The 288,358-nt window shown below is 42.5% G+C and overlaps 1 protein-coding gene across 2 annotated transcripts; it reads right to left on the reverse strand.

The window, feature by feature from the left end:
- Nucleotides 1–79,310: 79,310 nt before the first annotated feature.
- On the reverse strand, nucleotides 79,311–213,874 carry LOC130488297 (E3 SUMO-protein ligase ZBED1-like). Of its 2 annotated transcripts, XM_056861948.1 has the most exons (8): nucleotides 213,763–213,813; nucleotides 199,937–201,940; nucleotides 183,532–183,641; nucleotides 171,917–171,985; nucleotides 139,719–139,820; nucleotides 134,558–134,765; nucleotides 118,993–119,200; nucleotides 79,311–79,776 (listed from the first exon to the last, which is right to left on the reverse strand). In XM_056861948.1, exons 2-8 carry the CDS (start codon nucleotides 201,928–201,930, stop codon nucleotides 79,588–79,590), a joined length of 2,880 nt encoding a protein of 959 aa, XP_056717926.1. In that variant the 5' UTR covers nucleotides 201,931–201,940; nucleotides 213,763–213,813; the 3' UTR covers nucleotides 79,311–79,587. The 2 variants fall into 2 exon arrangements, with proteins under 2 accessions (XP_056717926.1, XP_056717925.1); XM_056861947.1 differs by lacking the exon at nucleotides 199,937–201,940 and having other exon boundaries at nucleotides 183,532–183,639; nucleotides 213,763–213,874.
- Nucleotides 213,875–288,358: the final 74,484 nt, after the last annotated feature.

Below are 288,358 nucleotides of genomic sequence, written 5' to 3' on the forward strand. Positions count from 1 at the left end.
GCTCTTACATGAACTCATGGAATCAGAGATTTCTCTAAACCTTTGCATACACTAAAGATACTTAAAGATTAAAATAACACATAGAAGACCTTAAAAGTCTGTTCATCCTTAACATGGATTGGGAACTAGATCTCTCTAGTCCTGCTGTACTGGGGAGGTTCACAAATGACATGGTTGGGTAAAGTATGCCTGCTTTTTATTATGATATTCTAGATACTTTGAATTAAGATTTAATCTGGTACATAAAACCAGATTTTATCTACTGAACTAACCATTTTTACAAGATTTCTGTAACTGTTATATTTTATGAATAAAATATTATTACTGTTTTAAGGTTTGATACTCTCAAATAGAGGTATTGAGATTGTTTAGGATTGCTTGCAACATGAACATGTTTGAGACTCATAATGTCTGAACTTGTGTAACATTTTAAGACTTTGTAACCATCTACATGCATATATACTATGAAAAATAAACTGTACATACATGTACATCCTTTTCATAATTTATTGGAGCACTTCAAGTGAAAGCTTACTTCGGTAAGAAGCATTGAATCCTGCTTATTAGGTGTGTAACTGAATAAGATAACATACTTCTTCTCAGGAAGGGGTCAATTCTAAGAGCATAGGCACTGAAACGCACTGACCCATGACACTAGTAACCTGTTAGGAAGCACTTCCTACCTATAGCTCTTCTATGTGCTCCAAAAAAGTGTTGATACCTGTTGCATTAGCCATAGAAATGCAACAGCAGTAGTGCAGGTTTTTGATAAGTTACAGCGCATTCCTCAGGAGGGTTGTGTGTGTAAAGTGCCATCAAGTCACAGCCTACTTATGGTGACCCCTTTTGGGGTTTTCATGGCAAGAGACTAACAGAGGTGGTTTGCCAGTGCCTTCCTCTGCACAGCAACCCTGGTATTCCTTGGTCTCCCATCCAAATACTAACCAGGGCTGACCCTGCTTAGCTTCTGAGATCTGACAAGATCAGGCTGGCCTGGGCCATCCAGGTCAGGGCAATTTATCAATTACTCTTCATGTTATAAATGTTTAATGGGAAATAATAATTTCACCTGTCCCTAAAAATGAAGTCACTGAAAACAAAATGCAAATGTCACAGGTAAGAACATTATATAATGGCGAGGCTACTAGTTATACCTCTGCAGCCATCTGTACCAACTATCTCACCATGAACAAGTCTGACTGTACCTGTATTTCTATACAAGTACCCCCACTAGGGTTGCCAAGTGCCAGGTAGTAGCAGGAGATCTCCTGCTAATTCAACTGATCTCCAGCCGATAGAGATCAGATCACCTGGAGAAAAATGGCCGCTTTGGCAATTGAACTCTATGGCATTGAAGTCCCTCCCCTCCCCAAACCCCGCCCTCCTCATGCTCCACCCAAAAAATCTCCCGCCGGTGGCGAAGAGGGGCCTGGCAACCCTAACTCCCATCTTTTCAATAAACATTTAAAGAACTAAGCACCTAAAAAGTATAGAAATCAGCTCACAGAAAACACTGAAAAATTCAACATGCTTCAATATTTGTCATATGAATCAGCAATCTAGAAAGCACTGAATGTTGTAATTGCTCGTGATACATACAGTGAGAAGGACAATCTGTCTAAAAGTACAGATTGCAGGAGCAATCTGAGAGCAACATGCAGGAGCAGCCTGAGAGGCAAAAAAGGCCCAAGAACAGGGACACCCCCAATGGAGGGAGGGAGGGAAGATGCCTGCCCCTCATGGTATGGGGCTCCTGCACTCTGACAGCAGCTTATCCTCATGTCACATGGTATGGGGGCGATTGCATAGTGATAGTGACAGCACAGTAGGGTTGCCAGGTCCCTCTTCACCACCGGCGGGAGATTTTGGGGGTGGAGTCTGAGGAGGGTTGGGGTTGGGGAGGGACTTCAATGCCATAGAGTCCAATTGCCAAAGCAGCCATTTTCTCCAGGTGAACTGATCTCTATTGGCTGGAGATTAGTTTTAACAGCAGGAGATCTCCAGCTAGTACCTGGAGGTCGGCAACCCTACCTACAGCAGAGGCTTGTGTCTGCCCTGCATGGGGCAGCAGCCAGCAGCTTGCTGTGGTGGTGATTCATGGCCGCTCCTGTCTGCTTTGCCCGGGACAAGGGCCAACCCTCTCTTGGGATCAGGGGGACTCTGGTAAGGGGATCCCAGGCCACTGGCCCAGTGGGACTTTCCCCAGAGGCCTTAGTGGCTAATCTGGACCAGCTTTCAAGTGTCAAGCAATCTTTGCTATCTCACTGAATTCAATACTATCTACTCAGTTACTTGTGATATATATATATAAACATATATAAATCTTATGTTCATTTCGTTTCAGTTTTTCAATCCTAGCTTTGCACAGAAATGTTTTAAATTTCAGATCCCTTCCCCCAGACATCATTTCATTAATATGCAGCACTACCCTATCTCCAGTCAACGGAAAATTTCCCAGCACAGTAATAAGAGAATCAAAACCTTTTAAAAACAATTGTTCGATCATGTTTGAGTTATATTCTTCTTCTGTATCCTTTTAGGTGAATTACTGGATTTAATTAGGATAATGATGCATCAAAAAGAGGCAAATCTTTGTCAGATTAATTACCTCTTAATCACAAATTGTGCAATGAGGGTAATAAAAAAAGATGATACTGATGAATGCAAATGTCGGAGTACCCTTCAGACCTCCCTAATGTTCCTGTATTTCATGATACATGATTATTTTACATAGGAGATCAGTAAATAACTACCATCAGCATCTTTGGCTATGAAACAGAACATCTTTACATGAACAAGGCTTGGATGCGGGTTTGTGAAGCAAGTAACATCAGCCCAACATTACTGGTGGTGGCAGCAATTCCTATGAGCATGGCAGCTCAGATTTTCTCTTCTGTGTTCATGTGAACTGCCACCAGGTAGTAGCACCTTGTCAATGTGGTTGCAGTTAAGTTTTTCGTTCAGCTACATCCACAGACATTGTCCATATGATCATAGCTTTGTTGCTAAATATTATTTGTGATTTTGGTGACATGATTTGGTATGGTCATTAAATATGGTAGAGGGAAGTTAATAAGGGTTACATCCTGATCATATAAGGCCATTAGGCCTATTTGTAGAAGTTACTATTCATAATTTTTGGTGTTCAGCTGATTGCAGTTCTGTACTGTTTTGACCTGTAAGGAATGAAAACCAAGTACAATGGTTGTCTAAAATGAAATATATTTGGTAAGTAACTGGAGTCCATCAAAGGATAATTCTGTCCCACCATACATTGCTCCTAAAAGGCATTCCCCCCTTTGCCTGACCCCCATTTCCTGTAGCCAGACTGGAGATTTTGCAGATTGGATATCACATTATGGGCTTGTGAGACTCCTGGAACATGGGCAGAAGGTTGGAGCTCTGATTAGAATTAAGGGCTGTTTGGTCCAGTTTCTTAAACTGTGATAGGAGTCTTCAAAACCCTTCTACCACATACACAAGCAAAAGTCCCTGGAACTAAGGTGCACCAAACCAGATGCATTGTAGCAAGAAATACATTTAGTAAACTGGCTCCTTGAGACTGGCCGGTGATAAAAGCCTCAATTTTAAGGCCATCCTCAATCAGTGTGTGCTAAACTTCAGGCCTAATACTAATCAAATATTCCTGTTTGCCTTTTTCCATTTGCTCACATTTTATTATTTGATTGCTCAGGAAAGAATTTACACAATGGAAGTACTTCCAGCCCTTGGCCAGTTGAATTTTAATGCAATTTAAAGTTTTAAATTTTTTAAATTAAATTTAATTTAAAGTTTTCTAATTTTTTAACTGTTTCCATTCACTGGTTCTTGTTTCTGACAAGAACTGGAAAATGTTTGGTTAGTGCAATTGCATGATTAGGTTGCTCTTGTCCATAAACAGCTTTGATTTAATTTCTCTGCTGCATTATTCAAATGTAGCCTATTTATTTCAACTACTACTTCTACCGAAACAAAGAAAAGCCATTTCAGTTTGCTCCTGTTGACACAACAGCAGGTTACAAAGGCATAATGGCATGCAGAATGCCTATTTTTTGCACCTTTCTCTCTTATGTCCAATTAAAAATGAATGCCATTTAAACATTATGTTGTGGCTCAGAGCAACAATTAGCAAAGCCTAGGAAGATGAACAGCGTATTTTGCAAGGCCGTTGCTCAGATTTATGCAATTAGATGTTGGCTCTGACACTCTAATGGCATGATTTACAAGCTTTTGCATTGTTACTCCTCCTGGACCTGACATGCTTCGACCATGCCAAAAATACAGAATCAAGTATGCCAATGAACTCTTCATAATAAGAAAGTTATTTGCACTGTAAATTTGGCATGGCCTAGAAATTCTGAATTCACCAATATGTTGATTGTGAGGAGCATTGTTCTACCCATTGAAAAAATTCCTTTTTCATTCTAAGTTCATCTTTCATGTGGCTTCCCAAAAGAAATGAACAATTTTACTTGTGTTTGTATATATGTAACAGATTTCAGTCAAACATAAGAAACCATGGAATATTAATATTGTAATACATTTCTAATTTCAGTAACAACATGATCCAATATGAAAACTGGAATGAAAGACTTTAGATTAATGTTTAAGTACAAATCAAGTTTGGCCAAGAAGCCAATGCATGTGTTCTCCCAAGTGGCCACCCTGGAAGAAGATTCGTAGATGTTATCTAGTGATGCTGGATGATGTAATGAAGGGCCCAAGTATACTTACCCTGGGTCCAGTGCAAACTTGAAACAATAAAACCCTCTCTAGTTCAAACAGATACATATAATGCCACAAAACATAAAAAGAAAAATATTTCTGAAATGTCTTCAATAGAACAGATTGTGATAATTGATGTGCTTGTCTGGTCTGGTTTCCCTTGGCTCCTGGTAAAGTATTCTTCCCTTACATACTTGAGTCCTGATGGAAATTAAAAATTAAGTGGGCATCAGAGTGTTTAAACAGTGAGAAATCACAAACGATCGGGCAAGCGCTAACCGTGTAAGACATCCTTTATTCAGTCTGAGGATGTCATCATAACAAAGCTACTAAGGTGTTAACATCCTTCCCTGTGGTAATGGACATGAGTTATCTAACAACCCATTTACTTACCTGTGTCTCCTTTGTTGCTGTTGGATTAACACCCTAACCTCAGCTCCAACTATCCTGAGTAGCAAGATACTATGAAGGCTTTCCACGTTTCTCTAACTTCCATTCTAATGTACTGCTTCCCATTTCAGCTAAGCAAAGTATAATAGAGTATCATAGCCATTAACTGAAATATCTACTAACACGTTTGACCAGTGGAGAATAACTGAAGTTAGGGTCCAGATATGGCTGGTCGCTACAGATAGCAGACCATTTTCTGTTTTGCTGTCTGTGCCTTTAACCAATTCATCAGATTACTGTTTCTTTATGTACCATCTATTATTAATTAAGATAGGCTTGTTGTATTTATTGTGTAATAAGGTCACAACACAATTTATACCATGGTTCTCGGAGCGTGTGAATGTTTATTGTACAATTGGGTGGCCTTGCCTGGTATCAGCACAGGAAGTGTAAATAACAGCTGTAGGAAGGGTGTTAGGGCTGAGGGTAATGGCAGGAGGAAGAGTTGAACCAGTCTGAACTGGAGCACCTGCAATTTATCAGTAATAATTCTTGGGTAATCATTCACAGATATCCCAGTTCTTTTTCTAACATCATATGCTTTTATGGTTGCCAACCTCCAGGTACTAGCTGGAGAGCTCCTGCTGTTACAACTGATCTCCAGCAGATAGAGATCAGTTCACAAAATGGCTGCTTTGGCAATTGGACTCTATGGCATTGAAGTCCCTCCCCTCCCCAAACCCCACCCTCCTCAGGCAACCCTATACGCTTTAAAAATTAGAACTGCCTGCTAATGGAGAAAATGAAAAACATTCATATGAAAATTTCCTTGTGCCTGCAAACAACCCATATTTGAAAACAAAAATCTTCCTATATGTTCAGTGCTAATGCTCAGAGCTACAGCCATTCAGCCCAGCAATTTGATTTCTGCCTGCTTTTCTTTTGGTGCCTCCATCTGCTTCTGACCTGGTTTTAATGGGTTTTAAGATGTGTTTTTATTATGTATATTTTTAATCTGTTGGCCAGCTTCGTGGGCCAGATGAGGGCAGAAATGCAGGATATAAACTCTGTAAATAAATAAAATAATGTAGCTACTGATTATCTCTTTGGTACCCTGTTTCCACCAGAGATCTATTGCACCTTGTGTTAGAGCTCGTAAAGTATATAACATTACCTTTCAATCTGAAACAAAACAGAACTCCTTATCTTTTGTTCTTTTTTTTCTTTTCTTTTTTACATTTGATCAATTCATACCAACTAGGAGGAACCTGTAGAATAATTGATGTGTGTCAAGCATCTCGAAATAGCTTGAGTGGGATTTTTTGTAACTGAAATTGTTGCTGCAGGATGAGCTAACCGCATGGGAAGTTCTGCCTGCTCTACATTTTATGAAGGTCAATTGAACTCTTTCTTGGACTTCAGTTTGCTTTGGATGAACTTCTTATCTCTCCTACTTGGCCTTTGCATGAGATTGGCTTAATTAAAAAAAAGAATATCAGGCCGTGGAGACTCTTCTTCATTCTGTGTGTATCGTACACTGTAAAGGAAGCGAACAAGGACTCCACCACCTTATATCCTAATTATATAACAAACTACATACAAAGGCAATACAGGCATGTCCTCTGGGAAATAAAAAATTCATCCAAAGCAAACAGAAGTCCAGGTAAAGAGTTTGATTGACCTCTGTGAGATGTGGAGCTAGCACAGTTTCCCGTGGTGCTATTTCAGCCTGCAGTGACTTCGATTAGACAAAGTCCCACTGAAGCCATTTAGAGTTAGCTGGCTGCCGCATATGTCTCGAATGTAATGACATCCCAAAGTTACTACTTGAATTGAAACTGGCTGAATTAAAGGCATGGTTAACAGGGTCTGCTCTAATCACACCATTGCAATTTTCCTATCATGCTATAAACATTATTTCAATCAGATTACAGCCCATTCATGACCCAAATGGAGCAGTTGGGGGCAAACCTTTTATATCTTAGATTCAATTTCCCCCACTTCTAAGAGAACAAAAAAGTTCTAATGAACAGGCCTGCAAAGAAAATGCAGATCAGGGAAATAACAGGATATAATCGTGTCAATTAATTGTCAAACACCCATTTGTGTGCTGGGGGCATTGTAAACATATGGACAAAATTAATTTTGGTAAATAAAAGGGCATCTGGGAATAGACAAACAAGAAAAATTATAGCTAGCATAATGAATCTATATATTTGGTGCTTTCCTAAATACTTCCTGAATACATCATCATCATCATCATTTGTTTATTACGGTCAAAGACCAGCTTGCACAAAAAGAAATATCATAAGTAATTAAAAACAAAATGTCTGAAATTTGCTCATACTTATACAGATAAGTAAATGCAACAAAATGCATGCAATTCCTGCTAAAACACATTTTGAAAAAAATGGGATGGAAAAGCTGCCCGGTAACAGTTTCTCTTACGGAAGGAAACATCTGGAGCTTTAAACAAAAAGGATCCAGGTGCTTTTCAAAGGTATGGAAATACACACACAAATGTGATACATATCAGTGGTGATGAAGGGCTGAACAAGGTGAGAGAGCATTCTCGTAACCTCTACAAGGATGCTGCTGCCATTTTAAAGTCATTTAAAAAATGCCGCATGGGCCTGATCATAAGTGCAGCGTTCTTGTCCCCTGTCCAAGCTGGAGAGCCAGCGCGGTGTAGTGGTAAAGAGCAGTGGACTCTAATCTGGTGAACCAGGTTTGATTCCCCACTCCTCCTCATGAGCAGCAGACTCTAATCTGGTGAACCAGGTTGGTTTCCCCACTCCTACACATGCAGCTTGCTGGGTGACCTTGGGCTAGTCACAGTTCTCTCAGAACTCTCTCAGCCTCACCTACCTCACAAGGTGTCTGTTGGAAAGAGAGGGAAAGAAGGCAATTGTAAGCCACTTTGAGACTCCTTGATGGTGGAGAAAAGCAGGGTATAAACACCAATTCTTCCTCTTTTCAAGTGCTGAAACAGCAGCTTCAGCACTTGATAATGCACGAGGGAGGGAAACAAGTACCTCAGCCCACCGTGCTGCAAGTCTAACCAGGGCCAGGCGCTCACAGCAATTTAAAATGGTAGTGGTATCCTCATTTGGCCCTGAGTGAGGGAAAACTACCGATTCAGGATCTGAGATCCTGATCTGAGATCTCTTGGCAGAGCCAGTTCCAGGGTTTTATAGTCCCTGAGTGAGTGATTATAACCCGGCCCTAGAGTTGCCAGCTCCGGGTTGGGAAAAACCTAGAGATTTTGGGGTTGGAGCCTGAGGAGGGTGAGGTTTGGACAGTGGGGTATAATGCCATAGAGTCCACCTTCCAAAGCAGCCATTTTCTCTAGGTGAACTGATCTCTGTCACCTGGAGATCAGTTGTAATGGTGGGAGATCTCCAGCCGCCCCCAGGCCCCCTTTCTCACTTTGCGTTCCGGCTGGGAAGAAAGGGAACAAATGGAATAAATAAATAAATATCTCAAAGGAAGCCTGAGAGGTAGCTTAGAAAAAGCTACAGTGACTCAGTCACGATTACTGTCAGACTTCAACACCTCGTTGCATCCCAATAATAATAAACTTCGCTCCAGAAGTTGCAGAGAGTTTAAAAGTTTTATCAAGAAAGCAAACGGGTTCAGATCGTCTATACAACTTAAGGTCGGAATGCCGATGGGGAGGATACAGGCTATCTATATAGAGAACACACACTAGAATTGAACATGAATTACATTTAGGGAAATTAGAAGGTTACACATTGAACTGACCCGTTAGGTATTCTCTGATGACTAGCTATTAGATTTTTGTTTAATATTAGGGTCAATACTATAAACGTAAGAAATACATTAATCTATTTTGAAGCAGAGGGAGGTGACGGGGAAGTCATTGTTTAATTCATTACTATGTATTTTTAACAACATTACAGAGATATTCTTTTATGATTGTTATTACAACAGTTGTTAAATGGATGTTAAATTTACTTTTTTTTTGAAAATAATAAAAATTTTATATATATAAAAAAAGAATTGGCTAGACGTAATCTTTGAAATGCAAAACATCAGGGTTCTTTCGAGCTTCAAGAGGTGCCAGGCTTCGGGCAGAATGGACACCTTGAGAACAGATAGTTGGTTTACAATAGGAAGGCTTTGAAGTGGAAGCGTTACTGCCTCCGGCCTTCGTCCCCTCTTCCCAAACTGAAGAGAACTTTCCCACGAGACCGGGGTGGTGGGGAGAACACAGAGCTTGCTATCCGGGGCCCGACTGGGTGCCCTCGCTGACAACACAGTGAGCCTGTCGGGCCTTGGCTACTAGCTGGAATAAGGCTCTTGACATGCGGAGGCCAAGTCCTGGCTACATGACAAGGTTTTGGGTTCCCATGCCTGCAATCCCTGTGTGTAGCTCCGCTTATCCTGTTTCCCACAGATGTGCCAATGTTGTGGCTTCCCTTCCTGGGAAGCACTTATCTCGGAATGGTTTCACTTTGGGCGAAAACTCACGGCCGCTTTATCCTCCTTAAATCCCTGTTTCAGCCAGGATTCAGCCTGGATCGAACACATGCCTTTCACCTAATGTGCGTTCGATCCTGGCTAAAGCAGGGATTAAAGGAGGATAAAGCAACCATGCGTTTTCGCCCTTTGTTTTACTTTCTCAGCCTAGAATGCTTTTAAACTGTAACCAACATGCATAGAGTCATGGGCAGCCTTACCTGCGCGAAAGGCAGTCAACTTCTTCTGTCTTTTTGCTCCTAATAAAGCAGCATTGCTTAGGATCACCTGCCTGAGCGTGTGTGCTTATGGGATGCTAGGGACAGACGCCTGAGTCTGGCATTAGGCTGCTAGATTAAGACCGAGTGATGAAATTTTTAAAACCTAGCCTTAAAGGTCCTTAAAGGCCCTCTCTGGCAGGCAGTGCAGAGCCGTGGCAGCAGGGAAGTAAAGGGAAGGGAAGGGAGGAGGGGAGATGGTGGCAGGGCCAAAGCGGCCGAATAATGCCAAAGAATTGGCATTATTCGGGATCCACTTATTCGGCTCCCTTTATTGCCTCCTTTTTACATGAAGATTTTTTTTAAAAAACCGCAAAATACAAAAAAGGTATTTTTCGTGGTTGTTTTTTTACTTTGGCCTTGTCGATATGCACAGCGCTAGTCCCAGAGCACAATGGTGGCCCCTGGGAGTAGCAGAAGAGTTCTGGGACTGGAATGACAGGTCCCAGAGTGGATTGACGGCCCCTGGGAGTGGCAGAAGTGATGAAAGATGAAATGTCCCTTGGACTCATAAGGAGCAGCAGCCCTGCATGTGTGCACAAAATATTACTTGACTTCTGTCTGACCCTTGGCTTTTGTACGTATTTAAATTCCTACTGAGCCACCAGCATAGAGGGTTTTTTTTAAATCTAATGTTAATCTTTTGTATTTGTCATTTGAACAGCTTGTTCTTGCCAGTACATAAAAATCACACCAGTTTTCCTAATGATCATCTCCTATCTTCCAGAATTAGACATTAATGCTGGATCCAACACCATCTTATTTTAAAAGAAGATGGGGGCTTGAGAGCTAATGGGTAGGACTGATAAATTATAAAAAGGTTTAGAAATCTCAGATACAATCCCCCACCCCAAGAATTCTCCAGTGTTGTTAGTAATTTATTGACTGGGACCCTTAAGTTCAAGCCAGGGGAACTTTGTTATCAATAATTAGATACCTCCTTCACAGCTTGGTAGGATATTTTGTATATTAAAAAAGGTACAATACTTCTCAAATGTCCCTCTTTAGTTGGAATGCTGCTTTTTACAACAAAACATAAGGCTGTCTGCTATTTCTTCAGGGTAGAAGATATTTTCTTTTCTTGCATTCTGCTTTGTGATATAAGCTCGGAATGCCCTGTAGCTGAATGTCTTCTCCACCCCATGGCTAAGCACCCCATATTTCCTCTGCCAGCTCGCAGCCCTGTTGGGAAGCTGGGGCAGAAAGCTCTTCCTTGCCCCTTTCTTTTGCCCTCTTTGTTAGTGCGCAACCACCTTCAGGTTTGAAAATCTGCCCCTCTCACTTAGTGGCACCCTACGATGGTCATTAAAGGTAGTGCAGTTTTGCTGAACAGCAAGGCCATGAGTAAGGAAGCATGCGAGCTCTTTAGTCAAACAACTTGATCACTACATGGCACAGCTCATGATAACCACAAGACAGTTCTAAACACAGCTAAGCAAAATATTTTTAAAAGAATATGAAAGAAAGATTACTGGCTAGTTAACTCAGCATCCTTGAACATCTGGACCTGCTGGCTGCATGGTGCCCACCACAGGGTCGCACCTGCAAGCATTCTCCAGCATCACTCTCCTCTATCATCCTTCATCACAACCATGGACCATCGCACACACACACACACACCAACAGCCACTCTCTAAAACAAAGGAATAGCTCTCCTTTTCAGACCCCCTCCCCACATGGGCTCCTAGGGCAGCACCAGTAACAGGAGATAAAAATAAGGCCAAGGCAAATGGTGCAAAATAGGTAAAAAAAAAGTATTACTCAAAATAGAAATTCCCTATGTGTTTTGCCCAAAAGACTTCTTCAGGAGAATCTGCAATTATTGCAAAAGCCCTTCAAATGAATTTCTGCTCAAATGAATTTATGCCCCCCAGACACTCACCATGCAGAACCGCAACACCTCTCCCCTCCACCTCTGCAGCTGGGATAAGAGGCCGCAAGATGCTCTCAGGCCCCTCCAGTCCTGTGTCCAGGGTTTGCTCAAAGGAGGCCCCCTGCGCCACCAGACGCTGCACCCGTTTCTTGGCTCTGCCAAATGAGTCATTGGAAAACCTGCCCCACATCATGGCCACAGCCCCCACCACCTCGACCCCCTGCCCCCCCCCAGAACCTGAGCTGGTTCATGAGGTTCCCCCCCCTCTAAGTACTAAGTGATCCCTGCTTCCTGTCCTGTGTTTTAATTGTTTTTGTTTTATTGTTTCATTTATTATTATGTATTTTTGGTTGGTTTTAGTGGTTTTAAAGATATGTTTCATTATGTATGTTTTTAATCTATTAGCTACCTGATGAGAGCAAAATGGCAGAATACAGTTTTTGCAAGTAAATAAATACAGTTGATTAACTGTTAATTAAAATATGGCAAACTACCGATGCTTAGTTTTGCCCTGTTCTCCTCCCTGCACCTGCATGACAGATAAATTTTCACTGCAGAAGGTTGCAGGGCCACTTGCTTTGATGTTTCTTGCTGCTTGAAATCAATTCCTCCTCTTTCAGCAGCCCACTCAGCCCCTTCAGTTTATTAGCTCAGGGGATTTTAGGTTGTTGTGATGGGAAGAGAAGCGTTTGCTTTTAGGCTTTCCAAGTGCAGTCACGACCTACTCTTGACTTCCCCTTTTATTTTTATTTTTGTTAACCCAAGCCGTTCACTTAAAAAAAATCTCCGCCAAGACCCTTTGGTTGAATCGGGGTGTCCCAATTCACCAACGACACCCTCCCTTCATTATTTCCCGAAGTGTGGTGAAGACATATTCAGTGGGCAAACCAATTTTTACTAGGACAGATAATATATTCACCAGGGCCCAAAGGATTAAAGACATTGAGAGACAAGCAGATTTAGTAAGGGCGCCTCTATTCATGGCACCCCTCCATTCTAAATACATCCTAGCACCAGCAGCCTATCTCCACTATTTAGAGATAAATAATTATAGAAGGGCCTTTACCCTGGCCAGATGTGCAGCCTTAACTTCTGCTATGCTAGAGGGGAAATTTAAGAGGACACCCTGGGAGGAGAGATTCTGCCCTTGCAAATCAGGGGACTTAGAAACTGTTGAGCATGCCCTCCTGAACTGCAATTTTTATACATTACCCCGTTCGAAGTTTATTGAGCCCCTCTTATCGAGAATGGGACCTGTCAGGGCTGGAGAAAGGATTGAGATGCTCCTCCAAGGGGATAATCCTTCAATCACTCTTCAGGTTGCGAAATTTTGCACGGCAGCAATGAAAATTCAACGCCATAGGACAGCCTCTTAGCACAATTAATTTTCTTTTTAAGTGTTATAAGACTCAGACTGTAATTCTTTGTTTGTAAGAATTTATTAGCCCATGTTTTTTGTTTTATCTGGCTAAGGGCCCTAAATACATTATCTATCTATCTATCTATCTATCTATCTATCTATCTATCTATCTATCTATCTATCTATCTATTCACCAGGACAGCGTTCCTATCTTTATATGATCCCTGGGTAAGTTATAATAGTTATACTGGAGTCAGAAAACTATATACATCATGAGTCAGTGTAAGAAACATACAAACCAGAACATAACATTGCCATTCATCTTAAAATGTCCAGTCTTCAGAGAAGGGCGAAGAAATGAACAAGGGTCACATTGCCCTTCTGTGTCCCCTTGTAATGATGGACTATCTCTGTTTAAAGCAATTAAGGCAGGGAAGGAGAATGAAGTTGCAAAAAAGAGCATTGAGAACTGGAACAGAAGAGCCTCCATTTCACTTGTCAGTGTTTTATGGAGTAGTTGAGTCATCCTTTCAGCTAGCTTTGCATCACTAAAAGGGTGCCTGGGGGCACTGCTGAATCATCCTTGCCCTGCACCTTTTCTGAAGGTAGTAATAACTGTGTCTCCCGGAACCAGGACGCTACACACTTTTCATGCAAACAGTGTCATTTGGAGGTATGGGGTCACAAACCTCTCCTGCACCTGCCTTCTGGAGAGCTATGAAACTTTTCAAGATTACTTTCCTAATAAAAATACAATCATATTGATACCTTGACACCTGGACCCATTTTGGAAGTGGTATTTTAGGTGTGTATTGAGGATGGGGACCCAATCAAAACAGTGGATTTCTGCATACATTACTATTTATTACATCAAAATGCAAAAAAAATGAGAGAAAAGATAATCTAAATGATTAACAGCTCATTCCCGAGCCTTGTAGCGGCTGGAGACGGTGTGGCCGAGGTGCCGCCGCAACACCCCCAAAGAGGTTTCCTGGCCACTGCAAGGCTCAAAAAGGTCTTTTGAAACATGAAAATGGGAGGAAATAACCCCATTGAAAACAGTGATGCTGTGCCAAGAAAAACCCAGGCTGGAGGGGCTTAGGAAGCTGACTACAGTCAGCTCTGCTCCTGGGAATGCCCTGGGAACATCCCCCTCCACACTGATGGGCTTTCTCGAGAGTACATTTTTATGCTATGCCGTCTGCTGTGTTAGAAGGAAGGTTTCGACATTTACCTTTGGAGCAATGGCGTTGCCCATGTTCAGCCAATGCGGTCGAAACAATATCACACATAATTTTGCAGTGTGAATTTTATACTGATATAAGAACTACTATCATCTCTCCTCTGTTAACTCGTCTTGAGCAAACAAGTTATTACCCGAGGTCTATAGAGCTAGCTCAGATTAGATACCTGTTGGAAGATAAGGAGGCTCATGTGTCGTATGCTGTGGCAAAATTTTGTCATTTGGCCATTAAGAAAAGAAACAATTTCGTAAGAAAGAAGGACGGTTAATAACCTTTTATATAAAGTAAAATCATGTGCTGAAGTGAAGGTTTACATAATTTATCTACAGCAGACTCAGGTTTGCTGTATAGGTCTCTTATATTTAACTAGGTACATGCTTGGTTATGGATGTACATAATTTTTACTTTTATGGTGATTTATATAATTTTTTTAGTGTGGATTATTGATTGCATTTTATATAAGCGTCGGTTTAAAACTGTATTTTATACATGTGCTGGTCTATGACCCTAACAACAATAAACTAAACTAAACTAAATCCCCCTCCACGCCAGTTCCACAGTGTGGTGTAGTGGTTAATAGAGGTGGTTTGGAGTGGTGGAGTCTAATCTGGAGAACCGGGTTTGATTCCCCACTCCTCCACATGAGCAGCGGAGGCTAATCTGGTGAGCTGGATTTGTTTCCCCACTCCTACACACGAAGCCAACTGGGTGACCTTTGTGCAAGTCATGCTCTCTCAGCCTCACCCACCTCACAGGGTGTCTGTTGTGGAGAGGGGAAGGGAAGGTGATTGTAAGCCGGTTGGATTCTGCCTTAAGTGGTAGAGAAAGTCGGCATATAAAAACCAATTCTTCTTCTTCTTCTTCTTCTTCTTCTTCTTCTTCTTCTTCTTCTTCTTCTTCTTCTTCTTCTTCTTCTTCTTCTTCTTCTTCTTCTTCTTCTTCTTCTTCTTCTTGGATTTAGGTCCTGGGAAGGCTGTGGTGTTGGAGGAGCACCATGCAGCTCTGGGGCACCCAGGTGCCAACAGAACTGCCTCCCCACCACTGTAAGTGCCTCTTGTTCTGTGATAAGAGGGCACTTACACTGGCGAAGTGGTCATGCCGCCTCCACTTTCAGGAATGGGCTGTAAGCGTTTAAAATATATGAGGTTGTTATACACTGGAATAACATATCAAGATGGAGTTCTTGATATGTTGTTGCAGTACATAATAATGTCCATCTTTCAATGAACTTTTCCACATGCACATTCGTACATCGCTAGTTTTCCCTAAAATACTTTAGGAAAAAATGTATTTCTTCCAAGTCAACAAAACCAGTCTGAAACCAAAAGACACAACTTTTCAAATGCTGCAAAATACTTATGAGGTACAATGAATAAGCTCAAAATTAATTCTATGCCTGAATTCACAACCATGCTTTTCAAGTAATGTAATAAGACAATGTTAGAGTCTGGAGGAATTTAATAGTCAGTCATATCCGGATTCAAGCTTAATACATGTTTAAAGTATGTGAAGTCATATCTATAAAATATGGACCAAATGTATATATTCCTAGTAGCTATCAACAAGTGGGGACCCGCTAGAAATTTGTATGGAGGGGCATTATCCACCTTTGTTTCCTTCCCTCTCCCCTTACTTCTCTGCCTCCCACTCTCCATCCTGCCACCCCTTCTCTTACTTTTCTGTCTCTTTCTGCTCCCCTACCCCAGCTCTCGTTCTCTCCTCTACCCAAACTCTATTTCTGCCCCACTACCCAATGCTCTTTTTGCCCACCTACCCCTGCTCTTTATTTCTCTCTTTCTGCCCCACTATGCCAATTCTCTCTTTCTGCTCCCCTACGCCAGCCCTCTCTTTCCATCCTCTACCCAGCTCTCTCTTTCTCTTTCTTTCTGCTCTACTATCCGAATGCTCTCTTTCTGCCCATCTACCCCAACTTTCTCTCTCTCTTTTTGTCCCCTACCCCAATTCTCTTGTATCCTATTTGGATACAACTCATTGTATCCTATTTGGGAACGTTGTAAATTATTGAACTTGTCTGTGCAACCATGTACTGGAGAATGAATATCCTTGTTTGGAAATCATAAGATATGAAATATTAATTCTACATGGTATGCTTCTTTTCTTCATCCCTATGGGAGATTATTACCACTGGCTTTGAAAGCTTGCATTGAAACAAGTGTACTTGTTAAGACTCAAACTAAACGGGACTGAGGAAGACTTGAAACGATCGTATCCCTGTTTACCTTCTCTTCTTTTGAAGACTTCCAAGCTGGATTGACTGTGACTGTTACTCTTTTGTAGACACTCACCTTTGGATTGATTGTTACTCTCTTGTAGACACTTAGTTACTGTATATTATGTGATGTTTGCTTATGCTTATTACACTTTTTGAGTATTTGGCTATAGTGATTTGTTCTGTACTTATCCTCCAGGTGGTGGCTGGAGATCTCCTGCTGTTACAACTGATCTCCAGCCAATAGAGATCAGTTCACCTGGAGAAAATGGCTGCTGTGGCAGTTGGACTCTATGGCATTGAAGTCCCTCCCCTCTCCAAACCCTGCCCTCCTTAGGCTCTGCCCCCAAAATCTCCAGGTATTTCCCAACCCAGAGCTGGCAATCCCACCCACTACTGCAAGGCTCTCTTTCTGCCCATCTACCCCAGTTCTCTCTTGCTCTCTCTTTCTGCCACCCTACCCCAGCTCTGCCCACCTACCCTAGCTCTCTCTTTCTGCCCCCTATTCTAACTCTCTTTCTGCTCCACTACTGCAATGCTCTCTTTCTGCCCACCTATCCCAGCTCTCTTTCTGCTCACCTACCTCAGCTCTCTCTCTATTCTAACTCTCTTTCTGCTCCACTACTGCAATGCTCTCTTTCTGCCCACCTATCCCAGCTCTTTCTGCCCACCTACCTCAGCTCTCTCTCTTCATACCTCCCTATCCCAGCTCTCTCTTTTTTCCCCCCTACTCCAGCACTCCCATTCTGACCCCTGCCCCAGCACTTCCTTTATCTCTTTCCCCCGCCCCCACAGCCCCACTCTGGCTGACTCGCTGGAAGCTATGGCCAGGCCTCATTTCCCCTCCCCAGCCCCTGCTCTGGATGGCTCTCTGGAAGCCACGGCAAGGCCTCATTCCCTCCCAGACCCCGCAGCCCTGCTCTGGCTTGCTTCCTAGGAGCTGTGGTGAGGCTTCATCCACCCCCACTCCCACCGCTGCATTCTCACCAGGTCTGCTGTGCCGCTTCCACCGCTGCCACTGGGTAAGTAGGGGGAATTTAAAGGAGGTTAACCCCCCTATTTTAAAAAAAAAAATCAGATTTTTTTTGCATATCAAGGGGGGCCCCAATTCTGCAGAAACATCTGATGGGGGGCGGTGTGCCCCCTATTTGTGGATTTAAGTATCTGCAGGCACAGGGCAGATGTGAGAAATAGATATATAGATAGGAGTCCCATATATGCATGCTAATCTAGGATACTGTTGAAACATGTTATTAACAATGATCTTTCATGTCCAAATATATCAACTTAGCTGAACAATTTCCCAGATCCAAGACCATTCTTCCATTGGCACACACACCCTCTCCCCAACATATCTAATGGATTCCTACATATTTTATGATATTTTTTGTTGGTAGACATCGGCAACTTTAATTTTGGCGGGCGTCTAAACCCTGGGTTTGAACAAGGTATCAACCCTGGAAGTGAGCTGGGCAGGGTGCAGGCGGCAAATGCAGGGTGCTTGTAACAATGGAGCAGGAAGCCTGTCTGCACATACTTTGTGGAGCCTGCACTTTATATGTGAATAAAGAAAGTGGAGACTCCTGTCATATCAAGGGTTGCCAGCTCCAGGATGGGAGATACCTGGAGATTTTTGGGGTGGAGCCTGAGGAGGGCGGGGTGTGGTGAGAGCATGATGCCATAGTCCACCTTCCAAAGCAGCCATTTTCTCCAGGGGAACTGATCTCTGTCGCCTGGAGATCAGTTGTCATAGCAGGAGATCTCCAGCCTCCACCTGGAGGTTCTGAGAGAAGGGTGGCACGGTGGCACCACAATATGACACAGTAGCAATGGAGTCGATACTGTGTATAATTTAGAAAAAAAAAGATTTAATGGGCATTCACTTCATGCCCTGAAAATAACGTATAAAGAAACCGACAAATCAATATTACAGTTTTCCAACAGCTTGTAACAGGGAGCGAAGTTATGGAAACAAATTTACAAACATACAAACAGAAATTTACAAAGATTCACATGACACACAAAAGAAAACTGCCCAGTGAAGATGAGGCGAATTGCAATGAAGTCGTGGTATAACCGAAGGTTCATGGGCAAATGGGCAAAAAGCCTCAAATAAATCAACAACTGCACCCCACGGGGACCCAACGGGATCCGAAATGATAAGGACGTGGAGGTTGGCAACCCTAGTCATATCTGGTTTTGGTCCTCAGGTATTTTCGATAGCCCTTTTGTGATGCTGTTATAGGATGTGTAGTAAGTTGATTAATTGGCTGCAAGTTCCAGCTAAAGTTAGTTTTACACACCAGTTGGAACAAGGGGAATGAAAAAGTGCTTTTGGTGTCAAGCATAGGAACGCCTATATAATTTATTTGTTCTCTAATCAGCATAGTCTATTGTCACCCCTTTTTTTCTTAGAACTGCAAAGATAGCCTTCAACCTAGACATTTAACAAAAGCTTTTCAAACGTTTTGCTCAGAAGACTTATCTGGGGGGGAAATGTACAGGTTTGAAAGCTTGCAACTGTTAATGAAGGTACAATTTCTGCAGTGCACAATACCGGGCTGCCGTGTCAGGACTGTCGAACATCTCAGAATATGCTACATTTTGGTATGGAGACTCAAGTGCTGTTCCTTCCCCCAGACTCTTGCTCAAGCCATATTTCTGCTCTCAACAAAACATTCAATAACAGGTACCCTTTAATGTACTCTGTGGATCTCTCTGTGGACCACCATCGGTACAAACATGCTGCACAGATGAACCCATTTTGTTCTTTTATGATTTATGAAGATGTGGCAGGCCATTAATATCAATGAGGATAAAGTCCACTTGTCTTTCAATTTAAATAAATCTCTTTAATTCGTGTGATTGCATGAGCCTGACAACCTTAATGCTGATATACTTTTCCTAAGTACATACAATTCAAGGGCAAAAATTGTACTGTATAAATATAGAGCTGTCTGTGAAGCTGGTTGGGTGGGGGAGCCCATAAGCATCAAAATGGGATTAAACAGTAAACCTTGGAGTCAGGGTTTAAATACTGTGGACCTGGGAGGATTTAGAAGCAGAATTCAGAATTGTTAGCATTCCAGTCTTGAGAGAGGCACAAATTCAGATTGTGAAGAACTCTTAAATAGACTGGGGATGAACACTGCGTATATTCCAACAGAAACAGGTGGTATTATGTATCAAAATATATAGTCTAGCAGAAAGGACATGGGATATTGAAGTTGCTCTGAATAAGGGGTCATCAGACTTCTCAAAACATAACTATGAAAATTCCATTAAACTTTCCTGGCTGAGAGCTATTTGTAAGCCTTGTAACAGAGAAATTCTCTTGCTTTTCCTTCTCTTTCTCTCTCTCCCGGGAGATTTGTTTGCCCTCCTCTTATCATCATTTTCCATATGCAGACCACTGTCTTCTGCTTGTTTTGTTTGGCATTCACTCACTGACCCTCCTTCCCATCATCGTGTTCCATTTGTCTTTAATTGGTTTGTGTATTTTTAAAGTTGTTTGAATGTTTTGGACTGCCTGCCACCATGGGGACCCAAAGTTGGATGGAAAGGCGGCATTAAAATGTTTTAAATAAATACATTTATGAAGTCCACTTTGTGGACCACTTTGGGTCCAAAGGGACCCAAAACTCCATTGAGCTCATGGGAGCTTGTTATATAAGAGACTAGATAATTAGCAATTAATTAAGTAGTGGGACAAATCCCCCCCCCCATCTTGTATTGTGAAATGTAGGCTCTCTGATGGCAGGGCATTTTTAAGGAAATTGTAACTGGGTGTCCCTTTCTAAGCCATAATTTTTCACCTTCTACCTGGTAGGTATTGCCATGTGTTCGAAAATATCATCTCTACATACAAGGCACATCAGTAGGTCTATAGGAGCTGGGATCCCTTCTCCAAGCAACAAAGGAAAACAAAAGCAGAAGAAAAAATATTAAAAATATTAAGGAGGGGGACTTCAAATATTCTTAAGTAATAGTTGCATATACAAAACACATTTCAGATGTGAAGCTCTTTAGGGGCAACTCCCTTATACGATTCTTGCAAGTACAAAAGGCATCACTCTGAACAGTAATCTTATAAAGAGAAAGGATCTGTGAAGACCATAAGCATTAGTCATATTTTAATAAGCTATTTCTTAGCCCCAACTGAAGTCCCCCTCTCCCATTTCTCTAGTACTGTGGGTTCATGCCTACAACAGATGATCAGACCTGTGACTTTGAGTTCTATAGGCATGCTAATAGCTTGATTGTGTCATATTAATAAATAAACATCCTTTATACCTCCAACCAGAAGGTAATATTAGTATTAGGACAGAACACAGAATGGCTTGCTCCAAAATAATTATCTTGCATCAAATACATGGCAAACAACCGTCCTATGTCTTCATGTGGCCCCACCAGGGGGCAGCAGGACATTGAAAGCCTCTTCCATGATCAGCAGAGACTCACCTAAACTCAATGGTGCTCATTAAGATTCCCTTTATTGCAAAGAACCACATCCACATGGGTATCCACATGAACACAGGTCCCTTCACCCCTCTGCTTTGCCCCTTTATAACCTCAGGGGGCTGAGCTGTGTGTACCTCTGCTATGGGTCAGCTCTCCTAGGCCTGCGCAGGCCTGGTTGTCTTATCTTGCCCAAGGCCACAGCGTCTCCTATAGGTTCCTCTTTCTCTGTGCCTTCTTGGTCTATCCCAGCCAACTTGACTTCCTCTCCTCTCTGGTCTCTCTTGACATGTCCCTTTGGGGTTCCACCTATGCTGCCAAGCCCAGCATTGCTCCTCCATTCTCTGAGATTTGTTCCTCCCTTAACCACTTCCTTGCTTTGCCTCATCTCAGCTGGATTTGCATAAGGCTAGCAAGAGACTCTTGCTGCCCAGGATTCTTGATGCCCCCAGCCAACACCTTAGGCTGGCAAACTTCCTGCCCCTGCTGCTATATTCAGCAGCTGCTTGGTGGGAGGAGGACACTCTCCTGCAGGTGGCACACCCCCACTGCTGCTGGGCCCATCCTGCTGCTACTGTCTTCCCAGGCAGTGCCTCACCCTGTCTTGGATCAGCTGCTGCCTTTGACTGAGTAGGTTGGGCCACCTCTATGCCTAGGGTTGCCAATCTCCAGATGGTTATAGCAACTCAAAGCAAAAGCACCAGTAAATATTGTGCAAACAAGATAATAACAACAAAGTTATTGCTCTTAGAAAATGTATATTTAGAATAGTTCTAATAAGCACAACCCAAATTGAGCAAAACACCACAATAATATACAAGATGGTCTTAAAAAGACCCAATGTGAAAGCGCAAAGCGTTACAGATGAATAAATATCAGGCACATCAGGCATTATGTCCAGTCTTTGCTGCCTAAATTATTGCCTAAATTATTGCATTTGCACTTTATGGACTCATAAGAACTGAGCAACTGTGCCTGATATTTATTCATCTGTAACGCTTTGCGCTTTCACATTGGGTCTTTTTAAGACCATCTTGTATATTATTGTGGTGTTTTGCTCAATTTGGGTTGTGCTTATTAGAACTATTCTAAATATACATTTTCTAAGAGCAATAACTTTGTTGTTATTATCTTGTTTGCACAATATTTACTGGTGCTTTTGCTTTGAGTTGCTATAACTTCCAATTAGCACTTGTAGCCGTCTGTGATTACAATCTCCAGATGGTGGCTGGAGATTTCCCACTATTACAACTGATCTCCAGGCGAAAGAGATCCGTTCATCAGGAGAAAATGGCTGCTTTGGAAGGTGGACTCTATGGCATGATGCCCCATTGAATTCCCTCCCCTCCCCAAACCCCGCCCTCCTCAGGGTCCACCCCCAAAATGTCCAGGTATTTCCCAGCCCGGAGCTATCAATCTTATCTGTGCCACAGTGCATTCAAAATATCACACAGTTGCTAGTGTATGTCTGTAGGTTTGTGGCTCTATAGTGTGATCTGTTATTATGGTCATACTGCCTTTTGGAAAGTACATTGCTGAGTCATTACCAGTGCTGCCCCCCACTCTCAATTTGTAAAAGTATGTTGTCACTGGCTAGTGGTGTGCGAGGCTGCTCCATCATCTCTGTTGGTAACTGCTGTTTTCAAAGTGTTGTCACTTAGTTACTAGGGAGCATCGGGCCGCATTGAATTATGATGACAGTGCAACACAACAGTTTGTGCCATGGTATTGACACAGGAATTGTTGACTGGTTTGGATACTTGGGGTCATTTCATGCTTGATGAACTTCCTAACCAGATACAGCTTCTGTTATAAGACATTTCACACATCCCTCAAGTATACACCATTACATATGTCGGTTTCACCTGCCTGTCAGTACTTGTGGATGAACTGTTGGGCCAAAAGACACCCTTCTTGCAGGTGTCATTGGCCAAAAACGCATGGTCCCTTAACCCACTTTATTCCCCGTTTCAGCCAGGATCAAATTTACCCTGGCTGGGGGAAAACTGTATGCATTACCTTGAAAAGCAGGGACGAAACTGTGTGCAAATCCTTCCATGTAAACAGAAAATGCAAGAGACGTGCACACTTCCTGTTTCGTTTGTAACACCCCCGCCCCCAGTGATTGGTTGTTTCCCGGGGCAGGGAAGGCCCTCATTGGTCAATTTGAAATGACCAATCACCAGAGGCGTGGGGTGTGTCCCAAACTAAACAGGAACTTCATGTCTCCCGCATTTTCTGTTTACATGGATCGATTGGCACAGTTTCGTCCCTGCTTTTCAAGGTAATGCGTACAGTTCCCCCCCCCCCCGCCCAGCCCGGGTAAATTTGATCTTGGCTGAAACGGGGAATAAAGTGGGTTAAGGGACCATGCGTTTTTGGCCATTGAGGGATACACACAATGTTTTTACTGTGGCAATAACCCAGCAGGCATGCAGATCAGCTTATCTGTAATCACTATGGTTTCTTAAATCAGGCATGACTTGAAGGCACACATTGTAACAATCTGTGTTGAAGTTAAGCAGGTTGATCTGGTCAGTTTGCCTCAATGGGAGACCACTTGGGTTCTCTGTGTTCCCTCCAGAAGAAATGTAACGTAGTAGACCCTCAGCGTTTCTGGATTCACTACTTATTATTTCATTCATGCATCGTCCACAGCTCAACCACATGATATGGCTATACCTGAGCACATGACCCTTTCACACGCTGGAAGAGGGAGAGTGGGAATGAGCCCACTGGCCCCATCCGCTGCCTCTGCATGATCTCCAGCTTGTCAGCACTGTGCCTACGCATGAAGGAAGTCTGCATGCTAGGTGAGTTACACAGTGACCACTGTGTCTTCCAGGCCAGGTGATTCATGCAGAGGCAGCCACTGCACAACTCACCTGGGCAGGTGACTCATGTGGTGGCAGTCTTCTCACATACCCAGCCTGGCATCTCATACACGCTACTTGTCCAGGCTGGTCAAGCAAGGTGACCACTGCCAACGGACTTGCTCTGCAGTGCTGCAGCCAAGCCAGGTACCATATGTGATTCCCTTGGGTCAGACCTCCCTCTATGAGGAGGTGTGGTATGGAGAGGGAGCAGGACCTTTCAAGAGCTTCAAGGGAGAGCCAGCGTGGTGTAGTGGTTAAGAGCAGTGGTTTGGAGCAGCGGACTCTAATCTGGAGAACTGGGTTTGATTCCCCACTCCTCCACATGAGCAGCAGTGGCTAATCTGGTGAACCGGGTTGGCTTCCCCACCCGGGTTGGCACATGAAGCCAGCTGGGTGACCTTAGGCTAGTCACAGCTTTCTAAGAGCTCTCTCAGCTCTCTCACCTACCTCACAGGGTGTCTGTTGTGGGGGAGAGGGAAGGTGATTGTAAGCCAGTTTGATTCTTCTTTAAGTGGTAGAGAAAGTCAGCATATAAAAACCAACTCTTCTCCTTCTCCTTTCCCCTCCTTGTTTGCCCCTGGAGGCAGAACACCTCCCTCCTGCCTTCCAGAATTTGTGGATTTCACCATTCATGGAGATCCCAGCAACACCCCCGCCCCCAGGAATGGTGGATCCACTGTGAATAAATCTCAACATTCCTGAGGTTAAAAAAATCAATACTCTACCTGCCATTTTATTTATTGCTAGCTCTCCATTTTTATGAACATTTGCTTTCATTGGTTTCAAATATAACTAAAACCCAAATAAAAGAAAGGGTTGGTAGAATCTTCTTGCAGATACCAAGAAAACAAATGGATTTTTTAGGCTATCACTTTATCATCTCTACAAGGATCACCTGAAAACTGTTTACCCAGTGCTGAAGTGACTAGCACTTCTTGGTGGTCAGCCAATATTTCCCTTTGGAGAGAAGCTGAAGGCTGCTTTGACCACATTTGATACAACAGATTTCACTGTCCTATGAGGTGTGCAACAGTTTTTTTTTCTATTCACAGCAATGTTTAGCCTGAAGAGAAGAAGACTGAGAGGGGATATGATAACCATGTTCAAGTACTTGAGGGGCTGTCATATTGAGGATGGTGCCGAGTTGTTTTCTGTTGCCCAAGAAGGTCGGTCCAGAACCAATGGGTTGAAATTAAATCAAAAGAGTTTCCGTCTAGACATTAGGAAGAATTTTCTAACAGTTAGAGCGGTTCCTCAGTGGAACAGGCTTTCTCGGGAGGTGGTAAGCTCTCCTTCCCTAGAGGTTTTTAAGAAGAGGTTAGATGGCCATCTGTCAGCAATGCTGATTCTGTGACCTTAGGTAGATGATGAGAGAGAGGGCATCTTGGCCATCTTCTGGTCACTAGGTGTGTGGGGGAGGTAGTTGTGAATTTTCTGCATTGTGCAGGGGGTTGGACCACCCTGGTGGTCCCTTCCAACTCTATGATTCAATACCCAAATACATGACTTACAGAAAGAAATCAATACCTGATGCAACATTCCTTACTGATTAAGTGGTATACAGTGCTAGTGACATTTTTCTTGTTGCTGAATTTCCAGTAGAGTAGAAGAAAGCCAGCCCTTGGAGGTTTCCAGCCAAGTAGAAAATATTCAGAGGGCAAAAGCTATTTGCAGACGACCCTAAACACTGAGCAACTGGCTTATTCTTAGCACCAGGCTGGAATCTGCAGCTTTATGTAAACTATGATTCATTGTTCTTGAGATTGTTTTGATGTTGTGCATGGCTGAATCACATTACTTAGTGCCCATTTGCTCTAAAATTACCATACTGTACAAATAGGTAAAATAAAATAATTTCTAGTCTGAGGAAGAGGTAATTGGCATCCTGTTCCAAATCAAAACCATCTCAAAATCCAGAACATCAAAGCATAGTACAGAATATTGCTTTCTTTTCCTTTGGTGAAATGAACTTAATAACATCTACATGATTTGATTATAGAACTGAAGATGAATTTATAAAGCTTTGTATCCAACTACTTTTTCCTGAATAAACTTTTTATTATTATTTTTTAAAATACAGAATATTTCTTTCCTGCAAATAAGATGTGAAACTCAGTTTTCAATTAAACAACCAAACAACAAACCAAAAAATTCCTGTCCCTTATGGAGTTGAGACTGCAAAATGTTTGGGAAATTTCTAGTGAAAGGAAAGGAAGAATCTGCAAAAGGTGGAACTCCCATAACCTACAAGTCTACTTTCCCCTCTTCAGAGAAGCAGAATAAACCAGGTATAGCTGGCATATAAAAACTGTAGTTCCTGATATATGTCCATTGTGACTTTTGATGTGAAACAAGTTGCTTGAGTCTGTGTTCAGGTTTGAATTAACATCTTCCCCTGCCCCTAAGATAGGCAGTTGGTATTATTTAGTTATGTTGTTTACTTCTCAGAGAAGGTATGTAGCCCCCCCCCCCGCACCATGTTTAACCTGGTACCTCTCTGTTTTAGCTAGTCCCTTGGTACAGACTGTGCCCTGGGCTTGCCTATCCAGTGCCTATAGGCAGCATTTTTATGTCAGAAGCAATCAGTTTCAGCTGTTCACAAAGCCTTAAATTCATTTCCTAAGTACATATCAATAAAACCAGACAGCTGGATGCTCTGTCATCTTTAACATCCAGCTGTTCTGACCTGGCATGCAGCTGGGGATATTCAAATATAAGGGCAATTAGATGTTCTGAGTGTAACTGATCCAAAAGTGAAATATCAAATCACTTTGGCTTTGACAACAAACAGCCAACAATCTCCTTTGAACCCAGTGATCTGAAACAGCATTATGTTTGCTGCCTGAGAGTAGCTGATTATGGACATAATATTCCTGTGAGGGATATGGACTCAAATTAATATAAAACTGAACAGAATTTGATATTTAACATATTTTATATTCTACATCCAGCTGTCAAAAATGGTGAAAATCATTACCTTCCAGAAACCTTCAGAGTAGGATTGCCAACCTCCAGGTACTGAGAAAAATATGCACAAGTACTACTGGGATAGTAGTGGAAATATAGTACTAGGCTCAAACCAATTAATTTAAATAATACACAAGCAAACTATGCAAACATATATTGTGAACATCTACAGACAAGTGAAAACAGCAGTGATAGTATGTACAAGCAAATCCAAGATGGAAAGTCTTTTTCAAGGTAAGTAAGAGTCTTATCTCTAGGTTGTTTTCTTCAAAAAGCAACACGAGGAAGGCTGAAAAATTGAAGAAGTCCACAGTAACGCGGTCCGGATGCAGACTAGCGTTTTCACTGCAAAATTGCAGCTTCATCAGCTGGAATCTTCATAGATATTAATTGATTTGTCTATATAAACTGTAATAAATAATGAATAAAAATAAATTCTATTTTATACAAAAAGTCAAAGCATTCCTTAATCTTATAAAAATATATAGAGAGAGACATACCTTTGTAGATGCAATAATAGCAATCTAATACAGAGAGAATAATTCAGTCTTGTTGCACCAAAAAGTCTGCTCAAAATGGCTATGGCTAAAGTTGCATAGAAAATGCTAGCCAATTTATACATATAAAATGGGGAAATCAGTGGCAAGGAACAAATTATGTTGATAAGTTTTTTCAGAATTTGTTCCTTGCCACTGATTTCCCCATTTTGCTCGGGTTTTTCTTCTTTGCAGTTCCATTCTCTGCTGATGGCTGCCTGCCTGAAAGGATAACCATTTTGCTTGTACTCTCTGAAGGCAGCCACTGCACACTGGAGGGAGAGGTTGCAGAGGCCATGTCCTCCCTTCTATGATTTAAGGACGCAGGTTAGCTGCCCTGATCCATGTGCTTAGGCTTTATCTAAAAATGGACTTTTGCTCCCTGTTTGGGGATCCAGGAAGAGGAAGAAAAATTCACATGACAATGTTATACCTTGCTGTTCCACTTAGTATGTGATTATTTTAATTGCCTATTAGGCAGGGATTCTCTTAACCTGAAATCTGGCAGAGTTATGGTTGCCAACCTCCAGGTACTAGCTATAGATCTCCTGCTATTTTAACTGATCTCCAGCCGATAGAGATCAGCTCGCCTGGAGAAAATGGCCACCCTCCCTTTAAAAATAAATATGATTGTTGTTTTTGTTCTGGCTGACTGTACAAATATTTCTGAACTTTCCTCATCTTGTCACTTTTTCAGTCTCCACCTTGACGGTCAGTCGCTTATCTTGTACCACCTTGCTAGTTGCTGCTGTGATATCACAACGAACCTTTGCAAGCAGGGGTTTGGGGAGGGGAGGGATTTCAGTGCCATAGAGTCCAATTGCCAAAGCAGCCATTTTTCCAGGTCTGAATCCCTCCAACTGATCCCTATCGGCTGGAGCTCATTTGTAGTAGCAGGAGATCTCCAGCTAGTACCTGGTGGTTGGCAACCCTATTGGTGGGAGGTGGAAGCTCCCCCACTGTGGTCCCAAGTTGAATCAAGCCCTGCTGTTGGATGTAAATATACACTCTCCTCTGTGACCAGATTTATTATCACAAAGTAGAGACGACGCCAGGTTTAAGAAGCAAAGGGAGAAAAAAGCTTTTTTTATTTTGCCAGGCAAAAGAGGAAGACATTTCAGCCCTTTTTGGGTTCAAAAGTGAAAGTCTCCTAACAGACTCCGCCTAGTCCTCATATTTATACTTCTCCAGAGTTCTTTGTTCTAAGAGGATTTGAATATCTCCTCCTTTCAAATCCACCCTAACTCTGATCTCATTTTTGTGGTCACATGTATATGATCTCATCTGTTATTTGGTGATATCCTGTACCAGATACGAAAAATCACCTGCTTTGTTCAGTTTAAGTTAGACAGGACTATTTTCTACTGACTTATATAAATAACCACAGCTTACAAATATAATAGAAAAATAACATTTTTCCAATATGCTAGAATTAAATTAATTAAAATCTTACACATCCCACAGTCCCCCCTCATGATCAAAATCAAAATTATTTTGAATCTTGATCATTCTATTATATTAACTTGCAATTTTAAAACAATAATGTAGACACAATGTTTCCCTAGCCACTTTTTTAAACCCAAAGGACTAAATAATACATCAAAATGGCTTTTTAAAAGAGTCTCAAACATTTACTTTTGTTCTTTAGCTAACAATTGTGCTCTGGTTTCCAAGTTTTCAATTATAAGTCTTGTTGATTTTTAAATAAAAATTAAGTTCGCCTGCAGGTTCGACCGACCACTTCGAGCCTCTTGCGCATGGACTCTCTCCAGTTGCTATGGCGTTGGCTGCCACGACGTCATCTACTGCTCTTCTGGTCTCGACCTCACACGGTGGTAGCACTTTCTTGCATCTGGACTAATGGACCCAGCCTCCCTTTCCATTTACTTTCACTGCGACATCTGTGGTGAAAAGAATTTGGAACGGACCCGTCTACCTGAGCTGGAGAGTAGTATGCTTTTAAGATTTTACAAACACCCAGTCTCCTATTAAAAAAAGAATGGACAACAGAGTTTAGGGGGAGAGGTTGTACAACACAAGCCAGTTTTTGGGTTTCCTTTAAAGCTGCACTTAAAGTTTTTATATAGTTTTTCATATATCTGTTTCCAACCCTTTTATTGGGTGTTTCCTGATTCTAAAAATGCTAAAAGAGACATTCATACAGAGCCTCAAAGGGCAACAACTTGTGTGGCCCCCGGGCTAATATACGGATGCGTGTCAGTGTGATAGGCAATACATCTGACCATTTTAAATTAGTTTTTACACAAATTTTAATTAACATCTCTTTTTAGGGTCTGATTCATTTTTTTTTTTTACTGTCCCTGATAACTGGGGTCGCCAAGCCATGTAAAAACTATATTTTATTTTTATTTTATTTTTAGAATTGTTTTATAACTTCCCTAACAAATAACCCCCTCTGTCTACATATACCCTTTGATATGTTACATGCTTTTGCTATGTGTTTTGTTTTCTGATAGATGCCCTTTTCATTGTATGATTGCAAGAATATTTCTGTTAACCCTGTTCCCCAGATGACTATTTTAGTGTAATTGTGTGAAGATGTGTGTGATGTGTACCCTTAGGCTTTTTTTTAACCACCCCCCTCTTGTTTCTGTAGTCCCTACTTTTGCCATCCAGTTCCTTTTCTTTTTCAGTGCAGGGCCCTGTAGGTGGTAGTGTAAAAACTGGGGTTAAAGTTATTACCATATCACAGGATGTTGATTTTGCTGTAGTCACTTTTGCCATTTCATCAGCTTTGCAATTTCCTTTGGCCTCCTTGGTATGTCCAGTTTGATGTTATTGTCACCTGTAACTAAATATTGTCCAAAACCTGTAAAATCAAATTTTCATGCTTTACAGCTCCCCACTAGCTGTCAGGACTCCTCGTTCTTTTCAGATGTATTTATATGCTTGTACAACTTCAAAAGCATCTTTGCTGTCAGTATAAATGTTCACAGTCTTACCTGCTGCTTTAAGTAAGGCCTGGTTCAATGCATATAATTCGGCTGCTTGTGCTGAAAATGACGCTGGTAATGGCTTTGCTTCAAGCACTTTGCACTCAGTCACCAGGCTGTATTCACTTTGCCTTTTTCCACTCACCACTCGAGAAGATCCATCAATCCAAATTTCGAGATCTGCGTTGTGGATAGGCTCATCCACCTGTGCCATGGTGCACATATCTACAGTCTGTAGACAGTCATGATGTTTTTCCAGGTCAGTTGTTACAGGCAGCAGACTAGCAGGATTTTTGTAAGCCACTTGGCTCCTTTCTGTTGTAACAAAATAGTCACTGCATGAGGGCAAAACACTTTGATTGGATGTTTAATAGTCAATTTCTTTGCTTCCTTCACAGCCAGGGCAGTTGCAGCTACTGCCCTCAAGCATGGAGGCCACTCTTGTGCCACTGGATCCAGCTGTTTTGATAAATAAGCTACAGGTCTTTCAGTTAGCCCACAAGTTTGTGTAAGGACCCCCGCCATGCAACCCTCCTTTTGCAGGTCAGGGATACCCAGAGCTGGTGCTGTCATCAAAGCTTGCTTCAGCTCTTTTTACTTATGTGCATTTTTAGGTTCCCACTACAATACTTTTGGTTCCTCATCATGGCATATTTTTATAAAGTCTTTGGTTAGTTTACTATACTCTTTTATCCACTCACGACAAAATTTCAATATTCCCAAGAAGGACCTTAGCTGTTTTTTAGTTTGAGGGAGTGGCATGCGATAAATAGTCTTCCCTGTGTTATTTTGTGTCCCAATTAAATTACTTCCCTTTGGGCTACTTGGAGTTTTTTTTTTTTGAGACCCTATATTCTTTCTGTCCTAAGAAATTCAGCAATGAGATCGCTCCCTCTAACACCAGCCTCTCTGTTTTTGCAGAGATTATCTGGATTCTTTCACCCCAGGAGAAACAGGTCCTTAGAGTTGGCATCCAGTGGAATGCTAAAAAGGCATTTTTCAAATTTGTCACACTAAACCATACATGGTGTCCTGATGGGATGTACAGGAAAGTGTGAGGATCTGACACCACTGGATACCCATGTTGAACAATCTCATTAATTTCCTTTAAATCCTCAACTAATTTCCATCCTCTTCTCTTTCCTTTTCTACCTGGCTTTGGCAATGCCAGAATAGGGATGTTGTCTCCCATTTGTCAGCAACTGCTGTACTACTGGTAATTTTAACTGGCATTTACACTCCCAGTCAAAGGTTACCTGTATGGGTGAAATGTTCAACTGGCCTGCATTGTCATCTTGCACTTACAGCATTCGTTTACAAATAATATATATATATATTTTTTATTAGCGCAAAATAAATAGTACCTAAAGCTATTAAGGCTAAAAAAAAGCCTTCCTTTTTACCCTGATTTAAATACATTTTAAACCTTTTTTTTTTAAATGATGCCACTCTTATGTTATAACAACATAAAAACAGGAAAACATAAAATAAAAAGACACTGTCCTCCAGTGTTACTCCTTTAAAGATGCCCGCTACAGCCGCTGGCGAAACATTAGGAAAGAAAATTCCAAGACCACGGTTACACAGCCTAGATAACCTATGAGAACCAATGAACTTTGACCGTGAAAGCCTTCAATAATACCTTGGCTTTAATTTGACTGTGTTTTAAAACACTTAATATATTAACATGATTTCTCCGTCCCTGGAGAAAACAGGCACCCAGCATCACCAATATCCATTTTATTGAACAACCATAACTATCCTCTTTCTTTATAAACCCTTCTGCTTTCCTCTTTTAAAGTCTTTCCCAACCATACATAACACCTTTCCTCAGCCCTCTTAAGCCAAAACACTTGCCCCTTCACAACACACTCAAAACATGCTCTAACTTTCTCATAACTTACTTATTCCCTCATATTAATACACATTGTCTTTCCACCTTGTAAGCATTTCCAGTCTGTTTTTTTCTTTTCTTATAAAGTTTGATACAGTTCACAAGACTCTGCTTTCCAAATTCCAAATACTTTGACTTGGCCCCTCCTCCTGCGTTCAGCAAGAGGGCTGGTTCAGTCAGAGTTAACTTAAAATTCCATTTTTTTTAATTTTGTTTCACATTTTAAACTTCAGAGAAAAAAAGGATCTTCTGTTAACAAAACAGTGTTGCTGGCTTGATTTATGACCAGTCTGTTAAAAAACCTAGAGAAAAAAAAGAACAGAAAAGCAAGAAGGTTTAAAGAAACACTTTAAAGCGGAGAAAGGAGGGGCATGGGGGATTTTTTCTCTTCCAGTCTCTTTCTTAGAAAGAAGACAACCAGATTACTTTTTTCCCAGCAAAGAACAGATTTTCAACAGAAAACAACAACAACACACACAACAAAACCAGACTACTCAAACAATTTGATTTCCTTTTGGCAACACAGTTTTTTTACACTCCAACTCTAAAAAGGAAAAGAAAGAGAATGAAGGGAGGAGGGAAACTCCTTTTTGGCCGACGCCGTCCAGTATCCCAGGCTGGCCCCATAAAAAATAAACACGTTAACATTTGTCAAATAATCACATAACCCTTTATAAAATACTTCACAGAAAGAGAGGACATATAATAAATCACGCTGGACAAAACAAAACACAAAAATACGTTCCCCTTTTCTAGGCATTTACCTCTTCCAGTGCCCTGGAGGCAACTGGAAAAATTCCGGATCAGCACAGGATTTTACAATCCCTGCTCTTGCTACTGCTTTTTTTCATTGATAATATACCATTGGCTAAACCCTCTGTTACAGCCCCCGTTACCATTCCAACTCAGTGGCGTCCCACTGAGCCCCTTATCCATGGTGGCGTTGCTTCTGCCTTCTCCTCTTAGAAGGGCTTACCTCTAAGAACTGCCCCACCATTTAGGGTCCCGTAATTCCTTTCCGCGGTTCCTTACCTCCAGCCCGTTGCTTCTCCTGGGTCGGTTTAAAAGTGGGACTCTGCAATTGCACTCACCCCCAGATGCAGTGTCTGCCAAGCTTGAGGACCAGCGAAATCGCCGGGTGCACCTGTCCTACAAAACTTCGACACCACACATCTGTGAGCAGTTGACAACCAGATGTCCCATTGGGGTGCCAGAAATCTGTTGGATGTAAATATACACTCTCCTCTGTGACCAGATTTATTATCACAAAGTAGAGACGACGCCAGGTTTAAGAAGCAAAGGGAGAAAAAAGCTTTTTTTATTTTGCCAGGCAAAAGAGGAAGACATTTCAGCCCTTTTTGGGTTCAAAAGTGAAAGTCTCCTAACAGACTCCGCCTAGTCCTCATATTTATACTTCTCCAGAGTTCTTTGTTCTAAGAGGATTTGAATATCTCCTCCTTTCAAATCCACCCTAACTCTGATCTCATTTTTGTGGTCACATGTATATGATCTCATCTGTTATTTGGTGATATCCTGTACCAGATACGAAAAATCACCTGCTTTGTTCAGTTTAAGTTAGACAGGACTATTTTCTACTGACTTATATAAATAACCACAGCTTACAAATATAATAGAAAAATAACATTTTTCCAATATGCTAGAATTAAATTAATTAAAATCTTACACATCCCACACTGCTGGGAACCTGAGACCTGACACATTGGGCGAAAACGCATGGTCGCTTTAGCCTCCTTTATTCCCTGTTTCACCCAGGATTGAACGCATGCGTTTTTGCCTGGCTGAATCCTGGCTGAAACAGGGAATAAAGGAGGCTAAAGTTACCATGCGTTTTCGCCCATTATGTATTGTGCAGTTTGACCCTGAAAGACTACAACCAACACCAAGAACAAGACCAAAATAAGAGCCCTCTCTTACAGGCCTTGAGGGAAAAACAGAAATTAGTTCTAAGGTCTCACTTGAAAATACACATACATGCATACATCACACCTTTGGATGTGTAAGATGGGTAACTGTGGTTAGGGTTGCCGACCTCCAGGTAGTAGCTGGAGATCTCCCGCTATTACAACTGATCTTCAGTCGATAGAGATCAGTTCCCCTGGAGAAAATGGCCGCTTTGGCAATTGGACTCTATGGGATTGAAGTCCCTCCCCAAACCCTGCCTTCCTCAGGCTCCACCCCAAAAATTTCCAGGCATTTCCCAACCCAGAGCTGGCAACCCTATCTGTGGTGTGTCACATTTTATCCTTTTTATTTGCATTGTTCTCTAATGTTGCAATCCTAGTCCTATTGCATTGTTTATTGGATAACTTATGCTTCCTGATCACATTGTTGTTATATTTTGTAAGTTGCCTTGAAATATTGTTAGACATTATATAACTACAGTTGAGTCTTTTACTTTACTGTGCTTTGGACTTTCTAAATTATTTGGTGAACTTTTTCAGAGTTACTTTCTACATGGTCTTTGCCTTTTCTCCCTCACAGTAATTCATTGCTTCTGGGGGGTGACTGGATTTCATGGCATTAAGCAATTTCTTGGATTCTGAAACCTACTGTCTGCCATTCCCCAAAGCAAAGAAATAGCAATTTATGGTTTGAGGAAATGGAGCAAAGTTTCCCATGCCCAGGGAGGGAGGCTGATGGAAGAGAGGCGGCAGAAGGAATGAAGTTCACAGCACTAGCAGGCATTGGAGGGGAGGGGAGGACGATTCTTCAGGGCAATGGCTCATACTTTAGGAGGAAAATAATATATTAATTCAATCTAATCTCCGTCCATGATATTTTTTTCACACTCTGGTTATTGGCAATAAGTTACCAGCTGCTGTATTTGGCTCAATGACCTTGTGCTACAGTGATTATGTTGCAGCGGGAAGATGAATGTCCTTTTAATTTTCTACTTAAAGGTCATTAATTTAGTAGGATGACTCCCTTTTTTTGTTCTCATTATGGTGTCATGCGAAAAGGAGCTGATTGGGTTTCTTTCGAATTCTCTATAGTTTAGAATACTTCAATTAAAGCTCCATTAATTCATCTCCCTTCAAGGCTAAATTTAATCAGTAAATTATCACATACATGGCACTTAACCAATTTTTCACGGGAATGGCAAGCCAGGAAAGAGGAAAGAGGAATGGTGGAGGAAGAATGCTGTTTGTACAGAGATCCCTGATTTTCCCCTGATTTTTATTCTCCACATGCACAGATACTCCATGGGAAACTTAAACCCCCACTCTTTAAAAACTGTAACATTTAGTTTGGCCCTTATATTATAATGCTTTCAGTGCTCAAAGTGATTCACACACAATAGGAGGCTGCTTCAAGCATATGAAGGTGGAACTTGGACATTCCTGGATTCTCTCCATTTTAGGGCTGGTTTGCTCTGTGGTGAAATGATAGCTTCTAATCCAGGGGTGGGGAACCTTATTTCTGCCAAGGGCCATTTGGATATTTATCACATTATTCGCGGGCCATACAAAATTATCAACTTAAAAATTAGCCGGCCAAAATTACTAACTCTCATCCTAACTTCACAGGATTGTTGTGAGGGTATTGGGTATTGTGTGTTGTCCTAAACTTCTTGAAGGAAGGGCAGAATTCAAATATAATTATACATTAGACCGGAAATCATAGGATGATTGTTTACATGATATGAAAGGAAGCCATTGATCTGTGAAGTGGGAAGTGGATACAATCGTTTTCACAAGTATGGACAGAAGTCCTGGGCTATTTCTTTTTTTTCCTGTCTATTCTACCCTCATCTTTTAGTCTTACAATAACATACATGTGCAAATACTTGCCTCAAACTGAAACTGGTAGACCATAGGGCAACCCCACATTGTGTGCACTAAATGACTTTTAAGATACCCACATCTTCATCAGGCTGGGGGTGTGCCAAGCCTTTCTCATGTTCAGTTCTCATTTGCCTTGTAATGGTGCTAAATGTGGCTGCCTCATGATCGTAGAGTTTACAAACAGTGCAATAGACCTCAGTAGGATTCTGAGCAGACTTGCTTAGAATGATGCTGAAATTCTTTTTTAAGGTTCCCCATGCCTGATAACTGCATCTTATCAAGGTGTGTTCTGATTTCAACTTTCATTAATGTTGTTGCTATTAAGAGCATGGACAAATAAAATGCAAGGATCCATAAGTTCTGTAACAGTGCTTCACAACCTTTAATTCATTACCGCTCCAAAAGTGCACAGCAACATCCCTAAATGCCCCCCAAGCCACAAGTTTAAAAAAAGGACATTAAAACGTCACAAATTTAAATAGGCGGAATGGCAAATTTAAATAGGCAGGAAGAGTATTAGTTCGTATTGGTTTTGCCCCAAGCTGGAAGGTGGCATTCCTGTTTGATTCCTGCCTGCTTTATGTCTCTTTAGGGCTCGAGGGTGAAAACTAAGATCTGGGATTGTTTCTTCAGGGCAGGATGAGTGGTATAAAACAGCAGCCAGAAGTCATTGTGTAGGGAAAAAGGCTGCCTAAAATCCTCTGTGCCCCCTTTTGGACACCCAAAGTTCTTAGTGCTTCCCAAGATTTCTACATCACCCCATGGGGGTGTATGGACCCCATTGGGAATCACTGTTCTATAACTAGCTGATGACAAAGTGAACAGTGGGAAAAGTAAAAGTAGGATTGTCAACTCCAGGTTGGGAAATTCCTAAGCCTGGGGAGGGGAGGGTTTGGGGAGGGGCATGACCTCAGCAGGGTATGATGCCATAGAGTTCACTCTCCAAAGAAGCCATTTTCTCCAGGGGAACTGACCTCTGTAGTTTGGAGATAAGTTGTAATTCAAGATCTCCAGGCAACAGCTGGAGGTTGGCAGCCCCAGGTAAAAAGCTACTTTCATATCTGCTTTAAAAAGGTCTGTGAAGTCCCATTTATTAAAAGCAGTATGGAATATTAAGAAAGAACCCTAACATCAACTCTATCAGTTAGTATTCTAATAGCTGAGTAAGGGAAAACTGACATTTCTATAATTTTCTGATTTTCTCAGATGACATTCTTAACACTACAAAAAACAGTAATAAAGGTACATAAAACTGCATCGAATTAAATGGATGTAGAAGTTTAGGATTGCACTGTTGGGCTGCAGTCCCATGAATGTCCCCCCCCCCCGTTCATTGGATTATGGCCTCTGTAGATTGGCAGCTCCACAAAGTTCTTTTTTCTTTCCCAGGACTGTTCATCGACTCCATCTTTTAAAGCCTATGCACAATGGACAATTTTCCTCATGTCCTCAAGCAACCAACCCAATAAACCAGTTACTAGGAAAGCATTTTTCTCAGTGATTGTTCTTAAAATTGTTATTTTTTTAAAAAAAAAACCCTCTGAGATAAGATTTGTTTTGAGATGGCACAATAAAAGATAATTTGAGTTATCCCTAATGCAAAAAGCAAACCCGATGAAAACAAAAGGCTTTATTTGCTTTCTCTGATTAGCTGTTTATGGCCACTCACATTACAGAACTGAAAGAATGAAGGCAGATTGTAAATGGGCCAGCGTTGAACATCAGCCTGAGAGGAGAGCCATTTGTGTGGTGTCTAATGCCACCCTAAACAGTACAACATGGAAGTTCCTTATGATGCTCTAAAAACATTGGAGTCTTTCCTTTTAAACTTTTCTGTCTATCTCTCCTTCTTTACATCACTGTGCTTGCTATCCTTATAGAACTCCTTGGCTCATTTCAGATGTCACACGAAACCACGATTTGCCTTAGCAATGGTTACCTTTTGACACCAGAATTGATTTCTCAGAAGATCATTCAAAACCTAGGTTGCTTCAACAAATGCCACTACATGCACTTTTAAGGGTGTGCATTCCAAAATCCTCTCAAAGGTGAATTTTATCCCTTCCCCGTTTACTTGCTATTTCAGACATGTTCAAGATGCCCAGTGAACCCTACGTAATGTAATTCTCCAGATGGCAGACCTACTTTTCGAAGCAGCTTGAGATCTATGTTACCTGCTGGCATCTTGTATGCTATGAAAACAATTGAGGGGCTAGACGAGGGAGAGAGGAAGAAGAAAGGAGGAAGACAGGGAGTCCTCCCATCCATTGGCTGTCCCTGCTGCCTGCCTCCTGCAGTAGCAGCAGGTAACATGGAAGGCTGAGAGAGGAAGAAATGCTTTAAGCGAAACGATGCTGATTGCATGGCTGGGCAGAAGGGGCATGCGGTGGGAACAGTTATTGCCAACCCTCCATGGCCACCTGAAGGCGTCTCACCCACCTCAAGTAATCGTCATCCACTTGGGCGAGAATGACATGGGAAAGCGGCCTGGAAAGTCTATTGTTTTGCAAGCCCTGGCCGACTTTGAGCACCCGAGGGCCCTGCTGCCCGGCGTACGGTTGGTTTGGCCAGACATGCTCCAGAGACCGGTCTGGAAGGGCACATTGGCCCCAGGGCACCTGGAAAGGGCTCGGGCAAAGGTGAATGGTGAAATACGGCAGGCGGTAGTCTCGGAGGATGGCTTGCATATTGCGCATCCGGAAATCAAGCATTGCTTTCCACACCTATACAGACCTGATGGTGTCCACCTTTCAGATGCAGGCTATGACATCTTCTTGGGGGATCTGAAGCGGGGCCTCCTGGCAGCCTAGAGGGCAAGTGGGGGCTGGGGGCGGACCAAGCATTAGGCTGATCCGCCCCCCGTGGCGGGATCAGTGCGGGAAAAAGGTGGCTTCATGGTTCATGTTACAACTCCGGTGAGCACCCTGAGGCATCACTTGGGAAGATGAAGGAGTAACCCTCAAACCAGGACTGGGGCCTCGGTGCCTGGCAGGGACCTGGGACAGGAACTCCTTGAGGGATGCCGCTATCTTTTACCTATAGACCTCGCGGCTAGGGTGGATTGGACGCGGCACACCTCCCTCGAGCACTAAAAAGGCTTGGCAAGGAAGAGCAGGAGCCATACCACATGTGACGGCTCGGAGCTCAGAGCCAGGGTGGGTCTTGCCCTTACAATGGGGATGCAAAAGCAAGAGGAGGCCTGACTCTTCAGCATCCCCGCAATGGCCCGCACTGCAGTCAGTTATTGGGGATGTTTTGGTTTTGTGTGCTGCAGATCCCTCTTGAACGATTAAATAAAGTTGGCCCTTTTATTATCCCAGCTCTGGTGTCAGCTCTCATTATTTACGCATCCGCAGACAATGTTACATTTGTAAGCCACGAATTCTTCACAAAGAGTGAAGGAGAAAGCACAGATGCATCCGTGAGTGGTTTAAAGCTGTTACCACTAACTTATGAATTTGGTGGATTCTGTGAAGATTAAAGACTGTATAGTGCATGGTTACCAACCTCCAGGTGGTGGCTGGAGATCTCTTGCTATTACAACTGATCTCCAGCCGATAGAGATCAGTTCCCCTGAAGAAAATGGCCGCTTTGGCAATTGGACTCTATGGCATTGAAGTCCCTCCCCTCTCCAAACCCCGCCTTCCGCAGGCTCCACCCCCCAAATCTCCAGGTATTTCCCAACCTGGAGCTGGCAACCCTAAGTGCATGGGATGCAGACAGGTGAAATGAGAGCCAGATGACTGAGAGAGACTGATTTAACCTTGGGGCATGCGATAGACACAGAGCAAGGGAGCGGCAGTAGGGTTGCCAGGTCCCTCTTCACCACCAGCAGGAGGTTTTTGAGGTGGAGCCTGAGGAGGGTGAGGTTTGGGGAGGGGAGGGACTTCAATGCCATAGAGTCCAATTGCCAAAGCGGCCATTTTCTCCAGGTGAACAGATCTCTATTGGCTGGAGATCAGTTGTAATCGCAGGAGATCTCCAGCTAGTAACTGGAGTTTGGCAACCCTAATAAGAATACCTACTTTTGCCGTAGCAAAGGTGTGTGGTTCTTGACATGCCAGAGAGCATGGGGGCCATCAACAGTATTGATCCCTCTCTAATATTCTTCTAGGGAGGAATGCTACCATTGGAACCTTTGGGCAATATCTTGAATCCCCAGAGTGGGTGAAACTTTTGGGCAATTCTAGTGAGCACATGCAACACAAATATGTTTTCAACATATTGGCTACATTCTTAAGAACAATGTATTTTTTGTATTTTAAAAAGAAAATCATCTTTTTATGCCTCTTTCCTGCTTTAACAGGCAATCCTAAGCAGTGACGCCCTTCTAAGCCCATTGATGTCAACTAGGGTGGGGCCTGGAATTCTCCCAGAAGTACAACTGGCCTCCAGACTGCAAATATCTGTTCCCCTGGGAGAAACGGCAACTTCAGAGGGCAGGCTCTGTGGCATCCCATCTCCACTGACTTTCCCCTTTCCAAACCCCACCCTCTCTAGACACCACCCTCAAATCTCCAGGAATTTTCCCAAGCCAAAGCTGGCAACTCTTAGACTTAGAAAGGTGTAACTCTGCTTATGGTTGCACTATAAATAGTCTACTCCAATGGCTAACATTGGGCCACGGACCTGTTTACTAACTATTTTCTTAATCCCTGCATTTTCTCCTTTGGTATAACCAAAAATAATGTTCTATGCTTTTCTCAGTTATTGTCCCCTCCTTTGCAACATTTGGCTGTGTAAAACCTGCTCATTTTCTACCATTCTTCTTTCAAATGTATATTTGTCAAATGTATATTTTGGGTATGAACCGAGGATTGCATAGGTGAACGGGGAAGAAAAGAGGTGGATTAGAAAAGCTGTGTGGAGCCACTGACACAGGTAACACGTCCCTGCATGAGGTTGCTCTATATTGAGATTGTCCCAAGATACTTTTCCTTACACCCTGTAATTGTCCTTGTATCTGTTGGCTTGCTAACTGCACAGATTATGTCACCTCCCATCTAAATCTATAAAGCCAATCTCCTGTATGGACTTTCTTCTGTTTGTAAGGCAGAAGATACAGGCATAGCAGATATGAATTACTGTCAGCAATGAGGCACATTGTAGTCTTGATGACCCATATGAATATTGCAAAGGGGAAATCTAATAATGAATGATGAAGAAATCAAACCAATATAATTTAGCAGTGTGGCCTTTGAATGTCTCAATTTATTCATGTTCAAGTGTGGAATTGGAGACAATTTTTCAGGAGACAAAAAAAAAGCAGTCGCTGACTGTAAAATGGAAATGCAATAAAAGGATTTAGAATGAAAAGAAATTGCTGATGGGTCTCCTGCAATTAGGGATGCATAAACACCATTTGTTTCAGCACATGTCCTGATTGCCAGTTGTGATCAGGCAGTCAATTTTTTGATGATCAGTTTGACGGCCTGCGACTTTGTTTTCAGAGCCCTCTGAATCAAAGAGTAACATCCACAAATTAAGCTTTCAGTTCTCCACTTTAATATTCTTCAGCTGCACATTTATTGTGTGTGTGTGTGTGTGTGTGTGTCTTAAGTGCCGTCAAGTTGTTTTCAACTTATGGCAACCCGATGTGAATTAATATCCCTGACCTGGATGGCCCAAGCTAGCCTGATCTTGTAGATCTCAGATGCAAAGCAGGATTGACCCTGGTTACTACATGGATGGGAGACCACCAAGGAATACTAGGGTTGCTATGTGGAGGAAGACGATGGCAAACTACCTCCATTAGTCTCTTGTCTTGAAAACCCTACTGGGTTGCCAAAAGTTAGCACACATGAATTAATGACCTCCAAAACGTCCTGTCATTAACAGGTTTTGAAAACTGAGGGCCATGGCTGCCTTTATAGAGTCAATCCATCTCATGTTTGGTCTTCTTTTCCTGCTGCCCTCAACTTTTCCTAGGATTATACTCTTTTACAGTTACTCTTGTCTTCTCATAATGTTCTCATAATGCTAAATTATGATAGCCTCAGTTTAGTCATTTTAGCTTCTAGGGAGAGTTCAGGCTTGATTTGATCTAGAACCATGGTCCATGGTATCTCCAATACCACATTTCAAAGGAATCAACTTTCTTCCTGTTTGGTTCTTGTAGGTTATCCAGGCTGTGTGACCGTGGTCTTGGTATTTTCTTTCCTGACGTTTCGCCAGCAGCTGTGGCAGGCATCTTCAGAGGAGTAACACTGAAGGACAGTGTCTCTCCTGTTTGCTTTCTTCATTGTCCAGCTTTCACACCATACACAGTAATACAGTGGCATGAATTAACTTGATCTTATACTTAAGAATCTTTTCAGAGACTTCCGGTGGTGCCGTTGGAGAGAGCACTCCATTTCCCCAGGCTGTCCTGGGAGAAATCCAAGTTTGCGTTATTTCTGGGGTACATAGATACCCCAATCCGACCCTTGTCAGTGGGTTGGGAAGCAGGAACTCCCTGCAGCCCGCAAACACGGTTTGACCTCCTAGGTACTCTGAGGGGGCTTTTTAAGCCCCTCGGAGTCCTGGATGCCGGTCCTGCGAGGGCACTAGGGAAGGACATCGCCAAAACGCAACTCTGGCCTCAAGCTCTACCCTCCACCACCTTATTACCAGCATAAGGACTACATAAAGAAAAGAACCTCACCTCTTGACACCCAAGTGAGTACAAAGAACTCTGCGTCTACTTACTGGAATATTTGAACAGACGGGGGGCTGATAAGAACATTTCTGAGACCCCCATTCCTCCTTAATTCGAACTGAAAAAGTTTGATCTGAGTTAGTCATCGGGATTAGTGACAGGACCTTTATCAAATTGATCAGCCTAAACCATAACAAAGAGTCGGAAGGATACCTTTTAGATTGACAAGAACTATCACCAATGAGAAGGTCCGAGGGAAGGGGAGGGTGATCTTTCTTCCTGATTTTCCGGCGAAAAGAATTTCCTGCCACGTTTGTAGTAAGGGAGCGCCTGGAACGGAAGACTTTCTACAACACCCTCTCTATCATCGGAACTAAAACAACAGGAAGTAGCTGTGGGACTGATTATGCGTCGCACTCGAGTTACATTGAAAACATTCCTGAAGGAATAACCATCGAGAAGAGGCGGTAGAAGGTCCGCAGCACTTGCAACTTCCGGTATACTTCCTGATCAACCCGACCTAGAGCGACCGAAAAAACTCACTGGTATTTTAAAACTTTAAAATGCAATTTTAAAGCCAATTTCGACTCTTTTCAACCCGAAAAAATTATTAGGCTGTTGTTTGAATTATCATCTTTTAATCAGCACCTTAAAGGCCCTGTCTGTGGACATGTATTTTGCCAGTTTTTTTTTGAATGTAAATGTCTCGACCCCGTTCTGGCTCACTACATAGCCCTGCTTATACTAAACTAAGGGACTCTTTACAAACCTCGACCATGGAAAAAAAGCTACAGGATATGCTAACAAAACAAACTGAGGCAACAAATAAACAGTTTGAGCAGATGTCCACACAGATGACACAGCTGACTTCTATGATGACAAATCTTGGTCAAGCTATTAATCAGAAGTTGGATGTGGTTACTGGAGACTTGAAAGAAGTAAAAACTCAAATGACTGTTATGAAGACAGATATGCAAGCGATGGATGTATCAATTAAGAAAGTGATGGATGAGCACAAGGACACAAAGAAAAAATTAACAAGCCAAGAAAAGCAGATTGAAACAATACAAGCGGATCAGATGGCGGCAAAAAATCAAATGGCAATGATGGAGATGAGAGTGAAAGAGACCAACCTTCGTATACGCAATTTTCCAGATATGATGGGAGATAATAAAGAATCTGCAATACCAAATTTGGCCTACTTATTTCAGATAGAAGAACAAGAATTAAAACAAGCCATTAATAGAATATACAGGATACCACTACCTGCTAGAATGAGAAGATCTAAGCCAAGAGATTTGATGATAGTGTTCTATGACACCAGAGTTAAAGACAAGATTATGAAGATTCATTATGAAAATCCAGTGTCAGCAGGAGACTCCTCTCTTATACTACTGAAGGATATTCCAAGGCATCTACTTTCACAGAGGAATAACTACAAAGACTTTGTGTCTATACTGAAAGCTAATGGCATCAAATATCGTTGGATTATGCCACAAGGTTTGGCTTTCACCTATAAGGAAGTGAAAACGACAATTCTATCCCAAGCAGATGTGGGGAAATTTTTGAGAAAATATAAAATGGACCTTAAAGAATTACCTGGAGAGAAGGAGGAAGAAGAAGAGGAAGAAGAAGAGGTACAGGGTGCAGAAGGTGGTACTAAACTATAGACTTTTTATTTTGCTAAAAAATACTACATTATGGCAAAAGCAATTTCTTGGAATGTAAATGGACTGAATGAGAAAACTAAAAGGGCCAGAATCTTCAAATATCTACAGAAATATAAATACTCCCTAATTTGCTTACAAGAAACCCATATAGCTTCAAAGCATAAAAAATACTTGGAGAAACAGGTGCTTGGACAAGCATTTATTGCTTCTGCTAAAACTAAAACAAAGGGAGTGGTAATCTATGCCCACCCCAGTCTCTGTCCAGAACTAGTATATAAAGACAATGAAGGAAGAATTGTAATTATCAGAACTAAAATATTGGGACAAAGGACAATAGTGGTTGGAATCTATGCACCCAATGATGGGAAAAAATCCTTCTATGAAAAATTACATGACCTGACAACCCAGTACGCACAAGACCAAATTTTATTGATGGGCGACTTCAATGGAATTATTCTCCCATCTCTGGACAAAAAATCAAAAGCAAAAGATATCAATGATGGATGCTTGCCTAAAACTTTCTTTGCCATGGCTTCAGAATTAGAATTACAAGACATTTGGAGAACAATGAATACAACAGCTAAAGAATACACCTTTTTTCGGCAAGACACGATTCACACTCCAGAATTGATATGATATGGGCCAGTAAATCAATTTTCACGCAACTACGTAAAATTCATATTTTACCTAGAACTTTTTCTGATCACAATCCTGTTACCTTTGATTGGAACAATAAACAAGCATTTAGATGGCGAATGAATGATAAACTTTTAAAAGACAATAAGATACAAAAGGAATTACAGGTTTTAATGAAAGACTTTTTTGAAATTAACCTTAATGGGGAAACTTCTTTAAATACAGTTTGGGACGCATTCAAAGCTGTTCTGAGAGGTTTTATGATACAGAAACACTCGGCCTGGAAGAAGACTCAATTGCAATTTACAAATAACATACTCTGGAATTTACAAAATTTGGAGCAGAAATTGGTAATGGTAACACAGGAAGAGGAGAGAAGAGAAATTCAAATACAGATTTCTGCATCTAAACACCAATTAAATTTGGTAATAATGGAGGAAATGAATAAAAATCTGAAACTTGCTAAACAAAAGTATTTTGAATATGCAAATAAACCAGGAAAATTTTTAGCAACACAATTGAAGGACTCATTTCAAAAGAAGATTATAACAAAAATCCAAACTGCTAAAGGACCAGTTTATTCAACTTCAGAAATTCAGAAAGAATTTGTTTCATTTTACTCTAAGTTATATCAGAAAGAAAATATTCCAAAACAGAAAATAGATAAATTTCTAAACTCAATACAGATGAAAGCTTTGTCAATGACCCAGAGAGAATGTATTGAAGCTCCAGTAACAAGGGAAGAAATACAAGAAGCAATACTGAGACAAAAAACGGATAAAACACCTGGACCAGATGGAATTACTGCATTATTTTATAGAACATTTAGTGACAATTTAGTTGGATTTTTTGGTTCACTTTATAATGCAATTTTGGATGAGGGAACATCCCCGGAGACTTGGTCACACGCATTTATATCATTGATACCCAAAGAAGGAAGAGATCCAGAAAAAACATCTAATTACAGACCTATATCGCTCTTAAATGTGGATTACAAAATTTTTGCTTCGGTTTTGGCATGTAGGATAAAGCAATTTATTAAGGATCTTATACATGAGGACCAAGCAGGTTTTATACCAGGAAGGCAAATAAAAGACAATGTAAGAATTTTACTAGATTCACTGGAATATTATGACCATAATATTCAACAAACTGCGGCTTTTGTATTTTTGGATGCAGAAAAAGCCTTTGATATGGTCTCTTGGAACTTTTTGAAACGGATTTTGGATAAATTGAATTTTGGAGATCGTTTTCAGAAAGGTATATCGGCTATTTATACCTCCCAACAAGCTAAAATTTTGATTAATGAATCAATGTCAGATAACTGCCAAATCACGAAAGGGACTAGACAGGGATGTCCCTTGTCTCCACTTTTATTTTTGTTGGTGTTGGAACCGCTATGTGTGAAACTAAGAAGTATGGCTAAGAATTAAAAAACATGAATTTAAGTTGAGAGCATTCGCGGATGACCTACTACTAATTTTGGAAAACCCAACACAGTCAATGAATATACTTCAGGAGACTTTGGACGATTTTGGAAAAGTATCAGGCTTTAAAGTGAATCAAGAAAAAACAAAGACAATATTTAAAAATTTATCGGAAATACAACAACAGGAATTTATATCATATACTGGCTGGGAGAAAGCTAACAAAGTTAAATACCTGGGAATTTGGATCACTGCAAAGAATAAAGATCTGTTAACCAACAATTACCTCAAGTTATGGGGTAAGATTAAAACTGATATGATTATATGGTCAAACAAAAAATTGTCATTAATGGGACGTATCTCAACGATCCAAATGAATGTCTTACCGAGGATGCTCTTCTTATTCCAAAATTTACCAATAATATCACAAACAAAATATTTTGAAACTTGGAGGAAAGACATTTCAAACTTCATCTGGCAAGGAAAAAAACCAAGGACTGCTTATAAATACTTGGTGGATCTAAAAACTAGAGGAGGTTTAGCATTGCCTAACTTTCAACTCTATGCTGAAGCGGTAGCTTTAGTATGGCTAAAAGACTGGATGGATTTGTCAAATGTACGATTGCTAGACTTGGAAGGTTATAATAACTTAAGTGGATGGCATGGTTATTTGTGGTATGATAAAATTAAGTTACAAGCAACATTCCGTAATCATATAATCAGGTCCTCTCTACTTCGTATTTGGATGAGATATAAACACATTTTGGAACCAGAAACACCGATGTGGATATCGCCCCAAGAAATGCTAACTTTGCGCCCACTTAGACCAGACAAATTTATTACTTATCAAGATCTAATTAACTGGGAAGGAAAGAAATGCTCACTAAAAGACTTTCAACTGCTTAAGGATGATTTACAATGGCTTCAATATTACCAAATCAAATCAGTTTTTGTACAAGATGCAAAAAAAGGTTTCTCTAAAGAAAAATCTCCTTTTCAAAGGATTCTACTAGACAATAATACAAAGCTGATTTCTAAAATGTATAATCTCCTTTTAACAATATACTGTGAGCAGGACACGATTAAACCAACTATGATCGATTGGGCTCAAAATGTGGGACATGACATTGTTTTAAATAAATGGGAAAGATTATGGTCTAAAGATTTAAAAGGAATAAAAGCACAGTCAGTGCGAGAAAACATCTATAAAATGATGTATAGATGGTATCTAACACCCAAGAAAATTGCAAAGATTTATAAAACGATGGCCCCTATTTGTTGGAAATGTAACAAAGAAATTGGTTCCTTTTATCACATGTGGTGGACCTGTGACAAAGCCAAAGACTTCTGGGACATGATTTATAACGAACTGAGATTAATACTACAAAAGAATATATCCAAAACACCAGAAATGATGTTATTGAGTATGATTCCAGACGACTTAGCAACACAAAGAACCTTTTTGATATATGCCACAACAGCTGCGAGACTGCTTTATGCAGCGAAATGGAAAGGGCTAGAAACTCCAGAGAAAAAAGACTGGATTGTTAAAATGTTTGAAGTGGCAGAAATGGCAAAACTCACAGCTATTCTAAATGAAGAAAATGACGTTCGGTTTTTGGGGGAATGGGGGGCGTGGATGCATTATTGTGAATATGAGTTAAAATTGGGAAGAATGGAAGATTATTTTCTAATCTGATCCAGAGGATTATTTTTGATTTTTTTTTATATTGAATAAGCATAATTATATTTACTAACAGATTATGGTTTTTTATATATGGTATTGATATTTTATCAAGATTAGACTACCTATGACGGGAGGAACTTTTTATTAAGAGGCAGATAGAGGTGATGGGGAAGTCAAAAATTTTCCATTTCTTTTTTTCCTTTTTCTTTTCTCTTTTTAATTATATGATATGGAATTATAACAACTTTAGGTTAGAATTGAAATTTGATATTGTTATAGATGTTGTTTAATGCAATGGAAAATTTCTATCATAAAACCCAATAAAATTTATATTAAAAAAAAAGAAATATTAGTTGAAAATTGTGTGCTTCCACTTCTAATTAAAGAAGTAATAACTGTGAAAAGGTTTCTGTTTAACAGGACATAATGAATGTGGCTTGTGTTTTCTGCTTATTCTATTTCCTATCTGGATGTTAAGGGACACAAATGTCCTCCCATTGTAAGTGAGCTGCCTTCTAATAAAAAATCTCATGCTTCAGTAAAAAAAAAAAAAAAAAAAAAAAAAAAAGAATCTTTTCAGCTCCTTCATGGCTGCCCTTCCCAGTCTCAACCACCTTCTGATTTCTTGGTTGCAGTCTCCCTTTTGGTTTGATGAAGGAGCCAAGGAACAGAAAATCTTGAACAATTCCAGTTTCTTCATGGACAACCTTAAAGTTGTGTAATTTTCTTGTATGTTCCAGTAACCACTGTAAATTTGTAATATGATTTCTAGTGCCTCTTCCTTTTCTGAATCCAGCTTGAACATCTGGCATTTTTTTGTTCCTTACATGGTGACAGTCTGTGTTGTAAGATTTTGAGCATCATTTTACTCACATGAGAATTAATGCGATGGTCTGATAGTTGCTACAGTCTTTGACATCTCCTTTTTTGGAACTGGAATGTAACTTGAGCATTTTCAGTCTGTGGGCCGTTGTTTTGTTTTCCATATTTGTTGGCATATTTTTGTTAAGATTTTGATGGACTTCATTTCCAGGGCTTGGAATAGTTCTATTGATAGACCATCTATTCATGGTGATTTGCTTCTCCCAGTTGCTCTCAGTGCAGCTTTCACTTCACTTTCTAAAACTTCCGTCACATTTTACTTTTTACTTTTACTTCTTGTAAATTTTAAGAGTTTGATCAGTCATCCAACAAGGCTTTTCATTTCTTTTGGTTGTTGATTGTTTTCGAGGGAGCTTTTATTTTTACTAGGCTGAGAGCACTTTGCCTAGAGTTCTGCCTATGGAAGTCCTGGAGAGAATTAGAGGAGGGTGCATTTATTACCAGCTCCTTTAGGGCTTTAAAGCTATACTTTACTTTCTCCCCTTCAGTTTCATTTTTTTCCAGCTACTTTTGTAGCTAGACAAGATCTGTGTGACAAGAAACCTTTGCCAGTAGCAGGAATCTAGCAGTCACAAACAATTAGTTCCTTCTCTGAATGGTCCAAGGTTAATTTTAGCCTCCTAAACTGTCTACTGCCAGATCTGATATGTTCCCTCCTTTAGCTCCAGATGTCTGGTCCCTGATGGGATTTGGCTACAAGGATGGCATTATCAGCCCATTAACCATCACTAGCAATGGAACTGTGAGTCTGATTAATATTGATCACTTTTTCCACAGAGTTATCAGATGATGTTGAATGAAACTGACGGTTGGTTGTTTTCAAGGGAGCTTTTATTTTTACTAGACTGAGAGCACTTTGCCCTAGAGTTCTGCCTATGGAGCCCTGGAGAGAATTAGAGGGGGATATCTTTGCTTTGCCAGCAACAGGTGCCCAACTATAACATTTCAGAAACTTGAAAGATCTTCTGTGTTTTCACAGGCAAAATTAAAAATCTCAGCAAGCCGACAAAAAATTTGAGGTCACTATGACGATCCATGGTGGGAGGGGATTAAAAACTCAGTCATTAATGCCCTTTTACTGGTACCGACCAAATATTTTTAAAAATAGTGTGAACTATTTCAAGTTTCCTAGAACTCTTCATGAGGTTGATATAAATCTTACACGAGGGGAGTCTATAACACTCAGTAGCAATTCTGTAACTGCCACCATTAATAGTAGGCTCACATGGCTAAAGAAGGCTTTGGATAGGTCCAAAGGTTACCTCACAATGACAGCAAGCTAACTGTATTTATTCACTCTGGCAAAATTGTAATCAGAGTACTAATATCACAGAATCATAGAATCATAGAGTTGGAAGGGACCACCAGGGCCATCTAGTCCAACCCCCTGCACAATGCAGGAAATTCACAACTACACCCCACTGCATCCCCTACACACACCCAGTGACCCCTACTCCATGCCCAGAAGATAGCCAAGATGCCCTCCCTCTCATGAACTGCCTAAGTTCATAGAATCAGCATTGCTGACGGCCATCTAGCCTCTGCTTAAAAACCTCCAGGGAAGGAGCACTTACCACCTCCCGAGGAAGCCTGTTCCACTAAGGAACCACTCGAACTGTTAGGAAATTCTTTCAAATGTCTAGATGGAAACTCTTTTGATGGACAGAGGCTCAGAAATTACATCTGCAAGTTCTTTAAGTACCCTTGGATGCAATTTATCCGGCCCTGAGGACTTCATTTCATTTAAAGAAACTAGGTGTTTGTGCAATACCCCAATGCCAATCCTCGGCTGCAAATCCCTTCCCTCATCATGGATTCTGTTTATGCCATGTTGAGCATCACTTCCCTCACAAGAAAAGACTGAGGAAAAGTAGGAATTGAGGAGTTCTGCCCTCTCTTCATATCCTGTTACAATTTTACTTTCCGGTCCCCGCAATGGGCTCTGTCGTTCCTCTTAGAATTGTTGTGTCATGCCCTACCACATGTTAAGCCATGCAATGTGAAATTTCAGCTTGATGAAGTATAGGAAGCTTAGTGGCTTTAAAATGCAGTTCTGTTTTGAATGCCCTGACATGGATGCCCCAGCCTACCCTGATCTCATCAGTTCTTGGAAGTTAAGCTGTATGGGCCCTGGTTAGTACTTGGATGGGAGACCAAGGAAGTCCAAGGTTGCTATGCAGAGGCAGACAATGACAAACCACCTCTGTTCATCTCTTGCCTTGAAAAACCTACTGGGTTGCCCATAGGTACTCTGTAACTTGACAGCACTTTCCACCAGCACCTGTTCTGAACAACATAACTGCAGGTTTTTCAGCTGTAACTTTAAGTATCTGAGATAAGTTCTAAACATTGGTGGTAGTAGGGTATTTTGCATGCTCAGGTCTGCTGCGGAGATGGAAAGGAACAGCAGCAGCCAGGGCCGGATTTAGGTTTGATGAGGCCCTAAGCTATTGAAGTAATGGGGCCCTTTATATGTCCAGCTGTCATTTGTCAACAACAAATTGTCACTGTTTTTTGTGTTGAATAAATGCTATATAGTAATTTATGGACCTAATAAGTATCTAAAGCCATTTGCACATAACAAAATATGTATTTTATCAAAGTCCATGCAGAATGTAGGCACCCTATATATAGAAATGAGCAAACCAGTGATATTTTAGGGACCAGGCTAGCAGGCGGGGCCCATTACTTACATCATAGGAGCCTACACAACACAAAACACTGTTGCTGTATGTAGGTTTTATTTTATTTGTTTTTTATCTTATATTTTGGAAATGTACATCCAGTTTTTTTTCCTTTAAATTTTTTGGGGGAGCCCCAAGAGAGTAGGGCCCTAAGCTATAGCTTGTTTAGGTTATACGTAAATCCGGCACTGGGCCAGCAGCAGTTGCATCAGCTGGGAGAGAAGTAGAAGTGAACAGATTCCCGAAGAGTGCAAAGGGAATGATCTATTCTCCTTTCTCAGCTCATTACTGAAGAATGCCATCTCTCCAGCATAAGCAAGGGTTCTCTTACCTACAAAATGAGAACTCCGCTCTTCATCCAGAGCTCTGTATGTTGCTCCAATAGCATGGTCATTCTTTGTACTGCATATTGTTAAAAGTTTGAATTGTAAGCCACTTGCAGTACCATGCTATCACAGCGTCTGCAGTCAAAGCCCATTGGTTTCAGTGAGTTAGGCTGGAGTGCCTCGTCATAGAATGGCATCGCCAGGAAGTCAATCAAGATGAAAAGTGGGGTTTAAGTAAAATGGAGCAAAAGTTATTTGCAACTTGTTGACACCAATGGCACTTAAGTTCATCATTACAAATAACTTCAATCATATTCATTTTCTTAGAGGTCCCAATAATTTTTTTTGTACTAGTGAAGGATGGAAAATACATGTGACATTTAAATGCAGGATGGCTGTTATAGATTGGAAACATGCCAACTTTCTATTTGACCACCATGATCACCATGTGTTGGACAAGGTTGGCAGATTTCCCATGCTTTCCCCACATCTGCCTTTGTCAATTCCACCAGGAGAGATGATGATCAGGCAAGCCTGTTTTCTGTCTTGCTTGAGGATAGAATTTGAATTTGTATGGTTTTGCATAACTGCCTATTCATCTGTGAAATTTGTTGGTGCATTTTGCATACCTTCATGGTCCTTAATCAGATTAAAAACTTAATAGGTCAAAACAATGAAGGCAAAAGAAAAACAAAATCTTACCAGAAGGAGACAGGGGGAAACCTGTATGAGAACCTATAGGCTTTTTTTTTGGTACACCATAGCTCAGCTTTGAAAGCAATCAATTTTGCAGCAGTTAAGAGCAGTGACTGAAATACAAATATAGTGCCAGATCTTATGAACCAGGATCATTTGTGCCATTTTGACAATTTCCCTCTAAGCTATTTCTGGGAATTGGTAGAAATGGCCCCCCTTCCATTGGCCTGCAAAAATCTAGGTGGGATCCAAGCCGTTATAAGGATGGTATATTCTAATAAAGTAATATTCTGATACACTTACAATGCCACCCTATGGGCACTTTCCTGGGATAGTCTTGAATAGGTTTCTAAGTAGACCAGTTTAGTATTCAAGATAATCCCAGGTTAAAAGCTGAATTTTTTGGTTTGCAAATACACAGGCTTTTTTTTTCATGTTCACCTGAGTTTATCTTCATATTTTCAAACACTTATTTTTTTAAAAAAAACCTGCCTATTTTAATAAGCATACATAAAGAATGTATGGCAACAGGTTCTATCATTTCAGGGTTTTTACGGCAGGTTTATAGGAAGAGTGAGTGATAAGCATACTACGTCTTTCATACACATGCCCATATCCTGTGTATTGAATGTGGAATGTGAAGGCTGAAAGATCCTACTGTGTTAGATCAGTTTTCTGACAATGTAAGAATAATTTTTAGCTTTTCACGCAACTGCAGCAGTCAATCAGTATATAGCAGAGGTGCCCGTCTGCCTCCCAGGCACAAAACGGTCTGTGCCACGTTGGCCTTTTTGCTGCATTCTGCATGTGCAGAAATTTCTTATCCCTTTCCCAAGCAGTATATTTTTGATTGGATTTTTAAAAAAACCTCTGCATTTTACAGGAAGTGTGGATAACAGTTATGACATTGCTGTGAAGTTCCAGTCAGGGTAAAATGAGCCTGCGTTGTTCAAGATGGCTGCTAGAGATGCTTTTCTGATCAAATATGAAGGTCAGATAAAAGGAAATGTAGTGTCAGGAAGGTAAAGAGCAAGGACTTTAAAAGTACTAGCAGTACAACTGAAATGAATTTAACTTAGCAAATATCCAAGGATTTGAATTAATTTGAATGTACAGGTTTCTATAAGCGTGTTACTATTAGTTTTTAAACGTTGACGTATATGATATAATCCTAGGATAAAGAATGATTTAAATTAGAAAATATATGCAAAGGGAAGTACTAAGAGTACAAATGGATAGAGGAGGATGGTGGGGAAGTCAATATTTTTTCTTTTCTTTTTTAGTAATGTTTATATCTTTTTAAATCAATATAACACATATTGTTCTGATATTATTAAAAAATAATAAAAAAATATATTAAAAAAAAGTACTAGCAGTAAACCAACTGTGTTTCTGCTAAAATGCCAAACACAGAGCTCTACTGGATTTCAGTGTCCCAGTTTCCACGACTTTTCATGAAATATAGTGAGAACCAATTTTTATTTTTCTCCAGGTGAACTCTCTCGGCTGGAGATCTTGGCTGAAGAACAGTTGCAATAGCAGGAGATCTCCAGCTAGTACCTGGAGGTTGGCAACCCTACTCACAGCCTGTAAGGCAGTGTCATCAACCAGGAGCAGTTGAGAATAAGTTTGTTTTGTTTGTTTCTGTTGTATTTTATTAAATTTGTTGAAATTGTTTACTTTTGGTGTTTTTGTGAGGTGCCTGGATTTCAGCAAAGAGCAAGGCAGGCATAAAACAAACATAAACAAATATAAAAGAATTAAAACAAACATAAAAGACATAAAGCAAACAAACAAAGAAAGCCACCTCAGGTCTTTCCAGAACAAAGCTGGCTAGAAATAACAATAAATAAACAAATTAATGTGTCGCTTAGATGTAGGGTAACTAGGGTTGCCATCTTCCAGGTAGTAGGAGAAAAAGACACCACTGTACTACTATCAGGAGATTAGGAAATCAGTACAGGGGCGACAAAAATGTACAATAACAATTACTGTTAAGTGCAACCAATGTTTATCCTATGGTGTCTAAATACAACTATACATTTAAACATACAGTGTTATGTACAAGCATACAAAAATAACAAGCACAACCAAACAAGTCCACATGGATGGTGACACAGACAATAACAAAATTCACAAAAATGCAAGGTCTTTAGCAAGGTGCTGCATTCTTCTATAAGTCCCATGCAGGTAAGAGTGCAATTCTAGCAGAAATACCAATTTTGGAGGAGTAACTGAAAGAGATCAGTTCCCCTGGAGAAAATGGCGGCTTTGGCAATTGGACTCTATGGCATTGAAGTCCCTCCCCTCCCCAAACCCCGCCCTCAGGCTCCACCCCCAAAACCTCCCCCCGCTGGCAAAGAGGCAACCCTACTTAGATGGAGTAACTGTTGATATGAACAGGGCCTAAACTCAGGAACAAGTAGGGTTGCCAGGTCCCTCTTCTCAACCGGTGGGAGATTTTTTGGGGGCGGAGCCTGAAGAGGGCGGGGTTTGGGGAGGGGAGGGACTTCAATGCCATAGAGTCCAATTGCCAAAGCGGCCATTTTTTCTCCAAGTGATCTGATCTCTATCGGCTGGAGATCAGTTGAATTAGCAGGAGATCTCCTGCTGCTACCTAGCAGTTGGCAACCCTAGTAATAAGCAAAGAAGGACTATAATCTGAGAGCATTGAAAAGCTGCCCACGGAACGTACAGATCTTCCTGGAATGAGAAGATATCTTACATTGCAAGACGTAGAATATTGTGAGAAACAGCATGCAGGGTGTACTTGCAGAATGCAAAAAACTACATTAGGCTGCATCACCTATGATAGTTTGAAGAAACAAATTGAAAAACAACGCGGGTGTAGCAGGTGGCCGCTAGTAGCCTGTCAAGTTACATTGCCTCCCTTCCTATCTACTGAGGTTTTCTTCCCTGGCCCTTCTTCTTGATTTGTATAAGTGAACCAATTACGGGATATGTGTGGCAGTTCTGAACACGGAGATTTCCCAGCTCTGACAAGGCTGAGCTGTTGGTAACTCTTTGGTTCTCCAAGTAAAATAAGCCCTTTACTTGCGCTGAAATACTGTAATGCTGAATGGCAGCTTTGACTTGAGTTGGAGTATTCTGGAGCAGCTTCCGCTCTAACAAGCTGTTATATTTATATGGAGATGTTGTGAATGCAAAGCCCCGCGCAGCCTTTCCAAATGACGTACTTTAAATAGTTTCCACTTGAGGAAAGTGTAGCCCAACAAAAGGATTTACAGTGTAATCCTAAACAGATTTGCACCCCTTATAAACCCTGACCTGGATGGCCCAGGCTAGCCTGATCTCATCAGATCACAGAAGCTAAGCAGGGTCAGCTTTGGTTAATATTTGGATGGGAGACCACCAAGGAATACCAGGGTTGCTGTGCAGAGGAAGGCATTGGCAAACCACCTCTGGTAGTCTCTTTCCATGAAACCCCAAAAAAGGGGTCACCATATATTGGCTGCGACTTAACGGCACTTTACACACACACACACACACACACACACACACACACACACACACACACACACAAACCCCTGTAGGAAGGGTACATGATAACTGAGGCCCCATGGATTGTTTAAATGATGGTAACTCCCAGCGTGGAGCTACAGCTAGTGTGTATTTCAAAAGGCTATTGTGAGACTAAAGGGGAGAATTACTGGAAAGCACTGAGCATATGAAAATGGTATAGTATGAAAGATACAGTAATAAAAACTTTTGAATTATATTTACAAAGATAAAGTTTAGATGACCAGATTAGTTTACATGTCTTAATAATGTCTATGTTTTGGATACCAAATCCTCAACGTATAGATTCTTCCCATTCCCTATTCCACTACATTTGCTCTGTAGAAATATTCATGATCTGTAGGTTCTGTGTTATGCGTGCCCAGAATTATTTGTTTACAGGGGGATACAGCTGCACTGAATGTACTGTTGAGATATTTTTCATATTTGGATTTGGTTTCCATAACAAGTCCAAGTCAAATATTTTACCTCGTAAAGACGTTTGGCTGTTTAATCATTTTACAGCTGTTGCAGCACCTTCAAATATGCCATACTTAAAGCAACTACTAGGACATCACATCGCAATACCTGTTAATCCCCCCATCAGAAGAAACACTGATTAAAACTGGTGCTAGTTTATGGAGAGTATCTTCTGTGTAATAACCCATCCAGCCTATATGAATGCTATTTTACTTGGGCAAACACAAAATGCTGTTTTTGCATCAAAAATGCTTTTGATCTTTAAAGCCCTGAATAGTTTGGGACAAATTACCTGAAGGATTGCCTTCACCCCATATACCTGCCTCTTCTCTGATCATCTAAGACACTACTTTGGGAATCCTAAGGATGCCAACTCTGCACTGGGGAATTTCTGGAGATTTGGAGTAGAGCCTAGAATTGCCAACCTCCATGTGGCACCTGGAGTTCTCCTGGAATTACAACTGATCTCCAAGTGATCAGTTCCCCTGGAAGAAATGATCGCTTTAGAGCACTGGTTCCCAACCTGGGGTCCGTGGACCCCCAGGGGTCCACGAGAACTAAATTAAGGTCCATGAAACAAAGTTATAAACCCATAATAAATTAATATTTTCAATTAAAAGTTCTCTATTATAAAAATATATATTCAAATATTATTCTAAGTTTAATGTTTAACTAACAGTTATGATTAAAGTTTATTTTCAAATCCTCGGAATTTTTATTTTGAACCTTGGGGTCCCTGCACTGAAAAAAAAAGTCCTAGTGGTCCCTGGTCAAAAAAAGGTTGGGAACCACTGCTTTAGAGGGTGGACTCGATGGCATCCTATCCTTCCTCCCCTCTCCAAACTCCACCAGACTCCACCTTTAAATCTCCAGGAATTTCCCAACCTGGAACTGGCAACTTTAGAAACCTAGGAAGGGCAGAGTTTGTGGAGGGGAGGGAGCTCAGCAGGGATGTGATGCTCATAGTGCCCACTCTCTGAAGCTGCTATTTTCTCCAGGGGAACGGATCCTTGTAGTCTGGAGATCAGGTGTAATTTTAGGAGAACTCTAGGCTCCACGCAGATGTTGGCAACCTTAGAGTCCACACTTTCTGCAGTATATTTCATTGGGACCCCCCCCCCCGCCCCCACACACAAGTGCTTCTTTGTGGCCACCCATAGACTATGGAATCCTGTCCCTGAGGAAGTATGGTGTTCCACTTTCTATAGGCCTGTGAATGGCAGATTTTTTTTCTTCAGCAAAGCCTTTTAATGAGAATTCTACCCCTCATTTTAATATTTTACATTTTACTGAAAAAATAGGCTTTTGTGCTGTTTCTCTGCACCAATTAATGCATATTTTATGGGGAAGTGGCATGCAAATATTCAAAAGGATATATAAATAATAAATGCTCTTCTCAACTTCTGGACTTGGCTATAATTGCTTTTGCCACTTCTATAACTTTGTATAATGCCCAATGCAATAAATAGCATTAACTTCCATCACATTCAATAGCCAGTGGATGAAGCTGTTCATTCTGCCAACATAATTCATCCTACCAGCAAATTACATGGCCCCTTTTTCACCTGATCCCCATTGGGGGAGGGAAGAGGCAGAGAGGGAAAGAAGAAACAAGAGTGAAGACAGAAAGCTCTAGTTAAATATTCTCAGGGTTGGTTCCCCACCTCCTATCCCACTAAGGTTGCAGGCTCAAGTGCAAACTAATGCGGCAAAGTATCTTAAGCTATGACTCAGAACATGCTTAGTTTGAATCTCATTTTGGTCATGAACTTGTTAAATAGCCATTGGAAAGCTTCTTTTCAGCTCTCTGTCACACAACACACAACAAAAGACTTTATTGGCATAGGGAAATATCAGAATCAGAAACATTTATTGCGGCATTGCGCCAATAAAAATTAAGAACATAACAGCAATATTACAGCGGATACATTGATATTGTTTAAAAGTTGTGTCATGTTAATTTAAAAGAATATATATAAATTAAAATGTTTCACGATTTTGTTAAGAAATAAACATTTTGACACAAATTTAAAAGAAGATTTTTAACTTCAGTATTTCTTTGACTTTTATTTTACTAAACTTTGACGAAGTTTGTAGATTGCTGCGCAGACTTTGGCGACCTCTCTAATTTGTAAGGGAATTTCATCTGAGAGGAGCTTCCTAGCCTGAAGTTTTTTCAAAATAACCTGAGATTTTCTCAAGCATGGACCGGGACAGCTTAGAGCGGGCATCCTTATAGAATGAGCATCTGAAAAACATGTGTTCCATTGTTTCTATTTCCCCAGAATTGCATGGACAAAATCTCTCTGATCTTGGGATCTTGTTATACCTCCCTTGTAAAACCGCAGAGGGTAGGGCTGAAGCAGAGGGTAGGTGTAAGCTCTAGCCCTGCGGCAAACCCATAAACAGATTCCAGTAGGCGGCAGGTCCACGAAAGCAGCTTTATTGATTAGACTCGACAGGTTACAGAAGCCATAATCAGAATGACACAAGTGAGGGGCTAGGGCAAGGGACTTGGCATATATGGAAAAGCAAAGGAGATAACCGGTAACCCAGGCAACCCCCCTCCCAGAGGCAGGAAGGAGTACTTGGCAATTCCCACACCAAAGGAATCTATGAAGTTTAAACACGGGGCACAGAGTGGCCTTGGAAGAGAACTGCAAAACAACACCTGGAAGCACAACCATGAACTGTCTTCATGGCCTGCTCCAGACAGTAGGGCTGAAATTAATAGGGAAATAATAATGCCTACTTTACAAGAACATTGTAGGGATTACAAGTTAACATTTGTGAAATGCTTTGAGCACCTGAAAGTGCCATGCACATAGCTACCTTATATTGAGTCAGATTCCATCAACATCATTATTTTGTACTTTGACAAACAGATGATCTCCAGGGTCCCAGGTGCCGGTCTTTTGCATGACCTATTGAGCCAGCAGCGTGTAGTGGTTAAGAACGGCAGACACTAAGCCGGACAACTGGGTTCGATTCCTCACTCCTCCATGTGAAGCCTGCTGGATGACCTTGGGCCAGTCACAGTTCTCTCAGAACTCTCTTGGCCCCACCTACCTCAATGTGCCTGGTGTGAGGAGGGGAAAGGCGATTGCAAGCCACTTTGAGACCCCTTACAGTAGAGAAAAGCGGGGTATATTTAAAAAACAAAACTATGAACAGCTGAAGCTCACCACCAAACTGGTTGGTGAAATCTTAGTGGTTCAACAGCAGATGAAAAAGCCCAGCTGTTCAAGAGATAGAGTTGCCATGTAATAGCTGGAGATCTCCGGCTATTAGAACTGATCTCCAGCCGATAGAGATCAGTTCACCTGGAGAAAATGGCCACTTTGGCAATTGGACTCTATGGCATCAAAGTCCCTCCCCTCACCAAACCCCGCCTTCCTGAGGCTCCGCCCCCAAAACCTCCCGCCGGTGGCAAAAAGGGACCTGGCAACCCTATCCAGAGAGCTCCTGCTGTGCCCTCTGGTATCTTTGTCTGCTGCGGTGAGAAAACGAGTTGCTACTCATTAGCTGAATAATTTCCACTTTAAATGACCACAGTAGTGCTGAGAAAAAAGCTCCCCTTATACACTATGTTCCAGCTCAAGTTGTTTGGAGAGGTCACTTCCCCCTGAATCTCCGATGTCTTCATATTATGCTTGTAAGGAGGAATTAATAAATGATGGGGTAAAGTATCCCATTTATGACTCCTCATTAGATTTTAGAAGCCAGGCATTCACCCCAGACCATACAAAAATAACTGATGAGTTTATCTTGTGTGCCCATTCCTGTCCATTGCAGGACCTTTTCTTATGACTGTGGCAGATTCAGGGAAAAGCCAGCCCAGGTTGTTTCTTTCTCAGCTATTTCTAAATGCACAGCCTGCTGGTCATAAGCACTTGCTGTTGGTAGATGCTGGATCCCTAGGGTTGCCAGGTCCCTCTTCGCCACCGGTGGAAGGTTTTTGGGGCAGAGCCTGAGGAGGGTGGGGTTTGTGGAGGAGAGGGCCTTCAATGCCATAGAGTACAATTGCCTAAGTGGCCATTTTCTCCAGGTGAACTGATCTCTATTGGCTGGAGATCAGTTGTAATAGCAGGAGATCTCCAGTTAGTACTGGAGGTTGGCAACCCTAATGATCCCACTAACCAACAACACATAGCAGTGAGGGCATGCAATTTGTTGGGAGTAGTGGAAAATCAATTGGGAAAGTTTTTTACCACAAAATTTTCACCTGGTGCTGTGGTGGTGAAGTTAAGACCTATAAGGAACATAAATGGAGAAGGGAAGGGTTTTCATAAAGTGTAGGAAGTTCTTGTTGGCAACGCGTGATTGGTGGGCACGCCCAGATCACATGAGCGTTGCCTATAATCACTCTCTGCAATCTTACCTCTAAAAGACTCTTGGTCAAAGTCCACTTTGGATACTGGTCGGTCACGTAGTCCTGTGAATGATTAAAAGTCCTTGCCTAAGCTAAATCCTTTTACCTGATGGTCTTTCCCGAAACTCTGATGTAAACATGGAACGTTGCATTGTCTTGTTACTTATTGAACCTGTTACTAATTGACTTTGCTGTATAATAAACCTGAGAGATGACTCGGAGAGTTAGAGTTGATCTCTCACAATCAAGACACACTTTCTGCGTGTGTCTTCCCAACAGTAAAGGTGTATCATGAATAGGTTTGCCAGGTACTAGCTGGAGATCTCCTGCTATTACAACTGATCTCCAGCCGACAGAGATCAGTTCACCTGGAGAAAATGGCCGCTTGGGCAATTGGACTTTATGGCATTGAAGTTCTTCCTCTCCCCAAACCCTGCCCTCCTCAGGCTCCACTCCAAAAAACCTCCCATTGGTGGTGAAGAGGGACCTGGCAACCCTAATCATGAAAGAAGAAAGGCAAAGTTTTAAGGATTTGTTCTAACTGTTCAAGTGCAGTTCTACATTGAGGGAAAGTCTGAATACTCCTCTAACCACTGTCAGTTCTTTGAGTTTGATGATGATGGGTAGCCATGTTAGTCTGTCTGCAGTAGTAGAAAAGAGCAAGAGTCCAATAGCACCTTAAAGACTAACAAAATTTCTGGCAGGGTATGAGCTTTCATGAGTCACAGCTCACTTCTTCAGTTCTTTGAGTTGTTAGAAAATTGAAGGATCATATTGATTTGTCCCTGATGAAGAGCTGCTTATGAAATGCATAAAGTTTGCAAGAGATAAATTAACCATCTTTGTGCAAGAGATAAATTAACATATTGGTCCTAAAATCAAGAATGCATTGGCTACAATCCAACCCAAGTATTATGCATGCTTAAGTCCATTGAAATCACTACGCTCAGGTGATTTTTATGTTGGTCTTTTCAAGGGATGTTTGAAAGTTACCTTAACCTTTTGTATACTTGGATAGATTGTTTTTCTCTTGTCTTTCCTGAAGGTTAGTCATTTGAAATTAATTATGTAGACAAGTTGCACTGGGTATTGTAGAATGAATGGAAAACAAAACGGGGTGAGAAAAACCTTTAGGGCAATTACTCTATTACAAGCAATCTAACTTTAATATGGTTGTGCTTTCACTGATCCCCAAAGATTTGCCCTCCTCCAAAGAGCAAATTAAACAGATGCAATGTAAAAACTAAAGTTTTTTCTAAAAGGCATGTTGTTTTTCCTACAGAGGAATCATATATGTTAGGGGAAAAAACACATATTCAGTACATGCTCTATCATATGCAACTTAAGAGCTTGCAGATTTATTTTGCTGCAAAGCTTTCCTCTCCTTTCATGATCTTTTCTTGCTGAAAAATTTAACAGTCAGGAGTGGCAGTTCTGAACTAATTAACAGTAATGATCTTGACAAAGACACAGACATAGCCTAGTAGCTATAACCTTCCATTGCCTTCCAAAATATCTATTTTTAGAACACATATGAAACCTTGTGCACAAATCCATTTTCAAAACATTTTTAAAAAATCCAGAGCATTCTCGTGGAAATGTAATACAAACAAATGTCTATAACCCTGTACCCTACTCCCCAAAGGCCTGCTGAAATAGCCAGAGGAGATTAACAGTGCAGTTCTAATAAGAGTGACACCCTTACCAATCCATTGAAGCAATGGACATAGAAGAGCGTGACTCTTATCGGGATTGCGCTGTGAGTGTTCAAGATAGTTTCAGCAAAGTGAGAATTAAGGAAGTTGGCAACCCTTATTCAACTCATGGAAGATAAATGGGGGGGGGGGACAGCCACTGGATCATTTGACCATTTAGATTCAACAAATACATAGGGCGTTAATGCATGGCTTGTTTGTCTTGCGTTTCTCTTGTTAATATAACGAATCTCTGTTTTGTAAATGCATGCCCGCCTCCCAGCTGCGCGTTCAACCCACCTGCCTCCGAAACTAACCCAGGGTTAGCAATCCCTGCCTTATTGCGATTAAAAAAAATCGCTGCAACTCACTGTGTTATATGGTGTGTTTCAGCGCACGGGTCGACTACCCTTCTGACACCCCTTTCCCCTCCCATCCCTCCTTTGCAGTCTGACTCCAGGATCACTGCCACGCAGGCGGGGGGAGGAGGAGGCAGCAGCGGCGTAGCGGCCTCCGCCGCAACAGCAGGTGCCACGGGAGGAGAAGGGGGGAAGGCGAACAGGGCAAGAGAGGCCACCGGCGTGGAAGCCATTGAGGAAGTGGTTCATGGGGCTGGAGTTGGCATAGCTGAGTGCCTCCAGCTGGATGGGCTCCTCGGTGTGGTAGGCGGGCAAGGCGGGGGTGTCTTTGGCCACCAGCAACTCAATAGTGAAGCAGCGGTTGTGGGTGGGCTGGAGCATCCTGGTGGTCAGTGGCGGCTGCCTGGCCTGGGCGCTGCCACTGCTCCTCCTCTTCCTTGGGCTCCTGGTGAAATGAGAGGGGCACTTGGCCTGCCTAGTCCCACAGGGCAGAGGCTGGCTGGTGTGCGTGCAGGGGTGGCAGGCATGCTGACTGGCCACATAAAGGGTCCCACACCCAAGAGGGAGGCGCGCTCCGCCACCATAGCAGGCACCACAGGAGGAGAAGGGGGGAAGGTGAATAGGGCAAGAGAGGCCGCCATCATGGAACCCATTGAGAAAGTGGTACATGGGGCTGGAATTGGCATAGCTGAGTGCCTCCAGCTAGATGGGCTCTTCAGCATGGTAGGCAGGCAAGGCAAGGCTGTCTTTGGCCACCAGCAACTCAATGGTGAAGCAGCGTTGGGGGTGGATTGGAACATCCTGGTGGTTGGCAGCAGCCACCTGGCCCAGGCGCTGCTGCTCCTCCACCTCCTCGGACTTTTGGAAAGATGGTAGGGGAGCTCAGCCTGCCTAGATCCATGGGGCAGAGGCTGGCCGGTAAGCGAGCAAGGGCAGCAGGCAAGCTGGCCAGCCACATAATTGGTCCCACGCCCAAGAGGGAGGCGTGCTCCACTGCAACAGCAGGTGTCATGGGAGGAGAAGGGGGGAAGGTGAACGGGGTGAGAGAGGCCCTCTACTGCAGCCAGGCCCTCTAACGCCCGTCCGACACCTTCTTCTACTGCAGATGGTTTGTCCCTCTCATGCATTCAGTTTTTACATCATGGTTTAGAAAAGTGTGAGACACGAGCGGGACAAACCAACGACCCTCTGGCCATGCGTTAACGGCCATAGACTGTGCATTTCAACCCAATTGAAATGAAAAGGAGCTGCACAAATCATGGCAATTGGTGTTATCCAAAAGGCTTACTTGCTGCCTCCCTGTGGTTAGATGCCAAGCCGGTCAGGGAGTATCTGTAAAGAGGAGAGAGATGGTAGAGTGAATGTTGCACTTCCTTCTCACACTAGCATTGTCAGTCCTCAAGAAAATTAATCCTAAATCCTCATGTCCCAGTGTGGTGTAATATAGCCAGTGTGTTGTAGTGGTTAGAGCAGGGGGGTCCTCAACCTTTTTGAATCTGTAGGCACCTTTGCAATTCTGACAGTGTAGTGGGTGCAGCCACAAAACGGCTGCTTCAGGAGGTAGAGATAGCCAGAAAAGTAAAAGAAAAGTAAAGATCCTTGTACTGTGGTGGCAGCTGCTGCCAAAGCAACATTTTTTAAAAAAAATCTGTACTGATAATTAAGCCCTGACCTGGATAGCCCAGGCTACCTTGATCTCATCAGATCTCAGAAGCTAAGTAGGGTTGCCCCTAGTTAGTATTTGGATGGACGACCATCAAGGAATACCGGGGACATGATGTGGAGGCAGGCAATGGCAAACCACCTCTGCACGTCTCTTGCCTCAAAAACCCTATGGGGTCACCATACGTCAGCTGTGACTTGACAGCACAACATAACAAAACCCTGCCAATTAAATCTCCAATGGCCAATCAGAAGCCTTGCTAGGCAAAAGCCCCACCTGCCCCACCCATGTTCTAAATACCCATGGTGGGTGCCAGGAAAGGTGTTGGAAGCTTTCTGGGTGACCTTCGACCATTTGCTGTTTCAGCCTATTGTACCTCAAATGTTGTTGTGAGGATCAAATAGAGGAAAGGAGAATGCAGTTGTAAACTGCTTGGGTCCCCACTGGGGAGAGAATAGGGCTGCCAACCTCCAGGTACTATGCCACTGGGATCCTTACCTGTAACGGACGGAATCCTCCTACTTACCTCTGTTGGGGAAGTATAATATGTTTTTTTCATAAATGGATTATTCGGTTGAAACCTGATACTATGGATGATGATGAATAATTGCACGCAATATAACTTTGAAGAACTGAGGAAAAATTGGGCTGTGTGCCTTGAAATGATCGTTTTCTCCTGCAATTAATCAACTGCTGCAAAGAAAAGAAGTACATCTTTAAGGACATTTCAATTGACTTTATTTCAATACTTACCTTACATAGGAATTGTTGTGAACTTGTGCTTTTGGGGAAATTTTATATGGAAAAGAAATAAATACATATGTTTGTTGGGAATATATGTTGTTGGTGGGTATATTACCACGTACTGTAAATATATAACCAGAATATTGTTGGCATTGCTCATAGCTATTCCTATACTGAATTTCTCATCTTATGATAAGTATATAGAGGTGTCTGATTTGTTTTCCAACCTCCAGGTACTAGCTGGAGAACTCCTGCTATTACAACTGATCTCCAGCTGATAGAGATCACCAGGAGAAAATGGCCACTTTGGCAATTGGACTCTATGGCATTGAAGTCCTTCCCCTCCCCAAACCCTGCCCTACTTCGGCTCTGCCCCCCAAAACCTCCCACCAGTGGCAAAAAGGGACCAGGCAACCCTAGGAGAGAAGCAGGCTATACAATTTTTTAAAATGCCCCGTAGCCTCTCATTTATTCTACTGTTCCTTCCCTTGACTCTCTGCTGCCTTTATTCCTCTTCACTCTGCTATCTCCTTCAGGTCCCTACCTTCTTAACCCCCTCCTTCAGTATCTCTTTCACATCCATTCAGTGTTCCCTACCTCCTTGTTCCCCTCTCATTAAGCTGCTATGCCTTTCTAATGTTTTAATATCACAACGGTTTAATGACTGGGAAAGGAACATGGGTGTATGTTTTGTCCATTTTTAATACCAGATCCAGTACTGGCAGTGTCACTGATCTGTCTTTTCCATGTCTGTTTCTTAGAGTCAGTACCCTCCAGCCATTTTCCTCACTGTGATGGTGGGCACAGTAGCTCAGGCATCAAAGGGAACATGACTAGAATGCAAACGCTGCGGCATTTGTCATTTGACATCAGGAAAGCACAAGATATTTGGCTTCTTTGCCAGAAAAAGAACACAGTGTGCTTCTGTGGACTCCTGGGACACCCTTGCAAAAAACCCCAGTGGGCTCAAGAACACACACGTGGAAGGAGAAATCGGCTTCACAAAAGAGACCTGCCGTTTTGCAAAAGGCTCCCCATTCTTCTGAGCTGGGACCTTTTAAGATGGCTCATCTCTTTCACACATCTATTGTTGTTAGATGTGAATGGCCACATTGTGGGAAGCATTTTATCCAGCTCTGCTCTGCCAGCTCTGCAGCAAATTCATTAATGTATAAAATACATTGTAGGTATGAGCCTCTTTTAGACTGCAGTGGAATTGAAGATGGAGCATTTTTTCCTTGTCTCCCATTGAATAAGAAACTCCATGGGGTTCTCTGATAGCCAACCCTGGCAGGTGGCTCTCTTTCAAGAGCTAGCATAATAAAAGGCCAGTGGTAGCATCCCCAAAACACACACAACAGGCATTCTGTCAATATCTAAAACCAGAAAGGAGAAACAACACAGCTTCCTTCACATCATTAACTACCCAATCATTTTAGCTGCAGTGGTGCAGACAGGGGTTTGCATCCCTGTAGTCCATCAATGGGTCTAAAAGCCATGTAGCAATGAAGAAGACGACTTGTTGTTTTTATATGCCGACTTCCTCTACCACTTAAGAAAGAATCAAACTGGCTTACAATCACCTTCCCTTCCCCTCCCCACAACAGGCACCCTGCGAGGTAGGTGGGGCAGATAAAGCTATAAGAGAGCTGTGACTAGCCCAAGGTCACCCATCTGGCTTTGTGTGTAGGAGTGGCAAAACCAACCCAGTTCACCAGATTAGAATCAAACCCGGTTCTCCAGATTAGACTCCACCGCTCCTTACCACCGTTCTTAACCACTACACCACACTGGCTCTACTTGCTACTTACAATGGGCTTCTACTTGCACTAGAAAGAGCTGGTAACATTAATTTAGGTTCTTTCTACTTTACTACCACAGCATGATGCTTTGGAAGCAAGGAGCACCTAGTGACAAATGGGATCATGTGCAGGCAACAGCAGCCACCTCAGCTCTACACTCATGTACTCCTGAGCCACCATCCCTAAATCCTTGCAAAGTACAGCTATGGAATTAGATTATCCCAATTTTTGTCATAATGGGTATCTATATCCATGAACCTCTGTCCCAGTACAGTGTCTTGTAGGATGGTGAAGTTGGACATGTTTCATGATTGTAACAAAGGGTTACCAACCTCCAGGTACTAGCTGGAGATCTCCTGCTATTACAACTGATCTCCAGCCGATAGAGATAAGTTCACCTGGAGAAAATGGCCACTTTGGCAATTGGACTCTATGGCACTGAAGTCCCTCCCCTCTCCAAACTCTGCCCTCCTCAGGCTCCACCCCAAAAATCTCCCACCTGTGGGAAAAAGGGACGTGGCAACCCTTGGTTACATATGTGCACAGAAGGGGTGATTGGTGCTTCTACAGAAGAGTGCTGTTATATGATGCATTATATGATATATGTCGTAATTTATGTTCACCAAAGATTTCAAATTATATGCATCCATTTCAAAAGCCTGCTGATCACACTTGCAAGGAACACAGCGGCATCTCAATGGAAATGCATTTTATTAGAACCAATGGAAAGATGAAAAACATAACATTCAACCTGAAATCTTTCTCTCTTGGAACTGAAATATATACCTCAACTGTAGGGCTTGAGTTGTATCTTTTTTATGCGGCAGTTGGGTTTTGGGGGAAGGAAATCTTCTCTCACGGGGAGCATTGCAAAGTAAGCCAATTACAGAGCAGCATTTAAGAGGTGGGACTTGATTTGAGCTTGGGAGACTGTTTTTCTGGATTCATGGTTCGATTAGCACACAGTTTCATCCCTGATAATTCAAGCCAATGCAAACAGTTTTCCCCAACCCAGGTTACTTTAATGTGCGATGAACCTAGGTCCAAGCAGGGAGATCCAACCCATGCATAAAAGACCATTATGTGCTTGGGGAGACCTAGGCTAAAATCCCTATTCAACTGTATTTCATTTGGTGACTTCTCTCTTGGCCTAACCCAGGGGTCGGCAAACTCATTAGTCAAAAGAGCCAAATATCAACAGTACAACGATTGAGATTTCTTTTGAGAGCCAAATTTCTTAAACTTAAACTATATAGGTAGGTACACTGTTTATTAACTTAATAAACTTGCTTCCATGACTGGGCAAACTCTGCTATATTAACCAAACATATAAAACCAATAGTTCTACTGTAAGCTGTTGGCTGGTGTGCATTGCTGGGAAGATCCAAAATCAGCTAACCTGGGACAACTGACACATGGGCAGACCAACTGAAAGTGTGTTTTATGGTTGCCAACTCCAGGTTAGGAAATTCCTGGAGACTTGGGAGTGGATCTTGGGGAGGATGAGATTTGGGGAATGACCTCAGTGGGGTATGCTGCCATAGAATTCATCCTCCAAAGCAACTGTTTCCTCCTGATGTCTATAGTCTGGGCAATCTCCAGACCCCGCCTGGAGGTTGGCAGACTTTCTTTCATCACTGCTGCCGATTGGGAACAACAAGAAGAAAAGGGTGATAAAAAGGCTCTGGCTTTCATGATGGCAGCAGTTTACATGCCACCGTCAGCTATGGGGAGACATGCACCTCTAGCTGAATCCATGGGGTTTTCTGGGGGAAGTGATAGAGGAGGAGGAGAAGATGAAGAAGAAGAGTTGGTTTTTATATGCTGACTTTCTCTACCACTTAAGGAAGAATCAAACCGGCTTACAATCCCCTTCCCCTCCCCACAACAGACACCCTGTGAGTTAGGTGGGGCTGAGAGAGCTCTAAGAGCTGTGACTAGCCCAAGGTCACACAGCTGGCTTCATGTGTAGGAATGGGGAAACCAAGACAGTTCACCAGATTAGCGCCAGCCGCTCATATGGAGGAGTGGGGACTCAAACCCGCTTCTCCAGATTAAAGTCTATTGCTCCAAGCCACCGCTTTTAACCACCACACCATGCTGGCTCTCCAGCAGAGCTAACTTGAAAGAGCGTCTGCTCATTCTCAGTCTACCCCAGCAATTGTGGGCTATCAAGACTGGGGAAAGGTGAACCACTTGTCAAAAATGGATAAGTAGAAAATCAGAATGCAAAAAACTTCTTGCCTCCTTTGGTTAAGGCAGAAGGCAACGGATGGCAAGAAGGGGCACAGCTCTCTTAGCTTGGGTCTGCTGCCTAACCTGGGCTGTGTCTGAAGTGGCAGCCTTCCTGCATATTCTTGAATCCATGAAATATATTATACCCTGAAATCTTGTGCGGGAAGCCCAGCACAAGCCTTGTGGAGCAGGTTGGTGGATTTCAGCACTGGCTGTATTTTACTGGAGGTCTTGCAGCATAGACTGAGTAGTGTGGTTGAACTTTTTTTCTTTTTTTTTAAGTGAAAGGCTAAGCCTGAAGAGAGCAAATATTGGTACATGTCGCCATGCATGCCTCTTTTAAAATTACCATTTGCAGAGAAAGAGATAATGTTTTTTCTTCCCCATTGGCTGCAGAGATCTGAAGAAAAAGTGATGGTTTCAAAAGAAAAAACAAATGGATGCTATTAAAAATTAGGTTGTTATATAAAGCAGTTTTCTGAAGCCTATATCTCAATACTGCCAAGCATCTGGTGGAATAAATAACATTTTTTAAATCAGAACTGGAAGAAGAAATGTGTTTATTTCCCTGCAGTTAACACATCCGCCACCTTTCAAGCATATGGCACCCAAAGAGCCTTCAAGAAAAAGTTTTCCATTAACATAAAGTAATCACACTCTAATTTTCTTCTGGCAGTGCCAGACCCTTTCGTTTTCTTGTACCGTTACATATAATCAAGCATATGCAAATAACAAACAGCCGCCTCTGCCTACAGAGACCGTGTTTCCCTTTGCCAAGCTTCCTAATCACGCTTGTGATCTCGCTCTCCCTAGTAACCTTTTGTGGCAGCAATGTTCTCTCCACCTCTTGACTTTGTTAGGATGCTGGCCCTGTTTTCATTTGCAAACGTTATCCATAGAGCAGCGGTTGCTCAAAGGAAAATAAATAGCCACGGGCATGGCAAGGGAAAATGAACGTACAAACAAATACTCAGGTGGTTATGTCAGCTTTGTTTAAAGCTCATAGTGAATGTGTTTCCATCTGGATGATAAATGGTAGCTGGGTGCTTTGGCACTAAAGTTCCCTTCAGAGCAACTGTGCTTTGGTGTAATGTTAACACATGAATACACCACAAAAATTGTGCCTACTGTCAAGAACTATCAGGGGGCCCTTAGTACTCTGGGTCCTCTTCTGACACCACCCAGAAACAACCCACAAACCATAAAGCAAATCACATTTGAACATCAAAGTAGAGGGGATTTCATAGTCATTCTATGAAGGCAGAGGGGATGTACAGAAGGGGCCACTTGGGAAGATTTCAATGCCTGGAGGGTTTCCCATGCGATGTTGGGGCCAATCACAAAATGTGAACAACACTGGGAATCCAGACCAGAGTTGTATTTGCACACAGGCCTCCCAGAGTCCGGTCTCCATCTACCATACCAAACTTGGCTCAGTGTTTCATTTGTCTTGCAAAGTCTCCAGCTTATTTAGGACTGATTTGTTTGTGCAGCTTATTTTCACCACTCTGCATTGCCAACCATGCAAAAGGGCACATGTGTAAAGGGATATGCCACATCTATTTTTACCAATATGGCTCCAATCTACCATATCAGCAAAAGTAGTCCCATGGCTGTTTCCAGATGGTGCTACATTACTGAAAATTAGATATGCTATCCTGCTTTTGTACTTTCCTGCAAAGTGGGAAGCATCATATAGAGAAAATGTGCCAAACACATACTGAAAGCAATCCATAGTATTACCTAGTAACAAAACTGCTAGTTAGCATGCTTAAAAAACGGTATGTATTTCTGGCAGATAGTTTGGTTGGGCAATAATTGGCTTTTTGCTTGTTTTTGTTAAACATATAAATGCTTAAATATAAGCAATTGTTGCATGTGTAGTGAAACTGGGGATATTTTGATAAGTACAATTGAAGCATGCTCATATGCCAAATGCAGCTAAAAGTGGACCTATAGTTCAAAGGAAGAGTCCAGCATGAAAATGGAGAGTTTGAATTTGTATGCGGATATGATACTATCAATTTGGGCTGAGCAGAATGGGCGGTGGGGGGTTTACTACCAAAAGTAGTTATACTTCTAAGGAGGTACTTGAACATTAATCATCTCTCTCTGCCAGTTGAAGATGTCTACCAGTTCCCCAGCAGGGCACCCATGAGCAGCCACTGATAGGCGTCCTGGTGCCATTTTGGCTCTTCAGCAAAGCATCTCTGCCCCAAAACAAATAGCCAGTCCTGGCTTTCCCCCAGTGTCTTGGAGCAGGAGATACTTCAGAAGAATCTCGGGATCATCACCTCGGTTTCTGCAGAAAGCTCCCATTCAGAAAGTAGCGACCGACTCGATTTGCAACCCCCAAACATTTTGTGATTGGCCCCAGGACCCCATGGCAAACCTTCCAGACCCTGAAATTCTTGGGTTTCTAACTTTTACATTCATTTTTAAGTTTGCATTCTGCTTTATTTTTACAACATTAAATGATTTTTTTAAAAGTACATTGATGTGATCTGATTTGAATGTGAGGAATGTACACTCCAATTCTGATTTGATCACTTGTTTTGAAAGAAACAGACCTCTCTCTTGGATTGTTTCCGCTTTCCCTATTCTCCTTCTGTTATCTACACAACACACTCATACTTCTACAAACTGAGGGTACTACTTCATGCATTTGAAGAAAAGCACTTTGACTTCTTCAGAGATTATGCTACAATAAATGTGTTGGCTTGTGTTATAAGACTATGTTGTTTTCAATGCAGTCTTTGATTTTTTGCATTTAAGAAGTGATCATATTGCAGATGCACAAGTTTTATTGTCAAATCAGAAGAATGAGAGACCCTTCAAGGCAAAAACACTTTAGAAAATGATGGCCTGAAACGTATTGGAAAGTTTGGCTACTAGAGTTTTCTTTTTAGGCACTGGGATATGATCACATTTTGTTAATATTAGGATGATGCCTGGGTCTGATGAAAGACTTTTACATACAGCTTAAAAGGAAGAAGAAGAAGAGGAAGAGGAAGAAGAGTTGGTTTTTATATGCCGACTTTCTCTACCACTTAAGGAAGAATCAAACCAGCTTACAATCACCTTCCCTTCCCCTCCCCACGACAGACACCTGTGAGGTAGGTAGGGCCGAGAGAGTGTGACTAGCCCAAGGTCACCCAGCTGGCTTCATGTGTAAGAGTGGGGAAACAAATCCAGTTCACCAGATTAGCCACTGCCGCTCATGTGGAGGAGTGGAGAATCAAACCCGGTTCTCCAGATCAGAGTCCACCGCTCCAAACCACTGCTCTTAACCACGCTGGCTCTCAAAAGAATTTCAGCCAAAGGTTTTATCACAAAACCTATTTATCTGGTTGGCAAAGTGAAACCACAGCCTTTAGGCATATTGGGAATTTTGCCTTGGTAAAATTCTCATTTCACTGAACTTTTCAAACTGATGTAGTTTCCAGAGGGTCTATTTCTCATATAGTTTAAAAATGTGATATTTATTTGAATACTAAGCAATATACAAAATCTGTACAAATTTAGTGTACACATTGCATGTACCTACTGTACAGCTCATAGTACATACAATGGCTATTCAGGTTTACATTGATACATGTAGGAATCTGAGACCAACATTAGGTCTCCTTGTTTGTTCATGTGTTGAAGTGAAGACGTAGACCTGCCTCATACTTTATGGAGTAAAGTACAGATATACACAAGGTACCCATAGACCTGCTAACTGGCAATGTGTTAAATGACTTGCAGAAGTGACCTAAATAATGTTCTGTGAATTTAGAAGCAAAATTCTCTGAAATTGTATTGAACATCGCAGAAACTATATAATTTTCCTCTAGCCATATATGGGGGCATAAAGTTGGAAACAAAGAATTGCCATGAAACAGAACTATTAGCATAAAGATGTTTGGGTAGAAGAAGAAGAGTTGGTTTTTATACCCTGATTTTCTCTACCTTTTAAGGAGTCTCAAAGCAGCTTCCCATTACCTTCCCTTCCTCTCCCCATAACAGGTACCTTGTGAGGTAGGTGGGGCTGAGAGAGTTCTGAGAGAACTGTGACTAGCCTAAGATCACCCAGCAGGATTCATGTGGAGGAATGGGGAAACCAACCCGGTTCACCAGATTCGGGTCTGCCGCTCATGTGGAGGAGTGGGAATCAAATCCGGTTCTCCAGATTAGAGTCCACCTGTCAGAGGTTGCCTTATGATTGACTTTTCCTTGCCTAGCCATGCTTGGGCTGGCCCGTACAAGCGGTCAGGCTCTTGACATGAGTTCGGCCAGTGTTTGCATTTTTGCTTTGATGTTCATTTGCTCTGTTATTCCCATTCCCTGTTCCATTCCCCCCTCCCTTGCCTTGGCCTTGAGCGGCCTACGAGCAGCGCCGTGTTTAGGCTCCGTCTTCCTCCTTCCTGCCAAGCACCGTTATCTAGTCATTTCCCGGGCCGTTTGAAACTGCACCTGTGATGTAATCATGCTTTTAAGTTATGCCCTGTAGCCTGGCTCATCATTAGCAGCTTTGAACCTGCAAGTTACCTTAGCTGTACCTGCTGCTTCTTCAATAAAGTTTACCTGCTTCTGACTGACAGTCTGAGCGAGTGGCTTTTTGGGAATTGCCCAGGTTGGCTGGAGAACCTGACACCACCACTCTTAACCACAACACCACACTGGCTCCCCATTGGTATGGCTTTTCCATTGGTGACATCGTCTCATGTAGCTGTGATCATCTTTGTCAAAAGATGTGTTCATATGTCTTACAAAACACAACAGAAGCATGAGATGCTCTGAGTCTGATGGATGTTCTGGATCACTGATCTTCCTTAAGGGTGAAGGGTGTTTAGGATGATGTAGGTAATCTATTATAATTATGAAACCATACTAAGTCTGGCTTACATGAGATGTTTCAGATATTCAGACGAAAGCCATACCCAAACAGCTTTATTTAATAATAGCTTACAAAAGGGAGGCATGGAAATCAGGCAAATACAGTCTAATTTCCATTAAACTTCCACAGCTATTCAGGCATATTTTGGCTGGAAATAGCAAGCAATTCAGCCTCAAATTGTTCCAGCCTACTACTATTAGAGAGTGAGTCACTAAGCTTTTCATTTGATGGAGTTTCTGTAAGTTTGTAGCTGATGAATTACATATTCAGAAATATCACCTGGTACAAGCTAAATGATGTCTCTTTGGAACTGAGGTAGGGGACCATATGTTTGAATGGTTGGTCATGGTTAAAACATGCTGCATGTGGAAATCTGGCATGCTGATGAGCAGGGATCTAACACAGTCTTTTTCCTAAGATTCCTTCTTCCTAAGACATGGACTTCTTATGTAGCAGAGCATTCAAACACTCTATTCCTCACCTATGTACAGAAGGAGTCTAACACATCTAGAAATTATTGAACATATGACTAGGGTTGCCAGGTCACTCTTCGCCACTGGTGGAAGGTTTCTGGGGTGGAGCCTGAGGAGGGCGGGATTTGGGGAGGGACTTCAATGCCATAGAGTCCAATTGCCAAAGCGGCCATTTTCTCCAGGTGAACTGATCTCTATAGGCTGGAGATCAGTTGTAATAGCAGAAGATTTCCAGCAAGTACCTGGAGGTTGACAACCCTACACATGACGCTGCTTTACACTGAGTCAGACTATTGTTCTGTCAAGATCAGTATAGTCTACTCTGGCAGCAGCTCTCTTTTGTATCACCTGACACCTGATCTCTTTAACTGGAGGTGCTGGGGACATTAAACCTATTGCATGCAAAAAAAGATGTTTTATTTCTACTACTGAGCCATTTCCCTAATTTGGCTTTGAGTTACACTATGGTCATTTATGCACGGTCGCTTTAACCTCCATTATCCCGTTTCAGCCAGGATCAATTTTTTTTCTGTATACATGTTACCTCATTCCTTGATGGCTCAACCCTGTTTCAACGCAAAACGAACCCAGCTTTTCCCATTCCTCTTCTCACCCGAATTAAACCATTCATCCTGGCTCATTCCAGAATCACTGAGTGAGCATACAACTTTCTTGGATTGAGCTTCGCCCCACCCTTTTCCAAACGCCTCTTCAAGGCAGCATACAGATAGCCAAACAGGGGAAGCACAGAAGATTGGCTTCTCTCACAGCCAATCACGAAGCAGTGTGTAAAGAGTCAGGGATTCAAGTGCTTCCTGCTTCCTCGGAGCTCTTTCTGAGCAAAAGAAAGGCTTTTTTAAAACAAGGCTTGGATTTCTCCCCCCCCCCCCCATCCTTTCAGATTGCTCCGTTTTTTGTTCTTAAAAGGCTTTTTTGTGCGGCAGTTTGGTTTGGGAGGAAGGAAATCTTCTCTCGCGAGGTAAGCCAATTACAGAGCAGCATTTAAAGGGGTGGGACTTGATTTGAACTTGGGAGACTGCTTTTCTGTATTCATGCCTCCATTAGCACACTGTTTCGTCCCTGATAATTCCAGCCAATGAATACAGTTCCCCCCAACCTGGGTTACTTTGATCCTGGCTGAAACGGGGAATAAAGGAGGTTAAAGCAACCATGCATAAATGACCTATGTTTCCTGGACAACCATGGCAGAAGACAAGGGAACAGCTAGCCTCATCATTTCTGAGAGCAGGAATAGAACCAGGAAGAGGAAACAAGTACAGAGATGTTGTCTGGGGACTAGCTGCTGCAGGAGGAGAAGGAAGAAAGCAAAAGAGAATGCATCTGCTGGCACAGGATGCTGGGGCATAGGTTGCTGTGAAATGTAACAACAGATAAGTAAAAGAAAAACAAAATGAGACGTGTTTTCTCTTGGAATCTGCAACGCAGTGGGGCTAAAATACATCTGCCAAATGGCTATGAAGATGGATATAAGATACTGAGTTATAATGAAAACTTGCACTTACCTTACTGTATTCCATATGTCATAGTCTTGTGTACTGTGCAGTTCTGCATACTGGGATTACCCTTCTTCTCATTATGATGTTCCCTTAAAGTTTTTCCTCTGTCATATTGCCACCTCAAGCTTTTGGTGAGAAAAATCCAGCTCTTTATTCTATTGTGAATTCAACAATAGGCTCCAAGACAAGCAAGGCATGATCAAGATCCAGCACCCAGGAATGTAAGGGCCAGTAGTGCTAGAAGACCCATGACATGGGGACAAAGCAGTAATTGGTAATTACTCCCAAGCAAAGGGCCAAAACTAGACAGTCAAGTGTACAGAGAGAAGAGTGCTGTCAAGAGAATGTGCAGTTTCGAATAGTTCAAATCAGGAGTTGGGCATTTGTTAGCAAAGGGGTCTTGGCCTTGAGCCTCCACTACTCATCAGAAGGCTAGCCATTCTTAGGAGTCTCTACTGATTCAATTAGTGACCAAAGACAATGTTCAGGTCACAAAATAAAGGGTGACAATACAACAAAGAGGATATCTGGTGGACTTTGAGATGGTCTCACACTGCTTTTTGTGTTTAGGTTTTAGTTCAGAGTGATTCTTGCATTAGAACATGACATTGGCAAAAATTCCATGAAAATATACATTCTGGTGCATTCAACAGTGAGCAGAAGTTGTAGTTGTGCCTGAGAAGTGGTATAGAAAAGTGTACCAACAGCTTCTGCTTGGGGTGAAGGAGACACAACTGTGCCATCATTTAGCCCTGGCAAGAGCATGCAGGCTGTCAAAGTAAACCCCCAAACCTATGGTGGGCTTCCACTTATTTGTAGTTTAAAACTATTATTTAATAGCTGCAGAAAAGGCACGCTAACAATGCAAGAGGCATGGCAAGATGAGTCAGAGCTAGCAATGTGGACCTCTGCCCCTTGAAAAAAACCTGCCTGGTTAGATATCCCATCTTTCTACAATCTTTTCTCCCATCTCAGAGTAAATGCAATCATTAGCATTACGGTGAAGAATTAACACACCAGCAAAGAAGCCTGTTCCTATTGCCTGCACCACAATAAATGCTTACATTGGCACATTAAGCCAAAAGAGAGGGGAGAAGTACTGGCAAAGGAGTACTGGCAAAGAAAAAAATGGGTTGGCTCCAGCCAACTTTTCACTCACTTAATTCCCTTCCTTACTCCAGCCTCCATCACACAACCATTTATGCATGAAGATCCCATGATACTCAGCATAGTCATTTTAGTGGTTATTACTAGTGGAAAAGCTGTCTGGATCCAACCCAGTATCTCCAAGCTAAAAACAAAGCATAATTCATCTTCTTCCTCCCCTCAACAGCCTAATCCTCTTTCCAAGCTTAATCCATAAAGACCAGTCTCAGCCACCTTGAAGATGCACTGCCAAATTGCTTTCATGCATGGTAGAATGTGAAATAGTGTATGTGTATACATACAACATCTATGCGAACAAGAATCTAGGAGTCTGAAACATAAGTTTTCCCCCTGGAATTTCACTCATTAATTATAAAGGCACAATTTAAATACTTTCACCCTTTCCCCTTAAATAGGAGCAGAATTTTTTTTATACCTGACAGTTACTTAACAAAGAACAAGAAAGCCATTCTGCAATATTTTGGCTTTTTGAAGTATCCTGTTGCAATGCATCTGCAAATGAGCATACTCCACCTAAGAAAATAGTTGTCTTTTTGGTTGCATTGCTGAATCAAATTTTCCATCTCGAGAAATCTTCTCTCTGTCATAGATTCTGGCCTTTATAAAACATATTGGATAAATTATACTGGAATGTGGAGTAGTCTTTTTTACCGTGCACTACTTATAGGTTGCCCTGACTTGGATGGCCCAGGCTAGCCTGATCTCGTCAGATCTCAGAAGCTAAGCAGGATCAGCCCTGGTTAGTATTTGGATGGGAGACCACCAAGGAATACCAGGGTTGCTGTGCACAGGAAGGCACTGGCAAACCACCTCTATTAGTCTCTTGCCATGAAAACCCCAAAAAGGAGTAGCCATAAGTCGGCTGCGACTTGACAGCACTTCACACACACACTTATAGGTTGCCATTATTATGGTCTGGATCAACAGAACAGTACGACTACTGCCACATGATCAAGCAAGGTTTGGACTTGCGTTCTCAAGCAGAAGCTTCTCTCGCTGCACAGCAAGCCTCTCATAGAAGTTTGTAATATTACTTGGGAAGAACAGGGATGGGTTTCATCATTCAAATGGGGGGGGGAAGGCTTTAATCCTATGGTTGCATAAGCTGAAAGAGCAGCTGAAATATGACCTTCCCCACCTCCTTCTTCCACCAGCAGCCTACAGACAAAGTGCAGAACAGCCCTGGGAGCTAGAGAGAGGTGGAAGTACAGGGACAAATCATCCCCTACCACCTGCACGAATGCAGCCATCACAGTTTGCTGTCTTTGCCAGAGTCTCCCTCCTCACTGCAGCTCTCAGGAACGAACAGCAGTTTGTCCCTGACCATCGTCAGAAATCAAGGAGGGGAGGGAGGGTTGCAGGGGAAAGGGGTGGTGGGGGAGATCCTTTTGTGCAAGGCCCTCCTGCTTACAAAACTGTAGGATCCATCTCATGAAATTCACTGGTCACACCCAAGACTTTGAGCATACATAAATTAGCTGTCTGGATCCAGGTGTACATGCACAGGAAATAAAATATTTTTTATTTATTATTAGAGACTGGCGAAATTCAAAGAAAAAGGTCTCTGATCTACTGAAAAGAGGCTTAAGTGCTATATGAAGCTGCAGAGTTGAGTTGAATATTCCCTGAGTTGCATATGTTTTCGTCTCAAGGGACAATCCCTTTTTCATATTAAAGAAAACCCTTAATTCTACATATGGTTAAAGATATTCTTTTTTTTTAATCACAGACTGAAACATTATGATTACAAAATGGATGGTTAAGTTCAAAACCACTGTACACACAATTCTGGTTGGAAATATCTTGCCCACCACCACCACCAGTCTGGGAGCTCAAACAGAGTTCATATTTGCCCGTGTGACTGAACAGTGAATTCCGGAAATATGGGTGATGCTGCATGGTACAGGCCAGTGAGACGAGTTGCATTCATGCAGCAAGCCATGGCTATTTTTTTTTGAGACCTCTCTACTGGACCGTATCAGAAATCCCAACAAGCTTGCAGCTTTCTGTCCAGAGTCTTCTCTGCAACTCCTCATCATATGAAACATCAAGAGATTTTGTCCTTTGCTCATTATAGAGATAGCAACCGCCAGCTCCTTCGAGCTCTGATGAAACTGCTGCATAGATTGACGTGGATGCACCCTCTTCTGGTGTCTGTGGATTAAAGAAACCAAAGCAAAATATCAGCATGCAGAACAGGTATTTAGAGAACAAGGTTAATTAAGAAACACATTTTAAGCGCTGCCAAACTTTACTTCTCTGCAGCTTGAAACAGACCTGTGCCTCAACAGTTAAGCCTGGAAATTCTTCTGTTTATAATTTTTAAGCAATCATTTACAATCTGTTTTCTTGTCTGTACAGTCTTTTGGGCAGGAAAATGCATCAAGCAACATGCATGGGATCCAGCTTGGGTGGGTGGGTGGGGGCACAGGAGAAAAGGTGTTTGAAGTGGAACTTTCCTTTCTGCCAAGAAACCAGTCTTGCTGCAGCCTAACCAGAAAGACAGTGTGATCGTGTTAAGGATAACTTGCCAACCCACATATGATCACAATGAGACTTACTTCTGAGTAAACATAATAGGCACCTCACCGAACAGGGTGGAGTAAGGAGGAGAAAGGTAATGAAATTGAGCTTTATCTTTCTGCTGAGCCATCCCTGCAATTTCTAGCAGTATGATTTCTTCTGGATTTATGGGATTGCTCAAACTTCAATCCAAGGAGAACTGAGGGGGCTTGGCCATTTTTAATTTCAAGCACTGCGGTTTGAGTTATCAGTAGGGATGGGGCGAAATGTTTGGCAACAATTTGCAGCTAATCCCACAAAAGGCCAAGATTGTCAAAAAGTAATGGAAGCCTGAAAGAAAGTGAGTGAGGGAGAGAGAGAGACCGAATACCACTGAATCCAAACATGCCAGATTCCCCCCTCTTCAGACTTGCTATATATGTCTAAGAGTTAGTTGTGCTCTGAATAGGAGACTATTTTCAAAGTATGTAATAACTTGACTAGTCTAATCCCATATGAGCACCACACTGAAAAAGCGTATTGGGGGGGGGGAATACAATCCTGAAGGTCAGCTCTACTTGCCGGTGCTGTGTCCTAAAATATGAAGCAGATGCAGGTATTATACCACATATCTGCTTTCAACTTACCCCTGTTGCTTCTCTCTGTAATTTTACATGATATGGAGAGCAAGGGAAGGCAGGGAGTTATGTGTTGCCTGGAAACCACTTTGCTCAGCCAGTTTTGATGCCCTATGTGGCCAAACAAAGCCTTTGTAATTCCCTTTTCTAGATATAAGAATTGTCTATGCTACAAACACATATCAGAGCCATGCCCCATTCCAACTGCAACTCTTTGTGAATGTCTTTGTTTCTGAACAATTATAATGAGCACACACACACACACACACACCCCTCTCCTACAATATCTAAAGGTGTTTTGGGTAAAATCCATGGGAATTAAACTGGCTTAAAGCCAGAGCTTTAACATAGTATTTACAAGCCTTCCCTTTAATGCTGGATAATTATTTATACCAGAATACAAACTTGCTTCCTTCCCTAAGTGAAATGTAATTAATAATAATTTCTTCTTCATTAACAATACTGTATTTTTATGGTCAGGAAAAAGAAAAGTGGATGATCCAGCCTCCTCATGATCCGTAACCTTTCACAGGAAAAGATTTTGTCAGCCTCCTACAAACTGCATAGGAACGGAACTGTTGCCTACATTTTCAAGTAACTGCAGACCAGCCAGGACAAAAAAGTATGATAGAAAAACAATGCAAAAGATGACACTGCTCATTCCATTTCATCCCAAAGAGAAAAAAGACAAAGTAGTAGTAAATACATGGAAAGAAAGAAAAATATGCAAATTAAAGTGAACTCTTGTTGTTTTTTCAAGACCATTTCTGAGGTCTTTAAATTTTGGATTTGGAAAAGAAAATGATTTTGATAGGATTATTGCTATATCCCAGCTTTAACTGTAACCTACCCACAGTGCTTTAGTAGTATGCACTCATTCACCCATTGGCCAACTATCATATTTTTATAGGCTGCATGATAATACTATCATTTCCTTAAACAGATTATTTTACATGATAAATTTTCAGCCATTGCTGAATATCAGGTTTGTTCAGTTAATCTAAACTAGCTAAAGCAACATTAAACTTTTCAAATCACTAATCTCTTTGTAAATGTCAGCCTCTGGCATTTCACTGTAGTTTTTAACATGGATAGAGCACAAGATCACAGGATGCCTACAAGGAAGTTGGGAAAGGGGGCTTACTCACTCTGCCAGTGAGTTTGTTCCAAGATTTTTAGTCAGTATACAACAATGTTACACACCAGAAAGTCATTTCTTTCTCAGCAGTGGAACAAGCACACTTTGGAAAGCAAGCAGCAATATTGACATCACTAGTATAATTACTCATTTTATCAGGGTGAAATGTTCTTTACTCTGCCACAAGCAGATGAAGGTATAGGCTATACGTATAAATGCATTGCATTCAGAAACAGGATATGAGCTAGAGACCATGACAACCAGGGTGACAGCAAATGAAGACTGTGGGTTTAATTTAGCATAGCAAGGTAAACTACAGAATTTCATTTGGCACAGAGATTTATCATCAAAGTGGCATTCTGTCAAAAAGAAAACTAGTACACGTCAGAGGCAAAACCAAACGAAAGTAACAATTTGTATTCATGCAATACCATTTGTCGCAAATTTAACAGATTAGAGTATGTATTACAGAAACATTCATAGGGTTTGTAAAAAATAAATAAATAGGCATTTAGATTCCCCCCCCCATGTATTACCTTGGTTTTCACTCTTCGTGTTTTGTTAAAGAAAAAAAAATCTTGCTTCATCAAGCAAAATATAAAACCCTTGGAGACAGAGAATTTACTGAAAGCGATTTATTTATTTAAACCCTTATTATCATTCCCCTCTAACCTTCTGACAGTTTGCAAATATAATGAAACTTGATTAAAATCAAAATTTGTTTTTACAATTACAAAACCAACGTAAACAAACCCAAACAGTTGTCAATCAACAGCAGCACATTCTGCTTTTAAGAAATCTTCATGAACCAAAAGGCAGGACAGAACTGGAAAAATAAATAATAAAGTATCATAAAGAATAGTTCATCTCCTGAACAATTAAAAAGATGGCTTAGTTGCCAAAGAATAGCAAAGCCTTACAGTTCTTTCTAAACACTGGAGGCACACACTGATATACCTTCTCTAGAAGCTCATTTCAGAGGCTTGGGGCTGTTGAAGAAAAGGCTCTGTTCCCCACCATCCGGATTTCCCTAGAGAACATTATCTCCACTGAGCTTAACCAGCAGACAGGGCATTCTTCGAGAAGTGCAAGCCTGACCACAGACTCACTTTTCCAAGAGTCATTGAGGTCTCGGTAGGAAGGAATCAGCCTTGTTGATCTCAAGGTGCAATCATCTAACAGAAACAGCAGTTCAGTTTCCATCCCATAGACTGGAATCCCAATAGAAACTGGGTGAAGAAGGATGATTCGCCCAAGAACACCGAAGCTGTTCTGGCACCATGAGCTGACTGACTTTCCTAGGAAAGGCAACATGAAATATTGGTTTACAGTTGGTATGGTCATCTCTCTAGAGCACTGGTTCCCAACCAGGGGTCCATGAACCCCCAGGGGTCCGCGAGAACTAAATTAAGGTCTGCGAAACAAAGTTATAAACCCATAATAAATTAATATTTTCAATAAAAAGTTCTCTATTATAAAAATATATATTCAAATATTATTCTAAGTTTAATGTTTAACTAACAGTTGTGATTAAAGTTTATTTTCAAATTCTTGGAATTTTTATTTTGAACCTTGGGGTCCCTGCACTGAACAAAAAAGTCCTAGTGGTCCCTGGTCAAAAAAAGGTTGGGAACCACTGCTCTAGAGTAAGTTACCTCCAACCTCTTTAAAGTAGTTTGCTGCTCTGCAAGGACATACTGACAAAATCTCTGCCTACACCTACCCTAGCCTGATTCAAGTTGAAAGGGCATGACAGTGCCTCTCACACCTCTGGCATGGACTCCACAATAACCCTGGGATCTAAACTGAGCTGTGACATAAATTATGAGCCTTTATGGTATCCTGTAGTGTTTCATTACATTTCTCGTAAAATACCAGGCATAGTGTAAAGAAAATTGAAGAGATAAGGTAAAACAATATCATTTTATTTGGAGAAGCTGGAACAAAATATAAAGAAGCCTGAATTTTGGTCCACATTACTTTTCCCATGTGTGTGTGTTAAGTGCTGTCAAGTCGTTTCCGACTCATGGCGACCCTATGAATCAATGTCCCCCCAAATGTCCTATCTTTGACAGCCTTGCTCAGGTCTTGCAAACTGAGGGCTGTGGCTTCCTTTAGTGAGTCAATCCATCTCTTGTTGGGTCTTCCTCTTTTCCTGCTGCCCTCAACTTTTCCTAGCATGATTGTCTTTTCCAGTGACTCTTCTCATAATATGTCCAAAATACGATAGCCTCAGTTTAGTCATTTTAGCTTCTAGGGTCAGTTCAGGCTTGATTTGATCTAGAACCCACTGATTTGTTTGTTTTTTGGCAGTCCATGGTATTTGTAACACTCTCCTCCAGAACCACATTTCAAAGGAATCTACTTTCTTCCTATCAGCTTTCTTCAGTGTCCAGCTTTCACACCCATACATAGTAATAGGGAATATGATGGCATGAATTAACCTAATCTTGGTGGCCAGTAACACATCCATACACTTCAGAATCTTTTCGAGCTCCTTCATGGCTGCCCTTCCCAGTCTCAATCTCATTCTGATTTCTTGGCTGCAGACTCCCTTTTGGTTGATGGAGGAGCCAAGGAATAGAAAGTCTTCAACAATTTCAATTTCCTCATTGTCAACCTTAAAGTTGTGTAATTCTCCTGTAGTCATTACTTTTTTCTTCTTGATGTTCAGCTGTAGTCCTGCTTTGGCACTTTCTCTTTTAACTTTCAGCAGTAGTCGTTTCAAATCTTCGCTATTTTCTGCCATTAATGTAGTACCATCGGCATATCTCAAATTGTTAATGTTTCTCCCTCCAATTTTCACTCCAATTTTCACTTTTCCCCATAAGAACCTTAATTTTCTACTGAGAAGCAATTTACAGTTACAAGAAAAAATAATCCGTATTATATGGCTTTCAATATTTGTGAGGGAGTCACAGTAGTATTTAATCATTGAAGGTCATCAGGCCAGGATAGTTTATCTTCAGTATTTGTTTATATTCTAGTGAATTTATAGCTGCTAGCTCTTCTGCCACCCCTCACCAAACCATCCCTCTCCCCATTTTGGTATACCCCCTTCAACCATCCTCCCCCCCCCCGCCTCTCTAGTAGAACATACTGGCCCAAAGAAATCGGTGAGTTTTTTGTGCTGCTGCTTTCCTTGGAAGCTTTTCCATTACTTCATAAGAATGGTTGTGTTAGACAAAGCAATTGGAAGCTTTGTATCTTGCTTCAGTTAAATTTATCTTGATAAGCATCAGAATGATGTTGTTTTAATCCTGCTCTCCATGTGGACTAGAAAGTTCAATACTATAAATGCAAGTAACATACAACTGCCATCTCTTTACAGTTTCTGACGAAGAGAGTTTTGATGCACAAAAGCTTATACCCTGGAAAATGTTGCTGGTCTTTAAAGTGCTACTGGACTCAAATTTTGTTCTACTACTGCAGTTGGCTACCAAGAGCCAGCATGGGTCCCTGGACAAAGATTCCACCTGGGTCCCCCACATGACCCTGATCCAAACCATGTGTCCAATTGTGTAATTTTATATTTGAACACACATACACATATGTACCATTATAGGACACATCTAACGAAGTAAACTGTAGTTTGGAAAAATTTTGTATCATCATAAACCTTCAGTAAGTAAATCAGTAAGAAATCTATTTAAATTTACCCTTGTACCTTTACTTGACACAAAACCAGAGGCAAATTGATTATGTAGTGGTGCTGGATGAGAAGTACTGTGATCGATTTTGCTGACATATTTTCTAAGATAAGCAAGAGTTTCCCTCAGCCTTGTAATAAGCCTTGCAAAAAGGCCCAGCCAGCAGAGTCAGAGCAAATCCCGTTTACTATGCTTTGCCTTCCCTGCACCCCTAGTGGTGGCAGTGCAGAAATGCATTAGATGTAAAATAAATTGGATGCATTCTTAGTACAGAGTGATGCCGGCTTCAGGGGCCCTCCAGCTGTCTTGGCCCCCCAGCATTTTGTCCCCCCCCAATCCCCGCCTCAATGGCCCTGCTTACAGGTAGTATCTTACAGGGAGAACCAGGTGTATTGTGCAGTGCAGTGTAAGCATTTACTGACCCCAGTGTAATGTAATTCCTAGCCACTAAAATCGATTTAAACATTGCGTAAATGAGGGGGGTCTGTTTGAAATAACAATTTTTTCATCAAAAACATCTAAAGCATTTACAGTATCTCTGACCACACAGATTACTCTTGAGTTAATGACACTTCTAACTGAAGACGTTTGAGCCTTTATGTATCCAGATAAAATGGATCTGCACCTGAAAGGAGGGAAGGAATATTCTACCCTCCTTTTGGAAGCCATGTTGGGATCCAGTGGCATTTATGGAACAGAACTCAGCCAGCACAAACTTAGACACAACAGATATCAACTTGTTTCAAATCATTAGTTCCCATCATTTGTGCCTGTCTCACTGATAGCATTATCCAACCCTAACATTGGAAAGGTACCAGCGATGGATGAGTCACTACCGTAGCTGGGGCAAACTGGAAGAAATTCACTGTCATGGAAGCTGCAGTAACCTTTAGTTGGGGTCTTTGAAAACTACAGAAATAACATTAGACATAATAATGTGTAGTTAGAAAAAAATCATTATTTTGAAAGCTAGTATATTCTACTAATATCATCTATTCCCTTTATAAAACTATATTGGGGACTTATCTTGCCAAGACATGTCATATTCACACACTTATTATATGCTTAAAGTGAAACCTCTTTGGAACACTCAAGACACAAGAGGTTAAATAAGGAAGCTACTTTGTATTTTGTGGAAATGTCATTGTGGTTAAGACAAGATTATAAAGTCAATACAAAATGACAGACAATATGGTCCTATATCCTGCAGGCTAGCATTTGCTCAAGCATTGCTGAGAAATGTTTTCTAAGGAAAAGGGGTCATTTATAAAGCCATACTTGCCTTGCATGCATTCCTTTTTTAAAAATTCTATCATCTTTCCTATCTCTCTCTCAGTTCCCATTTCCTATCACGTGCTTTGGTAGCTCCAAAAATCTCCTTGCTCACCCTTCTGTCTGAGAGACATACCAGAAAATCCAAAAGGAAGTTGATAAACTATGCATCATCCATAAAAAGGTTCATTCTGCTGTATGAGTAGTCTCAAGGTTACCTATATTGCCATGAACAAAAGACTCATTCAGCACTGAAACTATTTATACTGAACTTTCAAAGTCTGTGTGAGAGATCCCCCTCTCTGAGTTTGCTTCTCCAAATCAGTTGCTCAGACGTTGATACAGAAACAATCGATTTATTGAAGCCTTCAGGAGATGAGACAGGCACAGGTAGAAAGTTGCAAGTGAGGGGCTATACGGGTTTACAGAATATATTGACTCCAGGGCACTGGGGCACTGGGGTTCACACTTATTGTTATGGGAAGTTACAAGCTTGGCATAATACAAAACATCAGACAGATCCCAGGAAGTCTGGGCGGCTATCACACTTCCAAGGCCGCATCGGCCTGAGGGAGTACTGGCAGGAAGAACAGCGGGGGGGGGGGAAGATACATGGGCCATCAGGCCTGGCGCCTGAGACCAGAAGGTGTGAACTGCTTTTACGAGTTCACTGATAACACAGCAGGTGATGGAAAGCAGAGACACAAAGACAGAGACCCTCACATTCTGCCCCCCTTAAGGCCCCCCCCCAGGGTCCCCGAGAGGACGAGGCTTATCGGGATAAGCAAGGTGGAATTCCCGGACTAAGCGAGGAGCCGCCATGTGGGGTGCGGCCACCCATTCGTCATGAGCGGAGCCAAGGTTTTTCCAGCGAACAAAGTAAAACAGTTTCCCTTTCTTCCATTTGGAGTCTAAAACCTTGGATATTTCCAAATGGGTGTCCCCTCCTACTACGGTAGGAATCTCGTGTGCGGGAGGGGGGTGGAACTGGGGGGCTGCCACATAGGGTTTGAGGAGGCTTATATGAAAGACTGGATGGACTCCTTTCAGAGTTTTTGGGAGGTCCAGTTCCACAGTAACCTCGTTGATTACTCTGGTAATGGGGAAAGGTCCCACATAACGGTCGCTCAGTTTTTTGCAGGGGCGAAGAGAGCGGAGGTTTTTGGTGGACAGATAGACTTGCTCCCCCACCTTGAGTTCCCATCCCGGAGACCGGTGTTTGTCTGCTTGTTCCTTGTACTTGCTTTTTGCCCTTTCCAGATTTTTGAGCAACCATGGCCAGGTGGATTTAACCACCTGAATCCACTCCTGAAGGTCAGGGGTAGACTGGAGCTCTGGCGAGACGGGGGCAGAACCGAAAGGGCCGAAATCCGTCCCGTATATAACTTGGAAGGGACTAAAGCCGGTAGAGGAATGAGGCGCATTGTTATACGCATATTCGGCAAATGGCAGCAGGTCGACCCAGTCGTCCTGGTGGAAATTTACATAGCAACGCAAATAACATTCTACCACCGCATTTACTCGTTCTGTTTGACCATCCGTTTGGGGGTGATAGGCGGAAGAAAGGCCCTGCTCTTCCACTCCCATTAACTTTAGGAAGGCCCGCCAGAATTTGGCAACAAACTGGACCCCCCGGTCGGAGAGGACCTTCCTCGGGATCGAGTGTAGCCTGAGGACGTGTGTGATGAACAGTTTAGCTAAGCCCTGGGCTGAAGGAAGGCCTGCACATGGAACGAAGTGAACCTGTTTGGAAAAGAGGTCTGTGATAACCCAAAGAACCGTTTTTCCCCGACTCGGAGGTAGGTCGGTGATAAAATCCATGGCGATGACTTCCCAGGGACGGGAGGGGCTCTCAAGCGGTTTGAGAAGCCCTGGGGGTTTTCCCATCCGTTTCTTGGCTGTGGCGCAGGTGGGGCAGCTGCGCACATACAACTCTACATCAGATCTCATACCGGGCCACCAGAATTGTCTTCGAACCAGGTGAAGCGTTTTTATGAAACCAAAATGACCCGCTAGCCTGGCACCATGTACAAGTCCCAATACTTCCTTGCGAAGAGAGGAGGGGACGTACAGTTTCCCCCCTTGCACCCACCAAGTGTTGGTACGTTCCAGACCAGTGGGGAGGAGATGATGCTCCTCCTCCTGCAAGGAGGCGTCCCGGAGTCGCTGTTGGAAGGCTTCCGGGATGCCTTTGAGTGTAGGGGGGGTCTCCGGTGGTCGGGCTTGGGACCGGGTGGTGACGGCTAAGCTAGGAACTTCCCCTCGCTGCTCGGGAGTGAACAGGGAGTCGACTGGGCGATCGAAATCGTTGCGATACTGGGGAAGTCGTGACAAAGCGTCGGCTAGGGCATTTTCTTTGCCAGGGACATGTCTGAGAGTGAACCGGAACTTAGCGAAGAATTGGGCCCACCGAACCTGTTTGGCATTGAGTTTTCTAGCCCCCTTGAGGGCCTCAAGATTCTTGTGATCGGTACACACTTCGAATGGCAGTTCGGCCCCTTCCAAGAAGTGTCGCCATATGGTAAGGGCATGTTTGACCGCTGCTGCCTCCTTCTCCCAAATGGCCCAGTTGATTTCAGACTGGGAAAACTTCTTGGAGAAGTAGGCGCATGGTCTCAACCGTCCCCCCTCATCCCTCTGCAATAGGGCCCCGCCCATGGCTACATCCGAGGCATCCACTTGCACCACAAAAGGCTTGGTGCAATCTGGGTGAGCCAAAACGGGTTCGGATGAAAAAAGTAGCTTCAAACGTTCAAAAGCTAGCTGGCACTGGGGGGACCATTGCAAACGGGCTGAGGGAAGCGCGGCGCTAGCCCCCTTGTCCTTGGTACGCAACAGGGCAGTGAGGGGAAGCGCAACTTGGGCAAAGTTAGGAATGAAGTTCCGGTAAAAATTGGCAAACCCCAAAAACTGCTGAAGTTGGCGGCGGGTAGTGGGGGGTTCCCAGTCCCGCACTGCCTGGACCTTGGCGGGGTCCATTTCCAACCCTTGGTGGGAGATCACATACCCCAGAAATGTAATGGAGGGTTGGTGGAATTCACATTTGGACACCTTAGCATACAGTTTGTGCTCCCGCAGCCGCTGGAGTACCTCTCGCACTAGGCGCACATGGTCTTCCATGGTTTCAGAGTAAATAAGGATGTCATCGAGAAATACCACCACCCCCCGAAACAGCAAATCATGCAAAACCTCATTAATTAATTGCATAAAGACACTCGGAGCCCCCGAAAGTCCGAACGGCATGACTAGGTACTCAAACATCCCAAAACAACTGGAAAAGGCCGTTTTGGGTTCGTCTCCTTCTTTGATGCGAATGCGGTGGTAGGCTTCTACCAAGTCCAGTTTGGTGAAGATTCGGCCCTCCTTTAATTGTGCTAGAAGGTCAGGAATAAGAGGGAGGGGGTAAGCATTAGACTGGGTGACTGCGTTCAGTCTGCGAAAGTCAATACACAGTCTTAAATCTCCCGTCTTTTTCTTTACAAAGAAAGCTGGGGCTGAATAAGGAGCCTTGGAGGGGCGTATGAAACCCCTCGCCAGATTGACATCCAGATAGTCTCGCAACACTGTCTTTTCACTAGGGCTCATGGGGTAAACCTTTCCCTTAGACAGTTTGCCTTCCCCTACAATCTCGATGGCACAGTCCGTTTCTCTGTGGGGAGGCAGTTCGTCGCACTCTCTAACATCAAAAACATCAGTAAATTGCGAGTACTCAGAGGGTAATTGAGGAGAGACTGGGGCGGGGGACCCTACCAGTGCGGCGGCTGGAGTCCTGAGTACCCGTTCCTTGTCATGCAACCCACAGGGGTTTTCGGGGAAGGAAAGCACCCGTTTAACCCAATCAATGGAGGGATTGTGCCCCCTTAACCAGTTCATCCCTAACACCACAGGGGTTACAATAGGGGCGATAGTGAAATACAACCGTTCCCAATGTTCCCCCACGGACATAATCACGGCTGCAGTTCTGTGGGTCACCGGGCCCCGTTTAAAGTCACTCCCGTCCATTTGGGAAAAACGGAGGGGTCCCGGAAGCCGCTTGCGCCGGACACCCAACTTCTTGGCAGTTTCCTCATTTATCATGGTGCGGGCACACCCCGAGTCGACCAACGCGGGGACCTCTAACGGGGGACCCCCTTTGGGTAGGGACAGATGGACACGCACAAATACATTGTCCTCTTGGGCGCTTACCATCGGTGGAGCTCCTTGCACAACGATAGGGACGGTCTGCTGCGGAGCCCCCTCTACAGCAGACCGACGGCGTTTTTTGCCGGCTGTTCCCACTCTTCCTCCTCGCTGGAAGAGGGGGACGGGGTAGTGGCCTCCGGGGAGCCGTCCGAATCAAAGACGGTATTTGTAATCCGGGACCCCGATGGGACCGTAGAGTCGGATGCCCCATCCTGGGGACGTGCGTGGAGAGCGGAGGGTGCGCCGGAGCGCCGGCTCAGTGGTCCACTTCTGCGGCGAGGCTGGCTGTCGGCGGCCGGTTTCGTCGGCTCGGCCTGGGTTTGGCGGGGAGGGGTCGGACGGCCTGAGCGAGAGGGGCATTGCGATGCAAAGTGACCCTTTTCCCCTCAGATCAGGCAGACGCCGGCCTCGAACCGCTTGCGGCGTTCCGCGGCCGAGAGGACCCCGCCACCCCCTTGCCGGAGTTCCCGGCCACGGTCACCCCGGGGCCTGGGGTCTCGCCCAATCCGTTGCTTGGACAAGTTCAGGAGTTGTTTGCGATTCTCGATGTCAGCAGCATGGCGAACCCAACCTTCCACATCCGGGGGGTTCCCTTGCATGAAGGCCCAATGTTGGAGGTCTGGGTTGAGACCCTCCCTGAAACATTGTACCAAGGTAGCCTCACTCCAGTCCAGAATTCGGCTAGCCAGTGACTGGAACTCACTTGCATACTGCGCCACCGACTTAGTCCCTTGGCGCAGTTGCATCAGGGAGGCTTTAGCCCGCTCACCTAGAGTCGGGTCCTCAAAACGGTTTCGGAGTGCTACCATGAACTCGTCCAGGGTTCGCAGCACCGGCGAGCGGAGTTCATACTGCAACACCATCCAGGCAGCCGCCTCCCCTTGCAGTAAGGAAGCCACGTACTGCACCCGGGACTCCTCAGAAACGAAGGTTCGGCCTTGTTCCCGCATAAAAATGTCTACTTGGACCATAAAAAAGGTCAACTGGTCTCCCGACCCGTCATACGTGACTTTCAGGTCCCGACGGGCCGGGGGGGCAGGGGTTGCGGGCGGAACTACTGGCGCCCCGTCTGGGGGAGCACCGGCTGGAGGTTGCAATTTCAGCGCATCTAGGGTCGTGGCCATCTCACCCATTACGCGTTGCATGATCTCCATCTGTTCCTGCATAGCCCGGCGGTCTTCCTGCCACTGCTTTCGTTCTTCCTCCATGAGGGCCTCTTTGCGGGCCGGGTCCCCTTCGAGTCCCGTGCTGGGGAAGGCCAACCGGCGATCCTTCGCCGCAGTCCGCGAGAGCGACCAGCCCTTGGGAGAGTCCAGCCAATAAGTGAGCCCCCGGGGACGTCCGTCCCGATCTTGGTCGGGGGCGCGACCCTTCGGTTTCTTTGGCTTGGCTCCCTCCTCTTTAGGGTCCGGCTTCTCCGGCTCGTCCGGTTCCTTGGGGGCATCGGGGTTAGGGGTGGTGTCCTCGTCGGCTGACATTCTGTCCAAAGCGGTACAGCTGCAGTCCGAGAGGCAAGGACTTGCAACTTAATGTGAGAGATCCCCCTCTCTGAGTTTGCTTCTCCAAATCAGTTGCTCAGACGTTGATACAGAAACAATCGATTTATTGAAGCCTTCAGGAGATGAGACAGGCACAGGTAGAAAGTTGCAAGTGAGGGGCTATACGGGTTTACAGAATATATTGACTCCAGGGCACTGGGGCACTGGGGTTCACACTTATTGTTATGGGAAGTTACAAGCTTGGCATAATACAAAACATCAGACAGATCCCAGGAAGTCTGGGCGGCTATCACACTTCCAAGGCCGCATCGGCCTGAGGGAGTACTGGCAGGAAGAACAGCGGGGGGGGGGGAAGATACATGGGCCATCAGGCCTGGCGCCTGAGACCAGAAGGTGTGAACTGCTTTTACGAGTTCACTGATAACACAGCAGGTGATGGAAAGCAGAGACACAAAGACAGAGACCCTCACAGTCTGGCTATTATAAAAAATGAAAGGCACTGAAACAAATGTCTTTTTATGAAAATCCTTCATTTGTTGACAATTTGTATTGCACTCACTCAAACCCATAAAGTTTTGTTTCAGATTTTTAAATGTTTACTTTGCCAAGTTACTTAAAAGTGGGAGATAAGCAAGTGAGACGTTGTACGTTTTGATCATTTGTGTTTGTATTTCATTAAGCAAATCAAATAGAATATTTTGTATAAGTACTGATCTAGGATCTGGAAGCCTCAGATTGTCAGATAACAGAATACTACAGAAAACTGAAATAGGAATTCCTGCATCAGTAACATCTACAAATATATATTTCATTAAAAAAACAGCACACTTATTTCAATGTACAAAGGCATACTTGCAATCTTGTTCAGCATATTTTTATTTCTTTGAAACCCGGCAGGAGACTTTCTTCCTAATGGAATATGCTCACTGTTGTCTCATTACTGAATCCAATCAACAGATCAGCTAGCAATTAGTTCCCTGACTATTTTCACAACTTATAAAGTGCTAGTTTCCCTATCCATCTATGACTTGAGATTTATAAACTCCCTGGGTAAATATAACATGTCTTCCGTTGTTAGAACAATGTTCAGAACTCTACCGAGCTTTGACATTTGATCACAGAGAAAGTCATCCTTTGCTAGTAATAACAATTCTACAGCCATTGTATCATTCCATGCTCATGCAATGTACAATTGAAACAAACATGAAAGAAGATGGGTGTGTGTGAACAGCAACTTTATTTTCTCCCAATAAAACACTTTTTTTAGTCTTCCCTTAATGAATAAACAATGGATACTTGTAATAATTAGGGTTGCCAGGTACCCGGTGGTGGCGGGAAAATCCCCAGCCAATTACCCTTCTGCCCGCCGACCAGCTGAGGGTCGGCGGGCAAACATGCACGTGCGCATGCACACCGCAGCACGGAACTTGGGCGCGGACAAGGAAGTGCAGGAGGTCGGTGCAGGTGCGGCAGAGCCCTGCCCATCCCCCGCAAGTGTTGGGCGCCATTATGCGACGCCGCGGGGAAGGACAGGTGCCGCAGTGGCTTCCCTGCTGCCCACCGGCCCCAGGATGCTCCCACTGCCGTGCCCAGCCGCCCCGACGCTCAGCTGGCCGGCCCAGCCCCGCTCCCCACCCGGGCCACCAAATCGGCTCCCCAACTGAGTGAAGAAGGTCCGCACGCGCGATCCCCGAGCTCTGCCCCCAAAGTCACCCGCCGGAGGAGAGGGGGGACCTGGCAACCCTAGTAATAATGGTTTTTAAATGAAAAAAGTGGGGGGGTGTGTCCAAAAACAGTTGTATAGCTGGTATCACATCAGACAAAGCACACATGAACTTGTCTTTCCGCTACTTTGTTTTGGTCACTGTAATTCTCACAGCTGTGCCCTGAGGTCAAGTACCCTTGGGAACATGGGGTGCGGAACAAGGGACCTCAGCCAGAAGGGAAAAATCAACAGAGATCATCCCTCCACCTCATGCATGAATAACGGAAGTGCTTATACACAAGTAGTGATAGTGGGGCAATTTTTGCCAATTCTCCTAGGCTCCCTATATCACACCCCAGCTCTTCCAACTGCCACGGGGTAGGGAGCAAAAATCCCACTCACAAACACAATCCATTCACTTTATAAAATGCATTAGTTTGAAGTATTGTAACAGCATAACAGGCATGGCTACCTAATTAAATGGTGACTAATCTTTCTCTAATAATTTTATCTATAGTTCACTTCATCCAAGAACCAAACAACTATGCAACAAGTTCCATGAACAAAAGGCGTTTATATATTTTTCTGTCTTTAAATGGCAGCTTATCTGCCAGTTCTGGAGACGAACTGCTTTTGTAACTTAGGAGAATTTTAAGAAGTTTTGTAACATGGCAAGGGTATGACTCTGTCAATCAAAGTGAAGAACAAAAAAAACCACCACTGGGTAAAGCAACTACTTAGATTGCAGCTAATTGATGTAACAATGTTCTGTCACTGATAAGAAAAAGAAAAAGAAAAAACAATTTTGTAAAGATAAGTTTAGCACACAGTAATGAGAGACACAGAGAGAAGTGATTCTTTTATTTCTGCACCATTTGTCTGCTCCACGATGTATTGTTTGTCCACTCTAACAATGCTATCCTAAGAAAAATTATACCCTTTAAAGCCCATTGATTTCTATAGTTTTGTCATGGTGTAACTCTGCTGAGGATGGCAGTGTAAATCCCCTATAATTACCCATGATGTGATTCCAACCATGTATTTTCAGGGCATCTGAAACCCCATGGTAGAAAAAGGTACTGGGTGTGTATCTGATGTGATGGGACAGGAAAATGGCAGGTGGGAATGATTAAGCTTTTCCTTCCTGCCTATTACTTCTGTACCCCAAATTACTTCCTTCCTGAAGTGGCTTTTTTCAGGCATGCTGGTAGTTTGTGCTTCTGATTACATCTTTTTAAAAAAATCATTCCTACAGCCAATTATCTGTTGGATGTATTGTTGTATGCAAATTAACAAGGGCTTAGATTACTATATAAATTGGCAGGATCCTAGAAAACATTTAAAAAAATAAATACACATTAGTTATAACTATAAATATAAAACATTTTATCCCAATAAACTATGCATCTTCAAATATGTTTTGGCTCCTATGTACATTCTAAAATCTAAATGAGGGGTATTTGTTGCAGAGGTAATGAATAATGCAGATTTGGTTTTATATTTTCCTCTCTATGGTACATTGTTAAGAATTATTTTAATAAAGCACCAGAACTTGCTTTAGATGTAAACTGCTGCATATTAAAAGATACTTTAGGTGCATCAACAAAAACGAGCCACATTTTTACAGCAACTGTATAGTTGTAAATTAAAAGGGTGACAATCCATGTAATTCTTATTTCCATTTCAGACCTCCTTAATTGGGTCTCAACATGATTTTCAGAACCTTGACCCATATAAAACCCAATCTCCAAGAGTCCAAATTTGGCAGCAGCAACTAGGAGGGATTTCTTGGCACCGTATATACCTGGGTAGGAATTATTTTTTATTAAACCATTACCTATAATCTATCCAGAATCATAATATTTTTCACCTTATGACAACGCCAAATGTAATTGGTGATTACATATGTGTACGTTCTAAAAACAAGAAGATTGGCAAGATACACCAAGTTAAATGCAAATATTAATTAATTAATGATGCAATCATGTACTCCCAGGATTTACCCCAGCTTTACTCCAGTCTTTCCTAACATTATGTGAAACACTGCAGCAAAGCCTGAATAGCGGGTTGGGAATGTTTGGATTTTCCCAGTCCTGTCTATATGTCGGCCACCTTCCTTGCCCCTGGCCCTGTGGTGGCTACCTGCCCCCTCAAAAGACGTTTAAAATATTGGCAACTAAATATTGTTACAACCATCTGCCTATCAGGGTCTTTAAATTCCTAGCTTTTTTTAATTTTAAAAAAGGCTCTAGCCCCTTTCATTGCAGAGATATGCCTTTCCCTTTATTTCTCCACAAAGGAAGGGGTCAGTGAATTACCTTTCTAAAAAAAGGAAATCAAAGTTGGAAATCTAGAGAACCCAACGCACAGATGGTTATAATAATATAATGATATTCAATGGCTGATTTTAAGAAAAATCCTGAAAACGCCCAGGTTGCATGGAGGGATGTCCAATGCAGTCTGATTGGGTCAGGGAAAATGTGAGGAAACCGCATCTTCCGGAAATCTTGTCAGAAAAAGAACACCCATCAAGAGGAAGCAAGAGGCAAGGAGTGTGAGAAACTGAAACTTAACTGACTGACTGACTGTTAAGAGAAAAGAGATGCCACTGGTAGCACTTTCCAGGGCTGAGGTAAGAAAGCCAGGAGAAGATTGCTTAGAAATTTGAGCTGGATTTCCCACTGGGAATTAGCTCTTTGCCTTCTGCTTCTGTAAATTGAACTCTACCAACATGCCTTAATTTCCAAGCTAACTAAACAAGGTCTCATTCATTTGCAGGACAATGATTCAGCTCAAACCCAACCCCTTTCTGACTATATATTACTCTTCCTACACCCTTGACACTGAGAGACACTGTCCTTCAGTGTTACTCCTCTGAAGATGCCTGCCACAGCTGCTGGCGAAACGTCAGGAAAGAAAATACCAAGACCACGGTTACACAGCCCGGATAACCTACGAGAACCAATCTCATTCATTGTGTTTATTAGAATAATAAAAATGAATGGGATCATCAATGAATTAATAAATGCCATTCATTGACCTTGTCACCAGAGAGTTCAAGGAGGTCTGAGGTAGTTAGAGAGGGTCAGGAGATGTGAAACTGGTTATCAAAGCTTTCCAAACGCTGAAGTCTAATGGATCTGACAACAGAGGACATTTATGGTGCTGGGTTTTTCTTGCCACAGGATTTTAACCAACTATTGCTGGTTCAGAGGCTTGCAGAGGGGTTTCTTGATCCTTATTTAAACAGCTGTGGCTTTCTCTCGCCCCAAAGTTCACGGTAATTGTATAAAGTATTTTTCTAGATGCTTCAGCACACATTTTTTTCAAGATTCAGCCACCTTTATTTTAGTTACCTATAAAACTGAAACACACTCTCTTATCTGTAGGTAGGAAGGATTCCTTGGGTGAGAGGACAATCCCTGAAATTTCCTTTCCATCCAATTTGGATGTAAAGCAGATGTTACAGACAAAAAAAAGGAATATATAAAAACCGGCATATCTCTGGTATGTGGTGGTTGTAATGACTGATTCAACAATCCGTTTCAAGACATAGAAAAGTGCTGGATCTTTTTTCTGTGTGAAAGATACACAGCACACTGATTATTATAAGGTGCCCTGAATTGTAAAGGGGTGGGAAATCAATTTCCTAAATAAATGCCTGTTCGTAAATGTAAATGTATGTGGAAGGAAAGGGTTACAACTGTTTAGAGAAAAAGGAAAGACACTCTACTCAGATTTATCTCGTTCCTTAATCCTAAATGTATAGGGAAGAAACAGACCACCCTTGTGCATCTGTGTATTTTAAGATTTCTGCTTAAGAATTCTCAGCCATGGATTCCCTGCTGGATCTTGGGCTAATCATCTGAGTTCGATCCCGATGGGAGTCGGTTTCAGGTAGCCGGCTCAAGGTGGACTCAGCCTTCCATCCTTCCGAGGTCGGTAAAATGAGTACCCAGCTTGCTGGGGGTAAAGGGAAGATGACTGGGGAAGGCACTGGCCAACCACCCCGTAAACAAAGTCTGCCTAGTAAACGTCGGGATGTGATGTCACCCCATGGGTCAGGAATGACCCATGCTTGCACAGGGGACTACCTCTACCTTTTTTTCCTAAATCTGTGACCTCAGGAAATCATGACACTTCAATATGCTTTGCCATTGACTAACAGCACCTCAGTCTTGTCAACAAACCACGCATTCCTTAGCCGGGGGGGCGAATGGGCTTAGGAGGCGCCCAGACCCCAATGCTTGTGCTGTGCAAACTGGCACAGACACTGGCAAAGTTCCACTTGCACTGGCAGCGTGGCCTTCAGACGCTGGCTCGGCTTCCTGTCAGCGCAAGTCCTTGCGCCAACGTCACGGGAGGCATTCCCCGGGTGTACCTGGGGGCGAGGCTGCCTAACCCCTTCCAGGCTGCGAACGCCCCCTTACACTTCAGTGATGCTGTGCCAGGTTTTTGCTGGCGGAGCACTGCTGTTCTCTATGGGGCTTCCCTCCTCTTTTTAACTTTTTTACTTAAAAATGCCCCCTTTTCCCCCCTGCAGCGGCTGCGAAACCTTCATGGAGGCGCCGTGACAGCGCCATGGACACTCCTTCCCTGGCCACTGCAGGGCTCAGGAATGAGCTGTAAGCTTCAGTTTACTAGCCCTCATCCATCCCATTGTCTTCTCCAGGCATTTGCACAGGGGATTCCGCAGTCCTACCTTGCTTAATTGTAAGGGAGAAACAGAGGAGGAGGGTGATATCCACATATTGGTGGTACTTTACTTCAAATCTCTGGTGATTTCTCAGAAGAGATGGGGAACGACAAATATGTGGTGCTTTTTATGATCTCGTTAAGGTTGGTGTTAATCCAGATAACAGGGATGTCAACTGTGCACTTTCTTGTTTTGTGCTACTGATATTGACCTGCCCCCATCCCAAGACATAGCTTCTACGCTTTTTCGTTTGATGTCAAGTCACAGCTGACTTACAGTGACCCCGAAGGGTTTTCAAGGCAAGAGACCTTCAGAGGTGGTTTGCCATTGCCTGCCTCCGCATCACGACCCTGGTATTCCTTGGAGGTCTCCCATCCAAATATTAGCCAGGGTTGAGGCTGAGTGTGACTGGCCCAAGGTCACCCAGCAAGCTTCCATGGTGTGAGTGGAGATCTGAACCTAGGTTTCCCAAGTTTGACACTACACCACACTGGCTCTCTGCTTCTACACTAAACTGTTCTATATCCTCTGTGAAGCTTCCTAATACCTCTTTAAAGCCACTAGCCTGGTATTAGGAAAGTGAAAGTATAACAAGAATTAGTGTGTGTGAGAGGGGGTCATAGCCTGATCAGCACCTTTGAAAACAAAACTAAATAAACATTTGCTTTTTCACTAATCACATAATATCCTTAATGAATGAATGAAAGGCGGCTGACCTTTCAGATCTTAAATCTATGTTCACTAAGAGGATTACGGTTGTTTGTGAACTTTGCAAAGCCTTAGGCCTGGAACACAGATGGGGAGAAAGAAAATGAAGTTAATTTTTATTCAAACCAAAACAGCCTGCATCACTCTGGGAGATAAATTGCTTTAATTATTTCCCCCTTGCTAAACCTGTATTCCCATCATTTCATGAAAGCAATGCATTAGCTCTTGCTTTAAACAATAAAATCAGCTGAGAACGAAAAGAAAATCTTAAGAACAATAAGCACCAATGGGAGGGGGACCCGGGACAGGACTAAAAACCAAGCTGAGAGAACCAGTAGTTCTTTTATAACAGAAGTCTAGCAAAAGGGGATCCCAACTTTTACTTAATATGGGCTTTGTAGTTTCTTAAGAGATACTTCAAAAGACGAAGTATGGTGACTGGTAGTTATTTCACTTGTTCAGTTTTTACATATGTTTTGTTTTCTACTTGGACAATCCTTGCTTAATTAAAATGGCAGTTAACCATTACATTTAAAATTTTGATTTTAAGAATTCACACATATTCTAGAAAACATTTCCCACTTTAGAGATATGCATAGTACCATAAAGCATACTAAGGCCTTTGGTTTCAGGCGCTGAAGCTACAGCTTACTTCTTATGTTAAGGTCCATATAGCCTAATCTATATACATTTCATGATACAGCTTTCAAACCTCCTCAGGTAAACGGAATAAATGTCTGAGCCTTGCATGATCCTGCTTAGAGTACCTGGGATTACAAATGAGAGTCATTTCTCGGCTGCATTCAGCACTTCTACATAAATCACATTTTATTCTTCATGTGACTCCTTTTTCTGCCTGTTTCTCTTCCTACCCCCTACCCCATACTAATCATTCAGGAATTTATCCCAGCTCACCACCAAATGAACAATTCACCTTTTCTCCTCAGGGGATAAGCTTCCCAGCCCTCTCACTTGGACAAGTAGGTGTATATGAAAAACAGAAGCTAACTCCCAGACTAGCAGTGGACAGAGATGTGGGCTGTGAAATAGAATTTTCTGAGCAAAATGAGAGAGACTGAACAGCCAGTCTAAGGGAGGCATGGGTTAAGGAATACTGGGAAAGCTTAGAGACAAAAGGATTCTTCTGGATCCTGGGAAAACTATTATTTGGTGGACATATCATTGTGCGTGAGAGAAGGACACTAGCTTAACAGGCAGATCAGTTTATAAGCAGCCCTAGGGGCAAAATGACACATTATGCATGGGATCACAGTAGGATCTCCATACGGTTTCCTTTTCACAGTGGTGTTGGTAGAGACCTGAATGCTAAGTAAGCAGCTCTGTATTAAGAAATTCCTGGAGTTCTGGAGGGGGGAATCTGGGAAGGACAGGTTCCTCCCCCCCACTGAGGCTAAAATCTTCCCCTTTCCTCACTAACCCATGCAACCGCTCTATAGGGTTGCACGGGGAGATGCCAACTAAAAAGGTAGTGTATCTCGTGAAAAAGGAAAGGGGTGTTCCTGGGCCAAAAGGGCTTTGGAGGCTGCCTAAAGGTGGCCCCTCACCTGGCCCTGCAGTGGAATGCCCTGGGAACGCCCCCGGGAGAACGGCAGTGTGAGGCTGGGCCAGCACCCATGAGTGGCGCTGCCGTGGCAGCACCAGGAGGACGGCATCTGGGCCCCCCTTGCCGGCATCCATGCCACCCTGGATGGAATAAGAGGCATGGGCGCTGGCACAGGGGGCCTGGATGCTGGCGCAGCCCCATCCTGGCCTCCAAAGGATTTTCATCCTTTAGGCTTAGGAATGGGCTGTCATTCTGTGATCCACCTTGAGTCCAAGTGAGAAAGGTGGACTATAAATAACCAAAATAAATAAGTCAAACCTGACGACGGCCATGCAACAGTCGGTAGAAACTCACTTGTACTGGGATGTTAAAGAAATGTTGCCCATTAGGATGTTGGATACTAGAGAGATGTGACACACCTTGATTTCATAACACCTAAATCCTAGGACGTGGTCCGAGCACATATAATGCAGCAATCTTGTAGGGGCTAAATACATCTGGATCTGCCCCATGCCTGGCTGAGTGATTGCCTAGGAATCTACATAAAGATGATATAAATAGTTCCATGAGGGGAAAGCAAGATATAAATGTAACAAATAAGTCAACACTACCTATACAACACTATCTATTGTTGAAGACTTTCTATTCTTTGGTTCCATCATCAACCAAAAGGGAGACTGCAGTCAAGAAATCAGAAGGAGATTGAGACTGGGAAGGGCAGCCATGAAGGAGCTAGAAAAGATTCTGAAGGGTAAGGATATGTCACTGGCAACCAAAATCAGGTTAATTCATGCCATAGTATTCCCTATTACTATGTATGGGTGTGAGAGCTGGACAATGAAGAAAGCTGATAGGAAGAAAGGAGATTCTTTTGAAATGTGGTGTCGGAGGAGAGTGTTACAAATACCCTGGACCGCCAAAAAAAAACACAAATCAGTGAGTTTTAGATCAAATCAAGCCTGAACTGACCCTAGAAGCTAAAATGACTAAACTGAGGCTGTTGTACTTTGGATATATGAGAAGACAAGAGTCACTGGAAAAGACAATCATGCTAGGAAAAGTTGAAGGCAGCAGGAAAAGAGGAAGACCCAACAAGAGATGGATTGACTCTATAAAGGAAGCCACAGCCCTCAGTTTGCAAGATCTGAGCAAGGCTGTTAAGGATAGGACACTTTGGAGGACACTGATTCATAGGGTCGCCATGAGTCGGAAACGACTTGACGGCACTTAACACACACACACACCTATACACAGTGGTTAAATCCACTTCTCCACAGATGGCAAAGAATCTGTAAAGGAGAAAATGGATAACTACCAGCTAGTATAAATTAGAGTTTCAGGACAACTATCCAAAACCAGTTCTTGAAATTCAATGGAGTGTTGGAACAAATATATTTTCTTTGTGGCAAATAATGTACCCATAGTAACTTGTGTAAGACTCAATGCACGGTACCCACAACGGCAAATCCTGGCATAGAGTAGCACAGGATACTGGCTGAAGTTAAGTAGGTATTTCCTTGCAGCACTTTTGCTTGACAGATGGCTGGGGAGGCTGGGTAAACAAACACTGTGCTCACAGTTAGCTACTACATTGCTTTCAGGTGAAGTGCTAAACAACGGCAACCGTGTAGAGTGCCGAACTCCACAGGAAAGCCACCATGTTCTCGCTTTGGAATATCACATGGCTATTTAATTAAAACAGAAATCATTAGAGCCTCTTCACAAGGCTAAGGTCCTTGCCAATTCTACTGTTTTTAATTATTGCTGTTACAGTTGATTCAGACGCCCACAGGTTATGTATCCTCCTCCCCCACCTGGGTTGCTGCTACTTGGAAGTGCCTTCGAGACTAATCAATGAGGATAATTGCATTTAATGAGAAGCTGTTCCATTTTGAGTAAAAATTGGTTGTAATACACAAATAAATGTTGAAACCTTGAAGCAAGCAATTTTTCTCCCGGTTAAATTCATACTGTTTAGAGATCACTTCGTGCTCACATTTATGAGGCGTCAACATCGTCACACAGAATCAATTAATATTCTACAGTGCAATCCTAAAAAGAGTTACACTCTTCCAAATCTGTTGTAGGATTACACGGTTTGTGTATTATTTACATAATATACAACTACACTTGAAAATAGTCTCTGCTGCTTAAATTGCTAGTTTGGGGGTGGATCCCTTGGAGCATTTCTGTGGACAAAAAGATTTTCCGTCATGGTAACTTTCTCACCTCCCTCCTCCCACTGTAGCCCCAAATCCCTCCCCCGAATACTGCAGCACTTTGGAAGTATTTTGAACTGCAGCAGAAGGGGGAAGTGATAAAGTTGGACTCTGCAGGTGGACATTTTTCCATCCACATGCCCTTTATATATTGTGTGCTATATAACATGGGTTTAATTGACCTGTTCTCATGTTCTTTCTTACAGCTATGTTCTTTTATCTCTCCATGAACATTAAACTATTTGCAATCGGAAGCAACATTCAAAGCCCACAGGTAGTGACCCTATTAGAGGAAAAGGAGGATCTCATCTGCTAAATAATGTCAAGCCACATGAAGTAGTGGTTGATAGGCTTAATTCAACAATCCCCCCCACAGTTCATCTTGTGTTGGTTGCATTAAAATGTCTACCCTATCACAAAGAAAACTGCGATCCAAGAAGACAGAGATTGGATGCACAGTCATTTGGGCTATTTAGGATAAAACAGGAACTGAACAGCTTAACGTTCAGTACTAGTAAAATAAATTGAATTTTTAACCAAGTAGCATGGCTGGTTAGAAAAAGGGAGACCAATGTATGCCATTCTGAACTAATTAGAGGATGGGTGGTATGATGGATGGTTTTGCCCTTTTCTGCCAACTACCAATTCCTTTTAAATCCCGGTTGGAATGTTCAGTAAGTCTGTGACAGCCAATCAGGCCCCTTAGAAAATTGAGACATGATGGAAGGAGGGAATTGGAGCAAAAAGCATTTAAACTTAAAAGCATTTTCTTTCAAACAGGGTTTACATGCCAGTAAAACAGGTTAGGGCAGTGGTCGGCAAACGCGGCTCGCGAGCCGCATGCGGCTCTTCTGCCCCTAAACGCCATACCTGCTGCTTCATCTCCCCCAGGGCCTGAGCGGCTGCGGTTCCTGCCGGCGCTTCTCCCCGGGCTGGGGCTGGGGAGCGGGTCCGCCTGCAGGAAAGACTGGGGATTGAGGGTTGCGCCTAGGCCCTAGCCGGGGGCTGGGCAGCATGCGCCTCGGCAGGAGGCGGTCCGCCCCGACGTGCATGGAGAGGCGCCTTGCCGGCCCCGCAGCCCCACCGAGCAGGAGGCGGCGGTGGCGCACGGGTGGGGGGGAGGCATCGGCCAGGGGGGCGAGGGCGGCCTGTTCCCCTGGCGGCAGCAGCTACAGTGCTAGCCTGCGGCCCGGAGTGGTTGCCCTGCGGGGAGAAGAGGCACCGTCCGCAGCCAGCCTGCCCACCATGAGGCAGAGGAGGGCGGCTGGCCAGCTGGACCCTGTCCCCGGGGTAGCCCTACACCCCCCCCCGGCGGAGAGGAGGAGGAGGCGCACTGCAGAGGCGCATCAGCGCAGACTGCGTGGAGGGTCCCCAGGCGGGCGGGCGGCCGGCCCAGGGAAGCCCCCCCGCGACCCTCAGACGATGCCCGGAGGCGGAGGAGGAGGGGCGCAGCAGCGGTGGCGGGTGGTTGTGCAGGGCCGGCTCGGTGCCTCCTGACCCCTCCCCACCGCCAGTGTTATTTATGTTGATGGGACTTAATAAAAGAGAGCTGACGGCTCCATAAATAACTGCAGGGTGGGGAAAATGATGGGGAAAGCAAGCTGATTTCCTGCCCCCTCTTTCTTCTCCCTTTATTTGTTTAGGTGGCTCTCAAAAGAAATCTCAATTGTCGTACTGTTGATATTTGGCTCTGTTGACTAATGAGTTTGCCGACCACTGGGTTAGGGAAACCTTGGTCTCAGGAGACAGCATTTGTTTCAGAAGTCTGACTTCAGGGGGAGAGGGCTATTCTAAACTTGGATTCAGTAATGCTGGGTCCAGACATTCATAATTTCCTCTCAAAGAGAGAAAGAAGCAGGACAAGGGGAGAGGCTATGGGGACTTTTAAGAAAAGGGGAGAGGAAATAGTGTGTGGGTGGGGGGATGAAATGCCTCCCACAAGTCCTCACGGGTTCCCACTTGTAAGGGATCTATTACATTTGCACCCCTCAAGTAAGAAGTGGAGGAAATCTTAAACCCTCACAAGTTACCTCACCGGTGACAGCTTACTTACCACAAGGACCTGCACACTTGCACAAAAAGAGCTTTATGAAACCTCTTGGTTTGGTTAAGGATCACAAGAGAAGGCTTAGGGTGATACTAGGTATGCTACCCCAGATTTCATTAGCTTTTATGCAGATCCCATTCAGGTCTTCACAGGTGGGATTAAAAAGTGTATCAAACAAATTATAATAATAGGAAATCCAAGTAAACATTGATTTGAAATATCTAGTTATTCGTTTTTGTTGAGCAGTGTTACTTTCGGGTTTTTAATTAAGAGGAATAGATCAGAAGCATTTTTTCTTTGTTTAAGTATAAATATTACTTTTGTTGGGCTATGGGGGGGGGGAAATCAACATTTCACTTCTTACTCCTTTGGACAGTGTTAACCAAATAGTGGGGTAGATTCTGAAAAAGGCATGCTGCTAATCAGATTAACACGTGTTCTTTTTACTGTGTTCCTAAAAGCTTATATTTTTAGTGACATGGAATGATTTTCTCTCTTTCATTAAGAAAAAGAAGATATTTGTTAAGAAACCTTATCTCTTGAATCTTGGTATAAAATACAACGTCAATACAATACCATCTTACAGTGGAAGCATTCTCCAGATAGAAGTGAAACACACTTCATTTTCGTTAAATGACTTATGGTCAACTAAATACTAGAGGTTATTAAACTTACTATAGGAGGCAGGTGGGCTATATCTTTCCAAATATCTAACTCAGCTGTATATTAGATCTCTGAAATTATATTTTTGGTATTTCACACAGATTTGTAACCCATAATTCAATAGTGCTGTGTACCTGGGGCAAATACAGTCAGCCAGTTTATGAAGGGGGACATTTGCTCTCTTGAATGTGTGCCAGAGTGCTGCACATTTTGACTGTGGTTTTGCAATATTTTGGAGCAGCTGTTGCTCCACTCCTAGTTACCAACTCAATCTGTTGCTATGGAGTGAATACACTAATTCTGCTTATCTTCCTCTTGTTTTGACACTCAATATGGGTCACTCTGTTGTGACTCATCGCCCTCTTGTTTCTGCAAATACTGAGCTAGAAGTGCCTCCTAAAATTGTGTGGAATGACCGTACCATTCATGAAGCTAGATGCCTTTTTAGGTGTGATTCTTTCCTGGACCTCAGGGCTGCCCTTACTGATAATACAGAACCTAATTGTAAGCTACTGTCGTATGATGCTCTGATCTCTCAACTATCTCGAACACTTAGTATAAAATATAATTCTGCAACTAAAAAGAGTAACAATGGAGCTAAGCCGTGGCTCTCGAAGAATTGCAGTATTCTTAAAACCCAACTGTGCAAAATTTAGACAATTTCATTCTTCCAATGATCTTGCCTCCTACCTAGATACTTCAAAAAAAAAAATTACAAGAAAGTATAAATAAAAGTAAGCTGGAATTTTATAATAACCAATGGGAACAATTATACCAAGCTATGGTCCCAAACAACTCTAAGAAATTTTGGGCCATAGTTTCAGGTTCCTTCCAGGAGGAATTTTCTCCTATGGTCATTATTTCTCCCCAGAATTGGTTTTGCTATTTTCTACCCTATTTCAGCAGAATCACGGTAATCCAGCTAATCCAATCGACTTTGCTGGTGCGGACCTGCCTGAGTGGCCCCCAGTGACCCCAGATGAAATAATGGAGCTAATCAGCCAAATGAAGTCTGGAAAAGCCCCTGGTCCTGATCTGATCCCTGCTGAGCTCTTAAAGTTGGACAAGGAAGGATAGGCAGCCCATCTTGCTTCATTCTTCACCAAGATTGATCGAACAGGACTCATTCCAGATGCCTGGCGGAACACAATCATAATCCAGATCTATAAGAAGAGTGACTGTTCCAACCCCTCAAACTACAGACCAATCAGCCTCTTATCCATTTTAGGCAAATTATATGCCGAACATTTATTACTTAAATTAACTTCGTGGATAACCGAAAAAAATATCTTAGGCCCTGAACAACTTTGTTTCTGCCAGGGTAAATCTACTGTAGATCATTGCATCACCTTAGCGCATCTGGCCGAAAAGTACATTAAATCTGGGGGATCTAAACTTTATGAAGCCTTTCTCAATCTCAAGGGTGCATTTGACTCAGTTGACAGAGAACTATTACGGGCCAAATTGCATCAGTTAGGTATGGTCAAGAGACTCCTTAAACTAATTATTTCACTGTATTCTTCCACCACCTGCCAAATCAAATGTCCAACTTCAGGAGAAATAACCCTTAAAATCCCCTTTATTAAAGGAGTCAAGCAGGGGTGTATTCTTGCCCCTTTTTTATTTAATCTTTTTCTTAACGATTTAACTCCTTTCTTAGCATTGGAAGACTGTCACTCCCCCAAAATAGGCATTATCCATGTGTCTATTTTACTCTATGCGGATGATTACTCTCCCCCACAAAGGTGGGTTTCAGATGTTGGCTGAATAGATGTCTAAATTTTTTCTCTATTAACAAATTACAACTGAACTATGAGAAATCCAAAATATTAGTATTTTCTATATCCTGCAAAATCCAAAAATGGATATTTGCTGGAAAAGAAATAGAACAAGTAAAGCAGTTTAAGTACCTGGGTCTCTAGTTTACCTATAACATGTCCTGGTTGAACCATCGTCAATCAGCAGTTAATATTGCCACCATTAGTGCATTGGCTATTTTACGAGGTTTTTTTTTGGCAGGGGCAATCAATTTGTTCCATCTGCATTGAAAGTCTTTATGGCCAAAATAATTCCACAACTACTCTATGCCATTCCAGTATGGATTAATGCTTTTGATATTCGTGCTGAAAGGGTACAATCCAAGTTTGTCTGGAAAATCATGGGCTTTCCATGTTGCATCCCATATGCAGTCCTCTGCTTAGAAACTGGCCTTGTTAGGATAGAAACAAGAGCCTGGCTTATGTCAATCAAATACTGGCTGCGGATACACTATCAATATGATCCTAGGAGCTTTTTTACATCATGTGCTGTTTGAATCTAACATCTCCAAATGGTCCACTGGTATAATGGGTAAAATAATTTTAATAGGCTTATCCATTGACTGTTTATGCTCCCTTTCTCAAGTGCATATCAAATAGTTAAACACAGAATTCTGGACATTGAACTACAAACTCTTGCCATTCTTGCCAAAAAATCATGTTCCCCCTTGAATTTTGAAATTCCTTTAACTACTGGTCGACTGGCTCCTTATTTGTCTACCCTACATGCCCCGCAAATGCACAAAGCTTTTGCACTTGCTAGGTGCAATGCCCTTCCTTCAGCTATTACCTTTGGCAGATATAACCAAGCCAGATACTCAGCAAGGCTTTGTCCCTGTAACTCAAATTCAATCGAGTCAGTTTCCCATATCCTTCTTCGTTGTCCTCAGTATAATGTCATCTGCTCCAGTTTTCTCGACTCTATTTTAACTAAGATATCAGGTCACTCGGAAGCCCTCATAATCTATCATCTTCTTAATGATTTATCACCTGAAATAACTGAAAAAATAGCTGTTTTTTTTTAAGCTTAATAATCAAAAACAGATTGGATAAGGTTTAATGATTGATGGCTTTTTAATATGTTTTTGTTTCCTCTGACCGTTTATTATCTGTATGGATGATCTGTTGTTTTACATCATATGCCAATAAAGGTTATTGTATTGTATTGTATTGTATTGTTATCTCTCCATGCATTGCTGTGACTTTATGTCTTTACTTACTTATTCTTTATTTACAGAAGAGAACGGAACATTCCCACACAATCTAATTAATCATGCTCTGCTAACAGAATACCACCAAATCACATGTGGAAGACTTATCAGTTGATAAATGCCTTTACCAGACATAAGAACGTGTGGCAGAAAAGTTATGTCACACTTACAGCAATACAATCTGTAAAAAACTTTACTAAGTGGTAAGCTGTTTGCCTGTAGTAACAGCTTTTCACAGAAATCCAATTTTAGGTTGTTTGAACATCTTATCCTAAATATTTCTTTTTCACTGCTACTGTAAGTAGACTTACTAATGGTTCATTCTTATGGCTCCATTCGTTTACAGAATAACATAGATTGCTGAACCAAAACAGTTTATAACCTAAATTCTGACAGTAGAAGAAGCTGATGTGGGAAAGGAAGAGACAAGGTTAATAAAGCAGCACTGAGGTCAGGAATGGAAGAGGTTAGGGTAACAACAAGTGTGAGCAAATGTAGTTATGTATACTGAGAGCTTATTCTCACCGGAGATAAGCAAAAGGCGTAAATTTAAGTGAAGCACACTAAAAAAAAGCCATTACAAGAAGAACAAACTGTTCTTTTAAACCAGGTGAAAAACATTTAACCCTAAGAAAACAAACTGGATATTACTAAAGCATGAAAGGGCTAGAACAATGCATGGAAAATACTACGTGCTGCTGTGATGACTACACTACTGCTTACACAAACAGAACAGCGCTAAGTACGTTATCCTTTCCGCTCACACTTGGCATTTTGGGGAGGCTCTGTTTTTTGGACCAATGCAGCTAACTGTAACTACTGTCTGCTTTACAGCTACTCTACAATGCAGCTGTCTACTTTGTTTGGCTCGTGCTATGAAAATTTAGATTCTTCCCTGCCCCCTTCCGTATTTATGTGTTTCATTCTTTTATAAGAGTTTTATAATCTTATTGATGGTGGTCTGCTTTCATTAGCGCTTCCTGGCTTTTCTTAGCTTTTGTTTTAAGGATGTTTTACATGTTATTTATTTTTATATGCCTATTTCTGTTATTTTTACTATTGAATTATGATAAGTTCTAACTTCTATAAGACTGTTTTTATATTTTTATTGATTTGTACTGCAAACTACCCACAAGCAATGGGCTGTGGGATAGAACAGAAGCTTACAAAATAAAGAATTAAAATAAACTGCAAAGTTTTTATTCTGTTGTTTGGTGGGGGGTTTCTTTTTTAAAAAATCACCATTCACCTTCATCCTGGTCCATGGGTAGCACAGAGCATAATGACTAAGTGGGGGAATCTCCCCCCTGCTCTTTTTCAATTAAGTAGTAGATTCTCCTCTACAGCCTACATTTTATATGATGGGGGCAGACATGTGGATAATGTTCATGCACCTGCCTCATCATGTCTAGCTTGGCCATGAAAAGGCCATTACCTTGTTTCTATCATTAAGGAACCCTTAGAAAGGTTGCCGGGAGGGGGGAGTGAGAGGTTGTAGAATGAAAGCTAGTCAATTGCTTGTCATCAGCGGCATGGTTCCTGCCCTCTATTTTGATTTGAAAGTGTATTTACTGGGGAATAATTGCAAGGACTCTTCTCTACAGCTTGCCATTCTACTGACAGTGACAAATAGTAGGTAGAAGCGAGAGTGCTTTGTAACCTGCCAAAATTCTCAAAGCTTTGTTATTCTTCAGTGAAATAGATGCACGTATGCCAAGATTTACTGTTCGTGTGGTGGCTAAAAGTTGAGAATAGTCTCTGCAAGGAAACATCACAATGATGGCTTGAAACATACAGGAGTTACCGACTACAAAAATTCAACACAAGCAGGGTAGTGGCTGCTGGTAAAGAATGCCCTGTGTCTTGAGGTTAGACCTTATGAACAGCATTACACAAGGGTACCACCATCAACGCTGTCTACCAAATTGTAGTAAAAGGGAAACAGAAGTATTAGGAGTTATCTAATTTATCACTGTTATGCTGGTCTATGACCATAATAAATAAAGGAGTTATCTAAATGGGTTTGTCAATATTACCCAGAAAGACGCAGCAATACATTAGTACACTTGAGGAACCTCTTTAACAGAGAGCATTTATGTCAGCTCGACTCAATTCCTTTCCATCTAAGGTTTTATATGGGAAATTTACATACCCCTTTAACAAGAAGGTATGTCCATGCGGAATGGGCCAGCCAGACACCCTCCATCACATTATCTTAGATTGTTATTTACATGAAGAACCCCATAAAAAATTTATATTACCCTTAATCAGCAAACAGATGGCCCCTTATAGAATATCCACTTGCCAATTCTTGCTGAACGACATGAAAACTGATGTTACGGTAAAAGTGGCAGAGTTTTTGGCATAAGTTGTTAAGGTTAAGATTCAAACTTAATTGTAATCTAGATATTATCTGTTTATCTCTGACCTTGTGACCATCAATATTATGCCAATAAAGGTTATCTGATCTGATTCTGATTCTGAGTTATCTAAGAGATTGAGATGGAAACACATTGGCAGGGGTAGTGTCCCCACACTTGACTGGGGTCCAAAAAGAATCATATCCGGTTTTATAGACAAACACTGGAGTGGGACAAAAGCTGTGGAATAAGCAACCAAAGGGACCTGAAAGAACATGAAATTCATACACTGATTGAAACAGCTGGTCAAAGCCTTGGTCAGAGAAGATAATGGAACACGTGGGAAACTGAACCACAAGACATAACATTCATAATAGTGCCCCACATGTAAATATTCTAGCTCTTATATTTTTTTGTTGCCAAGTAGCAGCCAACTTATGGGTTTTCAAGGCAAGATACATTTAGAGGTGGTTTGCCATTGCCTGACTCTGAATAGCAACCCTGGAATTCCTTGATGGTCCCCCATCCAAACATTGATCAGGGCCAACCCTGCTTAGCTTCCGAAATCTGACAAGATTGGGCTAACATAGACAACTGAATTCTCCATGTCTTTAGCCTGTTAATTTCATAGTAGCATAAAGAAAGATAAGCACGCATCTCATGACATGCACTTTATTCTCACCACATCTCTCTCTGTCTCTCTGTCTCTCACTCTTTTAAAAGAGAGGTATACATGGATTAAAACTGCTGGTACAAATGGGTCTGCAATGCAGTAGTGATTTACTAGAAAAACACAAGCTTACCTGCCTAACACCTTAGAGACTCAATAAGATATGAATCCCAGGGCATTGTTCACAGACATTTCATCACAAGTATGAGGGAGAGCCCTAAAGGTTGTTGGCAGCCACAGGAAGGGGAATAAGGGATCACTGAAGTGCTTCCATTTTCAGGGCTACGAGTCCTATGTTTCAGGCCAGTACACTGTTTATTCCTTGACAGTGGAAATATGCACTGTGATCTAACAGCCTAATTAATTTCATATTTCAGAATGCATTTACATCAAAGGGCAAATGTATAGTTCAGTAATTCTGAGGTGTTAATGAAGATCTATGCCTACTGATTTGAAGTAAATTAAGCTGCTTATTTCTAAAACCTGCTCAAGCCACAGAGCTCTCTTACTGTTCTTATGAGGTGGAATATTTGCTCAACTTGCAAATTTACTTGCTATGCAGACCAGATCAGAAGCATAATTTAAAGAATCAAAGGGATCAATGTGAAGAGGAACTGATATCCCAGACATACTTAGCTTAACATCTTGTTAATATGGCAGTTTTCTGGATGATCCACCACTGAAAAAACATGAGGTAGCTATCTGGAGATCTACACTGTATGTCATGTTCATATGAATGAATCAGTCAAATGGCAATCTAAACTCACACAGCTTGCCAAGGTTTGAAAGCAACAATCTCCTTCAACCTCACTGCCTGAGATCACTTCAGCAGGAAATTGAATCTGTTATGGGCTGGTTAATATGACTTTATATTAAAGTTTATTTGTTAGAAGTGGGCAATAAGATCCCAAACTACATTCCCAGGTGAGGGCTGTCAGTGTTACTCTTGTGGATGGAGAAGTTGAATCAACATACCAAACACACCAATTTGGCCATCCTGTCACTGGCACTGAAAGTAGTCCTCGTCTCCTTTCTCCACCCAACACCCTCAAGTGCCCATGAAACCAAATTTGGTGTGGACTGCAACACTCCCTAATCCAGGGGTCCCCAACCTTTTTGAGCCTGCAGGTGCCTTTGGAACACTTATCCCAAACAGATGTTTCTGAAAACTTGGGGGACCCCCTACATCTGCAGAAAAATCTGACATTTTAAAAAATGGGGAGGGGGCATGTACCTCAGGCAGTGCATCCAGGGGCTGAGGGAGGGAAACCTCAGCAGGCCCGCCAGAACAGTTCTGGGTGAGCCGCTGCGAGTGGGGTTGTGGGGGGAGGCCTCGGCGGGTTTGCCGGAACAGCTCTGGGCGAGCTGCTGAAAGCAGGGCTGTGGGAGGGGAAGGGAAAAAGAGAGAAAGACTAATGGGGTGGGGCTCAGAAAGAGAGAGAAAGAAAGTGATGGGATGGGGGCAGAAAGGGAGAAGGAGGGACAGTAGATGGACAGAAAGTAAGAGTGTGGGTGGGGTGTGAAAGAGAGTCCCTGAGAGAAGTTGGGAGGAGAGAGAAGGAAGAAATCAAAGGTGAGGGAATGGCATGGCTGCTCCTGCAAGTTTCTTGTGGGTCCCCACTTTTATTCAAATATTATTTTACTTGTGAGCTACCTGAAGCAGGTCTCTGAAAAGATGGTATATGTGCATGTGTGTACAATGCTGTCAAGTTGCCACCAACTCACGGCGACCCAAGAAAGAGGCTTTCAAGGCAAGTGAGAAGCAGAGGTAGTTTGCCATTGCCTTACAGATGGTATATGCCTCCCCTCAAATAACAGTGATAGACCCTTGTAGCTACCTACAGACAAGGTGAGGCCTTTCCATACTTGTGGATCTCTGAAAATGCAGCAAAATATGCCTTTGTGAATGTAAAAAAACTGTCTGAGCTAGACCGCTATTTCAAAAAGAAAGAAAAAAGGAGGGGGGCTAGGAGCTACCACTTTGATGGATTTTACTACCTGGCTCACTCCTTTGATAGGGCCAGTTGTGTAGTCTGACGGACAGGTGAAGCAGAATGGCATAAGAAGCAGGCAGAACAATTCAATCTCCTGTTGCAATAACTCAGTGGAAAGTGCCAGCTTCAACTTTGATATTCCAAAAGAAAAATAACATTAGTAGGAGGGGGGGGGGGACTCTGAAAGCAAAGCACAGAACAAAAGGAACATACTCTTAAGTAATAAAAATTGATTCTTTTAAAAAGTAAACTGAGGATGTTTTTTTTTTAAAATGTGGTATCTTTTCACATTTATTACTATTTATTTATTTTTTCAAAGTAAAAAGCTGGAGAACAAAAGCTGTACTTTAAAGAGTACTACCAAACATGATTTTATTGCATTCATAATTTGTTTTTATACCCACTGTTGCAGATTATAATGTACTTCACTAGATAAGCACTATATCCCTATCAAGGCTTTGAATTCAACTGGCACCTCTGCAGAATTATTTAGACCCAGATTTAATACGATTACTTTTTGGTTCTTGTAGGTTATCCGGGCTGTGTAACCGTGGTCTTGGTATTTTCTTTCCTGACGTTTTGCCAGCAGCTGTGGCAGGCATCTTCAGAGGAGTAACACTGAAGGACAGTGTCTCTCAGTGTCAAGTGTGTAGGAAGAGTAATATATAGTCAGAAGGGGGTTGGGTTTGAGCTGAGTCATTGTCCTGCAAAGTATTAAAGGTAATGTGCAAATCATTGACCTGTAAGAATCAAGATAAAGTGCTGATGAGGGTGTGGTATGTGGAACCATTGTATCCTGAAGTGATCTGTTAACATGTGGAATCCAAGGCTAATCCGCATGGCTATTGTGGACTGTAGTCTGGAGGTTTTCAGGACAGGAAGCCAAGTCTTATTCATTCTTAAACTCTCTTCTTTTCTGTTAAAGTTGTGCTGATGTTTATGATGTTTATATATTACTCTTCCTACACACTTGACACTGAGAGACACTGTCCTTCAGTGTTACTCCTCTGAAGATGCCTGCCACAGCTGCTGGCGAAACGTCAGGAAAGAAAATACCAAGACCACGGTTACACAGCCTGGATAACCTACAAGAACCAATGAACTCTGACTGTGAAAGCCTTCGACAATACTATTACTTTTTGTTCGGGAAAAAAAACTTTGAGTGCAATACAGATTTATTTGGGTTAATTCTCTCTAACATAAAAGGCTGAAGGACAGAAACATTTTCCCCTAATGTCTGCAGTTTTGTCTAAAACCACGAGTGTTAACACCAGCATAGCAACTTATTGTACCAACTCAGAAAATCTTAAGGTCCCATTTATATATTTTTATTCTGCCCTTTATTTTAGGAGTTCACAGCGGCATACACAGCCTGCTCCTCTCCCCTCATTTAATGCTGCAAGATAGGTTGAAATAGAGTGGTTGGCACAAGGTCATCTGATGGGCTTTGAGTAAGACTCCTTACCGTCCGTTCCCCGAAGCAATGGTCCTCCCCCAAGCCGGCGGGTAGGGCTATTCTAAGCCCTTCCTGGCCATTATCAAAAGCGCATGTGAAAGGCCCGACAAACAGCTGATCATTGGGCCTTTCATTGGCAGGGAAAGCCATGGGTGCCGCTCCTCTCCATCCCACCTGGCTTCCTTCTACCTTCCCCCTCCTGTGTCAACAAAACAGGCTCCCGGGTGAATCCAGGAGCCTGGGCTTCTAACCATGACGTAACAGGTCCTATTGAGAAGAGGCAGTTTAATCAGTTTTTTAGTTTCTCACTTCTGTTATTTGAATGGATGGCCAGAATGCCTATTCTTGTATTAATATTCACAAATGCAGAATTCACATGGTACGCCCCCCCCCGACCATTAAGTTCGGCTAATAACAACTTGCTGGTGGTCCCTGGCCCTAGCGGAACTCCCTTTCCAGCGAGACCAGGGCCCTGTGGGATCTTAAAGAGTTTCACAAGGCCTGTAAAATGGAGTTATTCCACCAGGCCTACAGTTGAGGACAGTGACGGTTGTCATCAGTGCTGGCCTCCCTACTTCCCCCCTCCTGTTTTTTCATTGTTCACCATCAACTAATATGGGGAATGTTTGTCAGGGCCTACAGTGGTCATTATAATTTGAGGAGGAGCACCATCTGTTGAAACTATAATCATAACCGATGAATTGTGAGGATTGTTTTAACTGTTTTTAGTTGATTGATTATAAGTTTAGGGTTTTATGTTGTATTGAGAGCTTATTTGTAAGCTGCCCTGAGCCCGGCTCTGGCTGGGGATTGAGGGCAGTATAAAAATTTAAGTAAGTAAGTACCGTATTTTCCGGCGTATAAGACGACTTTTTAACCCAGGAAAAGCCTCTCAAAAGTCGGGGGTCGTCTTATACGCCGGGTGTATAAGGGCGGGTGCTGAATTCCGAGCCGGACTGGAGAATGTCGATGTCCGCCGGAGGAGGGAGGGGAGGCGAGCCCGGTGAGGGCGCTCGCTGCCCGGCTGGGAGTCGGAGCCAGGCGCACCGGGGCGCACGGAGGGAAGCGCTCGACCGTTCTCCGGCGGCGGTGCCAGGAAGGCAGGCAGGCAGGCGGCTGGCTGGCCGGGGCTGGGGCGGCCGCTCTCGCCATGTCCTTCTCCGCCTCCTGCCCACCCGCTCCGGTGTCACGATTGCAGCCGCGTTGGGGCTGAGCAAATGCAGGCGGGCCGGCTGCGCGCTCCTTCTCCTCCTCCTCCCCCTGATAATCTGGATTTACTGAATGACCCAAATAATCAAGACAATGAGCAATGGGCCAGCCCCAGCCATTTTCTCCTTATTTTAAGAGCTGGACAGGAAGATCTTTCCCCCTATTCTGTCATGTAAAATACTCAGCCATCAAGGAGCACTTCTCCTCGATAATTTTACCTTCTTAGTAAGGACAGCTGGTTTAAAGGTAAAAGGACTAAGAACTACAGAACAAACCGCTTTATTTGGTAAGAAAACTCTCTTCCACAATGCACACACACACACACACACACACACACACACACAAAAACCCTTTTCAAATCATCTCATCTCTGGAGAGCTGGATTTTTCATCACTCCCATATTCCAATGCCAACCCCCTTTTCCCTCCTAGATCTTGGCAAAAATGTATAAAAAGTTATTCCTCAGCCCATCCAACTTGTAGCTGGTTTTGGATCCCCACGTGCTACCCCAACTGTATGGCTGGCTTCTCTACTTTTCTACCCTGTTCTTCTGTGCTTCTTCAGTCTCGTCAACTTCCCTCTTTGGAGCTGCCCCACTGTCTTCAGGGAGCAGGCTTGTATGTACTGACAGGTCAACAAAATTCCTCATAACTAACCAGCTTTTGTACAATACATAAGGTATGGCCAATTTCTTCGTGTTCATCACCAATTAAGTTGCTCAAGAGCTGGATACCACTGACCATGATATCACCATTTCCCCCATGAAGCATCTTAGTCACCTGGGCTGAACAATCACCTCCGTACAAAAGCAAAGGATGTATCAGAACCTCTGCAGCAAAGCAGGAACTTCTGAGACATGCTGCGAGGTATGCCAGCTAGATGGGTCACCTTTTGATCTGTCCGGTGCTGACAGTAAGGGTGTCCCAAGGGCCTTCGCTCTTGGAAAGGCTGAAGGACAGCTGGCCAACCAGCTTCAAAATGATGTGCCATGTGCAGCTACTGGACCAAATAATGCCAGAGAGGATAGCAGCAGTGGCAAACATCACCTCTGACTGTCAGGAATGAGGATGGAACCAGCTGGTGACCAGCTGTAGCTTGTGGGCAGCCAGTTGGCTATAGATACATATTCCTGAAGCAGAAGTCTTTCTGTTTCATGTTTATTGCTAGCACAGGTAAATCACCAGTGGCGGACTGGATCTAAAAATATTGGTTGCCAGGAGACAAAGGGGCCTACCCACAACTATGAGGCTATCATTTAATTTTTATAAGAAATAAATAAAAAATTCAAAAAAAATACATGAGTGGAAAAAGGTACAATTAATTTTTTTTGCAAAATAAGTGTATATTTTTTAGTATCAATTCAATTCAATTCAAAACCTTTATTGGCATAGCGAGTCATTCAGGACATTTCATGGTTAATCAGATAATAAAATCTCAATAGACATAGATAAAATGGAGTATGCCGAAATAAAATGAATTTGGAATACATATAAAACAGGTATCTAAAATAGACAAATGATGATATCAGCTATTGTATCTTTGATTTGATCTTAATCATTGAGGTGTACTTCAAAAACATGGCTACTGTTTCTGTAATTTCTGGATCATAACCATTCATTAGGAATCTAAAAAGGGAATATTTTTTAGTAATTACAGTGTACATATATTGTACATATTACAGGCAGAATATAATAGATACTAAATGTAAATACATATGGTATCTGAAGAAGTGAGCTGTGGCTCACAAAGCTCATACCCTGCCAGAAAATATTTGTGTTAGTCTTTAAGGTGCTACTGGACTCTTGCTCTTTTCTACTACTGCAGACAGACTAACACGGCTACCCACTGTGAAATGTAAATACAGATTGTTATAATTGAATTTTTAATTTTTAAAATTTTTAAATAAACCTATTATATTTTCAAGCTACTAAAAGGTCACTAACATTTTTAACATATTGTCTAATGTTTAAGGGGGCCCACAGGGCCCACTTGCCATTGGGCAAGCTGACACCCTGTAAATCACAACAAATAGACAAAATCACAACAAAATCCGCCATTGTAAATCACAACAAATAGACAAAAAAAGTATGTTAAGTGCTGGCAGACTCATAGTTAATAGTGCACAGAATTCATCGGCATAAAATGAAATCATTACACTATCCCAATGTACCTTAAGAAGGAGCCAGCTTGCCATCCACTTCATCAGTTTTGCTGGCCAACAGATATGCCGATACAGGTCGGTATTCACTACTCCAGGATCTACAACATTAACGGTCACATGGCTCCCTTCCGCTGTCAGGAGATGATGCAGCCGATAGCTGAACAATACAAGGGCAAGTTTGCTTTGAGCGTAGGCTCCGTGGGGTGAATACAAGCAACTATATGGGAGGGAAAAAAGAGAGGGAGATTTAGAGGTAATGTTGGGTTGCATAACATTAAACAGGGGAGGTAAGTAACAAAGCAACAACACAACCTATGGGGCTCCAGAATGGGTTTATCACATTGGTTGCAAAAGTGATGACTTTAGTGGATTCATTAAGTGATTTGTGGAAGGAATTTTGGAAAAATTTGGATGTTGCCATAAATTGCAATGTAAATCCTACCACTGGTAAAGGACTTACTTGGAGTGTGACGATATGAAGTCCAGAATACCCTACTGCTCATGCCTTAATATTCAATGTTGTGTGACTTTCATAAGCCTCGTTTAGACTTTATATCTGCTCCACATTTCTCGCAAGACAGGACTGCAGCAACATTTAGCTTTGCTTTAAAAAGCATATTTGAATTGCATAATATGGAGAAGGCAAACATAAGAAATGAGATGTGAACTGTTTTTTCATACCCTGAAGGCTAACCAGATATAAGTAGAAGTGCATGCATATCTAACCAGATATAAGTGGAATTTTCTGCACGTCTCTGTTTCTTAGTGATTTATAGAATTTCCATTCAAGATAGGATTTAGCATGCAAGGAAGTGTTGGTTGTTGTTGTTTTTAAAAAAAGGATTTCCAAACTCATTTTCAAGAACAAATCACAACCATTTTCTTGCAATTACTTCCTTGGATTCCATCTAAAGAAATTTTACACTACACCAGTGGGGAAAGCTGAAGTAGGTCTGCTCAGAAATAAGCCCCTTGTAATTCAATGGGGGCTTAGTACCAGGAAAATGTCCTTAGGACTGCAGCATTTATTACACAAGGGAGGAAAGTAAGCCAGGTAAGTGGTCACTCAATCTCATGCTTCTGCTTATTTTTTAACTTAAATTTAATATACATTTTTAAGCATTCAGTATACACTTAATCATCCTTGAGGTATAACACCAAAGCTATGAAAAAGAATGCTGAATGCATGTTCAATTACAATGTTACTGTAATCACTTAAACCCCAGCAGTTTTTACTACTCTAATGAAGAATACCATATTTAATACATTCCCAAAAGATTTATAGCCATCCTGAAAACATACATACAAATGACCAAACGACAGTCAATTTGACAAGACAACCACAACAGATCGTTGCTATTGGAAGAATGACAACATCTTAGCAAGGATGGTAGAGACGTCTCTCTCCGATGGCAGTGAAGAAGGAACTGAAGGGGAAGGGGTGCAGCAGCATCAGGACATGTGACCGCCCTGAGCGGGAACGGATATATGGAATGGACACGCTAGTCCTCTAGTGGTAGAGCTCTGGAAAAACCTCCAGTTGGCAGGCCTGCACCTGTGCAGTCCCAATGGGGGACTGCACAGAAGACCGAAAACGAACCATAGAGGACCAAAGGCCATGGATACAGCATTCCACAGCAAAAAAAAAAAAAAAGACTGAGTGCAGAAAGTGCTTACAGAATGACAGACTTAAGCAACTGCACCAAAATTACATGTAGGCACAAGCAAAAAGTACTAAAGAACATGTTTAGCACCCTTTTTAGAATTTTAGAAGGGGTTTGAATTTCAAAGCTGGAAAGGAATCATCAAATTACATGGAGGCACAAGCAAAAAGTACTAAGGAACATGTTTAAAGGTAAAGGTCCCCTGTGCAAGCACCGGGTCATTCCTGACCCATGGGGTGATGTCACATCCCGACATTTTCTAGGCCAGGGGTGGGGAACCTTTTTTCTGCCAAGGGCCATTTAGATATTTATAATATCATTCGTGGGCCATACAAAATTATCAACTTAAAAATTAGGCTGCTGTATTATTGGGCAGTCCTAGAAGCTCCATAGCTAACAACTCTTCTGCAAGGGGGAAAAAAGGTTTCTTTTCTCGGCAAAACAAACTCACATCAGCCTTGAATAGAGGCTGTTCCTGTCTGCGGGAGGGGGCGGACTTCCAGTCTTAGATCCTTCTGAGCTAGAGATCTGCCAGGACCCATGAAGGGCCAGACCAAATGATTCCCGGGCCTTAAACGGCCCCCGGGCCTGACGTTCCCCACCCCTGTTCTTTTATGGGGTGGTTTGCCAGTGCCTTCCCCAGTCATCTTCCCTTTACCCCCAGCAAGCTGGGTACTCATTTTACCGATCTCGGAAGGATGGAAGGCTGATTCAACCTTGAGCCGGCTACCTGAAACCAATTTCCATCAGGATTGAACTCAGGTTGTGAGCAAAGCTTTGGACTGCAGTACTGCAGCTTACAGTACCCTTTTTAGAAGGAGTTTACATTTCTAAGCTGAAGAGGAATCATCAAGAAAGCCTTCAGCACTGATCCTTGATGTATCCCAGATTTTGTCAGAAATGCGCTTTTTGACCAAGTGTGGATTTGTGGCTGTCAGGGCTTACTGGGTGCCAGCATTTTTCAAGGATTATCCCAGGAATTACTTTCAGTGCCAGAAGAGAGTCATTGAGTATGCATCAAAAGTATAAGTGAGATGCAAAAGTACCTTTCCTTCATTACTGAGTAATCACAGCCTGTCCCCACCCTTTTAGACTGAAGAGAAAGTCTCCTAGAACAGACGGTGACGGCATACAACAGCAATCTCTCTCTCTAGAAATTAAGAATTAATAGATGTTCAGGGGGTTTGGGGGGAGAATTTTGGAGATGACACAGCAGAGAGTCACCCATCCCATAATCATCTTGATCAAAGCTACTTCTGTCCTCAGAAGTCAAAGAACAGCACACACACAATTAGGAAAGCCAGCTGGCCCCACATTTTAAAGAGTGTTTCTTCTTCCAGGACATCACAGAACATAAAGACTCTCCCTATTTCAGATGCTACAGCATCTTATGTTGTGCTCGAGATACTGTACACTCATGCTCTGTTGAGCACAAGATGGCATGTACTGAAACTACGCAAAGGGAGAGTACAACATGAGCTGACCAATCTTTATGCCTTGGCTATGGTTCCTTTTGTACTGAGCTCTTCTGTTTTATCCACTGGTGACAAATGGGCACACCTGAAGAGGAGACTGACGCATATTGATTGACATGAGGTCAGAATAATACATCAAGCAGCCACTTGATGTCACTTCTAAGCTGCTGGAGGCCTCCCCCCCCCATCAGCCTTCTCTGATCTTACGCTTCAGAGACACATAATTGTGCTGAGTTCCCGATTGACAGCTATAATTAACCTCACTGTTGCCAGTAGTCAGGTTTTCCTGGCTGGCACTTGTATATTTGACTCATCAAAAACTGTGACACTTCCTTTCCCTATCTAACTCCCTCCAATTTTCAAGGTGCTAATCTCTCTAGGAGGCACAGTATTAAGAATAAACTCAAGTACAGGGAGAGAGCTATGCCCTGGAAGCGGCTGGTTCAGCATTTTGTAACGTGGCTTGTAACAGAAGGTTGATACATGCCTCAGCTTTAGTTCTCTGTAAGGAAGACAGAGGCATATAAGTATCCAAATGCTTATTTTTTAATGCTTATTTTTTAATGCTTTACGTTTATAACCAACACTGTTGCCTAGCCCCCTCTGCCCCAAATTGCTGTGAAATCTTCTTGGCTTGGGCCTGTAGGTTTTTAGTTGAATAAACTCTGCAAATGTTTTGCATAATCTCTAGCAGAAAGCTCAGATATGTCAGATTTCACCACTTCTCCCTCTAAGAGAAATCACAGTTATCAACATTTGCCCTTTAGAAGAAGTATGAAAGGCAATTGCCTAGACCGAACCAAACATGATTGAAAAATGACCTGTGGACCGCAGACCGATGAAATGTTTTGCACAGTGCTTTCCTGCCGCAAGAGAATCTCCCGCAAATAAATCTGTAGCTTCACATTGAACTGTTTACCTGGCATAAATATCTGGGAACGACAATCAGTTTGCAACTTTAGGGGCATATTTTGGATGCATAACCCATATGATGCTCCTAAAAAAGATCATCTTAAAAAACAAGGTTGGGAAATCAGTATTTAAACAAGGGAACATAGGTCATTGGCTCCCATTTCATGTTATGCAAGAGCAATCTGAAAGGCCCATGAGGTTTAAAGGAGTCTGGATCTGCTCCCTCAACTGGAATGAATGCAGAAAATCTTGCAGGCAGGGCAAAAGGCTTTGAGAGTGCAGCATAGCCCGTGCTCACAAGAGATTGTTGCATCAGGGCAATTAGTCATGTAACAATTACTGTGCATACTCTGTTGATTTGTACAAGACTTTCAAACACAAAACAGTACAAAGCACTACTTGTTACTATTCTATCTATAAAGCAGGGATCCAGTGGCACCTTGAAAACGAACAAAATTTATTCCTGCATCAGCTTTGGTGAGTCAGAGCTGACTTCAGGCAGATTTAAATTGACAGCTGCAGACAGCAGAATGGTGCAGAGTTGGGGGAAGAGATTACCAAGAGGGGCCAATTTAAAACAATATCCAAAAGAGGGGTTTACATCCCCAACCCAACACACCTTTCTGTTGTTTGCAGCTTCGAATACAAATACTTCTACCCAACAGATGAACATTTCATGCATCTGATGAATTGAGTTCTGACCCACAAAAAAGTTTGCAACCTGGTTCAATATGTAGTTACCAACAAACTTAATGTGGCTTTTATATTTCTGGATACAGAGAAGTCATTTGACCAGATGAAACCTAAATTTCTATTGGTGGTTCTCAAAGCTTTTGGTTTTTGAGAGGGCTTCATCAGTTGGGCTAAATTTACTCAGATTCCCTTGCAAGGTTGTCAATATCAGGCTTTCTATGGGCATCAATTAAAATCTTAAACGGTGTTAAGCAGGGCTGGCCTCTTCCATCCATGCTTTTTGCAATAGCAACTGAGCAGTCTATACACATCAATCAGGTGAAATTCAAGGCATTACAATGCATGACTGCTGCTACCAAGGGAGTTTACATGCTGATGATTTGTCAGTTTTTATGCTGAATGTTGATAATTCTAGTGAAAAATTGGGGGAAAATATAGATAAGTGTGCAGAAGGATCCAGATAGAAATTAAATGTTTCCAAATCTGAACAGTTATTAACATGATAAAGATTTAAATAAAGATAATTGGTTCTATAGGGTCTGGATCTGCTCCCTCAACTGGAATGAATGCAGAAAATGTGAGTGTGAATTAAGTATCTGGGGATTCAAATACCTGTCGATTTAAATGTGTTCTACAAATTTAATTTCGCCCCACTTCTCAGAGAAATTAAAACTAAGCTCCTTCATTTGGCTTCCTTGCAGCTATCTTCGCTCAATAGAATTAATGTCTTTAAAATATTTGTTCTCCCAAAGCTAGCCTTTCTGTTCTGAAATTTTCCAGCTTATATCCCTGACCATTTTAAAAAATGTCAGAAATTAGTTTTGGACTAATTTTGGAAAGGAAGTGCCAAACATTGACTGGAAGCAGGTGTAGCAGACATGGAAATTCAAAGGGCTTGAAACTCCCAACTTCTTATGTTATTACCATGCAGCTAAAATTCTATGGCTGGCTAATTGATAGCTCATTTCTGAAAGCTGCAGTGGGGTGGGGGGAGGCGTGGCCATACCACGGCGCTTCCAATGAGGTTTCCCAGCTGCTGCAAGGCTTAAAAAGGGCATTTAAAAAATAAAAATGCGAAAAAAGGGGGGGAAAGCCCCATTGAAAACAGCGATGCTGCACCAACAAAAAGCTGGCACAGCACCACTGTTGCTAAAGGGGGCGTTTCAGAGCTGAAAGGGGTTAAGAAGCTGCCTACTGGCAGCTCTGCCCCCCAGAACACCCTGGGAACACCTCCTAGGAGGCTGGCAGGAGGCCAAGCTGGCATCCGAGGGCCGCTCTGCCTTGCAGTCCAGGGGAGCCAGCGCAGGTGGTGTCCGTGCCAGTTTGTACAGTGCAAGTGGTACAGACACCAGCGTAGGGGTCAGAATGCCTCCTAAGCCCATTCGGACCCCAAGCTCAGGAATGGGCTGTGAGTGAGCAATTAGAGAAGAAGAGTTAGTTTTTTACACCCTGTTTTTTCTCAGCCTTTAATGAGTTTCTAAGAAGCTTACAATCGCCTTCTCTTCTCCTCCCCACAACAGACACCTTGCAAAGTAGGCGGGGGGCTGAGCAAGTTCAGAGAGAACTGTGACTAGCCCAAGGTCACCCAGCAGGCTTCATGTGTAGGAATGGGGAAACAAACCTGGTTGTCCAGATTAGAGTCTGCCACTCTGAGCCACTACACCACAATATCTATACTGCTAGGAGAGTGGATCTTTTTGAAAAAGGTTGATAGGCAGAAATTCTACAAAAATCTTTGGTGACAGATGCTGTAATGATAGTTTGGGATAAATGATGAAAGAAATTCACTTAATTCATCTAAAGTTCAACAGAATTTGGACTTAAAACTGCCTGATCTAGGCAGAAATGCAAATATTGAATGCATGCAACTATGTTAAGAAATGGGGGAAGTCATTAGGTTATAATACAGACTCAAGAGTTTGGTCTTATTTATTTACTTGTGGCTCCTCTTTTTCAGTTTCTACTTTGTTTAAAGAGAATATTTGTAAGATGATACATCAGTGGAATCTTAGACTGGTTTAGACTACTAGAATTTAAAGAAACAGTGGTGATTATTAGGGCTGTCAATTCGGTTCGGTCCGAACTGAAAATCAACCGAATTTCCCCTGATTCGGTGATTTTCAGTTCGGACGGATCCGAACTCAAATCTGGCGGGCAACCGGGGGGGGCGAATTCATCGAGTTCGGGAGTTCGCGAATAAATTCGGCCAATTCGGCCCCCCCTTCAGGGCAGCCCGCTGAAAGGCGCGGGCTGCCCTTTAAACTGATCTGCGCCTCCCAGCTGGGAGGCTCAGATCAGTTTAAAGGGCAGCCCGCCTCCCTTCAGCGGGCTCCCCTGAAGGGAGGCGGGCTGTCATTGAAACTCATCTGCGCCTCCCGGCAGGAGGCGCAGATGAGTTTCAATGACAGCCCCCCCCTTCAGGGTAGCCCGCAGAAGGGAGGCGGGCTGTCATTGAAACTCGTCTGCGCCTCCCGGGCGGGAGGCGCAGATGAGTTTCAATGACAGCCCCCCCCCTTCAGGGTAGCCCGCAGAAGGGAGGCGGGCTGTCATTGAAACTCATCTGCGCCTCCCGCCCTTGAGGCGCAGATGAGTTTCAATGACAGCCCCCCCCCTTCAGGGTAGCCCGCAGAAGGGAGGCGGGCTGTCATTGAAACTCATCTGCGCCTCCCGCCCGGGAGGCGCAGATGAGTTTCAATGACAGCCCCCCCCTTCAGGGTAGCCCGCAGAAGGGAGGCGGGCTGTCATTGAAACTCATCTGCGCCTCCTGCCCGGGAGGCGCAGATGAGTTTCAATGACAGCCGCGCCTCTCCAGCGGAGTCCGCTGGAGAGGCGCGGCTGCCCTTTAAACTGATCTGCGCCTCCCAGCTGGGAGGCTCAGATGAGTTTAAAGGGCCCCCGCGCGCCTTCAGGGAATCCCTGAAGGCGCGCTTCGGCCGAATTCCCCCCCGAACTCCGGATCCCCCCGAATTACCGGGGATCCGAAGCGGGGGAGTTCGGACTTCGGCACGTACCGACCCCACAAGGGTCAAATTCGGCCGAATCCGAACTGTACCGAATTTTTTTTTTGACAGCCCTAGTGATTATTGTTGGTTCTGTGAACAAGTGAATGCTAACTGTTTGCACATGTAGTGTATTGTAATTTAGCAGAATCCCTGTTCCATCTGGTTCCATCCTTATTTATGCCTGTCCCACCTTTCACCTGATGGTTCTGCCACCAACACTAATGTGAAAGGCATTATCTAGATTCTTTTGGACTTTCTGGTTTTAAAATAATTAATTTTTGGTATATTTTAGGCTTTTAATCCATAATAATGTATTGATATTGTATTTATTTGAATTGAATGTTGTTAATTGTTGTTGAATGTTAGCCGGGAAACAGTGGGATAAAAATCTAATAAAATAAAAATAAATAGAGACACAGTTATTGTCTGAATACAATGCCAAGATTTCTCTAGCAGCTCGTAAGCAGCCAGTACTATTGTATTTATTAAGCCATCTAGACTTTCCTTATTATTTGTAGAGAAGTAAAAATGATGGGTTAAATAAAAAACTATCCTTCTGTGGAATATGTAGCTCCTGTCTTTCATACATTACCCAATCAACTGAGCAGTAGGCTCTCAAAGCTATCTTGTAGTATATGAAAGCGGCTGTCTTTTCATGAAGTGGCACAACCATGTAGTCATGCCCCTCTGTCTGAGAGGGAATGGTTGCTTCTGATATTCCCAAGCTATTGCTGGCACCCAGCTATTGTATTTATTGAGAGGCAGCAGCTTCCACATAATTGTTGTGTCAAATTCATAATGTAATTCAATATAATTTCAAGGGCTATAAATTACAAACATGCTTTTGCTCCAAAACAAGCGTTTTCATGATGCTGAGTACAACTGAAATAAATTTTGAGATATACTTCATTTTATCCTTTATAAATGTATGGTCATCTCTTTTTCTGCTGTCTTCCTTGTTATGAGGCATTGCTTCTACTTCTTTGATAAACATCCTACACTGCCACCCACTCTGTTTCTTCTCCATCTTTCATGTCTTACTGAGACTGCCTCTTCCTCCTCTATCATCCAAGAACTTGATGTATCATGTTCTCATACTGTCCTCCTACCTAGAGGATAAAAGGAAGGAGAGGAGAATGATGGAGGCCACTGAGGAGAAGGGCAAGGGATAAATGAAGTAAAATAAATAAATAACAGGGTCCTGGGATTATTATTATTATACTGCTGTCCACTTTGAAATTCAAATTAAGAATGTTTTTAAAACGACTGAATAACCATTGTTTGTACTATGAGTTTTGTTAAACTGGTCCGGATTACAATTGTTACAGAGACATTTAAAATGTGTTAGGCTATCCTTCAGCAACAGTACTGAGAGAACAGGCATTTCACCTGCTCCTAAACCACATAAATCAACCTTGTTTTGTTGTTTGCCACAACAAAACAAGGCTTGGCCTATCATTTAGCACGGGGCATGTTATTTGCATTTCTCTGGACGGAGGAGGAGGACAACGATGGTCAGAGACAATATATAGGGTTGCCATCTCCGTCTTGGGAAATTCCTGGAGATTTGGAAGCAGTTACGGGGGTGTGAAGTTTGTGGAGGGTGACTAACAGCTGATAGTGGAGTAAACAGAGGCCAGGTCTTACCTACCAACAGAACAAATAGGGTTGTTCTTTCCCAGTGGTCCCCAATGTGTCATGGCACCAAGCAACACCTTTTCTGGTACCCACCAAGTTTTTTTTTAGGAAGTAGGTGGTGCCAGGTAGTGCTTTTGCCCAGTAACGCTTCTGATTGACTATTGTATATTTGATTGGCTGTGCAGATTTTTAAAAATGTTGCTCTGGCAGCAGCTGAAACCACAGCACAAGGATCTACACTGTGTTACTGAACTTAAGCTGAGACAATAATTTTGTGGCTGGCTCCACCTCCTGTGGCAGCCATTTTGTGGCAGCCATTTTGTTGCTGTGCCCACCATGCTGTGTCAGAATTTCAAATGTGCCCCCAGGCGCAAAAACTCCTGTTAGGGACTCCTGTTCATTCCAACGGGCTATGGAGAGTCCTGCTGTGTCTGCAGGAAATAATAGCCCCATTCTGTCCAATGGCCGACAGACCTGGCCTCTGTCTTCCTATCAGCTGTTAGGCAGGGCTTCTGGTCCCTTTAAAATTTGAAGGGACCTAGATACCAACCAGCATCTGTTTAGTGAGGCCAACTTCATTGCTCTCCATCCCTTCCTGCTGCTGCTGAGGAGAGAATTGGGGAGGGGACTGCAAAAACGGTCTTGAATTATCAGGAACCCCCCACCCCAAATACCTGAAAAAATCCCAAAACAGTAATGGAGGTCCAAAAACTTTGGGATAACAAAAAGCATGACCTCCCTGAAATCTAGATCCAAAACACACATACAAATGTTTGAGGTTCACACTGGGAGCCCACTGTTTCTATCAAAAGGTTTATTTTAAATACTAGACGAGTGGTAGCAAAATAATAATAATACTAAAGCATCTCAGTTCATGCAAGTCAGTAATTCTGTTTATTAACCTGAAAAAGAACAGAAGACCTAGAACTCAAGTCTATCATATTATCAGCAACAGCCTCTACAAGCAGCTTAAACATATTTGTTAGAAACTCATTGAGGTCACTATAACTGCAGACACAACTAGCTCTTAAATGGACATGGTAGGGAAAAAACATTCAATTCAGCAGAAAATGCAGAGTCCTAATGGTCACTAATTGAATTTTCCTAGATCCAAAAATCTTCAAACAAGACTAAAAAAACAAAGAAAGCTTCTGTAACTTTAAGAAGTACTGCAGGGACTCATTCAGCCAGTGTCTCATTAAGCTAAGAATCTTTTTTGATGCAAAATCTCCTAGGACCTCTTATAGCTATCATTCTATTATTGTGATAGCAGCAAAATAAATATTCATGAGAAAAAAGGTGAGTTAAGAATGCAATTATTGCTTAGACATGAATCCCTTAGACGTGAATCCCTTGTGCACTGGAATTACTATAGCTATTTGTCCAAATGCAATTTAACCTCTAACAAATGTTATTTGGTAGAAAATATGTAGGAGACAGAAGATGGAAATCAAAAGAAGATAGATCAACATATAGTACAGTAACAGATATTTCATGGTTGCTTTATTGATGTTATCTGGATTACAGTCATCAATGAATCTATAGATCGTCCACTGCTTCAGTTCTTACGAAAACTTCTAAAAGCCCCTCGATGTGTTGCTGGCGTTACTCTTCGTTCCGAGTTTGGCCAAATGTCACTTGAAGCTAGGGCGTGGTTGGCCGCCTTTAAACTCCACCTTAAACTGTGCTTTAGCACTGAGGGGTTCCTAGCTTCTCTGAAGCATGACCCTTTCAAATCCTCATGGCAAAAAATCTTAGATGAGAAACTGGCGTTGCTGGGCTTCTCGAAGGATATGATATCAGATCTTGGGAAAACTGAAGCTTTTGTCAAAATTAAAAAGCGCATTAAAGAGCTCGATTATAACAGCACTACTTTTCGTGCTCGTCGCGTCTGTTCATCCCAGTTCTTCGGAATACCCCCTCCACGTGGTCTGCCTGCCTATACATATTATCTGACAACTCCTCTTCTCTGTAGAGCTTTTTGCTTGGCTAGATTGAATGCTAATCCTTCTATGGTAATGCAGGGCAGAATTCTGAATATACCATACTCAGACAGGATCTGCCCTTGCTCTTCTGACTCTATTGACTCATTAGCCCATGCCCTTTTGGAATGCCGCTTTTACGAGGAACTTCGATCGCACTATATTTCCCCCCTTTTAATATACAAATCCAATGCCTCTGTGACTGACATAATGCCTTTTTTACTAAGCGACAGGGACCCCAAGGCTACATTGTCAGTGGCAAGATTTGTTTCAGTCCTTATATCCCTCCAACACTAGATATATGCTGCTCAAGATCAATTGATCAAGGAGCTTCTAAGGGATAAAAGGAAAGGAAAGTTATTATGCCCTATTAGTAAATGCATCTACAGTACAATGTTTTGACGGTCACTATATAAGCAAATTTGCCAATAGGTATTCATTCAACTCACTCATTGCTCTTATCCAACTCACCCACCAAAAATGGAGTCACCTATTTGGTCCAAGCGCTCTCCCAACCTAAGGCGTTTACAACCTGAACTTTAAGGAGTGGTCACTTTTTGGTTTTTCCTATGAAGAGATGAATATCATTTCGAATGTACGGAAGCATCAAGTACAAATTACAGTGCCCCTCTTGAAGTAATTGCTAGACCTTCAAATTGGCAGGGAGAGCTGTTCATTTAGAGAAATCATGCCCAGAATATACTTGCATGATCATAACTGCATTAGGCCCTTGCTTAGGCACATGCAATTTCCGTGAAGCACAGTTGGGGGGCTGGGGAAAGGCAGAATTTATCAAACGGCTCCACAATAAAATCCACTGATTGCTGAAATACCATTAAGATTTTTGCTTATAAAAATAAACTAGGATGCTATTTCCAGTTTCAATGGCGAGGACCAAAATGATTTCAGACTGTGTGGTGCAGGAAAAAGGCAGGGAGGGGAAAAATACATCGCAAGACTCAAAGATCTACTAGTGAATATATTCAAGATTAAATTCCTAAGAATATGTACATTCTAAGAGAATGTTTTGTATCTACCTTTTTATATCTCATAATAACTAGAGAGGTACACCATATTTACCCCAAAGGAAGACAAGATTCTTTGCATGTTTTGCTTTATAAAAAGGGGTGTTATCTTCCCTTTGTATATACTGCTCATCTGAGTGCTGGTGGGGCTGCCACTAAGTCAGCCAGCCGATTGGCAGGGGCATGCTTGCACCCCTCTAGCCAGGTCTACTGGGTCATTTTTCCAGCCCCACAACCCAGCACCTTGGGGGAGGATCCAACTTCTCTCCACAACAGAGCCTATGAAAAAGTGAAAGAGAGCCTCCTCCCCCATCAGCTGGATTGCAAGGCTGGATGCAGCCTGGGGAGCCAGTGGATGGTAGCAACAATCTGCTTCCATTCCCTCTGGCCAGCAGACAGAGAGGAAAGCGCCCCCACAGGTAGATTGTGGAAGCTGCCTTGCACGCCAGCTGATGTGGCAGAGAGAGGAGAGCTGGGCTGTCTTAAATTCAGCTGCTTTTGTGTATAATCTTTTTAAGAGGGGTGTCATCTTACATTCTGGGTTATCTTCTCATTGGGTAAATAGAATAGGTAGCGGCTCCATAACAAATAATCACTTGTGATCTGAACCACAGTGAGGAGGGAGAATGCCAAATGTCATCTCTAAGTGAAACCGGTTCATAGTCTATTTATTCATAGTGATCAGGATTCCCAAGAACCATGCTCCCGGCTGGGCTTTGGACATGAGCAGGCCAAACTGCAAATTGTTTTGGAATCTGTAGACTTGCAAAAGCAATTTGGTACTGCGGAATTGAGTCTGCTCTTCAAAGAGAGAAAGGGGGGGGGGGGAAGCCAGAAATCCCAATAGCTGTCCCCATGATCTTTGGAATATCTGAAGAACTTCTTTGGATACTGATCAATAGAACCTGATCCATGTTTATATTTTCTATGTTTTGGAGAAATGATAGTTTGCCCCAAGGTGCAGTTTCAAATGCTGAAATTGTAGTAATATTCTAGGCATGTGCAATGTGCCTAGAGATGTGCAGTTTCACTGATTTCTCTCTTTTTAATCTAAAACATCTGCACTCATCAGAAATAGGACAATAAAAATTACTTTTGGTGAAGAGTAAATCCTATTTGATAACCTTTCAATTGAGGCACCCATTCAGACTAAAAATGAAAACGAAGTAAATAATCAAAAAACGATTCCTAGCATATGTAAAGTGCCAGTCACCAAATGAATGCGACAGAAAAGATTTACAAGATCATGCTGCTGAACTGTAACTCAATCCCCATACCCCACACTGTACACTTTTGAACTGAGGGTCCTAGAACAGACAGGTCCTAGAAATCTATGCCATAAAATCAGGTTTCTACTTTATAAGTTCTCATAAATTCTCATGTACATTCATCTCATTGACTCATTCTCACTCCCTTGCAATGCATAAGAAACAGAAGCTACAAATCATGCTGAGTATTCTGGTCCTCTCTGGATTATTTAGTGGTTTAAAATTGCTACTTCGGGTGATTTTATTGGAAAAACAGCCTTAATCATGTGTAGAAAAGAGCAAGAGTCCAGTAGCACCTCAAAGACTAACAAAAATATTTTCTGGCAGGGTATGAGCTTTCGTGAGCCACACGTGTGTGTGTAAAGTGCCGTCAAGTCGCAGACGACTTATGGCAACCCCTTATGGGGTTTTCAAGGCAAGAGACTATCAGAAGTGGTTTTGCCAGTGCCTTCCTCTGCACAGCAATCCTGGTATTCCTTGGTGGTCTCCCATCCAATACTAACCAGGGTTGACCCTGCTTAGCTTTTGAGATCTGACGAGATCAGGCTAGCCTGGGCCATCCAGGTCAGGGCAGCCTTAATCATAAGTGATATGAATTAAGAGGCTATTTATGCCTCTCCATACATGTCAAGCATTAACTGGATTTCAACATGCGTTCTATGTGAAGCTTCCCTTGAAAAGTGTTCAGAAACCTCCGTTAGTGCAGAATGATTCAGCCAGGATGTTGACTGGAGTGGGTTGTAGGAACCATATCGCTCCAGTCTTGGCCTATCTGCACTGGCTCCCGATGTGTTTCCAGGCACAATTCAGGGTGTTTGTGTTGACCTTTAGAACCCTATATGGGTCTGAAGGACCGCCTACTCCCTTATGAGCCCGCCTGACCACTGCAGTCATCTTCAGAGGCCCTGCTTTGGGTACCCCCACCTTTGGAGGTTAGCCAGGCAGCAACCCAGGAGAGGCGTATAGCTGCATAATTTCTTTTTCTTCTGCGAGAAATGAGGCAGGCAGAGGAATATAGGGAATTGATGCCCCCACTCCGTTGCAACAAGATATCCAGTTCCTTCTTACACCTGAGATTTAAGAAGGCATTACTCAAGCCCGTTTTCCCAGATATAAAAAAGACAAGCTTCTTTTTAAAAATTAACAGTTCAGTTTGAACAAGATGCTGGATTTCGGCAGCCAGTGCCTATTTCTATATTGCATTGTGCAAGTTTAGAATGCACAAGTCCTGACAATGCTGAAAAGGGGCTAAACAAAGCCAGAGTAGGAAGATGGCTCAGTGGTAGGGATGGGGCAGAGCAAACAGGAGCAACTATGAGCAAAATGAAGGGAAAGGTTAAATGAGAGCCATGTCATCCAACCCACACTGCAGTAACTGCTAGTTGGCAGGGGTATGATGCCAGCTGAACACAGATAATGAGAAAGCCGGTGGAGAATTGTGGGACTGTGGAAACACCTAAAGCCCCTGTTTTAGTAGAATGCAAGGAGTGGAGTCCTACCAGCTTTTCCAATACAAAAGAAGGAAGAGGAGCCTCTTCCAATTAAAAAGCTATCATGGGGTAAAGTCCAGCTGAGATGGGAGTTTCAGGAAAGACGAGAACTGGGCAAGATTGTGTGGAAAAGCTGGTAGGATCCAATCCGAGTCCTCTTTTTATGCTTTAACCTAAAAACAGTTCCAAAAGCAATTCCAGGGGCTGAAAGTTGCACCCAGCAAAATCCCTTCATTACTGTGAACCACGAAGTCATTAACTTTTGTCAAGTCATTTTGCAAAAAAGAGGAAAGTCAAACAGAAAGAACGATACATACACACTAATCATAACATTTCTTTGTTATGCAAAGTAAGTTTTAGGATGCTGATTTCTATTTTTGCAGACATCCAGCAACCCAGTTAAAACGGTAAAATGTTTTTCATACCTGCTTTGTAGGTCGTTAAGATGCAATTCACCTACATAATGAGTGGCTGATGAGAGGGTGACGATTCTAGCGTTGTGGCTGTGGGTTCCTGATTGCTTCAGAGTTTCCAAGAGAAGATTAGTCAACAAGAAGTGTCCCAAGTAGTTGATGCCAATGTGCTCTTCAAACCCATCCTCCGTTTTCCTTTCAGGCACCAGCATCACTGCAGCTGAGGAATTCAAACAGAAAGTTATGGTGAACAGGTGAATGATTGTGGTGCAGGGACAGAGTTGCCAGGTCTCTCTTTGGGGCGGAGCCTGAGGAGGGCGGGGTTTGGGGAGGGGAAGGACTTCAATGCCATAGAGTCCAATTGCCAAAGTGGCCATTTTCATCAGGGGAACTGATCTCTGTTGCCTGGAGATCAGTTATAAAAGCAGGAGATCTCCAGCTAGTACCTGGAAGTTGGCAACCCTATGCAGGGGTCACTTTTTGACTTGTCCATTGGCAGCAGTAGGTGACACTTTGTACGCTACCACCTTAATCTGGGTTGAACAGTGGAATGTAAAAGTTCAGCTTTTATGTATTCATCATAATTCAGATGACTTGGACCCAGGCTGAACATGGAGATAAAGAAACAACAACCCCTCCTTGCTAAATGCAATGCCGCTCAGAGCCGCCACGGGAACCACAGACAAAATTTTTACCTGAGCACCCAGGTCCAACGCAAACACTATGCACCCCCTTGGTGACCAGGGCTCCCAGAATTTTGTTTCCCTACTCCCTCGCTCTCGGCAACCCTGCTTAAAAGAGAACACTTTGGGAACTGAGAAGAAAGGCTTCTCCTTCAATTATGGGTGTCTTAACTGGGTTCTTTCCCACAAGCATATTGTGCCTGTGATCTTAAACATACTTTGCAAGAAGCAAGTTGGGAGACAAGTAAGTGCCTTATAATTGGAAGTTTAAATTCCTTTTAAAATAAAATGACCTGGTTTTCAGAGGTGGCAAAGTACATCAAAAGCTAGGTTGTTCTGTACCTAGAAAAACTAGGCCACTTCTTCTTTAATTCCCAAGTATGGGCTAGGGTTTACAACTGTTGCAGAAATATACTGTGTTGCTGTTCATTTCTACACTACAAATCCTGCTTTCAAAATACGGGATATTTTGAGAGACAAAGAAAACCAACAGCCCAATCCTGTAAACTACAGTGTTTGATCAGCATAGTGGCAGACGCAGGTGACATGGCTTCAGACAGCACACACTGGACCTGGGACTAGGCTGCAAATATGCAGGGGGTGGGGAGAGAGAGAAGACAAGTGGAGAATGATTCTGCTCTGGCTGCCAAGGTTTGGATACAATTTCTGCTAATTTTGTGGTAAAGCAGTTTTCTGTGGCTGTCTTGCCAGGGCTACTGGAAGAGTCTTGAGATCCATTAAATCAGATATTGAAAATCAGTGGCTGATGATAAAATATCACAAGAGTATCTCTCTGCTTTTTTAAAAAAAATGCTCTTCACTTTAGACATTTTGTAATTATTATGTTCTGTTTATACCAATGCAATATTTTTGTTCTATTAAAGAATTGGATACTCCAGTGAAAGCCTGTGTTTGTTGTAAAGGACAAATGCTTACTTTTCAGTTACAGTACAATATCATTGCAACAATCATTCTCGTTCCCTTGAGGCTAGGGTTGCTGACCTGTGACAAGCATTTTGACCACATGGTGATTGGCTCCCTGGTGCAAAGGTTGTGGCCATCACGTGCTGTCTAGATAGACTGACAGTGTAGGGGAAGAGTCAGCAGTCATGGAGCATGTTGGCACCAAGGACATTGGAAAATGTAGTCAACTGGTCTTATAGGAAAAATTAGGTTACTAGGCAGAAAGTTAAAGGCCAGGACCCCAAAGGACCTCAAAATGGCTACCTGTTCCAGCTAGTCTGGCACAGATTAGGGGGATCGGTGTGTGGATGACAAAGTGGTGCCAGGAGAAAAGGTTTAGATTTCTCAGGCACCGGAGAACTTTCTGGGACACGCTGAAGCTGTACAAAAGACACAGGCTTCCCTTCAGCCAAAAGGGAACCACACTGCTTTGACGTGATAACAAAAACATGGCAGAGCAACTTTTAAACTAATCCCAGAGGGAAAGCTGGCAGGAGCTGGGGAGCCTCCTACTGGGGACATTTCATTCCAAAGGGACAATAGTGTAAATACTCAAGTTGCCAGGTCCCTCTTTGCCACTGGTGGGAGATTTTTGGGGAGGGCGGGGTTTGAGGGGGGACTTCAATGCCATAGAGTCCAATGGCCAAAGCGGCCATTTTCTCCAGGTGATCTGATCTCTATCGGCTGGAGATCAGTTGTGATAGCAGGAGATAGCAGACGTCTTACTTTTGCCGTCCCAAGATATAGGAAAGGTACATTCCTTTAAATTTTGAATGAATTTTGCACGGAAAGATTGAAGGCTTGAGAAAGTCTACACGAAATGGAAGCTTACCGGATCTCCATTGCTCTATGTCTGGTTTCCGTTGCTATGTGATATATTTATGAACATTATAGACAACGAACTGATATGAACTGAGCGTTTACGCCGGCATATTTTCACTACTGTGTTTGTCTTGGGACTTTACCCATTGTTGTATATTTGTTGCTTTAGAAGTGTACCTGTTTTCAATATTCTCATTATATTCTTCTGATTGCAAGTATTGCTTTGTCTCTTTCCTATATTGGAAACATTTATTTGGTGCCATATTTTGAATTCCATGCTCCTGTAAGCACTTGTAAGCCGTTTGTTTGATTAGTACCTGGAGGTTGGCAACCCTAACTCAAGGTAATACTGGAAGGAGCACAATAGAACTTGGAAGAGGAGGATGTCAAAGGAGGGCCATGTGCCGACACAAAGGGGCTGAGGAACACAAGGGTTGTTGGAGAGGGAAATGTATCATAGGCTTCGAAGCCTCCCCCAACTTATGGTGATCCCCTCATGCGTTTTCAAGGCAAGAGATGAGGCTGAGGGGGTTTAAAATTGCCTTCCTCTGCATAGCAACCCTGGTCTTCCTTGGTGAAAAGTTTCTTCATAGCATCCTGTCAATTTCCTCAGGCACTGACAGGAAAGCAAAAGCAAATATACCAGCACAAAAAGTCTTTTTTTGCTGGTACAACACAAAGTCTTCTTTTTAAATTATGGAGTACACAGCATTCAACAGCCACTAAAAAGCTGTACACTATTGATTTTTTTTTTTACCATCCAGACATGTCATCAGCTGTACTCACTGGCCCTAAAGGGGTAAGCTGCAACAACAGAGCAATTCTGTTTCCTGATACAATAACAAGGGAACCTATTGCAGGCTGAATTTCCATCACCACCACCCCTCTAAAAATCATTTGGATGATATTTTGATAGGAAATCTATATGAGAAAAATACTTTGTAAAGTAGATTTCATTATGAATTGCTTTGGGATTCCTAATTTCCCCAAGTCTTTATGAACACACATGACAATGGGTATTGAAAATGAATTAGCAGAATAGAGAATGTTACTATCGCTAAAAACAACAACAAAAAACCTTCTCTGTTTTGACAGGACTGTCATTTATATGCAATTTACTAATTTAGCTTAGCGAGCTTGATTTCAAAAGCCTCTGATTAAACAGACATCAACAGAAAGAGTAAGGCAGCGGCAAGATAATTTATGAATAATCTGTACAGCAAGTGTCAATGCGGATTTTACTTAGCAATTCTGTCTGCTAGTAGCGTACATGGAAGCAGATCTGCCGGATATCAGGACACTTAGGTAATTCATATAATTACATATTAATTCTGACACTCTGTAAGACACTGTCTGAATTAAGTACTTGAAATGGTTCAGTATCAAAATATCTTTTTCGGGAGACAGCACACAGGGCAAGAGAGGGGAGCCATGCTAAACAATTATCTTCAACTATGACTTCACTGAGACAGTCATTAGACTCACACTCAAATCGCACTGTGGCCTAGTTCCTGTAGAACAAATGTTATACATATTTTCTCACAAAGAAAAACCAGAGAGCTGTGGCAAGATTAATTAGAGCACTGGAGAGGAGAAAAGAATATTTCTCAGGAAAAATATTGAGGAAATCATATTTCTCAATAGTCAATGGGAAAAGATGGAAAAGTGGCTCAATGAACATTGTTCAAGCAATTAAAAAAACACATTTCTGAAAGAATATGAATTGCATAAACTACTTAAAAGATAGGTTTGTTCTAATCCTTAAACTGTCTCTTAGAATAACTGTTTCCCATTTACAGTGCATGCATCTTCTTCATATTTCCAAAACAGCATCAGCATTCAGTGATTCCGGTCATAAAACCAGCGGCCCCACAGCCTGGTGCGACTGGGGCAAAACCTCCCTCTCCATCCCCGGCTGCGCCAGTGGCCCCGCGTGCTGGCGGCAAAGCCTCCCCCCACCCCTGGTCGCGCCAGCAGCCCCATGGCTTAGCATGCCAGTGGCAAAGCCTGCCCCCGACCCCTGGCCACACACAGGCCCCGGGAAGCCCAGAAAAGGCCGGGGAAGAGGGGAAAGGGGGACTAAGTGCCTTGGCTTCGCAGGCCGGATAAAAGCCCTCCAGGGGCCGGATCCGGCCCGCGGCCCGCATGTTTGACACCCCTGCACCTTCTGCTGATTATTACCATACCAGGTGACTCAAAGTTCTAGTATTTTAAGGAAAACTCTCTCCAGATATTCCAGAATTTTATAAAATTCTATGTGTCCCTCCTTTAATCATCTTTCCCCCCTAAATTAAAAAAAAACTGCTAAAAAAGGTCCTCCGAATGCTTGATGATTGAGTGTTCTTTTCTGATCCCTATGCAAAACAGGGGGCAAATCCTTTTGTGATGGAGGAGCTGGTTCTGTACACAGTATTCAAAATGCCACATCATATATGTTAATGCCTAATTCACAAAACTGACTTTCATATTTACATAGCTGTTATACCCTGAGATGGCACACAAATGATTCATTTAGCATAAGTTGTTAGTGAACAAGTTTTAAGATTCAGTAATATTATACCTGCTGGCATAATTCTGCCACAAAGCAGGCATGTACTCTGTAAGAAAAACAGATTATTCAAAGAACAGGGAAAAAAAACATGAAACAAGAGTACAAACTCAGTACCTGGAAGTTCATATAATAAGCACCTTTCAAGAAAACTCACCATTATTAATCAGGACATGGAGAGGGCAATTCTTTGCTTTAAATGTGTGAACAAACTGATGTATGGACTTCATGGAAGCCAAATCACAGTATAAAAACTCCACTGAAAGAGAGAAAAAAACTAATGTCAAATTAACTGAAAAAAATACAAAATGATTCATGATTATGGAACCCACAGCCTGTAACCTTACACTGGATGTGCATGTAGATCAACAGTGTTCCATACCTTCAGTTAAGAATAGTTTATAAGAAACAGGCACAGTTCATGGTACACATGCATAATCTGATAGTGTTTGCTCTGTTTTAAGGGTCTACATGATCATATTTTGTGACAACTGTCCTACATATGCTGTATTTTGTTGTTGCTGTGTTGTTGTTTTTTTATTAACGGTAAATTTGGGCCTCTTGAATCTACTCTTTGCCAAATTCTTTTAAAATGTATGAACTTTCATGAAACTTTGATTCATAAAACCACATTTAGCAAATGCGTATAATGAGCATATAAATAAATCCAGCATTTATTTGAACAAAGAGCGAGTGAGAGAGAGAGAGAGAGCTATTGCAGTAGGAAGAACATGAAAAATATCCAAAGTTAAATTCCAGGACAGCAAGGGACAGAAATGAAACGAAACAAGAGTTCAGTGTATTTTTAAAAGTGGGGCTGCAAAGACTAGAACTCAAAATAGAGGGAGAGGGGATGGGATAGGCTGGTTTAGAAATGTTTCCTGACGGACTCACCAGCATAAAAATTAGCAGAGGAACTCCCTTCACCATATGAATGGACAATGTTTGTGAGTAAACACATTTATAAACTTTGCATGCCTATACATTATTTTGGAAAGACTAAACGAGGTACTTGTTCAATTGCAGATCAACAGCACTGTGGCTTAGTAGATCAAGAAATATTCAGACCAGAAATACTTGCTTTGGGTAAGCATTTTTAGTATCTGGCACATAATATTCTTTCGGAAAATCTTAATTGCCCATCTACCTCACAGAGTCATTGGGAGGATAAAATGGAAGTGAACAGTGTATGTTGTTTTGGGTCCCCACTCGAGAGAAAGGTGGGGTATAAATGAATAAAATAAATAATCTCTTATTTTGTGCCACAGTGGACAAGGGATATTTCATTCAAATTCTATTTAGCCTTAATGTTTGCTGGCATGGGTTCGGACCAATCAATATCTTACAGACTATTTTACCCTTGTGGTTGTTGTATTTCACAGTAGTTGTTGTAAGGATAAAAATACGGTATGTGAAAACTCCACACTCATTCCATCCTGAGCTTCTTTGAAGTAGTACAGAACACAGATGTAATAAATTAAGACTAGAACTTACTTTATATTAGCTTTGTAATTGGAGGGGATTAAGAGTCCCATGGCGCAGAGTGGTAAACTGCAGTACTGCAGTCCAAGCTCTGCCCACAACCTGAGTTCGATCCCAACGGAAGTTGGTTTCAGGTAGCAGTCTCAAGGTTGACTCAGCCTTCTATCCTTCTGAGGTCAGTAAAATGAGGACCAGCTTGCTGGGGGTAAAGGGAAGATGACTGGGGAAGGTACTGGCAAACCACCCCGTAAACAAAGTCTGCCTAGAAAACGCCAGGATGTGACGTCACCCCATGGGTCAGGAATTACCCGGTGCTTGCACTTTTTTAATTGGAGGGGGGAGCAAAATTGAAATAAATAAACTAATGAAATGGCTCAATCACAGCAGAGACTTCAGTGGAAGCTGCTTCTGAGCATATATATACGCATAAGAGCTGTGATCAAGACTAATGGCTATTGCAGATATAATGAAATAGGCAGAATGGCTTATGCTTATTATCAACATGAGAAAAGACTTTTTGAATGCATAAATTGTTCTGCACAAAGAACGCAAATGGAAGAAAAAGAATACAAACAAATGCAATATTTCTCCAATTTAGACATAATTACAATATAAGCACTTAGTCAAACTTCATGCTTGACAATTTCAACGTACCCACCTATTAGTCTTCAAATCATTCATGTCCTCATTGTTACCAATAATGGCAATTGCTTATGCTCCAACTTGGTTAGCATAATGGATTTTTAAATCAAATTTGTCTTCTGCTTCGCTAAGTGGGCCTAAACTTTCCAAAGGGGGGGACGATGACTAACAAGAACAGAAAACGGTATCTAAAAATTGAAAGTTTAGTAGTACCTGTAGTAGTATGAAGGGAAAGAGATTGTAAACCTGTTTGATTCTCCTTAAAAGGTAGAGACAATCAGCATATAAAAACCAACTCTCCTTCTCTTCTAAATTATCCTCTGTTCTAAAATCAATTCCATTCAGAGTCAGGCTTTATACAGACATTAACACATGTAGCAACAAATGCAATGTATTTTTTTTCTCCCTGTTGATATGCTTTTTGTTATTCTTACTCAAGCAACATGCTCCATAAGAGCAATGCAATTAACATTGACAGCCACTGTGGGTAGGAAGGCACACATGACGTAGACTCTCACAGATATTTTCATCCCACCATGTTATGATTTTTGCAGTCAGTAGCAGTTCGGTATTGAGAAAGTGTAGGATTCTGAGCAGAGCTGCCAAATCCTCATCCAAAGACAATGGTTTGCATTTTACCATCTGTTCCTAGTGACGAATGGGGATTCTTTCCAAGTTCAGCACAAGAGGCTAATTGTGACCTTTAAAGCCCTTTATGGCCTTGGACCCAGGAACAAAGTTGGAAGGGTTAGGAGGAGGAGCAGGCAGAAAAAGTCTTGCTCCATGGGCAGCACTCTGTTCACAGATCCCATAGGGTACATAAGTGCAACAGAGAATTTTTCCTGGGAAGAAACCTGACGCTGCCAATATTTTTGTTAACCTCATCTTTACAGGGTAGCTCAAAAAGGGGATCTGCAAGGTCTTCCCCTATACCTCAAAGCACTATTTCAGAACTGAGACTGACACATCTGGAGGCTCAGATAATGAAATATAGAACTGGGGGTCATCTACATATTGATGATACTCAACCTCAAGGCTCCAGACAATCTCATTTAGCAGCTTCATATCTACCTATCTATTGAGAGAGAATGAATGGGGTGAAAGAGTAGAACCATCTGGCATTCTGCAGGACAAATTCCACCCAGTCGATGATGCTTCAACAGTGGAACCTTTTTGTCTGATCAGACTAAAAGACGAACAATCACTCCTCTAACACAACTCCATATTCCTACCAATGGATAAGAATGGAGTGGCCAACCATGCCAAAAGCTGCAGAAATGTCCATCAGTATGTCCACCATCCCCATCAAACAGGGATGATGGGTCCTCTGTTCAAATTCAAATGAAGATCACCACTGCAACTCAGTTCCAGCTCAGTTCCAAACCCAGCCCTATAACTAAGTTGAAATGGGTCAAGGGCAGACGTGTCATCCAGGAACCTCTGGAGCTGTTCCACCTCCACACATTCTATTTTGTGTGTAAAGTGCCATCAAGTCGCAGGCGACTTATGGTGACCCCTTTTTTGGGGGGGTTTCATGACAAGAGACTAACAGAGATGGTTTGCCAGTGCCTTCCTCTGCACAGCAACCCTGGTATTCCTTGGTGGTCTCCCATCCAAATACTAACCAGGGCTGACCCTGCTTAGCTTCTGAGATCTGACGAGATCAGGCTAGCCTGGGCCATCCAGGTCAGGATGCCCACACATTCTATTACCTTCCCCAAAAAAGGTAACTTGAAGAGTGGCCTATAGTTGGCCACTTCATTCCTACCTTTTAAACAAATGTTTAATAACTGCCTAGGGAGACTTGCCTTAGTCAACCAGGCATTAATGATTTTCACCAATAGATCCAATACCTTTTCCCAGCATGATTTTAAAAGCCAGGATAGGCACAGATCCGGGGCACAAGCTGTAACTCCCATACACCCTTGTCAATGTTCACAGGCAAGATCAATCTGAATCTACTCATAACAACCGGACAAGGAGGTGCTTCTGATTCCTGAGGTACAGGATCTACTCTCAGCTCTCGTATACCCTCGAACAAGAATAAGGCTGTGACTTCATTTAGATATTTCCCATGCATTGCACAGACATCTTAGTTATGGGAGCTGATTTGTGTTATGTATTTAGAATATTTCCATGCTGCCTCTTCAGAGTTCTGCTTGAGGTGGCTTACAGCTGAAAGCCAAAATATTAAAATGCAAGCCATTAAAACATAAGCAGCATGAATCCTAACCAAAAAAATGAAGCAGATAATTAAAAAGCTAATAAGATAAACCCCCTAAATCAGTGATGGCGAACCTTTTAGAGACCAAGTGCCCAAACTGCAACCCAAAACTTACTTATTTATCGCAAAGTGCCAACACAGCTAGAAGTCCACATGGGGCTAGGGGTTGCCAGGCCCCTCTTTGCCACCTGCGGGAGGTTTTTTGGGCGGAGCCTGAGGAGGGCGGGGTTTGGGGAGGGACTTCAATGCCATAGAGTCCAATTACCAAAGCGGCCATTTTCTCCAGGTGAACTGAAATAGCAGATCTCTTGCTACTACCTGGAGGTTGGCAACCCTGCATGGGCAGCCAAGCAGGGGAAGGAAAGCAGCTGGAGCATAGCCCCCACCCCTTCAGTTTTATTCTTTTTCCAACTGTTATCTTCATACGAATTTAAAAAGCTGTTATGTGGGGGGGGGGCTGATGGTGGGGACAGCCCTCTGCACGTGCTCAGAGGCACCTTCGGTTGCATGAACGAGCAGAGTGGAAACCCGAGCTAAGCGAAGGGCTTGGCTCCAGCTTAAATGCCAGGTGGCCTCCCATTCGGCCCTCACCGCCAATCCCCTGCGCTGCAGTCACCAACCAGCCCACCGCAGATGGCCGCCCAGGCATCCCACTCCCGGTCCAGTCCCATCCCAGTTCCGCCTCTTCCAGTCCTCGGCAGAAGGCTCGTCGTTGTCTTCACTTCGGGAGTGCGCAGCCGGCGACTGCGGAAAAGGTGCTGGGAAGGAGCCCGGCGCTTCCCGGAGGAGCCGGGAAGGCACCGCTGGTCCCCAGCCTCCTCAGCTGGGGGAACAAACTCAGGTGAACTGTGCTGGGGCGACGGCGCGTGTGCCCACAGAGAGGGCTCTGAGTGCCACCTCCAGCACGCGTGCCATAGGTTCGCCACCACTTACCTAAATAAAAGCATAAGTAAAAAGATGTGTTTTAGTCTGGTGCCAAAAAGAAAATGAAGCAGGCGCCAGGCAAGCTTCAAGAGGGAGGGTGTTTCAAAGGCAAGGTGCTACCACAGAAAATGTCCTGCCTCTAGTCACCACCTGCCTCACCTCTGAAAGCGGAGGCAACACAGAGCAGGGCTTGAGTGGCAAATCTTCACTGGTGGACTGGATCTTATGCATATTCTACACATATTTGAACAGTACACAGGGTAGGGCAACATACTGATATTGTATGTAGCAACCACCTGTGTTATTCACCTGCACCAGGCTTTTAGGCCTGCGGGGAGTACAGTAGAAAGAGACTTTGCACTCAGCACCTATCCGGAGATACTGAGGGAGGGGGGAAACACTGGCAGTGGCCCCCAATCTGCAGGGCACCCCTTGTTAGGGCTTCATAGTACAAACATAGCCTCTGGCACACTTGGCATTTTCCCTGACACAGGAAAACAATGCTTCTTGAAATAAGACAAAGCAAAGGCAGAAAAGACTTCAGAAAGCGCAAATGGCTCCACAGCCATAGAGCGGGGCGGGCGGGGGGGGAGAGAGAAAAAAATCTAACATGTAAGGAACTGTTATCCCACAAAAGATTAAGACACAACGGGAGCCAAGATGGACAGCTGTCTTATGCGTGTTTAGTGGCTCGCTCGTAAGAACCACTTGCTTTGCATGATGTTGTCCCACACCTTAAAATTCCTCTTTTAAACAGGAAACATTAATCAAGTTAATGTTCCTACAACTTGACAGCTGCACAGCTCTGATGTCAATGCAACCATCACAGCCTATTTGTGTCAGAGTGCCCCGACAATGTTAAATTTAAAGATACTACTTTATAAAAAAAGGCAATTTTTTTTTCAGAATGATTTGAAAAGTTCCAAAAGGAAAGGGAGAAACTGAGGTTGCGCCTATCTTAGAAAGAACACCTACACCTAATTGCAGATGCCAATCCAATCTCAACTGCACTTAAAAAATGTCAACACTGAATAAAATTGAAACAAGGCTTTTTCAAGGATGGTAGTAGGGCTGAAAAAAGGAGAAGGAAATAGGAGGGAAATCAGCTTTAAAGTATGAGAGAGAGAGACTATCTACTTCACATTCAGTTTAAATTATTGGGGGAAATGACAGTAAACGAACAGGCATTAACCTTCAGTCTCCCATTCAGCCTGCTCCACTGTACATCTTTGACCTTTTGTGTGCATGACTGGGAGAGAGTGTGTACTGCCCTTAATTACTAGCATCCTCACCTTACTACTAAAACACCACATTATTGTAGAAGGAGCCACATTTGGACCACTTTCCACACAAAGATTGCAACACAAGTCAGAGCAAAAAGCTCAATCCTTGATCTATTTTTACTACATTTCTACCAGAAGCATTGTAAGATGTTAGGTGAACTCCTAAACAGGAGCTCATGGATCAAAACATACTGACGGTGGAATCAACTTCAGTTTTTGCAGATTCAGGTAGCAGGAATTCGTGCATGAACAAGGCTCACACATGCAGCCATCTTCTAATCAAGGAAGCTTTGGGCTGAAACTAGGGATAAACAGCAAGAAGTTACCCCAAAGATGTCTATGAAAAGTCCTACACGAGGCCTTATTTTTATCCCACTTTTCCTACAGAGAGTGTGGGGTAGTAGCAAATATTGATTCTCTCCTCTCTTATTTTAGTCTGTAAGAAGTCTGTAAGAATAGGTTATGCTGAGACCTCATGGTGACCTCATCCACAGGGCATTCCAGGCAAGAGATGAGCAGAGGTGGTTTGCCATTGCCTACCCCAGCATAGCAACCCCAATTTTCCTTGTTGAAAAAAAGAGAATAATTCAGGAGCTTCATGAATGAGCAGGGATTTGATCTTAGGTCATCCTAGTTCACTGTTACAACTACAACACTATACTGAACCTGTAAATGAAGAGAACCATATTCTCTGTTATGTTTATATCTTGGTTATTTTCCATGATATTTACTTCCCTTTTCTTTACAAGCCACCCACCCACATATTCTACTTTTTCCATATACAGTACAAATCCCTAGTATAGAAACACACTCCTCCGTGACATTACTGAGGATAATGCAATGTTTTAATGGCTTTCTGCTGAGGGTGATTTTTCAGAGGATAAATATTTTCCTAGCAAGTTCATTTTCAATTATCCTCCAATTTCTCTGTGTTACATCATTTCTAACATGAAGTCAACAAAGTTGTCCTTCACAAGCACTGGGAATATGTGCTGGAGGCAATATGACATTTAGGGAAAGGATATCGGTTCTAGAAAGACACATTTTGACAAGATGGCAAATTTTGAGAAATATAGCTCAAATTTCTGATCAGTGCCCTTCCAGCAATTTTGGCATGGGGCATGTTGTCATTCCTGCCATCTGTTTTGGCATCCTATTCTGCTCGATGTTACTACATTGTAGATTTCTGTTTTATAGGCTATTTTGTTAGGAATGTTTCAATACCTTTGAGATTTAAAGGCTGACTTCAATCCAAGTGCAGTCTTGTTGGTGGGTAACATGAAATGCATCAGACAAAAAAGCAATACTATGTCCTTAATGAACTCCATCAATATTTACCACTTTTCCTGACAGCAGATTTGATGGCTAATAAAGAAGTAAAATGGAGCCACTTACAGTCAGTGGCTTGTATCCTACCACTCTACGCAGCCAAGTTTGAAGCCTTGCTCCAGCTTAAAAACAGAAGAAAGAAACTTGAGGAAAACATCACAGTTGGCTGAATTAATTGGTAGGGTTCAAGTCAGTGTGTGTGTGGGTGGGGGGGTTGCATACAGAAAGAAACAGTTCCTGTGACAAGTGTGGTAAAGGTTATATGGATGAGTGAGAAAAGTAAAATGTGAATTCACCTATCTTTGAAGGAAGTGGAAACACAGCAATAAATACTGGTGTCAAGAGTCATGCCAAGAGTCATGCTTATTCATGCTTATTTCTGTTGAAATCTATTGGTTTTACTGTTCAAGTGTATCGAGTGCTTTTGTTTCTCTGAGATGTTCGAGCTGTCAGGAGTCATGCTGTCCATGGCTCTTGACATGAGTTAGGCCCATGTCTGTTCAAGTGTTAACCTTTGGTTTCGTTTCTCTGAACCGTTCAAGCTGTCCCCGCTCCTCTCCTCCCCCCTGCTCTGCCCCCCCCCCTGCTCTGACCTTGAGTCTGTAGCAGGCAACTTCAGTATTATGGCTTGCTTACTCCCTACTTCCTACCAGGCACTGTTATCTCCTAATTCCCAGGCTGCTTGGCTTTGCACCTGGGATGACTCTGTGCTTAAAGTTATGCTTTGTAGTTTGGTTTGCCATTAGCAGCTTTGAACCTGTGGATTGCTTATCCTGTATCTGCGGCTCCTGAGTAAACGTTTACCTGCTTTAGACCTGCCTGTCTGAGCGAGTGACTTTTTGGGATTGCCAAGGTTGGCTAGAGAACCTCACAACTGGTACCTATTAATTAAAATGCTATATTAGACAAGAGTATGGGGGGGGGGGAATGAAAATCTACTTCACAGGTATTAGCATAACCTGAAGAAAATCCAGCATACTTGGATTAAAAATCAAAAGATAAAACAGAGTTGTTCATCAAGTGGTCTTCTGTGCAGGCACACATAGGAATTGTGCTTGCGCAGGCCTGCCGTGGAGAAAATTCTAGCAAGCTTCTAGTGAGGTCTGTCACTTTAAGAGTGCTTCCCCCCTCCCTTCCATTCCGTGCCAAAGCTTAATGGCTCTTCCCACCGAAATGGGCATGTGATGGAGGGGAGGGGGAGTGCTCTTCCCTCAGTTCTCCTCTCGCTGCCGTGGAGAAACCTGAAATAGGAGAATCCAAGCAGCCCACAGTGGGGAAGGAGGGAGGGATGTGTGCCTGCACAGAAGACCACTCGATGAACAACAGTTACAGGTAAGTGCAACTCTGTTTTCATCTTCGTGGTTTATGTGCAATCCCACATGAGAAGATAGCAAACTCACTTACGGTGGTGGTGGATGTGAGGCTGTTCACGGTAAGGCTAATTGCAACACTGCTCTTTCCACAGCAGACTCTGTTGCTGTGTCCACATCCATCAAATACTGTTTGATGAATGTTGATGGAGGCAACCAGGTTGCAGCTCTGCAGGTCTCCCAGATGTCCACACTGGCACAGAAAGCAGCAGCAGATGCCTGGGCTCCCATGGAATGCACCTTCACAGGAAATGGGCTGTCCAAGCCTGTTGACATGTAAGCCATCCTTATGGCATTCACCACACATCTAGCTAGGGATTGCGCAGATACTGCCCTTCTCTTATTCGTTCCCCCAGAACAAATAAACAGATTATGGTCTTTTATAAATGCCTGTGTTCTAGTTAAATAAAAAAGAAGGGCCCTTTTTACATCTAGAGTATGCCACACCCACTCCTCATCTGATTGCAGGTGGGAGAACACTGGCAGGACCAAGTCCTGATACATGTGAAAAGCGGAAACCACCTTCGGAAGGAATACACGAAGCTGCCTTATACTGAATCAGACCTTTGGTCCATCAAAGTCAGTACTGTCTACTCAGACCAGCAGCGGCTCGCCAGGGTCTCAGGCAGAGGTCTTGCACATCACCTACCTGCCTAGTCCCTTTAACTGGAGATGCTGGGGATTGAACCTGGGACCTTCTGCATGCCAAGCGGATGCTCTACCACTGAGAAACAGCCCCTCCCCAAGTCTAGGCTTGGTCTCAACACTACTCTATATTCATGGAACCTAATGAATGAGGAATTGTGTCTTAGAGCCCTGAGCTCACTAACCCTAAGGGCTGATGTAATTGCCACCAAAAAGGCGGTTTTGGCCAATAACAGGGCCAGGCTGCAAGTTGCCATGAGTTCGAAAGGCTTTCGCGTTAATCTTTTCAAAACTAGGTTCCAGCTCCATTCAGTTCAAAACTAGGTTCAAGCTCCACTAGTTCCGCTGAACAGCATTCCCAGCAAGTTTTTGTCCCTCCCTTCCCTGGAGCAAAATTCCCAACATTTGGTGTTTTCTGAGGAGGCAAGATCTATCTCAAGCCACCCTCAAGCTAGAAACACCGACAGTGCATTCCTAAGGAGAGTTACTCCAGCCTAAGCCCATTCATTTCAATGGGCTTAGACTGGAGCAGTGATGGCGAACCTTTTAGAGACCGAGTGCCCAAACTGCAACCAAAAACCCACTTATTTATCGCCGAGTGCCAATGCGGCAATTTAACCTGAATACCACCCCCAGAGGGGGCCCAGAGGGAGAGGCTAGGGTTGCCAAGTTCCTCTTTGCCATGAGTGGGAGGTTTTTGCGCCTGAGGAGGGCGGGGTTTGGGGAAGGACTTCAGTGCCATAGAGTCCAATTGCCAAAGTGGCAATTTTTTCCAGGGGAACTGATCTCTATTGGTTGGAGATCGCTTGTAATAGGAGGAGATCTCCAGCTAGTACCTGGAGATTGGCAACTAGTTCCTTAGTGTTTTCTCTCTACATATCAAGACAAATGGAAAGGTGTTTGGAGGATGGCTTGTGGACACTTCAAAGGTGGAATAGGACTGCACGCCCCTCCGCCCGCACAGACCCAGAGGGCACCGGAGAAGCCGCTGGAGGGAAAGAAGGAAGGAAGGAAAGAAGGGAAGGGAGAAGGAAAGGGAAGGGAGGGAGGGAGAGAAAGAAAGAAAAAGAGAGAGAAAGGGAGAAGGAAATGGAGCAAGGGAGAGAAAGAAAAGTAGGGAAAGAAAAGGACAGAGGGAGACAGAAAAAGAAAGAGGCCATTTATGCATGGGAGGTTTTGCCTTGGATTTGCCACTCGGTGGGGCGTGGCGGCGGCGGCAGGCTAGTGAGAGGCGAGCAGGGTAGGGCAGAGGACGCCTCCTTCGCACCCACCGGCCAGCCACGCCCCTCCACCCGCACAGGCCCAGAGGGCGCCGGAGAAGCCGCCGGCCATGCCGAGTGCGGGCGCTCGGCTTCTGTTCCCTGCTCTCCCACCCCCCTGGCCTGCCGCACACGCTCCAGCAGTGGCAATGGCGGCGGCTTCTCTGGGAGAGTCTGGGGGCCACCGCCAATGATGTCGGAGGTTCCCCACCCCTGGGCTACAGCCTCCCCCATCCGGGGCAGGGCAGAGCCGGAAAGGCCAGCGGCTTGGAGGAACCGCGCGTGCCGGCAGAGAGGGCTACGAGTGCCGGAAGTGGCACCCGTGCCATAGGTTCGCCAACACGGGACTGGAGTAACTCTCCTTAGGAATGCACTGTGAGTGGATGTGCTCCTCTTTTAGAGACCACTCATGTTGGAGGGAATGTTCCCTGCTTATCATATCCACTTTGGTGTTTTTGCACCCTTAGATGGCCGTAAGGGAAACACGATGGTTGATTGCCCATTCCCATATAGCCGCCACCTCCTGACATAGGGATCTGGAGCCCATGCCACCCTGTTTGGTTAGGTAGTACTTTGCAGGCGAGTTGTCAGTGGCCACCAGGATTCTCCTTCCTTCTTTTGCAGGGCATATTTGATGGCACGCAGTTCTAACAAGTTAATATGCAATGTAGACTCTTGAGGGGAACAAAAGTCATTGTTCTCGATGGGGCACAACTCCTGCGTGGGGATGTTTTGTTCTTAGCGCCTCTCGATCTGTCAGAGTCAATGGCCCTCGGTGCCGGCTTGCCATTTTTAGGCTGCATTGGTGGCGATCTCTTTTTGATGGCAACCCCAGCGTCGAAATGTGTTTAGTTTTCTTTTTGGCCTTCTTCGCCAGGGGCTTAGAGGCTGCTCTCTTATCTGTTACCTTCAGTTTGGACAGACAGTTTGTACAAGGATGTCATGGATTGAGGAGGAGAACGATCTTTGAACAAAATTATGTCTGTCAGAAATGGATGGCACATAAAGGCTTGCTGAGGTAAAAGTTCAAAACGAGGATTTAAACTGGCAAACGTGGTTTCAGAACGGTAATAGGTTGGTCATAAACCAATAAAGAGTAGGCACCTCACACTTAAATATATGTATAAGACAGGATTGGTTGTTTTCAGTTGCTAAGTTCACTACAAAATGCTGGATACTTCTTTCCCGGAGAGGCTTGCTTTAGTTTATCAGTTACTTGTTCAGATTTCACTCAAAGCTAAGCAGGGTCGGTCCTGGTTAGTATTTGGATGGGAGGCCACCAAGGAATACCAGGGTTGCTGTGCAGAGGAAGGCACCGGCAAACCACTTCTGTTAGTCTCTTGCCATGAAAACCCCAAAAAGGGGTTGCCATAAGTCGGCTGCGACTTGATGGCATTTTACACACACACACACACACACAGGCAGCAGAGGATATTGCTCCCTCTCAAATAGACACCCAGCTGCAAACCCAAACGTTTACTCCCACTAAATGTGTACCTTGACCTGACCTGGATAGCCCCAGGCTAGCCTGATTTCATCAGATCTCAGCTGCTAAGCAGGGTTGGCCCTGGTTAGAATGTGGATGGGAGGCCACCAATGAAAATCACGGTCATGGTACAGAGGCAGGCAATGGCAAACCACCTTCGAATGTCTCTTGCCTTGAAAACCCCAGGGTCTCACAGTAAGTCAGCTGTGACTTAACAGCAGACACACACGCACGCACAAATGCGTATCTTATTGCTGCTCATGAAAACAAATGCTTAGTATATTGCTCAGTTTCAAAAGCCAAATTTATAGTGACTATAATTCAAATACTCTTACATGTCACATGAATGGATTTTTTAAAGATAAGTATTTTATATTGTAGTGCTGCTTGTGAAACATCCTTAGTTACTGGCTTGGGAAAATGTGCCATCTCAAAGTCTGATGATATGTGCCTCAGTGAGCTGGTTCCCTCATGCATAGCTTCAGAGGACAGCTGTGTTGGGCTGCAGAACAGCTAGATTTAAGACCAGTAGCACCTCAGAGACCAACAAGATGGGGGGGGAGGGATGAGCCAAAGCTCCCTTCGTCAGATATATCCTGCATGCATGACAGACCTACTTAGCTCTCCATGGGGAAAGATGCAGCACCCTGCTAGATATTCTCTCTGCAGGTGAATCTCTGACTAATCTTATTTGTACTGGTTAAGTAGAACGGTGGTCTACATCTTCATTATTATTACTTTGTTAACTTGATCAGTGAAATACCTAGGGTTGCCAGGTGCCAGGTGGTGGCGGGCAAACCTCCGACCATTTGCCCCTCTGCCCGCCGACCACCTGAGGGTCGGAGGGCAAGGGTGCACGCGCGTGCACCGATGCTCGTGCGCGTCACTTCCGGTTTGCAGCCGGAAGTGCCGCCTCGCAAGTGGCCTTTTCCTCTTAGTTTGAGTGGTAAAGAGCCGGTTTACCACTCAAACTAAGAGAAAAAGGGCCCTTGTGCTCTTTTACAACCAGAAGTGACGTGCACATGTGTCGGCGCGCACCCGCAATCCCGGCCACAGCCCCATAGCCTCCCGCCGGAGGAGAGAGGGGACCTGGCAGCCCTAGAAATACCCTAAACTCACACTCTCTCATTCACACCCAAAGAGAATAGCAATAAAGCCTTATTGAATAAGAAACACCAACAACAACATTTTAACAGATCTATGAATACAATTTTACCCTGCTGAAGGTTTTGGTGCTGCTTTTATACCACTAGCTTATCTTTATGGCTTGATTCATTATTCCTGATTCCTTATGTTATTGTTTTTATGGTTTTATTGTATTGTTTTTAGTTGAAAGCTGCCTCAAGCAGGTCTCTGACAGAGCCGAATATACACTTTTTCTCAGTGCAATGCATTAGCGTCAATTAAGCATGTGGACAGGAATGAGCCTGTGGATATTGTGTATTTGGATTTCCAAAAAGCTTTTGACAAAGTCCCCCACCAAAGACTGCTAAGCAAACTTCATAGTCACGGGATAAGAGGACAAGTCCTCTTTTGGATTGAGAGCTGGCTGAAAAATAGGAAGCAGAGAGTAGGAATCAATGGTCAGTTCTCCCAACGCCGGGATGTGAGCAGTGGGGTGCCTCAGGGATCTGTGTTGGGACCGGTGCTTTTCAACCTGTTCATCAATGGCGAGGAATAGAGAATAAAACTGACAAGGAATAGACGAGGAATAGAGAATAAAACTGCTGATATCATACTGCCCTTGTACAAATCTGTGGTGAGACCACACTTGGAATACTGTGTACAATTCTGGTCACCACACCTAAAAAAGGATATTACAGAGCTTGAGAAGGTGCAGAAAAGAGCAACCAAAATGATTAAGGGACTAGAGCAACTGTCCTATGGGGAGCGGTTAGGACGCTTAGGGCTGTTTAGCTTGGAAAGAAGGCGGCTAAGGGGAGACATGATAGAGGTCTATAAAATTATGCATGGTTTGGAGAGAGTGGACAGGGAGAAGTTTTTCTCCCTCTCCCATAATACTAGAACATGGGGTCATCTGCTAAAACTGGAGAGAGAGAGATTCAAAACAGATAAAAGGAAATATTTTTTCACACAAGGCATAGTTAAATTGTGGAACTCCCTGCTCCAGGATGTGGTGATGGCTGCCAGCTTGGAGGGCTTTAAGAGGGGAGTGGACATATTCATGGAGGAGAGGGGTATTCATGGCTATTAGTTAGAATGGATACTAGTCATGCTGCATACCTATTCTCCTAGTATCAGAGGAGCATGCCTATTATTTTAGGTGCGGTGGAACACAGGCAGGATGGTGCTGCTGCAGTCGTCTTGTTTGTGGCTTCCTAAAGGCACCTGGTTGACCACTGTGTGAACAGACTGCTGGACTTGATGGGCCTTGGTCTGATCCAGCAGGGCCTTTCTTATGTTCTTATTATAAAAAATGGTAAGCAGAAGATCAAAAACTATCCAACCAAATCAGACTTAGAACCCATGCAATGTATTTTAATCCTGGAAGAGTTATGAACAGCACAACATACTTGCTTTATCTTTAAGATGAAATTAGCAGTATTCTTGCTAGGCCTGTTATTACTTCTTGTAGTGTTGATTTTGTACCCTCGATAAGCACAAAATGTTCAGGGAAGGTAAGTGGTAGGTTATGCATAAGGAAATAAATGGAACCTTACATTTATCTCTGTTGAAACGCATTTTATTAGTTTTAGCCCAATTCTCCAGCCTGTCAAGATCATCCTGTATCCTGGCTCTGTATTCTACCATAATTGCTACCCCTCCCAATTTAGTATCATCTGCAAATTTAATAAGCATCCCCTCTATTCCTTCATCCAAATCATTTATAAAGATGCTAAGCAACAGAGGTCCCAGGACAGATCCCTGAGGCACGCCACTTGTCACTCTTTTCCAAGAGAATGAGGAACCATTAACAAGCACTCTTTGGGTGTGATCTGTCAAACTGTTACAGATCCACCTAACAGTAATAGGAACTAAACCACATTTTACCACCTTGTCGACAAGAACATGATGTGGAACCTTATCAAAAGCCTTACTGAAATCAAGATAAACTATGTCCACAGCATTCTCCTCATCCAGCAAGGTAGTAGCTTTCGCAAAAAAAGATGACATGACTTGTTCTTGAGAATCCCATGCTGGCTCTTAGTAATCACAGCCACCCTTTCTAAATGCTCCATGACTGATTGTTTGATGACCTAAATTTTTTCCAGGTATAGGCGTCAAGCTGACAGGTCGGTAGTTACCTGGATCCTCCTTTCCCTCCTTCTTGAAGATGGAGACAACATTTGCCTGCCTCCAATCTTCTGGCACCTCATCTGTTATCCAAGAATTCTCAAAAATAATGGATAGAGGCTCAAAAATTACACCCGCAAGTTCTTTCAGTACCCTTGGATGCAATTCATCTGGCCCTGAGGACTTAGTTTCATTTAAAGAAACTAGGTGTTTATGTACTACCCCTATGCTGATCCTAGGCTGCAACTCTCTTCCCTCATCATGTGCTCTGTTTTTGCCACATTGAGCACTGTTTCCCTTGCAAGAGAAGACTGAGGAAAAGTCGGAAATTAGCAGTTCTGCCCTCTCTTCATCACTTGTTACAATTTCACTTCCCTGTCCCCACAATGGGCCTACCACGTCCTTGTTCTTTTTCCTACTCTGAACATAACAAAAGCACCCTTTTTTGTTGTATTTAGCATCTCTCACTAGCCTAAGCTCATACTGAGCTATAGCTTTCCTAACACTCTCCCTACAAGTACTGTTTATTTGTTTATATTCATCCTTGTTTATAAGGCCCTCCTTCCAAATCTAAATGAGTCTTTTTATTTCTCAAATAGCCACCCTGGCCTCTTTAGACTCTTCCCATTTTTCCTTCTCATATTTCACTTTTAAGAAACTGCCACCCTCTTGAACTCCCTTCTCCTTAACTATTTCTGACCATGAGATTCTACCCAGCATAACTTTAACTTTGTTAAAATTTGCTTTCCTAAAGTCCAACCTATATATCTGACTATGTACAGCTTTTCCCTCACCCAAGATTGTAAATTCCAAAATTATATGGTCACTCCTACCCAGGGTGCCCATTACTTTCACCTTGTCAACCAGTTCTTCCCTGTTGACAGCAGACCCCTTGTTTCCCTCTCCACTTTCTGGAAAATGAAGTTATCCGCAAGACAAGTCAGGAATTTATTTGACTTTTTACTTTTAGCAGAGTTGGACTTCTGATAGATATCCAGATAATTGAAATATCCTGTGACCACCATGTCCCATCTTTTTGAGAACTTTGTAATCTGGTCTAGGAGTGTCTCATCCAAATCCTCTACCTGGTTTGGTGGTCTACAGCAGACCGCCACCATAATATCACTATTATTTCTTACTCCTTTTATTTTTTACGCAGAGACTCTCAACTGAACTTACATGCTCCGATTCATGTACTTCCTCACAAGTATCCTTGACATAGAATGCTACTCCTTCCCCCTTCCTTATTTGTCTGTCCCTTTTAAGCAAGTTGTTCCCCTCAATCCTAATATTCCCATCATGAGTGTCATCCCACCAAGTTTCAGTAATGCCTATTAGGTCATAGGGCCCTTCCTGTATTCAGACTTCAAGCTCATCCTGCTTGTTTCTCATACTCTGCACTTTAGTGTGGAGACATCAGACTCCATGGTTTATGTGTCCCGATGATTTCGTTTCTGGGCTTACCCGTGAGTTAACGTTTCCTTGCATTCGTGCCACTCCCCATAAAATACTTCATAAAATGCTTCTATCCTGTATATTTCTAAAGCTGACTTTCAAGAGAACCCAAGACTTTGCTTCTGTTTCACAGCAACCTTTCCAGAATGAGATGAACCAGAATGACTCCAAACCTCCTGACAGCATTACCCTGTTAAGATGTTCTGCCAGTCGTGAAGGAGACAGTAAGCAATCACAAGTATTTTCTTTCCACGTTTTGGAAACAACTGCAGCCTTCTTTCCTTAGCGAACAACTCTGCTCCTGTCTTTGCCCTTTGAAACAAACAGCTATTTAAAGCCCAAATCAGACAAACAAACCCCTTTATAACAGATGTTGAGGGTATGTGGCACTCTCTTTGCTGATGTACCACAGCCATATTATAGACACATTTAATTTTGCTCCCACACACACACAAATACTAGATAGGTTTTAGTAATGCCTGTTTAAAGTGAAATCTACAATCCCTTTACCAGCAAAAAGAAAAGAAAAATTCACATAGCTAGCAATCAAAGGAAAAGCCTCCTTAGCATCTTTCTCACCCGTCCTCAAACTACCTATGCCTGCAGTTTCAAGATGATCAGGTACTAGTTTTGGATCTGCACAGTCTCCAACGGCAGCCACCACTTCTTTCTACATCAAAAGGTATTTTCCAAATGTGAAGAATCAAAGTTGTGTTATGGACAGAAGCAGGAAAGGTAATTAAAGTACTTTTTGATACACACATACACAGACTAAAGAATTTTTGAATTAGAATGGAAGTTAATAATTTCTGTTTTCAAAAAATATATATTTGTCACTGTAAATGCTAACAAATTTTATATCCAAGGCTGTACTGTGGTGGAAAGTGCCATCAAGACACCGCTGACCTATGGCAATCCCATAAGGTTTTCAAGGCAAGAGATGTTTGAGAGCTGGTTTGCCATTGCCTGCCTCCGCGTGACTGGCCCAAGGTCACCCAGCAGGCTTCACGTGGAGGAATGGAGAATTGAACCCGATTCTCCAGATTAGAGTCTGTCACTCTTAACCACTACAGCATGCTGTACTAGCTTGCTGTACTAGCAAGGAGATTATGGTGTGATGTAATGAACTAAAGAATCAAGCTTAAAATTTAGAAAGGCATCCTTGTTTCCAATACAAGTATTTTTCCTCATCTATTTTGTAAGTCATTTCATGGACGAACAACTTTCAATGTGATCACATTTACACAAGATGCCTTTCCAGATCACAACATCTACAGAATCCTCATAGTACCACCATCCCCTCCCAATTTGATTGAATATGAGAATAAAGCAGCTGCAAAGGTTGAGTCTAAATGCCAGTACAATCCATTCCACCTTTGCATTGCAGCCTCCACTAAATTTCCCACGGTAACTACCAAAGGTGTAATGCAAGTGTTCATAACAGATTAGTCAAAAGCTGACAACAACCAACACCAGTCAACACCTCATTATATAGCAGCAGAATTAGATGGCAATCAAGTAAGATACTCTTACAGCCCATTCCTGAAGGGGGGGGGCAGTTAGGCAGCAGCTGGGAGTGGCGCCGCTGCACCGCCTCCACAGAGGCTTCCCAGCCGGGAAAAAAGTAAAATAACTGCACATAAAATACAAAAGTTTAAAAAATGCCCCATAGACATGAGTGAGGCTATGCCAGCTATTTTGCTGGCCCATCCCCACGGCAGCAAGGAGGGATGTTCCCAGGGCAAAAGGGGTTAGGAGGCTGCCTAAAGGCAGCTCTGCCTCAGGAACACCCCAGGAATGCCTCCCAGGACATCGGTGTGGGGAGATATGCTGGGAAAATGCCCACGGGAGGCTGCGTCCGGGGTCCGAGAGCCACGCTACTACTGTGGTCCAGGCGGGCCGGAGTAAGTTGCCCTATGCCGGTGTCCATGCCAGTTTGCACAGCGCAAGTGGTACGGACGCCTGCATAGGCGTCATGCCAACTCATATGGGCATTTGATCCCTCCCTTCAGGAGGGCACTGTTAATCACCAGTATCACACTAATATCAAGCCCTAGATGTGATATATTAAGCTGGAGAATCATGGGGCTAAAGGGCAATAACCACATTCTACAAGTGTATCACTCTGAATGAGAAGAATATGATTTAAGAATGACATGAGATACTAAGTGCATTCAAATGCAACATAAGATCTATTAATTTTAACAGTGGTAAGTCCAGTATTCAGTGTGCACAAGAAACATTATACAAAAATGTATGTAACAAAGCCCTAGAATTAATTTGTTTTTCAATGAAAACACACACACACACACACAGGAGGTTGTAAGTCTCATTAAAAAAGCAAGCAGGGGGAATATCCCTATGGATTGTTTTCCATTCAACATTTCCCTGCCTCACCTGTTTTTCCTTCAACAGAGTCTAACCTTATTATTATTGTTTTAAACAATTAGACGATTATTGACCTTGAAAGGGCTAAACAAAGCCTCCACCAACCAAAACAGCTAACTGCTAAGTACCAGAGACTGGAAACAGGGAATACTATTGAACAAGGCAGTTCTTCTGTTCCTATAACCGTGCAAGGATGAGTGAGAGAGAAATACTTCACATCTCATGAAACAAATACTGAACTTAGTACAACGACTCTAGTTAACATCAGAAATATCTGGCATAATTCTTCATCCTAGCCATTGTCCATTCCTTCTTCTTCATTAACATTTTTTCCAGCTCATTTGAGAGATCCACTGACTCTTTCACCATAAACCCTCCTAATTTTAGGCACTAGAACAGGGGTGGGGAACATCAGGCCCGGGGGGGGGGGCGTTTAAGGCCCGTGAAATGGGTCCTGGCAGATCTCTAGCTCTGAAGGATCTAAGACTGGTGATCCGCCCCCTCCTGCGGACAGGAATATCCTCTATTCAAGGCGGATGGGAGTTTGTTTTGCCGAGAAAAGGAACCTTTTATCCCCCTTGCAGAAGAGTCGTTAGCTATGGAGCTGCTAAGACCGCCCAAGACACCCCCTTTCCCACCTGGGCCGTGGAGAAACAGCACAGCCACGCCACCTCCTAAGCGGCTTGCTGGCCCAGTGCAGCACACCAAAAATGTAATTTTCCTTAAACCCCATGAAACGGCTGTATGCAGTTTCTCTGGGCTGCACCACCATTTTTGCAGGCACGCCGGGAAAAGGGTATGTTCCTGAGGCAAAAGGGCTCAGGGAGCTAACTAAAGTCAACCCTACCCCTGGGAACTCCCCCTTTGGCACCAGCACAAGCCCTTGTGCTGGAGAAATGCTGCTACGGTGGCTGCGCCCGTGCCCATGCGTGGTGCTGCTGCGCAGCTTCCCAGCACCGACATAAGTGGCCCTGCGCCAGCGTTAGCACCCAGGTAGCCAGTGTTAAGTGGCACTAATGGCAGGATATGGGTCAAGCTGGCTCCTACGGCCATTTGCCCCCCCCCCATGATTGCTCTGTAAGTCTTTGATCAAACTGTCTTAAAAGTTTCTTCTCTCCAGGTTTGACAACTACAACAGTGAAGAAACCCAAGAAAGTTCTTAGCAAATAGAGAAAGAGAAGAGTCTTGCTTCAAGTAGAGATAGAGAGAAATAGAGGGATCAGTGACCCTCATCGTGCCTCTTGTTTTTCTTTCAAAGTGATCTAATTTCTATTATTGGTTGCTGTCATGCTGCTAGAAATCATTCATATTCCCGTCTAGAAATGCTACCACTTTGACAAACAAAGAGCATTTGGACGGGATGACCTAAAAATACCCATGTGACATTAAAGAATACATTAAAGTAACATTTGGTCACATTATGACACCGTCACAGAATACAACCTCACTGTAAGACTCTAAATTTTACTTAAATAGCCCAACGTTTTTCCATATTTTATTGCTCTTCAATTATTCAATGGCCCTGTAATTATAAGACAACAGTAATTTACAAGAACTCTGAACTTCAAGAAGCAAGCAAAACTGCAGAATTAATACCAGATTTGAAACCCCACTTTCTCAGAATTTGTCGCTATAACAAATTCTCCTTGTGTGTGTGTGTGTGTGGGGGGGGGTTCCTTCATATCTATCCATCCTTTTATCCTGCCAGTCTTCCAAGGAGATCTAGGCAATGTATACAGCTCCTTTCCCATCCTTCAACTGTACTCACAACAACCTTGCAAGGTACATTAGGCTGGTAAAAGTAAGGTTACCTAAAGAGTTTCATGGTTGACTACGAATTTGAATCAGTCTCTCAAGTTCTGGTCAGACACATCATTCACTACACCACAGAAAGAAAGAAAGAAAGAAAGAAAGAAAGAAAGAAAGAAAGAAAGAAAGAAAGAAAGAAAGAAAGAAAGAAAGAAAGAAAGAAAGAAAGAAAGAAAGAAAGAAAGAAAGAAAGAAAGAAAGAAGGAGGGAAGGAAGGAAGGAGGGAAGGAAGGAGGGAAGGAAGGAGGGAAGGAAGGAGGGAAGGAAGGAGGGAAGGAAGGAAGGAAGGAAGGAAGGAAGGAAGGAAGGAAGGAAGGAAGGTAGGAAGGAATACACTCCTGTAAAATAAGTCCCCCTGGTTGAAAATAAAGCTCCTTACAGTTCGTATGCTTTGGATGACAGATTTTAGTAGAACAGTTGAGAACTACTGGCTGACCCCTACCCAAATCTACATGTTGGAAACCAAGCTGGTTAGTGAAAATTCAACCCAGAGTGTACATTGTGTGGATTCATTCTTTACGACTGTTTCAGTTGACTGTAATGTACCCAGTGCCACATTTGATGAGAACGGGAAGAAGCAAGGAGTTACAGCCAATATATACTATGGCAACAGCATGCATATTACAACTTAGTGCCTCCACAGCTGACCACTTTTGCAGTAGTTCTCACTCCTTATCTCTACAGCCCTAAGTATCTTATCATCTTCCTCAATATACTAGTGCAATTGGAGTCTTCCATCAACTGTGGGAAAACGTGAATGAGTTCTTTGCTACACTGTATTTCCTCTCTGCTTCAGATTTGTTGCCAGAATAATCCAATTTTCCTGCCCAATAACAGTCTGTTGCAAACTTGGCTGCTGAAAACATTTTGCCAGCACAACTTGCCAGACAGTGGCGAGAGACAAAATGTCTGGAAATCTACCAACAGAAAACATAACAAAGAACTAGTGGGAGCTTTGCAGGCAGCAGAAAGGAGTAAAAACAACAGTGTGAAAACAGACTGGTGACAATGAGAAGAGTCCCCACGAAGCTCTGCAGGAAGGGCAGGCTACTCTTATTCAACAAGAAGATCCAGCTTTCAGTCAGTGATCAAGACCACAAGAAGAAGTTAGTGTTACATTTGCAAGTCCTTTCTTGTTTAAAAGAACATACTTTAAAATACGACTCTAAAAGCCATTGGGGGGGAAGGATTTATTAGGAAACATTTTGAGAACAGACATTAAAATGGAAGAAAGGCAGACAACATAAACTAGCTTGATATATTACGTTTGTAACCTCACAGAATTTGGATAACACCTAATGCACGAGAAGGTGCTATCCTATTCTTCAAATTCATATGGCATATTTTAAAAACCTGTACTTTTGTCTTCATAACAATCTCAATTGATAAGTTCATTTAAATGTGTTGTGTGGATATGCACAGAATCAAAAGATCCTTCACCTGGTATTTTCCCAAGAGCATTTAGATTTATATTCTTACTAGACTTTAGGGATGTTGGGAAAAAAATCGGTATAGTTCGGCTTCGGCAAAATTCGGCCCATTTTTATTCGGGCCGTGTCGAAGTCCGAACTCCCCCACTTCGGATCCCCGGAAATTCGGGGGGATCTGGAGTTCGGGGAAAAATTTGGCCCCCGCGCGCCTTTAGGGGGATTCCCGCGCGCCTTCAGGGGGATTTAAAGGGGCGGGCCCTTTAAATAGAAGCAGACAGCGCAGAGGGTTTCCAGACCCTCCCCCCAGCCCTGCCGGGAGTCCCAGCTGGAAGGCGCAGATCTGTTTAAAGGGGCCGAATTCGCCAAATTTATTCGGGAACACCCTGAACTCAGCGAATTCGGCACCCCGGCTCCCCCCCCTTTTGAGTTCGGTTCATCTGAACCGAAAAACCGCCGAATTGCAGGAAATTCGGCTGTTTTTCGGTTCAGACCGAACCGAATCAACAGCCCTACTAGACTTAAAAAGAAGAAGAAGAAGAAGAGTTGTTTTTTATATGCTGACTTTTTCTGCCACTTAAGGAAGAATCAAACTGGCTTACAATCCCCTTCCCTTCCCCTCCCCACAACAGACACCCTGTGAGGTAGGTGAGCTCTAAGAGAACTGTAACTAGCACAAGGTCACCCAGATGGCTTCATGTGTAGGATAAGGGAAACGAACCCAGTTCACCAAATTAGCCTCTGCTGCTCATGTGGAGGAGTGGGGGAATCAGACCTGGTTCTCCAGATTAGAATCCACCACTCCAAACCACTGCTCTTAACCACTACACTACACTGGCTCTCAATATTAAACGTTTCATTTTTTAAAAAAATGTTCCCTTTCCACAGTGCTTAATACACTGCTTTCCTGGCTTCAGTTAAAAAGAAGTCTCAGATGGTCATGGAAAAGTTAGGTCTGCGACGGACATCTTTAGGCCAGGTTCTGTCAACCTAAATCAAATTGAATGATTTAAGGAAAGCCCAATCTTACAGAAGTTTTTTATCTATAGCCCACCTTGCTCAAGGAGCCTTACAAGGAATGGCTGTTTCAGCGCTCGAAAAGGTGCAGGGGGGAACAAGAGCGACTCATCCCACATTTTTAATTGCCTTGTTAGGGTTTAAAATAGAAGCAGCGTCCACATGATGGACTAGTGGACACCGTCACATCTAGTTTGAAATGAATGGAACTTACATTGCCATCTTAAACAGAGTTACTCTGCTTTGTTACTCTGTTAAGCAAACTAATTCTACTTAGGACATCACTGCAAGTTACACATGGTTACGCTGCTGCTGCTTTCATGAAATTTCATGTGATCACTTTTTCTGGCCAGTGCCCAGTTGTTTACAGGAATGCTGAAGTCTTTGAGTATACTAACTCAGTCATTAAGATCATATACAAGTAGAACTTCTAAATACAAGAATGGCACAGACAGGAACGAGTCATTAAAGAGATATATATACTTGGCAGAACATTTCAATTCAAAATTAATATTTCTCACCCCAAGAATATGTTCAGCAATATGTTCAGTATTTTTGAAATGATATGCACTACTTCAAAAAGGCACAATTGCTTGTGGAAATTCTGACAGTATATCTAAAGTTCAAAGTAATTGTTAAATGCACATATTTCCTCCCACTACCACCATATGTTCCCTATAGAGAAACCAGTCAGCCTGCTCTTGAAATGGATCTTTCAAAATGTAATGCCTGAAATCATTATATACTATGGGAAATGTATTGGAAATGTATGCTTTTATGCTCCAGTTCGCATACTTGCAGTTATAAAGATGCTAAGCCCAAAATATAAGATTTAGCATCTGGCACAATACCATGTGAAGAGCACATATATGTAATAGACATGCAGCCCCAGGTATAAGGGGTAAAGTATTGATCCTTGAAACAGATGCCCTAATGTATAATCATTTAAGTTAGCATAAGTCTGGCAGACACCATTATGAGCTGTCAGAACAAAAGACTGTATCACGTGCCTGGCACAGCCGTGCACCTGTAGAGAAAAGCAATGTCTTAGGAATGTGGTCACAAGACCTGGTGCTTGCCTAGAAACAGCTTCGGCCAATGTGTACACGCTATGCTAATTAAAATGAATTAGACAGCCAATGTGCAGTGAATTGACGTAATTGTAACATCCCTAATCCAAAGTTATAAAAGTTGTTGTACTCCTTTGTTCTGGGTGAGGACTGTCCTGCGCATTTGGGCAGTTTCACCGGGTATGTATATTAGGCCTAATAAACAACAGCTTTGAACTATCAACCTCCTACTGTGTTATGGTAATTCGGAATTAATATTATAACACAGGCACTTCAAAAACAAGAAACTGCATTCGGTACGCAGAAGTGTTTTCTTTTTAAAAATGTTTGCAAAAAATATGTAGATTATGCAGAAATACAACAGAGGTGGTTACCTAACGCACTAATCCTGAACTCAGCAATGCATACTCTGTAGTATTCCTAATCAAATCCAGAGGGGTTTCCCCCCAGAGGAATTAATTAATGGATAGTTCTAAACAGATATGAATCAAATTTGTATTCACAGCTTACAAAACACATCATTTGCATGATATAAATTATAAATGTGTTCCAACCTTGAAGGAGTTAAATTACCCAATAAGACAACACCAGGTCTGATAGCTTGCCAGCTGAGCACTACACACATTTCATGATACTATCAATATATGCAATAGTCAATGTTGCCCTATCTGTGGCTACTGAAGGGTGATTTTTCAGTGAACTTGGAGGGGGGGGATTTGAGAAAAATCTGATAAATTAAAAAGGAGGGGATTAAAATCCCCCCAAAACAAATGTGTGTTGTTTGTGCAAGTGCAGACAACTCACCTCTATTGGCTTGCAAAGAGAACTGGAGGAGGCAGAGCTTCCTATGAGTGTGTGTGTGTGGGGGGGTGTGAGAATAAGCCACTGCTTCCACTGCTACCTGCAGCTGGACAAGCAGAGTGGTGGGGAGGGAGTTGGAAGGGGATGGGGCAGGTGGACAGAGTGGTAATGGGAATGAGTGGGAGGCCAGAGCAGCAGCAAAGCAAGTTAGGGAAGGGTGTATACAAGATTCTCCCGTCCCCATGAATTTCTCTCAGGTCCCTGTGGGCAGGGGAGAGGGAAAACAGATCAAAGGTGGAGGGGTAACTAAACTAAGAGAGGGAGAGGAGAGGATCCCTACCATGAGTGTTGCAGGTCCCTACATGTTATTACTTAAATAAATGAAAGTATGCCATGCACTCTCCATTTCAAAATGATGGAAGACTCAAGAATTACTTTAAAACTAGGTGAGTTCTATCTAGGAAAATTAGTTTAACCCTGAGTTGCACAATCCAATCACTTTGTTGAACCAAGGCTTTAAAATATGAACTACTCATATTGCATCTGCCCTGACTTGGATAGCCCAGGATAGCCTGACCTCGTCAGATCTCAGAAGCTAAGAAGGGTCAGCCTGCTTAGTATTCGGATGGGAGACCACCAAGAAATACCAAAGTTGCTGTGCAGAGGAAGGCACTGGAAAACCACCTCTGGCATATTTCCAAAATAAATAAATAATATCAGTGAAGGTAATTTGTCCTCTGGCCTCTTGTATCACTTTTGAAACAATCAAAGGCAGAATCCTATGCCTGGTGTATACCTAAAGTTGGAAATCAGTATATTAATATCATCTCATAGCAATGCATGAAGGAATCTGGCATTATGTTTACTATTATAAAAAGAGTTGGTTTTTATATTCCAACTTTTTCTACCACTTAAGGAAGAATCAAACCAGCTTACAATCACCTTCCCCTCCCCTCCCCACAACAGACACCCTGTGAGGTAGGGGCTGAGAGAGCTGTGATTAACCCAAGGTCTCCCAGCTGACTTCATCTGTTGGAGTGGAGAAACTAACCCAATTCACCAGATTAGCCTTCGCCGCTCATGTGGAGGAGTGCAGAATCAAACCCAGTTCTCCAGATTAGAGTCCACCGCTCCAAACCACCGCTCTTAACCACTACACCACGCTGGCTTATTAATGGATTATTAATAAAAAGAAATCACACAAAAATGCAAACATATTTCACTTTCACCTAGAACAGTCTTTGGCTATGTAAATCTGCAGCATAGGGCCCCACAGAATTAAGTGAACCAATTTCAACCTTCCACAAATACAGAAGATACATGCAATGCCTCAGATTCAAACAACAGCAGTTTCACACACCTGGACAATATGACAACTTTAAATGTTGTAATATTGGTGGTACGGATGGTCTTTATCCTCATGTTGTAGTTGAGGCTTCCTGTTCATTGCGGGCCCATTACTTCCAAGTAGCACAGCAATAGCTGCCATGATCACACTTTTTTAAAAAAATCCATTGGTTCTATACCATCATTAAAAATTAGGCCAATCTGTCAGTGTGTGGTTTCCGAGGGGAAATTTTGAACCTAAGAAAGAGAACTTAAAGCTTCTAGCTACACTTAGCTGAAACTGAGAAGCAGTGTTTAGTGGTAGACAGCATGCTGCTCCCTGGGGACTGGATTCAGGGTTAGTAGACTGGCTACTTAACAGCAGTGTGGGGATGCGGAAGAAGTGATATCGTGCCTTGACATAACAGCAAAAAATGGTTTACTCTTTCCACTAAGATTGGTGAATAGTAGGAGGGTGGTCGAGTCATGATCAAAACAGAACCACTAAGGATACTGGTGTATTGATCTCCATTGTAATTTCATATGCGGCTAATGCCAGAACATAACTGATTGGTTTATGGTGAAAAACCACAATGTGGAAGCCACCTTTTATACAATCCTGGAAAGAAGAGACCAATAACAGCCATGGGACAGGACAAAGGAAACAACTGTACTCCTGTTCCCTCATGGGGGGGGGGGAAAGATCACTACTCAACTGATCTTAGCTGGCCCAAAAAGGAAATTGCTGCAATTATGGAGAAAGCCATGGTAGAAAGATTTCTTGTAGGGCCAAGCTAGTGACTGCCTCAATATGGGATCACTGAAGGCTTCGACCATCTGACTGTAGCTTAAACTGAAAGGAAGCTGTTGCAAAGTTCTTCCAGTTCAAGAACGTTTTTCTCCATTCGATTCCAACCTTCTGTACAAATACATTTAGAAAGCACAAACTTACATAAAATATGTCCAAACAAATTATTTTGAAAAGGTTTCATGAGAACCTTACTAGGGTTTGCTTACTGCCACACTGATGTTCTAATTCCTTTTGGTTTGTCACAACACTACCTTAAAAGTGCAATGTTTTCTGTTCATTGCAAATGGAATATTCTCATGGTCTGAAAACATCTTCCCAGTGCATGGAAACAACATATTTCCTCTGCCTCACGTCACCACTGATCTTGATGCACAAGCCAAGAACTAATGCAGTGTCCAGGCTAGCCTGATCTCATCAGATCTCAGAAGCTAGGCAGGGTCGGCCCTGGTTCGTATTTGGATGGGAGACCACCAAGGAATACCAGGGTTGCTGTGCAGAGGAAGGCACTGGCAAACCACCTCTTAGTCTCTTGCCATGAAAACCCCAAAAGGTTTACGGCACTTTACACACAGTAGTTTAAGGGCCAGGCTAAAACCAGACTAAAACCATGCAACTCACTATTTACCTAATTACACCTCTTGTGGCCTTTTCACACACTTCCCTTCTACATCAGTGCTTCTACCACCATACCTGTGGTTATATCTAATCAAAGCAACAGAGCCTGGAACTACAACAGCTGTGGATTCTCAGCCTGTCTCAGTGACCCTTAGAGCTTAGCACACAAGAAAGAAGCCATGTCATTGTTGTTGAGCTTGCCTGCAATTGCGATGGGGCAATAATGAAATGGAAAGGACGGGACACGGAGGCTACAAGGAGGGAAGATTCCAATGGGAACCATAGGAGGTGGCCAGTGTGGGGGAGGAAGGAAAAGTCAACATAAGCAGATCAAGGGGTGAATGAGAGCCATGTTCGAATCCCCACTCTGCCATGAAAACCTGCTGGCTGACCTCGGGCCTGTCACAAAAACTTAATTTACCGCACAGAGTAGCTGTGAGAATAAAATGATAGACAGGAGAATAATGTAAGCCATTTTGGGTCCACATTGGGGGAAGGTGGGGAATAAATGAAGTAAATAAACTCAGCAACAACTACACCTTCCAAAGCTATTTTGAAGATGAATCTAGATATGTGTACACGTTGGGGAAGGCATCCTTTGCTAGTTCCCTCAAAAAAGCTAGCCTGTCCTTTTTCAGTATGTGAAGCATTGGATATGATCGATATGGCTATGGCTAGTGTTAATAAAATGAAGAAAATATTTTGCAAGAAATGACCTTATTTATGCAAGACCCACTAGGTTCTTTGATCAGTAGTATTTTTACTTGTGCCAGGCTTTAAACAATTCATTCTTTTACCTGGGCTACCTAAAATAAGAAACTACCATTAATGTAGGCCAAAGCTGTTAACATTTACCCACCCGTGGCGCAGAATGGTAAGCTGCAGTACTGCAGTCCAAGCTCTGCTCACGACCTGAGTTCGATCCCAACGGAAGTCAGTTTCAGGTAGTCGGCTCAAGGTCGACTCAGCCTTCCATCCTTCCGAGGTCGGTAAAATGAGTACCCAGCTTGCTGGGGGTAAAGGGAGGATGACTGGGGAAGGCACTGGCAAACCACCCCGTAAAACAAAAGTCTGCCTAGGAAATGTCGGGATGTGACGTCACCCCATGGGTCAGGAATGACCTGGTGCTTGCACAGGGGTACCTTTACCTTACCTTTAAAGGAGAGAAAGTGCTTTGCTAGCTGCTGCTTGCCATCCAGTCTGCAAAGCGTTTCACTGTATTCCTGCCTAATGCCTGGGATAAAGCCTGGCTCTGTTCGCTCTGCAGTTTCTCATTACCTTGCCGAGGTTTTCAGCTTTGCTACTTTTTTTGTATTTATTTTTTATCTCTATTTTGCTTCTGGTAATGATAATTTTGCTCTCAATGTCAGCCATCCTACACATCTTTGTCATCATCTTAATTTAGTTCATGTTTCTTGTTAATTCTTTGCCTCACTTGATGTGTCACATTGTCATTCAGCAGCTAACAAATCAGTATGAATCCTTTCCCTCAGACATTTGGATGTCTCCAGCTGAAACTTCATTATCCTCTCCTGTATGACATGGTGATGGGATTGAGCTTATTTTTCTTGCTACAGGTTATCCCCTATCTGGACATCCAAAATCCAGACTGAACCAAAATTCGGACCTTTAAAGCCGAAATGCAGGCAGATCCCCTCCGCCAGGTCTCTCCAAAGTCCAGAGAAGCCAGGTGGCAGGGATGTCACTTTAGATTCCCCACTGCAGTCGAACTCTACGTGAAATTCAACTGCGGCGGGGGTGGGGGAGGCTAAAATGAAGTCTGGGCACAATGCAAGCAGGCCTAGACTTCAGTTTAGCTTTTCTCCCCACCACAGTTGAACTTCAGATCCAAAATCCGGACAGATCCAAAATATTGACCACCTTCTGGTCCCAAACTGTCCGGATGAGGGATACTCAACCTGTAATTTCAAATTGCTTTTTCCCCCTCTTCCCATTTTTTCTAGTTTATGCTGTTTCTAGTTCACACCAGTGTTTTAATTTTATTTATGGATGACTTATTCTTTTAAATAGAATCTCCTGATTCTTCTTGTTCTTTCTTTTTATTGAGGCCTGGCTTATGTTTCTCTTCACTGTCTTCTCTTTTTCTTGTTGATTTTAAACATTTGTATTAATTCATATACTTAGTCTTCTGCCCAGAATTTCTTCACTCCACCTTGATCCGTTTGCCCAAACCTCTTCCCAATATTCCTACTTATTTTATTGGTCACATTTTAGAGACAGGGGTTATTGTTTCAAAATGCTTTGACACTGATTTTTGTCATGATCTTTTCCTTCCCTACCCTGTTATCTTTAATCTCTTGTATTTCACTTTACTCCTACTACTGAGATTCCAAACCTTCTTGAGATCTTTGTTCCTTACACCTTGATCAGTGCTTGGTTTTTCCCCTCATGTCTTCCCTCACAATCTCTGCACTCTGCTGTGGCCTCTTTTCCACGTTTCCCTATTTTAGACTCCTTTTCTCCTGTTGCTTACTCATTCGGTTTGGCTCACCCCTCCTCAACTTGGTCATCTCTCCTTGAATGCTAATTTAACAGAGCTGCTGAATATCTTGGCATTAATCCCACTCCCTGCCTGATTTCATTTATTATTAATGCATGCGTTCTTCCTGTTTAACCAATTTATTTTCTGCTATGCAATCTTTTCTCAAGTTTTTAGTATTCATTCTCTTGTCCCCAATGCTTGCTAGTTTCAATGTTATAACAGTGTTCCAGGTATCTTCTAGCCTTGTTAATTCCCTCAGCTCCATAGTAAACCATGAAACTACGGTTGTTGTTTTTCAAAGACAGAAAAGGGCACTGGTGAACAACCCACATATGTAGCCTCAAGAAGCCAGGCATTCCAGGTTCCTATGAACACTCCAGTGAGTTCCTGCTCAGATTCTCAGAATCCCTCAGAACATTCCAGAAGCCAAGTGACTCCATCAGTCACTGAGGCCAGACCATTTCAATCTGCCTGCCATTCCTAAAAGGAGGAAATAGTAGCAACCACTAATTCCATCAGTAGATAATAGTCTCACCATGGCACATGTTGCATCTTTAACTCCCTTTTTAGTCCACAGAAACCTGCTCAGTTCAGAAGCTTAAACACAGTGTATGAAGGAGCCAAACTGAGCCAGAGTGACTTTAGAATTACATATCACCATCATCCAGCCATGTTTCGATTATACATGCTAGACATACTTAATCCGACACCCGGAGTTTATACAGTACAGTAATTTTATTTCTTTAAAATCTGGCATTACACATCATCAAGGTAAAAGAGGATAGTTCACTGAGAGTCCTCCTACCAAATCTGTGGACGGGATAGATCACAATGGGTAGCCACGTTAATCTGTCTGTAGCAGTAGAAGAGAGCAAGAATCCAGTAGCACTTCTTCAGGTGAGCTGTGACTCATTATCTACCAGAAATTTTGTTAGTCTTTAAGGTGCTACTCTTGCTCTTTTCTACTATGGATGGGATAGAGATTAGACAATTCATGAGCCCTAGTATGCCTCTCTGCTGATTTCCCCAAAACACCATACATCGCTAACCTATTCAGCACCTCACTATCTGTAGCCATCACTTATTCTGCTCCATCTGCTTCATATCAAAAGTCAAAATGTACTAGTCTTTTAACAAAGTTGGTATGTAAAAAGTTATGCACACGGGACTGGAACATTTTAATATTTAATGCAAGAAAAACACAAAACTGATTTTAGCACAGAGAAATAAGTACCTTTTGCATTCAAAGTTTCTTCTTTTATTTTCATCACAGTTTCTTGGCCTTCACTTTCACTGTTTCCAGCTACAAATCAAGTCAGAGAAAAACAATATAATTGCAAGTATTTCAGAATATAAACTCACTGCCTGACATTAATTTTTTGCAAATATCCATAGCCAAAATATTAGACTAATTCTTCAGATGAATGAAGCAGAATTGTTGATACAAAAAGGAGACAGGAAAACACAGGGGTCCCTTGAGCTCAGTTGTTCAGCGGTTTGGTCAGGTGGCAGATGTGTGGTGGCTCACACCAGAGGCCTTTTTGGATGTTGGGTGAGTCTTATAATAATGGGCAGCCTTATAATATTTAATTTTGTACATGGGAACTCCTGGCATGAGCATTAACTTGCAACCATCAATGCATATGTTAGATCAGCTTTTCAATTATACCTGCATAGATCAGTGGATGCCTCTTTGCTTTACCCACTAAAACCAACAGCACAACTCCTACAGTTTGTGCTTTTTCCTATAGAAATCATCCTGGATTGCACAGTGCAAATATCCAGTTTGATCCTAATCTCTAGAAATAGATGCAGTGTCAACAAACAAACCCTCCAGTGGAACTGCCATGTCTGTGGAGTTCTTTCTAAAAGAAGCTACAAGCATGAAATCAAGTCTCTTCACTTTCTCAGCCTAAGTAATTTTCTACAGCAGGGAATTCAAGTCCAATGTGCTATAGTACTGGATATAGTTTTGTTGGAGGAAAAGGGAAATTCTGTAGAATCCCTGCAAGGGATTTCACATTTCAGTCTCTTCCTCCATTAGCTGTTTCACAACAAACATCTTTATTAAAGCCTCCAGCACTCCGCTGAAATTCTGATATATTCATTTCATTTGGGCAACATATTGTATATTAATAATTATGGTTATTCATTCATAACAGAAAGGCTTCCATATGGGTACAATCTTGAAGAAATAACATCGCTTAAAATACTGCACTGTTGGGGTTGTTTTACAATGCCTTCCCATACTAAAAGCACAGCAACGGTGAACCTTTGGTAAATGCAAATCATATATTCACCAACAGGCCTGCTCTACCCAATAGGCAAAAGGGCACTTGCTCAGGGTCCACAACAGCCATGGCCCACTGCTAGTCCATGGAAATGCCCCTCTAGGAGTAGCAATGCTATCCGCTGCTATCCCTCTCCTTGCATGAATGGAAGGAAGCAGCCACAGGGAGGGAGTTTGCAGTAAGTGCTGTCAGCCACTGCTGAAACAGTCTGTGAGCCAACCATGGGCTAAAAAAAGGGCCCTCTCTGATGGTTTTGCCACACAACTGTGCCCCTGTCGACTTGCTGCAAAGCAGAGAACTTAGAACTAAGTGTGGGATGGCTGCTCATAAAGCCAGCAATGAACATGGTTAACACTGACAGGACTAAAGTTGCACTTCAGACCAACTGTGGCGACAAATATCTAAGATGGATAAGGAGTATATATTTGAAGCAATCAGCAAGGCTAGTGATTAATGGAAAACTAACAGAAAATTTTACAGTAAATAAAGGGACTAGGCAAGGATGTCCATTATCTCCGTTACTATTCAACCTAGCATTAGAAGTCTTGGCAACTAGGATAAGAAATGATGAAAAAAAATTTGGACTGAAAATCTCAGGAGAGGAATTTAAACTGAAATGCTATGCAGATGATGTAGTTCTAACATTGGAAAATCCTATATCTTCAATAGAACACCTTATGGGACAAATAGATTATTATGGACGACTTTCCAGACATAAAATAAACAAAAATAAGACTAAGATTATTTTAGAAAATTTAGATGATGCCGAAAAACAAGATATACATTTAAAAACAAAATGCAAGATAACAGAGGAGCCTGTAAGATATTTGGGGATCAATGTCACTGGGAAGAACCAGACACTATTCAAAGACAACTATCAAAAGACGTGGATGACAACCCAAAAAGACTTGATGAGGTGGTCTAAAGTGAAATTATCATGGATGGGAAGGAGTGATTAAAATGAACAACTTAAATAATCTTAAAGCCTTCGACAATAAATCTTAAGTGTGTTAACCCCTGACTCCAGTGTTTTACTCAACCCCTATAACCCATGGCAGACTCTACAGTATCTATAGTAAAAAGGTCATAACCAGTATCTGCTCTTTCTCTTCTTTAAGGATTATGTGATCCTGTATAAAGGAAAATAAAATAAAATAAATCCACTTTGTTTCATACGCCTAGGACTGAAAGTTCTGGGGGCTGATCAGCTAATATTTGTCGCTGTGGCGCCTAGGGTAGTTACGGCCATCTGAGTAGGGTTCTTAATGGTTTTAATGATCATGGTTTTAAGGATGTTTTAGATGTAATATGTTTTTAATTATTGTTATCCGCCCTGAGCCTGGCTTGCTGGGGATGAGGCGGGTTATAAATTTGAATACATAAAATAAATAAATAAAGTGGAACTTTTAAAAGGAAAAGGATGGTATAGGTCATGAGATAGTTCACAGCCCTCCTGCCCAAGGGATTTGGTTTAGGGTGGTTAAATATAACCAGTAAAAAGCCTGGACTAGGTGTTTTGGCAACAGGCTTTAAAGATGGGCACCAGAAACTTGAATTGGATCAGGAAACATACAGGCAACCAGTGCAGTGATTATAAGATGGGAGCAATATGCTTCTCTGTGACTCCTCCCTTATAATAAACAGGCTGCCATATTCTGTACCAGCTATAGTTTCCAAACAGCCTTCGATGGCAGCCCACATAAAGCATGTTGCAACAATGAAATCTCAAGGTTTCTGTTGTGTGGATCAGTGCTGCCATGTTGACAGTCTACAAATAGGAAAGAGCTTATAATCCAGATGCATTTGGAAAAATGCACAACTTTTTGCCCCCACAAACAGGGCCAGGTCTAACAGAACTCTAAGGCTCTTCACAACGTCCATTCAATAAAACTGGATTCCATCTAAAACAGAGAGCATAATTTTCACCAGAGCAGACCTCTTGACAACCAGTCGTCACATGGATCACCTGATGCAGATGAAATGCTAAAATCCCTACTAGTTTTACTATAGTAAGAGATAATAAACATAACATTTTATCTCCCAAAGTGCAGGCACAACAGGAGAAGTTATATCTTGACATTTAGAAGGCATGTAAAACACTGCATTGTCTATCAGATGATACAGCCTGTCAAGCTTAATATCACCTGTAAAGAAAATAAAAAGGATCCTATTTACCCAAATGACCAAGCCAGAAAATGTTGTGACTACTGATAAAGTAACCAAAATAGACATGAAGACAGGCCAGTCATTTCTTCAGTGTGCATATTCGAGCTTTTACAGAACAAGAACATGGCAATTCAGATGCAAAGGAATGACAATTTGATAAGTATTTTAAAATTATATTATGATGAGACTCAGCTAAGCTTTTAACTGGAAATTAAAATAGCAACAGACACTGAATTTATGTTTTTAATTTTCTTCTACATTCAAAAGGGCTTCCAAGAAAACTAGAAGACACTGCTCTCTGAAACTGCCCTACTCAAAATTTCCAATCAAGTCCTTGAGTGCCACAAACATGCCTGCAAAAGGAGGCACAGCGCTGGTGTGGAAGGTGACTGAACCACAACACTGTTACTTGCATGTAGTGGAGCTTTACCATACTGCTGAAGCTGTGTTTTGGAAGATTCCATGTCACTTAGGCTGCTTCCACATAGCGAGTATTCTTGGCATTGCTTTCATCACCAATGCAAATGCAGAGGAATGTGTACTACAGTAAAAATACACAACCAATGCTACTGTTAGTTTATGCTGTGAATGTCAGGGAAGACGTTTCATGTTAATACATCTCCTTTTAATGGATACAGCCTGAACTGAGGAAGCTAGACGAAACGACTGAATACCGGGGTGTCATCTTCAGCTTGCAGCCTTCATCTTCAACTCCATCTTCAATCAGTGTTGTTTCTTTTTTTTTTAAATTATATATATATATATATATATATATATATATATATATATATATATATATATATATTCATTTTCAATTACCGTAAGGGTACAGAAAAAAGAAAGAAGGGGGAAAACAAGTTGGGAAGATTTTACAATTCATACTTTGTCCGTGCCCAAGCTAACTCAGACCTTCTATCTTATACCTCAAGATAACCTGTCATATATTAAGCTCAAAATTTAACAAATATTCCAAGGACTATTAATAACTAATAACTAATCTATTAACGTAAATCTTAACTGATGCCCTTTTATAAACATAAACCTTAATTAATATCTATACCTATTTTTCCATTATGAAGTTATGTCAGAAATAAACAGGCTAAACTAATCACAAACTAGCATAAATTTTTCAACTCTTATACATCTCCTTTTAATGGATGCAGTCTGAATTGAGGAAGCTAGACGAAACGACTGAATACAGGGGTGTCGTCTTCAGCTTGTAGCCTTCATCTTCAACTCCATCTTCAATCAGTGTTGTTTCAACCAGTGTTCTATCATGAACATTAGACTTGAAATAGACTGCTTACATATATGAAGAACTTATGGAGTATTCTATGTGGCTTTGAATGGCTTCTGTATTGTTATCCTTAGTAGTATGTTTGTAGAGTTGTATATGTACTTTTTGGGATTACATTTTGGGATTACATTATAAAATCATAAAATTGTAGTTTAGGATCTTTCTATATATATAGTGGCCTCGTGGTGCTGTTTTTTCTTTACTGTGAGGAATGTGTACTGGCATCACAACTTCCACACAGAGTTTTCTGCACACTTTCCTCTGGCTGGCACTTCTCAACTTCCCATGCCCCCCTCATATCAATGTATTAATAAATCTTCCATGCATCAGCAACATAACAGGACAGCTTTGCTGAACCACTTGGGAAGTTGTCTCAGATTTCTAGGAAGCCCTGAAAGGATCACACAAGGTAGAAAAGAGCTGACAATGAAGATTGTTCAAAAAGATTTTCTAGTGTAGTACACAAAGGCAAGTCAGTATAGGAAGAGTTGATATAGATTTAAATAGGTGGTTAAATAGTATTTGAATAATAATGCAATAATCCCGAGGGTTTTTTTAAGTTATCAATGGTCCAATAATTTTCTAGAATTACTCATATGAAAATGGCAAGTTTTACAGAGACCTAGGGAATCTTTGGACTTGCATGCTTCCTCCCTGTACTTTCTCCTTGCACACGACTAAATACTTAAACATTTCCACAAATCATTTAATCCAAATCACAAACAACTTGTTCTATGTTCTCCAAATCAGGATTTTTATTTTGTTTATTCTTGATTTAACAATTTACTGGCCCAGCGGTCTTGAACAGAACCAATTTTGCAAATACCATGCTCTGTTTCCATCCCCACATAGAAGCCACTGCTGCCAGAAATTTAGCCACAGCCAAAGTAATACCAGGATCAGTATCAACAAGCAGGAAAGACATGGAAACAAGGGAAACCTGACTATCACTGGCTGTATCCACAGACCTCTCAAAGTCAACACAAAGAAAATATGGGATAAAGCCTCAAATGCCTCAGACCCACAAGCACATAATCTACTCCCCAGAATCTACCCACCAAAACAGCAGAGGGGAAAACATTTAGCCTAGCCAGAAGAAAATCCCTCTGACTAAAAAACCCCCCCGGCATAGAGCATACTCTATGAGTCCTGCCAAGAGTCAACTGCTGGACTAGTGCCTCCAGTGCTTTGTCTAAGGATAGTTCAGCAGCCCATGGGCCAATAGACAGCAGGAATGAAGGGGACAACCCTAAAAAAGAAAATTCGGATTCAAGATTGAACCACCAATGTGAAACATAAAGATGTGAATAAAAATTTTAAAGTTAAAGTGAAAAGCCAGCTTCCAAGTTTGGCACTCCACTGATCCCTAACCCAGTTCTAACTGGAGAAACACAGAGGCAACAAAACACGGAACTCTGGTTATTTCCTGAAGAAAGACCTCTAAAGGTTGATCAACAGAACTATCCATGCAAGTAATCCTAACGGCCACACTATATAAAAGCTGGGACAGCACTTTAGCTCTAGAGACTTGAATTGCTGAAGCGACATATTGACCCCCGGAAGAGGGGGGGGGAAGCAAAAAACAGATGCCAAGGAGCTGGCCACTGATAGTAGAGCAGACTCTTTATGAACGTTCTGTGAGAAAGAAGCTTGAAAAAGAATACGTAGATAGTGAAACTGGGAGACTTGCTCAATTGGCTTATTATTCAACTTCCAGGAAAGTTGCTTGGGTTGAGGAAATCTCTATAAAACCATAAATTTTGATTTTCACAATTTATTACCAAGCCCTCTCTGGTGCAGTAGTTCTGAAATGCCTCTAGCAATCTACGGAGACCCACCAGAGATCTAGGTAGAAGGACCGCATCGTCTGCAAAAAGTAACAATGGGATCTGACTGGTAGCTAGAACAGGGGCAACCCTGTTGCAACCCTGCTTCACTCCCTTGGACAAAGGAATGTCCTTTGTCAGTCACCCCTCAAGGCCACAACAAACATGAGCAGTGGGATTATTATATTATTACTTAATTAAGTACAAAAGTCTGAAATCAGTGGAAGACTCATAACTTTTGGTCCATAAACGCTCTCTGGGTAAAGAATCAAATGCAGCCTTTAAGCCCATAAAGGCTACACAAAGCACCCTGTGGGTGGGCTGTATACTTCCCTGTCAGGTGGAGAGGAATCAATCCAATGTTGAATGCCCTTTTCGGAATCCAGCCTGTTCTCTCCCCAAAACACCCTCAGACTCCAGCCATGAAACCAGTTTCAGGCATAAATAAGATGCATAAAGTTTCCCAGTGGAGAAGAGCCAACTAATGGGGCAGTAATTGCATTGATCAAACCTATGTCTTTTCTTGTAAATGAATAAAATAATAGCCTGAAGCCAGGGCTCTGGAATTAAACCTGTGTCATTGATTGCAGTAAACAAGGGCACAAACAGCAGTGCTGTCCACTCGGGAAAGGTCTTTAACAAATTTGTGGCAAGAAATCTGGCCCAGGAGCCTTACCAGCCCTGAGATGGTGATTTAATCCTCTTACCTCTTGCTCTGTTTCTGAAGGCCAAATTAGTAAAGAATTAACTGGGGAGGTCAAGTATGATGGTTAAGAAGGGAGGGTCTTGCTGGCCCCTAGAATACTGAAAAGGACAAAAAAAAGTGTGCCTTTCAAACCTCTGATGGGATACAAGTATATGGGACCTAACAGGGGAAAGAGAACCGGAAACCAACGTCTAGAAAGTCCTAGCATCATTGTTAGAATAGAATCACAGGGGGGGAAATCATAGAATCGTAGAGCTGGAAGGGACCACCAGGGTCATCTAGTCCAACCCCCTGCCCAATGCAGGAGTTTCACAACTACCTCCCCTCCCACACACACACAGTGACCCCTACTCCATGCCCAGAAGATGCCCAAGATGCCCTCCCTCTCATAAACTGCCTAAGGTCACAGAATCAGCTGCTAATATCAGCTGCATGTTACATGCTGCTAATATAAGCTGGTGCCACTGATTGGTACAGTGCTGGGATTTCTTAAAGAAAATAAAGTCCTTACAGATCCTTTTCGCCAAAAGCAATCTATGCAACACTGCCACTGAATTGTGTCTGTGAAGTGCCATCAAGTGACAGCCGAACCCTGTAGGGTTTTCAAGGCAAGAGGCTAACAGAAGTGGTTTGCCATTGCCTTCCTCTGCATAGCAACCCTGGAACTCCTTGGTGGTCTCCCATCCAAATACTAATCCGGGCTGAAGCTGCTTAGCTTCTGAAATCTGATGAGATTGAGCTAGCCTGAGCCATCCAGGTCACGGCATCACTGAATTAGACTACTGAAAATAACAGTGGGAAGTCCTCACTTCTCTTTGCTTGCCTTCACTCATTGTCAAACCAGCCCCTGTCCAACCCAGAAAAAGAGGAAAAGGGGGGCCTTGAGTCCTGGAGATAAAGGGGTTGAAAACATTGAATGGCACCAAAAAGTTCTGTATGACAAGTTCCACTGCAGGGGCTGCAGTAATATTAGGTTTCAGTGAGCAGCAAGACTGAGGGAAAAAAGGAAAGCCTTAGCCCAGTTGAGAGTGTGCCTGAATCCATTTAAACGGTTTAATCACACTCCTATACAGCTTCACTGGTGGTCCTATGGGCCTGGATGGGTGGAGAACCTGGAGGAAATCCAACACTAACTGGAGGGGCAGGAGATTATCACCATAAAATTTGCCCACTTTAAAACACATCACCCAACCCAAAATGGATTGTGAAACTAAGGCATAACCAATAACACTTTGCCAGTGAACAGAAAGGAAAGTATAGTCTCCCTGGTCACCTAACCCTCCATAGCCATTAAGACTAACCAGACCCTCTCTCCACAAAAGTTGGACAAACCTAACTCCCACTAAGTTAACCTTATTGTCTTTAGACTGCTGCCTATAGAGAAAAGGGAAACCCACATCCAGACTTTAGAGCCCACAAGATCCTTATCCCTTGCCCCTAATTTAGCATTAAAGTCCCCACACAGCGACAGGGGAACTCCTGGATGAGTAGGATGTTAGATTATTCAAAAAGGCATCCAGGCTGTTCCAACTAGCACAAGAAGCCCCACGAGTAGAAGCTGGAGGAGCATGTGTGTGTTGTGTGTTAAGTGCCGTCAAGTCGCTTCCGACTCATGGCGACCCTATGAATGAAAGTCCTCCAAAATGTCCTATCTTTGACAGCCCTGCTCAGATCCTGCAAATTGAAGGCCGTGGCTTCCTTTATTGAGTCAATCCATCTCTTGTTGGGTCTTCCTCTTTTCCTGCTGCCCTCCACTTTTCCTAGCATGACTGTCTTTTCTAGTGACTCTTGTTGTCTCATGATGTGGCCAAAATACGACAGCCTCAGTTTAGTCATTTTAGCTTCTAGGGTCAGTTCAGGCTTGATTTGATCTATAACCCACTGATTTGGTTTTTTGGCAGTCCACGGAATCCGTAACACTCTCCTCCAACACCACATTTCAAAGGAATCTATTTTCTTCCTATCAGCTTTCTTCACTGTCCAGCTTTCACACCCATACATAGTAATAGGGAATATGATGGCATGAATTAAGTCTTGGTGGCCAGTGACACATCCTTACACTTTAAAATCTTTTCTAGCTCCTTCATGGCTGCCCTTCCCAGTCTCAATCTCCTTCTGATTTCTTGGCTGCAGTCTCCCTTTTGGTTGATGGTGGAGCCAAGGAATAGAAAGTCTTGAACAATTTCAATTTCCTCATTGTCAACCTTAAAGTTGTGTAATTCTCCTGTAGTCACTACTTTTGTTTTCTTGATGTTCAGCTGTAGTCCTGCTTTGGCACTTTCTCTTTTAACTTTTAGCAGTAGTCGTTTCAAATCTTCACTATTTTCTGCCAATAATGTAGTGTCATCAGCATATCTCAAATTATTAATGTTCCTCCCTCCAAGGAGGAGCATACACAATTACAATAAGCAGTGACAAACTGGAAATCTAAGGGAGGATTGCCAGAGCCATAGAAGGGCAATTAGGAAGGTGAGACCATTTCACCTCCAGGGTAGTGGAGATCAAACACGAAATACCGGCTCTGAAAACCTCCAATGGAATCTTTACTGGTAGTGATGGACAATGTTGAAAGACCTGGACAAAAAAGATTGTCCATAGCCCAGGTCTCTCGCAATGAGAGATAGTCAAATGTACCAAGAAACAAACAGTGCTCATATAGTTTACCTTTAGAAGCCCATTATTTTATGTTATTTCTCATTTATACCCCTCCTTACTCTTCAGTGGGGACCCAAAGTGGATTCCATGTTCTCCTTGCATCAATTTTATCCTCACAACAACCCTATGCAGTAGTTTAGGCTAAGAATGTGTGACTTACCCAAGGTCACCCAGCAAACTCCCATTCAAACATGGGTCTCCCAGATCATTGTCCAATACTCTAACCACTATACCACAAAGGAATTCTGATATGAAGGGCAGAGAACAAAACACTGTTCGGGATTCAGACCAAAACAATACACTTTGGTTTGCTGTGGAAGCGCTTAATTTTCCAGATGCAAAGGAGGGGAGAGGGTAAAGTATGAGAGTCTGAGAATTCTCCTGACTGCTTGTTAGTGTCATGACAAACTGTGGTTTCTTTCTGCATATGAATCTCATCATTGTGTCAGCTCATCTCGTTACTTCCCACAATGCAATATACTTTGATAACAGTGGCCACAAATTCTATCTTGTTACAGTTTAGAAATAATCAAAAAGCTTGAGCTGTAGATTGTTTTAAATAAGGGAGCTCAAATCCCTTACAGCTGTCAACTATTTTGCAGCCAAAAAGGCTTCTACACAGCAAGCAACTTCAGCCTTGCACAAGCAGCTACTGCAAGGGCTTCACATCAGGAGAATCAAGATGCATTGAGAGACTTTCTTCTGTTTGTAGACGTCTGTTTCATACAGCTAATTGAGCATACAGTAGACTTTTAGACATAGGCCTTCAGGATCTATATAGGGATGCTAATAAAACCTGCTCACCACTAAACTTAAGGATATCTTCTGATGTCTACCAGCCTTCCCCATATCTATCTCACATGTATGATCCATCTTATCGCAGAGCCATCTCCCTAGCTAGGTTTAATGTTATGCCATCTGCGTTACTTGATGGAAAATTTAGCAAAACCCCCAATCTGACAGACTTTGTCCCTGTGGCAGTAGAAAAGGGCAAGAGTCCAGTAGCACTTTAAAGACTAACAAAAATATTTTCTGGTAGGGTATGAGCTTTCGTGAGCCACAGCTCACTTCTTCAGATACTTCAGAGCTCACGAAAGCTCATACCCTACCAGAAAATATTTTTGTTAGTCTTTAAGGTGCTACTGGACTCTTGCCCTTTTCTACTACTGCAGACAGACTAACACGGCTACCCACTGTGAATTATCTCCCTGTGGCAGTAATAGTGTTGAAACTGTTGTCCGTGTTTTATTTTATTGTAGTTTATATTCAGAAATTCATAATGAACTACTAAGCCCTTTGCAGACATAGACTGAATGCTTCCGATTCCTGTAATGCTTCCTTTCTATTGAATAATTGTTCGCCCTATGTTCTGGAGAAGGTAGCACAATTTTTAAAGAGTGCTATAGAACGCCGCAAATTAGTTCAATAGATTAACCCACACCCCTATTTTTTATGCAAGTGTCTTTTAACCATTTTGTAAGGTTATATCTCATATATTTATATTTACATGCTATTGTATGTATAGTGATTTTATGCCAATAAAGGACGATATGACCTGAAGTTGCGTTGAGAGAATCTCTTCTGTATGTAGATGTCTTTCATACAGCTAATTGTGCATACAGCATTTGCGCATGTGCACAATGAAAACAGTATTTTGTTCTTCAAATTGCAGCTCCCTGCATCCTGCTTGTTGACCAGAACTTCAGTGCTTTGTTGATGGTATTAGATTTTATTTCTACTGAGTAGTCTGGTGTAAATCCATATCTCAACCTAACCTATTTTACAGGAAGGTTGTGAGATTAAAACATGACTCTGAGTTCCTCTGAGAGAAGCTAGCAAACATTTAACTAATACGGAAATTAAACAAAATAAAAATGCCATAAATGTGCATCAATGAAATAACAGTACCTATTATAATGTGCATGCCGAGTCTTGCCAGATACTTCACGGTATGGTAACCAATTCCTTTAGTGCCTCCAGTCACTATGGCAACATTCCCATTTTGCTGAGGAAAAACTATGTGAAAAGAGAAGGGAAAAAGGAATTCAGGTTAAGATCCATTTTACCACTCCCAACTTTGGAGACAAACAGTAAGGTCTGACGGGTGATCAAAACAACAGGACTTATCATTACTCATCATAACAAGAATCAGCAGGAATTACCTAATTCTTTATGTGGCAATTGGGTTTGCAATAGCCACCAGAGTGTTAGCCCATCAAGCTTGGGAGAAACATCGTAACTCTGGTGTTTGCAACAGCTACACAGCCACATGAATAAATATAAACCAGCCCTGAATATAAATGGTTTGAATGTGCAAGAACCAGGTTTGAATTTGCATTAAGCCATGAAGATAACCAAGTACCTCAGCCTTTCTCACAGGATTGTTGTGATAATAAAATAAGCATACATACTCTGTATAGTGGACTCTTTTGCTTTTTATGATTGCTGTTTGTTCCAATGTTCCAGGTGAAGGCTATTCAACATATCAAAAGAGTGGCTTCAGATCAGTCTTGTGATACATGAATACCTTTACCTGGTTCAGACCACATGGAGGAATCCTATCCTGTGAGATCCGAGGCAGTTCACCTACTGCAGTGGCTTCCTTGAATGGTGCTCATGGACACCGGGGCTATTTCCTCAATTTCATTACAGTAGGAGGTGCTCCAGAAGACCACAGAACACATCTGTGTATCTGAGATTAGCACCAATTTGGAAACAGATATAGGAGAATGCCAGCACTTGGTTTGGAGCTTCCCAATATTTTGCTGAACCTCCCAATGGTCTGAGACTGGACCAAGCTCCCATGGAAGCCATGCTGTGAATGGTCACCCCGCCCTCATAGCAGCCATTTTGATATAGCGTCCACTACCTCTTCTCATCATGCCAGTGACCACAGGTTTGACAAAGGTGGGGACCCTTGACTTACTGGCTTGTGAAGCAAGTAGCTAATTTACTTGAAGCCTTTCCATGGACTAGACTTCACTGCTCATCCAAAGAGGCAGCCAAAGTTTCATTTATTTATTTATTTAGAATATTTCTATGCCACCTCTTCATAGTCCTGCTTGAGGCAGATGACAATTAAAAACCACAATGTTAAAAAGCAAGCCATTAAAAAGCAAACGGTTCACTGTGCTTACTGAATTAAAAAACAAGAATTAAGCAAATTCCAAGCTGATTTTATCACCTAAAGCATTAAGCTTATCAAATCCATTTATTGTATAAAACTGATAAGACAAGGAAAAAGCCCAGCACACTTCTCTCTCTCACACACACACACATACACAAACTTATGAAAATATCTAGCTCATTTTATTGACAATACTACTTGCTTTAACATTCTGGATTGCAACTCATGGGGGGGGGATTGATTTCATTGAACAAGCAGGTGCATTCAGCATAAAGCAATACAGCCTTTGAAGGTGAGGATGAAATAAGGCAGGGGAAAAACAACTGGGAGACATCTTTGTGATGTCAACAAGAGCAGCCCTTGCTACCCTGAAAGAATGGATAAAATGGTTGCGTTGGAGGATAGCACAAAAGATCAGAGGAACGAAGAGTTGGCACAGGGTTGCTGGCAGTTTCGACATGGGGGGGAGAACAACAAGTAGATGAATAGCGCATACCCTCCTCAAAGCAGCTTCCTGCACACAGTTAAAGGAGCATATATTGCTCCCTCACACTGCTCAGATTTCAGAGTGCGGCTACAGGCATTGTGACTGCAAGCTCAATATTTAAACACAAGCCTAAACTCTACATCTAGGCTCTCTTTCTTAAAACCCGACTCTGCAAAACTGTTCTGAAGAACTGGAAACCACTGGAATGGAGCAAAAGGCCTCAATGTCAACCTTCCACACAGTCTCCATGTTATCCCATCATCAGAACCACACCGTCCAGACCATTGTATGCCATAAGCAGAGAGGAAAAGCACCATTGCACGTTGCTGACTATTACTCTGAGACTCGCAAAATATTTTCCAATTAACAATATTTAAGGAAACACTTCAGGCACTCTTTGAAACAATCAAGGAAATCACCACGCTTTTGTTGAACTGTGAATTATGCACATTTTAATTTAGGGTTTAACAATTCCAGGTGCCAGGGTGCCTAAACCTTTTGTGGTGGTGCCTAGCACTTTTAAGTGATTTTATTGCAGCTTCTATCCACAATTTTTAGTTGAAGTGCAAAGGGCTAGATCCAACCAGTTTCTTCACTGATGAAAAAGGGAGGAATGAATCCCCTTGGGACCACTTAACCTGCATGGACAGAAGCCATGGGAACTAGAGGCTGTAACAAGGAGGAGAACTGGACAAGACTCAGTGAGTGAAAAAGCTGACTGGATCCAGTTCAAAGTGGATATATCATTTTGCATCCGAGTGTTTTGTCGTATGACAGGAAAATAAATGTACATGAAGTTCTTATCATTGCTTGTTTGTATGCAAACTAAACTTTACATCATTCAGTGGAGGTGGATGAATTCATTTCTTAACCACTTCCATTCAATAGTGGCTCCAATATTCAATTAAATACAGCTTTGTAAAGCATTCATATTACTATGAAAAGTTCAGCTAGGCCTTACAGCTTAGCGTTTTTATTGGTGATCATAGTCAGGATTATATTATATTTATGTTTATTTATTTACTTTTGTTCTAAGTATAATAAAAGTATGAGAAAGTGAGAAGAGGATACGATTAGTTTTTGTGGTAGCAATAATTAGAAAATGTGGTCATTAAAACAAACCCTGAAGACTGAAAAATATGTCTGGTTTGGGCCTGCTTTAATTTGTTGTAACATTCTAGTTGCCATGCCTTTCTGTAAACCCCATAAAATGCTTTATAAATTCCCATTGCTTTTTTAAAATGTTATTAAATTATATAGAGGGTACAGAGGAGGAATGGGTAAGCAAAAGGGTATATCCGTCTGCAGTCAGAACAAAAAGAATAAACAACATTAATATCCCGACAAATCTTGCAAGTTAATCAAGCAGATTACATGTTAACACATAATACTTTGGCTTTACGGAAGTTTTAGTATGTTTAAGAAATGAATATCCTAAATATTTACGACTAGATATATAATTTTCTACTTCACACTAAAAAGTATTCAGCATTTAATTCTTAATATTGCCTAACTTAATCTTCAACCTCCATGTATTTATAAAACAATTTCCATTTATCGTTAAATTGATCAAGTTCCCATTGCTTGAATAATTCATTCTTCTTAAACGATAACATATAGAGAGGATTCCTCGGTCCCCTTCAAATAACATTCACAAAAGTAGGATTCGTTTCACACTGGAGAAATTCTTTTTCTATTTTAGGATTAAAATTATACCCCTCAAACTCAGCTCAGAGGCTCTTGCAGAGGTTTATATCAAGTTAAAAGAAAAACAAAACTAAAACAATTACTATCAGCTTATTGCTAGTCAACAGAAATGATACAGTAAGAAACTATACCTGGTGGTGTTGTTTTCCTGTCCCCTTTCTTTACCATCACTTCCAGGTGCGCACTCACTAAAATCCAGTCCTAAGTAAGCTATTTTACACCATCAAACACCAGCAGAAAAAGAAGACTGAGAAATCTTACCAGCCAACATTGTCTTAGCAAGCCCTTTTATTGTAGGAAGCAGCTGTTTAATTAATACTCAAACCCACAGTTTGTTAGTCTTTGTTTATAATATTTCTATGCCGCCTCTTCAGTCTTGCTTGAGCTGGCTTACAATTAAAAGCCACAATAATTTTTTTAAGCCATTTAAAAAGCCACCCATTGGACATAACTGCATAAAAGCTATCCATAAAACAAAAGCAGACCATTAAAAAGCTGATAAGGAAAAAAAACCCTCAAAATTAAAAGCCGGGTGCCTAAAAAAAAAGTAAAGTAGGCCGCAGGAAAGCCTCAAGGGGGTGGGCATTCCAAAGGCAAGATGGCATCATGGATAGGGTTGCCAACCTCCAGGTACTGTATAATTGTAGACTATCCAAAATGAACAGCAACACTGGCCTTATATATTAAATTGACAATTTACTGTGCAATAATACGTGACAACTAACAAAATCTACCTATATCTAATCCTATCTATATCTATGCCTACATTAAAAATGTGACATACAAAAATACAAGATACTTATACAATTTTTCTACATTAGCAAAACGCTTGTACAATTTCAATAGCCTGTAGACAGTTACATAGTGTAAAATTCGGCAGCGAATTTTCAAGTGCATTCAAAGCAACAGTCCTTGCTGCATCTTTAAGGTGACAAATACATGTTATTCAAATTAATCATAAATGTGAGATAGGCCATCCGGTTAAACCTATTTCAATATTATTATTATTATTCAGTTGCATGTAGATCAATTGCTGCTGCATTGCAGGTTGCTTGTCAGCTTCCCCAGGCTGTAATTGACAAGAATAACTCCTGCGCTGTTGCCCTTAGCATTCCAGAAGCATTTCAAATAGCGTTCCAGCTTTTGGTATTCCTGTGAAATTTACAAATACTACTACAAATCAAGTAATCATATAACACAAATAATAATAAAAGTATCACGTTGTCTTTATATTATTTACCTTAATAGAATGTCCACAGGTGCATAGAAGCTATCCTTCTATGGATCGGGCAAAGGAGCTCTACAGTAGGGTCCTGCCAGTGGGACTATCAATCCACTTGGTTAATCATTTGCAGGTGTTTAAACTAGAGTGGCAGTTATAAAGATACAGTATACATTTAAAGGAAGTAGGATAGATCAAAAGAGGAGTTCAAACTCTTTGGAGAAAGGGTATCAAAATAAGCAAATAAATCTTGCCTCCTGTTGGAGTAGGATTTTTTCAACATTCTGTCTTGTATTAGGTCTTGGCTGGTACTTCCATATAACAAAAAATTGTAAGCCATTGTTGGTATGTTTGAATTCCCTATAATGGGAAACAAGTGGAGGTTCTAGGACCCCATTACGGATCCTATGTTCTATATTTCACTGGGCAGGTGACCCCCACATACAGAAGATCACAAGGGCACGGTAAAATATAAACCACATTACGAGTATTACAAGTGGAAAAGGAACATATTTCAAACTTAAAGCCTGTATTTAAACTCTTGAATTCTTTTACTGGTAATGCATATTGGCATATCTGACAGCTGTGACATTTAAAATGGCCAAGGACCGTTTCTCTAGTTGTATTCCTATACATATCTGTGTGTACCAGTGTACCAGGAATACAACTAGAGAATTGGTTCTTGCCTCCTGTTGGAGTAGGATTTTTTCAACATTCTGTCTTGTATTAGGTCTTGGCTGGTACTTCCATATAACAAAAAATTGTAAGCCATTGTTGGTATGTTTGAATTCCCTATAATGGGAAACAAGTGGAGGTTCTAGGACCCCATTACGGATCCTATGTTCTATATTTCACTGGGCAGGTGACCCCCACATACAGAAGATCACAAGGGCACGGTAAAATATAAACCACATTACGAGTATTACAAGTGGAAAAGGAACATATTTCAAACTTAAAGCCTGTATTTAAACTCTTGAATTCTTTTACTGGTAATGCATATTGGCATATCTGACAGCTGTGACATTTAAAATGGCCAAGGACCGTTTCTCTAGTTGTATTCCTATACATATCTGTGTGTACCAGTGTACCAGGAATACAACTAGAGAATTGGTTCTTGGCCATTTTAAATGTCACAGCTGTCAGATGTGCCAATATGCGTTACCAGTAAAAAAATTCAAGAGTTTAAATACAGGCTTTAAGTTCAAAATACATTCCTTTTCCAATAGTAATACTCATAATGTGGTTTATATTTTATGGTGCCCATGTGATCTTCTGCATGTGAGGGTCCCGACCCGCCCAGTGAAATATAGAATTGGAGAACATAGGTCTAGGATTCGTAATGGGGTCCTAGAAGCTCCACTTGTGACAAAGTATCAGAAAGGACCATAAATCAATTCTTACAGATGATAACCAAGGCCACCCACCATAATTTATTTCAACAAGGTAACTATTAGTAAACTATTAGGGGCAACTATACTATTACCTGAAAGTTTTCTTGGCATGCTCAAAAATGGTTAGCCTGTCCATAACTACTTTAGGCTGCAACACAGGTCTACATCAGTTTTCTCTTCTCTGACTGCTGTGAAGAGGCTAAAACAAAACTGTTAAGATCCAGCCAACTGGATTAAGTCACACACTACTGCATTTGCATGTTTACAACACTGTCTTTCCTTTCCTCACTTGCTATGTGTATGTGAAGTGCCGTCAAGTCACAGCTGACTTATGGAGACCCCAGCAAAGGCCTTTCAAGGTGAGGGAGATGCAGAGGTGGTTTGCCACTGCATTCCTCTGCAGAGTCTTCCTTGGAAGTCTTTCCAAGTACTGATCCTGCTTAGCTTCCAAGATCTGACGAGATTGGGCTATACCTCCACTCACTATACCTTCTTGTAAACATGCAAATGCAGCTGTGTTTGACTCTATTCAGTTGGCTGGATCTTAAAGAGTCTTGTTTTCTTCACAACAGTCAGAGAAGAGAAAACCGCAGTGCAAACATGGGCTCTACTCTCCAGTTCTCCTTCTCCCTTTCCTGCCAGAGGCATCCATGTCAGCCTGAGGCCTGCAGCCAGGTGCGCTCAGGCAGATGCCTTCAGATGGAGTGGAAGTACTCCCACTTCCTAAAGACAAAAAGAGAAGCAAGCACTTCTAGCTGACAACCAATGATTAGAACCGCCTTGCTGGATCAAACCATCTAGGCCAGTGTTTCACCTCCATCAGTTTCATTATATGCCTGGACACGTACAAGCAGGTCATGCTGGAAATAGCCATCCCCCACTGTTCCGTCTCCAGTCTCTGATAAAAGGTTCAATTTTTAGTTATCACAGCTAATAGCTGCTGAAAGCCCTGTCCCCTGTGAATTACCATACCTATTTGAAACAGCAGGCTTCTTCCAGTAATTCCGATTCAGGTATTTTCATGCAGTCCCCAGCAATTGTCACACTAAGCCTCTATCACACCAATTAAGAAAAATGAAGCACGGACAATTAAGATAAGGGAATCTTAAACTGCATATGGCAGTTTACGGTTATAAGCTGCATATGGCAAAATCTCATGTGTCCTTGCCCAAGCTCCCACAAGAAGACTGGACTCTTCTTCCATGCTTTAGGGGAAAAAACTAAATAGAGCTTGATAAATATTTCCACTATTTAGTAAATAAGTTGCTTTTATCAACTATTTTCTGCACATGCTCCATGAGAACCTAGAATGAGGTGGAAGAACACGCTGCACCACTGCAGACAACTAATGGAAGGATCATATTTATGAATACCCCCCAGTATTTCAAAGCTCCCTGAAAGCAGAAAACCGGGGTTTTTTCCCCCGTCAGTTCAGGCCCCATACTGTTTCAGTTCATCCCTTAATTTGTACACACGTTTTTGTGTCTTTACTTCTTACTTTGGATGTATTTTACCCAGAGGCTTTTCCATTTCTGTTGAGACCACAATCTTTTTTCTAGAAGCCGATTTTGAGTTGCCTTTTTTCTCATGTGTAATGTTTCTGTCGGCTTTCTTTGCCCACCATGCACTTTCAGCCCACTTTTCAATGACTGGACTGTCATCATCATGAAACCACCACCTCTCCTCCCCTCTTACCCTGAAAACAAGTGATTTCATTTAATTTTTTTTTAATGGCACTAAAACACCAGTATATCGATATACTGTTGTAATGATAGGTCAAGCAGGTTCTCCGAATTCCCAGCTTTCATTTTTTTTAAAGTAAGTCTGTAGTCTCTTCCCTGGTAGTGATATAAGGAAAAGGGCGTATCTCTGTGAGGGAAATGGCTAGAGACTTACTTTTTTTTTTTTTTTTTTAAAGAAAGCTGGGAATTCAGAGAACTTGCTTGACCCATCATTGCAGCAGTATATTGATATATCAATACTTCTGTGCCTTTAAAAATTGCAGCCATTATATTGATATATCAATATAAAAACGTAGAAAAAATAAAAAGGGGTGCTGTGACGCCAATGACACCACCAACGACGGCTACACCCTCGTTAGAAAATCCTGATTATTTACAACTCATATGGAATAAACTAACTCCACAACTGTGAAAATGCAGAGGGAGGGCTGATGTGCAGAAGAACCACATCCAGTCCAATACCAATGCTTGTGGCTTGACTCCCAAGAAAATCAGCAGTAAGTCTAGCAAGAAGAAAAGCCCAGATATATTGAAACGGTTACCTCCACCTCAATGGGAGTACTTCCACTCCACCTGAAGGCATCTGCCTGAGTGCACCTGGCTGCAGGCCTCAGGCTGACATGGATGCCTCTGGCAGGAAAGGGAGAAGGAGAACTGGAGAGTAGAGCCCATGTTTGCGCTGCGGTTTACACGTTTACACCAGCATGGTGTAGTTGACAAGAGCGGTGCTTTGTAGCAGTGAACTCTAATCTGGAGAACCAGGTTTGATTTCCCACGCCTACCATGAAGCCTGCTGGGTAACCTTGGCTAGTCACAGCTCTCTTACAGCTCTCTCATCCCAGCCTACCTCACAGGGTGTCTGTTGTGGGGAGGGGGAGGGAAAGTGATTGTAAGCTGGTTTGATTCTTCCATAAGTGGTAGAGAAAGTCGGCATATAAAAACCAACTCTTCTTCCTCTTGTATTCCTTGCTCAAACTTTTGCTGTGCAGAGAGTATGTATGCAGATTTTTTGTTTGTAATACGTTATTTACGATTTTGAATACTAATGATTGTCCTCTTTATTACATAGACTTCTACCACTTGAACATGCAATTTAAAATGGGCACCAGGGAAAAGGAGGCAGTCATCGCTAAATCGCTATTTTCCCAAGAACGTGCAAGTGCCGTAAGCCGTCCTTGTGGTAACCAGTCACTGCGTAGCAAGACATAAAGGCACAAGGTAGACATAAAGCTGGGAATAGTGGCCCTCTTTGCAGTCAATTCCTAAGACAACCTGTTGATGGCAGCATACCAGAAAAAGGCAGAAACCCCAGTGAGGGTCAGGTGAGTGCAGCATTGCTGGGCAGAGACTCCAGACAGTCGATGGATGCCTTGAAGCCTTGGACGGCCGAACAGAGTGGCATCCACAGGTCAGTGGGGCCATTTCACCACACAAACCACCAAGCATAAAAGTCATGCTACTGTTCACTTATGTATCCAGATGAAAGGGAGCTCACTTCAAGAGCTCCTAATCTTATTTGTGGTCATTCTTCCATTCAGTTTTTATCTCTGCAATGCCTCTTGAATATATAAACAAAACCATTACAGAATAGTAACACACCGCATAATAGGCCCGAATTCACTAGAGCTTCAAGTTTCAAAGCAGTTTTTCAACCCATTTTTATAACCATTCAATGGAAGACTAAAACTGTAATTTGATTTTATCTGAATCAAACACAATCACAAACCTGCCATGTCCTTGGCAAGTATGATTTCCTGCAACACCTTATCACAGATTGCTCAAGCATGTATTGCTCTTCAATGCTCAGCAATAAATATCACCTGAACAGCTTTAACAGTAAGAGGGAAACAACTCTTAGAGACTAAAATAATAAAACAGATTCTGGAGAGGTTTGTTCTTTACCATTTCCAGTTGCTTGAATAACTTTCTGTTAGAAAAGGAGTTTGGGCTGTTTTGTAGGACACGGGAACATTTCCCTAATCTTCTGTCTTGCACTTTAGATTTGAGCGTGGCAAACCAAATTCTTCTTTCCCACTCAAATGATTTTTACTAGATTCTTACTGACTCTTACAAACTCACAGAACCAGTTGCATGACTCTTTGGATTCTGCCAACACAAAAAAGCATTTAAAGCATACAGACACATTTTGATACGGGCATGCAAGGCAGAGGCTGTCGCTGGCTGAAATATACACCCAGCAGGACCACTTGTGCCTCCAGGCCTCATCATATGAGTTGGCCTTTTGACAGGGGAAAAAAGGAGCAACACACTGTGCCCACTGCAGCCTAGATCCAGGACAGCTTACAGTCACAGAGCAGGAGGAGGTACTTTCAGTTTATCCCTTTTCCCCCCCATATAAAGATAAAGCAAAGCAAAACAAAATGTAAAAGCAGCTTGCTGATTTCAGGGAGCAGAACAATTCTGCTTCCAACTTGGGAAAAGATTGCACAAATATATCATTACAAGAGAAATAACAGAGGGGTAGGAACACATTAATACTTCGCAACAGGTCACATGTCAGAACTGTTCCCCTTTAGAAAATGGTGATCATTTCTGCACTAAACGCTCTGTATTTTCTCTGTTGCTGCCCCACTCCCTGCTGAAGTGCTTTCAGATTTTGCTTCCACGCCGGTAGCTTTCCTGTTCTTTTTTCCCTGTCGTTTCTAAGTTGTCAGGCTGGGCTTTCCTTCGCACGTTAGATCGAGTAAAGGGTGGGCACTTTCGTCACCTCAAAGGCAGCAATGTGCTCTCTCTTTTTGTGCATGCTCTACCAACAAAGCAGGAGAACACAATGTGATGTTCCCAGAGCAAGGGTTTTACCTTTTCTGCACTCTAGGTCGCATTTTTAAATACCCAAGCCCCTGCTTTTAAACAAATAAATCAAGCAAACCTATGCAGGCTTAGCAGGACCCCAATCAAAGCAAGAGTTGGGGGAGGACTCTCTTTTTCACTCACAACCACCCCCCCATCCTGACTCCTGTTCCCTGCTCCTAATCACTGGATAAGGTTAAGCCCCCCCCCCCAAATGTCTTTGGGTTGAAACTCAGCGTTCTTGTAACCGGGATCCTGTCTTACCCTTTCCAGCCATACTGGGGACCCCCCAGTTCCTCAAATAATCAGGAACTGTGTTTTGTGCAGGTAAAAGAGACAACTACTAGCAGAGTCCTCCTCCCCTCCTGCTTTGTAATTAATCCCCCCTTGTCTGACCATCTGAGAGCTGCTACAGTGGAATGCTGGTATGTCACAAGGTTTTTTTGGGGGGGAGGGAGGTTAATGGTGGATGCTGCCATAGGAAACGGCAGCTGCACGGGGAGAGGGGGGAGGAAGCAGGGTGTATAAGAGAATGATCTTCACCATGTTCCCTAAGTTTGTAAGATGCAGCAAAATCTTAGTAGTGAGGAATACTACAGGTATAGTGAGATCAAGGAAGAGGAAATGGTGGCAGCTCCCAAAAAAAGCGGGGGGGGGGGACAACCACTAGCCAGCATACTGTGCAAGTTGCTGGCTGTGTGCGGGACCTTTAAAAATGCATCGAAATATACTCTCCCCCTGAGAACGATGCATTAAAAAAATGGTGCAAGGTGATCTGAGAAGTTGAGCTGAAATCAGCATAGCATCAACTGGCAAATGACACTGTCTGTATGGTCTGGGAAAAACTAATGTAGTAAAGAGCAGCAAAACTCCACGCAGAAATGCCAGGTATCAAACATAGCTTGTGTGGATCGCCTTGATTCTGGAAGGTCACTTTTTACAACAGATGCACGTTGGTTTCAGTGTACTACAGTATGAACAGAGACTCAGTCAACTTATTCGTGGGAATAAAGCTTAAGAGAAAAGAGTTATGAACACAATTTGTTTTGATTTATTAAATAATTCAAGCTTAAATAAGGTAACACACAATAAAAAAGACCAACAATGGCTTTTAAATCATTAAGACATGCCTTGTCAACCATCTATAACTTCTTTGTTTTTTGTTTTTTTTGGGATACCAAAAATTTAAAAGGTCAGGAATACTTTGCAATGGCGCTAAGAAGAATGTATCTAGGGAAAAGAAGAGGTTCTGTCATAGACAATTTCAGTTCAAAAGAGGAGAAAGATCACAGGCTTGGGGGAAGGTGTTTTGAGACTCAGAACTAGGGAGAGTAGAATTATGTCAACTTAAACCCATCAGGAAAGGAGATTCAAAACATATGTACCTACCACAGCTTGCAATTTCCTTAAAAGCTTGAGTGAAATCAAGGAAGGATACACTGCAGCATTTGGTGTTTTGCAGTGTATAGCTCCCACAGGAGTTTTAATCCCCACTTGAGTGATCAATCTTTCCCTATATTCACATGTGTGTGCGTGTGTGTGTGTATTAAGTGCCGTCAAGTCGTTCCCGACTCATGGCGATCCTATGAATCAATGTCCTCCAAAGTGTCCTATCCTTAACAGCCTTGCTCAGACCTTGCAAATCGAGGGCCGTGGCTTCCTTTATAGAGTCCATCCATCTCTTGTTGGGTCTTCCTCACAGTAAATCGCCCTTTAAGGTTCTTTTGTATGCATGCAACACCCCCCACCCACCCAAAAAAAACCCCTCTTATAACCACAGGCATAACAATGTGACATTAACTTAACACTGATTATCCCGCTACGTTTGGTTGACGTTTTGAAACATACTTCCATGCTTTCATTCGTTTTATTCCTTTCACCCGACCACCACTATGACTCTTCACATTGAGAATTCACCAATTGTCTTCATATCCCTTCTCTTTCAATAAATATCAGATTTAAAACAGAACTGAAAGGAGTGATATGTTAGTACTGTAGTCTAATCTGGTCCAGAGAGCAGGCGTAAGAGACAGAAAAGAAACCTTTAGACAGGTTCGGCAGAAGGGATGGAACAGAGCTGAACAACTGAGGGGGGACGGACTAAAAGACAGGCAGAAAGTACAAACAGGTACTGGAAGTACAATCACCACCAGACAGCTTTGGAAATACAACTGGGGAATGAGGGCAACAACTCAGTGTGAGAGTACATATTTAGCATGCAGAAATGTCCCTAATTCAATTTTTAGCATGTCCACTTAAATTATCACCAGGCAAGGTCGAGCAAAACCTTTTGACTGGTGGTTCTTAAACTTTCTGAAGTGGGATCAGTTTCTAAACTTACTGCACTTTCAGGACTTACTTGCAAAGGAACACACTTTCTTCCTCCTCAGCATATCGTCACGTCAGATAATACTGAACGGATTCTAATTTTATTTTTCATGTTTAGCATTGATTATGCATGTGCGTGTATGTGTTACTGAGGAACAGGCTGCATTTCATGGCCACTATATGTATTATACACAGGTAAACCAAATTTGCCACTGAATCTCCCCAGAGCCTCCATTCCTGGTTCCTCCTCTTCCTCCTCCCACTTGGCCTCACAACCCATTCGAGAGAGAATGATGATCCACTTTTTGATCCTGACCCACCATTTGAGAACCACTGCCTTTGTCCAAGACGATGGAGACCTGTAAGTCAGTATGAGCCCAAGGGATCTTATGTTAAGGAGGAACCTAGTGCCTTCAGCGAAGGAAATTAGCAGAGTGAAAGGCGACATCTGCTGTTCAGCGGCAGATCTGAGGAGTTTTCTAGCTGGGCCAGAAAATGATATGGAAATGAGAGAGTCAATCATCTTACAATATTACAGTCATTGTATAATACAGGTGTAGGAACATTTAAGAAACAGAAGCTGGTTATTTAGTTACAATGGAATAAAGTTAACTTGCAACAAGAGACGTCTTTGTGTTTTAAAATTTCAGTTTGAGATTACATGTATTTGAGATTCAGGAAGCTGCACCCTTATTCAAACCAGATTAATACCACTATTTCATCACATACTTTCTAAGAGTCTTTAGCTGCTTATGATGGCACCATGATTTTTTTTCTTTTAAAAAAAACATAAGTACAGGTCAAACATAATTACAGACATGTTCCTTTATAAGATTTATCCAGCTACAATTAAAACCTCTATGCTACAATATTCAGCAAGCTCTTCTAACGAATTCTGCTGATCTGGTTGTTACACAAGGAAATGGTTGTTACACAAGGAAATTTACACTGTGTCAGCAATCACATGAATGGCAGCTGTCACTTTTATAGGGGTTCTTTAGGAGCAAGTGTCTTGTATCTGTACTGATCACATTCCATGTAGAGTACATTCCTGAACATGGAGGTTCATGTTTAGTAGTTATACTTAGACGCTATGGAGAACCTTGATAATGTCCTTAGGAAAGAATAACTGGTGAGAAATATTTAGAACTGGAAGCATATCTTTACTTCTCTCAATAAGAATAGTACGAATGATATGTTAATGATTTGTTAAACTGAAAAAGTGTTTGGAAGAGCATGCCTAAGTCTACGATCAACTGAAAGTTTTAAAACTACCTTGACGTTCTAAGGCTTCTAATGACATTCTGAAGACTTCTACAAATGACCAAAATACTAATTTGTATAGTTATATGACCACATTCATTCACAGTCCTTCAGTCTCAAAATTGATACACTATACTGATGCTGAAAACTCCATCTTGTACCTCCTTCATGTGCCACATGCCGAGCAATACATGGGTCCAAATTGCCTCCTGATGGTAAAATGGTCTCATCAGCCTGTAAAATCTGTGTTCTGTTCAGCAAAAGTGGCCATTTCTAACATGAGTAAGGAAAAAACCCAATATGTAAAAGTAATTATCATGAAGCTTCCATTCAGACAGACATACAGACTTCCTCCAAACAAACCATATTGACAGACTGTGTGAGAAACACAAGGCAACTTTTGTCTCAAGCATTAATACAATAGTAGACAATAGTAGAGTCACAATCGACTTATGGCAACCCCATTCATGAGGCATTCCAGCCAAGAGAAGAGCAGAGGTGGTTTGCCATTGCCTTCCGCCACGTACCATCCCTGGCCTTCCTTGGTGGTCTTCCATCCAAGTACTAACCATGGCAGACCTTACTGAGTATTCAAGTTCTAACAAGCTCAGGCTAAGCTGTACTATTAAGGCTGCTAATAAAAAAGACCTCAGTATTTAGTCAGGGAAAAAACTACTGTTAAAGGTGAGAGGAAACTCCTAAGAACCTTAAAAATCCTTCCAAAATTTCATTGTGAAACAGAAGAGGGTATTTTCATGTGCAGACCAGACAGGAACTGAACATTCCTTAATGGGGGGTGAGTAAGAGGGGAGAGATTAACAAAAGTCAAATAATTTTGGAAGTAAAGTGTACTTCATTTCCAGAATACCCATTGGGGAAAAGGTCAAAGTAGACTTAATTGGAACTCTGAAACCTCTATTTGCCTAATCTTAAAGGGATAATAGAATAAAGATCACACAGAGCCAGGCACACTTAAAGCTGTTTAAAGTCCTGATCCTAGTTGGCTTAAGTATATTCAAAGTCCACGCCGAATTACAGCCATAGCATAATACACTAACACAGAGGGGCCCTTTTGACGATGGCACTGGCACGGCGGTTGCGCTGACACTCCTATGACAGCGCTTGCCATCGCCTCATCGGGCTGGCCTAACTTCTCTTCTACCGGCACCCATGCCAGTTTAGACTGTGGTATTTGCGCTGGCGCAAGCCCTTTCCCGTCTCTTAAGCCCATTCGGCCCCCAACCTCGGGAATGAGCTGATGGTATACTAAATAGCTGTCACTGGGGTAGGGAGTGTAGCAAAGAATCAATCCTAAATATTTGCATGGGTGTTATACCCTTAACACATGCAAAAAAAAAAATCATAGATTGTAGTAAGGTAGCTAGTAGTACAGTCCAGCTTAAATATGTGTGTGCAGGTATGGCAAATCTTATAGCTGATTCAAATGTTCCTTTTCCTGAAGGATATTGGGGCATGGAACCTCAAAAGCACATATTAGGAAACTACTATATCCACCAGGACAAAAAGAAAGAGAAAGAGAGAGAGAGAAAGCAGAGGCACATATGGCTTCTAACGCAAAAATTAATCTGCCAGGGAAAGTTACATGTGAAGCAAGCCATTAAAATTACTTGTTTAATAATTCCTGATGGTTTGACATATTGTGTTAACTTTTTAAATCAAAGCTTTCAAAACTTAAAAACTCTACTTCAAATAGCTTTACTAGCAAGTTAGAACAATCTATTAAGTCTGCCCATTCAGGAAATCTCTCAATAAGGTAAAAAGTGCTGTGTAAATAGCTTACAAGTTACCCTTTGACTTCAATTAATTTACTTAAGTTTTCTACTGAAGATAGCAGAAACTCAGCCTGAGTTTCATGAGAATTAATTTTCATGCTCATCTCGGTGTTTTGGAGTCAAAGATAATGATTTAAGACAGGAACCATACATTATTTATACACGCACTCACACACATATATAAGTATGAAGAAAGCTATGTGACATCCATTCAGTATTTACAGTAGTCTTATCACGAGAAATTATATTTGGTAATTTAAGACAAATGCACTTTCTGAGGCTTAAAATGTACCAGACATATTCAATTTATATGAAACCGCTGTCTCGCACACTGAAGAAATTGTTGTTTGTATTTGCTGCGTCACTTAAATTAATACTCTGTTCTTGTTCCAAGCCCCATTCCCCTTCATCCTCTTCTTCAGGTTCTGCTTCGGACCCATTGCGAGAATTCTCATACAAAAAAATCTGTTCATCCACATGAGCTGGAGCCAACCTATTTCTCTTAGCACTAACAACATTGGCAGAAGAGCCAAACAGGCGCTCAGGGAAGACTCTTGAGGCCACAATGCACCAGTACTTCTGAAGTACCTTCGGTAAAACAGGAAATAAAGCTAGCCTGTCAGACCACCACTTGAGTGGATCCTCGTTTAGCCCAAGGACTTTTTGTGACTTGAAATTGCTCAGTTCCTCAATTATCTGTGCGTGCCACTCCTCTTGGTCTTCAACACCCCCCGTCTGGCAGAAGATTTCTGCAAGCATATTATTAATAGCACTGGTAGGGGGAGGCGGGGAAGCAACTGCCACTTTTTTCAACGGTGGCTCTTCAGAAACCACAAAAAACTGTTCTTCAGGCCTGAACGTGTTCTCTTTTACTTTTTCTAGGAGACTTTTTGCTTCCTCAACCACTCTGTTTTCAACCTGCTGCCTTTCAAACGCAGAAAGAAAGGGTAGTTTCTTGTATCTTGGGTCCAAAAAAGTTGCAACATTAAGAAACATATCAACCTCGGGTGTATGCTGGTATGTTGTAGCTAATTCTTTGGCTATCACTTCCTTGGCCATGCTAATTTCTTTCAAGTCATTTTCTTTGATATTTAATGTCGTATTCAGAAGCATATGCAGGAGGGGTTTCACTATACTTATGGTTGGGTATTTGGAAACAGACAGCATCTCAGCAACCTGCTTGAACGGCTGGAGCATCTCCACCAAGCCTTCAATTGTATTCCATTCGCTGGCTTCCAACATGAGATGGTGATTGTTGCTGTCCTCCACCAGGACAGCAGCAATAGCAAACTGCTGCTCTTTAAGACGCTGCAACATAGCAAGTGTGCTTCCCCACCAGGAAACACGATCACTCACGAGCATGCAGTGCACACTGTTTTGCTGCTTCTGTTTCTCACTCAACATGTACATGGCTACTGCAGACTGCTGGAAATATTCTACCAGTTTACGACACCTGGACAGGAGACTGGACAGCTTAGGAAGCTGAAAAGCTTGTTGGATCCCCGCATTAAATGTCTTCCCCAAGCAAGGCATCTGCACTAGAATGTCCAGAAGAGAGCAAGCTTTCACTATATCTTTCCCATAATCTGTTGTAGCACCAAAAACTTTTGTATTAATTCCCCATTCAATGAATATTTCGTAAAGCACTCGCGTAATAGTCTCTGCCGTGTTTTCTTCTGGCACTTCGAATGTTTTTAAGCACCTGGAATTAACAGCCAGGCAGCTGGATGAGCCGTTGCTGAGAAAATGAACTGACAGCGTTACGTAGGATCTGTTCTGGTTTTCACTTCTCCACATGTCAGTGGATATGCCACACCACGGGATATCAGTGAGTTCTTTTAGCACAATGTCTCTAACAGCAGTGTATTTTTCAGGAATTGCTTTCGTGCAGAAATACTTCCTGCAAGGAAGTTCATATCTGGGGTCAGCTGTCCTCAGGAGAGTCCTGAAGGTGGGTTCATCTACGATAGAAGGAGGATATAAGCCCTCACATATCAGGCTGATCACAGCAGACGTCAGTTCCTGATGCTTTTTGTTCTCATAGTTGTGACTTGTCTTCATAATTAAGGTATCTTGAACAACCTGCTGAGATGATTCCGGCTTGAGTTTTGAAAATGCAGTTGCAAAGGCCTCTCGCATTTGCTCAGTGTTGCTTTTCACAAATTCACAGAATTCATCAGGATGATTCTTTTCAAGATGGTAAGAGAGGTTGGACGTATTTCCTGAATAGGCAATCTGTGCCATGCAAATACGGCAGTAGATTTTCTTCCACTGTAATATACATCCTTCTGCATTGGTATCAAAGCCAAAGTACTTCCAGACTTTACTCTTTGCTCTTGGGTGGGCCACTAACTTTAGGTCTGATGGTGAAGTTTCCAAACTTTTATTCTCCATTGCTTCTTGGCCACTGTCCCAACCTTTTGACTCTTCACTCATTAATGAGTACCTGATAAAGGCAGCAGACAAACATAAAATGAGAAAGCACAAGTCTGTCACCTACGTGAAGTCAGTGCTTCTGTGAATAAACATAACCTACCTTATTATTAATATATGAATGTGTTTCAGAGTAGCCCCATGACCCCTTTGTAAAATGGGACAATATGACAGCATTGTACATGTATGCATGAATTCAAGTTGTAGACAAAGACTAGAATGAAAGTAATATTATACAACACTACAGAGGGAACTAGGAAAAAAAACATTAGTTTTAATTCATGCTGATCCCTTTCACTCAGGGAGCTTATTCCACTGAGGAGACAGCTCGATGTTAATGAGTCCATGAATTCTGATAAATCTTGGGAGCCAGCTATACTTTATTACCATTTCAATCCCACCTCTCCCCCAACCATGGGAAATGGGCAAGTCTAGATGATGCCCTGAGCACTACTGGAGAACAAAGCAGAGTGGGAGGTCAGGAACACTGTCCCACCCTACCACCAGCACCAAGTTCAGGGACAACCATATTGATTGGCGCTTCAGAGGTGATCAATACATCTTCAAAAAACAGGAACAGCACAGACTATTTATTTCCTTACTCCATGGCTCCAAGCTCAGGAAAAGGGCTCGTCATGTTCACAGAAAGGAAAAACAATGTTCAGCATGAAAGCACATTTCTAGGCCCCTGGAAATGTTCAACCCCTGGTATGTAAATAGTTTCAGAGGACAGCTATGTTGGTCTGCAGGAGAACAGTTAGATTCGAGCCCAGTAGCATGTTAGAAGACCAACAAGATTTTCGAGAGTCAAAGCTCTGATGAAGTACGCTTTGGCTCAAAAGCTTATACCCCAAAAAATTTTGTTGGTCTCTCAGGTGCTACTGGACTCGAATCTACCTGGTTTGTAAATTGATACTTTCATGACTACCTGTTGTAAGAATTACTTCTAGATAAGGTGGTAGATAAGCTTTTGTAAACTGAGTTGATTCTCAGCCTCCTCCTTCCGCCCCATCTCTTTGAGGCCGACAACTAACGTATCATAAAGAGCATAGCACTAACATGGAGGGACAACAATGGGAGTAGCCAGACTGGCCTACTGTAGCCTGTGAATATCTTTTTAGGATTTTAAAGTGGCCTGCCAAGTCAAAGGTGTAAGCAGCTAAAGGAGAACCTTTAAAAGAGTCCTCTGGCTGTACATTTTCCCCAAAGGATCATTCTCCCGTGCCCCCAGATAAAAGGTCAAGGAAAGCTGCTGCTACTCAGAGTAGATAATACTGACCTTGATATGGTTTGACCCAGTACAAGGCAGCTTTATAAGTTTGCACGTATGCACATACGTGGTTTTGTAAGACTGCAGCTCAAACCATTTCCCTGAACCAATATTATTCCATTACTGTATTTATGTACGCAGCTGTTCATCATCAGTACTTGTAACAATAAATATGAGGGTTTTTTTGCCTATTTCTTTCTTACAGCATGTTGTGGTACTTAAGAGGCACAACAGAAGAAACAGTTCTCGCTAATATTAAGCACTGCTTCTTCTGAAAAATTGGGGCTTAGACAAAGGAAACAGAAAATTAGACCAAAAACAATTTTAAAAAATAGTATTTTCACAGGAGAACCAAATCATCCCTCTAACATTTATTACTGAGGATGGCCAGACTTTCCACAGTTAACCTCACAAACACAGAGACTTTCTGAAAACACAGGAACTTCACAATTCAGTTGCAACTATCTGAGGACAAGAGAAAAAAATGCTACAGTAAACCATCTGATCTAACTTGCCCAACTCAAGAAACCAAGCTTATCTACCTACCTATCTGTATAACCTTATATTTAATGCTGGTAGGTGAGGCATGTTCACTAACGAGGCCATTTGTCTTCAGATTATTATCATGGCCAGCCGAATTCACACTGCACTTAACAGAGTAAAGGCCCTTTTTAGCTTTTTTCAATAATTATCAGCAGTTATCAGTAATTATCAGTGCCGGCTGGCATTTCAGATGCCACCGTGATGGGAACAGAACTTCAGACTCTTCCACCAACTGTCTGATCCAACTCAACAGACATTACAGTTGCCAGATTCCATGTAGGAAGATGCCTGGTACCATTAGAAGATTAATGCAATGTGCTATGTACAGCAAACAGAATACAACCTTCTGTTAAGAACAAATCCTAAAAAGCTAGCGACTGTTTACGCACAGGATCATTAACAAATAAATCAAAAGCCTACTTACACCCTGCTTGCATCAAACTATGTAAGTCTAGTAGATTTATGCTACCCTTCCTCCAAGGACTTCAGGGTAGAGTACGCTGTTTTCCCTTCCCCATAGTATCGCCAGAGCAACCCTGTGTAATAAGTTAGGCTGAGTGTGGCAGTGAGCCAAGATCTACCAGTGAGCTTCATGGCTGAGTAGGGATCTGAAAATGGGTCTCCCAAGTTCTGGTCCGACACTCTAACCATTACACCACTATCACAGATATACACAGTGGCAACTAGGGCCAAAATATAAAAGGATTTCGCTGACAGTAAGAAAATTCCATGCTTAACTGTTGTCTCAAGAGGATGTTAGTAAAGGTTGCTGCCTTTATCAAAGCAAAGTTTCATCATATTCTGGGAAGATAAAGTACAAGGAAATGTTGTATATTTCAGTTCTGACTGACTTGATAAAGAGCTATATAACTTACTATGACTCACTGCTCTCTAAAAATGTCAAGTAATGAAGAAGCTAAGCAAAAGATGGCAAAATGTGAAACAATGTATGGAACAAAGTACTGGTAGGTATAAAGATACGGTGGCTCTTCTGTTCTTTTATTGAATCTTTATTACCTATAACAGACTTCTTAATATAATATACATTAAGTGAAAACATTTAAGAAGTATTGAATGAAATATTGCTTCTCCTACCATTTAGAAAATTACAGGTGTAATGTTCAACGTTGTGTAGTGGTTAAGAGCGGAGGACTCTGATCTGGAGAACCAGGTTTGATTCCCCACTCCTCTACATGAGCGGTGGAGGCTAATCTAGTGAACTGGATTTGTTTCCCCACTCCTACTCGTGGAGCCAGCTGGGTGACCTTAGGCTAGTCACACTCTCTCAGGACCCACCTACCTCACAAGTGTCTGTTGTGAGGAGGGGAAGATGATTGTAAGCCAGTTTGATTCTTCCTTAAGTGTAGAGAAAGTCAGCATATAAAAAACAACTCCTCCTACTCCTCTCCTTCTTCTTGCAAGGCTTCAATCTGGCACCCTCATCTGGAACCTGAGGGGGAGAGGCCCTGACTTACTGGTAGAACAGATTCTTAGCACGCAAAATGTTCTGGGTGCAATTCCTGACATCTACAGCTAAAACGATCAGCTTGATAGACTGGAAAGCTTGCCGACAGAGAGCAGACAGTGCTGACCTTGATAGACCTATGTTCTAACTCAGGATACAGGAGCTTTATGTGAGCATGTGAACCCTGGAAGTCTACAAACAGTTCTCATCCAGCAACAAGACAGCTATTTGGGAGAAGAGGGCAAAAAACTGAAGACCCCTCAATCGAGCAGATTCAGGTGATCAAAAGGAGGCAATCACCTATACTTCCTTGATATAAACCTGTAGCCCGTTATTCCTCTTCAGTGAGGAACAAGTCATCCTGTCAGAAGCCACTTGGCTGCCTCTCAAAATCTTCCCGTTCATCACAGTCTACCTGCATAACTTTGACACCTGCTTCTACTTGCACCCATTTCCTATGCCATTCAACCCTGCGCCGCCACCACTGCCATCCCTCCCCCACTCCAGCTACATTCTTGGAAGCCAACTACATTAATACAATGTATTTTCTTTGTTAGATGTCCAAGGCCGGCAATGCAATAATTCCTTAACAGGAACTAAGGATTCTAACACGCTGTTTAAAACCCTCTACGTATACAGAGCTGCAATTATATTTAGTGCTGAACAGGAGACAGCCACTCCTGCCTGAACATCATTGCTTAAAATGGTTCTTTGCTTTGATTAATATCTGTGCTTGAAAACATGTTGACATAAATTATTGACCCAATATCGTTCTGCTATATCATTCCCAGAGGGACATCAGTTTAACAGACCCCTGCTATGTTTTCTCACAGCTTCTAAGCGAAGCTGACAAGAGAAAATATTATGATGCATTATGCCATATATACTGGTTTGAACAGTTCGATATTAAGAAGACTCATATCAGCATCCACATGCCTCCATTTCAGCCCAGGTCAAGATGTTTCAGGGATGACTACACTGTAATTCAGCTAGAGAGTGTCTCTTGGAATACAGAGAACCATGGAAGCAAGAGAAAGGAGACCAATAAAATAGCTGGCAGAGTTTGGTACTTAGTAAGAGTGTAGGATCCACAGTACTGTAACAAGCCTGCCACAAACAAAGCTCAGAATTAAGATATGCCCTGCAGTCACCCCATCTTCTGTCTTGTAGCCGAAGAAAAACGTTTTGGCTATCATTTTGTATGGTACTGTACTCATGGCTGTGAAGTCCTGCTGCAAACGTACATACAAAGAGTGGAACTGAAGAGAAACTAGACAAGTGAATGGAGGTCACTGTCCTGCAGTTCTCCAGTTGGTTAGTTAAGCAATCGGAAGAAGGAGAAATGTGTATACAGTGAACCAGTTAATTCTTTAAAAAAAACTTGCTGATATCCCATTTGCCTTGCCATCGTCAACCTTGCTTTCCTTCCTGGGCCACAGATGAAGGCTACTGGCTTCTGGAGAACAAGGGACAAAAAACCCTGAAGTTACCACTTTCTGCCTTTCCTCATAACCCTCAGTTTGGTTGTTCTATTTTTTTAACTGGGATTTAATATATATATTAAATCCCAGTTTTGGTCAGCTCCAAATGGATATCCACTACATAGCTCTTAAATCTCCAGAGGCAATACAAAACATATGCAAACATCCCACCTTTATCACTTTATGGGCCACATACATTCCCAGAGATATAAAAAGGCACGGACAGAATTCCACCAAGCCCACAACTGGCCAGAGGTCCTTTAAACTGAACAGGCCTACCCTACCAAATGCTTCCTGCTTTAAGTGCCATGCAAGAACATGGATGCAATTCCTATCCTTGACCTTCACATCTAGCATAGTAAAAAACAAGTATGTTATCTGGAAGTTTTACGGAACAGGAATCTTGTGATGCCTGACAACAAAGCCACCTACAGATGTCTTCCCCACAAGTGGGTTCACTATAAAATGCATGCATATATTTCATATCCTGTATAACAGCTATATTAAAAAATATAATTCCTACGGACACCTCTTGGGGGGGAAACCTCAACAGGAGGTTCTTAGACAACAGGCCAGTGTAGAATTACCACTGAGATCAAAATAAGAGATGAACTCACATTACATTTCCAAAGATTTAATGAATGGCCAAATAGAGGTGCCCTCAACTATAAAATTAAAAAAAACAAAGAGGGGCTGCTAAGAAACAGAGTTTTTTAAAAAAAATAATAATCAACCAACAGTGATGCAAGAACTTTACAGCTGAAACGACATATATTTTATGAGGATTAAATTTTCACAGAGATAAATGAATTCACTCTAAGACGCCAAACACCACAAATATTAAGTTATCTAAAATGAAAGAGTATTATGGTTATGTTTTATAGTCTCTGTACAACAGAAGATGTGGGATTTGTGTCCCCTTATAAATAAAGTAGTTGATGTTTTCTAGAAAATGTACATAAATCTAAGCCTGACATGAAACAAGTTGGTCAAACTGCATCACAGCAGGAATGTTAGTACAGAATAAATTCTCCCAGGCATGCGGGTTTGGCTTGAAATCAACACTTTATGAAACTTGGTGTACAAGAAATATAAACATTGATGTATTATTACTTCATAGTATTTTTTCATACTGCTCACTTTTAAAGAAATGAGCAAAGTAGACCCTTCAGAACCACCAGAGACTGAGAAAAATAAAGCATCACTGTTTACTAAAGTTACATGGAATGACATCAGCACTGCCTAATCTATGCCAGTTGCAGAAATTTTACTGTCTACTCACTTAGCACCTCAAAGATACTAGAAAATGTCAGGAGTTCCCAGCATTTTTAAAAATTATCTTATCACGAGTGAGGGGGCCTTTTCAAAGACCTTTTCAAAGGAGGGGGGTAGGCCTCCTCCTGTGCCATATACCTACCCCAGGGCACTATGTAACCTGTTGTAAAAACCTGAATGCCCTACCGTACACATGGTAAGAGACTTTTTAAAAACTCCCAGCATATTATTTAGATAGGGCTTTAGCATGAGAGTCTAATTCCAGTTTCCATAAAATAATCCCTCCCCCCTTAACAGGGAGGGTGTTTTTTTAATACCCTCACTCTATTTTGATGCTCAGAATAGGAGTTGAATATGTTTCTTAGCTTTTTGATCCTTCTTTTCATAACATTTCTGATGGAAGACTGTTTGCTAAATAAAAGTCTTCAGAATGTTAAATATAATCTTATTTTAAGAGGAGAGGAATTTTTAGAAAAGGTTGCAATTCAAAGTACAGTACTGAAAAGGGGGAGGCAGAGAGACAGGGAAGTAAAGGGATATTGAAAAGCATGCGTTTGTTAAACTAATTCAGACAGGAACATACAAAGAAAAGGAATATACAGTAAAGTTTAGAGTCAGTTATGCTAATATTTCTGGAATATTACTTACTGGAACCGAGGACAGTAAAAATAAATATAGGTTTAAGAGGTAATAATGTTTACAATAACACCTGTTCATACACTGTTCAGTAACCTTTTTAAAATGTACTCATTGACAGCATTTTTACCCTGCCTTTCTCTGAAGGTGGGCTTGCCAACTGCCACTCATTTACTGCTAATATCATGGTTTCTATAGTCAACTATTTTTTCTTAGTTTGCCAGCTGGCAAAAATTAAGATGAGTTTAGGTAGTCTAGGATATTGCATTTATTTCTTGTAATTTCTTTTACAACCAACACTATCCAGTTATGCATAAAACATTTAAAGTTCTCAAAGCATCACAATATGTTTAGGTTAAGTCTTGAATTTATTTCAAATTTTCTCCAAAGATCCATTTTCCCCAAACTGATAAAAGGGTGGTTCCCTAACTTCAAGATGTCTCAAAACCTAATATTTTAAAATACATCGCATGTTAAAATATTTACTATAAAATCACTCAAGAATGCATAACAGTAGAACTGTCACACAAGAAAGTAAAGCAAAGCTAACAAATATTGGCTCGGATACTTTCAGGAGGACCTATTTCCAAATAGTTGTTTAGATCAAGGTGCCAGGCCCAACTGCCAACAGACAAGAATAACTCTTCTAATATGTGGATTTCCTCATGAAAGGAAAGACGTTGTAGGCATTATTCTAACGAACAGGCAAATCCATAAGGTCCCTTAATTGGAAATTAATAATTCTATAAATCTCAAAATAAAAGGCAAGTACATGGGCCAGATTAGCGATGTGTGTTGTTCACACGCCTACCACATTCATGTTTCAAGGTGCAAAACTCTTGTTAAAGTGTAAAAGTGGGTGCACAGGTGAAAAAAAGCTCCATCTGCCCCGTGTTGATCACCAGGGTACTTTTCTCCCACCTAGCCTGACTATCAGAATCATGCCATGCTGTGAGAAAACTGCCTGGATCAATCAACGGTGTAGATGAGATTAAGCAAAAGAAAATCCAGCTCCTCTCCCTCACTAACACGCTCCTTTTCATGTCAAAAGGCGTCCAAAATGAGTTGTAGTTTAACACATGGTATTGCGTAAACAGACCCTGTATAAGCAATAGAAACAGCAAGCAGACCACCACCAACCCCCACACACACAAAAACAAGACAGCTGATAATATCAACTGCAACCCACAGTTTATCTCATCTACTCTAGTTCAGATTTTCTTAACTAGGACGTTTTAACTTCATAGGATGAAGTAGGGAAAGTGCTGTTAATCTGCATAGGCCTGGGTGACTAGGAAGGCACCCTAACCAGCTATTATTTTCAATGCGAGGTGATGGCAGATGTCAGCAGCTTTAGGCTGAGCATTAAACAGCAAGCATGTACATTACAGCTGCATCTGTAACCAAATCTGCAAATGCAGGGAAAGGTGAGGTGTCAGTACCAAGGAAGGTAGAGCATTCTCCTCTTCCAGAACATGTCCTGGGGCTTTAAAACCTTGCTAACCAATAATAACCAATAACCAATAGAGCCCCGTGGCACAGAGTGGTAAGCTGCAGTGCTGTAGTCCAAGCTCTGCTCATAACCTGAGTTTGATCCCAAAGGAAGTTGGTTTCAGGTAGCCGGCTCAAGGTTGACTCAGCCTTCCATCCTTCCGAGGTCGGTGAAATGAGTACCCAGCTTGCTAGGGGGAAAGGGAAGTGACTGGGGAAGGCACTGGCAAGCCACCCCGTAAACAAAGTCTGCCTAGGAAATGTTGGGATGTGACGTCACCCCATGGGTCAGGAATGACCCGGTGCTTGCACAAGGGACCTTTACCTTTTTAACCAATAATACCCATTTGGATTTACATCCACAGTACAGAAAAAGTGAAGGGGTATCAACTGCCTTCTTTTTTTCTTTTTTTTTTACAAACGTGAGGCAAACGCTAAGGGACACCAGCTATTTCGTAAGCACTAGGCATGACTTTGTGACCTCTTCCTAAACCCATTTTAGCATCAGATGTGCACACAACGTCCACGTACTGAAGACAGCAAACCAGCAGCGCAGTTTGTGGGGGGGAAGTAGAGAAAGCAGTTACAGGCCCCGAAGTCTTGCCCAGGGGGCCGTGAGCTCGGAAGGGGACGTGCACGCGTTGGATAGGGAGCGGGATACATTTGGGAGGCCAAAGCATTGTGTGCAGTGCCTTTAGGGCAGAGTTTGGCACCACCTCGCTTCGCCTTTGCGCTGCAATATAAGGCCCGAGGAAGAAAGCCCCTTCTGGATAGTTTACTAGGAAAGGACTGAAGTCCATGGGTACGTTTAGTTCACGAAGTGGAAGGAAAAAGGAGGGGAATAAAACCCAACCTAAAAACAAAAGCTGGGTACCCAAGGTAGGGTGAAAAGAAAATATATATAACTCTATGTATAAATACTGAAAGTATAATTTTTTAGAAGTGCTATATAAAAGTTAAAATTACTTAAAAGCATTAAAATAGCACAATGGCATTTCCTGAGGTTGAAAACTATAACCACATTTTAATGCTTTTAAATAATTTTAACTTTTATATAGCGCTTCTAATAAATTATATTTTCATTATTTATACATAGACATATATATTTTCTTTTCACCCAACCTTGGGTACCCAGCTAACGTTTAGTTCACCCCGCCTTCTCTGACGACAGCGGAGTCAGACTGAGCAACACAGCGGCGATTTAAATCATCTCTGCTGTGCGGGGGGTGGCAACACTTGCCGACCCCGGCTGAGTCCTGATGCCCGCTTTTTCCCACCCTTCCATAGATCCTGTAGCCCTGACCTGGATGGCCCAGGCTAGCCTGATCTCGTCAGACCTCAGAGGCTAAGCAGGGTCAGCCCTGGTTAGTCTTTGGATGGGAGACCACCAAGGAATACCAGGGTCGCTGTGCAGAGGAAGGCACTGGCAAATATCAAAAGCTCACTTCAAGTTAACATGTCACAAGAGACTGTGGCTTAGTAACAGAGCATCTGCTAAGCTACGCCTGGAGGTTTTCCAATTATAGGCAACTTAAGGGTCCCTCTAGGAGGGAAGGCAGCATGGCACAGCCTGATCTCATCATATCTCAGAAGCTAAGCAGGGTCAGCCCTGGTTAGTATTTGGATGGGAGACCACCAAGGAATACCAGGGTCGCTGTGCAGAGGAAGGCAAATGCTAAGCCACTTTTGAATGTCTCTTGCCATGAAAACCCCATAAGGGGTCGCCATAAGTCGGCTGCGACTTGAGGACACTTTACACACACACACACACACACACACAGATCCCGCACTCAACCCACATGGGAGGTTTTGCCTTGGGTTTCCCTCCATCTGAATTCTCAAAACTCTGCATGGGGGCTTATTGTTGAGTTTTGAGAATTTGTCTGGGGGGAAATGTGCACTGGAAGTGCGGCAAACTCCAGGCCAAAACCTCCCGTGCGTTTTTGCCCGGTCCCGGCGCACCCGAGCTCGGCTCGGTAAGAGGCAACGACCTGCCTCGTCTCCGCAGCCCCTAAGGCCATTTATTCATACAGGACAATGATTAGCACATTACCTTTGATACTTTTTGCAGGACAATGACTCAGCTCAAACCTAACCCCCTTCTGACTATATATTATTCTTCCTACACACTTGACACTGAGAAACACTGTCCTTCAGTGTTACTCCTCCGAAGATGCCTGCCACAGCTGCTGGCGAAACGTCAGGAAAGAAAATACCAAGACCACGGTCACACAGCCCGGATAACCTACAAGAACCAATATTCATGGAAGGTTTTGCCTTGGATTTGTCACTCTATAGAGCAGTGGTTCCCAACCTTTTTTTGACCAGGGACCACTAGGACTTTTTTGTTCAGTGCAGGGACCCCAAGGTTCAAAATAAAAATTCAGAGAATTTGAAAATAAACTTTCATCATAGCTGTCAGTTAAACATTAAACTTAGAATAACATTTGAATATATATTTTTATAATAGAGAACTTTTAATTGAAAATATTAATTTATTATGGGTTTATAACTTTGTTTCGCGGACCTTAATTGAGTTCTCGCGGACCCCTGGGGGTCCACGGACCCCTGGTTGGGAACCAGTGCTCTAGAGATTTAAAAAGAGAGACAAGAAGGGTAGTGACGTGTGACAGCCCGACCTACTTGTAACCCTGAACCTACTGATGGACTACTTTGTCTGACGGCGTCTCTGTGAGTGAGAGAGAGGACCTGAGAGTTGAAATGGTCTTGTCTCTCTAGACCCCTGGTTCCCAACCAGGGGTCCATGGACCCCCAGGGATCCGCGAGAACTAAATTAAGGCCCGCGAAACAAAGTTATAAACCCATAATAAATTAATATTTTCAATTAAAAGCTCTCTATTATAATATATATATATTCAAATATTATTCTAAGTTTAATGTTTAACTAACAGTTATGATGAAAGTTTATTTTCAAATTCCCGGAATTTTTATTTTGAACCTTGGGGTCCCTGCACCGAACAAAAAAGTCCTAGTGGTCCCTGGTCAAAAAAAGGTTGGGAACCACTGCTCTAGACGCACATTTTCCCCATCCCCAACTCTGCAGGGGGGGGGGGGCTTATTGTTGAGTTTTGAGAATATGGATGGGGGGGGAGTGCATCTGTGTGTGTGTGTGTGTGTGTGTGTGTGTGTGTGTGTGTGTAAAGTGACACACACTTATGGCGACCCCCTTTTGGGGTTTCCATGGCAAGAGACTAACAGAGGTGGTTTGCCAGTGCCTTCCTCTGCACAGCAGCCCTGGTCTTCCTTGGTGGTCTCCCATCCAAACACTAACCAGGGCTGACCCTGCTTAGCTTCTGAGATCTGACGAGATCAGGCTAGCCTGGGCCATATTCAGCTGTGTGTGTGTGTGTGAAGTGCCGTCAAGTCGCTTCCGACTCATGGCGACCCCTTTTTGGGGGTTTTCATGGCAAGAGACTAACAGAGGTGGTTTGCCAGTGCCTTCCTCTGCAGAGCAACCCTGGTCTTCCTCGGTGGCCCCCCATCCAAACACTAACCAGGGCTGACCCTGCTCAGCTTCTGAGATCTGGCGAGATCAGGCCAGCCTGGGCCGCCCAGGTCAGGGCGGAGCGCACCTGGAGAGCCGCAACCCCCAGGCGAAACCTCCCGTGCGTCAAGGGTTCGAGAGCCGAGGGGATGGCGCGGGCCCCACTCACCTGTCTTGCCAGGGCAGCCCGGGCGGAGGCGGCGGAGCAGCTGCTGCAGGAGGACGCGGAGGCCGATGTAATAGACTCGCAGGGCGGGCAGGAGCAGGGACAATGGGGACATGGCTGCTCTGCAACGCCGCGGCTCTCGGGATGCCCGCCTCCTCGCCCTCTTCCTGGGCGCGGGGAGGGAGCCTGGCCGCCCACCCAGCGCCGGGGAGGGCCGGAGCCGCGAGCCTCGGGCCACTCCCCGCGGAAGGGAGAAGGGAGAAGGGTCCGCCTCGCCTCGCCTCGCCTGCCCGCCTTCTCCGCCCTCCTGGCTCCTGGCCGGGCATGTGCGCCGCGCCGCGCACCGCCGGCTCCTCTGGGCAGCGGCGGCTCGGGCTGGAGCCCGAGCTCTGCGGTCCCCGTTTGGGACAGTCCTGGAGGCGGGGCGGGGCGCGTTGCCAACCCAAGGGATGCGCCCAATCAGCCCTCCCGGGCAGAGTTTGGAGAAATTCAGATGGGGGGGCGTGTGCACCGAGAGAGGCCACCTCCGAGGCGAGACCTTTCGCCCAAAGTGGGCTTTCGTGTCACTGGAGCCGTAGGACGAAACTCCGGTCATTAACCACACGCCGGCTCTAGAGCTTCCAGCTGTCTCCTCCTGTCAGTGTAATTCACAGTGGGTCGCCGTGTTAGTCTGTCTGCAGTAGTAGAGAAGGGCAAGAGTCCAGTAGCGCCTTAAAAGACTAACAAAAATGTTTTCTGGGAGGGTAGGAGCTATATACCCTAAATATACCCTATTTTCTGGTAGGGTATAAGGTCCAGTAGCGCCTTAAAAGACTAACAAAAATGTTTTCTGGGAGGGTAGGAGCTATATACCCTAAATATACCCTATTTTCTGGTAGGGTATAAGGTCCAGTAGCACCTTAAAAGACTAACAAAAATGTTTTCTGGTAGGGTAGGAGCTTTCGTGAGCCACAGCTCACTTCTTCAGATACAGCTGGAACGTGAATCCATCTGTCTTTAATTCACAGTGGGTAGCCGTGTTAGTCTGTCTGCAGTAGTGGAAAAGGGCAAGAGTCCAGTAGCACCTTAAAAGACTAACAAAAATGTTTTCTGGGAGGGTAGGAGCTATATACCCTAAATATACCCTATTTTCTGGTAGGGTATAAGGTCCAGTAGCACCTTAAAAGACTAACAAAAATGTTTTCTGGTAGGGTAGGAGCTTTCGTGAGCCACAGCTCACTTCTTCAGATACAGCTGGAACGTGAATCCATCTGTCTTTAATTCACAGTGGGTCGCCGTGTTAGTCTGTCTGCAGTAGTAAAGAAGGGCAAGAGTCCAGTAGCGCCTTAAAAGACTAACAAAAATGTTTTCTGGGAGGGTAGGAGCTATATACCCTAAATATACCCTATTTTCTGGTAGGGTATAAGGTCCAGTAGCGCCTTAAAAGACTAACAAAAATGTTTTCTGGGAGGGTAGGAGCTATATACCCTAAATATACCCTATTTTCTGGTAGGGTATAAGGTCCAGTAGCACCTTAAAAGACTAACAAAAATGTTTTCTGGTAGGGTAGGAGCTTTCGTGAGCCACAGCTCACTTCTTCAGATACAGCTGGAACGTGAATCCATCTGTCTTTAATTCACAGTGGGTCGCCGTGTTAGTCTGTCTGCAGTAGTAAAGAAGGGCAAGAGTCCAGTAGCGCCTTAAAAGACTAACAAAAATGTTTTCTGGGAGGGTAGGAGCTATATACCCTAAATATACCCTATTTTCTGGTAGGGTATAAGGTCCAGTAGCACCTTAAAAGACTAACAAAAATGTTTTCTGGGAGGGTATGACCTTTCGTGAGCCACAGCTCACTTCTTCAGATAGCTCATAAACTACCAGAAAATATTTTTGTTAGTCTTTAAGGTGCTACTGGACTCTTGCCCTTTTCTACCCTGTCTGTATAGACTGTCTTGTTTGTTTACTTCAGGTCCGTTAATCCAGATTAACCCTAGTGATCTCTGTACTCTCACTGAACGCGGTGTACATAGACTTGTACTTCACAGTGGGTAGCCGTGTTAGTCTGTCTGCAGTAGTAGAAAAGGGCAAGAGTCCAGTAGCACCTTAAAGACTAACAAAAATATTTTCTGGCAGGGTATGAGCTTTCTTAAGAAGTGAGCTGTGGCTCACGAAAGCTCATACATACCCTGCCAGAAAATATTTTTGTTAGTCTTTAAGGTGCTACTGGACTCTTGCTCTTTTCTATACTGAAAGTGTACTGAAAGTGTTAATAGGCTCTGCCTAATCTGATAGCTACATCCATCCTGCATCTACGCTAGTGTTAATAAAGCTTCAAGATCGCTTTACTCTGTATTAACTAAAAGATGCCTGCGTTCTGTTTTGCATTCATCACCACTGCAAATGCAGAGGCGTACATATTGGCAACAGAGTTTCCACAGGGAAGGTTTGTGCACATTTACCAGCATTCGCTAACATTTTTCCTGCATTCTTTCCCTGTTGTTCCATAGGAGGGTTTTGGAAGGCTTAAAACACTTGGTAATTGCTATAGCTTTATAGTGGTATGGCATGTAAAAAGGCAGCTGCAAGGGGCTGACAGAAGGAAACTGGGTCGAACATAAAAGTGACCTTTGAAAATATACACCTTCCCATCCAGATGCCGACTGCACTGCAACCCCTGCAGTCCATGAAATGATGCTTTTGAAGATCAGGACCCCCAAGGACTGTGTGGTGTAGGGTTACCGACCTCCAGGTGAGGGCTGGAGATCTGGGATTACAACTGATCTCCAGATGACAGAGGTCAGTTCCCCTGGAGAAAATGGCTGCTTTGGAAGGTGGACTCTGACATTATACCCTGCTGAAGTCTCTCCCCTTTCCAAACCCTGACCTCCCCAGGCTCCACCCTCAAATCTCCAGGTATTTCCCAAGCAAGAGCTGGCAATTCAAGAGTGGCATGTGACACAGCAAGCAGTAACAGAAGGGGAATATTGGCAGAACTTGCTGCCACACACATACACACACAGAGATCTCTTGTGCAAGTCATGAGGGTCTTCCACATTTCTCTGTTTGCTGGCCTTCCGTGATGTCTTCCACACGGGGCTGGGATCTTGTGCAGATAAAACAAAGTACAGCAGCAACAGAGTTCAATGCTTGTAAGGAAGCAGAGTTCCCTCCCCCTGCTTCCCCACAATGTTGTGGTGCATTCGTGTACCTCTGGGGTTTCCCCCAGCTTTTCTCCAATCTTTCTCAAACCTGCTTTGCTCCAAAGTTTTGAGACAGATCACAGTAAATCTGGGATGGCTGCTGGGTGGGTGGGTAAATTTGGATTTTCTGGCCCACATGCCAGCTATTTCCCTTGACCTTGTCCCTGCGGCAGACATTTTCCCCACCCCCAACATCAGAGGTCTTTTCTATTGGTAGTAGAATACTATCATATCAATATAATGTTTTAACAATAGGTTCTGTGAATGCTTGGATTTCATTTTTATAGTAAATCTCTAGCTTCTTCCCTTGTGGAAATACAAGGGGGAAAGCATATCTTCACATATTTTACTTTTTTAATGAAAGCTGGGAATTCAGAGAACCTGTTACACCTATACAACTGTGTATTGATACAATATTTTTCTGCCAAATTTACCAAAATAGTGCAAAAGCTATGGTGGCGCTGGGGACTGGGGCAGGGAAACTGTGGGGAAACCTATCATGTGGAGCTCCTGTTATTGCTGTACTTTATGTTTTGTCTGCACAAGATCCCAGCCCCATGTGGAAGGCATTATGGAAGGCCAGCAAACAGAGAAATGTTTATTTTTAAGGCAAGAACTTCTAATGCAATCGTTCTATGAACAAAGGTGTAAGGCTTCTAGATCTTTCATTAAAATGTTTCAGAGCCTACTTCACACCATTTCCCACACTTCTAATTGCTGTCAAAATGAAATGAGCTATATAACATATTGCTATTGTTACCCTTGGATAAAAGAGATACCAGAAAGTAAAATAGGCATCTTAGTTCAACTCTGCCTTCAAAAGATGAAGATAACAGTTACTCAAGTTAAAAGAACAGCATTTTCCTGCTCTTTCTTCCTGTATTCAGTTGATCAAGCACCTCTCTGCCACCCGAAGCATTCTCCTAGGCACATTTAATTATGCTAATTAATCAATAGTTCTTGAGTTTGTGGCTTAATTACAAATTGAAGCAGGAACTGCATGTTTTATTTCTTACAGGAAAAGCATTAAATTCCTGCCTCTCACACTTTCCTTAAGATACTTCACTTGCTATGATTCATATATTTACATTCATTCAATTTTTAAAGGATGTGTCCCTGAACTCTGGCAAATAGGACACAAAATGGCAGAGCCATCATGTTCCTCCATTGGCTGGTTCCATGCTAGGTTTGACACCTCTGACCTGGAAAATTACCGGAAATTGGGGGGGGGGTGCCTGGGGAGGATGAAAATTGGACAGCAGAGGGAGCTCAGCAGGGATGTGATACCAAAGAATCTGCCCTCCAAAGCTGCCCAATTCCTCCAGGGTCACTGGTTTCTTTGGTTTGGAGATCAGTTGTAATTCCAGGAGAATTCCAGGACTACCTGGAAGTAGGTAGTGACAAGCCTATGCACACAAAGGCATAAGACAATGACCCCACTGTGGAAGCAGCAGCAAGCAGGGTGGAGACCGGTGCAGCATCCACACACACCATCTCTGCACCACTCAGTTCATGCACTGCCCTAACCCCTGCCCCACTCCTTCCCCTTCATCAGGTCAGCACAGAAGCACCAATGCTACAGATATCCTCCTGCTTTTGGCATCCCCCACTCTCCCTTTAACAGCTGAGAGATGGCTCAGCTTTTAACACAAAACAAGCCCAATAAAGGACTTGAGGGTGATGGTTGTTGGAATTTATTTAGCTGTACCCTCTTCCCAGATTATCTGCGGACAGAGCTTCCACACAGAGGCTCTGCCTACACCCACCATGCTGTTTCACCTTTATGTTTTTCCTTCTTAAAGGGGAGAGCCTCAGGAGCCCCATGCGTCATGCTTGGAAAGAGCACAATATCATTTGGAGACTTCTAAAAAACTCAGGAGGGCAAAATACTTATGTGGAGGCAACCCTGTGCCATTTCTGGAAAAATTAGGCAAAGTCAGCTCTGTGGAACTTACCATTAGGGTACTGGAAAATGGTGGCAGCATGACAGTGGGTAAGAATTTCGCAATTCTAAATGAGGTGGATTGAAATCAAAGGCACTAGATCTGTGAGGGATGCTGGCATATTATAGGCGTATTGCTATCCATGAATCGACCTATTGCTGTTACAGGTCAATAGCAGTTGTAGAGTTGACCTCAGTTTGTTTGAATTACCTAGATTCAAATCCTAGTGTTTGCTCAATTGGTCTAGAACTGAACATGATTATTTAAAGAATGGATGCAGGTTTTGAGTGTAATCCCATGTCGACAAATCTACTGGTTAGAAGTATTGTTACCCATCAAAACCAGGATTAGAACTTCTTTATACTGAAGTGTTCCACTTTACTGATCTACTGCATTTTAAGTTATTGGGTCTGTCACAGTTCCTGCATTTCAACGTTAGTTAGTTTGTTATTTATTTAACTTTTTTGCTGTGCAAGAGTAGCACTAATGGTGTCTACTGACAAGTTGCACCAGTGCAAGAAGTGACTCTTGTGGACATCATGTTGACCTGCCCTTAGTGCTGGCTGCATAAAGATGCCCTCCATTGCTAGATTAATTATATAAGTGAGAAACCATAGCTCAGCAACCTATGCAATGCATCTCAAATAAATATGTTCTGAAATGAACTCTGGAAGTTAAAAATAATATTTTGCACTGGGGTTTAAATAAAAAAAATTCCTTGTAAAGAAGCTTAACTCTGATCAAAAGCCCCTTTTATAAAATTACAAAGAAGGAGTCATTTTTGCATTTTTTTTTCAGATCTCCAGATGAGAATTATCCAGGTTTAAATATAATGCCATGTGTTTGAATCAATGTGAACTAAAATATTTCTCTTCTTTTTTAAAAAGTACCCTTTATAAAACAGTCTTGAATTGTACATTTAAAGAGTGTTTTACCAGTATGTGTCTATTTAGATTTTTAAATTATTGTTCCTCTAATTTCTTCTAGATGCATCCTATTTCCAGACATAAACCAACAGCCAGGGGAGGCTGAGCCGTTAAGGCAAATGGGGCAATGCCCCGTCAACTCAGGCCTGTTCTGTGACAGCCCCTGGTCGGCCTGCCTCCTTACTTTCTTCCACAGACAGTGCAGGCTATCAGCTAAATAGTCAGTCGTTCTTGCCTTTGTTTGACTCAGCCCTGCAAGCAAGCAAGCCCCGTTTTTGACGGCCCATTGGATATAATGGGAGCCAGGAATGCCAATTGAATTGCATGGGCTCCATTGAAATACATTACAACACAAAAACAGTTGCAGTGAAAATGGGGAACGAATTTTGGATAAAGGTCTCTGGGCCCAGACAGACTGCTCTGGGACTGGAATGATGGGCTGCAGAGTGTAATGATGGTCCTTGGGAGTAGCATGATTGTTCTGGGACTGGAATTACAGGACCTCGAATGAAATGATGGTCCCTGAGAGCAGCAAAAGCATTCTGGGCTTCAAATGATAGGTGCCAGAGTGGAATGACGGCCCCTAGCTGTAGCATAGGATTAACAGCTCCAGGTTGGGGATATATGGAGATTTTGGAAGGTGGGGTTTGGGGAGGGACTTCACTGGGGTATAATGCCATACAGTCCACCTTCCAAAGTGGCCATTTTCTCCAGGTGAACTGATCTCTGTTGCCTAGAGATCAATTGTAAAAGTGGAAGATTTCCAGCGCTCACCTGGAGGTTGGCAACCCTAGAGTAGCATGGGTGTTCTGGAACTTGAATGACAGTCCCCAGAACAGAATGACAACCCCTGGGAGTAGCAGAAGTGCTCTAGGACTGGAATGACAGCCTCCAGAGTGGAATGATGAGCCCTGGGAGTACCTTGAGTTTCTGGACTTGGATTGACAGCACCCAGAATGGAATGACAGTCCCTGGGAGAAGCAGAAGTGTTCTGGGACTGGAATGACAGGTCCCAGAGTGGAATGTGATTTAAATCAGTGTAAGGTATTTTATTCCACTCTAAGGTTTGTTATTTCAAGGGCAGAGCACTGATTTCAATCACAGGGCCCGTCATTCCACCCTCAGAGCTATCATCCCAGTCCCAGAACACTTCTGCTACTTCCAGGAGCCATCATTCCACTTGGGGAGGGGGGCTGTCCTTCCAGTACCAGAGCACTTTCTCAGGGGCCATCATTCCACACTTGTACATGTCATTCCAGTTGCAGAACACTTCTGCTACTTCCAGGGGCCATCACCTGGGATTACCAAAAACTGAAATTACATGCTAAGGTCATTTAAAATTACAGATCTACGATGAAATCTTGAGGAAATTAATTTTTAAAATAAAATTCAAAAATCTAGCATTGACATTTAGCTCTGATAAACTGAGTGTTTTTCTATTGTTTCTGGTTTTTTCCCGATGAACTAGCACGGCCCATGAGATCTAATGTTTACATTCTAAGTCTGAACAAAACATCATACAATCACATTCTTTTTCATGTTGCAGAAAAACACTGTTCAGTAATTACCAGCATGTGCTATACCTACTACAGCATGTGCTATATTGGAATTGAAGAGATTAGTGAGAACCATTTCATGATAGTGTTAGTGTTATAAGAAGGGCAGGCTGAGAAAAAGAGGATTCACAGGTATGTGTTGGATAAGGAACTGATCTCTAGTTCAGTTGTAACCCCAGAAGAGCTCTAGACCCCACCTGTAGGTTGGTAGCCCTATATTGTAATAAGACCCAAGCATATGATTTCCTTCTCCTCATACAAGATACAGTGACCATATCCTAAGCCTCTAGTGAGTGGGTGCATTAAACTGTTCATGAATAAATACTTAAGAATCAAAATCCTAGGGAGGGATAAGGGGGGGGGGAAGCAAAACATCAAAATTCAGTATCAAGAAAAGTTTGATGCTGTAACTTGTATAAATTATGCAAATTAAGCAATCTAATATTTGCTCATTTTGCAGAGCTGATTTTGTTTCTGCTAGGAATGGAGAGGTGCAAGAACACAGACAATGGAAAACTGTTCCCTGACTTCTGGAAATCCTGCTGAAATGTCTTCTCTGCTTAGGAGGTTGGAAAAGGTGGTAATCACTTTTCAGCCATAAGGACCATAAGACTAGTTTGGTTTGTATTATGAATATTCTTGGGGTTCTGAATCCTGCACCCAGTTACATGCTTGTGTGGAATCACAGAATGCATACAGACCCATCAACAGATCGGTGCACATTTGAGACTTTTGTGGACTCTACCTGCTTTGGACTTCTATTATCTTCATCAAGAATGTATAGGAAGGGATGTAGGTGCAATTTTTTTACCCTGAAAATCATGCTAGGGTGAAATGAGGATAGTTTTTCCCCATTTGCAAAAATGATATGTGGACAGATCCAACATCTTCTTACTCCAGTTTTCAAAATGTAACCCCCCAATATCTGACAAAAATCTGCATAAGATTTAATCACAGCATGTTGCAAGTTTGAAAAAATACATAAACAATCAAAATTGCTACACATATGTGCTCACTTTCTGCCAGAGTAGTAGGAGTATAAAAAGATACAGGACTTAATAACTGGATTTAATTAATTAATAATTAAAATTAATAATACAATTTTGGAGACAACTTAATTGTTGCAATATTCATTTCAGCATGACAACCATGGAGGGAGCAGGTAACCAGGTACATATGCTTTAAGGCACAATTGTACCAGACAGAAGTCATTAAAATGCTACATTCCAAAACATTACCACACAAAAAAATAGTTAGCTTGTGCTACACACATGGCCTAGACTTCAAAATAAAGTAATAATATCGTACTCAGCTATTTAGTAATGTGTCTTGCCTCCTACCTCACTTTTAGTTAAATACCACTTGGCTCTTCAAATTTCTTTTTCTATTATTTCTTTCACTGTATGCGGAAAAGCCAATGTTTATGTTCCCGTGAGATTTGTTTTGCCTTCTGTCTGAAGCACCTGAAAACTGGTAGTGTAAATAGGAGTGTTGAGAGAGCTAACTCCAGAATGCTTAAACAGTATTCCATGATGCCCAATCAGTTTGGGCAGCTGAACTTGAAAGCAATATAGATTTTAAAAACAATCACTACAGAGTGATTGTGAGAAAGCAAACACAACGATACAGTAAACAAGGTTATTTTTATTCTCCACCATACTGGACTACTGCATCTATTTAAGATGCTTTGTACATTGACCAGGATAGGCGACAACTTCAACTTGCTACTTTTTTATTTAAAGACAAACCATCTTCCATAACAAAATCAATGCTTATATCTACTCTTGATGAAATGGTAGTATAAGTGAAAAATCTGCTCTAGCAATGTAACTGCATCAGCATATGGCTAGTTTGCAGTAAAAATGAATATTTTCTTAACTTTGAAGACAACTAGGTCATGACTTGGTGTGTAGTGCAATGATTGATCAAATATATTGGCAGTTATGCTATGAATGTTAGCTAATATTGTTTTTTTTTTCATGTTATATATGGTGTAATTTCTTTGCACAATCATTTAGCATGCCAAGCCATTTTGTGTAGTGACCAATAAGAATATGCCTAAAAATCCAGATGGAGATTTACTGCTTATTTAATATTTCAAAATTATTTGGAGAATATCTGACAGCTATGTTGTAGAAGGGGTTTCAGAACCTATCGAGGGACTACAGGCCCTGTTCACTAACTGTATCCGTCAAAATATTCTCCATGTATTTTTTTCCAATGCTGTCTAGTTTTACATTTTTTATTTATTTCTGACACTTCAGGGAGAAAGAGACCTTGCAATTAATTTTGAATCCTTCACCCTTTAATTATCTTCTGTTGCTACCCAGCATTTTTAGTGCCTTGAGAGCTCTGTAATAACCTGTTTTGATTTATGGGCATAAAGATTTACCCATGCTGGGAGGTAAGTTTTGCATATTATTACTGCTTATTTCTGCAGAATCATCTCACTAGATTATTACATGCATACCAATGAATGTATTTAAAGATGACTGAATTGTTTATTTATTTATGCATTCATTCTTATATCTTGCCCTCCCTGGCGAAGCCAGGCTCAGGGCGGTTCACAACATAATCACATAATAAATACAATAACATTTATAATAAAATCACACTAAAACAGTTCCTATGATAAATAAAAGCCAGCCCCCCAAAACACCATCAATAAATGGTATCAACAATAAATATATAAGATCATGGCACTCTTAGTAGCATATATGCTGCCGCAAGGCCTGCAGGCAGTCAGATCCCCCCACATTAATGGTCAGTGATAAATTCACAGAACAAGATGGAGGTAGAGGAGGGAGGTTCAATGCAGAGGTGCTATTGTAAGAATTCTATGTCTGTGGGACCGGGGGGGGGGGGCTGGCCATTTAACTTTCTGGGAAGTTCCCTCTGGGCTACTGGGCTACTGTCCAGAAGTAAATAGAGCTGGACTCCAGCAACTCTGCTGGGGCCTCTTTGACTTGCATCATTCAGTGACAAGTTTTGTCATGCCCCCCTCTGACCAGCCCTGTGACTCAGACTTGGAGTCTTCAGGGAAGGAGTCAAGGCTAGGGTTGCCAGGTCTCCCCTGGTCACCGGGGCGGGGCTGGGGGCGGGGATTAATGTGTGCTTGCATATGCGATGTCATCACTTTCAGGTTTACCCCAGAAGCACCTGCATCGCACACAAGAGAGACTTAGCCCAGTAGTCCTCAGCAGAAGCCCCAACCTCGAAGGCAACAGAATGGTAACCTTGGGGGCAGCATAGGTTGCCAGGTCCCTCTTCACCACCAACAGGAGGTTTTGGGGGCGGAGCCTGAGGAGGGCGGGGTTTGGGAAGGGGAGGGATTTCAATGCCATAGAATCCAATGGCCAAAGCGGCCATTTTCTCCAGGTGAACTGATCTCCATCGGCTGGAGATCAGCTGTAATAGCAGGAGATCCCCAGCTAGTACCTGGAGGTTGGCAACCCTAGGGCACCAGGGCCCCCAGCAATGGGGGCAGCAGCAACTGCAGCAGAGACAACCAGCCGCGGCCAGGCAAGATGCCTCCAGAGCAGCACCATCCCGACCAGCCCCACCCACTGCCAAACAGCAAATCAGTGGGGAAAGGGTAGGGTTGCCATGTCCCTCTTTGGCACCGGTGGGAGGTTTTTGGGGCAGAGCCTGAGGAGGGTGGGGTTTGGGGATGGGAGGGACTTTAATGCCATAGTGCCCAATTGTCAAAGTGGCCATTTTCTCCAGTTGAACTGATCTCTATCAGCTGGAGATCAGTTGTAACAGCAGGAGATTTCCAGCTAGTACCTGGAGGCTGGCAACCCTTGGAAAGGGGGAGGAGGGGAGGAAACCCGGCCAGAGGCCTGAGGCTGCAGAGTTGCTCCTCTGCGACCTCCACAACAGCAGTCTGATTTGGCGGCTGGCTGAACCCCACCCTCAGGAACCACCTTCCCTGAGGGTCTGGCCCTACAGAGAGCACCCCAAAAGTGATGTTATTGCACCATGTCCATGTGCCCACATATGCAGATCAGGCCCCCTTCCTGCTTTTGCCCGCCCACCAGCTGAGGGTGGGTGGGCAGCCGGGTTCATTGGCAAGCATTTGCCCACCATAACTAGGCAAATTGGAACCTTAGTCAAGGCCAATAGCCAAGGAGCACCAGATGAATCAGAGAGGCCCTACCGAATATCTAGAACAGTGCTCTGAGAGTACAATTTCCTCGCAGGATGTATCTAGAGTACAGTTCAGCCTCAGGAGCTCCAGCACCTGCTGGCAGTGCAGCTGGGCCCAAATAGCTTCCAGCCTACTGAAGCTGAGGCTTGGGATGACTGCCTTACTGTATCAACAGTCTGCTAGGTGCAAGCCTTGTACTCCAGCTCCAGGGTTGAGGGCTTTGTACCATTCTGAGGAAGCCTGACTGGCCTTGACTGCAGAGTGCAGGACAACAGTAAGCAGTCTCAGCAGGACTTGTCCAAAGATTTTGGCCACCCAAGCTACCACCACCAGCCCATGCAGCCCAAGACATCTCCCACCCTCATTGTAACTCTACCCCTTGCTGAGTCTTGGGAAGGCGAGAAGACAGTGCTGGCTCTCCTTACCCTTCTTTCCCTGCACAGTGATGAGAAGCCATCACCAACCCTCCTTACCACCACTCCCCCACATTTAGGTGAGGTGTGGTGGAGGTACGAAGGGGCCAGCCTGCCCCCACACACACACTGATGGAAGGGGAGTGTCCCCAGGATCAGGCCACAATGGTGCAGGGGGCAACAGGGCTGTTTGACACCCTTCCATCACTGCTGCTGTAGAGCCACCAAGTGGATAGGGTGCCCCTAGTCTCAGCTCACTGATTGCCTCCTTCTACTCTGCTGCCAGTGCCTGGCTTGCAGCCTCTGGGAAAGGGTGCCAACCTCCAGGTGGTGACTGGAGATCTCCCGCTATTACAACTGATCTCCAGGTGATAATCAGTTCCCCTGGAGAAAATGGCTGCTTTGGCCACTGGACTCTATGGCATTGAAGTCCCTCCTCTCTCCAAACCCTGCCTTCCTCAGGCTCCACCCCAAAAATCTCCAGGTAATTCCCAACCTGGAGCTGGCAATTCTACTCTGGGATCATACAGCTTGGCTTGCTCCTGGGCTGCTTTAACTCTCCAGGCTTCCCCCTAACAACAGCTGCTGCAGAGAATGTTCCACATAAGTATGGTTAAGGAAACCACAAAACAGGGTCTCTGTGATATATGCAGAGCTAGGCATGCATGTGAAAGGTGTATTTTGTTTCTACGTGCTGAGGAATATCATGCAGATGTGGAGCACTCTGTGATGCAGAAAAGCACTAGAAGCCCCATGTTTTAGTGCAGTATTTGCATCTGAGCTACCAAAGATGATGGGTTTGCTGCAGGTGAACTGGAAAAGATTTGCTGCCTTGTCTGGCATCAGAAATCCCTGTATATTGGTTGGTACTAGATCACAGGCTCCATCTAAGAACTGTCTCATGATTGTTTGTATGGGATTAAAGAATAAGATGTATCTTGTTCATGTCAAATTATTGAAATATGCAACTGGTTTAAGGATGACCTTCACACAGTCCTCCAATGTTATAGACTGTGCCCTGGCTGTTAGTAGTGATTCACATAAGGCATTGAAACACAGACATCTTAGTAGTGATTCCAGGACTACAATATTTTCAGCAGTTGTAACCAGACATCTAAGGGATGCCCACAAATGTTACCCAAACTATGTTGATTATATGTAAATTAGAACATTCCTTGAGCTCACTATACTATTCCATGCTAGCCTCCCGCACAGAGTAAATTTAGCTCCCCACTGGAGTTTTTATGGGAGAAAAATGTTATCTCCAGTGTTCCTGCTCACATAATATAACTACTTTACTCTGTACGCTGTCTCTTCCTCTGTAGCCTATTATCTTGTTTGTCTTTTTTATTGCTGCTGTGGAATGGCCTGATGGTTTCAATGATTTCCCCTTAATCACCTCCAAATCCTATTCCTGATCAGTGCACTGGATAATGGTCCTACTTAGCACCTATCCCCTTGGCTCCCCATCTAATTATTTCATGTTTCTATATTCTGAGATATCTGTGCAGCTGCCACGGAGATTTGGTTCTTTTTCTTCCATTAGGTTCCCCAAATTGCATGTATCCTTAGGGGTTTTCATACTGTAAGAGAGACCTTTATTTGTATGTGTGTGGTTATTTTACATATAGAAGTAATTTAAGCTTCATTTGTTTTTGGTGGTCAACAAATAAAGTGATCTTATATTCTGATATGCCAAACACAGCATGGAAGAAGAAAGCACTGGGATTTGGAGATGTTTAAGACCCTCTTCTCTGGCTTGAGGGCAGTAACAAGGAGGGTTCTTATCTGTGACTTTTGGCAGCGATCAAGGCCAGTCAAAATTTGTAGATCTCTAGTTGTTTTCTGGAGTCCTTTTCTTCGTATTTTGCTAATAATGTAACACATAAAAGCATGCAAATTATTTAAAATGAGAACGTTACGGGGAATAAAACTGAGAGAAGGTAAAATAAGGGACCTAAGTGCTGCAGCTGATGGTATTGGCTGGCAAGGATGGGGAACTGAACTACTGCATCAACCTTGCCAAATTTCTTTCTGTCATAACAACTTGCAGGCCAAGCATAAGCATCTTTATTCAGCAACAAGCCTTATTGATTTAAATGTGACTAAGTGTTACTCCTTAGAAAGCGTGCTTAGAATTAAGGCCCAAATGGAACATGAAAAATTTCCAAACCAACCAGCACCTATCTAATCTGTGGACAAGCAGAACAGGGGAAACCAGTACTATGTGAATCACTGAGAACACACTGAAGCCAAGAAAGGCAGGTGCAGCTACAAGCTAATTGTTATCTTATTCTGACATCCAAACCTTTATTCCCAGTCTGACAAACTGTGGATTGTTAGACCATCAGGAAATATCGCTAATTCTACCTCAGCACAGAGAAGCACTAATTATTTAGGCATTTGAATGCTGCTTATGGAGAAAAATGGGATGTAATAGTAATAATTTCTTAAAATAGGACTGGCATTGGATGTCAGAGGTCAGAGGTTAACCATTATGTTCACTTGGGTGGTTGCAGCTTTTGGCAACTCATTCTTATCATTATCTATCTCATAGACAAACATACAATAAAGGTTCAATAGAATGAGGGGGCTCTAACGGGGAGAAAAATAACTTTAGCTAAAATATTCTTGTTGACTCCCACACATCATATTGATGTTCCCCTAAGCCCTCATGGTGCATTGTGTCATCTCTGCTCTGCCTCGCCACCACCAGATGCTAGGCTCCAGACGCACCTGGCCCTGCTGTTGTGTGAGGGGGCGAGGGCCAGAGACACATGTGGCAGCTGTCAGAATCAGGCAGAGGCAACACGATGGATGAGGTTGGTGGGCCTGGGCTGAAAGCACCGCAGCAAAGGAAGCCCCTGCTCAGTGCTTTCCTCCATCTCCAGCAGCTGTTACCAACCCTAGCAGCCAGGGGCTGTGCAGAGAAGCTGCCAGGGGAGCATGGTAGTGCCCAATTTTACCCTACTTCCCCTGGCACAGTAGGGCTGGAGAGGAGGAGCATGCTGCCACCTCTGTTCCCTCAGGCTGGCTCTTCAGCCCTCCATCAGGTGTGTGTGTTTAGGAGGGGGGGTATGTGGTAGAGCAAGAGTGGGGTCTTTTTGCAAAGCAATTTTGGATTCCTGGTTTGTATCCATACAAGAAATGTCTTTAGAAATAATTTGTAGTATTAAGAAAACATCGTAAAGATAACTGCAAATATTCATTGTAGGAAGCATATATTTCCACCGCATGATTTAGGTATATATTGTAGGTTTTTTCCACACACCCCACAGTGATGTTTTGCAAATTTAGATGTCTCCAGATAGCATTATGAAATCTCTGTAATACATTTTCTTTACCTGAAAAGGGCTTTGAAAGTCATTTGAACACATGAAGCTGCCGTATACTGAATCAGACCCTTGGTCTATCAAAGTCAGTATTGTCTGCTCAGACCTGCAGCAGCTCTCCAGGGTCTCAGGCAGGGGTCCTTCACATCACCTACTTGCCTAGTCCCTTTAACTGGAGATGCTGGGGATTGAACCTGGGACCTTCTGCATGCCAAACAGATGCTCTATAACTGGGCCCAGGGGCAGCAGAGACCCATTGAGCTGCAACCAGATAATATCCGACTTCAGAATCACAGACTTGCTTTTTATACTTCGCTGTATGTTTTCAGCTACCTTTCCTGTCTTTAGCAATGTTGTCAGACTGAGTTTCCAGTTGCAGTTATCATTAAAGCAGAAGAAGCCCATGCACTATGTTACATTTTTTTACTAATCACTAAATACTTTGATGTATTTTCACTTTGAAAATATTAATAGTTATTTCCACATTCTATTTTTGTCTGGGAGGCTTGCAATTGTAATAAATCTATCTAGTCAAATAAAAATCTAACTAGATAAAATAAAAGCAATTTCTCAGACCTTTTTATTGATTAAATCTTAATACTGAATTCACTCTGTAGTCATTTTTATTGTATTATAGCTATATTCCTATACAGCTGATCAAGCAATGGAAAGGTTTAAAAACAGCGCTCTTGGGTACATAAACAAATGAAAGGAAATATTCTTTGGAAACTAGAATCCTATAACCTTCAGAGACCCACAACCCACCTGTAACCTCCAGATGGCAGCAGGGACCCATTGAGCTGCAACCAGATAATATCTGACCTCAGAATCACAAGACAGAATAAGGAGGAGCTGGAGTTTGCAGATCTGATTATACTAAAAAGGAATCCTCACCACAGCTAAGTGACTCATCTTGCTGTCCTGCTCCTCCTTTCACTATAAAGGTAGAGACGTAGAGTGGGTGGTGCCCTTGGCTTGGATCCAACAAAGTGCAAGGAAAACAAACTTAGCACATTTCCACTTGCACAAGATTTTCTGCCACACCTGGTGCTTTCCTCCCTGTGTGCTACTTTGATGTGATCACAGCATGATTCACCATGCCCAGATCACGCTTTTCAAGGAAAGATTATAGCTGGAAAACAAATTGGAACTGATAAAAGGTGAACAGGATCCAGTAGAACCTCCAAGCTAGGTCAGGATCTAGTAGCTATGAACCAGTTCTTTCAGGGGAACAGGACATAGGACAGGCTGGCTCCAAAGTCCCCGAGCAGCTTCTCCATTAACCACCAGCACTTCAGTCTTGTCAGAACGGAGTTCAGTTTATTGGCCCTCATCCATCCTATTTCCTTCTCCAGGCACCTATTCAGGACTTCCACAAACCTACCTGGCTTAATTATTAAGGAGAAATAGAGCTAGGTGTCATCCACATATTGGAGATGCCTCACTCCAAATCCCTGGATGACCTCTCCCATGGGTTTTATGTAGATGTTAAATAGCATGGGGGACAAGAAGAAGAGTTGGTTTTATACCCTGCTTTTCTTTACCATAAGGAGTCTCAAAGCAGTTTACAATCTCCTTCCCTTTCCCCCTCACAACAGGTGCCTTGTGAGATAGATGAGGCTGAGAGATTTCTGAGAGAACTGTGACTAGCCCAAGGTCACCCAGCAGGCTGCATGTGGAGGAGTGGGGAAACAAATTTGGTTCTCCAGATAAGAGTCTGTGTCTCATGTGGAGGAGTGGTGAATCAAACCCAATTCTCCAGATTAGGGTCAGCTGCTCTTAACCACTAAACCACGCTGGCTCTCAACAAGATGAAACTTCATAGGACCACATAGCATAAATGCCACAGGGCCAAGCAGCGGTTCCCCATCACTACCTTCTGGAATCAGTCAAGTAAGAGTGGAACCACAGAGACACAGTGCCTTCAGGAGAGGTCTCACAACTGCCTCTGTCAAAGCTGTCAGAACTGTGCTGTCCCAGGCACATATTATTTCATGGACACAGACAACCAACACAGCCCATCGTGATACGATTAACCATAAGGGTTACAAGTCAAGTCTAGACATAGTGGGCTGCACACTTCAAAGCATCTTGTCCACTGTTAGGCCTCACCAACTAAAAATCGTCCATACAACTAAGATCAGACTGCACGCCAATAACATCCTGACACTGAGCCAGTCTAACTATGGTGTCTAAATTGTGACAGATGCAAGCAATTTTATCTGCAAAATGCATTGCAAAGAAATCACAGTGGGCTTGTATGTTTTCCAGGTCAAGATCCTCTGGGCCTTGAGATAAAAGCCCCTTCACAACCTGGAAAAACTCTGCTGGATGGCATTGTACAGATGCAAAGGTGGCAGAAAAGTGAGCTCGCTTGGATGCCATCATTGCCACAGGGTAGGCATGATAATGTTCTCTCATCTGTGTTCAGTTGCATTTGCTTCAAGTTTTTATCTACTTGCACTCTAACCATCTGCCCAGTCATTTCATCCTCTGACGCTCCTCAGTAAACCAAGGGGTTTTCCAGACTCCATGAAAAGAAAGAAGGCACTCATGGCAATCATGTCAAGAAACCTCCATATTGCACAGGACAGCCAGGGCAGCAACAGAAGGTCCAACTTTGCTGACCAGAAAGTCCCCAAGAGACATCAGGAAACCCTCCGGATCAATCAGCCCCTGGGGTGGACCATCCTAATTGTCCCCTAACTGTTATCTAGTGAGTCTAAATCTCACTAGATAATGGTCAATACATCACATGGGCAGTGTGGAAAATGCCCCCATTACCAAACCATGTACCTTATCCACAGAGAATCAACCATATGACCTGCTGTATACACAGGTACCTGTATGTTCTTGCATTAGGATTCTGCAATTTGTGGTTCATGACTTCTTATATTATTAAACACAGTCTGACTACTAAATTGGTCTTGAACACACACGAACACACATGAACACACATGAAGCTACCTTATACCGAATCAGACCCTTGCTCCATCAAAGTCAGTTATTGTCTACTCAGACCGGCAGCGGCTCTCCAGGGTCTCACTGCACAATCCAACTGATAGTCTATTGTTTGCCAGGTGAAAGGTGCTTGAAAAAAGAAGACAACACAGTATTTACTTTGTCCAGATGATTCTTATGGCCCCGTGGCACAGAGTGTTAAGCTGCAGTACTGCAGTCAAAAGCTCTGCTCACGACCTGAGTTCGATCCCAACGGAAGTTGGTTTCAGGTAGCCGGCTCAAGGTTGACTCAGCCTTCCATCCTTCCGAGGTCGGTGAAATGAGTACCCAGCTTGCTGGGGGTAAAGGGAAGATGACTGGGGTAGGCACTGGCAAACCACCCCGCAAACAAAGTCTGCCTTGGAAACGTCAGGATGTGACGTCACCCCATGGGTCAGGAATGACCTGGTGCTTGCACAGGGGACCTTTACCTTTTTAGATGATTCTTATTCTATAAAGCGCCAGTGGTTTATTCCCTTCTAAAAAAGGTGTTTTGAAGTAACATTGTTTCTAATCTGAGCAGACACCAGCCTCTTCTGGAGAAAATTAGCATTTCATTTTCTCCTTCTGTAAATCATTCTAACCCATTTCAAGTTTCTGCACAGCAGTGTGGGATTGCTAGGCAACCCCTACACATACAGGTCAGCTGCTGCTTCCTGAGAATGCCAGCGTCAATTCAGTTCACAAGCTGAACTTCTATGGAAAACTCTTTTGCCACTTGAGACTAAAGCCTATTCATGACTGCATATAAAAAGTAATTACTGATAGGCTGGCTGCTGGTAAGACATAAGTATGCATTTCCCTTTGGTCATTATTTTGTGTATATAAAGCATGGACATTTTGCCTTAGCAGCTGTACATAAACTTCTTCCATCATGCAATCGCAAGGGCAGAATAAACTGTAGCGGTTTTGTATGTGGTTGATAATTTACTTTACAACCTATAATTTTAAAACCTATAATTTTAATATATTTTATTTACTTATATCATTTTAACTAAATAACCATTATTTATGTAACCTCAGTAATTAAATTGTGTATTATATACTACAAATTCCCCTAAAGAAGCCTGTTGGTGAAATGTGTAGGGAATTTTGGGAATTTTAACTGAGTAATAACATATACTTTTACCTTATTTTGCACCATCGGCCTTGGCCTTATTTTTTTTATCTCTGTACATAAACTGTACCATGATGATGTGTCTACATACGCAGGAGAATGAGGTGGTAGAATGGATTAGATATATAGATATTCCTTTTCCTTCCCTTCCCTTCCAAACTCCCATGACCCACAGGTCTTGAGCAGTTAATGGGGAGGTTTTTTTTTTAATAAAAATCTATTTCTTTAAGGAAAATATGGTGGAGAGATACTTGGACACTGCCAATGTCGTACTTGGATCTCTATCCACCAGCAAAAAGGGGACTATTTTATCATCTCTTATGGTGGCAGGAAATTTCCTTAAAATAGGAGTGATCCATTGGTCATGTTGGAGTTTGAAATGGGGACACTCCAGCATCATGTGGTAAAGCATATCAATTTTCTTCATATTATATGAGCAAAGTCTTTCAGGGTAGGGTAAATTTCCAAATCTTCCATTTGGCACTGCTGAAGGTGAGGAGTTCAGATGAGCAAGCATAAAGGCTCTTCGGAAACCTGGGACTGTTAAATTACTGAAATATGGTGGAGTTTGCAGAGGAGGAAGGATACCTGAGAACTGAGTAGAGCATACTCTTCGAGCACACATTGTAGAACTAGAATCATACAATTTTTTTGGATAGCTCTTAATAATTGATATAGATTTCCTTTTCCCCATGCTTAATAAAATACCCTTAGATAGGCCTAAAAGTGATAATTTATCAGTTTCTTGCAATCCAGAGGAAGTTGAACTAGTCTTGGTTTTCATATTTTTAGTGATTTTCATATTAAATGCTTGCAGTCCCCTGAGATAAATTTTTCCCTTTATAAAAGAAAAAATGTTCAATTGCTGCCACCGAAGGTTTAATTTTCTTTGTTATAAATTTAAAATGGGGTTTCCAATTAAGGTTAGAATTAAAAGTCACGGCCAGATATGGAAAGCTAGTGACTTGTTCCAATTGAGTATTGTCAATACTCCAAGTTATAGGAGTGAATTTCTTGGCTTTTGAAAGTACCATAACTTTGGATTTTGAATAGTTGATCCTGAGTTCTTCTGTTTTACAATATTTTGAGAACTGGCATAATAGTCTTTTCAGGCCCACCTGAGTGTGAGACAAGATAATAGTGTTGTCCACATATAAAAGTAAAGTTAGGACTTTTGAGGCTAGATGTCAGGGGTGGGATTCTGCTGAGGAGAGATTGGTGGAAAGATCATTCAAATATAGGTTAAGAAGCAAGGGTGCCAAAAGGCAGCCTTGTTTCACCCCTCTGTTTAAACAGAAACTCTCCGAGAGCTCGCTCTTTTCGCCACAGCGTACTTGGGCCACACAAGAAGTGTCAAGATTTTTTATCAGCCAAAGTGGCCTTTTGAGAACTGAAGTAAGTTCCAGTTTTCCCCCATACTCTGTTCCTGGATATGGTGTCAAATGCCCATCCCAAGTCCATAAATGGCACATATAGGGCAAAAACACATGGGAGGTTTTGCCCTGGATTTGCCACTCTCTAGATGCACATTTTCCCCATCTGAATCCTCAAAACTCTGCATGGGGGCTTATTTTTGAGTTTTGAGAATTTGGCTGGGGAAAATGTGCATTTAGAGAGTGGCAAATCCAAGAAGAAACCTCCCATGCGTTTTCACCCATATAGTTTGTCTTTAGGTGGAAAGGAATATTTTCCGACTAAATGGGCTAAAATTAAACAATGATCTTGAGGGGCAAAGCCCTTCCTAAAGCTGATTTGTTCGTAGCCTAAAATTTTTTTTGAGGTAATCCAGTTCTTCAATTTGAGGTGTAAATATGAGGTATATAGCTTTCCTACTGAAGAGAGGAGGCTAATAGGGTGATAGTTTGCTGGATCCGCCTTAGAGCCTTTCTAGAAAATTGGGACTATAATGGAATGTTTCCACAAAGGGGATTTCCCCCGTATGATTTATCTTAGAGAATATTGTGGCTAAAATTGTGGCCCAGAGCATTGGGTTTATCATAAATGAATTGTTAGGTACCAAATCTGAGCCTGGAGCTTTCCCTGGGCGAAGACATATGACCATAACAATTATTTCTTGGTTAGTGACAGCTGACCAAGGAGAGAGGTCAGACGAGGACATTATACATAGTTTATTGTCTCCCAATTAAAAGGTTTCCTTAAAAAATTGTGACTGTACGGATGCAGGAATACAGTATGGAGACGAGAAGCTATATAGATATGAACATTAGGCATTTGATTTCCCCCAGTCTGAAGATGTGCAGTCCATTTTGTCATCTCAATATTCTACCAATTTATTCTATAGTCTTTGTAGACATAAGAGGAGTCCTGTTGGATCATACCAGTGGTCCATCCAGCATCCTGTTTCACACACAGCCAACTAGTTGCCTTGTAGGGCAAACAAACAGGCCTTAACAGTCAAGGGCTTCCCCTGATGCTGGGTCCTGGCACTGGTATTCAGATATTTGCTGCCTCTTAATTCAGAGGCTCCCTTGGGTCCCCACAACTAGTAGCTATTGATGGACCTATCCTCCACGAGGTATCTTATTCCCTTCACAAGCTAGCTAATTCCCTCCTAAACTGTCTATGCTTGTGGCCATCACTATAGCTATTGGCATTGAATACCACATCTCAATTATTCATTGAGTAGAGAAGTATTTCCTTTTGTTTGTCCTGAACCTACTACAGATCAACATCATTGAGTGCCCCCAGGTTCTTATATTATGAGAGAGGAGAAAAAGCTCTCTATTCACTTTTTCTACCTCATACATAATATTATGAACCTCTATAATGCTCCCCTTTAATCACCTTTTTTCTAACTGAAAAGTCCCAGACCAGGAACCCAATACAGTCTAATGTTAATTTTCATACTTTTTTCACACTCTGACAATTCTGGAGTTTCCTGTTGTGAAAGTGACTCTGTATAGTCAGTGACAACTATTTTAACACATATCTGCAATTGAGTGTGATAACATTCTTCTTCTGTCTTAGCAGGCTGATATAAAATACTGATTTACCAAGTTGTTATGTGCATATTGGGGCAAATTAGCACTTGCTAAATGACCATATGTATATAATTACCTTAAGAACTGGAACATCATGACCTGCCATTGATAAAGCAATGGTTGTATCATTCTTACATGAGACAACTTTTTCAGGTAAAGCAGGAGTATAATGGTACAAATGACAGTCTTCATAGTTTAACAACCATAAAAGTAAAGGTAAAGATCCCCTGTGCAAGCATCGAGTCATTCCTGACCCATGGGGTGACGTCACATCCCAGAACAGCCTCTCTCTATTTTTACAATAGAGATAAGCAAATTCCTAGAGTGTCATGCTAGCACTTCTGTGTAAAAACCAGAGGTGGTGTCATAACATTGCTCCCTATACCTGTTCTTTGCTTCAGCTGCAGTTAAGAGCCCCAGCATGGCCTGGTGGTCAGGGGCTGAGCTTGCCTTTGGGCAAGCGGCAAGCCTATGCTAAACAGCAAAATGATGATGAAATTGTTGTATAGGTTAATAAACAGTTATGGATATATTCACTATTGGGCTATATAGGCAAAGCCCAGTTCTTAGGGGGCATTGCATATTTATAGGCATCCCCTTCTCCCCAGCTGCAGTGGCTTCTGACAGAAGGGCTGTTTGAAAGTACTCATTCTGTACTGAGGATATCAGTCAAGCCAGTTAAGAAGCTAGCTGATGGCCATCAGGTACATGAACAGAAATGGCAATTTTTCTATGATAAATACGATAGTTCATAAGTATACACTCTAGATAATGTTTTAATAACAGCGATTGTTTTTTGTAATAGTTCAAAAGGTAATATCAGAGATATCAAAAATAGCATAAGAGAACGATTACATGAATGATACAATAGTAATAGAACAGAGAGTAAGGTTATGATAGAGATAATTATAAGAATGTTCGTACGCCGGTGTAACAGATATGTAAGTGAACGCAATCTGAATATCCCTTTCCCTGTTTCCCTTTTCCCATGTCTTGTATTAAAAATAATAATAATAAATTATTATTTAAAAAAAAAAGAATGTATACCTGGTCTGGAATGCTGTTTTTATGTCCTAATTTTCTTACCTGTGGCTTGGGGGGCATTTAATGATATTGTTGCATATCTGTTGGACAGTGATACTGCTGAGGCACTTGGAAGGTGAGGTAGGTCTGGGCAAAGCATTGTTGATATAATCCTGGTCTTTTCTATCAGACCCCTCACAAAAGATTGCAGTGGTAGATGCTGAATCATACCCTTGGAAGTTGTCACAATTCTCTGTAATATCAGTGTTAGGTCCCTTCATGAGATTGTCCTCAGTTTTGAGTAAAATGCCATCAATATGCTGATGACACCCAGCTACATATTACTCTGAATAAGCCACCAGCTCCTACTGTCTTTATCCTGCCCCAGTGTTTGAATGCAGTGGTCAGATGCTGGATGTGATGCTGGCTGGAAGGCCTGCTGCTTTAAACAGAATTATCCTTCATGCTATTGATGATGAACAGCTTTTGTTGAATGACTCTATTAAGCATTGGGAGTCTTGCTGGGTCCTGGTCTCCTTTTGGAGCAACAGGTGTCCAAGACAGCAAAAAATGCTTTTCCAAGATACATCCAGTTAGGAAGCCTGACTCTGTGTTTGCAGATATCAGTCTGGCCATGCTGATCCATGTTTCAGTGGCCTCGAAGTTACATTACTGTAAAATGCTCTATGTAAGGCTGCCCTTGAAGTCTGGGAAACTGCAGCAGGTGCAATATGTGGCAGGTCATCCTTTATCTGGGACTAGCCAACGTGACTCTGCCACCCCTATTCTGAGGATTCTTCAGTGGCTACCGATTAGTTTCTGAGCCTAATTCAAGGTGTTGGCGCTCACCATTAAATGATCTTTGGCTTACACACTTAAAGGACTGCCTCTCCCTGCATGCAGTAGCTCTGCTCTTCCCACCAACTGCTGTCATGTCCTCCATTGTCTAAGGTATTAAGGCATTATTTGAGGCATGTTCTACCATGGTCCAGGATCAAGTTTTCTTTCAGTGGCTGCCCCATGCCTCTGGAACAGCCTCCCTGAAGAGGTCAGGAAGTGGCTTCTACCTTCCTGGCTTTCTGGTAAAGATGTAAAACAGAGCTGTCTTGGAGCATTTGCGGGGGGGGGGGGCAGCCTGAGTATGGGTAAAGGGGGCTATCCTGTTGACTGGGGGTATAAATTGTTTTTATTCTTGTTTTTAATGTGTTATTTTACAAAATTGTTTTGTATCATTTTTGTTGTTACACCGAAAGTAGAAGAGACCTATGAATTCTATCTCCAAAAATGTCCAGCCTTATAAATTTACAAAAATAAAAGTTTTCTGGGACCAAAGTGCACTATGCAAATTAACAAGGCTATGCAAATGTCCCTAAAAGATGGTGTTAGGGAGCAATCCTAAACTGTTAATAACTGAATCAGTATTTGAATATAATTGCCAATACACACACAATCAGACATTTTAATATCTAACCACAGCTCCAGACTAAATGACGCGCCACCTACTTTCACCTTTTCATCAAAACACATAAAGAGATGGAATCGATACTGACTCCTAGTGTTGACTGGAATTAGCTGCACTTCCAGATAATTGTGGCTGGGACAGGAGAGAAAAGAGAGAGAGCAAGCACTTACTACCACTTACACAGTGATACAATAGGAAACAAGTCATACATCAGATAATTTAGCAATCCTGAGGCAGCATGGTTAGAATGCCAGTGTAGAACTGAAATTATTTGGGGTCAGCTCCCCACTTGCCAAGCAACTTAGGGGGCAGTGTTTCTCTAATAGCCTAATGTACCCAGCAGAGTTTGATAAAATGGAGAAAGTGAGAACCCTCAGCTCTCTGAAATGGAGGGTGAAAATGTGATAATTGTTGGATTCATGTTCATCCACATGATGATGATTATCAAGCCTAGGAAACAATATCAAGAAGAGGCTATCCAACAGTGTTCCCATTAGCCCGCCAGTGGAGATGTAGCTTTTAATACTCTCCACATGACCCATATGGGTGTTGCTGTTCTCAGGGCCTGTTGGATGTGTCCCCCCTTTGAGATTCATAGGTGCTCCTTCCCTTTCAAGCTCTTTAAAAGCTCAGTCTTTGCTTTATTCATAGTGTCTTCTTTACAATTAAAGCTGTCATGAGTTGTCAACAAGCTCCCTCATAGGATCATGACAAACAACCCTGTAGAACCGTTGTGGAAAAGGCAATGAAACACTGGTGCAGCAATGGCCAGTCACCAGGGATAACAAAAAACACCTCTCCACTCAGTGGCCAACCACTGTGAGACTCAAACACCTGAGGTATGCTTGCTCTCTCTTTCTGACTCTCACATACAAAGCCAACAGCAAGCAAAGAGGGAACTCCCTTAATTCTAGGCTTGAAACTTTCCATGCTACCAGGGTGAGCAGTGTCAACTTCCTCCATGTGATGGCAGGAGGATATATAATGAGCCAGTGGAGTATCCATGTAGAACGAATGGCTAGGTAGTTTCAAGTTAATCTGTTCAGATACTGCAGCTATCCCATAGTCTACCTTTCTCCATTAGTTTCCGCATCATGGTAATAGAGCTCGGTGGGTTCCAAAATAAGAGTCTAGCTAGTAGTTGGCCTACGTCTGAGTTCTACACTGAAAAACAGGTTCTCTAGCTGACAATTGGCTAAAATGGGCTATCTGGCCCCTGCTATTACTGGACAGCTTCTTGATAAAATAATTGGAAGCTTCTATATGCTTGCAGATTTATATATTTTATTAGTGCTTCATCCATTCTAACCATGCTCATTCATGCAATTCTAAGCATTCAGAACTACCATCTGTTGTTTCCTTGTAAAATGCTAAAAAATGCAAGGTCACAGATACTGTCAAACATTTCTAGTTTTTAAATTTTAATAATACATTCTACACATGAGTTTCTGTTAACATTCAAATTAATAGTCTTTTCCTATTGACAGTGAAAAGGTCTTATCACAGGTTGTTGCATGAAAAGGTTGTATGGTATTAGTAATAATTTCTGCAGCAGTTTTCAGTGCACAAAATGATTTATAATTTTTATTTCCTATAGCTTCATAATAATCATATGAGCGACCTTAGGCTGAGAGTTAGTAACTTGCTCTAGACATTACCCATAAACTCTGTCTGGGCATGGATTTTAATTTAGGTGGCCCAATCCTAACATTATTCATTGTGATTTAGTTCCCTACCTCATTGTACAACCAAATCACAAAGTCATTAGATGTGGGGGAACAAGGTTTTTAATATTTCCAGTGAAAAATATACTTTGATTAAAAATGCCTATAATGGAAATTTTTATGGTCATACATGATGGCAGTATGACCCAAGTCAGGTTGTGCGAATTTCTGTAAATGATTTGGGGGCGGGGGGGTCAGGATAGTTATGTTCACACCCTTGTCCCCTGCCAGTACTTTCCCTTCAAAAATCACTTCTTCCCATCTGCTTTTCTCACATTAAAAGGTAAAGGTCCCCTGGGCAAGCACCGAGTCATTCCTGACCCTTGGGATGATGTCACATCCCAACGTTCACTAGCAGACTTTGTATACAGGGTGGTTTGCCAATGCCTGCCCCAGTCATCTTCCCTTTCCCCCCAGCAAGCTGGGTACTCATTTTATCGACCTCGGAAGGATGGAAGGCTGAGTCAACCTTGAGCCGCATTAGGGGAGATATTTTGTGTGTGTATAAAGTGCTGTAAAGCCACAGCCAACTTATAGTGACCCCCCAGGGTTTTCAAAGCATGAGATGTTCAGAGTTGGTTTACCATGGCCTGACTCTGTATAGCAACCCTGGACATGTGGTGGTCTCCCATCCAAGAACCAGCCCTGCTTAGCTTCCCATAGGGTTTTCAAGGCTTGAGATGTTCAGAGGTGGCATTGCCTGCCTCTGTGTAGCAGCCCTGGTCTTCCATCCAAGTACCAACCCTGCTTAGCTTCCCACATCTGACAATATCGGGCTAGCCTTCCAGGTCAGAGCAGGTGAGCAGGTGATACCTTAATGTTCTTTAAATGGTTCCCTACTTTACAGAGGTCTGCAGTGACCTAATTCTAATGCATTAGTCTATTACCATCACATCTAGTTTGATTCTTAACAACATTCATAAGCTATGCATTTCATTGCAAGCCCAAAACTCATATCCAAAGTCACTGATTTTCAGAAATAGCTTATTGATTTCTAAAAATATGACAATATTTTATCAGTACTGGAGAGTCAGAAAGATGCTATAAGACAACGGTGATATGCATTTTCAAGCATATAAAAGATAACATGGAGGAGAGAAGAATGATGTAAACTGCTTTAGGACCCTGTTGGGGAGAAAGGCGGGGTATAAATTAAGTAAATAAATAAATAAGGTAGAAAACTAAATAGTAAGATCTGAATAGCAAGCCCCAATGCAAACAATTCTAGAATAGTCGTACTGGAACAGCTTCAGGACTGTATGTCAGCTACAGATGTAACATAACACATTTTTAATTTTAAATTAGTATAATCCTCATCAATATGATGGGCAATATGGCGAATACATTGCCACCATGAGATGCAGATGCAGGTTCCATGCATCTCCACGCCATTGCTGGATCCAAATATAAATTACCCAACAATTATCCACAGAAAGTCTCAATATTCAAAATGTCAGCAAGTAATCCAACTTGTGTTAAGCACTTCTATGGTCCATCATTATCAATGGGATAAGCTTGTGTTTTACTCTCTTCCACTGAAATGAATGGGATTTCAAACTGCTTAATTCTGGCTGGATCCTGACCTCAATTTGTAGCATAGATTATCTGACCTTAGATCACTGAGTCTCTTTTTCATCCACTTGCAGAAGTACATTATATCTACTTGGTCTCAAATTAATCTCTCATTGGGAATGGTCTACAGAAATAAAATCCAGGAAGTTCAAATAAATAACATTTGCAAGTCTGTATTATGTAAACTGTAAATAAAACATTTTCAGTAATTCTGTGGTACAAATACAGTGTTCAAGTTTAGCCTGTTCACAGACTTACCAAACAGTCTTAAATTTTTCGGCTTGCAAATTTACAGTATAAGAGAAACGATTCATAAAATAAAAAGATCAATTTTGTTCCATGTTTCAAATATATATTTTTAAATTAAATCTAATTATGATTCCAGGAAACTGAGTAAGATATACAAATATCCTTCCACCTTCCAAAGTGGCCATTTTCTCCAGGTAAACTGATCTCTGTCACCTGGACATTAGTTGTAATAGGGGGAGGATCTCCAGCCACCACCTGGAAGTTGGCAACCTTACTCCTACCCCACCATTTCTAGGAAGGGAGAGCAAGGGAAAGGAAGCTCTGGAAACCTGCACTTTAAACTCCATTTACATGAGGATAGAATTGTCGAAGGCTTTCACGGTCAGAATTCATCGGTTCTTGTAGGTTATCCGGGTTGTGTGACCGTGGTCTTGGTATTTTCTTTCCTGACGTTTCGCCCACAGCTGTGGCAGGCATCTTCAGAGGAGTAACACTGAAGGACAGTGTCTCTCAGTGTCAAGTGTGTAGGAAGAGCAATATATAGTCAGAACGGGGTTGGGTTTGAGCTGAGTCATTGTCCTGTAAAGTATTGAAGGTAATGTGCTAATCATTGTCCTGTAAGTATCAAGATAATGTGCTAATGAGGGTGTGGTATGTTAATGTGGAACCATTGTATCCTGAAGTGATCTGTTAACATGTGGAATCCAAAGCTTATCCGCATGGCTATTGTGGACTGTAGTCTTTGTTAGTCTGGAGGTTTTTAGGACAGGAAGCCAAGCCTTATTCATTCTTAAATTCTCTTCTTTTCGGTTAAAGTTGTGCTGATGTTTATGAATTTCAGTGGCTTCTCTGTGCAACCTGACAAAATAGTTGGTAGAATTGTCCAGTCTTTCAGTGTCTTGGAATAAGACCCTGTGTCCTGTTTGGGTCAGTCCATGTTCAGCCACTGCTAATTTCTCAGGTTGGCCAAGTCTTCAGTATCTTTCATGTTCTTTTATCCTTGTTTGTATGCTGCGTTTTGTGGTCCCAATGTAAGACAAAAGAGACCCCCCTCTCCTCTGCAGGAGTATATCGTATACCTTGCAGTTGTGGGCAAGTTTACATTGGGACCACAAAGTTTACATTGGGACCATAGCAGTTCACTGGATGAGGCAGAGCTGTGACTTCCTGTAGCAATCAGTGGCTAAATGCACATTATTCAACATTGGCTTCAGTTGCTATAAAGCTAAGCCAGCAAGTGGCTTTCTGTATGCTCACAGCATTGTATTTTATCTTCACTGATACCATGTATCTATTAACCTCCCACTTAGCTGAAATCCCCACTAGGCCTAATAGAATAGTATTACTGTATGAAGCAAAAACAAGTCATTAAGACAGAGACTGATTGTCAACTTAGTTTTAATCCCTGTTCTATATACATAACTAATAAGGGTGGCAGTGATAACTTTTTATCTTCCTAAGTGCATTAATTTAAAAGAGGGTTTTTTTTTAAGAATTCTGTTCAACAAGTTAGTTAATTGTGTCAATTTATTTTCCCTGAAGACCATAATTAATGGAGACCTTATAATGACTACTGTAGGTATAGTCAATTCTCAAATTTATTTGTCAAGTGTTTATTAAGCAGGGATTATGGAATAACCTATAAAATTAATGGAGAATGAACTGCATGTTCTAAATCATGTCTGCACCAAGTTTATTTCAATCATCCAAAGATCTAAGGGGCACTTTGCACATAGCAAGAAGGATCCCTGAAAGTGCTGTTCACACCGAAGGAAATTAATAAATATGTTCAGTTTTATTATTTAAAAATCTATGATTATCAAAATCCAAAATATCTGTCCTTCATAGAGCAACAAAAGCCTATTGATGATTTGAGCTATTTCTTAGGTCCCTTAGATAAGGTATTCCAAATCAATTCAATACAATTTGGTTTTTTTTCTGTACTCATACTTCCCCTTTGTTACTTTTTTGTTGAATTAGAAGTACTACAGGAAGCCCCAAGGCAGGTGGGACATGACTTGAGAGAACTGATGATGGTAGAAACTTCAACCTAATTCAATCTGCAGCCACCCTGAGGTGAGGGGTTGGGGCTGACAAAGCCAGACACTGTAGGCTGACCAATGCATGTTCCTGTGTTGAGGGACTTCCTTGGCATTGAACACCATCAGCTGAACTTGCAAACTGAACAATGTAGGGGAAAGGAGTTGATGAGCAGCTTTTCTCAGCATAATTTTTATGCAAGGAAAAGTGAGGTATGGTACAATACTATTCCAAGCTTTGAGTCAGGGTAGTTCTACCCAAATGTTAGTAAACCCACCAGTAACCTCCTAGGCCAGGGAATACATACTAGTAAATGTGAAGGGCCCAATATAGGGCAGTACAGCTGGGTGAAGTTAAACAAAACGTAGCTTACCCCATACTGTTGTATGATAGCTTCAGTGGGATGTACATGTTTTCTGTACAAGATATCTGTGATACTGATGTTCACCATTAAGGTTTGTTAGGATTGGATGTCTGAAACAGCACATCCAGTTGCTCCTTTTGGGGTACAAACACAACAGATACACACATACAGTGAGGGGGGAAAGTATTTGATCCCCTGCTAAATTTGCCCGTTTCCCCTCTGACGAAGAAATGACCAGTCCATAATTTTAATGGTAGGTTTATTGTAGCTGTGAGAGACAGAATAACAACAGGAAAAAACCCAGAAACCCAGAAGACAAAAGTCAGAGATTGATGTGCATTATAATGAGTGAAGTAAGTATTTGATCCCCTATCAACCAACCAGATTAGGGTTAGGGTTCTGCTGTCGACAGAAGCAATCCATCAGATTCCAAACTAGCCACCATTACCAAGACCAAAGAGCTGTCCAAGGATGTCAGGGACAAGATAGTAGACCAGCATAAGGCTGGACTGGCCTACAAGACTATTGCCAAGTAGCTTGGTGAGAAGGTGACAACCCTAACCCTAACTGTCAACCTCCCTCGGTCTGGGGCTCCATGCAAGATCTCATCTCGTGGAGTTGCAACGATCATGGGAACGGTGATGAAGCAACCCTATAGTTACAGCCTTCAATTCCATTGATTTAAGAGGATTTAAAAAGATGTTAACTTAGGGTTGCCAGGTCCCTCTTCACCACCAGTGGGAGGTTTTTGGGGAGGGGCCTGATGAGGGTGGGGTTTGGGAAGGGGAGGGACTTCAATGCCATAGAGTTCAATTGCCAAAATGGCCATTTTCAGGTGAACTCTATCAGCTGGAGATCAGTTGTAATAGCAGGAGATCTCCAGCTAGTACCTGGAGGCTGGCAACCCTAGTGTAACTCCATTTAGGATTGCACTGAAAGTGAACCATGTAAGAAATTTTCGGTAATTTTGATTATGCAGGATTATCAGTCAGTCCTATGTGTTCATATGCAACACAGAGTTGATTTTTATTGTTTTACAAATCGAAGTGACTATTTATGGCCCTTGAGATCAGCACTCTATATATTATTTTTCTCTTTTGTTTTATTTTCATCTTCATGATCTATCTCAACATTTTAAATTTTCTTTTCTCTATGTATAAATAGATGCATTTTAAGTCACAATAAACAAAGATCCAATCAAGATGAAGGCCTATATAATGTACACAATTATTTTTTTAAATGTATGTACCAGGGGTGTTGAACTCAATTGTTACAAAGGCCGGATATGACATAAATGTTGCTTGGCTGGGCTGAGCTATGCCTCGCCAGCCCAGATTGAGAGTGGGGGGGGGGGTGGCTGCCTCAGCTGCCTCACGTGCCAGATAATAGCTCTCAAGAGGCCGGATCCAGCCCCCGGGCTTTATATTTGACACTCCTGGTATATACCTTCATACTTTTCAAACTCATTTGTTATTTGGTTTGCTGTAACACCTCCAAATGCCTCTAAAGGCTTCCAAAATGCCAGAAGGATTCTAATTAGTAACTTCTTACAAAGGACCCAAGATTACACCAGTGTAAACTAATACGGGATCACCTCTTTGAAATTGTATTTTCCAACAAGCCAGCCTCTGTATTCCATAACTTTTCATAATTGGTAGAAATTAATAGCTATTCACATATATTTGTACACATACCTATAAAAGCACTGAAAGTCTGGAATACTAATAAGAGCATTTTAAAAAGTCAGAAATGTGATTTTGTAAAAGGTTTTTCAATACTCGAAAAACAGAAAGCTCTCTGGAAAACCTCTATAAGAAAATTATATTTCAGCATTTGTGACCTTTCCCCATACTATCTATGGCAGAGATCAGAAGAAAAGGAAAGCATTTACTGTGGTTTTGTGCCTTTAAACATATTAAGGAGACATGCACATTTTACTCTATTTTCCCAGTTGTGATCCCCAAATACGTTCATCAAAAAAAGGGGGGGAGGGAGAAAGGGAGGGAGGAAGAAATGGAAATACAATGTGCTCCACTGAGACTGCAGTTCTGCTCCATTCAAATTTACTGATATTTTGATATTTACACAGCAAAACTATATGTTACTCTTCATTACTGTAATTAGTATATGATGAACACTACTAGTATAAGCCCAAAGTAGTAGGGCCCATCAACACTAAATACATGAGAAAGGCATGTTAATTTATTTTTTATTTTTATTTAGCACTTAAACAATTATAACAACATTACCTATGATTTAGTTTTTAATACTATGTATATTGTTGTTTGTTAACATGGAAAATTTATAATATAAAAACCAATAAAATTTTCAAAAAAAGAAAAAAAAAGAAAGGCATGTTAAAATGCTTAACATTTCAAAGACCTCATTTCATTTTCCAAGTGTGAAAGCTTTAATCACCATTATGGAAGAGTTTCAGAGCAGATAAACATGTAAGCCCATGACTACAGCTGCACATACTTAGCAAAACAGAAAAGAAAGGCTGTTTGACAGTACCTTTAAAGGTCAATGATACTTCTCAGTGCATTATTAGTTTTCTCTACATTCCCAGTTTGTATAACAGCACATGAACTATAGAAAAGTACATTTACCAGCTCTCTTCTTTGCTATTTATAGCTGGGTGACACAAGAAATTCAACAGGTATAGCTTTTTCATTCATTGCAGCACCATAACAGAATAACCAGCACACATAAACTCTGTGTGTGTGTGTGTGTGTGTGTGTGTGTGTGTGTGTGTGTGTGTGTGTGTGTGTAAAGTGCCGTCAAGTCACAGCCGACTTATGGCGACCCCTTTTTTTGGGGGGGTTTCATGGCAAGAGACTAACAGAGGTGGTTTGCCAGTGCCTTCCTCTGCACAGCAACCCTGGTATTCCTTGGTGGTCTCCCATCCAAATACTAACCAGGGCTGACCCTGTTTAGCTTCTGAGATCTGACGAGATCAGGCTGGGCCATCCAGGTCAGGGCTTTATATATGTAGCTGCCAAAAATATAAGAAATGCTGCAGTAAAGGAGTTGTCAATCCAACTAAAAATTGCCAATCATTTTAAAAAATTAAAATTATAGCCAATGATTGTTATCACACAGAGACAACAAGGAGCATAATTATTCATTACCATTACTAATGTATTTTACCTCACTCTTCTTCAGCCCAAGTGTAGTGTACTTAGGAATTATCTTTTCTCTCTACAGTCCAAACAGATATATTCAACTAAGAATCAGAGACTGGCCTAGGATTACCCAATGAGCTTCATGGTATCCCCGACCCAAGTCTCCCTTGAACTCCTTTGTCCTCCTGGTCGAAGGCACACACTTATAGCAGAATCAAAACATTATAAGTCCGTGGCACAGAGTGGTAAGCTGCAGTACTGCAGTCCAAGCTCTGGTCACGACCTGAGTTCAATCCTGACAGAAGTTGGTTTCAGGTAGCCGGCTCAAGGTTGACTCAGCCTTCCATCCTTCCGAGGTTGGTAAAATGAGTACCCAGCTTGCTGGGGGTAAAGGGAAGATGACTGGGGAAGGCACTGGCAAACCACCCCATAAACAAAGTCTGCCTAGTGAATGTCAGGATGTGACGTCACCCCATGGGTCAGGAATGACCCGGTGCTTGCACAGGGGATCTTTACCCTTACCTTTTTAACTTCAATGGACTTAAAGGTGTAACTCTGTTTAGGATTATATAGTTATTCTGCTACATCACACTGATAAATCAAGAAGTTACCATATTCTTATTAAATCTGCAACACCTATTCATTTCCTTCTTGCCCTGAAAACTAAGGTTTAGTGAAAAAGGATTTAGTATCAACCACTGCAAAAGGTTTTTGCTAACTGTATTTCCGGAAGATGAACAGAAAATGAGAAAATGAGTGATCTGTTTTTTCTCAAATATTATTTCCCATAGATGTTAACGTAGTGTATGTTTAATAAAGGATGAGTACAAAAAGTGCTTTGTAGGCATCCATGATAACATTCATCAAAGGTATAGAGTCTGGAATTCATAGAATTATAGAATCATAGAGTTGGAAGGGGCCATACCAGCCATCTAGTCCAACCCCCACTGTCAAACAACTCTTACTGTAAAAAAAAAATCTTTCCTAATATCCAGCCAGTACGTTTCCGCCCACAATTTAAACTCATTATTGTGAGTCCTATGCTGCCAACAGGAACTGCTCCCTGCCCTCCTCTAAGTGACAGCCCTTCAAATACTTAAAAGAGAGCAATCATGTTCCCCCTCAGCCTCCTCTTCTACAGACTAAACATTCCCAACTCCCTCAGCCTTTCCTCATAGGGCTTGGTCTCCAGGCCCCAGATCATCCTTGTCACTCTCCTCTGCACCCGCTCGATTCTGTCCACATCCTTTTTCGAGTGAGGCCTCCAGAACTGCACACTTGTTTGTTCCTAAGAGAAATGCTGCTTTCCATAGTAGCCTTACTGCAACAGCCATAATTGTCTATGCATACATAGCACTGAGATACCAAAAACCTAGTCTCACATTGGAATAAATACGGTAAATCCAAATCCTCACAATATTTTTGCACCAAGAAAATAAAGAGGAAAGAAACACTTCATCTGAAATATGCTTCCACTTCTTATTAAAGTTTTAAAAAGTTGTTTTACAGAGCAAAGTTGCAGTGAAAAATAATATCAACCTTTTGATCCTATGCTTGTTTACTCAGAAATTAAGTAAGGGTGCAGTCCTATGCATGCTTAGCTGGGAGTAAACACCATTGGACATAGTGGGGCTTTCTTCTGAGTAGATATGCCTAGGATTGCATTGTGATCTGCCATTTAACTGCCCTACACTGCCATCTAACTAAAGAAGGCTGCAAAATGTTGACTGGATGGTGAGGTCCCATTTATCTTCACAAGGAATTACTTAGAAACACAGGTTTAGGAGTTAGGGGTTAAATTTTGCACAGCCATTTTAATTGTAAATGTCTACTCTTGTTTTATAGTGTCAACAGTATGTATTTGCAAAGCTGAAATGCAGTTGCAGGGCTTTTATTCTGACCTTGATTGTATGTTGTTAAAGAATGTTACCTTTGTATTGAAGTAATAATAGATAAGAATGCTGCATATAAAAACAGCATTTCACAGATGTGAAATGTGATTCATTTATTCGCGTGTACAAATCTGCTTCCCTTCCACCCTTCTCACCAACACACAAAATAGTTAAATTGTGGAACTCCCTCCCCCAGGATGTGGTGATGGCTGCCAGCTTGGAGGGCTTTAAGAGGGGAGTGGACATATTCATGGAGGAGAGGGGTATTCATGGCTGTTAGTTAGAATGGATACTAGTCATGCTGTATACCTATTCTCTCTAATATCAGAGGAGCATGCCTATTATTTTGGGTGCGGTGGAACACAGGCAGGATGGTGCTGCTGCACTCGTCTTGTTAGTGTCTTCCTAGAGGCACCTGGTTGGCCACTGTGTGAACAGACTGCTGGACTTGATGGGCCTTGGTCTGATCCAGCAGGGCCTTTCTTATGTTCTTGAAATAAGAAGGGATTTTAACAGTGCAATCCTAAACAGGTCTGCTCAGAATCCCAATCAGATCTATTTAAGGGGCAATGTTGCTTACTCTCAGAAAATTGTTCTTAGGATGGCACTGTAAAAGTGTTAGCTTCTCAGCCCTGCTATAATCCTCAGTGGGTTTAACCACCGAGGGTGCACTCCACAGGTAAATCATCCAGTACAACCCTAAAAGAAATTAACATGAACTGCGCAAGAGCACTACCGCACTCTTTTGTAGCTCCCACTCATTTCAAAATGACTGAAGTCTGCAGGATCACACAGGAGAGGTTCCCAGTGGACTATGTCTCAGTTTGTTATGAAATGAGCATAATGTTTAAGAGACCTCATAAATAAATGGTGTCTTCCTTGCTGAAGATTGTCGCCATTTGGAGGGAGTCATATGTATTCTGTATAGGAGTCTACAACTGCAGGAAATAGTTCTCACTAAAGATGGGCTAGTTGTTAGAGACATCTGCTTGTGACCTTTTACTTGCTCATAGTCTTTTTTTAAAATCAAAAGAATTTTATTATTACAACATATAGGAACAATTAGTAAAGTTGACATCTATACATAGACCTTATTACATAGATTTCTAATGATTTGTTTCTATACTTTCATTACAGTGCATTCATAGTAACTCTTAGAGCGCAATCCTGAAGGTGGGGGTAGATCCGCGGCAGCTGGGAACAGCAGAGCCATGCTGGCTCCCCAGAAGCTTTACCCCCCCCCCCCGCCGGCACGGGGTCATGCTGGCTCCTAAGGAGCTTTATTTCCCCTTTAGGAATGGGCTGCCCATCTTATTTTCATCTACATTTGCTTCTCAAAACATCTTCTTTTAAAACATTTATTTCTTAAATCTTTTCCTTTGTACTTTAATTCATATCTAAATTTCCCACCATATATGTGTAAAAGACATTCAATTTCCCCCCGAAATTCTGATCTTGGTCTGTTATGTATATATGATGTTAGACTTGCCATGACACTATATTCTGCCTATTTGTTTTCCCATTCTTCCAGAGTTGGGCATTTGTCTGCTTTCTACTTTGCTGTAAATATTATTCTTGCCACATTTACCATATATTTGAATAATTCATTATACATTTTTGACACACTGCTTTACCAATATATTTAATAGCATACTTCTACAGTCCATCCTGAACTTAATTTTTAAAATCTTTTGCATTTCATCATGGATCTCTATCCAATATTGCCTTGCTTTCTTGCATGACCACCACATGTTATAGAAAGATGCATCCATATTTTGGCTTTTCCAAAACTTCCCACTGTATTTGCTATTGGTTTTTGCTATATCTTTTGGTGAAATATACTAGCTATAAAACATTATATTCCAATTTTCTCTTAGTGTCTGACATTGTGTAAAGTGTATTTCTTTAGTCCATAATCTTCCCATTGCTTAATGTATATATTTTCTTCAAAGTTTTGCATCCATTTTATCATACAATCTTTTACTTGATTGTTTCAGTATCATATTGCAATAGAATTTTGTAATTTTTTCCTAACAAATGTCCTGTATTTGTGGCTATTAACTGTTCAAAGTCCATTTTCCTTCTTAGTTGTCCTCCCTCTGTAGCTATATGTTCTTTTAATCTTGTAACAATTTGACAATACAAGAGCCACTGGATATTCTTTCCGTACGCTTACAGTGCAATCCTTGGGGGGGGGGGACGACCTTAGTAGCCAGTGTGACCCCTGCATGGGCATTAGTGCCATTTGCACTATGCAAATAGACATTAACGCCGGTGCAGGGCAGCTTCTGTTGGGGAGCAGCATGGCAGTGCCACGCATGGGCACTGGTACAGCCTCGGCAGCAGTATCTCTCCGGCACAGGGGCTTGCACCAGTGCCAAAGAGAGTGTTTCCTGGGGAGGGGCTGACTTTAGTCAGCTCCCTGAGCCCTTTCACCCCAGGAACATCCCCTTTCGCTGGCGTGAACTTGTGCCAACAAAAATGGTGGCACAGCCCCATGCATGGAGCAGTTTCACGGTGTTTGGGGGAAATTACATGTTCGGCTTGCTGCATCAGGCCAGCAAGCCACTCAGGAGGCATTGCAGCTGTGCCATCCCTGGGCGTCACGCAACTACCCCCCTTAGGATTGCTCTGTCCGTAAAACAACTCTCAGAACATGTTTCCCGTCTTGGATTTGAATTGTCCTTCATGATTTCTTAATCCATAGATAATTATGCATACCGTCTTTTGCATCTATTGTTTCCAATTTTCCTGACCTTTGGTTGGGATCAATAATCCAGTCCATCAACCAAACTAGTGCAGCTGCTTGACAGTACAGCTACACAACATGGTAGTCAGCATGGTGCAGTGGTTAAGAGCGGTGGTTTGGAGTGGTGGAGTCTGATCTGGAGAACCGGGTTTGATTCTCCACTCCTCCACATGAGCGGCAGAGGCTAATCTGGTGAACTGGATTTGTTTCCCAACTCCTCCACATGAAGCCAGCTGGGTGACCTTGGGCTAGTCACACTCTCTCAGCCTCACCTACCTCATAGGGTGTCTGTTGTGGGGAGCGGAAGGAAAGGTGATTGTAAGCCAGTTTGGTTCTGCCTTAAGTGGGAGAGAAAGTCAGCATATAAAAACCAACTCTTCTTTATATTTGGTATTGCTAAACCACCCTTTTTTTTCATCTTGCAATATTTTGAATCTTACTCTTGGCTTTTCTCCACTCCAGATGAAGTTGTTGATTGTCCTCTGCCATTCTTTTTAAGGTTTTTTCTTCTACATAGATTGGTAACATTTGAAATAAGCAAGTTAGCTTTGGTAGTATACTCATTTTAATTGAGGAAATTCTTAACTTCTCACATCTTCTTTTATACTAGTTCAGACTTTTTGATAGTTGTCCTTAAAAAAGTGTATTGTTTTGTCCTGTTAGATAAATTCCTAAATATTTTATTGTTTTTTCTGGTTATATCACATTCTGTTATTTTTTTCTATTTCCTCTTCTTCTGTTTTTGTTGTTGATTTCAGCATCACTTTGGTCTTCTTTGTGTACAGTTTATATCCAGAGAAGGTAAATCTAGGTAAATGTTCCATTATGTATATCAAAGAGGTTTTTGGTTTCATTACTGATATTATGAAGTTGTCTGTGTAGCTTTTCATTTTATACGCTTCTTTGTCAATTTTTATTCTGCAAATCTTCTTTATCTTGCCTAACTTTTGTAGCTAATATCTCCATTCCCAGAATAAATAAAATAGGTGATATTGGGCAGCCTTGCCACGTCCCTTTTGCTATCTCAGTCTTCTCTGTCATGTTCCCACGGTCTTTAGGACCAGGCATTTCAGCTGGGAAGAGGGAAAAGAGAAACAAATGTAGCTGCCAAGCATATAAGCAGTGATGACTCTGCCACTAATCACATTATAGTTGGTAAGAGGTGTAAGACTGATCAGACAGACAGACCAGGAGATCTTTGAGGTGTTATGTGAGCAAGAGTGAAACTCAACGAGAAATCACTTCAAAAGGATGCCTTTTGTTGTTGTTAATTTTCCTTTCCAGACCATATAAACAAGGTTCCTGGGGCAAGAAGTCACCTTGAAGTAATGCAATGAAATGTCATTTCAAATCACAGAACTGCACTTTGACTACATGGGTACCCTAGGGGAGTTAAAAAAAAATTGATTTATCTCTGGCCCCCAACCCAAGCATTCCCCTTCACTGGTGCACATGCTGTGTGTGAGAGAGATAGTTTCTCTCATACACAGAAATAAATCCATTAAGGGGCATACATCCTGTGGTCTGTGCTTATTCCTAAATCCAGTCAGTCGCAGAAATAATATTGTCAGGAGAGGTTCCCCCCCTTCAGAAAGACATCTCATTTTGATTATTTCCATCTGATTCTTTTGAAGCTCATGTTCCTTCCTTCTTCTTTTATACAAAACTAGAACAAGAGAGGTCATTTTTGATATATTGCCATAATCCGATGCCCATATTCTCTCTTGCAATATAGTCCAACAAGACATGTTTCTTGTAGCATTGCCAGTTACTTATGATATGGCAACACATTCACTGATTCTGCAACTGAAAACGATGGATGCAGTCCGCTTCCTACTGAATTCAATGTCAAAACTCCCACCTTTTAAAATAGAACTGAATTGCACCTACTAGCAGCATAGCTTGGAGGGTGTTTTGTTTTAAATACAAAATCTTAGCTATTGTCCAACACAAATGCATGTAGCATATTTTTCTCTCCCCCCTCCCCACAAACACACACATTATTTCAAATTTCTTGACCACACAGACACACAATCAGAAACCCCAGAAACTTCAAAGGGCATTTAAAATTGAAAATCTATCCAGGGTAAAACCTATCAGGAGCAACATCATTCCAAAATGTTTACTCCATGAATTGGTGTGGTGTTGCCCTTGGAACAGAGCATATATGCTGCCTAATTCTTGACTGCCCATCCTTTGACTGAGCAAAGCATTTGTTCCTTCTGTCACACGAGCTTACCTTTACAGTCTGTTTAGCAGTGCAGTTGCCTCCTGCATACCAATTTGGGAGCTGCAAAGGCAACCTAACAGTCCTTGATAGCAGGGAGCCTCGCACTTTTCCCAACACCACACAGATCCAGGCGATTTTAAAAAGTACACTTTAAGGGTGTGGGGGGGAGAGAGAGAACTAACACTTTTTCGTCTTATCGTCGACTTTCACGTCCCTTTACACTCACAACAGCCCAGTTTAATTGGGAAAAAAACAGAACCCAGCCTAAGATGCAGCGGCGTAAGCAGCGTACAGTGGCTACTTTTAATGTTCTCCAGGTTTCAAACCACAGGGAAAACGTACCGGGCCACATTAGGAGAGGAAGAGGTCCGTTCCCCCCTTTTCACACAAACCCCTATGACTGTGACAGTAGTGACCTAAGGAACAGCTGTGCACGGCAGTCAAAACAACCTGGCCGCTGCAGTACTTTCTGGGGGAACAGACATACCAATACTCTAATCGATTGTGGGGGGGGGGGTGTTGACGTCGCTCCTTGCACATCAATTGATGAACCAGACACGGGGTGGAAGGGGGTTAAAAGGAAATATGAAATGTGCGGGATAAACGCAATAAGTAACATATATCAAAAACCTGCATGAAAACAACTAATAAAAAAAATTAATTTTTTTTGTTGTTGAACCAGACACAAGAACTTTTGTCGCTGCCCCCTTCCCCGCCGGTAGACAAGAAGCGGAGAAACTCACCCGGTCACCCTGGATCTCTGAAGGTCAATCGCGGGTTAGCTCGGAGGGTCGTTTTCCTCGAGGGGTTCCGGGAGATCTCTTGCCCTGGGGTCCCCCCCCCCGCAACCCCTCGCCTCCCTCCCCGCCTTGCCCCCTTTCCTGGCCGGTCCCTCAAGCCGCCGCCCGGCGTCGCCCATCAGATCCCATGGTCGCAGTCCACGTCCCGGCAGATGTACCACAGGATCACGTAGAGGATGAGGAGGATGGCGAAGATGAACAGAGCCACCAGGATCGCCTTGGTCACCGGGGAGATGAGGGACTGCATGACACCCGCGGGGGGGAGCCGATGCCGATGCCGCCGCCGCCGCCGCCGGAGATCAGCCGGCAATGAAGGCGCCGCTCCGGGAAGCCGGCTGCCGACCCCCGAGGGTCTCCGGCGCGCCGGGCCAGCCCCACCATCCGACGCCGGGGCGGGGGGGGGGGGAGCGCCGCTACCGCGCGGCCGGCCGCCGCATCGCTTCGTGCCAAGCCGGGAGGAAGAGGAGGAGGAGGAGGAGGAGCAGAGGGGGCCGGCGGGGAGAAGTTGGCCTGCCGGAGGGGGCGGCCATGGGCGCCCCGCGCCGCCGGGTGGGAAGAGGGGACCCCTCCCTCCGTCCGTCCGTGGGTGGGTGGGTGGGTGGGTGAGTCGGGGTCTCTCCGCGCCGCGCCGCTTCGCCTCCTCTCCGGAGCCGGGCTGAGCTGAGGCGGCGCGCCTCCGAAGTTGGGTGAGGAGCAGGTGGGGCCAGGTGGGGCCAGGTGGGGGGGGAGCGGCGGGAAGCGCGCGCGGAGGGAGGGAGGGAGGGTGGGCGCGCGGGGAAGACCCCCCCCTCTGCCCTCTGCTTCCCCTCGGCGGGTGGGTGGGCGAGCGAGCCCCTCCAGGCGCGTCCGGGCGCGCTTCTGCAGCGGAGGCCGGCGGGGGGAAATGGGGGTGGGCAACCTGAGGGGGGGTGGGCAACCTGAGAGGGGGGGAAAAAAACCCGCCTGCTTCGTATTCCGCCCGGCAGAGCCCCTTCCCCGCCTCCTTTCCCCCCCTCAGGCGCCCTGTCGAGCCCCCCACTCAGTGCCGCGGGGGGACCTTGGCTGTCGGTGCGCGCGCGCGCTGCGGTTGTAATTGCAGGGGAGGGGGGAATGGGGCTGGGGGCTGGGTTGTAAACCCCCTCCCCTCTCTCTCTCTCTCTGGCGCGCGCGCACGCCCGCTCCCCCCTGCTTGACTGACGTCTCCGTTCGCTTCGGCTTCATTAGCAAGCCGACGCGTCGTGGAGGGCAGCAGATAGCCGGTGTGGATGGACATAGTTGGAGGGGGGTAATCAAGGGGGGCTCGGGAGCTTGAGTTCTGCGCGAAGGGCCCTAAACCCTGCTCGCCCTATTGGTCAAGCGAACGGATCCTGCCGGTATTGTCGAAGGCTTTCACGGTCAGAGTTCATTGGTTCTTGTAGGCCAGGGGTGGGGAACGTCAGGCCCGGGGGCCGTTTAAGGCCCGCGAAACCATTTGGTCTGGCCCTTCGTGGGCCCTGGCAGATCTCTAGCTCAGAAGGGTCTAAGACTGGTGATCCGCCCCCTCCCATGGGCAGGAAAAACCTCTATTCAAGGCAGATGTGAGCTTGTTTCGCCAAGAAAAGGAACCTTCTTTCCCCCTTGCAGAAGAGTCATTAGCTATGGAGCTGCTAGGACAGCCCAAGAAACTGTGTTAACCCTTTCCCACCCGGGCCATGGGGGAAACGTATTGGTCAGCTAATTTTTAAGTTGATAATTTTGTACGGCCCGCAAATGATGTTATAAATATCCAAATGGCCCTTGGCGGAAAAAAGGTTCCCCACCCCTGTTGTAGTCTATCCGGGCTGTGTGACCGTGGTCTTGGTATTTCCTTTCCTGACGTTTCGCCAGCAGCTGTGGCCGGCATCGTCCAAGGAGTAACACTGAAGGACAGTGTCTCTCCGTGTCAAGTGTGTAGGAAAAGTAATATATAGTCAGAAAGGGGTTGGGCTTGAGCTGAATCATTGTCCTGCGCATTACCTTTGATACTTTTTGCAGGACAATGATTCAGCTCAAACCCAACCCCTTTCTGACTATATATTACTCTTCCTACACACTTGACACTGAGAGACAGTGTCCTTCAGTGTTACTCCTCCGAAGATGCCTGCCACAGCTGCTGGCGAAACGTCAGGAAATAAAATACCAAGACCACGGTCACACAGCCCGGATAACCTACAAAAACCAATGGATCCTATTGGCCCTAAGCCAGCATGTCCCATTGGTCACCAAGAGGGTATTCCCCCCCATCACAGTTCGGGGGGAGTGGCTGCAGGCGGCCGGGGGGGGGCATATAAGCAGGGCGCGTTCAGTGTGTATGGTAAGTTAGTTCTGGGCTGAAATCAAATAAAGCTGTGTTGTTGAACTCTGTCTCTGATCTCGTGGATCCTTCCCACCCGGACCTAACGGTGGCGACGAAGGCTGGGGAGCGGCCCGACTGACCTGCTGACTCACTCCGCCGTTCACAGTGACCGGTTGGCAGCCCGGTCAGCAACGCTGAATCACACGCCGGCTGACCCGCAGCTTCCGCCCCCCCGTCACCCCCATAAGCAAAAGAAGAGAAATGCTACGCTTAAAAAGAGTTAATTCGTCCAGGAAAGCGGCCACCGCCTGGGATTCGTGTGTGGGGAGGGATTCAAGGTGAATTCACACATGCGGGAGTAGAAAAGGGCAAGAGTCCAGTAGCACCTTAAAGACTAACAAAAATATTTTCTGGCAGGGTATGAGCTTTCGTGAGCCACAGCTCACTTCTTCACTTAAAGACTAACACAAATATTTTCTGGCAGGGTATGAGCTTTCGTGAGCCACAGCTCACTTCTTCAGCTACAGCTACAATGTGAATCCATCTGTCTTTAAGTAGAGGAGAGTGAATTCAGACAAGCATTAGTATGTAAATGTTAAAAGTAAAGTAAAGGTCCCCTGTGCAAGCACCGGGTCATTCCTGACCTGTGGGGTAACGTCACATCCTGACATTTCCAAGGCAGACTTTGTTTGTGGGGTGGTTTGCCAGTGCCTTCCCCAGTCATCTTCCCTTTACCCCCAGCAAGCTGGGTACTCATTTCACCGACCTCGGAAGGATGGAAGGCTGAGTCAACCTTGAGCCGGCTACCTGAAACCAACTTCTGTTGGGATCGAACTCAGGTCGTGAGCAGAGCTTGGACTGCAGTACTGCAGCTTAACACTCTGCGCCACGGGGCTCCTATGTAAATGTTAACAGTATGTAAATGTGAATAGTGAATCCCATCACGCCTGCTATTCACATTTACATACTGTTAACATTTACATACTAATGCTTGTCTGAATTCACTCTCCTCTACTTAAAGACAGATGGATTCACATTCTAGCTGTAGCTGAAGAAGTGAGCTGTGGCTCATGAAAGCTCATACCCTGCCAGAAAATATTTGTGTTAGTCTTTAAGTGAAGAAGTGAGCTGTGGCTCACAAAAGCTCATACCCTGCCAGAAAACCTTTTTGTTGGTCTTTTAAGGTGCTACTGGACTCTTGCCCTTTTCTACTACTGCAGACAGACTAACACGGCGACGCACTGTGAATTAAAGACAGATGGATTCACATTCTAGCAGTATCTGAAGAAGTGAGCTGTGGCTCACGAAAGCTCATACCCTGCCAGAAAATATTTTTGTTAGTCTTTAAGGTGCTACTGGACCTTATACCCTACCAGAAAATAGGGTATATTTAGGGTATATAGCTCATACCCTGCCAGAAAATATTTTTGTTAGTCTTTAAGGTGCTACTGGACTCTTGCCCTTTTCTACTACTGCAGACAGACTAACATGGCTACCCACTGTGAATTATCACACATGCAGGGTCATTGCATCGCCTTGACTGCAGAAATCACAGATCAGATATCACACAGTTTTTGTGACACCAGACCGGATGTCAAAAGCAGTCCTTTTCAACAGAGGCACTCTTTGTACTTGAACTGGCAGCCCCTGCGTGATGACCTATTGAGAGACAAATGTACATGCCAGGGCAAATCAGCCCTCATACCAACCATTATGGCAAATGGATAGCCTCACGGCAGCTATACAAAGCACCTCATATTTTTCTGTGTCGCAACTGTTATTGTGTGGTGTGCTGATGAAACGGCTCACCACATGGCACAAGAGCCTCAAAAACCAAGATTGGTGTTGGCATGGATAAAACTGCCTCGGACACAAGTCACATTGTGCATTGTGTACATGCAGGATTGAAATGAAATGGCACTGTTGTAGCAGGAGTGTGTGTGACATATTAAGGGGACAGAAACTAGCACTAGTTGTAGCTTCTGAGTTTTCTTCAAGGGCAATCCCATATGGAGTAGATTACAGTAATCTAGTTTTAAATTTACAGAAGCATGGGTCAGTGTGGCCACATCAACGAAGACCAGAAAGGATAATAATTTACAGGTTATTTTTTTTAAAAAGAAAGCACTGTTAGCAACTACATCAACCTGTTTCTCCATCACTGAGGTTGAGCCTAGAGTACTCCTAAATTCTTAATGTGATGCACTAAAGATAGTCTCCACCCAAACATGGAAAATCAATCAGCTTGTTCAATTAACACATCTGATTTGTCTGGATTCAGTTTGTTTCAGCCATTTGACCACTACACACTGGTTCAGGACCAAGACAAATACTCTAGAGGTATAGTTAATGGCATACGTAGATGACTGTCATCAGTGTGTTGATGACACCCAACACAAAAGATATGGTTAAACTCATTTGGCCAGTGTGATGTAGTGGTTAAAGTCTTGGACTAGGACCTGGAAGACCCAGGTTCAAATCCCCACTTTATCATGAAAACTTGCTGGTTGACTCTGGTCCCGTCATACACACTCAGCCTCAGCTGCCTCACAGAGTTGTTGTGAGGATAAAATGGAGGTGAGGAGAATGACATGAACCATGTTGGGTCCCATTGGAGAGAAAGGTAGGATATAAATTAAGCAAATAACAGTTTAGCAGTTCTACACAAATGTGAAACAATAACCCAGACGCACTCCACATCTATGTTTCTATCCAGATGATTCCATGTCTCCAATAGAATCTTTGTATTTGATGTGACTGAAAAGATCCCAAACATTGGGCAGCTGACTCCTACTCCTTTTCCAAGGTGCCATAGCAAGATGGCATGGTCCATAGTATTAACAGGCAAAGTGTTGTATAGTGGTTAGAGTGTTAGACTAGGACCTAGGAGCCCCTGCTTTAAATCCCCACTCTGCCACGGAAGCTTACTAGGTATCCATCGGTGAAAAAAGTGGCGTATAAATGAAGTATAGACATACATATACACAATAATCAAAAGTTGCTGGTAGATCTAGAAAAATTAACAATAAGGCATTACTTCTACCAATTTATATATGGAGATCATAACTGGAGCAACTAGTGCTGTGTCAGTCCCCAAACCATGCCTGAAGCCAGATTGAAAGGGTTCATGGGCATCTTTGCTAAAAAGTAAATGTATATAGTTGTGGTGTGTGTGTGTGTGTATAGTGTGTGTGTGTGTGTGTGTGTGTGTGTGAATGGAATTAAGGGTGCTGTATTTAGACAATGTCAGACGAGTTGATGTCAACTTGTTTTCTATACTATAATAAGAGTCCCCCCCCCCCCCAGTTACAGCCAAAGGGATTTTTCCAGTCTGAGAAGCTGAACAAAATAAGCATGTCTGCCAAAACTGTAGTACCAAGTATTCTGAAGGCAAAAAGGCTAAGGGGAATATTTCAAGTGTATATTTTAAGGGGGAAATTTTTAAAGACAGAAATGTTAAAAAGGACATTTTTTTAGATGTAATAGAATGAAAATTAATCACATATACAAAAGAGTACATAAACAAACACAAAACAGAGAGGTATAGATATAGGTGGGTATTTGGAGTACATAAACCAGTCACATCCTGATTTGGTTCTTATGTAATTTTTAAATTGTTGATTGTTTAATGTCTGAATTAGAGTGAGTCATGTTAGGGAATCAATCCTGTATGCATTTTCATTGGGTTCAGTGGTCTACTGGTATAATCTTCCCCACCCAACACAATTGAAATACATTTCTCAGAGATTTTACCCCTGTCTCAAGGGATCCTCCCCTGATCTTCAGGCAGGTAAGAGGAACCATCCACATTTTATTGCCAATTCAAATTCTCATAAAAAAAACAAGGAAAATGACATGTAAGCAGGTTTTCCCTTTCCCCCCAAAGATCTTCAAGGAGGATGATTTTATTTGTTTTTGAAGGGTGGAGGGTGGAAACAAAAATGGTATATGGATGAGGGGAGCTAAACACTGCATCTTCTGTTGCCTTACCTTGCTGTGTTTCAGTTCTTTTAGAATTTATTTCTCTAGCTCAGCTGACATCCCATATCAGAACCTGACCATTACAAAGTTAGCTTCAAACCACTGAATATAGTACAGTAAGAAAATTGGGGGAGGGGGACAGGTTAGTTCCCCTTGTCAACGTGCTCCAATTTTGTTTAAAAATAGATTTAGAAACTGGATTCAGAGAATTTAGTATACATTTTTTTAAAGTAGAATCTGGGTTCTGTCTTTTCTATTTATTCTTTTCATAGTTCTTTTTATTCCAGTGCTATGAAGTGTTTCTTGACCTGGCTTCATGTATAAATGCAAATATAATGTGTCATAATGACTTTCCTTTTATCCCTTAGAAGCTCCTTGATCAATTGATCTTGAGCAGCATATATCTAGTGTTGGAGGGATATAAGGACTGAAACAAATCTTGTCACTGACAATGTAGCCTTCGGGTCCCTATCGCTTAGTAAAAAAGGCATTATGTCAGTCACAGAGGCATTGGATTTGTATGTTAAAAGGGGGAAAATATAGTGCAATCGAAGTTCCTCGTCAAAGCGGCATTCCAAAAGGGCATGAGCTAGTGAGTCAATAGAGCCAGAAGAGCAACGGCAGATCCTGTCTGAGTATGGGATATTCAGAATTCTGCCCTGCATTACTATAGAAGGGTTAGCATTCAGTCTAGCCAAGCAAAAAGCTCTACAAAGACGAGGAGTTGTCAGATAATATGTATAGGCAGACAGACCACGTGGAGGGGGTATTCCGAAGAAATTATGTGTCATAATGACAAGATCTTTATAATTATCCATCACACAGCCAAATGTATAACAATACAGCTCTCAGGCTATAGTTTTATGTGTAATTTCTTCTCTGAACATGAGAATCACTTGGGAATGTTAAGTGAGATAGGGAAATTGTTTTAACTGGCATGTAGTGAACACAGATGGTACATTAATTCTCAGGTGTTCTAAGCAGAGCACCTGTAAAGATGGACTAAAACCATCATTTCTACCTTGCAAGAGGCTTTTTGCTACATCTTTGCATGGGGAAGAACAAGATGGCCATATATATGCTGCCACTTGTAATAGCCAAGCATTAAGGGGTACATCGTGGGCCCCTGGCTCAGTAATGGTTCAATTTTTTTTTCTAGATAAGACTACTGTTGGCTGAAGTAAAATACATTTCACAATTTTTAATACACAGTCAATTGCCGGGGCTACAGCAATTATTTCAATGCATGACATTTTTATCACTTCAATTGAACTTGTGAGAGTTCATTAATCAAAAATGTAAAATAGAAAGAAATCTTCAATAGAATGTTTGTTTCACATTCTATTAGTGCAGTCTTTCCATTTCATGCAATTACCCCCCCCAACATCATATGGATACATACATTATCCATCAGTATCAATAATATCTAACTCTTAATGTAGCTCCACCTGTGGATCCTTAAATCCAGCGATTAAGGCCACAGACAGGAAAGACATCCTTTTACAAACCTTAGAAAAGCCCCAGGTTTGGAGAAAAAAATGTGAAATCAAATAACAATAAAAATTGGGAGGTTAAGCCCCGGTGATAGAAACAACACCTGTAACTTTAAGAAATTTCCTCAGTGGCACTTGCTAGGCAACCACAGGCCAGGCCCAGTTACATGGTGAGAAACCTACAAGGAATTGCGGGGGGGGGGGGGGGCACCTCACTTGTCCCTGTATCTCCCGCCTCACACTATTTCCTCTTTCCTTCCTCCTAGCAATCTTTTGCTGCTTCCTTCTCTCTTTCCCAACCATTAACCAACCTTGATCTGCCCTCTGTCTTCAGCTTTCCTCCTCTTGGCTGACTCTCCTTGGGAAATCTCTGGCCACGTTGCATGGTGGGGATCCTGCAAGGATGTCTTGGGGATACCTCACTTTACTCTTCCCCTTCGGAGCCTCTTAACCCCTCTCCCTTTTTCCTTCTCACTCACCAACCAACCTACTTTTTATCTGCCCTCCGATTGTCCCCAATATTTAGTATTTATTTACTTCATTTCTCTCTTGCCTTTCTCCACAATGAGGACCCAAATCAGCTTGCATTATTCTCCTCTCCTCTGTTTTATCCTCTCAACAACCCTGTGAGGTAGGTTAAGTTGAGAGTATGTGACTGGCCCACAGTCATCCAGTGAGCTTCCATGGCAGAGGGATGATTTGAACCCAAGTCTCCCAGATTCTAGTCTGAAAATGTAACTACTATACCACACTGGAATTTTGTAAAATTCACTATCACAGAATATGGTGATAGAAATTAGCTTTTTAAAAATGACTTTTTAAAAGGATTAGACAATGTCAAGAAGGATAGACCTATCAATCATTAGCCGTGAAAGCTAAATGCGATCTACATGTTCATATGCTGAATATTTCTGAATAGCAGGTCAAGTGATAAATACCAAGAGAAGGCAATCACCTTCATGCGCGACCTGTGACAACCCAGCAAGCATCTGGCTGGCCTTTACTGGAAATAGGTTTGATCCAGCAAGACAATTTACACGGTGCTATTCTCAGTAAACCACAGTCACTCTCTATGTTATTTTAATAGAACAGAGAAGGCAAAGCTGATGATGGAGGAGTAGTTCAACTCATTGGAGCTGCAACTCTATACTGGAATGTGAGATAGTGCTTGTGATTTTTAGAATCCCACCTCATGTATAGTGGTTTCTTAAAATGTAGCTGTAAGCCAATCTACTGCATCATTCTCTCAGTTTAGTCCTTCCAAAGCCTATCCTTTCTATACCTGTACAGGAAAAAATCATGCTCCGTTGTGTGCCACATGCGTTATAAGTAGAAGGTACCAGATGAAATTCTTTGCAGCTTCAGGGTGGTTTTTTTTTTTTTTAATGATTCTTAGGAAGTATTTCTAGGAATGATCTGGGGACCTACTACAGACCATACAGGGCTGGACTTGTGATGCCATTCAGTGTTAGAAGGCTTTGTATGGTAGATCTGTTTGGGCCATAAGACAGGGTATACATTTTATAACTAACTAAATAAGACAATAGTACCTCAACAGTTTTTGCCATTAAACATATTGTAGAAAGAAAGTAGATCAAATGAGACTTTTCTTAAACAGGTGATAAACTCATAATGGAACAGGAGATACAGTAGTGAACTAGTTAAAGATGGAGTTAACACTTGAGTAGAATTGGACATGGAGCAAAAAAAAAAAAAAGAGCCAGCAGAATAAAACCCAAAGGAAGGATACTGTCATTTCCTATAAAAGACTGACTTCAAACCTTTATTGAGCAATTGACCACCTTCTCTAGAGTGTACTTATTTAATCTGAGTAGGTCACTCACATGAGAAATTAAATTAATAAAATGCTGTCAGAGCCATATGGCATACCTGTAGCAGCCTGCAACAACAGAGAATACAGAGGTTAACTAGCTAATATGTAAAGCTTATTAATCAAACTTGGTCTGAATTACAGTGTATCAACGAAGGAAACCATTAGAAAGATGTGCAAGGTTTAAGAGCCCTTATCAGAATAAAGAAGTTAAGGAAGAACAGGGAAAAATCAATATTTTACAAAAATAGGAGTTAATCTGTTGATCTGTAGTCTTTTATAAAACTATACTAAGTTAGTTGAAAGTCACTTTTTGTTATCTTTGAGAATAACTCAAGGTAGCAGGAGCCAAAAAGATCACTTAGAACTTCCACCTGTACTTCGACAGTTTCTACCTCACTGTCCACCTTTGCTTGGACCAGTCGACACAGAAACTTTATTTTCTGGACACCACAGTGCAATAATGTGATGGTTACATTAAATACCACCTTGCAGGATAAAGCCACTGACCACTACACATATGTACATTCTTCCAGATGCCACACAGGGCATACGTGACACGTAATTCCTATAACACAGACACATTTATTCCAGTTTCTAATGTTGTGCCTTACTACATGTTACATTTCCCCCAGGGATGTCAGGTAAAGAGGCATGTTCTGAAATTCAATGCTTCCCAGGTGTGCACGGGTCTGATTTGCATCAGGACCACAACACAGGGAGAGAGGGGCACAGCCTAGGCACCCCACACCGTCACTGTTTTCCTGTTCGGAAACAGTCCCAGGGAGCTGCTGTTTCACTCTTGGGAGCTGTATGTATACAGATGAGGTACATGCTACATTTCCAGAGGGCCGGCTAACCAAACATGCACATTTCACTTTGAAGTCATACAATACAGGGGTAAGGTTTACAGAACCAGTGACACTAGCAAATCCCTGCTACATATGAAATAATACAGGATTTCTCTGTAGGTTGTAATGTCCAACCACTCTACATTCAGGTAAAACAGTAGACATATGTATGTTTCATCTCTTCCATATGCAAAGTCTATTTTTTGGGCACAAACACACTAGTAAGGCTTTTGGGTGACAGTCTATACTGTATCCTATAACCTGTCATTGTTCCTGCTCTATTTTTTATTTGCAGAAGCATTAAAAATATGAGTACTAAGACTCCACAGGGCCAAACAATATGACATTACATGTGACAAACTATCTTGGCCTGAACGTATCCTTAATAATCACATCTAACTTCGGAGCTCCAAACATCCATCTCTGGTCTAGTCTGATACGTACATTGCAGGGAACGAATGAAACTAGGCAACATTGGCGGTCAGGTGCTGAAGGCAATCAGATTGCTGTGTGAGAGATGGCATCAGCAGTTCAAGGACAGCAGAAGTGCGCAGCCAGCCCAGGCAGCAGGTTGAGAACAACAAAATCAGGAAAGAGAAAACTGATATGTACAAACAAGTTCATTAGAGCCTTGGAACTTCTTTTAAAAAAGTAGTTTTGAAGGAGAGGCTGTTTTGAATGGAGAAGTGATAGGAAGGAAGAAGCACTGAACTGTGTCCATGATTGTCCTCAAAATCTGCAAACTGTGCCCTCTCTAAACAACTCCCCGGCCCCACCCTGCCAGGGCACTTCAAAAGTGTCCTGACCTCCTAAATATGCATTTTGAGCCTTACACAGGTGGGAATGCTTCAGGGGATGTGATTTGTAGCAAGGAAGTGGTGAATTTTGCATTCTTCCCACAGTTTGTCTGCTCAGAATTGCCATCTTCAAAGGCTGCTTTTCTTTTTTTTAAAATGCCCACCCCAAGTCTGTAATATGCTTGTTTAAGGAATGGCTAATTAGCTTCCCCATGTCCTGTGACTACCCGTCACCCAGTCTAGAAGTGGTTCAGAATCAGAATTGTCAATGAGATGCCAGGGCTGGCAATAGACAGGGCCAAAGCTGGGGATCAGGTTGCTCATTAACTTCATCAGTAGGGTTGCCAACCTCCAGGTGATAGCTGGAGATCTGCTGTTACAACTGATCTTCAGGCAACAGAGATCAGTTCCCCTGGAGAAAATGGCCGCTTAGGAAATAAGACGCTATGGCATTGCAGCCTCTCTGAACCCTGCCCTCCTCAGGCTCCACCCCCAACATCTCCCACTATTTCCCAACCTGGAGCTGACAACCCTATTCATCAGGGTCCCAGACAAGTTAAAGGCAGATACGTTGCTTCTGACCTGGCTGATACTCCAGAGAAAAATGCTGCAAAAACATGCATAAATTCGGAAGCAAACTTTCACTTCAGATGGGGCATACCAGCTGAGTGACTCCAAGCAGTATGTGCTACCTTCAGCTTATTCCCTTCCATTCCTTAACAAAGACCCATCACTAGGCCCAGAAAATGGTGTGTGATGAATTACTAGGTCTACCAATGAACAGGAAATAAAAAGTCACAGGAGATTAAGTAGAATGGGGGTAGAGTTGTGGGGCCCCCCACAAAATGTAGGACCTAGGTCATGGCAAAGCTTTCTGAATATTTATTTTAAACATTTATATCCCACCTTATTTCCTTAGATTCAAGATGGCTAACAGTGCAACTATAAAAAATGTATGTTCCCCCTGCCGCATGTGGAGTGCTTTACAATCCTTCCTCAGTATTAAGCCTGAGAGAGAGAGATTTAAAAACCCAGAGATAGATCCTGAGATCGTTTACCCTCTTCCAAATGCCCCTGAAATAGAACGGTCTTGCATGCCTTTCTAAATGTAGCCTCCGTACCTATTCTGGTAGCCCATCCCGCAGGACTGGACCCAGTATCAAGAAGGCGTATGACCCAGTTGTTGCTGTACAGTCAGATCTAAGAGAGGGCACCACAAGGAGAAAGCTGTCGAAGAGAAGTTTAACTGGCATGTGGGAGTATACCAGGAGATGCAGTATGAGGTAGGGACATCCTAAGGCTGCCAAGTTTCCCACTTTGGTAGGAGACCTCCAGCCTGACGGCCTTAGTCCCCTGCTGCCACTTGGTGGTGGGAAAACAGAGGGGAAATTGCTGTTGTTCCGATGGTGCAAACCCAGAAGTGATGCCAACGCTGTAGGATTCCACTGAAACTCTATGGTAATAGCACTTTGTGCTGAAAATGACAATGGGTCATTGGAGTGATAGCAATTTACATATCTCTACCCCACACACACACACACACACACTGTCTCCCACCAGTTGCCAATGTTAGGGTGGCAATCTTAGGACATAATGCTCTGATGCTCCAGGAGATGAGGCTGCTTCATTCAGCTTGGCTTAATGAGGATCTGTCCAACCCTAAACATCAAGGAAAGGTTTGTTAAAAATTAAACTAATCTCGCCAGCTTTCATAGTCACAGTATAATCGGAGACTTGCAATCGACATTGGGTGGTTAGTTAAATCAGTCTGTATTTGCCTTGTGCTTTCTCAGCCTCTTTGTGTATTTATTTCCTATTCCAAAACGAACAGCACATAGACCATTTCTCGGCTCTAGGAAGTTTTTGCTTTCACTTTCCTCACAGAAGACGCACTGGTTATTCAAGATTATTTTGATGAAAGCTTCACCTGCAGCAGTTGGAATATTTGGTAGGGAGGGCATTTAGACAAATTGGCAAAAGCCAGTATTTATCCTTCTTGTCATACGAAAACTGGGCACTGCAGGCAAAACAAGACAATGGATCTATCTGCCATGTATAAGTTATTCACAATTACCTGTAAGTTAAACTGTGTTTATTGTGAGTGCAAAGCAGGGGAGGAGAATGACAGGACTAAAAACGGAGCAAGAACACTGTTGGAAAAATCTTCATGATTACAAAAGGCATTGTTGCAAAACTGGAGCAAGCCTCATCCTATTTAAAATGAAAATAAAAGCATTCCCAAACATCCTGCACCAATGGTCATGAAGTGATCAGATTTTCTCACCCAAGCTAAATTAAATCCAGAGAGGCTAAAGCTCTGCCGAAAATAGTCTATTATGAAAGTGTTACATTTGCATAAAGCAAAGATAAAACTAATAGGCTTTTCTTACACGTGAAGTGATTAAATTAAGTTAGTCACTCCCTCTAAATAAGGTATAACATCTTCTAGGAACCACGACTGAAGTATTCTGCCAAACATGCTCGTACCTTTGTTTGTTTGTTTTGCGATAATGTGTTTGCTCAGTTATTTTGTACTATTTCTTTCATCAGAAATAGGTTGTTGTGGGTTGAGAACTATGACTATACAGCAAGCTTGCAACAGGTACACTAGCTGAGAAAAAGATCTTGGAATCTCTCACAGCAACTCGACAACATTACATTTATTGCACAGTAGGATAATTGGGAATACCGTAATTGATCTGGAAAGGCCTATAGTTATATACTGATAAATTATATAGAGGTGAATAGAAACATGCTGATCTGCTAGTTTCACTAATCTCTTCCAGGATAAATTATACTTTATTTAGAAGTCCAAAAGAGTACCCCAGCCTCTGTTATCATATTTTGCTAAAGAGTTTTGTACAGTCCTTACTTAACTACCTGTGAGATTCATGTTTTGACAATCTTAATTGCAAGCCATCGGTGTAACTCTTGTCCATTAATTTAGCTATTTAAATACACACACAATCATATATAGCCACATCAGGTGACAAAGAATGTCAAAGAACTTTAAAGCCAAAGTCATGTTTAAGGAGGCAAGACAAAACCACAAAAAGGCTGAAGTGTGAATCCTGACACCGCAGGGTATCACTGACACCAGACCCCTTCCTACCCCAACAGCTAGAGATCAAGTGATTAAGTCTCTAGCCCTCCTGGGTTCTAAGATCAAGAAAACCCTGCAAGGTAGGATGCTTGCAAGACAATTACTCTGGTAGATGTAGCCAATTACTCTAATAGATGTAGCCACTATGGGTTAAAGGATTCAGATTGAAGCCCAAAACCACCACAAAATATAAGTAAAGTGAATTATTATAAAATTGTGCAGGAATATACAATAAAAGAGCAGTGGACAGTGAGGGTAAAACAATAAAGCTATATATCTGAGCAAAGCATATTTATAAGCATTGGTTCAAGATTCAGATGTTACCCAGCAAGACTGAGTCTAAGAGGTTTTCAAAGTCTAAGAAAAGGGCTCCAATCAGCATGATCTACCCAAAATTAAGGAGTGTTCTACAGTTAGATGTAATCCAGACAAAGGACAGAACTAGAATGAAAGATTCTTCATTTATGCTCAATGACCCACGTTGGCCTGATTCTAATTGACCAATCAAATGTATAGCAAATGATGTAACTTGACCAATCAGGAATGTTGCCAGCCAGGAGACTCAATGAATCAGGTGAATTTGCCAATTAGATCAGAAACTCTGCAGCTACATTGAGTCCAATGAAGCAAGCACCTTCTCCCACCCACAGGTTCAGGCACTAATGAGATGGAACTTATTTATTTAATTCATGCATTCATTTTTACCCCACCTTTCCCCGTGATGGGGACTCAAAACAGCTGAAATTGTTCTCCTCTCCTCCATGTTATTTTCAGAACAACTCTGTGAGGTAGGTTAGGTAGAGAGAATGTGACCAGCCCAAGGTCACCCAGTGAGATTCCTTGGGATGAGTGGGGATTTGAACCCAGATCTCCCAGATTCTAGCTGATAGTCTTAACCACTACACTGGCTCCTCCCTGTGGCCTTGAAACTGTGGTCTGTCTGGCACCTGTCCTGCCTCACATCTCTTTTATCTGACTTTTTGAAGCTACAGTGAGCTTCACCTTAGTTCTCAGAAAGAGAAGCTTCCATGATTTTTAGCTCAGCCTCAGCTTGAACCATTGTTTGACTTGACAAGAGACTATGGAAAGGCCTAGTCTCTTGACAAAGAGGTCCCTAAAATCAGTCCTGAAAATAACTTTTTCTATAGCTTTACCATTTTTTGTTACTTTTATTGAGGGTCCTTGCTAGGGGTGCAAACTTTGTGGGGGGGAGAGTGGGGCTCATGCCCCAGTAGGGATTTCCTGGTGGGGGCAACACTCCTCTGGGTTGCCAGGCCTTCAGTATTTCCCTACTGAAGGTCCTTGGGACCTTTGGAAGTTCAGCCTCATGCCCTTATTCTCAACCTGTGGATCATCAAAACAGACAATGTGCTGTACCCAGCTCAAAAGACAGATAGCGAAACCCCTTCTGTTTGTTCCTTTCCCTTAAAAACTCTCTTCTGCCCTTCCTTAAACCTCCCTGTCCCCCACCCCTCTTGTGGCTATTCCCTGGTACATAATTCTCATTCAGCCAGAGGCAGAGGCAGATCTACTGTGAAACTAATGAAGCTTAAGCTTCAGGGCCCCTTATCCCGGAGGGGCCCCCTGAAGCAACTTTTTTTAATGAGTGAATTTCTCAACAAAATCGATTTTTTAAAGCGATAGAATCATAAGCCAATGGGTTGAAGTACTTAATATTGACTTTAGAATATGCTCTAATACCCATTTCATATGGCATCAAAGTGTCCCTGTAATTGGTCAAATTTCAAAATTTTCTTGGGGGCTTGCAGTGCTCAAACCCCCAGCTGTAAGGGCTCACTGAGCTCGCCACAATCCATTCACAGCCTACATTTTGGCAGCTGGATGGTCAGATCCTACGTTGGTGCATGGCTTAATAGTTCTGTAGTTTTATTTTGTCACTGTATGGCCCATTTTCAAGGACTCCACCCCACCACACTGTCCTCCACCATTTGGGCCTCAAGGTCCTTGCAAGGGCAGCAAGGCCCTTTGGACCTTGTTGGACGTTGCCCTATTGTTGCTGGTTGCGAAGGGGCCCCCATAACAGTTCAAGCTTCAGGGCCCCAAAAATGTAGGTCCACCACTGGCCAGAGGCTTGACTCTCTTTCACTTTCTCTAATAACTCTTCACACATATCATACTTCTGAACTCAAGAATTTACTGTTCTTACACTTGTGTACCTTTTCAATTCCTGTACCCCTATATTTCCCTAAATAAACTCTAAACCTTGTGTTGGAAGGTTATTTCATGGTTACTGGTAGCCTATTAGAGGAACTTTGAGCTGCACAGTATCCATAAAAAGATCCTGAAACTCCAAATTCTGCCCCCTCCCGGGTGCCAGCTTTGGGTTGGGAAATACCCGGGGATTTTGGGGGCAAAGCCTGAGGAGGGTGGGGTTTGGAGTGGGAGGGACTTCAATGCCATAGAGTCCAATTGCCAAAGCAGCCATTTTCTCCAGGTGAACTGATCTCTATTGGCTGGAGATCAGTTGTAATAGCAGGAGATCTCCAGCTAGTACCTGGAGGTTGGCAAGCCCCCCCCTCCCCGCCAACTGGCAACTGTCAGTTTCCCCAAACTAGCTAGGCTGTGAAAGTGGGAAGAGGTTTCCCCCTGACACTGAGCTTAATTCGCTGAAACTGACCTTAATTCCCCTACATTGGTTGGGATTCTGGGTGTGTGTCTGAACCTCAACCCAAGTTGAGTCTGCACATGTCTAAGTATATGCATGAAAGGGAGCACATGTGGTAACAGAAGAAAACGTTATTCCCCAAAAGAGGCAAGGTTATTCTACTATAGGGTTGCTAACCTCCAGGTACTAGCTGGAGATCTCCTGCTATTACAACTGATCTCCAGCTGATAGAGATCAATTCAGTTGGAGAAAATGGCCACTTTGGCAATTGGATTCTATGGCATTGAAGTCCCTCCCCTTCCCAAACCCTGCCCTTCTCAGGCTCCACCCCAAACATTTCCCACCGGTGGCGAAAAGGGACCTGGCAACCCTATTCTACTACCTAGGCCCTTCTTTAAATAAAGAGATATTTCCATTCCATCTCCATTTTATAATTAGACTAGTGTGTTGGGGAGGGGGGGGGGCAAAGGCAAATTGTCCAAATAATGGCAGTTGTGTGTTGGGAGTGGTAGTGAACAGAGGTATGTGGCCCAAATGGTGGAAGTGAAGGTGATTTTGGTATCCTGGGACCTGCTTCAGAGAAAAAGAAATCGAGGAGATGGGAATATTTCTGTCTTTAGCCCCTTTTTTTGTCTGTGCATCTGTACATGGCAGGGGAGATACAGCTGGTTCCCCAAGTGTGGAAAGTGAAATGATTCTGCAGTCCTGGACCCTACTTCAGCCGAAGAAATGCTCTCATATTTTCAGGCCAGGGTAGCTGAGAAACCAGTATTTAATCTGCATTCTGAGATTCATGTGGAGATTCATACTGAGTATCCGGTATATGAGCGGTGTAGTTACAACGTTGGTCTAGGATTGGGGAGATCAGAGTTCCAATCCCCACTAAGCCATGAACCTCACTATGTGACCTTGGGCCAGTCACACACACTCAGCTTAGACTGCCTCACAGGATAGTTGTAAGGCGATGAGAGAGGGGGAGGAAGTATTTCCTTTCATACACAAATGAAGTATGAACTCCATTTGTGCATGAAAGGAAATACTTCCTCCCCCTCTCATTATGTGACAGCATAAACAACAGTTTGTTATTTGCTTTTCTTGTGATAATTAGGCATCTGATTCCAATTTTGTGCTTAAAAACGGTCTTCTGAGAGCATTAAATCATTACTTAGACTGTTTCACTGCAGAAGTTAAACACAGATTTAAAAAAAAAACTTTTTGATCGGCTTGTTATAAACAGCTCTAATAACTTTATGGCATGTTTGTATAATCCTTTTTGCCAAAGGCTCTTCTGACATCTCTTTTTTATGCTTCTGATCTTTTTACGAGAGTCCGTCTGCTTTTCCTGCGCTTATCTATCGAGAAATGTCTGTCACTCTCTCACTGTGACATCTGATTGGATCTTTGTTGTATGATAAGAATTCCAGATGGGCTGCTGCATTAGTAGATTGCAGCAAAAATAAACAGGGGTCATGATGCATCTTAAAGGTTTTAAAATGTTATTCTCACATAAGATTTTGTCGACTAGAGTCCACTTCTTCACATGTAATGAGAACTGTTGCATGGCTCAAGCTTAACTTTTCATGAAGCTAATGAACAATCGGTGGTACAACAGGCTGCAAGACAGATAGAGAAGTTGGATATAATCAAGCTTTTCATAGAACAAAAGTTAATGCAACGTAAGGAAAACATTTTCCAGTACAGTGTTTGTCTAGTGCATGTGGTTTTCTCCATTGATTGAGTCTTGTCTAATAGCTCCATCTAATGGGATTCATAGGAATATCCCTGCTAAGGCTTTTTGCTTATGCGTGTGTGTAAATTGCCGTCAAGTCGCAGCCGACTTATGGCGACCCCTTTTGGGGGTTTTCATGGATCCAGGTCAGGGCTTTTTGCTTATACAAAACATATCTAGTCTAACTATTCATTTTTATTAATAGTTTTTATGGCAGAGACATATGTATGCCTGCTTGTACACACGCATATAATAGTGATGGGTGACCCCACTATGCAGTTCAAAAACCCGCAGAATGACCCTTCCAAGTGTGCATGAAATTAAATAAATGGGCTTACTGCACCAAACAGGAAAGAAAAGATGTCTGTAGATGCACAGTCACCACGGGATAATACCTGAGATTTGGGTGGCATTTTGGGATGCTGCATCAACAAAAATTCATACAGAAAATTCTGTGGCCTGAACCCAGAGTTAAAGGGGTGGCGCTGAGGAAAGGACAAGGGAGGAGGGAGTGGATAAAGGAATGAGGAGAAGGAAAAGAGAACAGGGGGGTTACAAGAGGAGGTAAAGAAGAACCAGGGTTAAAAAGTGGGGACTGTGAGGAAGGAGTCAAAATAAATCCTATGAGGAAGGAGCCTCTGCAGGGAAATGGGGTTTCCCATCCTCTATGAGTCCTTGTGGCCCCCTCGCTGCTATATGTGTATTACATTGCAGGGTGAGAGATTTGCCTTTGACTTTAATGCTACAATCTCAAAGGTGAGGGCCTGTGGCTCAGTGGCAGAGAATCTGCTTTGCATGCAGAAGGTCCCAGGTTCAATTCCCAGCATCTCTAGTTAAAGGCACTAGGCAGGTAGGTGATGTGCAAGACCCCTGCCTGAGACCCTGGAGAGCCGCTGCCAGTCTGAGTAGACAATACTGACTTTGATGGACCAAGGGTCTGATTCAGTTTAAGGCAGCTTCATGTGTTATGTAACCTTGACCTATTATATTATCGTTTATGTCCATAGTTTCCAATATCTTATTTTGTTTAAAAGACTCAAATTGTGTCCTAGCTGTTATGCTTTGTAGTGAATTGAGTGAATGCATAGTAAAAACTAGACTCGAGTGAGCTAGTGTTTCCAAACCAATTCCCCTGCTCCCAAAACAAACAAGGAATCAGCAATTCAAATTAATGAACAACACAAGGCAGCACTGTAAACTTCTGGTTCCAGCGCAGCTGTGGACTGAGTTGTACATTATTGTGCAGAAGTGAACTGACCGTAATTCGAGAAGTAATCATGCCTCATAGATCTAGGGTTGCCAGCCCTAGCTGCCAGCATGGTGGGAGAACTTGCGGGGCAGGGATAAGTTATTCAAAATTGTACCAATTGCAAGACATAACATCTGGCACAAAACCAGAAGTGTTGCTATTGCATTGGGGCAATGCTCTATGGTTCACCGGCCCTAACATGATGATGTCACTTCTGATTTTGTGCCAGAAGTGACATCGCACATTAGTGAGATGTCGAATCACCAGCCCCCATTTCCCCCTCTGCTGCCTTGCCAAGTGGCAGCCGGAAATGGGGGGGGGGTTTCCGAGCTGGGAGGTCTCCTGCTATATATAGATGCTGTAGCACAGGGGTGTGAAACTCATTTCTTATGAGGGCCGGATATGACATAAATGTCAATAGGTTGGGCCGGGCCATGTGCACCAAATAAATAAATAAATACCATAAAATGTAATGCCAGGTACCAGAGATACGAACTTCGTAGAAGACAGAGGCAAAGTCAATTAATGATATTATTTTTGTTATTGGTTTAAGCATGTTTGTATTTTAAGTAAAAAATAATATCATTAATTGGCTTTGCCTGGGTCTTCTGTACAGTTTATATCTCTGGTCCCTGGCATTAAATTTGATCTGGACTGCGGGGTGGCTGCCTGGGAACAGAATTTGTGCTCTGGGAATGGAATGACATGTCGCAGAGTGGAATGACAGCCCTGGGAGTAGCAGGAAGCATTCTACGACTGTCATTCCAGTCCCAGAACACTTCTGCTACTTCGAGTGGCTGTCATTCCAATTGTGGGCTGTCATTTCATTCCTGAACACTTTTGCTACTCCCAGGGGCTGTCATTCCACCCGGCAACCTGTCATTCTAGTCACAGATCACTTCTGCTACTCCTAGGTGCTGTCATTCCACTTGGGGGCTGTCATTCCAGTCCCAGAACACTTCTGCTACTCCGAGGGCTTGTCATTCCAGTTGGGGGCTGTCATTTCATTCCTGAACACTTTTGCTACTCCCAGGGGCTGTCATTCCACCCTGCACCCAGGAAAGGTGGGGTGGGTGCGTGGGCGCATGGAGCCACTCAGCCCTCGTGGCGCCCTGGAAAGGCAGGATGGGCTGGAGAGGGTGGGAGCACCGGGCTGCTGGGCACTCGCTGCACTCGGGAAAGGGAGGTGGGGTGGCCAGTGTGGGTGCACTGGGCAAGGCAAGTTGGGGTGGCAAGGGTGGGCGGGCCAGGCAAGGCAAGGCGGGGTGGGGAGGGAGTGCGCACCTGGCAGGGCAAGTTGGGGTGGCCCCGTGCTTGCACAGGGGACCTTTACTTTACTTTAGCTGTTGTACAGCTGATTTTCCTATGGCAACCATGCAGCTCCTTATTAAACAAGTCCAGATAAAAATCCTAAGTAAGAATCTGTGTATTGCATAGGTCATCTTCAAGGTGAAAACCTGCGTTTCAGTCCAGCTTCTATTCCTAATTTTCCACTTTGAACATTACACTTAAAGTATGAATTCAAATGTGTGACATCTAAATCCTTAACTCTGCTGAGCATCCAAACCAGCTTTTCCAGACAGTATCAATGTGATCACAGGTGTTATATCTTCAGGTTTTTGATTTTTATCGCTCTGTGGATGCATAACATGATCACACATTTACAAAACATGAAAAGGAAAGTGTAGATTTGCTGGCCATACCCATGTGCTTCCTTATTTAAATGAAACTCCTGGAGGATGTACAGCTCTCCTTACATGGAAAGGCTGAAAAATCCAAAGATGACATTGTAAATAAATTGAAAAAAATCCAAAGATGACATTGTAAAAAAAAAAAAAAGAAGATAGAAAATTCACATGGTGGGATGCAGGTGATGCAGGTGGCTATCCAAATGGGATGGCGTCTGTTATATATGCAGCAGAAAGCTGGGGTTGTGTTGAGCTTGACTCCTCGCCAGGCTCCTGACTTGATGTGTCCCCGATTGGACCCCAGGCAACAACCGCCCCATCACGGAGTGGGTGGGTGTGGCCGCGGATGGCCAAGCGGGGCATTTAAGCAGGGGTCTGGGCACAGTTCAGCAGTTCAGTTCTGTTCACGCGATAAAGCAGCTGCTGTTGGAACTCCTTCTCCGGTCTCGTGTATCACCCATGCGGACTTACTGTAACAGTGGCGACGAAGGTGGGATACGGACTTAACAGCGTCTGCGCAATTCCATTTAGAAACAGCAGCCATGCTGTTATTGTATTGTATGAATCAGGCCTCAGAGCTAGCTCTGAGGCCTGATTCATACAATCCAATAACAGCATGGCTGCTGTTTCTAAATGGAACCATATGGACACCATTCCCTTTGTGTGCGAGTGGCTTCCCACCATGTGCAATTTCAGTCGTGCCAGTGCAAGCTATCTTGTGCTGATATACTCAATATTGCTACGCTTGTATGGGGAACTGCTTCATACAAACACCACCCCATGTGGTGGTTTCAAGGGGTGACCACATCATCACAATAATAAGAGTATAGCTTGAATCTATTCTCTCCCATGAGGGAAATCAATATCATTGATTCCATTTGCACTGTTTCCGTGTAGATGTGCTGAGGCTTGAGTTATTAGGTTGCTATTGTTCTCTCCCTGCCCCCCCCCCAACTTTTTTTCAAACTCTCCAACACTGTTCTGAGGCCAGGAAACCAATTTATGGGGATATCACTAGTTTATAGAGTACAAGACCTTTAAGAGGCTGTTTTGCATTTTTATTTTGCAGGGGCCATGGTGGTGCTATGAGTGGTAAATGGTCCAGAACTAAATTCTAAATTGCAGGCATGCCCGTGCCCTCATGGCACAGAAGCCTTTTCCCTACGGGCATGGGAAACAGATCTGTTGGTATAACAGCTTCTTGATTTAGTGCATACATGCAATTTTTAAAAAGGCCACCACATATTTCAAGCAAGCTGCAACCAAAGGTGTAGTGGTGAAGAGCGGTGGACTCTCTGGAGAATCGGGGTGGTTTCTCCACTCCTACACATGAAGCTTGCTGGGTGACCTTGGGCTAGTCACAGTTCTCTCCAAACTCTCTCAGCCCCACCTACCTCACAAGGTGTCTGTTGTGGGAAGCGGAAGGGAAGGAGATAGTAAGCCAGTTTGAGTCTCCTTAAAAGGTAGAGAAAGTTGGCATATAAAAAACCAACTCTTCTTCTTAATGGTCATATACCATGCTGGCCTGACCAAACGTCACTATAATAATTGATATATTATCAAAAAGTCTTTTTCCCCCTTATGAGACCTCAGGTTCCTCTCCTACACCCTCAAACACCCCACAAAATGCTGCTACTGGGAGATGAGGGATCTCCAGGAATAGCTTAAGGGGATCAGAGTTCTGCAAGAGGGCAATTGGCAAAAAAGAACTTCCCCTTGCACTCTAAGAAATTCTAGGAAGGGTCACAGCCATTGACTACTACATGACCTTGGCATGAAACGAGGTCCCTCCTCCGATCCCAGTCCATGTCTTGAGGAGAAAGCAGTGGGCTGCGTGGATCCTACTTAAATGGTGGGAGTAGCTTTTTCTAATAATGGAAATTTTAGGACTGCTAATGATGATCCTATGGACTGCAAACATTTATCTGTACATACACAATAATTTTATGAGATGAAGCATGACAAAAAGAAAACATATTCCAAATACATTGAAAGTGACTATTTTTATAAAGTGACAGTAAAAGGAAACCTCTTATATTTCATGACTCTCATTTCACATAAATGCAAAATGCCTATAAATATCTTTAATAAAGGGTAGTAGGGGATTATAATCCATTCAAAAGCATTCTTTCTGCAATTACATATATGTCTCTATCCTGTCAATTTCTTCCCCCATTTTGGAATCTTTATTGTAATATGATGTCTTGGACAAAGAATTATTAATTCCTGGATTAATGTAGGTTTCCTGCAGAGAACAAAAGATTCTAAATTTAGACTGACCTATGAACAAAGGAGATAATCCAGTATTACTGAGACAGCTAACATACTTAGAATAAAGAGTGAAAAAGAAATGAACCTCTAAACTCAAAATACCCCAATGTTCACCTCTGAGAAAAACAAAAAGGACAAATCTAGGAAAATGTTGGAGACCTGAGCAACCTCTGGACTCCCCAAACTCTGGAGGAACTCAAAGACACCCATCTTCAGCAACTGCACACGAAAGCAGTAACACGTGTGACTCCTTTAAGGCAAAGCTTGCTGCTCTCTTGCTTGACTGGAACTGGCCCTTTAACAGCCCACTGCTTGACAATCAGCTGGGAGGCAGCCTTTTGTTTGGGTGGGGAAAGGAGGAGATGGGTCACAGCTTGGATGTGAGTACCACAGCAATTGATCAGAACTAGGGTTGCCAGGTCCCTCTTCGCAACTGGCAGGAGATTTTGGGGGTGGAGCCTGAAGAGGGCGGGGTTTGGGGAGGGGAGGGACTTCAATGCCATAGAGTCCAATTGCCAAAGTGGCCATTTTCTCCAGGTGATCTGATCTCTATCGGCTGGAGATCAGTTGAATTAGCAGGAGATCTCCTGCTACTACCTGGCAGTTCAAAACCGAGGTACAAAGTCTTCTTCCACAAGCTAATCTCATGTAGTCCAATGGTTGCCAAAAGTAATGGAGGATACGGCCGTTTCAAATTCTTGGCAAATTAACAATTCTTCTTCAGAAGGCATCTTGCAAAATTTTCTACCAAGTTTTCATTTTCAAATTGTAGGTTATGATATATGTTCCACCACGGGTAACATTCAGACACTGTGCTTCTTTACCCTTCTTGGGACCGGCCTCTGAATGTTACCCGTGGTGGAATATATATCATAATCTACAATTTGAAAATGAAAACTTGGTAGACAATTTTGCAAAGATGCCTTCTGAAGGACTGAAGAAGAATTGTTAAATTGCCAAGAATTTGAAACGGCTGTATCCTCCATTACTTTTGGCATCCATTGGACTACATGAGATTAGCTTGTGGAAGAAGACTTTGTACCTCGGTTTTGGACATTTAAAAATATGAATATTTATGAATGACTTCTTGTAGGTCTTTTTGTGTATATAATGTCTCATATTGTATGTAATTGCACGTAGCTTTTTATAAATCTATTTGCACTTTGTTTATGTAGTGTTTCGCTCCTGTACTAGCTTCTAAATCTTTTGATAATTGTACAGTGGTGTCTATTTTCTCCTCCACTACCTGGCAGTTGGCAACCCTAATCAGAACCCCTGACAGTTGCAGAGTGGCGGTTCCTCCAAAGGGGCCAGTCCTTTCATAAGGCAAAGGAAAATGGGCTAAAGAGGGCACACTGGCTCTTGCTCTTCAGGTTGAAAGCGTACCCAGTTTTCTGGAGCCTTTCACATTCCACTGTCCTGTCCTTTTTCAGTTGTGCCAACACTGATGAACGATTAAAAGAACATTACCCCATTCATCCATGTAGTACATGAACCAGGGATAATGGTCTTTTAATCCTACATCAGTGTGATCATGATACTGTGGATACTGTTTTATTTTATTTCTTTTCCCCCTTTCCCCTTTCTGTATCACATAAAATTTAATAATAATAAAAAAATCCTACATCATTGTTGGCATAACTGAAAAAGGACAGGATAGTGGACTGTGAAAGGCTAAAGAAAACTAGGCCCTAGTGAATCACTTGGCAAAAATGACTTGGGGGGGGGAGTTTTGAGTGTTGTTTTTGAAGGGGGATGAAACTGTTTAGTTAATGCTGTGTCACATGAACAAAGAATATCTTCAGTTCATCAGGATTTTGTACACACAATTCTGTGTAACATGAGATTCTTGGCAGGGCTTTAACACATACCCCAGTCCTAGGGCAAGGAGTGAAACAGTTATCTGTTTAAGCTGAAGGAATCACCCCTGTGACATGTGTTTTAAAAGACACAGGCTGTGGGGAGCAGTGGCTGTCTGCCAGGGTATAAACCCAGGGAGCTTGGAGCTGCTTGTACCTTTGCATCTCAATTCACTGGGAATGTCATTTATCTAATAAACCCACCGGTTCTTATAGACTATATAACTTTGTTTGCAAGTGCCTTGTCTCTGTTGGTCTGCTTCCATAAAAGTAGGCTCCGAAGAGGTTTTGGCTGGTAATCTCTGATGCTATTGTCTCCACCTCCAACACTTTCTACCAGGCATGCTCGATCATTCATTCATACAGTGATTCATTCATACAGTCATCATTGTGACTAAGAGCTAAATCAGGCATTAAATAAAATCAAGTGGTATCCACTTAGGAATGTACCCCTTCCGACTGCAGATGAGGACATGTTTGAATGCCCTTCATGTAAGAACAAGGGGAAAAAAATCTTTCCGCACACAGAGAACAAGCACATTGGAGGAAAGGCTAGGGGCTGACATCCAGCTTCCCACAAGCAAGGATTACAGTGTTCATATGATGGGACATGAACAGTTATGCAGTCTCCAACATGCTTTCTGAAAGAAATGTTTCCATTGTAGTCTAATGGCGAGGGTGTTGGACAAGGATCTGGGATGGTCAGGTTCGGATCCCCACTCTGCTGGGTGATCTTGGGCCAGGAACCTACTTTATAGGGCTGTTGTGGGGGTAAAATGGAGGGGATAATGTTGCAAGCTGCTTTGGATCCCTACTGGAGAGGAAAGCAGGATATATAAATATATAAAAAATAAAATCCCTCTTTGGAGATTATGACACTTACTGTCATATATAGATATTCTTTTTTAAAAAATCAGCTTCAGTGCAAGCGGTTTTCAGTTTGGCTCATCGCCCTTCTCTGTTGCCATTGCCTTATTTTCCCCTCAAAATAACATTGTCTTGCAAATGCCATTTCCCCAGTATTTAAGTAAAAAGGTGCGTACAGATGTACTTAATTTCAGTGGTGAGCCTGTTGTAAGAGTGTATTTACTGCTTATCTGAGATGAGAACAGTCTGAGTTGAACGCCCAACTTGAGAGGAATTTATCTTTCCAGAGCAGAATGCACTTTTGCACAAGCCTGATTAGCTAACCCTTATGGCTGCCCCTTCTCTATCAGGCAGATTTCAAAGTTTAAATAAACAGTGAGAAAGGCTTAAAAAACAAACTTCAGAGAAGATAAATGTACTGGATTTTTTTTTTGGGGGGGGGGAGCAGACAGCCTGCACAAAGCATGCCTCCGCGCTTCTGATACCAATCTGTCAGTTGTGGGGGTGATCTAATATTTGCAAAACAGGTAATCAACAACTGAACTTACCTTGGTCACAACACATCTTTTCACTTGAGTCAAATATGCCACTAGATTGACTTGATGATTTGTTTGCTATTTAAAATGAATAATATTGTGAGAGGTTTCACACCTGCGCAGCTGGCAGCAGCTAGCATGATGGCCTGTCACATACCCCTATTTATTTAGTTTATTTACAGAAGTTAAATATATTAAAAATTAATTTATACCCCACCTTTCTGTCCTGGCAATCAACCTGTGAGGTAGGTCAGGCTGTGAAAGCATGACGAGTCAAAGGTCACCCAGCAAAGTTCTAAGGCATGACTGGGGATTTGAACCGGTGTCACCCAGACCCCAAGTCCAGGGGTCCCCAATCTTTTTGAGCTGGTGGACATTTTGAAAAGGGGGTTGAGCCCCATCACCATCATCATTTTATTTGCAGTCATAGACCATCAAACTGAATAATATAAAGTAAAAAAGTACAAAATACAATTAAAATTTAGATACTTAAAAATGGGGGGGGGATGCAGAGGTACATAGCTAATTAATATCAAGTAGAACGAAAGCAGTATATTATTAAAATTTGAATGCTTAATAATAACAGAAGTTTGGTCAAATAAGTCTATCAGAAAGCACATACATTAGGTATATAGATAAATACAGTACACAGAATACATATTCCCAATTTGCTTGGCTACTGTATAGCCTTAAGCGATCTTTGCCTTATTTTCATTGCTAACCAAGCAAATCTGGCCATGCTAGCAGATAGGTTAACTATTGTGTCCTGTCCGATAGGAGGAGCGCTAGGTGAGCCCCATCACAAAATGGTTGCCACAGGAGGTAGAGCCAAACTCCAAGTGGCTGAATATGATGCTGAAGTCCCGGTGTGTGTGTGTGTGTGTGTGTGTGTGTGTGTTCTAGTGATTCATGAAATATAACCCCATGCACCATCATCCTGAAATACAGGGGTCTTGGCTGGGGTTTATATACTACTTAGGTGTGTCCTATGATTTCCTGCAGACTTTGCTGGTACCATTCTGGTGGGAGGTAGGTAGATTTGTTTTTCATAGAGTTCAATAGGAGTGCTTAGATTTATGCCAGACTTTTTGCTAGTGAAACGTTATGCTACCACCAGTGGCTCTGACCATTTCTGGTGCTTATGCTGGCATAGCCATGCCAGTACTGGGTCTATGCCATGGCACCATCAGTAGGGCACTACAAGAGAATATCTCCAGAACACCAGTATATCTCTGAGGGGGTTACCACACTTTGTATTCCCAGTGATGTATTAAGAGTTCGAAAATGTTGTAAAAAAACATTGCTTTAAAAGGGTTTGTGGATGTCGTGAGCAGCAGGGATCTAGATACTGAACAGACACAGATCCCGGCTGAGTTGGTAACAGAGGCAGAGGCCGGGCCCTCTGTCTCCTCTGAAGTTGGCAGTTTGCCTCCGTCGGAGTCAGAAGTTCCCACTCCTCTCATGATTAACGATGAGGAGAGTCAGCCGGCAAGGATAGAAGATTCACCCCCATGGATAGATAGGCTTCGGGAAAGATTACGCAAAGACTTAGCTACCCGTCGCAAGCAGGCGCGGGAGTATAGACGGACACAAAGCCCTGAATACTGAGAGGAGCCAGGCTAGATAATTGATGGGGTGAATGAGCACACTACCGGAGGGTCATATAATCCCAGGCTGTTGGAAGGTTTCTCCGTGGAAGCAACGATTCAGTTTCCGGACTGCTTCGCATCCACTTCGGCTCCTGACTCTCTCTCTGACCGGCTTGAATTCCTGGCACTCTGACCCTCGGCTTGATTAACGACTCTTCTTCTGGACACCTTTGGACTCCTGTTTTGATCTCCACTAACTCGACCTTGGACCGCACGACTACCCAGCCTCCTAGCCCAGCCCGGGACCTGACAGTGGATACCACGGCTTATAAATGGTTGGAAGACGTCTTCACAGCTAAAGGGGCCAAACAAAGTGCGAACAGTATTTTTTATAATGTTTTCAAACTCTTAATACATCGGTGGGAATACATAGAAAGTGCGAACAGTATTTTTATAACATTTTCAAACTCTTAATACATCGCTGGGAATACAAGTGTGGTAACAGCTTTTGTCCTGCAGGAGTATCTCTGCATTATGCTAGCATGGGACTTAGTTGCCATCATAAGCAGTTTAAATGGATTGTAATGTCTGCTGTCTTTCCTTTCCTCTTTAGATAAGTTGCTCTACTAATGAAAAATTTCCTCTAAAAATGTTAGGCATGGGGACTTCCGGTAGTGCCCAAGCACCATATCTCTTGGGGATCTCCCTGAGAGAATCCAAGAAATGTTTAAATTGGGGTGCAATAAGGCACCCCACCCCAGTCCTAAATAGCGGACTGGGATGCAGGATCACCCCTGCATGCCGTGAAGAGCGGTTTGACTCCCATATTCTCTGAGTCTTAAGCCTCTCGGAGGAGTGGATGCTGTCCTGCCGGCAACTGAGGGGAATTCCATCGCCATGAACGTCTCTTTGGCTTCAAGCTTCGACCTCCACTATCTATCAACACTTAAATAATACTCTTTTTGGAACGGAAACCGCATCTTCCGAAATCTGAGTAAGTTACAAGAACTCTCTCTTTTTTTTTAACCTTGAATTTGAAGTTTTGAAAGACCGGGAAATCACCTAAGCAATCCGAGCTTCTCCGCCCAAAAAATAAGTGACTTTTGAATTAAAAAGATACTAGATAAACTAGCAGGAGCCCTATCTATTTGATCGGCACTTAGACACAACAAACGGGACTTTTGAAAGACATTACAACTACCAATCAGTTCCCGAGACGTCAAAAGGGGTGGGAGTAAACAAGAAAAATACCTTTGGGTCTTTCTGGCTTGAGAAGGTCCTCCAGCCACGTTTTCACTGGAATGATCTATTTCGGAGCACCGGAAGACTGCAAGGAAATATACTCGCTGCTTTTCAACATACCCTATAACTAAGACTCAGAACCATTGAGATCGGAGAGGACAGACTAAATAGTTGGACCTGAAGTGCGTTTCCCTCGTGCAACTACAAAATATCTCCTATGACCCAGGACCATAGAGAGGAGACGACGGAAGGTCCGCGAACCAACAACATCCTATCTACTTCCTACTCCATTGCCGAGCTAGAGCGTCACTAAAACTTGATGGTTTGTTGAAACTTTAAGTTTAATTCTCATTATAACTGGAACAATTTAAACTGATTAAAGCTGGTGGATATACAAAGTAAACAGAACTAGGCCCTGCCATTTCATTTGAAAGACAAATCTTAACGATATAAATTTTGACTTTGTTAAAGACTGGATTTTAAAGCATCACTTCTCTTGTAATATCAAAATTTCTGGAATCCTTTTTAAAAAACAAATATGGATGAGATGGAAAAAAAACAGGGAATGCTAGCAAAACAACAGGATCTGATAAGTAAACAACAAGAAAAATGTCACATCAATTGACTCAATTAACTGGCATGTTAACCATGTTAACCAACTCCAACCAATCTATTAACCAAAAACTGGACATTTTGACAAGTGACATGAAAAACATAAAATCACAAGTGACTATAATGAAAACAGATATGGGACAAATGGATTTATCAATAAAAAAGACAGTTGAAGAACAGAAAGAAATTCAAGATCAACAAATTAAAGCTATGCATTCCCAAGAAGAGATTAATAAAGATCAACTTGCTATGATGGAGATGAAAGTAAGAGAATCTAATATTCGCCTTTGCAATTTGCCAGAAGAACTAGGTGATACCAGAGAATCAATTATAAAATCATTGGCTGATTTAACTCAGATAAGTGAACAAGATTTGAACTACGCAATAAATAGAATATACAGAATCCCTTTACCATCCAGATTGGTAAAATCAAAGGCCAGAGATGTTAAGATCTCCTTCTATGACAATAGGATGAAAGACATGATTATGCAAATCTTCTATGACAATCCTTTGTCAATGAAGGGAAACCCATTGATAATACTCAAGGATATCCCTCAACATTTGATGACAAAGAGAAACATGTATAAAGAGTTCACTGTGATACTGAAGAGGAATGGAATAAGATTTTTCCACAGGGAAGATTTTTCCTACAAAGGAGTCAGAACTACCATCATTTCACTGGAAGACACTGAAAAATTTCTGAAATGTTATGAACAAGATCTCACCAATATTATTCCAGAGCAGAAGCAAGAACAAGGGAAAGAAGCTCCATCTTTGAAACTTGGACAAAAAGGAACAGTTATAAGAAACTCTAGAAGTGGTGGAAAAACTAAAATCCATGGCAAGAACAAATCCAAAAGACATCGTACAACCTATGGGTGAAAGAGAGACTTGGAGAGCTTACTATGGAATTTAATAATAACCAAAAAATTCTAGTTATTATTGATCTAATCCTTTTACTTTAATGATAATTTTTGAAAATAACCTTTTTACTATTATTTTAAGTTAAAAGATAATATGTAACTGTTATATCTATTATAGTGATAGAAAATAGAATTGATAATACAGTTTGGAATATCTTAGTAGGATTAGAACTTTAAATACAAAAAAGTGTATAAATTTATAACAAGACGAAGGAAGATGAAGGGGAAGTCCTTTTATTATATTATATTTTCTTAATGATGAAAGAGCTTTTCGACAATATTGTTAAATTTTTCCTTACGCTACCTATCCATAAAATGTATATGTTGTTGAAAAGTATTTCCTTACAGTATAATATTTTGAAAAATAAACAAAAATTATATAAAAATGTTAGGCATCTCTCATACTGCAACTATTAAAGTACTCAAGCATGAAGCTCACTGGGTGACTTTGGGGGGAAATTCACTTTTTCTCAGCCTAATTTATCTCACAGTGTTGCTATAAGGATAAAATAGAGAATTGTGTATTCCTCCCTGAGTCCTTGGAGGATGGGTTAGATAACAAGGTGGCAGATAGCTGTTTTACTTGAAGGTTGTGAGAAAGTGCCCTAATTTTTTTTTCATAATTCTAGTGTGCTCTTTAAAAAAAAAATTCAAACTGGTAGAATTTGTTTCATGAGCTCAGGGCCAAGTATGCCACTAGAAATGGCTAATTATGTCTGATGCGAGCTATCTAGAAAGTCTGTATCCCATTATATTGTCTGCTAATTAGGCTAAAAGTGAAATAAAACCATCAATATGATGCCCCCTGTGATGTCTATTAGCAAACTGGAGTCAAACTATTTCTTGAGATAGATTTCAGTGTCAGAACTGTGCAATTAAAAATCAGATCATACATTCTACTTTGAATATACATGATATTAATTATGAAATGGTTAAGAAGCCTGCAGTCTTTAAATCAGATGTAGCTTAAGGGTGAAACTTAGGTTTTTACAAAGCAATGAGTGCTGCTGTTCATGAAATGCCACATGAATAGGTGTGATAATTTAGCATTCAAAAGGTCTTTTCATGTTAATACAATATTCAAATATTTTCCTGATTATGGCCCTTGTCAGATGTTCAGTTTTAGTGCTTCAACTGTGCATAAGGGGAGTTTGTGTTCTCATTTTGGGAGTGTGCACTACATGCAATCGTCCTGATATACATAGTCACCA

Source organism: Euleptes europaea, chromosome 16 (genome assembly GCF_029931775.1).
Source record: "Euleptes europaea isolate rEulEur1 chromosome 16, rEulEur1.hap1, whole genome shotgun sequence".
Lineage (NCBI taxonomy): Eukaryota > Metazoa > Chordata > Lepidosauria > Squamata > Sphaerodactylidae > Euleptes > Euleptes europaea.

Excerpts from the sequence above, each read along its gene's own strand:
- LOC130488297 (XM_056861948.1), bottom strand. The coding sequence starts at position 201,930 with ATGAGTGAAGAGTCAAAAGGTTGGGACAGTGGCCAAGAAGCAATGGAG. Across the intron at positions 171,986-183,531 it reads CGGCATGCACATTATAATAG|CTGGAAACAGTGAAAGTGAA; the intron begins GTACTGTTATTT and ends CTTGATTTGTAG. Across the intron at positions 79,777-118,992 it reads CAAGCTGGCTCCTTCTTAAG|ACACCAGAAGAGGGTGCATC; the intron begins GTACATTGGGAT and ends TTTAATCCACAG.